The sequence below is a fragment of the Pristiophorus japonicus genome, chromosome 6 (genome assembly GCF_044704955.1).
Source record: "Pristiophorus japonicus isolate sPriJap1 chromosome 6, sPriJap1.hap1, whole genome shotgun sequence".
Classification (NCBI taxonomy): Eukaryota; Metazoa; Chordata; class Chondrichthyes; family Pristiophoridae; genus Pristiophorus; species Pristiophorus japonicus.
The window spans coordinates 150,044,220-150,294,633 of NC_091982.1; the positions used below are offsets into that span (position 1 = coordinate 150,044,220).

At 48.0% G+C, this 250,414-nt stretch overlaps 2 protein-coding genes and 1 pseudogene across 2 annotated transcripts; 2 read left to right on the plus strand and 1 right to left on the minus strand.

Annotated features, from left to right (window-relative positions):
* Positions 1 to 15,309: 15,309 nt before the first annotated feature.
* On the minus strand, positions 15,310 to 25,446 carry dusp28 (dual specificity phosphatase 28). The gene is made up of 2 exons (XM_070882195.1): positions 25,102 to 25,446; positions 15,310 to 15,855 (listed from the first exon to the last, which is right to left on the minus strand). Exons 1-2 carry the CDS (start codon positions 25,444 to 25,446, stop codon positions 15,736 to 15,738), a joined length of 465 nt encoding a protein of 154 aa, XP_070738296.1. The 3' UTR covers positions 15,310 to 15,735.
* Positions 25,447 to 39,897: 14,451 nt separating this feature from the next.
* LOC139265257 (small ribosomal subunit protein eS12 pseudogene) lies at positions 39,898 to 40,295 on the plus strand (annotated as a pseudogene).
* A 3,170-nt stretch (positions 40,296 to 43,465) lies between these two features.
* On the plus strand, positions 43,466 to 222,744 carry ankmy1 (ankyrin repeat and MYND domain containing 1). The gene is made up of 20 exons (XM_070884029.1): positions 43,466 to 43,530; positions 50,089 to 50,268; positions 68,974 to 69,095; positions 73,217 to 73,355; positions 94,576 to 94,897; positions 101,400 to 101,546; positions 107,454 to 107,923; positions 127,296 to 127,512; positions 137,006 to 137,170; positions 140,374 to 140,795; positions 141,594 to 141,765; positions 160,968 to 161,117; positions 165,843 to 165,995; positions 168,468 to 168,575; positions 177,771 to 177,902; positions 180,617 to 180,730; positions 188,840 to 189,005; positions 204,544 to 204,715; positions 218,831 to 218,997; positions 222,566 to 222,744. The coding sequence occupies exons 1-20, from the start codon at positions 43,466 to 43,468 to the stop codon at positions 222,742 to 222,744; spliced, it is 3,762 nt and encodes a 1,253-aa protein (XP_070740130.1).
* Positions 222,745 to 250,414: the final 27,670 nt, after the last annotated feature.

The following is a 250,414-nucleotide window of genomic DNA, read 5'->3' on the forward strand; positions in this document are numbered from 1 at the left end:
CTCCCAGCCTCCTGTTACCGTGCACTATAGAGACATCGGGGATGAATTATTGCGAAGGGTTCTCCCGCTTGTTCTCCATAACTTTGGCTGAAGAGCTGCGGGAACCCCAGAAAAATGACGCAAATGAATTTTGCCACTTTGCTTCCAAAGGCAGTGCCGATTTGCCCTTACTGCTAACAGCTGCCACCATTGCACCAGGGAGGCAGGCGTTAGCGCCAGATATGCATTATATAAGGAAAATGTTTCACTGAGGACTAGCTCAAGCCGGAGGTACTTTTACGAAGTCGCAGTACCGTTGGTAAAATTGGCCCTCCTGTGTTGCTCGAATAGGATGCTCCACATGTCGCAACTCTATCACAGGTCACTGCAGTGGGAAGTGAAAACCCGATTTCATCGATATGTTTCATGCCACGAGCCCCCACCCTCCCTGCCCCAGTAACTAAAGACCATTAGCTGGTTAACTTCTGGAAACTGAATCCCTTTCAGTCCCGACGAAGCATTTTCAAAGCGTTCACAGTCGGAACTGCTCACTTTTCCATCTGCTGTGTTTCAAATCCCTGCGAACAATTATATAGGAATTCTGGCCTGAGGAGCAGAATCCCAAATCTGTGTGATTTTGTGGTGGTGCCTGCGCAGTCCTCGAAGGATTCATGGGAAAACCAAAAGCTCTGGCTGTGTGATGCCTTACCTCTCAACCTCTGAACTTCAAAACCAGGGCACAAGCCTCAAGAAATCAGGACAGCCAGCCACAATCAGTACATAGTACCAAAAGTCAGGAAGAAAATCAAGGACACAGGCCTAAAAACATTGAGAACAAATAGAGAAAATCAGGGACACAAACCTTAAAAATTGAGAATAAATAATAAAATCAGGACATAGGCCCCAGCAAGCAGGAACAACTGGCCAGAATAGGGAACCTTTATTTTATCATTTGAAGTTCCATGAATATTCAAATAACCTGATATTGTCACTTTTTAAATTACTATTATTTATGTGCTTATAATGAGTTTAATGAATTGTTATAGTTTCCACAAATTCAAAACCATAAAACCAAATTGGTAAAGAAAAGAGGCCAGAGTTAGCTGTGTTAATATCCAGTATCTGACAATTAATGGAAAGGATAATTAAACTACATTTTAAAAGGGAGGGGGCAAAATAGAAACAAAAACCTGAGCCCCTTTACGAGATCCAGCCCCAGAAACCAACACAAACTCCCAAATAGACGTGTCTCAGAATCAAAAGAAAGTAACACAGCTCAGAGGAAAGAAGTGGAGCATTTTAAAACCCTGTAACATCCTTCCACAACTAAAGGGGAAAGTAACAGTGGGAGAGGATTGAGATAGAATTATCAAATCAGGATGTCCCAATAAAGTGGAGATGGTTGAGAGGCAAGTGTGTGATACTCCAGCCCTTTAAAGCTATTCAGTCTGATTGCCATTCATTTTTAAAGCATGTATTCCAGTGTGTGTGTGGTTCGCAGTGCTGAACTTTTATAAGTTGCTTTTTTTTTGTATTTGGGTAATTGTTTTTTTTTCTGGCTTTTTGGTAGTTTTAAATAAGATTTACAACAAAAAAATATTAATTATTAAATTTCTGTAAATGCTTCAATAGAGTTTAAAGTTTGTTCTTGTTGGAATTGTAACGTACGCATTAATAAAAAATCTAAAAGAGGATATGTATTTCTGTGTGTGTGTGTTTCTATGTGTCTGTGTTTGCGTGTGCCTTTTTAAAAAATCTGTTCCGGGATGTGGGTGTCGCTGGCAAGGCCGGCATTTATTGCCCATCCCTAATTGCCCTTGAGAAGGTGGTGGTGAGCTGCCTTCTTGAACTACTGCAGTCCTTGTGGTGAAGGTGCTCCCACAGTTCTGTTAGGGAGGAAGTTCCAGGATTTTGATCCAGCGACAATGAAGGAACGCCGATATATTTCCAAGTCAGGGTGGTGTGACTCGGAGAGGAACTTGGAGGTGGTAGTGTTCCCATGCGCCTGCTGCTCTTGTCCTTCTAGGTGGTACAGGTCACGGGTTTGGGAGGTGCTGCCGAAGTAGCCTTGGTGAGTTGCTGCAGTGCATCTTGTAGATGGTACACACAGCAGCCACGGTGCGCCGGTGGTGGAGGGAGTGAATGTTGAAGGTTCCAATGGGGTCCCAATCAAGCGGGCTGCTTTATCCTGGATGGTGTTGAGTTTCTTGAGTGCGTCTTGAGCTGCATTTATCCAGGCAAGTGGAGATTATTCCATTACACTCCTGACTTTTGCCTTGCAGATGGTGGAAAGGCTTTGGGGAGTCAGGAGGTGTGACACTCATCGCAGAATTCCCAGCCTCTGACCCGCTCTTGTTGCCACAGTATTTATGTGGCTGGTTCAGTTAAGTTTCTGGTCAATGGTGAGCCCCCCAGGATATTGATGGTGGGGAATTCAACGATGGTAATTCCTTTGAATATTAAGAGGAGGTGGTTCGACTCTTGCTTGTTGGAGATGGTCATTGCCTGGCACTTGTGTGATGTGAATGTTACTTGCCACTTATCAGCCCAAGCCTAAATATCATCCAGGTCTTGCTGTATGCGGGCATGAACAATTTTATTTTCTGAGGAGTTGCGAATGGAACTGAACACTGTGGAATCATCAGCGAACATTCTCACTTCTGACCTTATGATGGAGAGAAGGTCGTTGATGAAGCAGTTGAAGATGATTGGGCCTAGGACACTGCCCTGCAGCAATGTCCTGGAGCTGGGATGATTGACCTCCAACAACTACAACCATCTTCCTTTGTGATTAAGTGAATGGGAAGAACCAGTATCAGATCTTGACGGATGAAACGAGGAATGTTAGCCTGGGAGTGCAGGGATAATTGGGGGCTTTGTATTGAGTTAGTACACTGGCCTTCTGCCTTTCATTCTAGGTTTCAATCCAGTTAGATTACAAAACAAACATAAGAAATAGGAGTAGGAGTACAACCCCTTGAGCCTGCTCCTCCATTCAATAAGATCATGGCTGATCTTCGACCTCAACTCCACGTTCCCACTCGTTCCCCATATCCTTTGATTCCCCTAGAGTCCAAACATCAATCGATCTCAGCCTTGAAATTACTCAATTATTGAGCATCCACAGGCCCAACCCACCACCAGTTGTGGCTCAGTGGGTAGCACCCTCACCTCTGAGTCAGAAGGTTATGGGTTCAAGTTCCGCTCCAGCGACTTGAGCACAAATTCTAGGCTAATACTCCAGTGCAGTATCGAGGGAGTGCTGCACTGTAGAAGGTGCAGCCTTTCAGATGAGATGTTAAACAGAGTTTGCTCTCTCAGGTGGACATTAAAGATCCCATGGCACTATTTTGAAAAATAGCAAGAGAGTGATCCTTGGTGTCCTGGCCAATATTTGTCCCTCAATCAACATCACTAACACAGATTATCTGGTCATTATCACGTTTCTGTTTGTGGGAGCTTGCTGTGCGCAAATTGGTTGCCGCGTTTCCTACATTACAACAATGACGACACTTCGAAAAAGTACTTCATTGGCTGTAAAGTGCTTTGGGATATCCGGAGGTTGAGAACGACGCTATATAAATGCAAATCTTTCTTTCTTTCCCTCTGGGGTAGAGAATTCCAAAGATTAACATCCCTTTGAGTGAAGAAATGTTTTCTCATTCATTCCTACATGGCCAATCCCTTATCCTGAGACTATGACCCCTAGTTCTAGACTATCCAGCCAGATTATTTTATATATTCTCCTTTGACTCCACTCACTTCCTCCAAATTAATGGTGTTGCTATGGGAACCCAGGCTGTGCCTGACTTTTCGTGGGATATGTGGAACATTCTTTGTTCCAATCCTACTCCGGTTCCCTCCCTCACCTCTTTTTCTGGTACATTGATGACTGTATCAGTGCCATTTCCTGCTCTTGCCCTGTCATTCACTTTGCTTCCAATTTTCACCCTTCCCTCACCTTCACATGGTCCATCTCCAACTCTTTCCTTCCCTGTCTCCATTTCTGGGGATAGGCTTTCGACAAACATCCACTATAAGCCCACTGACTCCCACAGCTGGCTGGACTACACTTCCTCCCACATCGCTTCCTGTAAGGACTCTATTCCACTTCCCAGTTTCTCTGTCTCCGTCGCATCTATTCTAATGATGCCACCATGCAAACTAGTGCTTTCAATATGTTTTCCTTTTTCCTCAACCGTGGATTCCCCTCTACCGCAGTTGACATGGCGCTCGACCGTGTCCGTTCCATTCCCCGCACTTTTGCTCTCACCCCTTCTCCTCCCTCCCAGAACCACGACTGGGTTCCCCTTGTCTTCACCTTTCACCCCACCAGCCTCCACATTCAACGAAACATCCTCTGGCATTTCCGCCACCTCCAGCATGATCCCACCACCAATCACATCTTCCCCTCCCCTCCCCTCTCAGCATTTCGAAGGGACCGCTCCCTCCGCAACACCCTGGTCCACTCCTCCAACAACCCAGCACCCCCTTGCCTTCCCATGGCATCTACCCGTGCAAGCGCAGACTATGCAACACTTAACCCTTTTACCTCCTCCGTGCCCACTGTCCAGGGCTCCAAACGTTCTTTCCAGGTGAAACAACGATTTACTTGTAATTCTTGCAATTTAGTATACAGTATTCGCTGCTCACGATGTGGTCTTCTCTACACTGGGGAGACCAAACGTAGATTGGGTGACCGCTTTGCGGGACACGTCAGTTCAGTTTGTAAGTGTGACCCCGAGTTTCCGGTCGCCGGTCACTTTAATTCCCCACTCCACTCCCACTCTGACCTCGCCGTCCTTGGCCCCCTACACTGTTCCAATGAAGCTCAATGCAAGCTCGAGGAACAGCACCTCGTGTTTCGATTAGGCACTTTACAGCCTTCTGGACTCAACATCGAGTTCAACAATTGCAGACCATAACCTCTGCCGCTATTTTTTCACACGCATCTGTTGATGACTCTGCCATTCTTATTTACAGTTCTTCTGGCCTCATCTTTTGCTTTTTTACTTGTTCCATTGCCATCATACCTTTTGCTTTTTACTATCATACCTTTGGGGAAAATACAGTTGGCTAGTGCCTCCCGTTAGCACCTGCAGAAGCCGGTAACGGGGCGCTGTTGCAATAGCGCCGGAGCGAGGCAAACCTGGAGGCGCACGGCAAATACGGACCCCACGTTGCGACGCCAATACGCGGTACCACCGGGGATTCCAATGGCAAGCATATGGTGACGTCAGTGCGCGTGCAACGTTCACTGGGTGGCTGATCTGCAAAATTCATTATGGACACTTACCATTGCACCTCGACCAGACAGCGGCAGGGAGATAAGGCGCACAGCTGCAGGAAGCCAGCTCCAGGGATGTTATTTAAAGGCATCCGCATTAATCATTCCCAGCTGTCAGGGCAGGTTAGTTTCTATGGTCTCCAGTCAGCTTCTGCTAGCGGATGAGTTTGCATGAGTAAATACAAGGGTTCTTTTTTCTCAGCATTGTTCTGACAAGTACAAAGTGGCTACATTTTTTTGTTCAACGATTCAAACTGCTACGTCTGGCAATATTAATGGGGGGTGTATTGGCATGCCACCTTGTCCTCCAGGATCTACGGCGGAGGGAGCATAGGCAGCTAGAAATGCGGGAACATATGTTCAGAGGGATGAGGAGGGATATCAGGGTTCTCAGGGTTCTCAGGGTTCTCACCAGGAGATCCCTTTTACTCACTACATGCCTATCGTACTATCCTTGTGTATTGCCATATCACAGCGTCCTCCTGGGCACAAAGGTGAAATGAGAGAAACCACAAAATATTGTAACGCCATTCATAAATATATCACACAAATCACAATCATTCTAATAACTAATGACACTTGTGCCTGCCATAGTTGAATAGCTGTCATTGTGTGCAAGGTGTGTTATGTGGGTGTGAGTGTTTGTAGGTAGCGATTGTTGGTGGGTGAGTGCTGGGGGTTGTGGTGCTTTGGGCAGAGTGTGAAGGCTGTGGTACAGATGGTGGTATGAAGCATTTGTTGAAGCATTCACTCACCCTGACCACCCGCCTGAGGTGGACCTGCCATGAGCACACCTGCTTACGTCCTCCAGCTCCTTCTCCTTCTTATGGTTCTCCTTGCTGAGGCAGCTGCACAGCCAGCAGTGCTGAGACTGAGCTGCTGCAGTATCAATGAACCTCCCCTTTAAGTACTGGGAAAAGCCTATGGCAATCATGAGTTGAGATTAGACTGCACCCGATATTGATCCACTCTTTGAGTTTAACGCCATGGAGCTCGGCCTTTAAGATGATTTCTTTTCAATCATCATCATCATATCATCATCATAGGCAGTCCCTCGGAATCGAGGAAGACTTGCTTCAACACTTAGCATGAGTTCTTAGGTGGCTGTACAGTCCAATACGAGAACCACAGCCTCTGTTACAATCTTTTCAAACATTTTTTTGAGCAGTGAGAATGAATTTTGCATGCAGTCTCAGGCATTAGTGCCTAGCACTAATTCTCAAACTTTTCTAAAGATATCACCCATTCCTGGTTTATAATGAATTTCTAGCCCAGAATCTCTCCTCCCTCCCGTCCTATCACAGACATTCCCTTTTGTTCTTTCCTCCCTTCCCCTTTCCCTGCCCCCACACTTGTTTAAAACCTGTTGCATCTTTAATCTTTTTCAGTTCTGGCGAAAGGCCATCGACCTGAAACGTTAACTCTGTTTCTCTCTCCACAGATACTGCCCGACCTGCTGAGATTTCCAGCATTTTCAGTTTTTATTTCAGATTTCCAACATTTGTAGTATTTTGCTTTTTTATTTTATATATTATTTCAAGCCAGTCTATCGGCTACAAGGGTCAAATTATGAGGTTGCCGAAACTTGGCTTTTATTTCGGTGAGTTTAGAAGGTTACGGGGTGATCTAACTGAGGTATTTAAAATGATCGAGTGATTCGCTGGGGCGGGAACAAAGGAACAATTTCCTCCGGTGGGGAAATCTAAAACAGATGGGCAGAATCTTCAAATTAGAGCTGGCCATTCAGGAGGGAAATCAGGGAGCACTTTTTCCCACAGAGGGTACTTCAAATCTGGAACTCTCTTCCCCAGAAGGCAATAGATGCACGGGGACAATTAGAGCTCTCAGGACTGAGAGCGAGAGATTTTTATTGTTAAAGGTAGCAAGGAATATGGAGCAATGGTAGGTAAATGGAGTTGAGGTACAGATGCTTTGGGAGTCTCATGTCAGGCATGCAAACAATGTGGCCTGCCCAGCGGAGCTGATCAAGTGTGGTCAGTGCTTCAATGCTGGGGATGTTGGCCTGATTGAGGACGCTAACATCCCCCGGGGGGATTTGTAGGATCTTGCGGAGACATAGTTGGTGGTATTTCTCCAGCGACTTGAGGTGTCTACTGTACATGGTTCTCGTATTGGACTGTTCAGTAACCTAAGGACTTATTTTTAGAGTGGAAGCAAGTCTTCCTCAATTCGGAGAGACTGCCCATGATGATGATGATGCTATGATGGGTACAGATCAGCCGTGATCTGATTGAATGGCAGAACAGGCTCGAGGGGCTAAATGGCCTTCTACTGATCCTATGTTTCCTTCTCATCTCCGGCCTTAGCATGATCTGCAAGGCTCTCTCAGGAAAGGGAGTGGTTCTCCTTCCTTCCGGTGAATTGGATGCTCTCAGCGCAAGGCAACAAGAAAGATTCAACAGTTTCCAGCGCTTGGTATGAATCGCACTGAGAGTACTATCTGTAAAGGAGGGAACAGTGTAAGAGCCAGGGGAGTTCCCCCCTCTGCACCAGCAGTGTGAAAAGCACTAGACACAAGCATGTGTGCCCCCGATACACCAACTCTAACCCTAACACAGAACTTCAGTCCTTAAATTGACAGGAACTAACCAACCACATCCGGATACACAAGGACATACTGAAATGTCAGCCAGGATAAGGCTAACTGGTCCATCCAGTCTGTCCCATATTGTTTTGATGCGCTAAGCATCACGCGACATACACCCCTTACCCACCCGGAGCCATGTGATCTCCTGGGAGAGGCAAAAAAAACTGAAATCCCAGGCTAATTAGGGAGGAAAATCCAGAAAATTCCTCTCTGAGCCATTTAGACAGGCAAAACTAGCCCATGAGACCCTGATTTATGGAATAAAGGGTTTGTGTGGTGTGGAAAATGTAGCTAGCACACTGGAGCAGTGATCTGCTGAAGACAGGGTGATCTTCTCAGTTTGCTGTTAGGGCACATTTGCTGGTGTAGAATAGAAGCAACTTACTTCTAAATCTAACTGTACTGCACATGATTTGGGATAGCAAGGTAGATGTAGCGAGCTCTCGTCACTGTGCTCCGACTTACTGTAGTACATCACATGCCTCCACGTGATCGCCTTGTCTTTGTTAGTGGATTCATTTACATTTCGTCAGATCAAGGCTCAGGCTATAAACCAAGAAAGTTATTTAATGTTGAACAGGTACTCAGTGCAGTGTATTTACTGCAGTTTACTATTCTCTTCCACTAACTCTTAACCTAAAGTTAATCCTTTAAACTGGGTTCCTCACTCTTTACCTGGTGGAATACTAACAGGGAGCCACTAAATTAGCTCAGTCTCTGCTGGCTTCAGACGGGTATGAATTCAGCCAGTGATATATCATTCAGAAGCCTTCAAAGGAATATTAAAATAAAACTATCCCTCATTAACGACATTAAATTGGTCGTCGCTCACAGTCTTCAAACACATGTGGACCAAGCCTGGAGCTCCTGTGGGTCAGTAGGTATGAATTGAATTATTTGGTCATTTAAACATGTTGGACCGAATCCTGCTAGAAAAATAATGGGGTGTGAACACTGCATGCCTTTATTAATGTGCAAATCAGCATAAATTAACATAATCAAGCCACTAATTTAAGACATGCCCCCACCTTAGTCCAATGGCAGCCATCAAGCTAAACAGACCAAGGCCCTCCTGAACGATACATGTCCCTGCCTTGAAGTGTGAAAATTAGCCAGACCATAATGTTTATTGCATATACCTTGCAAGAACAATTAGCAGTTACTGACCTTTACCCTCTGTGTGCTACGACCAGCAAGACAGAATCCAATAAATAACCCGAGCAACTGAGCTACGGATGATGCTGCTAATCAGCCCGTTCAATGCGAATGAAGCTGAACCATAATATCAATCAGGCCTCCCAAAAGCCAGGCAGGGTGGACGGTGCAACAACAACCACCCCCCATCCCCCCCATACACCCCAAACCCCAATAATGTGATAATAACCAGATCAGCTGTTTTTTTTAAAGTTGATTAAGGCCTGAGCACCAGGGATAACTCCCTTGTTCTTCTTCAAAATAGTGCCACGGGATCTTTTACATCCACTTGAGAGACAAGGTGGAGCCTCGGTTTAACATCACATCCACCTCTGTGAGTGCAGCACTCCCTCAGCACTGCACTGGAGTATCAGCCTAGATTTTTGTGCTCAAGTCCCTGGACTGGGACACAAACCCACAACCTTCTGACTCAGAGGTGAGAGTGCTGCCCACTAAGCCACAGCTGGCACTAAAGGCATTCTACAATGTGCCCGTAATAAAGGATGAGATCAGTGCAGTAATGAGAAGTGATATTGGCTCAGAAGATCAAGATGTAAAATCAGTTTGGGTGGAGGTAAGAAATAATAAGCGGAAGAAGTCATTGGTGGGCGCAGTTTTCGGCCTCCCAACAGTAGCTACACTGTTGGACAGAGTATAAATCAAGAAATAATGGAGGCTTATAAAAAAGAAACTGCAATAATCATGGGTGATTTTAATCTTCATATTGATTGGACAAAGCAAATTGACCAAGGTTGCCCTGAGGAAGAGTTCAGAGTATATCCGAGATGGTTTCCTTGAACCGTACGTTGTGGAACCAACCAGGGAAAGCTATCTTAGATCTGATATTGTGTAATGAGGCAGGATAATAAATGATCTCATAGCAAAGGATCCTCTAGTAAAGAGTGACCATAGTATGGTTGAATTTCAAATTCAGTTGGAAGGTGAGACAGTTGGGTCTCAAACCAGTGTCCTGATCTTAAATAAAGGTGATTACAAAGGTATGAAGGCAGAGTTGGCTAAAGTGGACTGAGAAAATAGATTAAAGTGTAAAATGGTTGATAAGCAGTGGAAGTCATTTAAGGAGATATTTCATAACTCTCAACAAAAATATATTCCAGTGAGAAGGAAAGACTTTAAGAAAAGGGAGAATCACCCGTGGCTAACTAAGGAAGTAAAGGATGGTATCAAATTGAAATCAATGGCATAAAAAGTGGCCAAGATTAGTGGGAGACCAGAGGATTGGGGAATTTTTAAAAGCCAGCAAAGGACAACTAAAAAAAAATAAAGAGAGAGAAGATGGGTTATGAGAGTAAACTAGCAAGAAATATAAAAACAGATAGTAAGAGCTTCTACAGGTATATAAAAAGGAAGAGAGTAGCTAAAGTAAAGGTTGGTCCCTTAGAGGATAAGACTGGGGAATCAATAATGGGGAACAGGGAAATGGCAGAGACTTTGAACAAATATTTTGTACTTGTCTTCATGGTAGAAGACACAGTAGAAGACACTAAAAACATCCCAATAATAGATAATCAAGGGGCTATAGGGAGGGGGGAACTTAAAACAATCACTATCACTAAAGAAAAAGTACTCGGTAAAATAATGGGACTAAATGTGAACAAGTCCCGGACCTGATGTCCTGCATCCTAGAGTCTTAAAAGAAGTGGCTGCAGAGATAGTGGATGCATTGGTTGTAATCTACCAAAAATCCCTGGATTCTGGAGCAGTCCCAGCAGATTGGAAAACCGCAAATGTAACGCCCTTATTTTAAAAACGAAAGCAGGAAACTATAGACCAGTTACCAAAGGTATGATAGTCCATTATAACGGAAGCAGTGGCAGGATATTTGGAAAAGCATAATACAGTCAAGCAGAGTCAGCATGGTTTTATGAAAGGGGAAGTCATGTTTGACAAATTTGCTGGAGCTCTTTGAGGATGTAATAAGCAGGGTGGATAAGGGAGAACCAGTAGTTGTGGTGCATTTGGATTTCCAGAAGGCATTCGATAAGGTGCACAAGATAAGACCTCACAGGGTTGGGGGTAATATATTAGCAAGGATAGAGGATTGGCTAACTAACTCTTACATCGCTTCCCTCAACTGAGACTCAATGAGCTGCAACAATTGGAAACAACTGGGCTCCATTATAGCAGGCCTGTGGAGCTTTGTCAGAGATGATTTATTTTATGCACATTGCCTAAAGGGGAACACTTGTTAGCTTTAACACTGGCGGTAATCGATCAGCCGATGGGAAGGGAAATCAGGCGGGCTGTATAATGTGCGGGCAATCCAAACCACCAGTTTTCTGCCCCTGGAAAATGGTGAAAATGACCCTCCAATGCCTTTTTAACAGTCACTGAGGGGGGAGGGGGGTGGTGGAGAATTTTTATCTATAGAACAGGTGGGTTGAGGGCATGGGGTACTTAAATTGATTAAAATGGGATTCCCGACCTGAACATGCCTCCAACCCGTCCACTTCCGGTTATAACGGAGGAGGGACGGGGGTGGGCAGACAGAGAAGGTTCACGAGGTTGATTCCTGAGATAAAGGGGTTGTCTTATGAAGAAAGGTTGAGCAGGTTGGACCCATACTCATTGGAGTTTAGAAGAATGAGAGGCAATCTTATTGAAACGTATAAGATAATGAGAGGGCTCGACAAAGTAGATGCAGAGAGGATGTTTCCCCTCATGGGGGAATCTAGAACTAGGGGGGCATAGTTTCAGAATAAGGGGTCACCCATTTAAAACGGAAATGAGGAGGAATTTCTTCTCTCAGAGGGTTGTAAATCTATGGAATTTGCTGCCCCAGAGAGCTGTGGAGGCTGGGTCATTGAATATATTTAAGGTGGAGGTAGACAGATTTTTGAATGATAAAGGAGTCAAGGGTTATGGGAAGTGGGCAGGGAAGTGGAATTGAGGCCGAGATTGGATCAGCCATGATTGAAGGGCCAAATGGCCTACTCCTGCATCTATTTGTCACGTTCTTATGTTCTTATGTTCAACCCACTCCCAGTGGGCGGAACAGCAATTTAAATATTATAATGAGCCTGGAAGCCTCTTTTTTAACCTCCATTTTGTTTTTAACTGCAGTTGGACGGGTTTTACACACTTTGCAAAACCCGGCAGTTACAGCGAGGTAAGTGGCTTCATTCCTACTTCCTGGATCCAGGGTCCCTGCATAACCCACTCCCCAGGATCGGAGACCCCCTTACGAGGCCTCCGATCACTCACCCCGGCCTCCACCTAATCCCCAATAGTCGTTAGGCCGGCCACGACCCTCTGCTGCCTGGCCCCGATCTCACCCCATCCCAACATCAGCATCAGGCTGGCTACAATCATCTGTTGGCTAGCCTCAAAGTGTTATTTCCCACCCCCCCTCCCCCCACGACCCTCAATGTCCCTATCTTCTCCCCCGGCCCCCTACAGATCCCACAATGTCGGCGATTTTTCATCGACCCTCTCCCTATCCTCCTGAGGTCGACACCGGCCCCCCCACCTGATCCCTCCCTCTCTCCTCTGTGAGGCCTAGTGCCGCAGGCCCGCCCACTGCCAGCCACAGCCTCTCCATCTGGCTCACTGTGGGCAGGAAACCGAGGCCTCGCAAGGAAATCAGGTCCTGCCATTAATGTTGGCAGGACTTGTGGGAATCCTGGCCTTGTCGGTTTTCCCAACCGCTTCCCACCGCCCCCCCCAGCCTTGCCGTAACCCGCCTTCCTGGTCAAAATCCAGCCCATTGGTGTTCCAGGTCTTATGAGTGGGGGCATCAGAAGTATCAACAAGTGCCCATGAGTGATCGTATGATGACCTGAGCTGGAAGGATTTATAACACAGCCACTCGCAGCCCATTTCTTTATTTCCTGTGGCCCCCCCTCTGCAGATTTGCTGCTCTATTTGACTCCGGGCCTGGGTTGTCAGGTTACTTGGCCGTGGGGCATTACTGAAGCTGGGCTTCAGTCCCCTCTCCTGCCCCTTGCTCTCCGAATAAAGCCAATCGAAACATTGCAGGCTTCCTCCTCCTTGAGCAGGCCGAGCAGAGCATTCCATGATCAACGAAAACACTCTGCTTGACTGAGGGCCTGGTGCCAGTTTGGGCTTCAACGTTAATCCCCGGCCTGTAAGGCATCCGACTTTATATTTACTCCGCAATGTAGCTGGTGAGTTCCAGAACTCAGTTGGTGCCCATTAGTTACCCTTCGATGTCACTTTCCGTATTTGTACTGGTCTGTTCTGCCTGTCTATTGCATTAGGAGCCCTTTCAAAGAGCCAGCAAAGGCATGATGGGCTGAATGTCCTTCTTGCATGTTGTAACAATCTATGGGGGCAAAATTGCCCTATTGGAGGCGGTAACCTTCCAGGATCGGGACTTTTAGCGCCCGGTGTGGAATTGCCCTTAGCGCCCCTGAAAGGAAGCGGAGCATAATCTCCCACACTCCATTTCCATTGGGGATGGTAACTGGGCGCTACTGGGTTGGGGAGTCAAGCGCTACGTGGATGCTCCGTGTAACACCGACACACTTCAATGTCCTTCCACTTCGCTCAAAGCGGAGGGCCGTTGCGTACTGTGCACGGCCTCTGATGGCCTCCACTGGGCTACCAGGGCAGCGTGGAACTGGGCCAACAGCCGGCATCCAAGACGGAGTTCACTCGGACCATGCTAGGGCCTCCAGCGTAGAACCGACCCGAGAGTCAGCCGACATAAAAAGATGGTGGCCCGGGGCGATGGTTCACTCCCGTTTAAGCACCGCCCCGAGAGTGGGTGTTGGGCAGCTTTGCGACCCGTGAGGCGATTTCCCCTGCGGGGTGGTGAAGGGTTGCCATACAGCGCCATTTGCACGGGGTCCTGGGGCGCTAACCACGGGGCGTGGTCTCCACAAACTACCGGGCAATTTCCCGGGAGGCGGTAGCGCCCCCAGTCCCATGTCTTGCTAACGGGGCTATAAAAAGGGGCATTTTCTCACCCTATGATTCCATAATTAAATTTCAAACTCAACTCACAGTGAACAGCAAAGGAGTTTCTGGTTGTAGGCCGACACACTACGCGGAGGGGATTCCTGTACGGGCTGCTCTTGCACACTCTCCACTTTGCCATCCTCGTCTACCGTCCGGACACACCATGGCGCACCATCTTGCCGATCGGAGGAGGCGGGGGTCCCCAATGGAGTGCACTCTATGCAGGAGTCCTCCCTCTATTTATTGGGGACTTGGCCTGGAGGGTGTTGCACGGAGCAATCTGTGCAATAAGATTTTAAGTCGTTTCACGGGCTCCTAGGCCGCCTGCAATTTCTGCGGTCTTGAAGAGTCCGTTTTCCATGTTTTTATTGAATGTGCGAGGTTGCAGCCCCTGTTCCATTATTTAAAGGGGCTGCTCCTCAAGTTCTGGTTGCACTTTAGTCCCACACTCCTGATCTTTGGGCACCCTGTGCAGAGGCTAGCAGGCAGGTCGGAAGGCCTCCTCGTAGGACTGCTCCTGGGCACGGCCAAGGTGGCCATCACCCGGTCCAGGCAGCGGGCAGTTGAGGGGGTCATTCAGCCCGACTGCCTGCCTCTCTTCCGCTGTTACATCCGAGCCAGGATGTCCCTGCTCGTGGCCTTCCGCGAAAGGTGCACACCGGAGGAACTGGAGTGCATCATCACCCCTGGCAACCAAATTTTAATTTGATTTAAGTATACCGGCAAAAATGTAATTTGTTTAATATGTCAGTTTTAGTGCCCCCCCCCGCCCTCACTTTAATCAGGGGGCACTTTTATTAATGTTTGCAAAAAAATAGTTGTAGGCCGACACAAATAGCATATCACCGCTAACAATGAGAATACACGTGAAACATTTGATGGTGTGAAGCTATCGGTTCACTTCTTCCAGAAAGTAGCCAGGCTTCGGGTGAGAATTGTTGAGAAGCCAGGCTGAAGGACCAAGGTCCATAGTCCAGGGCACCACCAAAGTTGGGCAGAATGGAAGAATGAGAAAAAACTAAAAGAAGTGATTAATTAATAGAAGACTTGAGTTTTAAAGGCTTGTGGATTTATATAGCGAAAGAGGTAAGAAGTTCAAACTGTTTTTTGAGTCCCACAAAAAGAATGGGTTTGGAAAGGAAACAGTGCATGACTCTTGATTTCAACACAAGACGGGGGGAAAGAGTATGTTTAAAGCTTAGGAGAGGAGAGTTTGGAGCATCACCACCATTGTAACAGGGATGGAATGGAGAGAGACGAGAAAGGCTGTGAGAAAGAGAGATGGAAGTTGGAAGCTTAAATTGACCTGAGTTTTAATTCAGTGATTAATGGGGCATGACAAATGGTTGCTAGGCTAACCATTGTTTTATAAAGGTGCAAATGAATGGTGCTATTAGCGACAAAAAAATACATTGCATCACTTGTCCTGTAACTTCCTCAAGACTTGTCCCATGTCCAAACCTTCCATCCCAAAAATGTTCCATTACTATAGGCCTGTATTGGCTCAGGATCTGCAGAACCTGACGAGACGTGCCATAATGTATCGCAGCCAGTCAATCTTAATGACATTCGTCTTCAAACAGTGAACCAGTGACACCATACAGCTGCATAACTGACCACCTTACAGCAGCAGTAACTTTGAATATATATATTCTACAATATCAGTGAAGCAGATCTCAACGAAACTATCTCAGTGCAAGGGCTGGTCTCCTTCTTGAAGCGTTCATCCATTGGTTGAAGAATTAGCTCCAATCTGCCTGGATTGAAGTTCGCCTTCATATCTTTGAAGCTGCTCCCAGAAACCTTCATTGGGCTCCACCGCTGGCCTGGCAGACTTCACGAGCTGCAAAAATAAAACACAGTGACAGGGTCAAAGTAAGTCAGTCAGGCTGCCCTGATAGCCCAGCATGGACCAGAGCTTTTCTAAGCAGAAAGGTGTGTGCCTGCACTGTATTGGCTGATTTCACTTCCCAGCAGGCATCACTGATCAATGGACAGGAGTGGGAAGGCCTGCTGATGTGGTTCCCCTCACTGGCCAGGTTGCACTCGAGCTTTCAGTTCTGTATGGCTCAGCACCATATAGGACCATATGGCTACCCTCCAATAGGTCCTTCCAATTGCCAATGGCTCAGGTTCATGCTGGAAAGTCAAAGTGCCCAAGTCTCCTTGTGATACCAGCATCCAAAAATTATCATTGGCGCTGAAATGTGATTGTTTGAGTTGCTGCAATAGACACATCGGGTTTTGTTCGAGGCCCATGGTGCAACCAAAAAGGAAGAGGCCGGATTTAATTTTCATTCGGAATGGTTGTGGGTTTCTGAGGTCATGGACACTCACCTACACCATTTCCATCAGTTTTCATGAAGAGGTGGCATAAGACTCAATCTCAGAGTTCACCAGGGTGCATGTGCAAACTCCAAGGTCTGGGTTTTCCCAATGTTGCTGCCTCTGTCCGGCCCCGAAGTGGCAGTAAAGGCGGCAGGGATGGTTTCCGAGTGGGTGGCCCGCCGGGGAATTTGTTGCCGTTTTTGCAGGGGCGGGGAGCAGCAGCGCCCGGGAGCATTGAGCCGGCGTGCACCGCTGCCGGTTTCGACTACGTGGTGAAATTTGATGTGCGCTGACCCTATAGCGCCCCATAGTGCACCGTGGTGGGACCGCCTGGAAAATCAGGGCTGTCGCGGCAGCGATGAGTGATGGAATTCACGAATGAGGTAAGCTTGATTCTTTTGTTTAGTCTTATTTGTGTGATGTAGCTTATTGTGGGATGTTTAAGATATTGGGATTGTTTGCTGTGTTTTTAAGTGCGATTTTTTTTCCACAGAATCCTCTCTTAGGATTCTCCAAGGCCAGCACTTTGGCAATGGATTTTCAGTTGCTCAGCTGGCCTAGCACCCTGAGAGAGGTGTACAATGCCTCCCTTAGCGCTCTGCCCCACACTCAGGGCCCAGCTGCCCAATTTTGCTGACTGAGGCGCAAACTGTTCCAGGGTGCAAACCTTACCGCCCCGCCGCCATTACTGCCCCAAAATATGCAAAGCCGAAAATCCCATTGGGCTGGATTTTCAGTATGCGAAACATTTTTGCTAAACAACTGGCCGGGGAGCACTCGAAGAGAGCCCTGGGGAGAAAAATAAAAAACTTAAAAAAACACCAAAAACATTCCCAATCCATAGCCCACGCCACCACAACATAAATCGCAAAAACAAAATGAAAGAAAAAACAATCACACTTACCTGAGGTGCACATTACTGACCTCTCTGCAGCCGCTTCAGGGCAGACCGCCCACTTTCACATGCGGTAACAGCAGAGCGCGCTGCGGGGCGTACGAGTCGGGGGCGGGGGAGTCAAAAATCGAGCCAGTGTCACAACCAGAGACGTTGCACACCGGCTCACCTCTTCCGGGTGGTACTGCTCTGTGCCCCGCCAAAACTGGCCCCGAAAACCCCGGCAGGGCACTGGAAGCTGGTTACCCACAATGGAGATAGCTAGGGACAATCCTGCTTTTGAGGCAGAGCAGTGCTGTCTCTTTGGGGTCAAGTTGGTTCCAAGGTGACATGCTCAGCAATGGAAAGATTGAAACTAAGTTGATCGATAATCCAATACCCAACCTGTGCAGTTTGGCAGGACTCCATAGCACTGCGAATGACCGACCAGTCAGACTGGTTCACCGAGGTGATCCGTAGGAGTGTACCCATCACCAGGATCGGGATTCTTCCCACCCGGCTCCAGATAGCCCTGAAAGTCAATGCCCCAACAGGTAAGGTGGTCTTAGCTGGAGAGTCGGTGAGAGGTTGACCAAGGCACTGCGCTGGAGAACTGTGTTGTTTTAGCAAGCTAAGCCCCAGCAGTACCTCGACACAATGTTGGCAATCCTTTAGCTTTGTTTTTTGCCAACATACCCCTAGATTCATTGAGCTTAGGTAAGTGCCTTATGTTCTTACACAGAGACAGAGAGAGAGAGAGAGTGTGTGCACTTCAGCTCAAGCACAACGAACCCCTCCCTGTGCTGACCTCCCCATTGTTTGACTTGGAGACGAAACATGGTGATGGATTTCTTCAAGTGTCAAACAATAGACAAACAAAAAAGAAATGCCTTGTGTTAACCATTTTGGAAATGCGAATAGCAATCACAGTTTAAAATAACATATTCAAATAAATCAACAGTGAGAAAAGAAAAGGTTAAACCTATCCTTCGCAGCAATTTAATTTATGTAATGGGACTAATTGAGGAGCCTCCCTCTTTAAGTCCGACTGGTCATAAACCTTCCTTATTGATTTCTATAAAAGCAATTTGGTCAATAGCATTACATCTATTCAGCACATCATGTCAGAAAACATTAAAGTCTGAAAGAACAAAGTGCATCTCTCCATTATACACAATGCTGGAGTGAAATGAAGGCTGCCTGCCACCACCTGTTGCTGTGGAAACCATCCCATTTACGTTACAGGATAGGTTCCATAGCAGCCACAGACTCCACTATTATGCCTCTCCAATTTCCCTCCCCGTCTCTCCCGAAGGTGCTGACTCAGCGGTGGTGGTAGCTCACCCTGAGCATTGGCACCTCACTCGAGTGGCCATTCTTCATGAACAAGCCAACACATTAGGTGTTGGTAGGCTGTTCAGTCATAGGAACAGGAGGAGGCCATTCAGCCCCTTAAGCCTGCTCCACTATTCAATTAGATCATAACTGACATGTACCTCATCTCCATTTACCCACCTTAGCTCCATATCCCTTCAGACCTTACCGAACAAATAACCTATCGATCTCGGTCTTGAAAGCTCAATTGTCCCCCAGCATCCACAGCTACTTGGGGGAGAGAGTGGCAGATTGCCACAACCCTTTGTGTGGGAGAAAGTGTTTCCTGATTTCACTCCTGCATCGCCTGGCTCTCATTTTAAGATTATAAGAACATAAGAATTAGGAGCAGGAGTAGGCCATTCGGCCCCTCGAGCCTGCTCCGCCGCCATTCAATGAGATCATGGCTGATCCACCTCAGCTCCATTTTCCTGCACCCTCCCCATATCCCTTGATTCCCTGAATATCCAAAAAGTTATCGACCTCTGTCTTGAATATGCGCAATGACTGAGCCTCCACAGCCCTCTGGGGTAGAAAATTCCAAAGATTCATCACCTTCTGAGTGAAGAAGTTTCTCCTCATCTCAGTCCTAAATGGCTGACTCCTTATTCTCAGACTGTGACCCCCAGCCGAGGAAACATCCTGCCTGCAGCTACCCTGTCAAGCCCTGTACAAATGTTGTATGATTCAATGAGATCACCTCTCATTCATCTAAACTCTAGTGAATATAGACCTAGTCTACTCAATCGCTCCTCATAGGACAATACGCCCCATCCCAGGAATCAGTCTGGTCAATGTTGTGTTCATTTGTTTGTTACAGCTCACAGGACGGGCATTAGGACCCTGCAGGAGCTATTCACAGTCGCTGTACTCATTCTGGTTCATGCCAGTTTGAGACTCCATTTTGGTTTATATAAAAGCACAATTAAGTTAAGTTACATTTCTCCTGGCTCGATTTATCAGTTACCGCCAAAAGCCCCAACTGAAGAACGGAGATTGGGTCAGAGTTAAGCGCCCAAACTGGAGTCATAAGCTCGCACCTGCACTTTCGTTTACAAAACAAATCGTGCACCGCCTTGGGTACTGTGCTCTCGCAATGGATTGAGGGCCTGGAACGCCCAGTCGCCTTCGCCTCTCACATGCTCTCATCTGCAGAACATAAATACTCTACAGGGGAATGCGAAGCACTCACTTGCATCTACGCATGCGAATGCTGGCACATCTACCTCTATGGCAGGAAATTTACCCTCCGTACGGATCACCAAGCATTAACTACGCTATTCGCTATAACTGGATCTGGGCACAGACCACTACGAATCAGCCTTCATCAGTATAACTTTGATGTACAGTATATCGCTGGCAGTCGCAATCACATAAGTGACATGCTCAGCCGCTCAACACCTGTTTTGGACTCTGGTGCTGAAACGTTCACAGATGACGACACATATGTCACGTCGATCATCACTCAATTCATCAGAAAACTTGTCTCTTGCGATGAACTCAAAACTGAATCACAGAGTGATGCTACGCTCCAGCAGATGAGCCACTCCCTCCAGACTGAGTGGCCTAAGCAAATTCCGAAAGAGCTGAAAACATTCCACAGACTTTGCAATGAATTTTCCATTTGGAATGATGGCTGCCTAGCTCGTGGTGATAGAGCAGTAATTCCCAAGTCGCTTCAACAGCGTGTCCTCTCACTGACACACGATGGACACTCTAGCATTGTCCGTATGAAGCAGAGATGTTGCGATTCAGTATGGTGGCCTGGGATTGACACTCACATCGAGGAGTTTGTCTCACACTGCGAAGCATGCAGTCTGAGCGAAAAGGCCACAAACATCCGACCAGTGCCAATGAAGCCCATTCCATGGCCACAAAGACCATGGCAACAACTTCAGTTGGATATCTTTGCTCCAGTTGAAGCAGCTCCACAGCACCAGCGTTTCCTTGTTGCTGTAGATGGCCTGCATTCCAATGGCCAGAAATCGTTACAAGAGGACAGCATATGTTCACGAAGTGGGACCTCCCAGAGGTCATAATCACTGACAATGGACCAAAGTTTGTGTCCGACCAGTTCGCGAATTTCTTCACTCGTCATGCTGTTGCGCATCGCCTTACTGCTCGGTCGTCGTCGCCGGTGAGGGGGAGGGGATGTTCGTGCCTGAGCTTGGCCCGAATTTGTGGGATTTGTAGGATTAGGGTTTAAAGTGAAGTATTAAGAAAATGGACCCTCTATTAGGGTCTATTAGGACTAGGGGAAGTTTAGACAGTGGAGGGGGGAGGTTGAGGGTGAAAAGTTGTCAGATGGTGGGAGATGACAAGAGTCAAGTTGTTTTGGCAGGGGAGCTCCCTAGGGAGCTGCAACCCCGGCGGCCATCTTCCTATAACTACTCCACGACGGTATGCAGGCTGTGATCCTTACCAGCGGATCCGTTACAGACCAATTCCACGTCCGATCTGGGGTCAAACAGGGCAGTGTCATCACTCCAACCCTCTTTTCAATGTTTCTCGCTGCCATGCTCCACCTCACTGTCAACAAGCTCCCTGCCGGAGTGGAACCAGTGGGAAGCTGTTTAACCTATGCCACCTCCAGGCCAGGTCCAAGACGACCCAAATCTCTGTCATTGAACTGCAGTACGTGGACGACGCCTGCATCTGCGCACATTTGGAGACTGAACTCCAGGATATAGTCAATTTATTCACCGAGGCATATGAAAGCATGGGCCTTACGCTTAACATCCGTAAGACAAAGATCCTACACCAACCTGTCCTCGCCGCACAGCACTGTCCCCCAGTCATCAAGATTCACGGCGCGGCTCTCAACAACATGGACCACTTCCCATACCTTGGGAGCCTCTTGTCAACAAAGGCAGACATTGATGCGGAGATTCAACATCGCCTCCATTGCGCCAGTGCAGCGTTCAGCCACCTGAGGAAAAGAGTGTTCGACGACCAGGCCCTCAAACCTACCACCAAGCTCATGGTCTACAGGGCTGTAGTAATTCCCGCCCTCCTATATGGGTCAGAGAGATGGATGACTTATAGAAGACACATCAAGTCGCTGGAAGTTTATCACCAACGATGTCTCCCCAAGATCCTGCAAATCCCCTGGGAGGACAGACGCACCAATATCAGTGTCCTTGCCCAGGCTAACATCTTCAGCATTGAAGCACTGACCACACTCGATCAGCTTTGCTGGGCAGGCCACTTAGTTCGCATGCCAGACACGAGACTCCCTAAACAACTGCTATATGCGGAGCTCCTTCATGGAAAATGAGCCAAAGGTGGGCAGCGGAAACGGTACAAGGACACCCTCAAACCCTCCCTGGTGAAGTACGACATCACCACTGATAGAAACATAGAAACATAGAAAATAGGTGCAGGAGTAGGCCATTCGGCCCTTCGAGCCTGCACTGCCATTCAATAAGATCATGGCTGATCATTCACTCAGTACCCTGCCTGGGAGACTCTGGCCGAAGACCGCCCTAGGTGGAGAAAGTGCATCCGGGAGAGCGTTGAGCTCTTTGAATCTCAACACTGCGAGCGTGAAGAGATCAGGCGCAGGCAACGGAAGGAGCGTGTGGTAAATCAGTGCCACCCCCCCTTCCCCCGACGAATATCTGTCCCACCTGTGACAGGGTCTGTGGCTCTCGTGTTGGACTGTTCAGGCACCAAAGAACTGACTTTAGGAGTGGAAGCAAGTCTTCCTCGATTTCGAGGGACTACCTATGATGATGACTGCTCGGTACAATCCTCAAAGCAACGGAGGTGTTGAGCGTTTTAACCGCGTCATCAAAGAGGGTTTGAAAGCCAACCTAGCAGCAGGCCAAATATTCGATGAAGCGGTTCAAACCATTCTCTGCACATACCGCTCGACAAAGCACTCGCTAACGGGGAAGACACCCACTGAGTTCATGATTGGGCGGAATCTTTGCTGGCTACTGGACATTCTCAAACCCCCAGCCAAACCTAGCGCAAAGATAACCACACTCGCATCCCAGATTTCGGAACGCCAACGAAAAACAAAGTCGTACACTGACACAAAACGACGCGCTCAAAAGCCCCAACTGAAGAATGAAGATTGGGTCAGAGTTAAGCGCTCAGACTGGAGTCATAAGCTCGCATCTGCATTTTCGCTTACAAAACAAATCGAGCAAAAGTTCAGCCCTCACACCTACGAGCTCAAGGATGGAACTTGATGGAATGCTCGTAGACTGATCCCAACTCATAGACCAACAGACCAGCAGGATGGAACAGAGCCACCATTCTGTTTCCCAACCGATAACCTCGAAAAAAACACCGCAGCTTCACGCCAGTCTCAGCCTATCAGAACACAGCCTGGCTATCTCAAGGACTTTGTCTGTACATAGACTGTGGTTTTAAAAAGGGGGGAAATATGTTGTGTTCACACTCTGTTTGTTCCAGCTCACAGGACGGGCATTAGGACCTTGTGGGAGCTATTCACAGTTGCTGTACTCATGCTGGTTCATGCAGGTTTGGGGACTCCATTTTGGGTTGTATAAAAGCACAGTTAAGTTAAGTTACATTTCTCCTGGCTCAGTTGGTCAGTTATTTACGCGTACACACGTATACAACAGTCAACCTTCATTGCACTCCCTCTAAGGTAAGTTTATCCTTCCTTAGGTAAGGAGACTAAAATTGTACACATTATGCCCCCTTATTCTTGACACCCCCACCAGAGGAAATAGTTTATCTGTAGCCAGCTTTTCAGAGCCTTTTTAACATTTTAAAGACCACGATCAGATCATCCCCTCAATCTTCAACAGTCACGGGTAGGGGTCGTCATGGAAACCGGCACCCGTCTTCACACGATGTCCACATGTCCACACTATCAAGCAAGGGTCGCTGGACAGCAATCAGGAGGTGCAAGCACCAAGACACATGTCAGCAGGTGCCAGGTTCGATCTCCTATGTGTGCCAACGGAGCTGATCTCAGTCAAGGCTTCTACGAGTGGCCTCAGTGCCCCCAGGCTGTGGTGGGAGAGTTGGGTTCCTCCTGATCACTATCCTGTGATTGCTGCTGGAGAGCAAATGTGTCAACAATCAAGCGAGGCCTAAGTTGGGCTACAGCTGTGATGCCCTCCATGCTTGAATAGCTGCTGGAGGGCTGCTGGCCCCCATTGGACCACATCCCAGAAACAACAGAGCAGAAAGAAGTTGGTTATAAAAAGACTTTGCCTTTTCACCAAGAAGTTAGGGTAGATCTTTCAGCCGTGGCTCAGTGGGTAGCACACTCACCCCTGAGTCCGAAGGTTGTGGGTTTTCAAGTCCCACTCCAAGGACTTGAGCACAAAAAATCTAGGCTTTCACCCCTCTGCAGTGCTGAGGGAGCGCTGCACTTTCGGAGGTGGCATCTCTCAGATGAGATGTTAAACCGAGGCCCTGTCTGCCTTCTCTGTGAATGCAAATGATCCCATGGCACTATTTCGAAGAAGAGCAAGTGAGTTCTCCCTGGTGCCCTGGCCAATATTTATCCCTCAATCAGCAAAACAAAAACATTATCTCATTGCTGTTTGTGGGGGTTTGCTGTGCACAAGTTGTGCTGCTGCATTTCCCACATTACAACAGTGACCACACTGCAAAAGTACTTCATTGGCTGTAAAGAGCTTTGAGACGCCTGGTGGTTGTGAAAGGCGCTATATAAATGCAAGTTTTTCTTTCTTTATAACTCACTGGTTTGGTCTCAGCTGGTGTATTGCGATCAATTCTGAGCACCACACTTTAGGAATGATGTCAAGGCCTTCGAGAGGGTGCAGAGGAGATTTATTGGTATGTTACCAGGGATGTGGGACATCAGTTATCTGGAGAAACTGGGATTGTCTCCTTAGAGCAGAGAAGGTTGAGGGGAGATTTAATAGAGGTGTTTAAAATCATGAAGGGTATTGATAAAATAGATGGGGAGAAACTGTTTGCTCTGGCAGGAGGGGTGACAACCACAGGGCACAGAACATACCAATAAATCTCCTCTGCACCCTCTCTAAGGCCTTAACATAATTCCTAAAGTGTGTTGCTCAGAATTGATCGCAATACACCAGCTGAGACCAAACCAGTGATTTATAAAGAAAGAAAAACTTGCATTTATATAGCGCCTTTCACAACCACCAGGCGTCTCAAAGCACTGTGAGGAGATGAGGAGAATTTATTTTACGCAGCGAGTTGCTCTGGTGTGGAACGCCCTGCCTGAAAGGACGATGGAAGTAGATTCAATAGTAAGTTTCAAAAGGGGATTGGATAAATTCTTGAAAAGGAAAAATGTACAGGGCTATGGGGAAAGAGTGGGACTAACTGGATAGTTCTACCGTAGAGCCAGCACAAACAGGATGGGCCGAATGGCCTCCTACTGCCTGCTCTGATTCTAAGCTGCCCTTGCGTTACAGAACAACACAGAGAGCGGGGCATGAGCCACATAAGCAACACATGGTGAGGGCATTATCCATTGGGAATTCCCAGCCGGCCTCACTCCACAGTGCAGTCTGTTTACAGATCACCCACCTCGAAGGCCTCCCGGAGGGAAAGGTGCCGGTACTTCATGAGGTAGGCGGTGCAAATGGTCGCCGACCTGCTGCGGCCGTTCTTGCAGTACACCAGGGTCTTGCCGCCCGCCTTCCCGGCTCCCTCGATGGCGTCGGCGCACCGGTCGAAGTACTTGTGGATGTTCTCGGCCGGGTCGTCGAAGACGGGCACCCGCAGGATGCCGATCCTCAGCCCCGGGAAGGGCTGCTGCTTCGACACGTTGATGCAGAACGTCACCCCCTCTCCGGAGAGCAGCCCGTCGTCGCAGGCCGACCGGGAGTTGCTGATCAGCAGCGAGTCGGTGAGCTTGCACAGCTGAAGCATTTGAAGAGAGGACGGAGAGGCTCCACCAATTAAAAAGTCAAGCCGAGCGTTGACGGGAAATCCTGTGGAACGAGCCGTCTCCCAGAGGTGTCGGGATTCAGCCCCCGCGACACTCCATCTTCGTCAAGTAACGTTCAGTGGCTGCAATGGGGCCAGCAAATAATGCGGGCATTCCTTGCACTTGGAGTGCATGTCTTTGGAAGCTGCCCGCTACTCCCAGTGAAGTGAGTGAGTGCGTGTGTAATGAATCTGCTATATTTACAGCAGAGTCATTGCTCGGGAGGATTCCGCTAGGTCCTAATGCCTCCTGGCCTTCTAAGCCAAGCAGTACAATATTTTCCATTGAAAGAAAGAGTACTTCTTTAAGAGGATCAGATCAATAAACCTTTTCTGATTCCGTCCTTTTCACTTATTTTGCTCCTCCAATGCTTATTTCCCAATGCAGCTGCCCTTCCGTATCTCACCTTCTCATCTTCTTTCGTACGGTCGTAGCAGAGAACAAAGTAAATGTCAAGATCTAAGTTGGATATCCAGGCCAAAGCTTCCGATGTAACAGTGTAGCTATCTTGTCGGCTGACTGCGAATTCCCTCTGAGGGCAGTACTCAATGATGTGCTCCAGGGTCTGATTAGGAGCTCCATAGTCGCTTGATGGGGATGCTTTAATCTTCCATCTATGTACAACAACAACAACTTTTATTTATATAGCGCCTTTAACATAGTGAAACGTCCCAAGGCGCTTCATAGGAGTATTATAAGATAAAAAATTTGACACCGAGCCACATAAATAGTAATTAGCACAGGTGACCAAAAGCTTTGGTCAAAGAGGTGTTTTAAGGAGCGTCTCGAAGGAGGAAGGAGAGGTAGTGAGGCAGAGAGGTTAATGCAAGGAGTTCCAGAGCTTGGGGCCTAGGCAGTAGAAGGCACGTCCATCAATGTGTTGAGTGATAATAATCAGGGATACTCAGGGGGGCAGAATTAGAGGAGCACAGACATCTCGGGAGGTTGTGGGGCTGGAGGATATTACAGAGATAGGGAGGGGCGAGGCCATGGAGGGATTTGAAAATAAGGATGAGAATTTTGAAATTGAGGTGTTGCTTAACCGGAAGCCAATGTAGGCCAGCGAGCACAGGGGTGACGGGTGAGCGGGACTTGGTGCGAGTTAGGACACGGGTCAGTGAGCACAGGGGTGATAGGTGATTAGGACACGGGCAGCCAAGTTTTGGATCACCTCTAGTTTATGTAGGGTAGAATGTGAGAGCCAGCCAGGAGTGCATTGGAATAAACAAGTCTCTCTTGCAGCCCTGGGCCTTCTAGTCAATTGTTGCTCCCCTCTACTGTTGCCCTGATCGAAGTTAGTTACCTCGGCATAGACCAGGGATTGAACCAGGACTGTTCTGATGTGCACAGCTCAAACCCACACAAGGCCATGCATTGAGAAGTTGGGGGAGGGGAAGAGTTGGGGAAAGGGTTGGGGAGGAGGAAGGATCAGGGGAGAGGTCGGGGAGGGAGAAGGGTTGGGGGCCGGATTGGGGGAGGGGGAAGGGTTGGGGAGCGGGAATGGCAGGGAGCGAGGGATTGGAGGAGAAATGTTGGAGTAGGGGGAAGGGGAGGGAAGGAGGAGGGTGAAAGGGAGGGGGAAGAGTTGAGATGGGGAAATGGTCAGGGGAGGGGAAGGGTTGGGGTGGGGTGAAGAATGGGGGAGGTGGATGGGGAGGGGAACGGTTGGAGGGAGAAAGGGGAAGGGGAGGGGGGAAGAGTTGGGGAGGGGAAGGGTTGGGGGTGAGTGAAGAATGGGGGGGGTTGTTTGGGGAAGGGAAGGGTTGGGTAGGGTAGGGAAGGTGGAGGGGAAGGGGGAGGGGAAGGGTTGGGGAAAAGTGAAAGATGGGGAGGTGGATGGGAGGGGAAGGGCTGGGGAGAGAGAGGGGAAGGGGAGGGGAGGGGAGGGGTTGGGGAAGGGAAGGGTTGGGGAGGGGAAGGGAGGGGAAGGGTTGGGAGAGGGGAGGGTTGGGGAGGGGGAAGGTTGGGGAAAGGAAGGGTTGGGGAGGGAAAGAGTTGGGAAAATGGATGGGTTGGGGAGGGAGAAGGATGGGGGAGGGGAAGGATGGGGAGGATGAAGGGTTAGGGGAGAAGGATTGATTGAGGAAGGGAAGCGTTGAGGAGGGGAAGGGTTGGGGAGGGGAAGGATGGGGGAGGGGAAGGATGGGGGAGGGGATGGGTTGGGAGGGAAGGATTGGGGAGGGGGAATGATGGGGGAGGGGTGGGTTGGGGAAGGGAAGGGTTGGGGAGGAGGAGGGGGAGGGTTGGGGTGGGGGAAGGATGGGGGAGGGAGGTGGGTTGGGGAAGGGAAGTGTGGGGTGGGGGAGGGAGGTGGGTTGGAGGAGGGATGGGTTGGACTGTCAGAGGTGCCGTCTTTCAGATGAAATGTTAAACCGAGGCCCCATATGCCCTCTCAGGTGGATGTAAAAGATCCCATGGTACTGTTTCGAGTAAGAGCAGGGGAGTTATCCCTGCTGTCATGAGCCAATATTTATCCCTCAATCAACATAACAAAAACAGATTATCTGGTCATTATCACATTGCTGTTTGTGGGAGCTTGTTTTGCGCAAATGGGCTGCCGCGTTTCCCACATTACAGCAGTGACTACACTCAAAGTACTTAATTGGCTGGAAAGCTCTTTGAGACATCCTTGTGTCATGAAAGGTGCGATTTTAATGCAAGTCTATCTATAACATCTTTGCAACTCTGCTCACTCTCTAACCCTGTTGGAGTTTGGACTCACTCTCTGCCTTAAAAACAAAAATAACAACCATTAATAATCGATACCTGCAAGTCATTCCAAGACACGAGAGATTCAGCTCCAATCGCAATCCGTGAGAGCAGGTTATAAATACTGAGTAAGCACAGAGATTAGATTACAGCCATTAAATCACGTTTGTAACTGTAATTGTTTATAATAATAGTTCCAATAGTACTCTTTGTTTTGCAAATTTTTGTATTGGTCAAGGTGAGGGGTGTGAGTGCTGGAGAATGCAAGGGGATCTAGTGTAATCTGAGATCTCTGCATTCCTCCAATTCTGGGCTCTTGTCCATTGCCCACTTTCTTCGCCACACCATTAGGTGCAGTGCGTTCAGCTCTCTAAGGCCCTAAGCTTGGGAACTCCCTCACTAACCCTCTCCGCATCTCCAACTCAATCGCCACCTTTAAGATGCTCCTTAAAACCTACCTCCTTGACCAAACTTTTAGTCACCTATCCCAATTATTTTCTTCTTTGGCCCGGTTGTTGCAAGTCGTTGGCGTAAACATCAAGCAATCCGAGAGCAGGTAGAGCACAGATGAAGGCAGAATGAAGCATTTCCCTACACTGTCCCATCAAACACTCCCAGATCAGGTACAGCATGGGTTAGATACAGAGTAAAGCGCTCTCTACACTGTCTCATCACACATTCCCAGGGCAGGTACAGCACGGGTTAGATACAGAGTAAAGCTCCCTCTACACTGTCCCATCAAACACTCCCAGGAGGTACAGCACGGGTTAGATACAGAGTAAAGCTCTCTCGACACTGTCCCATCACACACTCCCAGGGCAGGTACAGCACAGGTTAGATGCAGAGTAAAGCTCCCTCTACACTGTCCCATCAAGCACTCCCAGGAGGTACAGCACAGGTTAGATACAGAGTAAAGCTCCCTCTACACTGTCCCATCAAACACTCCGAGGGGCAGGTACAGCATGTTGTGTATATAAAAAGTAAAGCTCCCTCAACTCTGCCTCTTAACATGGCTCAAGCCCACCTTCAGATGTGCCCTGTCCCCAATGTGACATTTGTCTGTTCCCCACCTCAGCCACTTTGTGACCTTTCTGAGCCTGTCTATTTTGTGACAATTATTGTGCAGGTCAAATGACCTACAACTGCTTAAAAAAATCCTTAAAATATTTTCAGCATTCCTGCTGGACTCTGGGAATACAGACCGGGTTGAGATTAAGACCCAAGGCTGTTACCCAGATAGAACTGTGGTGATAAAGTAAATCTCTCTCTCTCTCTCTCAGCATCTGGTCCCAATTAGTGACTGGAACTAAAACCTCAAGCTTGTCAAAGGGGAATAAAGGATTATGTTCTGATGACCATGAACATAAGAACATAAGAAATAGGAGCAGGAGTAAGCCATACGGCTCCCAAGCGAGCTCCGCCATTTAATGCGATCATGGCTGATCCGATCATGGACTCAAGTCAACTCCCTGCCCGCTCCCCATAACCCCTTATTCCCTTACTGTTTAATAAACTGTCTATTTCTATCTTAAAGTTGTTCAATGTCCCAGCTTCCACAGCCCTCTGAGGCAGCGAATTCCACAGATTTACAATCCTCTGAGAGAAGAAATTTCTCCCCATCTCAGTTTTAAATGGGCAGCCCTTTATTCTAAGATTATGCCCCCTAGTTCTAGACTCCCCCATCAGTGGAAACATCCTCTCTGCATCCACCTGGTCAAGCCCCCTCTTAATCTTATAAGTTTTGATTCGATCACCTCTCATTCTTCTGAATTCCAATGAGTAAAGGCCCAAACTACTCAACCTTTCCTCAAACGTCAACCTCCTCATCTCCGGAATCAACCTAGTGAACCTTCTCTGAACTGCCTCCAAAGCAAGTATCTCCTTTTGGAAATATGGAAACCAAAACTGTATGCAATATTCTAGGTGTGGCCTCACCAATACTCTGTATAACTGAAGGAAGACTTCCCTGCTTTTATACTCCATCCCCTTTGCAGTAAAGGCCAAGATTCCATTTGCCTTCCTAATCACTTGCTGTACCTGCATACTAACCTTTTGTTATTTCATGCACAAGTACCCCCAGGTCCCGCTGTACTGCAGCACTTTGCAATCTTTTTCCATTGAAATAATAACTTGCTCTTGGAGTGTTTCTGCCAAAGTGCATGACCTCACACTTTCCAACATTATACTCCATCTGTCAAATTTTTGCCCACTCACTTAGCTTGTCTATGTCCTTTTGCAGATTTTTTGTGTCCTCCTCACACATTGCTTGTCCTCCCATCTTTATATAGTCAGCAAACTTGGCTACGTTACACTCAGTCCTTTCTTCCAAGCCGTTAATATAGATTATAAATAGTTGGGGTCCCAGCACTGATCCTTGCAGCACCCCAGTGGTTACTGATTGCCAACCCTAGAATGAACCATTTATCCTGACTCTCTGTTTTCAGTTAGTTAGCCAATCCTCTACCCATGCTAATATATTACCCCAATCCCGTGAACTTTTATCTTGTGCAGTAGCCTTTTATATGGCACCTTGTCAAATGCCTTCTGGAAGTCCAAAGTGATCCTCCTATACCATTTCTCATCACCTAATGGCTAAAACTACTTGAATTATCAGCTTCTTCTCTGCATGGTTTTTTATGGCCCAGGAGGTCAGCACGCTAATGAATCACATCCTTTTTTTATAATTAAGAATTGTTCATTGTACATGCTTGACGTGAGCCTAACTGTTTGTTACCAAATTACGGAAGTTCTGCTACAACAATATCGTTCCAATTAGCTGGTAAATAAGATTTGAAAAGAGGTATAACATGGAATTTTATTGAGATTAAATTGAAAGAATTTCCTTTTTGAATCAAATGTGTTTCAGACCAGATCAGAACAACCAGTGAGAACAGCTGGGAAATATCAGAAGAGGTTAAGTACAAGCAGGTTACAGGAGTTCAGAGAAGTAAGAGCTCCATTAGCGAGCATCCTGTATATGTAAGTGTTACGTTCCTAATAAAGGCAGAGTAAGAGCTACCAAGCGAGAGCCAACACCGGAAGGAAAAAAAGATTTACAATTTGGAATATCATGGAAATGGATCCAGGCATCCCAGAGGGAGATGAGACAATCTGTTCTGCTGCACTGACTCAAGATAGCAAGAGATAAGCTCCTGCAATCTTTGTCAAAGATGCAAGCGTACCGGCAATAAACTGAATGAATGAGAGTCATAATAACATCCAATGGACTCATATTCAAGGCCACCGTCTTGCCAGGAAGGATATATTTGCCTTGGAGGGGGTGTGGCACAGATTCAGCAGAATGATATCGGAGCTAAAAGGGTTAAAGTTTAAGGGGAGGTAGCAGAAATTTAGCTTGTATTCCCTGAAGTATAGAAGATTGTGGGGTGATCTGATCGAGGTGTTTAAAATCAGCAAGTTCTTTTTCCCAGAAAGGGTAGAAGATCTGGAACTCTCTCCCCAAAAGGCTGTGGATCGATAGGTTTTTGTTCGGTAACAGGGATCAAAGGATATGTAACCAAGGCAGAAAAATGGAGTTGAGGTGTATGTCAGCCATGATATAAAAAGAGGGAAATACTTGCATTGATATAGTGCCTTGCATGACCACCGGACAGCTCAAAGCACTTTACAGCCAATGAAGTATTTTTGGAGTGTTGTCACTGTTGTAATGTGGGAAACGCGGCAGCTAACTTGCGCACAGCAAACTCCCACAAACAGCAAAGTGACAATGACCAGATAATCTATTTTTGTTATGTTGATTGAGGGATAACAATTGGCCAGGACACCGGGGATAACTCCCCTGCTCTTCTTCGAAATAGTGCCATGGAATCATTTACATCCACCTGAGAGAGCAGACATCTCATTTCGATTTAATGTCTCATCTGAAAGGCAGTACCTCTGACAATGCAGCACTCCCTCAGCACTACACTGGAGTGTCAGTCTAGATATTTTGTGCTCAGGTCCCTGGAGTGGGATTTACACCCACAACCTTCTGGCTCAGGGGCAAGTGTGCTAACCATTGAGCCACAGCTAACACTAATAGAATGGCAGGCTCTAGGAGTGGAACGCCTACTCCTCTTCCTAATGGGGTCATTTTAACCTCCCGAAAACCGGTGAGTTTGTGGGAAGTAAAAATTTTAAATATTTCAAACACGACCCCACACACCTCGGACTTGCCCACTTCCAGTTTTAACAGAGGGGCGGAGACTAATCCACTCACAGGACGCCGGTTGGTTGTTGAAACCTTTTAAGGAGGCTGCGTGCCTCCATTCTATTTTGACTGCTGTCGGCCAGGTTTTCCTGGCTTCGGGAAACCCGGGCTGTAAAAGGAGGCGAGAAGGGCAGGATCCATAAGGTAAGTGCCCTTTTCAGCAATGCTTGTGGGCCAGGAGGAGCACGGAGCCTTTTAGGCCCAGCAAGCTTACTTGCTGCATTCCGCGTGACCACCGACCCCTCCCCGCAGTGATCAATCAGGCTGGCTGTCAGGCAACGAACCTGGCGAAAGAAAATCACACTCGCCCTGGAGTTAAAACCTCCGCACTTTCCTGGGGGACCCAGAATGGGTTGCATAGCTCCTCCCCTACTCCGAAAACCCGCCCCAGTAAATACTGGGAATAATGTCCCTTACCTCCAATGTCAGCTGTACACCAATTACAATCCAAACTAACGTTGCTGAGGTTATATCAATCTTGGATATTGAGCACAAGAACTTATAATAAGCGGAGCCTAGCTAATGCTGAGCTAAAGTGACACACTGCCTTTGTAACCTCAGATATTAATTGTGCCACTTAATTACATTGAGAATATGAACAACCTTTGTCATAAGTAGAGCCCAATGAGTTATTGTGATATTCTTGAGCTGCCTCTGTAATCTCAGCTGTTAATCCCATCAATTAATAATATAGGGGGGATTCTAACTCCTCCCCACATGGTGGGAACGGTGCAGACAAGCAATTAAATGGGGTGGCTCCACTTCCCGCTCCAGTCCCACCAATCTCTTATATTAATGCCGTTGGTTTTGGCTGCAGATGAGGTGTCTGCTGGATTCTGATATGGTCCTCACACTTTACTGATAATCGGGGCCTTACCTTTCTTCTCTCTTAGGCAGTTTCCCGGAGTCGAGGTTGACTTGCTTCCACACTAATATGAGTTCGAAGATGACGGATGAGACCAATGTGGGATCTACAGTCTCTGTCACAAGTGGTGGTTGGAGGGACGGGTGGGAGGGGTGCTTGATTTGTCATACGCTCCTTCCGCTGTTTGTACTTGGCTTCCGCGTGCTCCCTGCGAAGAAACGCGAAGTGTTTGGCCCCTTCTTGAGCGCTTCTCCACTTTGAACGGTCTTGGGCCAGAGATTCCCAAGAGTTGGTGGGGATGTTGCATTTTTTCAAGGAGACTTTAAGGCATTTTCTATACCCTCCTGGGACTCGCTTCTTGTGACGTAGCTTGGAGTAGAGCGCTTGGTTTGGGAGTCTAGTATCGGGCATGCGGACAATGTGACTCGTCCACCGGAGCTGATCGAGCGTGGTCAATGCTTCGATGCTGGGGATGTTGACCTGAGAGAGAACACTGATGTTGGTACTCCTAGCCTGCCAATGGTTTTGCAGGATTTTGCGAAGGCAGCATGTAATGAGATAATGTATAGCGCCCTCTAGCTAGGAGCTATTGGGAGCTGTATTGAGAGAGCGGGTCTGTGAAGGAACACCATTTTAAAGCTCCACATGGCTGTCTGAAATCTCCCAAGTAAATAGAGTTAAGTTGAACAAAGAGTGTTCAAGAGACTATAAAATACAAGTAGGACTACAATTGCATTATACAGTTAATTCAGAGACTAGGGTCCTGAACTTAAAGAAAGGTAACTTCGATGGTATGAGACGTGAATTGGCTAGGATTGACTAGCGAATGATACTTAAAGGGTTAATGGTAGATAAACAATGGCAGACATTTAAAAATCACATGGATGAACTACAACAATTGTACATCCCTGTCTGGTGTAAAAATAAAACGGGGAAGGTGGCTCAACCGTGGCTAACAAGGGAAATCAAGGGATAGTGTTAAATCCAAGGAAGTGGCATATAAATTGGCCAGAAAAAGCAGAAAATGTGAGGAATGGGAGAAATTTGGAATTCAGCAGAGGAGGACTAAGGGTTTAATTAAGAGGGGGAAAATAGAGTATGAGTGTAAGTTTGCAGGGAACATAAAAACTGACTGCAAAAGCTTCTATCGATAAGTGAAAATAAAAAGATTAGTGAAGACTAATGTAGGTCCCTTGCAGTCAGAATCAGGTGAATTCATAATGGGGAACAAGGAAATGGCAGTCAAATTGAACAAATACTTTGATTCTGTCTTCACTAAGGAAGACACGAATAACCTCCCGAAAATACTAGGGGACCAAGGGTGTAGCGAGAAGGAGGAACTGAGGAAACTGAGGGAAATCCTTATTAGTCAGGAAATGGTGTTAGTGAAATTTATGGGATTGAAGGCCGATAAATTCCCAGGGCCTGATAGTATGCATCCCAGAGTACTTAAGGAAGTAGCCCTAGAAATAGTGAATTCATTCGTGGTCATTTTCCAACATTCCATGGACTCTGGATCAGTTCCTATGGATTGGAGGGTAGCTATGTAACCCCACTTTTTAAAAAAGGAGGGAGAAAGAAAACAGGGAATTATAGACCGGTTAGCCTGACATTGGTAGTGGGGAAAATGCTGGAATCAATTATTAAAGATGTAACAGCAGCGCATTTGGAAAGCAGTGACAGGATCGGTCCAAGTCAGCATGGATTTATGAAAGGGAAATCATGCTTGACAAATCTTCTAGAATTTTTTGAGGATGTAACTAGTAGAGTGGATAAGGGAGAGCCAGTGGATGTGGTGTATTTGGACTTTCAAAAGACAAGGTCCCACACAAGAGATTAGTGTGCAAAATTAAGGCATATGGTATTAGGGTAATGTATTGACGTGGATAGAGAACTGGTTGGCAGACAGGAAGCAAAGAGTGGGAATAAATGGCTCCTTTTCAGAATGGCAGGCAGTGACTAGTTGGGTACCGCAAGGTTCAGTGCTGGGACCCTAGCTATTCACAATATATATTAATGATTTATTAAAGGAATTGAATGTAATATCTCCAAGTTTGCAGATGACACTAAGCTGGATGGCATTGTGAGCTGTGAGGAGAATGCTAAGAGGCTGCAGGGTGACGTAGACAGGTTAGGTGAGTGGGCAAATGCATGGCAGATGCAGTATAATGTGGATAAATGTGAGGTTATCTACTTTGATAGCAAAAACAGGAAGGCAGATTATTATCTGAATGGTGACAGATTAGTAAAAGGAGAGGTGCAAAGAGACCTGGGTGTCATGGTATGTCAGTCATTGAAAGTAGGCATGCAGGTTCAGCAAGCAGTAAAAAAAGCAAATGGCATGTTGGCCGTCATAGCGAGAGGATTTGAGTATAGGAGCATGGAGCTCTTACTGCAGTTGTACAGGGCCTTGGTGAGACCACACTTTGAGTATTGTGTGCAGTTTTGGTCTCCTAATCTGAGGAAGGACATTCTTGCTATTGAGGGAGTGCAGCAAAGGTTCACCAGACTGATTCCCGGGATGGCAGGACTGACATATGAAGAAAGACTGGATCGACTAGGCTTATATTCACTGGAAGTTAGAAGAATGAGAGGGGATCTCATAGAAACATATAAAATTCTGATGGGACTGGACAGGTTAGATGCAGGAAGTATGTTCCTGATGTTGGGGAAGTCCAGAACCAGGGGTCCCTAAGGATAAGGGGTAAGCCATCTAGGACCGAGATGAGGAGAAACTTTTTCACCCAGAGAATTGTGAACTTGTAAAATTCTCTACCACAGAAAGTTGTTGACTCCAGTTCATTGGATATATTCAAAAGGGAGTTAGATGTGGCCCTTATGGCTAAAGTGTTCAGGGGGTATGAAGAGAAGGCAGGAGTGGTGAAATGAAGTTTCATGATCAGCCATGATCATATTGAATGGTGGTGCAGACTCGAAGGGCCGAATGGCCTGCTGCTGCAACTTTTTTCTATGTTTCTATAACCAGGGCCTGCGTGGCAGTGGTTTTCCTGCTAGGCCCCTGAAGGAAAGTCTAGGCCTCCTCTGACCCGGGCTCCCCCACACCCCCTCCCCTGTCCCGAGCGGATTATCTGATTTCCGACGAGCCTTAACTCTGCAGCTGGCAGCTTCCGTCTGCCCGAACTTCCTCTCACCTGACATTCAGCTGCCGCTTGCCTCATTGCCGCCAGCCCAAAAATCGTGGTTAATATCTGCCTCTGTACCTTGCACACTCTCATTGTTTGATATTAGGATGCTCCTCATTGTATTATTCTAAGTGTATCAAAGAAATAACTTGCATCCATATCGTGCCTTCTACAACCTCATGATGTCCCAAAGAGCTTTACAACCAATGAAGTACTTTTGAAGTGCAGTTACTGTTGTAATGTATGAAACGCAGCAACCAATTTGTGCACAGCAAGCTGCCATGTGCAGCAATCTGATAATGACTACTTAATCTGTTTTCGTGATGTGGTTGAAGGATAAATGTTGACCAGGGCACAAGGGGGAACTCCCCTGCTCTTCTTCGAAATAGTATTAAAATCGAAATGGAACTTTTGTGTCCACCTGAGAGGACAGATGAGGCCTCGGTTTAACATCTCATCTGAAAGACGGGGCCTTCAGCAGTGCAGCACTCCCTCAGTACTGCACTGAGGTGTCAGCCTGGATTATGTGCTCATGTCTCTGAAGTGGGATTTGAACCTACAACCTTTTGACTCAGAGGCCAGTGTGCTGATTCACTCTTTCCCGACAATCTTCTGACTCAGAGGCCAGAGTGCTGAATCACTCCTGACACGCTATAAAAAGGCAATGTTAATAAAGAAATGCTAGTTCATGATTTTATGGTCTGACATCCTCTTTGATGACTTTGGAAAAGAGAGGTTAACTGATTCACTCAGTAGCTTATACGTCTCCTCGAATATAATTCTGTCTGACTGCAGAAGCAAAATAGAGTCAGGCCTGGTTAGCATTTGGATGGAAGGCTGCCTGAGAATACCAGGTGCAATAGGATTCCCTTCCGTGCCTTTCCATTCTGCACGGAGGGATTCCTGTACGGGCTGCTCTTGCACTCCCTCCATTTTGTCACCCTTGTCTGCCATCCAGACACGCCATGGCATACTATCTTGCCATCCGGAGGAGGCGGGGGTCCCCAATGGAGTGCTCTCTACGCGGGAGTCCACCCTTTATCTATTGGGGACTTGGCCTGGAGGGTGTTGCATGGGGCAGTCCCGTGCAAAAAGTTTTAAAGTCGGTTCACGGATTCCCAGGCCGCCTGCATTTTCTGCGACCTTGAGGAGTCCGTGTTCCATGTTTATGTAGGGAGTGTGAGGCTGCAGCCCCTCTTTCACTATTTGAAAGGGCTGCTCCTTGATTTCTGGCTGCACTTCAGTCCCACGCCCCTGATCTTTGGGTATCCTTTGTGGAGGGGAATGGGCAGGCCAGAGGGCCTCCTCGTGGGACTGCTCCTGGGCCTGGCCAAGGTGGCCATTAACAGTTCCAGGCAGTGGGCAGTCCCTGGAGATGGAGCACGCAGTGTCCACCGGTATGCTCGCAGCCTTCTGCGAGAGGTTGGCAGAGGAGGGACTGGAGTGCATCAACACCTCCGGCAACCAAATTTTAATTTGATTTGTTAAGGCTTCTTTAAACTTTTTTTGTTAATTTGCATGTTTGTTTGCTGTTGACTTAGGTATTTAAGAGAGTTTGGCAAGCTAAAATTCAGGCACTATTGTACTTCCCTGGATTAGGACGCTAAATATTCAGACTGCTCTTTGAAGAAGAATTAAGGTGAAGGGGTTAAGGATTTGTCTGGTGTCTTTTCATTAATATTTCCTACATGGTTTAATGGGTAACTGGATCCCAGTGTTCCTGCAAGACTCAAATTAGAGGCCTTTGTTTGCTGTGAGCCCATGCCCACTAACAACTGTACTGAAGCTGCCTAAACTCAGTTGACATAGAACCCTTACAAACTGCAGATTGAGGGCAAATTCATCCCATTAATCTGAACTGGATTTGAACTGTGGTCTCAACGAACATGACTAATTTTTGATCAATTTTGTGGCCAACAATTGTTGTCCCTGCAGACAGCTTACATAGACTGTTCCCCTATGTTTAGAAGATTCAGAGGTGATCTAATTCAGGCGTTTAACATGATTGAAGGATTTGATTGGGTCAATCGAGAAAAACGATGTCCTTTGGTGGGAGAGTCCAGAACTAGGGGACACAATCTTAAAATTAGAGCTAAGCCAATCAGGGATGATGTCAGGAAGCACTTCTTCATTCAAAAAGGTAGTGGAAATCTGGAAACTTCTCCCCCAAAAAGTTGTTGAGGCTGGGGGTGAATTGAAAATGTCATAACTGCGATTGATAGATTTTTGTTAGGTAAGGCTATGACGGGATTTGGAACCAGGATAGGTAAATGGATCAGCCATGATCTAATTGAATGGTGGAATAGCCTCTAGGGGTTGAATAGGCTCCTGCTGTTCCTGTGTTCCAGACGCTGGCTGCTAAAGAAGGATTGAAAATTGTGACCATGTTACTGAAGGTTAATTGAGAAATAATTTGCAGTTGATTGGGGAATTCCATGAATTCCATGAACCAGCAACTCCCAGCAGGTACAGCTCATGACTATATAATGGATGGAACATCACAGGCTGCACACTCACAATTTCCCAAGATGTACTCAGTAAAAACAGTGTTCTCTGCTGGGTGTCAGATTATAGAAGCACTTTCATATCCGTGGGGCACTTAGGAATTTGTCTGTTCATCGGGTTAGCACATCGACTTTTCACCTCTTGGAGCAGCAGTTGATTCCGGCAGAGTGATGTGCTGGAAGTTTCGGAAAGTTGCAGAGTGATGTGCTGGAAATTTCGGGAAGTCGCAACGAGGGCAGGTGAAATTGGTTTAACTTTCAGCCTCTCTGCCACTTGGGTACTTGGGGACAGCTAGTTCCTGTAATAGTGAGAAAGGAGGAAGAAAAGTTGTGAATGAGAAGCAGTGGCCCATATTTTCCTCCACTCACAAATTGTAGCCAGAAAGCAGGCTTGAGTAAAAACTGCTGCAATAATAGCAAGAAATGATAAAACATTATTGGACTGCTTTGAAGATTCAGCCAACTACAAAATAGCAAGAAAATAATGCTGAAGTAACAAAAAAACTTATTTAGCATTGTATCAAGGCCTTCTAAAAGGCCAGACATGAAAAACTTACTTTGAATTATAGCACTGCAGATAATTTTTTATATAAATTTGTTCTTGGGATGTGAGCAACACTGGCAAGGCCACATTTATTGTCCATCCCTAGTTCCCCTGAGAAGGTGAGGTGGACCTTCTCCTTCTTGAACCTCCGCAGTCCTTGCACTGATGGTATTTCCACGCCAGTGTTAAGCAGGAAATTCCAGGATACCGATCCGTCCATGATGCAACCGATAATTGGTCCAAATCAGGTTGGTGGGTGATTTAGAGGGGAACTTAGTAGTGTTCCCACGACAGTGCTGCTCTGTGGTGTCAAAGTCACCTTGCTGTGTTGCTGCAGTACATCCTATACTTAGTAACTGCTGCATTTTGAGCAGGGATTCGCAAGGAAGCGTCACCTTCGGAGCAGATAAGCAGCACGATGGCCGAGGAATGCATAACCGCACAAGGTGTCATTGGATGTTAACACTGCACTTCAGGAAGTGTTGAAAACGGTATACATCCACGATGGCTTGTGTTGTGGTCTCCGAGAAGCTGTCAAGGTGCTGGACAAATGATAAGCCCGCTTATGTGTCCTGGCAGGCAACTGTGATGAGGCACAGTATGTTAAGTTGGTTGAGGCGCTCTGTGTTGAGCATCAGAGCAAACCGATTAAGGTTGCTGACAACAAGAAACTCGGTGAGTGGGTAGGCCTGTGCACGATAGACCGTGAAGGGAAACCTCGCAAGGTTGTAGGCTGCAGCTGTGCTGTTGTCAAGGATTATGGCAAAGACTCGCAAGCCAAGGTTGTCATTGACAACTATTTCAGGGCAAAGTAGTACATTTCCGAAATAAAAACCACAGTGCATCAGTGGTGGAGGAGTCGAATATTCCATCGCACTCCTGATTTGAGCCTTGCATATGGTGGAGAGGCTTTGAGGAGTCTGGAAATGAGCTGCTCATCACACAGTACCCAGCCTCTGCCCTGTTCTTGTAACCAGGATGTTGATATGACTGATCCAGTTAAGCAGCTGGCCACTGTTGACCCCCAAGATGTTGGCGGTAGGGGACAGGGTGGTGCTGTTGAAGGCCAGGAGGAGATGGTTCTTGTTCAATAAAGATTTTGAAGCATCACCATAGCAATGGCAGAAGTGAACAGTACTGAGACTTCTGCCTTAGAACATGGGATCTAGTAAACATCACTGCATATCTTGCATTGTAGCGGGCAGATGAAGACTGAGTGGTCCAGGAGCACAGACCAGAACCTGACTCACTTGTGGCCATTACCATATACAATGCACTGCCAATGACAGGAGACATGACCACTATGCTCAACATTTATGCCAAAAGAATCTTCCAGGCATCCACAGTGAATAGATCAAGAAAAAAGAAAGACTTGCATTTATATAGCACATTTCATGACCTCCAAGCAACTCTGTGAGAATCATTCCTGGCAAATGAGTTAATTCTAATGATATTAAGGTGCTGGATGCAGCCTCCATCCTGTGTCAAGTTATAACGTATTTCTATTTTTAGGCTTAATTTTTAGCAAACCCAAGTATGGCAAATTTAAACAGGTCTCTGTTAACTAAATTACACAGAGATGGGTACAGCAAACATAATCCTGTCTGAGCTGAAATTGCAATGTAAATTATTTGTTGGCTCTAAAACTTTGAATATCCCAGAACCTTTCAAACCATAAGTTGGCAATCTATAGACCCTCCTTAAGACAATGTTTATCTAATTTATAGATTCCAATCGGACAAAAATCAAAGAATACAGATGTAGTTATTACCTACAATAGATGGACCATTGCAAATACGCCAGTCAGATGTACATTTTATCAGTAGTTCTTGGATATATAGGCACTGGGCACTGATGCTTATTAGCAAAGATTGTGAAGATCATTATGACTTTGATCTGTCTTGATTGGCAGTTCTTTATTCAGAGGCCTCTCAGTCTCGGATAAATACAGCAAGGACCATCATTTTACTTCACTTAAAGATGAGCAGCAAGGTGAAATCTGGAGCCCACTGCCCATGTAATGTTTCTCAAGATCCAGATAAAGAATTCTGAAAAAAGGACTCTTAAGCATCCTGAAATGTTTTGTTATTTTGGTTTCCAAAAATGGTTTAATATATTGATAAAAGTACTGTATTGCTCTGATTCTGTTGATTTATTTTCATTCTAAAACCGCCTATTTCCACCTCCGTAACATCGCCCGTCTCCGCCCCTGCCTCAGCTCATCTGCTGCTGAAACCCTCATCCATGCCTTTGTTACCTCTTGACTTGAATACTCCAACACACTCCTGGTTGGCCTCCCACTTTCTACCCTACATAAACTTGAGGTCATCCAAAACTCGGCAGCCCATGTCCTAACTTGTACCAAGTCTTGCTCACCCATCACTCCTTGTTTACAAATCCCTCATGGCCTCTGTAAGGGATAGAGTTGTAGCAGGCAAAGAGCAGACAGATAGGTGGTCACAACACAATGCTGAAGGTGGTGAACTGATCAGTATTAGGAGGGTCTGAGGAATCGGTGATGGTATGGATTATAGTTGCCTATTGTATGTAACACCTACTTATGTAGATATAGCACACTTATAACAAATTCAAATTGTATGGTTAAATCATTAAAACTATATGGGTAGTTCATCCTTAACCTTAGTAACACATAACGAAATAGCAGAAGTCAGCAGTTACAATTTTGATTAGAAGTCTCTGAGGAAGAGATAAGAAAGCCAGTATTTTGGAACAGTTACTTCAGGCGTCATATAGACTATGGCAAAGTGCAAATCACGGAACAACACAATTAACATATGATGGGAGATGGGCAATTGCATGTAGCTCTCAGAGCCAGTCTGATAAGAGATGACAAATCAATGTAACTCCGCTGATAGCAATAGACCCATCGATAATTTTGTAGGGAGGTAGCTCCTCTCCAAAACCTGAATAAATTATACTTGAAACCTTTTGTATTTTGAAGGTTCCACGATTGAACCTTCTCTTGCGTTTGCTCGAAATAAAGCCGGTTGAACATAAGGTTTTGTTTATTTGATTCCGTGGTCGTTATACGGAATATCAATTTAAAAAAAACCTTTGGCAAGTATTTAAATTGGAAGCTTAGAAACAATTGGAGTTCAATCTCAAATGCTGTCTTTTCCAATGAGAATGTTTTATTTAAAGCTAATGACAGCTTAACTAATGATTTCTGCTGTTTTAACGGATTTCTCATTCCTAAGCAAGTTTTGAAGGCGCAAAGACTTGGAAAAAATTCTGATATCGGGAAAGGTTTAAAAATTATGCGAAGTCACGTAATGACGTCAGGCCTTCTTACAAACCTGTAAAGGAGTTAAGCCTTTCCATTGACAGCTGTTTTATACTGGACACTATGAAGACTCACCTGACAGACAGAGGAAATGATGGGATAGTCAGAATAAGAATAGATACTCAAACAAAACAAATTCAAGAGTTAGAAGCTGAGATAAATAAGCTGGAAGAGATAAAAGCTAGGACTCGACGGATAGTGCAGTGCACAGCTGTAGCAAAAAATGCAAAAATTCCTCAAGCACGGGATGCTTAAAGACAGGCTAAGAGAAGCCCATCAAAAGATAATTGTTGGGATTTAGAGTGCAGGATAAAACTTTGAAATGGGCAGAACATGGAGCGGAGTTAAAATTAGAACAAAGGGAGAAGATAGCAAAAATAGCAGCAGAGATGAAGGGGGAGGAGACACCCCCTCACCGTGCAGCTCCCCTGATATGTTTTAGCTGCAATCAGGGAGGAGGCGCAGGAAGGCGAGGCCCCCAACAAGCAAAGAAGGGATCACCCTTTTTTTAGTATGTGGATGATATCCTTATTGTCTCCAGTACAGAACAACAACACGTACTAGCTTTAACTACAGTGCTAGGAGCGCGACAGAGCGCAGGATTAAAAATAAATCCTAGGAAGGTGTAGGTAGGAAGGAATGAAGTAACATATCTAGGATACATAATATCACAAAGAGACTGATGCCTGAAGACAAAAAGGAAGCAATCCGATCAATGCCCAGGCCAGGAACCGTGAAAGGGGTCAGGTAGGTACTAGGGCTATTCAACTACTGCAGAAAAAACAAGCTCTCACAAGTGCTCCATCCCTGGGATTACTTGACCAGAATAGGCCTTTCCTCATCTATACCCACCACAGTAAAAATCATTACATGAGGACAGGCATAGGCCAATGGCATAGTAATGTCAGGACACATACCCAGCATACCTTAGTAGAATTGCTTAACACAGAAAGACTAAAACCGGTATCCAATGCGCGAAGGGTTAGGTGGGAAGCAATGCTCTTACCCCCCAACGAGACGGTAACAATAAAAGACAACTGTAACAACCCTGCAGAATGGATCATTACACAGGGAAAGGAGCAGCAGTATAGCCCGACAAGAGAAGACAAGGGAAGTAGTCAGGCTTGAGGAAGCAAATATGGATCTATATGTAGATGGGTCTCGGCGCTATATCAACGGGACACCACAGACGGGATGGGCTGTGGTAGATAGCAGCAGACAGGTTAGAAGGGAAGGACGGCTAGAAGGGGGCTTATCAGCTCAAGTGCATGAATTGGTGGTTCTCATCAAGGCTCTGAGGATGGCTAAGGGAAAAAGAGTAAACATCTATACAGAGAGTCGGTATGCTTTTGGAGTAGTGCATGATGAGTAGAAGCTTCCCTCCTACCCCAAGAATGTGCAATAATCAACATCAACAGGGAAATGCATGGGTAGACGAGGCAGCCAAGCGGGTGGCGGAGACAGGTACACTGGCTGGGGAAGCCCAGGTCAGAGCATCGGGCTTGAGGAAGTAAATGTGCTTAAGGTACAGGGAGAAGCCACTCCACAGGAAAAGGAGGGGTGGAAGGAGAGAGGGGCCCAACAAGGGACCGATGGGATATGGAGGAAAGATGGGAATGCGGTGGCCCCAGAATGCATCCAGGGGAGCCTGCTAAATTTATACCACGGGTATGTCCATACTGTCATGTATCTTACATTATTATATATAACTGTATCCTAACATGTTATGCATGACTGTAATAAGATATGACCTGTAACCACCAGCATACCTTACCTTACCACCAGGGGTGCACTTGCAAGAGACAGGTATATAAGGACAGGTCTCAGGCAAGTGCAGCATTCCAGAGCTGTGAAATAAAGGTGCAGGTCCAGAGTGACCTTGACTTCACTACATGCCTCGTGTGAATCTGTACTGAGGGGATAGGACTTTACAGTGGTGACGGGTTACGGGATTACAGAATCCACAGAATGGCGAACAACGGATCAGATGAAAAATACAATGCCGGAGACAATTGGGAGGACTTTATAGAAAGGCTCCAGCAAAGCTTTGTAACCAAAGACTGGTTAGGCGGTGATAAGGCAGACAAGAGAAGAGCCCATCTCTTGACCAGCTGTGGCTCGAAAACATACGCTTTAATGAAGGATCTGCTGGGACCCGAGAAACCAGCAAGCAAGTCATTTGAAGAATTGAGCACACTGGTAAGAGACCACCTGAAGCCAGCGAGCAGCCTACACATGGCACAGGTTCTAGAACTACAGACGCTGTGTGGGCCAGAGCATACCCGACTTTGTGGCGGAACTTCGGAGGTTGGCTAGTTTATGTGAGTTCTCCGATGAACTGAGGAGAGAAATGCTGAGAGACTTTTTCATTGAAGGAATAAGCCACGCAGGCATATTCCGAAAGCTCATAGAGACCAAGAACCTGACCTTAGAGGCAGCAGCACTGGTTGCACAGACATTCTTGGTAGGGGAAAAAGAAACGAGGTTGATTTACAATGCAGGTACGACAACTAACGAAATATCGGAACAAGAAGTTCACAGCACTAAACAAGCTGCTACCCCCACACACAGACAAAACCGGGAGAACAGGCTCTCGACAGCAGGCAGTGGCGCCAGAAGCCATCAAGGGCCACAGGAACGGCAGCAATCAAATACAAACTGAGAGAAGCTCAAGAGAGATCAGCCAGACGCAGCTCATTCTTTGGGAACACTTTGAACAATGGAACAGGTCTGTGCTGGAGGTGTGGGGGTGGGCACTCATCAAGGGGATGTCAATTTCAGCAGGCTGCTTGCAGGAACTGTGAATATACAGGGCATTTGGCCCGCATGTGCAAAAAAACGGCAGCTCAGCTGGTATACGAATCGGATGGGTCGGAAAGCGGACCAGAAGACGGTGGGGACAGTACCCGGGACACCGATGTACAGCGGGTCACCACGATCAATGGCCACTGCTCCTACAACAGGATGCCTCCTATAATGATGAGGGTCCCACTCAACAGGATACCTGTCAACATGGAGCTAGATACGGGAGCGAGTCAATCTCTCATGGGCGCTCAACAATTTGAACAACTGTGGCCGCATAAAAGAGACAGACCAAAACTCACAAGGGTCGACACCAAACTAAGGACCTATACCAAAGAAATCGTACCAGTCCTCGGCAGCGCCATGCTCTCTGTCACACACAAAGGGACAGTGAACCGACTTCCCTTGTGGATTGTCCCCGGAGACCCCCCAGCACTGCTGGGGAGAAGCTGGCTGGCAAAACTCAACTGGAAATGGGATGATATCCATGCCATGTCATTAGAGGAACGGAACTCCTGCTCAACAGTTATAAAGCGATTTGAACATCTCTTTCAGCCAGGTGTGGGCACTTTCAAAGGGGCCAAAGTCAAAATCTACATCACACAGGATGCTAGACCGGTCCATCACAAGGATAGAGCTGTACCCTTTGTGATGAGGGAAAAGATTGAACACGAACTCGACAGGCTTCTGCAGGAAGGCATTATATCACCTGTGGAATTTAGTGACTGGGCAAGTCCCATCGTCCCAGTCATGAAGCCTGAAGGATCTGTACAAATCTGTGGGGACTACAAACCTACCATAAACAAAGTCTCCCTACAGGACCAGTACCCGCTGCCCAGAGCGGAGGACTTATTTGCCAATTGGCTGGAGGTAAACTTTTCTCAAAACGAGATCTCACATCTGCGTATATGACGCAAGAATTGACCGAGGAATCCAAGCTCCTCACCACCATCAACACACATCGAGGCCTTTTCATGTACAATCGATGCCCATTCGGCATCAGGTCGGCAGCTGCCATATTCCAGCGCAACATGGAGAGTCTGCTCAAGTCCATCGCGGGGACGGTTGTATTTCAAAACGACATACTTATCACGGGCAGGGACACCGACTCCCACCTCCGTAATTTGGAGGAAGTACTAAAGCAGTTGGATCGGGTCGGCCTACAAGTCAAGAAATCCAAGTGCCTGTTTCTCGCACCCGAGGTTGAATTTTTGGGCAGAAGGATTGCAGCTGATGGAATCTGCCCAACAGAGTCCAAAACAGAAGCAATTCGCCTGGCACCCAGGCCCCGGAATGTCTCAGAACTGCGCGCCTTTCTCGGGCTACTCAATTACTTTGGGAACTTTATGCAGAACTTAAGCACGCTGCTGGAGCCTCTCAACGTGCTACTCAGAAAGGGGTGCGATTGGTTTTGGGGGGACGCCAAGGAACACGCCTTCAATAAGGCACGCAACCTTCTGTGTTCCAACAGTGTTTTGGCGTTCTTTGATCAAGGTAAAAAGCTAGTTCTCACATGCGATGCGTCAGCGTATGGGGTCGGGTGCGTTTTACAACATGTCAATAGTGCGGGCAAATTACAACCCATAGCTTATGCCTCCAGGTCACTTTCGCGGGCGGAGCACGGGTACGGAATGGTAGAGAAGGAGGCGCTTGCATGCATGTACGGTGTCAAAAAGACACACCAATACATTTTCGGAGCCAAGTTCGCGTAAGAAACCGACCACAAGCCCCTCACATCCCTCCTATCCGAGAGCAAGGCAATAAACGCCAACGCCTCGGTGCGAATTCAACGGTGGGCACTCATGCTGGCGTCCTACGACTATACCATAAGGCACAGACCAGGCACAGACAACTGTGCCGATGCGCTCAGCAGGCTACCCCTGGCGACCACGGAAGGGTCTGACGAACAGGACTGTGAGATAGTCATGGCAATCAATGCCTTTGAGTCCACAGGTTTGCCCATGACGGCTTGCAAAATCAGAGCCTGGACGGCCAGCGACCCCACGTTATCCTTAGTAAAAAGATGTGTCCTAACCGGTGACTGGGCAGAGGCTCGCGCTGCCTGCCCCGAGGAATTAAAACCCTTTCACAGGTGCATGCGTGAGCTATCACTACAAGCAGACTGCCTGATGTGGGGCAGCCGAGTAGTCATGCCTCTGCGAGGCAGAGAGGCATTTGTCCGGGAGCTCCACCGCGAGCACCCGGGGATCATTCTCATGAAGGCCATAGCCAGATTCCACGTCTGGTGGCCTGGTATTGACGCGGACTTGGAGATCTGCGTCCGAAAGTGCACCATTTGTGCCCAACTCAGCAATGCCCCGAGGGAGGCTTCACTGAGCCCCTGGCCCTGGCCTACCAAACCGTGGTCGCGGGTGCACATCGACTATGCGGGCCCATTCATGGGCAAAATGTTCCTCGTAGTTGTAGATGCATTTTCAAAGTTGATCGAATGCACCATTTTAAACTCGAGCACAACCTCCACCACTGTGGAGAGCCTCGCAACCATGTTTGCAACGCACGGAATCCCTGACATATTGGTCAGTAACAATGGTCCGTGCTTCACCAGCGCAGAATTCCAAGACGGCACCTTTCAAGCCGGCCTCCAATGGCCAAGCGGAGAGAGCAGTGCAAATCATTAAACAAGGCATGCTTAAAATCCAAGGTCCCACACTGCAGCGTCGCCTGTCGCGACTGCTGCTGGCATACAGATCTCGTCCGCACTCATTGACTGGGATCCCCCCCATGCAACTGTTGATGAAAAGGACTTTAAAAACAAGGCTCTCATTAATCCTCCCAGACATGCACGAAATCGTTGAGGCAAAGCGCCGTAAGCTGACTGAGTACCATGACAGAAATTCGAGGGGAGATGAAATGAGATAGGGGACAAAGTGTTTGTCCTAAACTATGGCAGGGTCCCAAATGGCTTGCAGGGACAGTAACGGGCAAGGAAGGAAACAGGCTACTAGTAGTACAAATGGACAATTGCAAAACATGCCGGAGGCATGTAGACCAAGTCAAAAGCAGATTTATCAACAATACTACGGAACCAGAGGCAGACTACAATGTGGAACTCGCACCACCCCTGGTGGACAGACAGAGGGATCAACCTGAGGAAAGGGCAATCCCAACAGACAGCCCAGGCGAGTCAACAACAATCACACCAATCGAAACAGACAGCCCAGGCGAGATACCAGCAACCACACCCACAGAAAAACCGACACCAAGGCAAACAACTCAGACACTCCACACGAGAGCGTAGACCACCTGAGAGACTGAACCTATAAAGACAATAAGACCTTGGGGGAGGGTGATGTCATGTATCTTACATTATTATATATAACTGTATCCAAACATGCTATCCATGGCTGTGATAAGATATGACCTGTAACCACCAGCATACCTTACCTTACCACCAGGGGTGCACTTGCAAGAGACAGGTATATAAGGACAGGTCTCAGGCAACTGCAGCATTCCAGAGCTGTGAAATAAAGGTGCAGGTCCAGAGTGACCTTGACTTCACTACATGCCTCATGTGAATCTGTACTGAGGGGACAGGACTTTACACATACAGCTAGAACCAACATGATAAGCTCGATGTCCAGATGCTGGTGGTGGAAGAGAATGGGTCGAGATATAGCGAACCACTGCAGAAGGTGCGTGACATGCTCAAATTACAACCCAGGGGGGAAAGTAAGGTCAGAGTGGGACATCAGCACCAACCAAATGGACCCTGGGAAAACTTGCAGATCGATTTTACTGGACCGTAACCCAGCAACAAGGGGAAGACATACTGCCTAGTTATAATAGACTAGTTTACAAAGTGGGTAGAAGCTTTCGCCACGAGAAATTGTTCATCAGAAACCGTGGCCAGGATCCTAGCAGAAGAAAAACTCTGATGGGGAATGCCACTACAGCTGGACTCAGATCAAGGTACACATTTCACAGGGAAGATAATGAAACAGGCCTGCGCTTTACTAGGGATCAGGCAAAAATATCCCATATCATCCAGAATCTTCCAGATTGGGGGAACAAATGAATAGGACCTTAAAAGCGGCCCCAGCTGAGGCAATCGAAAAGACTGGAAAAGGATGGATAGACAGGTTACCCCGAGTACTGATGAAGCTCAGGGCAAGCCCTAGTCGGATGACAGGACTGATATCCTTTGAACTAATGAGACTGCCAGAATTCCTGGTTACAGGAAGCGAGGACGTAGGACCTTATAAAGACAGGATACGGAGGTTTGTGATGGAACTATGTAAGCAGTTACATGACTTAAAAGCGCAGGCTAGAGATCAGCAAGTAATCAAGGACTTCGAGAACGACACTAAGGAACAGAAGGTCCAAATACCCCAAAGGGACAAATCAGGTGATGGTGAGGATGGTAAGGGACACGTGCACTTGAGTAGTTATAAGTGGTATCAGCAAGTGGAAACATTGGACCCAGTTAAAAAAGCATGGTCACTAACTAACCGGTGACGACCGGGAAATATTGTTCTTTTGCAGGACTCTGGTGCTCATGGGAACAATGTGGGGTAATGCAGCTTCATATCAGGGACAACAGGCTGAGGGATGGCAAGGCCTGTATTACATGGACTCGGGCAACATTAGTTGTGATAAAGAATCAAAAACACTGATGGTAACGGATGGAGCAACAGTAGACTTAAATAACGGGCATAAACTAACGTAACAAGAAAACAAAACAACATTGGGGATGGGCCAATAATACGGGACCAATAATTAGTGGGAATAAGACCACGGTGTGTTTTCTAATCAGGAGGAACAAAGATACTGCACCCGGGGGAAGGGGGTACAGATTTCACTCAACATCTATGAATGGTAGTGGAGGGGTATCTCCCGAGATAGACCCACCAACACGGCCCCACCCACTACTTTAGCAATAGTGAGCACTACCAGGGCCCTGACCATCACACCCCCAGCACCACAAACGTGTCCAACTATGAACGCTGGGGCAAAAGGGGGATTGATAAGGCAGACCAAGGATAAGATACGCAGCGGGATACGTGGCGGGAGTTGGGATGGTAAACACTATAGATGATCGAGTTGACGCCCTAACACGAACCTTAAATGGATTGTTGGAGAGAAATGAGGATATAATAGGTTTTGTATTATCTGTACCACAGTATGATGTGACAAAGGGAGATCCTCTACACCAAACCAGCAATGTAGGAGAAACTCGCGTGCGGTACCATGACAATCCAGAAATGTAACTGAAGAGAACAACCGTACTAAGAGTCTCAGCATAGATGATTGTTATAAAATTAACCAAGTTGTTTTATGTCGAGATTCACTACGAATGATCAAAGATTACCGTGGATATGACCAAGTGGACAGGTGAACCTTGAGTATCACCCCGCTAACACAGGACTACGAAATTATCGCTGCTCCACAAAGAAATGGAGTGAGCACCATGGCAACTGAAATGAAGAAAGGAACACCTCATGCACCATTATGGATACTGACTTCTGCTTTACTCCGCTTGACGAGACAGATATAAACGGGTTTATTATAACCCCTGAATTGAAGGAGGATTCCATCGATAACGGACATGACCTGAGGAGGTTATGCGAAGGCCATCGGGCCACAAGGAAAACCGATACTCGAACTGAATGAGGAACAAACTCGACTGAATTGGACACAATGAAAGACAATTCGACAACATAGAGAAGACCCCAAGTGGAGGAAAGATAGAAGAAACAGAGGATACCCCAAGCGGGGCATAATTCGAACACCGAGAAAATGTTGGCTAGAAAGGACTTATACACGAATTATGCTGGACTCAATGTACTGGTTGTAGTGCAAGGGAACTTGTCTTGCTAGTATTATCCTGTAAGAAGTGTAACTTATGTAAGAGGCAGACTCTAGCCCGAACTATAGTTAAAACAGTGAATAAAGATAAATTAGATCGTCCGGCAGAAAGGGCTTACTTCGTATAATCTTGATGGGAAAGCCAACAGTAGGTCCTGCAGCTTGGGAAGTAGCACTACTCAAGCGAAAGGACAACCCTGGAAGCTCACCCATGAAGAATTAATTGGGAAATGGCCGATCTTAGGCATATAGCCAAGGGCCATAAGGGGGGAATTGTAAGGGATATACAATTGTAGCAGGCAAAGAGCAGACAGATAGGTGGTCACAACACAATGCTGAAGGTAGTGAACTGATTAGGAGGGTTTGAGGGATCGGTGATGGTATGGATTATAATTGCCTATTATATGTAACACTTGCTTATGTAGATATAGCACACTTATAGTGAATTAAACCTGTATGGTTAAATCATTAAAACTGTATGGTTAAATCATCCTTAACTTTAGTAACACATAACGAAATAGCAGAAGTCAGCAGTTACAATTTTGATTAGAAGTCTCTGAGGAAGAGATAAGAAAGCCAGTATTTGGGAACAGTTACTTCAGGCGTCATATAGACTATGGCAAAGTGCAAATCATGGAACAACACAAATAACATATGATGGGAGATGGACAATTGCATGTACCACTCAGAACCAGTCTGATAAGAGACGACAAATCAATGTAACTCCGCTGATAGCAATAGACCTATCGACGATTTTGTAGGGGGGTAGCTCCACTCCAAAACCTGTATCAATTATACTTGGAACCTCTTGTATTTTGAAGGTTCCACAATTGCACCTTCCCTTGTATTTGCTCGAAATAAAGCTGGTTTTGTTTGTTTGATTCCGTGGTCGTTATACGGAGGGCGAAGGGCGAGGTATCGATTACCTATATCAGGTAGTCCGCCCCGAGGGAGAGAAGTCTTCCTTTTAGCCCAGCAGCCTCACTCTTCCCTATATCTGTAATCTCCTTCAACTTCATAACCTCCCGAGATGTCTGTGCTCCTCAAATTCTGCCCTCTTGAGCATCCCCGATTATAACTGCTCAGCCATTGGTGGTTGTGCCTTCAGCTGCCTGGGCCCCAAGTTCTGGAACTCCCTCCCTAAACCTCTCCGCCTCTCTGCCTCCTTTCCTCCTTTAAACCTACCTCTTTGACCAAGCTTGGTCATCTCCCGTAATTGCTTCTTATGTGGCTCATTGTCAAATGTATTTGTTTTATATTAAAGCACTCCTGTGAAGCACCATGGGACCATATCTTAAAGGTGCTATATAAATAAAAGTTGTTGTTGTTGTTGTTCTGTATAAAGTTACATGTTATAATAAACATTTTTTATAGTTTAACCCGAAATAAGTAGTCTATTGGCATAATGTTTTTCCACCTATTGAAGTGACCAGGAGCATACAGTGTAAATTCACCTATCCTGTGTTCCAAGAGGGAGTTATGCTTGATGGGAGCGAAGGCTAGAGAGTCAGGGATATAGTTTTGTAGTCCTAACTCTGACACATGTTCCCTTTAAGCATAGCTTGCATAGGATTGTCCAATTTCTCTGAACATTTTTATAGGGTGCCACATGAGATAAGGATAATTATTAAACAGGCAGTCCATCTTGCCTTTCGAAACTGCTTTGTTACTGTGAGCACAAAGGAAGAGTATTGAGAGGAAGCTGGAATGTAACAGGTACCCCATAAGCATTGACTGCAAATCATAGTTTATACGGCAGGAAAAATGGGAACAATATTTGTCCATTTTTATTTTTACTGATATATCAGAATGGTGCGCGCACTCTTAAGAGAAGTGAACCTCAAATGTTGCCCTTAATGTAACAGCTGTGTCTTTACTGGCTACTAAATGAAAAAGTGCTGATATATGACAGGTCGTTTTACTGCAAATGATTGCTGCGTGTATCTGTTGGTACTCTGTGCGGTGCTGATGTGCTTACTGGCTGCTTTTTAGTCATTGCGTTTATAACTCATATCTTTACAAGCTAATTAACTGTAAAGTGCTGGTGAATTTCCAGGTCAATTTTTTCTGTAATTTTTTCTTGTATTTACAGGCCTCCTGCTGTGCTGTACAGAGCAGCTGTCTCCTGGTCTTTTATATAAAAAGCATCGACACAGAAATGCATCAAACTCAAACATGGAAAAAAGCCATTCGGCCCAGCTAGTCCATGTCAGTGTTTATCCATTGCACGGATAAATAATTCGAAACACATTTTGCCCACCCTATTCCCATATCGCATCAACCCACTTTCCTTCATCCCTCTATCCAATCTAACCTTGAATAGTGACATTGTTTTTGCCTCAGCCAGTAACCCTGGAAGCGAATTCCACAGCCTCTCAACTCTCCCTCTCTGTGAAGTTTCTCCTGCCCTCTGTTCTTAGTTTCTTGCACTGATTCTTGATCCCTCGATATTGACCCCTCAACTTGTGCAAACAGGTTGCTTCTGTCTACCCTGTGCATAATATTGAATACTTTTGTCATATTGCCCCATAATCTGCGTTGTTCTAACAGAAATTTATATATCAGGACTGTTTCATTCTCAGACACCAGTGTGTTTACATACTCAAGGTGAATATGTTAATTTATGGTATATTCACTGTCATGTATCTTACATTATTATATATATAACTGTATCCTAACATGCTATACATGACTGTAATAAGATATGACCTGTAACCACCAACATACCTTACCTGACCACCAGGGGTGCACTTGCAAGAGACAGGTATACAAGGACAGGTCTCAGGCAAGTGCAGCATTCCAGAGCTGTGAAATAAAGGTGCAGGTCCAGAGTGACCTTGACTTCACTACATGCCTCGTGTGAATCTGTACTGAGGGGACAGGACTTTACAGTGGCGACGGGTTACGGGATTACAGAATCCACAGAATGGCGAACAACGGATCAGATGAAAAATACAATGCCGGAGACAATTGGGAGGACTTTATAGAAAGGCTCCAGAAAAGCTTTGTAACCAAAGACTGGTTAGGCGACGATAAGCCAGACAAGAGAAGAGCCCATCTCTTGACCAGCTGTGGCTCGAAAACATACGCTTTAATGAAGGATCTGTTGGCACCCGAGAAACCAGCAAGCAAGTCGTTTGAAGAATTGAGCACACTGGTAAGAGACCACCTGAAGCCAGTGAGCAGCCTACACATGGCCAGACACAGGTTCTACAACTACAGGACGCTGTGTGGGCCAGAGCATACCCGACTTAGTGGCGGGACTTCGGAGGTTGGCTAGTTTATATGAGTTCTCCGATGAACTGAGGAGAGAAATGCTAAGAGACTTTTTCATTGAAGGAATAGGCCACGCAGGCATGTTCCGAAAGCTCATAGAGACCAAGAACCTGACCTTAGAGGCAGCAGCACTGGTTGCACAGACATTCTTGGTAGGGGAAGAAGAAACGAGGTTGATTTACAATGCAGGTACGACAACTAACGAAATATCGGAACAAGAAGTTCACAGCACTAAACAAGCTGCTACCCCCACACACAGACAAAACCGGGAGAACAGGTTCTCGACAGCAGGCAGCAGCCTTCAAGGGCCACAGAAACCTCATCAATCCACAATGCGAGCAATCAACTACAAACTGAGAGAAGCTCAAGAGAGATCAGCCACACGCAGCTCATTCTTGGGAAACTCTTTGAACAATGGAACAGGTCTGTGCTGGAGGTGTGGGGGTGGGCACTCGGCAAGGGGATGTCGATTTCAGCAGGCTGTTTGCAGAAATTGTGAATATACAGGGCATTTGGCACGCATTTGCAAAAAAACGGCAGCTCGGCTGGTATACGAATCGGATGGGTTGGAAAGCGGACCAGAAGATGGTGTGGACAGTACCCGGGACACCGGTGTACAGCGGGTCAACACGATCAATGGCCGCTGCTCCTACAACAGGACGCCTCCTATAATGATGAGGGTCCTACTCAATGAGATATCTGTCAACATGGAACTGGAGACGGGAGCGAGTCAATCTCTCATGGGCGCTCAACAATTTGAACAACTGTGGCCGCATAAAAGAGACAGACCAAAACTCACAAGGGTCGAAACCAAACTAAGGACCTAGACCAAAGAAATCATACCAGTCCTCGGCAACGCCATGCTCTCTGTCACACACAAAGGGACAGTGAACCGACTTCCCCTGCGGATTGTCCCCGGAGACCCCCCAGCAATGCCGGGGAGAAGCTGGCTGGCAAAACGAAACTGGAAATGGGATGATGTCCATGCCATGTCAGTAGAGGAATGGACCTCCTGCTCAACAGTTATAAAGCGATTTGAACATTTCTTTCAGCCAGGTGTGGGCACTTTCAAAGGGGCCAACGTGAAAATCTACATCACACAGGATGCTAGACCGGTCCATCACAAGGCCAGAGCTGTACTATGTGATGAGGGAAAAGATTGAACACGAACTAGACAGGCTTCTGCGTGAAGGCATTATATCACTTGTGGAATTTAGTGACTGGGCAAGTCCCATCGTCCCAGTCATGAAGCTTGATGGATCCGTACGAATCTGTGGGGACTACAAATCTACCGAAACAGAGTCTCCCTACAGGACCAGTACCCACTGCCCAGAGCGGAGGACTTATTTGCCAATTGGCTGGAGGTAAACTTTTCTCAAAACGAGATCTCACATCTGCGTATATGACGCAAGAATTAACCGAGGAATCCAAGCTCCTCACCACCATCAACACACATCGAGGCCTTTTCATATACAGTCGATGCCCATTCGGCATCAGGTCAGCAGCTGCCATATTCCAGCGCAACATGGAAAGTCTGCTCAAGTCCATCGCAGGGATGGTTGTATTTCAAAATGACATACTTATCACGGGCAGGGACACCGACTCCCATCTCCGTAATTTGGAGGAAGTACTAAAGCGGTTGGATCGGGTAGGCCCACGAGTCAAGAAATCCAAGTGCCTGTTTCTCGCAACCAAGGTTGAATTTTTGGGCAGAAGGATTGCCGCTGATGGAATCTGTCCAACAGAGTCCAAAACAGAAGCAATTCACCTGGCACCCAGGCTCCGGAATGTCTCAGAACTGCGCGCCTTTCTCGGGCTACTCAATTACTTTGGGAACTTTATGCAGACCTTAAGCACGCTGCTGGAGCCTCTCAACGTGCTACTCAGAAAGGGTTGCGATTGGTTTTGGGGGGACGCCCAGGAACGCGCCTTCAATAAGGCACGCAACCTTCTGTGTTCCAACAGTGTTTTGACTTTCTTTGAGCCAGGTAAAAAGCTAGTTCTCACATGCGATGCGTCAACGTATGGGGTCGGGTGCGTTTTGCAATATGTCAATAGTGCGGGCAAATTACAACCTATAGCTTATGCCTCCAGGTCACTTTCGCGGGCAGAGCGTGAGTACGGAATGGTAGAGAAGGAGGCGCTCGCGTGCGTGTACGGTGTCAAAAAGATACACCAATACATTTTCGGGGCCAAGTTCGTGTTAGAAACCGACCACAAGCCCCTCACATCCCTCCTATCCGAGAGCAAGGCAATAAACGCCAACGCCTCGGCGAGAATTCAACGATGGGCACTCATGCTGGCGTCCTACGACTATACCATAAGGCACAGACCAGACACAGACAACTGTGCCGACGCACTCAGCAGGCTACCCCTGGCGACCACGGAAGGGTATGATGAACAGGACTGTGAGATAGTCATGGCAATCAATGCCTTTGAGTCCACAGGTTCGCCCATGACGGCTCGCCAAATCAGAGCCTGGATGGCCAGCGACCCCACGTTATCCTTAGTAAAAAGATGTGTCCGAACCGGTGACTGGGCAGAGGCTCGCGATGCCTGCCCCGAGGAATTAAAACCCTTTCACAGGCACATGCATAAGCTATCACTACAAGCAGACTGCCTGAAGTGGGGCAGCCGAGTAGTCATGCCTCTGCGAGGCAGAGAGGCATTTGTGCGGGAGCTCCACCGCGAGCACACGGGGATCGTTCTCATGAAGGCCATAGCCAGATCCCACGTCTGGTGGCCTCGTATTGACGCGGACCTGGAGTTCTGCGTCCGAAGGTGCACCATTTGTGCCCAACTCAGCAATGCCCCGAGGGAGGCTCCACTGAGCCCCTGGCCCTGGCCTACCAAACCGTGGTCGCGGGTGCACATCGACTCTGCGGGCCCATTCATGGGAAAAATGTTCCTCGTAGTTGTAGATGCATTTTCAAAGTGGATCGAATGCACCATTTTAAACTCGAGCACAACCTCTGTGGAGAGCCTCGCAACCATGTTTGCAACGCACGGAATCCCTGACATATTAGTCAGTGACAATGGTCCGTGCTTCACTAGCACAGAATTCCAGGACTTTATAATTGACCACGGCATAAATCACGTCAAGACGGCACTGTTGAAGCTGGCCTCCAACTGCGAGGCGGAGAGAGCAGTGCAAATCATTAAACAAGCCATGCTTAAAATCCAAGGACCCACGCTGCAGGGTCGCCTGTCGCGACTACTGCTGGCATACAGATCACGCCCGCACTCCTTGACTGGGATCCCCCCCATGCAACTGTTGATGAAAAGGACTTTAAAAACAAGGCTCTCATTAATCCTCCCAGACATGCACGAAATCGTTGAGGCAAAGCGCCATAAGCTGACTGAGTACCATGACAGAAATTCGAGGGGGAGCTGGAATGAGATAGGGGACAAAGTGTTTGTACTAAACTATGGCAGGGGTCCCAAATGGCTTGCAGGGACAGTAACGGACAAGAAAGGAAACAAGCTACTGGTAGTACAAATGGACAATGGCAAAACCTGCCGGAGGCATGTAGACCAAGTCAAAAGCAGATTTACCAACAACACCGCAGAACCAGAGGCAGACTACAATGTGGAACTCGCACCACACCTGGTGGACAGACAGAGGGAACAACCTGAGGAAAGGGCAATCCCAACAGACAGCCCAGGCGAGTCAACAACAATCACGCCAATCGAAACAGACAGCCCAGGCGAGATACCAGCAACCACACCCAAAGAAAAACAGACACCAAGACAAACAACTGAACCACAACTCAGACGCTCCACGCGAGAGCGAAGACCACCTGAGAGACTGAACCTATAAAGACAATAAGACCTTGGGGGAGGGTGATGTGATGTATCTTACATTATTATATATATAACTGTATCCTAATATACTATACATGACTGTAATAAGATATGACCTGTAACCACCAGCATACCTTACCACCAGGCGTGCACTTGCAAGAGACAGGTATATAAGGACAGGTCTCAGGCAAGTGCAGCATTGCAGAGCTGTGAAATAAAGGTGCAGGTCCAGAGTCACCTTGACTTCACTACATGCCTCGTGTGAATCTGTACTGAGGGGGCAGGACTTTACATTCACAATATAAGTCCAACAATGACGTAATGCAATTTTGGTGTCATGCCTTTATCTCAAGTTAAACGAGAGCCCCGCAATTCCTCAGCTTTTCGTGAGTGGAAATTACATGACCTGGACCTTGTGGGGGGCGGGGGAGGAGGTGGGGTGAGGGGGAACGGGCATAGAGGGTAGAGGCCAAATCTGGGGCAGAACTCAATTCCACCAGGACTCCGCCCCCATCCAAAATCCAGCAGGATAGGGGCACAGCCGCTCCTTGTGCCTGTTCCCTTTCTGTGGCAGAAGAGGTGGGTTTGGCGGGATGCTGTCGGGCCTTCTAAATCCTGCTGGATTCCTCTCGCCCCCCCTGCATTGCCCCCCCGGTGAGCTGCACACAATGATAAAGTGGTCGCAGGACCAAGTCCTGGCAGAAATGGGGATCAGCATCTTTTTAACTGTCACAGTTCCTTCGGCAAAATTAAATGCTGTGCATTTCAGCCGTTCTTCAGTCAACTTTGTGCGGCTTAACAAGTTTCAGTTCTCCACAGCAGCATAAATTCTCCTCCCACCCCCCGTCCCCCTGCTATTTTCACTGATACAGTTTGCGTTCGTGAAATATTTCTTTGCATATACAGGCAACTCTCGATTATCCGGGTCCCTCAGGGGTTGGGCTATGCTGGGTAAACGATCTCTTCGTTACAGCGAGTTGACATTATAAAGTTAAAACTTCAATGAATAAATACTATGCAATCAGCTACAAACAGTAACAAGGCAGTTAAGTATGGACATTACCAGCATGCAGGTGGCCTCGAGGAGTTCCGGAGCGCGCTGCCTTCCCGGGCCGAAAGGACTCCGACGTCAGCGGCTGCCACAAGAGACAGCGGCTGCAGCAGCGCACACACACGGAATTTTAAATGCTGTTACAACGGTTTCCTGTTGCATCCGTGTGCAGATAATTGAGAGTTGCCTGTATCTTTAACAGCTGCGGCTTTACTTCATGGAAGGTGAAAGGAAGAAAGAAAAAACTTGCATTTATATAGCGCCTTTCACCTTTCAGCATGTCCCAAAGCCCTTTGCAACTAATGAAGTACTTTTGAAGTGTAGTCACTGTTGTAATGTAGGGCAATACAGCAGTCAATTTGTGCACAGCAAGCTCCCACTAACAGCAATGTGATAATGTCCAGATAATCTGTTTTACTGATGTTGGTTGAGAGATAAATATTGGCCAGGACACCTGCTCTTCTTCGAAACCATATCGCTGGATCTTTTAACTCCCCCTTGTAATGTATTTGCTTTGTGGAATTCATAGCAACACATTGCTACTAAGAACTAGTTGGTTTATTAGCAAAAGGTTGTCTGAGGAAGAAAGTGTTTGAAGAACAGGACCTCAAATCTGGCTCAAAGCTAATGGACTACAGGGCTGTAGTGATACCCGCCGTCGTATATGGCTCAGAGACATGGACCATATATAGTAGACATCTCAAATCACTGGAGAAGTACCACCAGCGCTGCCTCCACAAGATCCTGCCAATCCACTGGAAGGATTGATGCACCAATATCAGTGTTCTCAATCAGGCCAATATCCCCAGCATCGAAGCACTGGCCACACTCGACCAGCTCCATTGGGCAGGCCACATCATCCGTATTATATATGTAGGCATGCTGTTAATGACTTCACGAGGCAGGAGTATGGTTCTTAAACTGTGAAGACTGTAGTCCTTTATTGCAGCTCCTAGAGTGAGGACACCAAGAGGTGAGTCCCCTTTTATACTGGGTTACCTGCAATGTGCATGTGACCCTTAGGTCTCCAGCAGCAGCACCCTTTGGTGCACAGGTAAGGTGTATACAGGGTGAAGGTACATTCAGTGTTACAGTACATCATAACATTGTAGGCATGCATACATAACAACACTCCCCCCTCAGCAATTTTCAAGTCCTTATTGCCATGACCTGGGAAGGTGATCAGTAGTGGGCTGTGGGAGGTTGTGGTGAGGTTTGTGTGGGTGCCAGGTGTGATCCCTGTGCTTGACACTGACCTCATACATTTCCCCCCCTTCACACACAGACCATGTGGGTGTCACTGTTGTGGTATCCCTCAGTCGGAGAGCCAGTGCAGTGGGTAGGATACATACTCTGTAGAGTGGGTAAGTGGTGGTGTGTGGTGGTGGGCAGGGCAACCGGACTGTGTGGGCTCCTTGTCCTCCATTGGTGATGAAAGTCTGGTCATCCCAGGTGTTGTGTATGCATTCCTGTTCACTGTGTGATGTCTGTAACACTGTTATGCCACATTGAATGTACCCTTATACTGTACACACCTTACCAGTACACCACAGGGTGCTGCTGCTGGAGACCTAGGGGTTGCCTGCACACGGCAGGTAACCCAGTTTAAAAGGAAACTCACAGCTTGTTGTCATCACTCAGGAGCTGCAAATAAATGACTACAGGTCTGCACAGTTTAAGTATCATACCCTGCCTCGTGGAGTCATTACTAAAGGTGCCTACATACACTACAACTGGCGACGGGAATATGAGGTCACGAACCATATGCTCAGCATGTCGAATCTCAGCAACTTTCAGCAATTTATCGATGGGGAAGATTGGGACGTTTTTATAGAAAGATTGGAACACGTAAGAAGACTGGCTGCACCATGTGACTTTGGCGACCACCTAAATGAAGCACTAAGAGACTCTAAACTGACGAGAGCAGTGCACCGCATTGATACTTCTAAGGGCAGAAACACTGCCCCAAGTCCCGCAACCCTGAGTCCGCCACATGGGGCAAACCGGCTAGCCCCGTTCTGGCGCTGTGGAGGAAACCGCAGAGTCCACCAGAGCTGCTACATAGACTATGCATGCAAAGAGAAAAGGCACCTTCAAAGGATGTGCAAAAAAAGCTTTACTCACCACGTCTCTGATGAGTTGGGTGATCACCGGGGCTCTGACACAGAGGAAGGTGAAGTTGCTCAACCCCTGGAAGAAAAGTATGGAACTCATACCTGCTCCACCGAAAGTTCTCCATGTCGATGAAAGTAGACGTCGACGGGGTCCCAGTTTCTATGGAGAGTGACACAGGGGCGAGCCAGTCTATGATGAGCCAAGCGACCTTTGAAGAACTTTGGATGAATCCCGCCAATCGACCACAACGGCAGCCTGTCCAAGCGAAGCTGCTCCCAGGCATCCGGGCTCCAGCAATCGACCTTGAACATGGATCCATCGCTGCATCCGGAGATTCCACTGTCCAGCTCGAATGCCCACAGCACCCCGGCAAAATCTCCGAGACCGAGGATCTAGACTCCACTTTCCGGGTGGGGGCAGCACTCCAAGAGATGAACATCGATGAAAGAAATGGATTCCCAACATCCAGGATCGAACCTGTGGAAGAAAAGAGCACCACAGCCTACCTGCAGCAAGACCAGAAAATGGCTGCAGCACCACAAGCAGCAGAACCTGTAATCAAAATGGCCTCCGCCATACCATGAGTGAACATGGAGGAGCATCATGTGACATCGAGTGGCCAATCGGATTTGAAGGCTCCCTTAAAGAAATTTAAAGGGGAAGTTTCAACTATTTGAGTACATGGACTTTAAAGCTAAAGATCCGATTAAAGGGTGCAAGTATGAAAATGTATGCAATGTAAAAATGAATTGTGATGCTGATTTAACTAATGCGACTAATGATATGAATGCAGGTGTCAGTAAGGTTAAGAACAAGTTTATTATGCTTAACAGTAATGATAGAGATTGTGGAATGCCTAATGTAACCATGTCTGTTGAAACCAGGACACCCAAAAGAATGTATAATGCAGGCTCGACTATGTGTGATCAGAGCCAAGGTGTCATGTGTACCGGTAGGACACTGCCAAAGGACATTGGGTCCTACAGGGACCATGCTGATGCCAATGGAATCCCCCTGTGGGAGACCCCCATGTCCAGCAGGCTACCTGACCATGTAGCCTAGACCTTTGGAATGAATGTGATGCCCCTTGCAGGACACACACACAGGCAGTGGGAGCAGACCCACAACAGGGACAGTGGTCAATGGGCAGCCCAGCCACCACCAATGCCAACCTGCACAAGACCAGCCCTACAGCTCCTGGCCACCAGGGCCAACACCAGCAGCATGAGGTCAATACTCTCCAGCTTCCCTGGCAAATCCTGGGATGACCTGACCCTCATCCGTATTGGTGGACAAGGAGCCCACCCAGTCTTGTGGCCCTGCCCACCACTCCACAGCTACCCACATCACAGAGTATACGCACCACCCACTGCTGCCGTGGCTATCCCCTCGAGGGATCCCACAACAGTTACACCCACTTGATTTGTGTGTGAGGGAGGGGAAACGTACGAGGCCAGTCTCAAGCACAGGGGTCACACCTGGCAACCACACAACCCTCACCACAACCTCCCATAGCCCACCACTGATCACCTCCCCTCTACATGACAATAAGGATATGAAAAATGCTCAGGGGGGAGTATTGTATGCTTGCCTATTTACTGTGTGATGTCTGCAACACTGTTATGCCACTTTGAATGTATCCTTATACTGTACATACGTTACCGGTACACCAGAGGGTGCTGCTGTTGGAGACCTAGGGGTTGCCTGCACACAGCAGGTAACCAAGTATAAAAGGGAACTCACAGCTTGTTGTCGTCACTCAGGAGCTGCAAATAAAGGACTACAGGTATGCACAGTTTAAGTATCATACCCTGCCTCAGGGAGTCATTACTAAAGGTGCCTACATACACTACACCAGGGTCCGCCAGGAAAGCTGGAGGTTACTGCCCTCTCGCTCCTGGTGTTGGCCCTGGTGGCTAGGGGATGTAGGGCCGATCTGAGACAGGTTGCCAGTGGTGGTGGCTGTGCTGCCCATTGACCACTGTCCCTGCAGTGGATCTGCTCCAACTGGGTGTGTGTGCCCTTCCTGGGGCATCACATTTGTCCCAAAGGTCCAGGCTACATGATCATTGTATCTGTAGAACCCGGTGTACTTTAACAGTCTACTTCCTGCATACATGACACATTGGTTCCGATCATACATAGTCGAGTCTGCACTGTTATCTCTCTTTACATTGTTACTTACAGCATTTACATCACTTTCTTGTATCTCAATTTCTCCATACAGGGTTACATTTGACATTTTAAAATTTCTATCATCATCATTAAACATTACAAACTTGTTCTTAACATTACTTATACAAGCATTCATTGCATTTTCTTTATCAGTTATGTGGTGTCCCTGCACCGTACTACAAACTCACACAAGGCATGTACTGTCGATACAATCACTACATGACCTTAACCTTTATTCCCAGTGCCAAGGAGTGCTGACCCTGGGTGGGACCTCCCCTTTTATACCTGGAAACCCAGGTGAGTAGTGTCTCCCACAAGTTCACCCACTGTGGTCAGGTTGTGCATTTCTAGGGTATAAGTGCAGTGCACAGGAGTTGCATGAAGATTACAGTTACATGAAGATTACCATTGCATGATGGTTACATACATGACATCACCTTCCCTCTTACATATTTTTGTGACAAAGGTTAAGTCTTTAAGTCTCTCGTGGAGCGCCGCAGTTGTGGTTCTGGTGGCTGAGCCTCGGCATGCGTTTCTGTCACCTGAGGTGATTCCGGCCTGTCCGGGCTGGCCGCAGGGACTGTGCATGCTGTGGACTGTCCTCGTTGCTCGTCCATTGGCAGTGGTGTGGGTGACATCTCATGCTCTTCTTCAGGTTGCTCCGTGTCTATGCTGAACCTTTTCTTTACTTGGTCCAAGTGTTTGCGGCATATCTTCCCATTGTTTAGTCTGACCACTATGACACTATTCCCTTCTTTGCCAATTACTGTGCCCTCAAGCCACTTGGGTCCCAAAGCATGGTTATGAACAAATACTAGATCATCCATTTCTATACACCTCCCCCTTGAGTTTCGATCGTGAAACTCGGTTTGGGACTAGCGCTTGCCCTCAACAATGTCTGCCAGGGCTGGGTGAATGAGGGACAGCCGCGTTTTGAGCGTGCGTTTCATGAGGAGTTCCGCTGGCGGGACTCCCGTGAGCGAGTGCGGGCGGGACCTGTAGGCGAGCAGGAGGCGCGATAGGTGGTACTGAAGGGAGGGTCCTTGTTTTATGACTTGGACCGCACGTTCCGCCTGGCCATTGGAAGCCGGCTTGAACGGCCCTGTCCGGACGTGTTTGATACCCGACATAAACTCCTGGAAACACAGGCCATTGTCGCTGACCAAAATATCCGGCAAGCCGTGGGTCACGAAAACCGTACGCAGACACTCCACTGTGATGGATGTCGTGCACGAGTTTAATATGATGCACTCGATCCATTTCGAGTATGCATCGACAACGATCAGGAAAATTTTTCCCATGAACGGCTCCGCGTAGTCTACGTGAATACGTGACCATGGCCTGGTGGGCCAGGGCCACGGGCTGAGTGGGGCCCCCCTGGGGGCATTGCCCAGCTGGGCACACGTCGTGCACCTGCGAACCCAGTGTTCCAGGTCTGAGTCAATCCCCGGCCACCATACATGTGACCGGGCAATGGCCTTCATTAACACGATGCCAGGGTGCTCGCTGTGGAGTTCCCTGATGAACGCTTCCCTGCCTCTCTGGGGCATGATTACCCGGCTGCCCCATAGCAGGCAGTCGGCTTGGATGGAGAGCTCATCCATCCGTCTCTGAAACGGTCTGAGCTCCTCGGGGCACACCCTGTATGCGGGCGACCAATCCCCAGTCAGGACACATTTCTTTATCATGGATAGGAGGGGGTCTCTGTTGGTCCAGGGTTTGATCTGGCGGGTTGTGATGGGGGAGCCTGCGGTGTCAAAAGCCTCAGCGGCCATGACCATCTCAGCGCTTTGCTCCTCTACCCCTTCGGTGGTGGCCAGTGGGAGCCTACTGAGCGAGTCAGCGCAATTTTCAGTGCCTGGCCGGTGTTGTATGGTGTAGTCATACACAGCCAGCGTGAGAACCCATCGCTGTGTGCGAGCTGATGCATTGGCATTGACAGTCTTGCTGTCGGACAACAGGGATGTTAACGGCTTGTGGTCCGCCTCTAGCTCGAACCGTTCACCGACAAGGTACAGCTGCATCTTTTTCACACCGTAAACACAAGCGAGTGCTTCCTTTTCAACCATGCCGTATCCACGCTCTGCCTGGGAGAGTGACCGGGAGGCGTAAGCCACCGGTTGGAGTCGGTCGTCATCATTACCCTGCTGCAACACACACCCAACCCCGTAGGACGATGCATCGCATGTTAAAACCAGTTTTTTACAGGGGTCATACAAAGTCAACAGTTTGTTAGAACACAGCAGGTTCCTCACCTTATTGAAAGCCTGTTCTTGACAGTCCCCCCAAAGCCATTCACAACCTTTACGCAGGAGTATGTGTAACAGCTCCAACAATGTGCTTAAGTTCGGCAGAAAGTTCCCAAAATAGTTCAAAAGTCCCAGGAATGATCGCAACTCCGATGTGTTACCGGGCCTGGGCGCCCGGCGGATCATCTCCATTTTTGATTAAGTGGGCCTGATCCCATCTGCGGCAACCCTCCTGTCCAAAAACTCGACCTCGGGGGCCAAAAACACACACTTGGCCTTTTTCAGCCGCAAGCCTACCCGGTCCAGTCGGCGTAGCACCTCCTCCAGGTTGTGGAGGTGTTCCTCAGTGTCTCAACCCGTTATAAGGATGTCGTCTTGGAATACGATTGTTCCAGGAATGGATTTGAGCAAGCTTTCCATGTTCCGCTGAAAGATAGCTGCCGCCGAACGAATGCCAAATGGACACCTGTTGTAGACAAATAATCCCTTGTGCGTCATGATGGTGGTCAGAAGCTTGGATTCTTCAGCCAGTTCCTGAGTCATGTAGGCCGAAGTGAGGTCCAGCTTCGTGAACAGCTTGCCACCTGCCAGCGTGGCAAAAAGCTCCTCTGCTCTCAGGAGCAGGTATTGGTCTTGCAGCGACACTCGGTTGATGGTGGCTTTGTAGTCGCCACAAATCCTGACCGAGCCATCTGCTTTAAGGAAAGGAACGATGGGACTTGCCCAGTTGCTGAATTCAATGGCCAAAATTATGCTCTATCTGAGCACCCTTTCCAATTCACTTTCAATTTTCTCACGCATCACATACGGCACCGCTCTGGCTTTGTGGTGCACTGGTCTGGTGTCCGGAGTGATGCATATCACTACTTTAGTGCCCTTGAACGTTCCGACACCGGGTTGAAACAGTGACCCGAATTTTTGTAGGACCTGTGAACATGAACTTCGTTCCACAGATGAAATGGCGTGCACATCCCCCCATTTCCAATTCATCTCGGCTAGCCAACTCCTCCCCAAGAGCACAGGACCATTCTCCGGGACAATCCAGAGTGGCAGCCGGTTCTGTAATCCATTATATGTTACCATCAAGTTTGCACTGCCTAGCACTAGGATGATCTCTTTGGTGTACGTCCTTAGCTGCTTGTCAATGCATTCCAGTTTGGGCCTGCTAGCTCTGTGTGGCCATAGTCTCTCAAATTGTTGGGCACTCATAAGTGACTGGCTAGCTCCTGTATCCAGCTCCATGCGCACCGGGATGCCTTTCATCATCATGGGTAGCGTTTTAGTGTCTGAGCTGTGTACGTCAGCCACATGAACCCGCTGAACTTCAGCATCCATGGCTTTTCCCCAGGCATCATCCTGCATTGCAGACCTCTCGTCTGGTTCCTCTGTCTTGCAGATTAGCCTCGCCACAGCCTTTTTGCACATCCTGGCCAAGTGTCCACTGACGTTACAAATCCTACAGGTATATTGCTGGAACCTGCAGCTTTTTGCAGTATGTCTACCCCCGCATCTCCAGCATGAGCTGAGATTGTTGTTAACAAAGGGACTGTTACTAGGCATTCCTCTCTGATTGCCCATTTGGTTGTTTCTAAGCACTCTGATGGTGGGTGTTAATGATCCCATCGCGGGACGCATTGTTCCTCGAGATGGCGTGAATTGCCGATCCGCTTTCCATTGTCCCTGTTGCGGGCCCACCCTAGTGACTGTTGCTGCCTGGGCAGTTTTGAAATACCCTTGCCTGCTTGCGGGGTCGCGTTCACAATGTTAACTCCCTGGTCCATCACCGCGTTGGGACCAGGGGTGCACGCGTAAATTACCTTGGTCTCCTCTTCCCCTGCCATGAAGGTCTGAACTATCAACGCGCCCCTTCTAAAGTCAAGTCCTTGGTCAGTAGATGCGCCCTCCGCTTCTCAGCCGCTGTCGCTCCCAGCCAGTCCTTCGTGACAAAGCTCTGCTGGAGTCTTTCCATGAAGTTGTCCCAGTCCTCATCCAAACAGTAACGTTCCTCTGTGCTGCCGGTGGCCATCCTCGTGGTTCGGTGATTCCCGTTTCTCATCGCAAAATGTGGTGTCCCTGCACCGTACTACAAACTCACACAAGGCATGTACTTTAGACACAGTCACTACGTAACTTTAACCTTTATTCCCAGGGCCAAGGAGTGCTGACCCTGGGTGGGACCTCCCCTTTTATACCTGGAAACCCAGGTGAGGAGTGTATCCCACAAGTTCACCCCCTGTGGTCAGGGTGTGCATTTCTAGGGTATAAGTACAGTGTACAGGAGTTGCATGAAGGTTACAGTTACATGAAGATTACCATTGCATGATGGTTACATACATGACAAGTTACTCCAGCATCACAATTCAACGTTACATTAGCATACCTGCATTCGCTAACTGCACTTTTAACTTTAAAGTCCTTGTCATCTTTAGAGTGAAACTGTCCCTTTAACTTCTTTGGGTTACCGGTCTCCTTTAAGGGGGCCTTCCAATCCGGTTCGCCGCTCGGTGCCACATCTCGCTCCTCCAACGCTGCCCCTTGTGGTCTGCTCGCTGCCATTTTGATTTTAGGTTCTTCGCCTCGTGGTGCGGCCGCCATCTTCTCGCTCTCCTCCAGGTAGGCTGTGGTGATCTTTTCCTCTTCAGGTTCAGACACAGATGTCGGGAATCCACTTTTTTCATCGATCTTCTTCCCTTGGAGTCCTGCCACGGCCTGGAAGGTGAGGTCTGGACGTTCGGTTTTGCTGATCTCGCCATGGTGTTGTGAAATCATAGCGCGCAGTCGTAGGATTTTCTAGGTGCAGCGATGGATCCAAGTTCGGGACTGCGTGGGATGTCGATTGCTGGAGCCCAGAGGCCATCGTCACTTTGACCGACTTGGACCTGCTTCCTCCAGCTTCTTCCCAGCAGCGTTGGACCATCGCCGCAACGATCCACAGGCGGAGTTTGTTCATCACGTCGCCCTGGGAGACCTGGACATCCACGCTGCCAACGACTGGGATTTTGCCTTTGGTGCAGGTGAGCAGCTTTGCCTGGGCAGGAAACAGTTTTGGTCGTTTGGCGGGAATGATCCAAAGTTTTTCAAAAGTCATCTGGCTCATCCAAGACTGGCTCGCCCCTGTGTCGATCTCCATCGAAACTTGAACTCCATTGATGCCTACTTCCATCTTCCACGGGGAACTCTCGGTGGAGCAGGTATATATTCCGTACTCCTGTTACAGGGGTTGAGCAGCTTCATCTTCATCTGTGTCGGAGTCCACGTGATCAGCTTTCTCTGCACATTCTCTGAAGGTGACCTTTCTTGTTGCAGTCTTTGCAGGTATAGTCTTTGTTGCGGCACTGGTGGGTCCTGTGGTTTCCTCCACAGTGCCAGCATGGGGCTAGCCGGTTGGCCCCATGTGATGGACTCAGGGTTGTGGGACTCGGGGCAGCATTTCTGCCTTTAGAAGTCGCCATTCGGTTCACTGCGCTTGTCAGTTTAGAGTCCTGGGTGTGGGTCATCATTCGCTTAGAGTCGCCGACCGAAATCATGTCGGCCTGGCTCACATTATTTGTCTTCTGCAGGGTGACTGTGATGTCTGCAGAGAGCAGTTTGTGGAGGAGGCCCTCATGGATGATTCCAATAACAAATATGTCCTTTAGTGCTTTGGTAAAATGGTCACCAAAATCACAAGATGCAGCCAATCTTCTTAAATCTGCAGCATACTTAGCAATTTCTTGGCCTTCGGGTCACCGGCGAGTCTAAAACCGGTGCCTGGCTGTGAGGATGCTTTCTTTGGGTTTTAGTTGCTCTTGTATTAAGGTTATAAGTTCCCCATAGCTCTTAGTTGTTGTCTTCGCTGAGGCTAGCAAGTCCCAGATGAGGCCATGGATGGTGGGCCCACAACTACTAAGCAGGATGGCCCTGCACTTGTTCGTTGGCTATGAAGAAGTGTTCTAATCTTTCCACGAAGGCATCCCAATCTTCCCCATCGTGAATTGTTGGAAGTTGCTGAGATTCGACATGTTGTGCGTGTAGTTCGTGACCTCGTCGCCACTTATTGTACATGTAGGCACTCTGTTAATGGCTTCACAAGGCAAGGGTATGGTACTTAAACTGTGAAGCTCCTTTATTGCAGCTCCTAGAGTGAGGACACCAAGAGGTGAGCTCCCTTTTATACTGGGTTACCTGCAGTGTGCAGGTGACCCTTAGGTCTCCAGCAGCAGCACCCTCTGGTGTACAGGTAAGGTATATACAGGGTGAAGGTACATTGTAGGCATGCATACATAACAGTCTGCATGCCCAACACGAGGCTTCAAAAGCAAGCGCTCTACTTGGAACTCTTACATGGCAAACAAGCCACAGGTGGGCAGAGGAAACATTTCAAGGAAACCCTCAAAGCCGTCTTGATAAAGTATAACATCCCCACCGGCATCTGGGAATCCCTGGCCCAAGACTGCCCTAAGTGGAGGAAGAGCATCCGGGAGGGCGCTGAGCACCTCGACTTTTGTCGCCGAGAGCATGTAAAAACCAAACACAGAGAGCGGAAGGAGCGTGCGGAAAACCAGACACCCAACACACCCTTTCCTTCTAGCAGTGTCTGCCCCACCTGTGGCAGAGGCTGTAATTCCCATATTGGACTGTACAGTCACCTGAGAACTCACTTTTAGAGTGGAAGTAAGTATTCCTCGTTTTCAAGGGACTGCCTATGATGATGATAACAATCACACTACACATTACCAGTTCATCCACCAATCTCACACCCACCTGCCTCATCGTGGATCCCCGAACCTAACTGGCTGGGGTTTTATTGAGTCTTGTGAACATCACGTGACTGGCTCAGCAGCGTGGAGGCCCCGACCTGTGTGAGAACACCAGCGGCAGGTCAGCACCATAAAAGGAGCGGAGATGCAGGGCGTAGGAGAAGCGCGAAGGCATGCAGTGAAAAGTGACATCATCAAGGTCCAGGTGATTGGAGCATGGGCAGGTACAGCAGGAGCGGTGAGATCGGGGTGAAGGAGCGGCGAGAGACTGTGGAGGGATGTGATTGGAGCCCAGAAGAGGCATGAATTCGGAGCCAGAGGCCCAGGGGCAGCACGGACCAGCCCACACTGCGATATGTGTGCGCACTAGGTCCGTGCAGCAGAGCAGGTCTCCAGTCGCCTTGGATAACCCTTGCCACTGGACCTAGCTCTGTCAAGCCCGTGTGGTGGCTGGTGTGCAACGCTCACCACACATTAAAAAAATCCACGCAAAGGCATCTTCCACCCTTCAGGATGTAGTTCATGACCTGGAATATTAGGTCCTTCATTGAAACACCTGTGAACTCATCCTTTTTGGCGTGGAAGCAAGTCATCCTGGTTTTGAGGGACTGCCTATGATGATGTTGATGGCTAAGCCACTCCCAACTCAACAGCTCTGCAACTATTTTGTTGCAACCAATCAAGTGCCCCGTGGTTAAAAAGGGTGGGGGGGCACACTCTAAAAACTTCAATCACGTGTCCCCTTGGCTTTTTGTGGGTTTTTTTTGAGGGCACTAAAAACACAAATTATACAAGTGTCCCCTGGCTAAAAGGGGGGTAGGGGCACTAAAACTCACAAACTTAAACAAATTAAACTTTGGACATGGTTCAAATTAAAATTTGGTTGCCGGGGGTGATGATGCACTCCAGTCCCTCCGGCGTCCACCTCTCGCGGAAGGCCGCGAGCGTACCAGTGGACACCGCGTGCTCCATCTCCAGGGACACCCTGTCTCAGATGTAACCGCGGAAGAGAGGCAGGCAGTCAGGCTGAACGACCCCCCTGATCGCCTGCTGCCTGGACCTGATGATGGCACCCTTGGTCATGCCCAGGAGCAGTCCTACGAGGAGGCCGACTGACCTGCCCGTTCCCCTCTACACAGGGTGCCCAAAGATCAGGACTGTGGGACTGAAGTGCCACCAGAATTTGAGGAGCAGCCCCTTCAGATATTGGAAGAGGGATTGTAACCTCGTACATTCAATATATACGTGGAACATGGACTCCTCTAGACCGCAGAAATTATAGGCGGCCTGGGAGCCCGAGAACCAACTTAAAAACTTAGTGCACGGGACTGCTCCATGCTACACCCTACAGGCTAAGTCCCCAATAAATAGAGGGAGGACTCCCGCGTAGAGCTCAACAGCTCTACAAACCTGTGAACATACTCACAAGTGCATATATTATACACCTAGAAGGACAGGTGGAGCCTTGAATTATCGTTTCATCCCAAAGATGGCATCTCCAATAGTGCAGCTCTCCCTCACAATTACATGAAATCTATAACCTTTTTTCCCAAAATTTAATCCTTTATTAACATACATTCCATTTGACAAAAGGATGTTACAAATGTGTCCAGGTTCCTTCATCCTGTTGGCCTGGGTCAGTCCCTAAACATGGCGTATAGATAGACGACAGAGTGGCATAAGAAATAGAAGCAGGAGTAGGCCATTTGACCGCTCGAGCCTGCTCTGCCATTCAATAAGATCATGGCTGATCATCGACCTCAACTCCACTTTCCCGCCTGATCCCCATATCCTTTGATTCCCCAAAAATCTATCTATCTCAGCCTTGAATATAATCAACGACTCAGCATCCACAGCCCTCTGGGTAGAGAATTTCAAAGATTCACCACCCTCTGAGTGAAGAAATTCCTCCTCATCTCAATCTTAAATGGCCGAGCCCTGATCCTGAGACTGAGCCCCCTAGTTCTGGACTCTCCAGCCAGGGGAAACAGCCTCTCAGCATCTGAGGTGGTGTTGTAGGGTGAATGCCCCTCCTGCCAGTGTCCTCAAGCAGGAATTCACAGCGCCCGATACCAACTATTCTCCTCGTCAGCATAGTCTTGTCAAAGAAGGACTGAGGTTATCTGACGTGCTGACTGATTTCAATCTCTATCTCCAACTTACTTTTTAGTATCAGTCTGGGTCTAAATTATATTCGCTTGGCAAAGTTGGCGTCCTCCTGATCAATCTTTCCTCTAGCACATCTAACACTGAGTGGAACCAAACCCTGAGGGAACTATTTCTGGATGTGCAGCAGTTAGACCATCATAGTCATTTCCTGGCAGTAATTGTTTGCAACGATAGCAATCAATATAATTTTTAAGGAAATTATTATATATTTTTTTTAACTTACACAGAAGACCCTGAACAGCTGTCTAAATCAAAAATGTTTGGAGGTTTGAAGATTGAAGTTTTCAGGTCAGCCGACGCCGCCATCAATTACTGGATTCAAAGTGACGTTACGGTCTCTCAAGAAATGGACCAGGACACCGAGGGGTAAATTGCACGAGGCCTCATTGATTCCAGCAGGCAGAACGCCCGTGAGTTTACAATTTGACCTTCCGGCACCATGAGGGTTCGCCACAGTTGATCCCTCAATGTCCAGCCCAGAACCGCGGTGTCAGTGCAGTGATGCCACACCCGATGGGCTCAGGGAACGTCTCAGTGAATTACCAGCCACTGATCCAATCAACAGGCTAGGAGCGTGAAACTCAAATGCTTTATGTCTGCCATCTAAATGAATTACTACCATTTTGTAATTATTTCTCTTTCCTTTGATTGACAGGTTTACTTTCCATCCAAAATGAGAGCAGGCCCTTCCATTGTGAAATGAAGACATAATTTATTGGTAGATTTTTTTTTTAAGTTTTCTTCTGTGACTTTCCTGTGTGACACTTCATTCCAAGGCTGAGAGGGGAAAAAGTGAATGTGCTGCCCTCAAGTGGGTCTCCTGCCCTCAGTTGGGTTCCTTCTCCCTGGTGGTTGCTGTTATATATGTAAACCTTGTGTAGCCACCAGAGGGCTCATCCCCTGGAGTCCCAAATGATCTCTCAATCCCTTGGGAGCACAGGTACTTAAAGAGGCCTCACAGGCTGGGGAGGCACTCTGGAGACCTGCAATAAAAGACGAAGGTCACACTTTATTTTGAGCTCACAGTATCCAGTCAGACTCTTTATTCACACATAACAACTGGCGACGAGATACAGAAGACGAAACCAACGCTGCAGAGAACAGTGGGCATCCTGGAGAAATTCTCAGAGGGAGATGATTGGGAAACCTTCATGGAGTGACTCGACCAATACTTTGTGGCAAACGAGCTGGAAGGAGAAGCGAACGCTGCCAAACAAAGGTCAATTCTCCTCACCATCTGCGGGGCACCAACATATGGTCGCATGCAAAATCTGCTTGCTCCAGCGAAACCCACAGAGAAATCATATGATGATTTGTGCACACTGGTCCGGGAGCATCTGAACCCGAAGGAATGCGTTCTGATGGCGAGGTACCGGTTCTACACATACAAAAGGTCTGAAGGCCAGGAAGTGGCGAGTTATGTCGCCGAGCTAAGATGCCTTCCAGGACACTATGAATTTGAAGGACACTTGGAGCACATGCTCAGAGACTTCTTCATACTTGGCATTGGCCATGAAGTGATACTTCGCAAAGTTTTGACTGTAGAGACCCCAACCTTGAGTAAAGCCATAGCGATAGCCCAGGCATTCATTGCCACCAGTGACAATACTAAGCAAATCTCTCAGCACATGAGTGCTGCTACAAGTACTGTGAACAAAGTGATGTTGTTTTCAAATTGCAACGTACAGGGCAGGCCCCACATGCCTGCAGCTGCACGACCGCAGAAGTCTCAGAGTCCACCATCAAGGGTGATGAATGCAAGGCCATTAACACTTTGTTGGTGCTGCGGGGGTGATCATCGTTTCCATTCATGCCGCTTCAAAGGGTACGTTTGCAAGGGCTGTGGAACAATGGGACACCTCCAACATATGTGCAGGCGAGCTGCAAACCCAATTAATCCTGCAAACCACCATGTTGCAGAGGAGGACAGATCCACTGTGGATCACGACGAACCAGAGCCTCAGACCAAGAAGGCAGAGGTATATGGGGTGCACACATTTACCACAAAATGTCCCCCAATAATGCTGAAGGTTGAATTAATTGGACTCCCGGTTTCAATGGTGCTGGACACAGGAGCGAGCCAGTCCATTATGAGGAAAAACACTTCCGATAAATTGTGGTGCAGCAAGGCCTCAAGGCTAGTCTTGACTCCCATTTGCACGAAACTGAGAACTTACACAAAGGAACTGATTCCCGTAATCGGCAGTGCTACGGTAAAGGTCTCCTACGATGGAGCGCTGCACAAGCTACCACTCTGGGTGGTACCGGGCGATGGTCTCACGCTGCTCGGCAGGAGCTGGCTGGCAAAGATACGCTGGAACTGGGATGACGTCCGAGCGCCCTTGCCCACTAATGACACTTCGTGTGCCCATGTCTTAAACAAGTTCCCTTTACTGTTCGAACCAGGCATCGGGAAATTCCAAGGAGAAAAAGTGCAGATCCACCTAATTCCGGGGGCGCGACCCATCCATCACAAGATGAGAGCAGTACCGTACATGATGAGAGAAAGGGTAGAGATCGAGCTGGACTGGCTGCAACGAGAGGGCATCATTTTGCCGATCGAATTCAACGAGTGGGCCAGTCCGATTGTTCCAGTCCTCAAGGGAAATGGCACTGTCAGAATCTGTGGTGATTACAAAGTAACTATCAATCATTTCTCCCTGCAGGATCAATACCCAAGACCTTTTTGCGACGCTGGTGGGAGGAAAGACATTCACGAAGCTGTACTTGACCTCGGCATACATGACGCAGGAGCTGGAGGAATCATTGAAGGGTCTCACCTGCATCAACACGCACAAAGGTCTCTTCATTTACAACAGATGCCCGTTTGGGATTCGATCAGCGACGGCGATATTCCAGAGAAACATGGAAAGCTTACTGAAGTCAGTCCCGCGCACCGTGGTCTTCCAGGACGACATCTTGGTCACAGGTCGGAACACTGTCGAGCATCTGCAGAACCTGGAGGAGGTTTTCAGTCGACTCAACCGCGTGAGGCTCACGTTAAAATGCTCAAAATGCATTTTCCTGGTGCCTGAAGTGGAGTTCCTGGGGAGAAGAATCGTGGCGGATAGCATCAGGCTCACCGATTCGAAGACAGGCAATCGAGAACATACCAAGGCCACAGAACATGACGGAGCTGCGGTCGTTTCTAGAGCTGTTGAACTACTTTGGTAACTTCTTACTGGGTCTCAGCACACTGTTAGAACCACTGCACACCTTACTGCGTAAAGGAGATGAATGGGTATGGGGAAAAAGCCAAGAAAATGCCTTTTAAAAGCTAGAAAATTGTTATGCTCAAACAAATTGCTTGTGTTGTATGATCTATGTAAGCGTTTGTTACTAGCAAGTGATGCATCGTCATAGGGCGTCGGGTGTGTATTGCAACAAGCTAATGAATCTGGGAAATTGCAACCAGTTGCTTATGCATCTGGAAATCTGTCTAAGGCTGAGAGAGCCTACATCATGATTGAAAAAGAATCATTAGCGTGTGTTTATGGGGTAAAGAAAATGCATCAATATCTGTTTGGCCTCAAATTTGAATTGGAAACTGACCATAAGCCACTGATATCCCTTTTTTCCGAAAGTAAGGGGATAAATACGAATGCATCGGCCCGCATCCAGAGATGGGTGCTCATATTGTCCGCACACAACTACGCCATCCGCCACAAGCCAGGCACAGAAAACTGTGCCGATACTCTCAGTAGGTTGCCATTGCCCACCAAATAGCACAGCCCGCAGACTTAGTCATGGTTATGGAATCATTCAAGAGTGAGCAATCACCTATCATAGCCCAACAGATTAGAACCTGGACAAGCCAGGACCCCTTACTGTCCCTAGTAAAAAATTGTGTGCTTCACGGGAGCTGGTCCAGTGTCCCAGTGGAAATACACGAAGAGATAAAGCCGTACCAGCGGCACAAAGATGAAATGTCTATACAGGCAGACTGCCTTCTGGGGGGTAATCGGGTAGTGGTCCCCAAGAAGAGCAGGGACACTTTCATCAGTGACCTCCACAGTACTTACCCAGACATTGTAATAATGAAAGCGATAGCCAGGTTCCACATGTGGTGGCCCGGTATCGATGCGGACTTAAGAGTCCTGCGTGCACAAAAGTTAAGCAATGCACCTAGGAAGGCGCCACTAAGTTTATGGTCTTGGCCCTCCAAACCGTGGTCCAGGTTCCATGTCGACTATGCAGGCCCATTTTGGGGTAAAATGTTCCTTGTGGTTGTAGATGCGTACTCCAAATGGATTGAATGTAAGATAATGTCGGCAAGCACGTCCGCTGCTACCACTGAATGCCTGTGGGCCATGTTTCCACGTACGGACTGCCTGATACCTTGTGAGCAACAATGGGCCATGTTTCACCAGTGCCAAGTTCAAAGAGTTCATGACCCATAATGGGATCAAACATGTTACATCTGCCCCGTTCAAACCAGCATCCAATGGTCAGGCAGAGAGAACAGTGCAAACTATCAAGCAGGGCTTGAAGAGGGTAACTGAAAGCTCACTGCAGACTCGCCGATCCCGAGTCCTGCTTAGCTACCACACAAGACCCCACTCACTCACTGGGATTGCAACTGCTGAACTGCTCATGAAAAGGGCACTTAAGACAAGGCTCTCGTTAGTTCACCCTGATCTACATGAACAGGTAGAGAGCAAGCGGCTTCAACAAAGTACATATCATGATAACGCAAATGTGTCATGCAAAATTGAAATCAATGATTCTGTATTTGTGTTGAACTATGGACAAGGTCCCAAGTGGCTTCCTGGCCAAAGAGGGGAGCAGGGTGTTTCGGGTCAAACTTTCAAATGTACTCATTCACCGGAAACACTTGGACCAAATCAAACTCAGATTCATGGACTATCCAGAGCAACCCATTTTGGACCTACCTTCTTTGACCCCACAACATACACACCAGTGGCAACCAACACCACGGTTGGCCACAAAGCAGAACCCGTCACCCGCAACAGCCCAACAGAACTCACCACACCAGGCAGCCCAGCAAGGCCAGCTGCACAGCAGTCCAGCGAGGGCCCAACAAATGATTCACCAAAATGAGTATTTGCACCGAGATGATCAACCAGAGAAAGAAAGGCCCCAGTTCGACTCGCCTTGTAAATAGTTACACTGTTGACTTTGGGGGGGAGTGTTGTTATATATGTAAACCTATATATACCTTGTGTAGCCATCAGAGGTTTCATCCCCTGGACTCCCAAGGGATCCCACAATCCCTTGGGAGCACAGGTACTTAAGGAGGCCTCACAGGCGCTCTGGAGACCTGCAATAAAAGACTACGGTCACACTTTACTTTGAGCTCACAGTATCCAGTCAGACTCTTTATTCATACAAAACAGTTGCCCTGCCTCCTGGGGAATTCCCTGCCCTCAGGTGTGTGTCCTTCCCCCTGGGGAATTCCCTGCCCTCAGATGTGTGTCCTGCCCCCTGGGGAATTCCCTGCCCTCAGATGTGTGTCCTGCCCCCTGGGGAATTCTCTGCCCTCAGGTGTGTGTCCTGCCCCCTGGGGAATTCCCTGCCCCCAAATGTGTCTTCTACCCTCAGGTGTTCTTCTGCCCTTGAGTATGAGTACTACCACCCAGGTGACTGCCCTGCCCCAGGTGGGTGTCTCGCTCTCAGGTGACCTCCCCTCCATTTGGCCCATGTATGCAAAGCAAAGCAGAGGTATATTTTTCTAAGCTCTCCCCGACCATTGGGACTTTGTCCACTGTAATGTATGCACCTGTGAGTATGCTCACAGGTTTGTAGAGCTGTTGCCGTCGGAGGGACTGGACTGCACCATCACCCCCAGCAACCAAATTTTAATTTGATTTTATATGTTTTAAAGTTTAATTTGTTTTAATTGCCGGTTTTAGTGTCTCTCCCTCCCCTTTTATAGGGGGCACTTGTAAAATATATGGTTTTAATGCCCCCCCCAAAAAAAATCACAAAGAAACCCACAAAAAAAACCCCCAAAAAACAAAAAACATTAAAAAAAATAAAGGGGCAGTTAAAAGTGTCTGGAGTGTCCCTCAGATCGGGGGGCACTTGATCTAACATTTATTTTGTTCCCCCCCCCCAAAAGAGTTGTAGAGCTGTTGCTGCCGGAGGGACTGGACTGCTTCATCACCCCCGGCAACCAAATTTTAATTTGATTTTATATGTTTTAAACTTTAATTTGTTTTATTGCCAGTTTTAGTGTCCCCCTCCCCTTTTATAGGGGGCACTTATAAAAATTTATGCTTTTAGTGCCCAAAAAAAACCAAAAAACCCACAAAAAACACAAAAAAAAAACCAAAAAGGGCCTTGAAAAATATTTGGAGTGTCCCCCACATTAGGGGGCACTTGATTTAACTGTTTTATTTTTGTCCAACCAAAAGAGTTGTAGAGCTGTTGCCGCCGGAGGGACTGGACTGCATCATCACCCACAGCAAACAAACTTTAATTTGATTTAAGTTTAATGTCAAAAATGTAATTTGTTTAATGTGTCAGTTTTAGTGCCCCCCTTTAATCAGGGGGCACTTGATTATTGTTTCAATTTAAAATAGTTATAGAGCTGTTGCATTGTGAGTGGCTTAGCCAGTCACATGATGTTCACAAGACTCAATAAAACACCAATCAGTTGAGTCTAGGTTGTCAACGATGAGGTATGCAGTTGTGAGCCTAGTGGATGAACTGGTAATGTGTAGTGTGATTGTTAAACCTTTGTTAATAAACCAACTAGTTCTTAATAGCAATGTGTTGCTATCAATTCTTAAGCAAAGAACCCTTGAAGCAAATACATTACATCGACGGTTTATCAGAAAACTCCGGCTGCCCTGCCCTCAGTTTCCTCTCTAGTGATGGATGGAAATAGCAGGGGATGAACCCACTATTTTCATGTTGTGGTGAGGCTCTGCTTTGTTGGCGGTTCTCACAAAATGTAGCCAATATAAAGAGATGTACAGCAAGGCAGAGTTACCTAAAGAAACACTGCACACAGAAAGAAAGGGGGTTTCGTCTTAGTCGTGTCAGCTGTGGCTCAGTGGGTAGCACCCTCACCTCTGAGTCAAAAGGTTGTGAGTTCAAAGTCCCACTCCAGAGATTTGAGCGCAAAAGTCTAGGTTGACACTCCCAGTGCAGTGCTGAGGAAGTGCTGCACTGTCGGAGGTGTTGTCTTTCAGATGTGAAACTGAGGCTCTGTCTACCCTCTTGGGTGGACTTTCAAGATCCTATGGCACTATTTCGAAGAGCTGGGGAGTTCCCTCCGGTGACCTGGCCAATATTTATCCCTCACCCAAGATCACAAAAATCGATTATCTGGTCATTTCTGTGTGTGGGAACTTGCTGTGTGCAAGTTGGATGCCACATTTCCTACATTACAATGATTTCTACGCTTCAAAAGTACTTAATTGGCTGTAAAGCGCTTTAGGTCATCCTGAGGTCATGAAAGGCGCGATATGAATGTAAGATCTTGTTCTTCATCTTGTTAGTTTATCGGCTAATTAAAGTAAACCCATCAGATATTTGATTGATTTAATTATTGATTCCAGTGGATGACAAATATTTACATTTTCGCTTGACTGAGTAAAAAGGATCTCGGAACCTTGAACCAGGGGAGCAGAGGGACCCAGAAGAAGCCATCCTTCCCTCAGTACGGCTAATCAGCTAACATATAAGCTGTCTCATTCCATTCCCATAATTAAAGCATGGCTCAGGAGGATATTTTTAGAAACTCCGTCATAAATTTCCAGGAAGTACATAGGGGATCCGAACTAAGAGGTTATACCTTAGGGACACAGATGTAATGTGTTAACAGATATGAGAGTCATAACCTGTACCATCACAACTTGTAACATTGTCAATTACTAATGCTTCTGTACTATATGTTATAAAGACAAGAACTAGGCTCTGATTTAATTCGTATTCTAATTCTCTTCCCTTTTCTCCCCTTCTCTCCTCACACACCATCAGTAAGTCCTCTGCCATCAACATCTGAGGGGGTTACCATTGACCAGAAACCGAACTGCAGCAGCCACATAAATACTATGGCTACTATAGCAGGTCAGCGGCTGGGTATTCTGCGGCGAGTGACTCACCTCCTGACTCCCCAAAGCCTTTCCACTATCTACAAGGCACAAGTCAGGAGTGTGATGGAATACTCCCCACTTGCCTGGATGCATGCAGTTCCAACAATACTCATGAAATTGGACACCATCCAGGACAAAGCAGTCCACATGATTGGCACCCATCCACCAGCTTAAAAATGTACTCTCACCACCATAAGTATGCTGTGGCTGCAATGTGTACTATCAGCAGTAACTCAAAAAGGCTTCTTCGGCAGCACTTCCCAAACCTGCGACCTCTACCACTTCGAAGGATAAGGCAGCAGACACATAGGAACACCATCAAGTTCCCCTCCAAGTCACACACCATCCTGACTTGGAAATATATGTCGTTCCTTCATCATTGCTGAGTAAAAATCCTGGAACTCCCTTCCTAACAGTACTGTGGGAGTACCTTCACCACATGGACTGCAGCGGTTCAAGAAGGTGGCTCACCATCACCTTCTCAAGGGCAACTAGTTATGGGCAATAAATGCTGGACTTGCCAGCAATGCCCATATCCCGAGAGTGAATATTTTTAAAAGACCCACACCACATGGTTCACTTAGCTCGTCTTACTCACACCCCAAGAACAATTAAAAAAAAAACTGATTTGCACAAAGAATAAAGATGAGTTTGCTAATGATCCAGTAGGTTACAGAACACTCTGATGTGAGTTATGTAGACCTGGTGTCCCAGGTTTTATCCCCAACATGTGCTGAGTTAGAAGGACAGTACAGTTGACCTCAGTGTCGTTGTGTTTTGTCAGCCAACTGATGTACTGTGTCTCTAAATACAACTTACGTTCAGCCCATCAAATCAGACACAGCTACATATATTATGATCAATTTAAGTTTTAGACTTCAGAATCAGCAAAGCAGCAACATTTCATAGCTGTAAGAGATCATCTCGCTTCTTTCCGCACTGAGGCAAACTTACCTAAAAGCAGGAATGAAACTGGCCTTGAAATTTGACCCATTTGTGCCAGCCGATAAGGCCGGTTTGATGAAAAAATGGCGGCTGTAATGTCTATATCTGTGTGTATGCTCACAGGTTTGTTGAGCTGTTGGTGCTCCTGGGCATGGCTAAGGTGGTCATCAGCCGGTCCAGTTGAAGGGGTCGTTCAGCCCGACTGCCTGCCTCTCTTCCGCGGTTACATCCGAGTCAGGGTGTCCCTGAAGATGGAGCACACAGTGGCCTCCGGTACGCTCGCGGCCTTCCGCAAGAGGTGGCCGCCAGAGGGACTGGAGTGCATCATCACCCCCGGCGACAGAATTTTAATTTAATTTGGCAGAGTTCCCAGTTCATTTGTAAATTTGTGGATTCTAGTTCCCTTACTAAAAGGTGGCACATGAATTAAAGTTATATTAAAATAGTTGTAGAGCTGTTGAGTTGTGAGTGGCTTAGCCAGTCACGTGGTGTTCACAAGACTCAATAAAACCCCAGCCAGTTGGGTTCGGGGGATCCACGATGAGCAGGTGGTTGTGAGCCTGGTGGATGAACTGGTAATGTGTAGTGTGATTGTTAAACCTTTTGCTAATAAACCAACTAGTTCTTAATAGCAATGTGTTACTATGAATTCTTAAGCAAAGAACCCATGAAGCAAATACATGACAGCAGACATTTTGCTTCTGCCCACCTCCAGCACGAAACGTGGCGGCTGCCATTTTGGGCAGTTCAGCAGCACTGCCATTGCCTGAACTCGCACCAGATTTGGAAATGAGTCAGATCACAACGTCTATCAGCCGTGCAATGCTGAATTGACGCATGATCTGGTATTTTGGATGTTGCTACTCCTTTTAACGCCCTCGCCAAAGCACGTACAGCAGAACACACATGCAGCTGTATGACAGAACCCCTGCCAGCACTTCTTAAAGGGACACACGCAACTTTCAGGTAAGTTTAGATTTTTGCTTTTGTACTGGTTTCTTTATATTTTATTGAAGTGGTGGCTTGGTGCAATACATTAAAAAAATGTGTTAAAGTGCGCTGGGAATGCAGCTGAATGTTTGCAAGGCTTTGGCTCTTAAAGGAAGACCCCTGAGAAGACCACTTGCTCCCAGTCCTGGGGCTCTTGTTGCAGTCCCCCTTGGGCTGCAGCATGATATGGAGATGGAGCAGGGCAGCAAAGGGGACAAGCTGCTCGCAGAGGGAGGAGGAGGAGAAGAAGAAGAAGAAGGAAGAGGAGAAAGAGGAAGAAGCAGAAGCAGAATAGGAGGAAGCTGGAGGAAGCAGACAACCCAGACAGCCCCGGGATCAAATCATCTGCCTGCAAACCCTGTTACCCTTTCAACATTTGTCTCACTTCTTACCTTCCCTCTGTTACTGACTATCTCAGGGTCCTCTTGGCCACAATGCTGAAATGCAACCCTGATATTCGAGAAAGGAGGCAGAGAGAAAACCGGGAACTATAGGTCAGTTAGCCTGACATCAGTTGTTGGGAAAATATTGGAATCCATCACCATGACATTTCTGCACCAATCTGCTCAATCACACCCTCACCACCAGCTTTGATGCCCTAGTCCCTGTTAAAACAAATAATTTCTCTCATCCTGGCCGTTCCCTCTGGTACAGCCCTGATCTTCGTTCCCTTGTCCAAGGGACACAGATTTGAACGGATATGGCGGACAACTGGTTTAGCCATTCACAGCAGATGTGGCTGGACCACATAAAGCATTATCATGCCCTGCTCTCGTCTGACAAAATTGTTCACTATTCCAGAATCATTCTGGATTGTAAAGATAATCCTCGGCTTCTATTCTCCACTGCTAACCGTCTTTTTGAACCCCTCTGCCCAGTCGCCACCCTCACCACCAACAATAAGTGGGAGGAACTCATGGACTTCTTAGTCTCTAAGATTGAGACCATCCGTTCTGCCACCTTTGTCTCTTCCCTTCCTTCCCCTAACCCACCAGGCCAAACTTCCTTTCAGGATCCCCCCTGCCCTCGCTCTGAACTCACATCTTTCTCCAGTTTCTCTCCGATCTCCCCGTATGACCTTTCCGAGCTCATCCTGTCCATGAGACCCACTCCCTTGAACCTATTCCCACCAATCTGCTGACCACCCAACTTCCTTTCCTTGTTCCCATGTTAGCTGACATAGTTAATGGTTCTCTCTCCTCAGGTACTGTCCCTCTCTCCCTCAAATCTGCCGTTATCACCCTTCTCTTCAAAAAACCAATCCTCGACCCCTCCGTCCTTGCAAACTACGGATCCATCTCCAACCTTCCTTTCCTCTACAAAGTCCATGAACGTGTTGTCACCTCCCAAATCCATGCCCATCTTTCCTGCAATTCCATGTTTGAATCCCTCCAATCCAGTTTCCGCGCCTGCCACAGTAGCAAAACGGCTCTCATCAAAGTCACAAATAACATCTTTTGTGACTGTGACAAAGGCAAACTATCCCTCCTCGTCGTTTTTGACTTGTCTGCAGCCTTTGACAATCTTTCCTTCTCCAGCGCCTCTCCACCATCGTCCAGCTGGGTGGGACTACACTCGCCTGGTTCCAATCTTATCTATCTAACCGTAGCCAGAGAATCACCTGCAATGGCTTCTCTTCCCGCTCCTGCATCGTTACCTCTGGTGTCCCCTAAGGATCTATCCTTGGCCCCCTCCTATTTCTCATCTACATGTTTCCGCTTTGGCGACTTCATCCAAAAACACAGCTTCAGTTTCCACATGTATGCTGATGATGTTAATTCCTGGATTATTTTACTTCAATCTGGTTCAGTAAAATTACTGAGTCGAATACCTCTTGTGCTTTGAACAAAGCAGTCTTTATTACCGGCCAGTAAGACCTATCAGACAGAAGATATACTCTCTGGATAGAGCGTACACACTCCCTATGGATAGGTGAAGTTACATCGTAAAGCGTTAACAGTTATACAGTTTTGAAATCAGATAACAAAATACAAATGGATTGACAGTCTAACTCAGCCACTCATTAGTCAATCTATATGAGATGTTCTTCTTGAAAGCTCAAGTATTGCCTCTAAATGTTTCAATCTAATGGTGTGACTATTTACTGAGACCTTGCAATTCTGCAGATGTATTTCATGTTACAATTATATATTATTGGCAGGATTAGTGACTTGAAACCTTGAGACAGACTGTTAGCTATGCTAATGTTGCACTATTTGCAATCTGACATTCTCCCAGCTATTCTTCCATGGCTTATACATTTTCATATATCCCGTTTACTTTACTGTCCTTAATTCCATATATTCCGTTCAGATATCCACATCCCCCCTTTTATCATTCTATGATAACATTTAGGATCATTCTATGAGTATTGCATTGTTGAGTAGTTCTCTAGTTTGTTGGATCATAACCCGGGAACCCTTGACCACAAGAGGGTCTGCTAACCTTGTCATTGCTTTACAGCAGAGGTTAAGGCAACCAACAATCAAACAGCAGGTAATTATTATGAGGAGAACAATTGCCCCATGTATTAGATAGGATCTCCAAGATCCACCCAGAAACCAATCAAACCTGCTAAGTTCTTTTGCTGGTGTGGATAACTTTTTCACCTCCCTCCTTATGTGATCGGCAAGGTGGGTTATGTTTTCTGAACTATCAGGAATGTAAGTGCAACATTCAGATCCTATCAGGGCACACGTTCCCCCTTTCTCAGCTAACAGGTAATCGAGGGCCATTCGGTTTTGTAATGCTACGGTCCTTATCGCTACCATTTCAGCTGTGATGCCCTCCAGAGCCTCAGCAGTGCGGTTAGCTACCTGTTCCAATATCGTTTCTTTGAATCCATCTAACAGTCTCAGTTAGGGTCAGGGGAACGGTGCGCAAAGGAATTCCCCCTTTGGAATGTATAGGGATATGTGAACACACCCAGCATCTAGTGAAGTGCCCTTTTTCCGCATAAACGTAAGACATATACAAAAAGGTGTTTACATGGAGCTCTCGACTTTGTCTTCCTTCCCGTGCACCAAAACTGTCATATATCAACACTATTATGCAGACAGTAGCATACAGACACAGTCTCATCTTATAAATAGTCCAATTATTTAGCTGATAAAAAGAGTTCTGTTTTCACGTTTCCCTTCAGGTCTCCGTCAGTGTATTTGGCTGTCTGACAGGTAAGAGTTCAAACTGATCCTCCTTCAACTGCCTTGTTCAGCTATAGGGAGGAGGAGATCTGGAACAGAAACAGGAATTAGACTAACCAGCAAAATTTGTTTAAATGGTGATGAGCTTGCAGTGGTGCAGGTGAACCCAGGCACTTTTCCCCTCAACCTTGGCTGCAGTGGGGGTAGTGAGTGACACCTAAAAAGGGCCCTCCTATTGTGGCTCTAATCCCTTCCGAATCCATACTTCCCTGGTGCCACGAGGGACAATTCGGGTAAAACTGGGAGGTCGAGGTGAGCATCTTGAACCTGGTTGTGAACTAGTCGCAGAGCCTGAGTCAGAGAAAGAACATAGGTGGTCATCAGTCTAGCTGAGATCTCATATCTAGGAACAATTTCCCTCATTAACACCTTAACAACAGTCTGAGTCTTATTGTCCAGGTTAGGGTAGGCTTCAATCCATCTGCTAAACACATCTACTATTACTAACACATATCTGTAACACTGAACTTTTTGCAACTCAATGTAGTCCAACTGAAATGTCTCAAAGGGACCTTCGGGTAGGGGCGTTTTACCCCAATCACAGGGGACTCCCTTCCCTGGATTATGTTGCTGGCCAACCAGGCAACGACTACTGATGTTCTGGGTGAGCGCCTGGAGTTTAGGGTGCCACCAAGTAGCCAAAAGTGTGTCACTCGTGGTCCTTGCTCCACAATGAGTAGCAAAATGCAGACATTCTATAACCCATGAGGCCAACTCGTCAGACATGCAAGTCTGTTCCGCGGGAGTGGTCCAGAGTTTAGAAACATTGTCATAAGTACATGCATAATATTTCCACAACAGTTTATCTTTTTCAGGAGCGTCCCCCTGTGCTTTTATAACATCTTGGATGGTTGGCATTGGTTTTTCCGAGGCTAACTTATCCTTCGCAGGATTTTTAGTCTGACTCATAATTTTGGGCACTACCATCTGTTGGTCACGAGAGGTCTGTTTGGCCTCTTGGTACAATGGCAATGCGTTTGGGAAACATGAGGGCTTGCAACAAATCAGATACTAGCTGTTTATGAGATATCTCATTCCCCTGTGAGGTTAGGAATCCCCTATTTTTCCATAATTGTCCGAAATCATGCGCCACCCCAAAGGCATACCTAGAGTCGGTATAGATATTGACTTTGAGATCTTTGGCCAAGATACAGGCTTGGGTGAGGGCGAATTGTTGAGCAGAATTCCAAGACCTGATTCTCCTGGTTTACTATGGTGTATCCTGAGATTCGTGTATCTTCTGGATTAATAGAAGTACTTCCGTCAACATACATAAACAATCATGACTGGGTTCTTCCTCATCTTGGGGTGGCTCAGTAAGAATACAGTCTGGATCTTCCATCAACTAAATCTTCCCTGACTGATGTGGCCTCTTAAATTAAAGATAAGCAATCATGACTGGGTTCTTCCTCATCTTGGGGTGGCTCAGTAAGAAAACAGGCTGGATTAATTGCAGTACAGTGCCGAAAAGTCAGTTTAGGATTGCCTGTGATTTCAGTGGGTTCTGTCGGATAGAGGGCCAGTCCACATTGCCCTGCACTGGGATCTCAATTAATGGGAGTATAACCCACTTGGGAGGGGTCCTCTGCCCACACATGAGGATCCACATAGTCAGGTATGTCCGAGCCAGTATGATGCTGTAGAGTCGTTAAGACCTTCTCGGGGTCCCCATGAAATTGGACTGTTCGGCCATGTTTTACGATTTGCACATCCCGGATGGTAGGGTCAGCCTCATCTATGGCCTTACGTACCATAACTCCCAAATCTTTAGCATGGTGAGGGGCTAATACTTCACGAGCAATATGCGGTGCCATTGTTAGGGGCTGTTTCCACAGATTCTTATCCACTTCCACAAAATCTGCCTCTCTTTCCAGTCCAGTCACTCTAGCCCTTAATAGAATTCCCTTCACTTCCCCTTCGTGATCCTGATAAAAGTTCTGCAGGTCCTGATTCTTTCCACTGGGATCGTATGCTATGGTCACGTGATAGGGTGCCTGCGGCAGGTCCAGAGACCACCACTGAGGGGTTCTAGTGGTATAATACTGCCGCTTAAGGGTTTCCTGTTTTACAATAATCCCATTATCTCCACACTCCAAATGCAACTGGAATTTGCAAAGGAGGTCTCTAGCCATCAAGTTACAGTCCAGATTGGTTGTGATAACAACTCGATGTTCCACCGATTCTTCCTGGTAACCCATTTTAACCGGTTCTGACACTGGGAATGTCGAGATTTGTCCCAGGAATCCTGAAAGTTCCTGTGTTTCAGTAGAAGCAGGGAGTTTAAGCTTTGATTGTACAGAAGACATGAAGGCTCCCGTATCTATCAAAAAGGGTTGCCACTCATTCAGAATGGGTTCGTCGTCCGGGGAGGATCCCTGCACAATCAAGCTGCATAGTCAATCGGGGGACAATTGACCAAAGGGGTTGTTCTGGGAGAAGTTAGTGTAAGATCCTCCTCTCCCCCCTTGCCCCCCTCCTCTTCCTCCTCTTCCTTTTCCATGCTGACGGTAGGGGCAATTTTTATTCCAATGTCCTTCCTGCCCACAATTAAAACAGTCAATTCCTCTTACCCAGTCCCGGCCTCTTCCCATACCATGCCGGGGACAATAGGGAGGTTTATTAGCAGGGCTCGGGCCGTTTGGTTGTTTAGTATAACCGTATCCTTGCTTATCCATCCAATCCTGTATGCAACACTGCGGTTCTATTGATCCTTCCTCCCGAGATGGCTCTTCCTTTCTAGTCACGTATTCAGTCTTGACCCGGGTTGGGGGTGCACCTCCCCCCTCCCCTTTCTTTTTCTGTCAATAATATCTAACTGCCCTTTCCATCTGTCCGGATAGCAGACCAAATAGTTGTTTGAAGATCACAGACATCTATAGAGAGGTGGTCTGCAGCTTGTTGTGCATCAGGGTTTGGCATTGGTCTGACAGGGAATTGGTGTCGGGACTTTGGGATCTTGGAAATCATTTCTAGGCCGGAGGATGTTTCAGAGCTGTCTGACTGCTTGACAGTTCTGCGTCTCGATCGGCGGGGGTGTTTGCTATGTCTTTCACAACTTGGACTGGTAGGTTGACTAGAAGATTTACGGGACTGTTTGTGATGTCGAGATATAGTTCTGCCCTTTCAAGTGTGAGATCTGGTCCTTTCGGCTATATTGCTTGTAAACTGGGGATCCGAATCGCTATCAGAGGATGAGGAGTCAGTTTGGGTTTGTTGCTTTGGTGATATGTGGTTGTTCCTAACTCTTTTTACCGGAGTGTTAGGTGGAGGGTGTTGGGAAGAGGACTGGAGCAAGAGGCTAGGGGGTGCGGGAGGCGCCGTTGGGCGCTGAGTCAGTGGCCACTCATCAATTTCATCATCAGCCTCGGTTAACACAAAGCCAGCCATTTTAACTTGTAGTTGATCAATACCTTTCTCAGAGGTCCCAGAGGATCTCTTAGCAAGTTTCTCGTGCGCACATTCATTCTTTTTTTTTTTAAAGACGTCTACAGTTTTAACATGTGTTCCCTCTGTCAATGCAAGTCCTAATTTAATAGCATTTGTTTGCCAAATCGATAGAAATGATGCATCTTTTAATTTCTGACAATAATGTCGCCAGGTTGCAATTAAATTTTTTTATCCCCTTTTCCTCGTCCCCTTCTCCAAATTAATCCCTGTGCTTTTTTTTTAACCTCTACGCTTCTAGTGTCACCTAGAGGCCACTGGTCATCCCCTAATAATTTGTTCAGGGCTCCTGATAATTTTCAAAAGTCTTCAGCTCTTTCAGGGAATTCCTCACATAGCTTTTGTAGTGGATTATCCGCATCCGTGGTTTTATCTAACTGATTACCCATTTTCACACTGCCCCTCGTATTACTGTGTCGCTACGCGTTCGTGTCATCATGCAATTTAAACAAACTTAAAAATAGACACAGACTTTACAGAACTAACACGGACTTTAACTAACTCCAAATAACCAAACTTTACTAATGCTAACACTTACCCGCGTCGCCGCGCGATTTCAATACTAAACTACCACGTCGCCTCGCAGTTCACGTCGCCGCGCAATCCACGTTGCCTCGCAGTTCACGTCGCCGCGCAATCCGCGTCGACCCATGGCTCGCGTCACCGCGCGAGTTAAGATACTTTAAACTTTAAAAGATAAACAAGGACTTCTAACACTTACCCGCATCGCCGCGCGGTTCGCGTCGCCGCGCAATTTACAAAATAGACAAAGACTTCTAACACTTACCCGCGTCGCCGCGCGGTTCGCGTCGCCGCGCGATTTCAATACTTAAAACTTTACTTAAAACTCTAAACACTTTAAGACTTACAGACTTACTGCCATTAGCACTGACTTTCGCGATTCGCGTTGCTGCGCCTCTGCGTCACTACGCGTCGGCGTCACTGCGTGTTTACGTCACCGCGCATCTACGTCACTGCGCGTTGACGTCACTGCGCGTTCGCTTCACTGCGCGTTTACGTCACTGCGCGTTCGCTTCGGCCCTTCTCCTCTCGGCCGCGCGTTCGCGTCGGCCCTACCTTCCGAGTTGCTGCGGGTTTTTTTTTATTCAATCAGAGCCTAGACGGGCCAAGTGATATACAAGGTCGACGTCGTACCTGAGTTGAACACCTATCTTCTATTTAAATCCCCATTTTATTCCCTGTGAGCCTAATTTTCTAATTTTGATTTCTTATGAGCCTCAATTAATTTCTTTCAGTCTCCAAATTTCCCTATCCTTTCGCGTTACTGCGCAGTTTAAATTCAATCAGTCAATGAAAGCCCTAATTTAATGGAGTTTTTCTGCCAATTGGACAGGAGTGATTTTATATTTTTCATAATTTAAAATCTCAGAACATTTTTTTCTTTCAGCACCTATTTAGTACGTTACTTTTTTTTATAACTAGAGAGAAGTCTGGCACGTAGGCTGTGGACTGCTTTTCGTTATCTCAATTGCTCCAGCCTCAAGGTCGTGTTATTTAATATAATTTTTTTTTTTTAAATCCTTTTGAATCCATCTCAGTTGTTTTGCAGTGCCTTCTCTGAATGTTTGCTTTCAACAAGTTTTTCTTTTTTTAACCACCGGGACCATGTAATTTTTTCTTTTTTTAACAAATCTATCCTTTGGGCATTTCCTGGCTCCGCAACTTATCATCCGAATATACGTAATTCAATAAGGTTCACACTCTTAAACTTCCCACATACAGGACAACACTACGAAGGGTTAAAACAAACTTTCATTCTGTTTGAGATAAAACAAACCACAACTCCCCGGCTTTTTTTTTACAGTAAAAGTCACAGAAGCATTTCTCATTTAAACAGTCATTCACAAGAGTCTCTTTTCTTTCCTATTAATTTTTTTGGGATCCATGATTGATCATCTATCCCTATCTAGCTCTAACTATCTTTCCAAGTCGCCGCTTGGTTTGCGTCATCGCACAATTTCCCTATCTCTATCCCTATTCTAAGTTTGAAAGGTATTCACCAGATTGTCCTGGATCTCGTTCAGACACTACCTGAGAACCAGCGAGTGGCTAAACTTTCCTCAGACTTTTGAAACCGGGGGAAACTGGAGCAGTATTGAAATCATACTCACTCCAGTGGCCATTTTCCCCTCGTCTCGTCCAAGGCTAGTCTGGCTCTTAATTCGCAAGTTTTCGGCAGTCGTCCGTTGAGATCCCACTTCTGACACCAAATGTTAATTCCTGGATTCTTTTACTTCAATCTGGTTCAGTAAAATTACTGAGTCGAATACCTCTTGTGCTTTGAACAAAGCAGTCTTTATTACCGGCCAGTAAGACCTATCAGACAGAAGATATACTCTCTGGATAGAGCGTACACACTCCCTACGGATAGGTGAAGTTACATCGTAAAGCGTTAACAGTTATACAGTTTTGAAATCAGATAACAAAATACAAATGGATTGACAGTCTAACTCAGCCACTCATTAGTCAATCTATATGAGATGTTCTTCTTGAAAGCTCAAGTATTGCCTCTAAATGTTTCAATCTAATGGTGTGACTATTTACTGAGACCTTGCAATTCTGCAGATGTATTTCATGTTACAATTATATATTATTGGCAGGATTAGTGACTTGAAACCTTGAGACAGACTGTTAGCTATGCTAATGTTGCACTATTTGCAATCTGACATTCTCCCAGCTATTCTTCCATGGCTTATACATTTTCATATATCCCGTTTACTTTACTGTCCTTAATTCCATATATTCCGTTCAGATATCCACAATGACACCCAGCTCTACCTCACTACCACTTCTCTCCACCCCCCCATAGTTTCTAAATAGTCAGACTGCTTGTCCAACATCAGTTCTGGATGAGCAGAAATGTTCTCCAATTGATTATTGGGAAGACCGAAACCATTGTTTTCAGTTGCTGCCATAAACTCTGTTCCCTAGGCACTGACTCCATCCCTCTCACCAACTTCTGTCTGAGGCTAAACCAAACTGTTCGCAACACTGGTGTCATATTTGACCCTGAAATGAGCTTTCAACCACATATCCGCAGCATAACTAAGACCGCCTATTTCCACCTCCGTAACATTGCCCGTCTCCGACCTTGCCTCAGCTCATCCGCTGTTGAAGCCCGCATCCATGCCTATGTTACCTCTATTCTTGACTATTCCAACACACTCCTGGCTGGCCTCCCACATTCTACCCTCTGTAAACTCAACTGCCCGTGTCCTAACTCGCACCAAGTCCCGCTCACCCATCACCCCTGTAGCTCGCTGACCTACATTGGTTCCCAATTCAGCAATGCCGCGATTTCAAAATTCTCATCCTTGTTTTCAAATCCCTCCCCATCTCTGTAATCTCTTCCAGCACCCACCTCCTCCCTGCCCCCACCACCGCCCCCCCCCCCCGCCCCAGCGATGTCTGCTCTCCTGTAATTCTGCCCTCTTGAGCATCCCTGATTATAATCGCTCAACCATTGGTGGCCATGCCTTCTGTTGTCTAGGCCCCAAGCTCTGGAATTCCCTCTCTGGCTCTTCACTTTTCTTTCCTCCTTCAAGGCACTCCTTAAAACCTACATGTTTCCTGCTGTAATTCCTCCTTATGTGGCTCGGTGTCAAACTTTGTCTCATAATATCTTTGGGACATTTCCCTACATTAAAGGTGCTACATAAATACAAGTTGTTGTTGTCGTATCAATGGGTACCAACACCTTATCACCCAACACATTCTTATTTAGCCTTGGGGCCTGCTCTCACAGCTCCAGAGCACTCCATAAAAAAATCACTGCAAAGCTGTGGCTGTCCTGATTAACCCTTTCCATTCCAATCCAGTACACTCACCCTGAGTTATTATCCAACACTTAGAAGGGGACATCAGCTAGTGATCCTGTTCCTGATTCCGATCCAGTAACACATGCGGGAAAATGCAGAAGCCAGGATAGCTGTATTCCTGAGATGCTTGGATTACTGCATTCCCAGGATAGCTGCGTTCCTGGGATTTCTGTATTCCCCGGGTTGCTGTATTCCCCGAATTATTGATCCCCAGGATAGCTGCATTCCAGGGATAACTGGATCCCCAGGATTGAGGAATCCCGAGATTGCCAGATCTCCCCGAGATTGCGGGACCCCGGGACTGCGGGATCCCCGGGATAGCCGGATCTCTGGGATTGCGGGATCCCCGAGATTGAGGGATCCCGAGATTGCCAGATCTCCCCGACATTGCGGAATCCCCGAGATTGAGGGATCCCCGGGATTGCCAGAATTCCCCGAGATTGAGGGATCCCAGGATAGCCGGATCTCTGGGATTGCGGGATCCCCGGGATTGCCAGATCTCCCCAGGATCCCCGGCCCCCCGCAAGCCGCCAGCTGTTGCCAGTGTGTATCGCGGGGTTGCCCCGGTAACGCTGTATTTGTTTGGTTTGGGCCGCTGAGCGAATCAGAGCGGCGGGCTCTCTCCCCGCTCCCGGCCCGGGCACCGCACGGCCCGCTCGCACCCAATGCCTTCTCCGCTGCCCAGCCCCGCGGGGGGGACCCCCACCCCCGCCCGGACCCCCAGCTCTGCGGGGGGGTCCCGGACCCCCACCCCCGCCCGGACCCCCAGCTCTGCGGGGGGGTCCCGGACCCCCACCCCCGCCCGGACCCCCAGCTCTGCGGGGGGGTCCCGGACCCCCACCTCCGTCCGGACCCTCGCCCCCGGCCCCAGCCCTGCGAGGGTGACCCCGACCCCCGCCCGCACTCCGATCCCGAACCCCGCCCCCAGCCCCAGCCCTGTGGGGGGGACCCGGACCCCCACCCCCACCCCGATCCCCGCCCCCAGCCCCAGCCCTGCGGGGGGGACCCGGACCCCCACCCCCACCCCGATCCCCGCCCCCAGCCCCAGCCCTGTGGGGGGGACCCGGACCCCCACCCCCACCCCGATCCCCGCCCCCAGCCCCAGCCCTGCGGGGGGGACCCGGACCCCCACCCCGATCCCCGCCACCAGCCCCAGCCCTGCGGGGGGGAGCTCGGTCACCCCGACCCCCGCCCCCAGCCCCCAGCCCCACACATCCGACGGTTCGCTCGAATCCGAGGGCGTCCAGGGTCCACTCGACCCGCCCGAACTGGCCAATGCCACGCCGGCCCCGAGCAGCTTGGAGATCGGGACTTCGGTACAAGTCGGTGTCCAGAAGTGGGCGAACGGCTGGAGCTACGAAGGGGAATTTGAAGGCAATCTGAAACACGGACAAGGGGAATTCCAATGGGCCAACGGAGAGGTGAGTGAGCCCAAAGCCTGCCTCCCCAGATAGAGGTGATAATTGGGAAACGGGACATTTGACCCAACCAGTCCATGTGATCGTTTACCCTCCACACAGTTCTGTTCCCATTTAACAGCCCTGTTCCCATACATCTTCAAACTCTGTTCCAACCTCCTCCGCAATCACCTGAGGCTGCACAGGACACGGGGCATCAGCACCCGACCACATTGCTGCCCGGGAGGCCAGGGATGACCTCACCATAGCCAGATTTACTTCACTTGACACTGTGCACCCTGGCTGCCACATGATGCACCAGATTGGCACCACCCCATATCAGCACCATAAAGCATCCCGACAAAATCCAAGCCATTCCTTTCACGCACATCACCATTGTGGCGGTACCGTTATGTCTCACCATTCACAACAACTCACGAAGCCACTTCGAAAGGTACACACAGATCTGTCGAAGAATGCAAAGTATTGAAAATAAGGGATTCGATGTTTGACAACACATTAACAGAAACTTTACATGAACTTTGCATAAAACACCCAAGTGCCTACCCTTGTGTGTTAATTGGTATGATTGGACTAGGATGAGGGTGAGTGTGAGGGGTGGCTCGTGAGATGGGGAAGTGATAATATCGATAGAGAGAGAGGGATGGGTGGAGGTGCAAGGTAAATTAGTGTGAGTAAGGATGTGCAAGATTAGGGGAGGGAACGCAGAGTGATGGTGATGTGATGAGTGGCGCAGCAGGATGAGGTTGAGTGTGGCCTTGTAGTAATGTTTTGTGATCTACTGAGATTATTGAAAGGTTTGTGCCACTGTAGCCTGGTCCTCGTGACTAATTCCCTGCCTGTGCCCTCCTGTGCAATGTGCAATCAGGCTGCATTGGTCTTCTGAGGTGGTCTCTTCCACCCATCGGAAGGGAAGAGGACCTCCCTGTGTGCTGTGACTCCCTCCATAAGCTTATAGATGGAGTCATGGGAGAGACTTGGTGCAACTGTGCACCTCTGTGCAGTGCTGGTCAGTGTTTGCAGCACCTCAATGCTGTAGAACACTGACAGCACAACTGTCAAACTAAATGTGCGCATGGTCCCTTTAAGGAAACCTGTCATCAGACATGCTTCCTTCAATTGGCCGGCAAAAGCCCAATCAGGGGAAAATCATTTTGCACAACAGGTGGAGCCAGCAGTGAGGCCGGGACCCACCATCGATGTCGCCTGACACTGACCAACCGAGGTGGGCAAAATCCAGCCCATTGTTTCTGCTTCAACCACTAACCCAGGAAGTGAAAGCCACAGCCTCACAACTGCCTCTGTGAAGACATTTTTCCTGCCCTCTTAATGTTTGAGATCAATGACCATTCAAAAGGTCACTGACCTGAAATGTTAACCCTGTTTCTCTCTCCACAGATGCTGCCTGACCTGCTGAGTATTTCCGGCATTTCCTGTTTTAATTTCGAAAATTAGCATCAGATTTACAAATGTACAGAACCCTGTGGGAAGTTCACTCACTATCTCCCGGGTGGTGTGGGGCGGGGGGTGTGGGGTGGGGATATTTTTCCGTAGGACTGCACATTTGTAAATTTCGCACTTGAATATTTTCAACATTCATTCAGTTTTCTTCATTTTAAATATAACAAAATGAAATAATGTTATAATGGAGAACAGGGCATTTGACCCAGCTGTCAAGAGCTGCTTAGATACAGTGTAAAATGCTCTCTCTACACTGACCCATCAAACACTCTCAGGGCAGGTACAGCAGGGATTAGATACAGAGTAAAGCTCCCTCTAGACTGTCCCATCAAACACTCCCAGGGCAGGTACCACACAGGTTAGATACAGAGTAAAGCTCCCTCCACACTGTCCCATCAAAAACTTCCAGAGCTGTTGACACACAGAGTAAAGTTCCCTACACTGTCCCATCAAACATTCCCAAATTAGGTATACCACGGATTAGATACAAAGTAAATTTCCTTCTACAATATCCCATCAAATGCTCCAAAATCTCGTTAATAGAAACAACAAAAGCTGATATTTATATAGCGCCTTTAACACAGTAAAATGTCCCAAGCCGCTTCACAGGAGTGCTATAATACAAAAATAACATTTGACACTGAAAGGGGAAATTAGAGCAGAGGACCAAAAGCTTGGTCAAAGAGGTAGGTTTTAAGGAGCGTCTTAAAGGAGGAAAGAGAGGTAGAGAGGGAATTCCGGAGGGCCCAGGCAGCTGAAGGCACGGCCACCAATAGTTGTGCAATTATAATCAGGGATGCTCAGTAGGGCAGAATTAGAGGAATGCAGACATCTCGGGGGGTTGTGGGGCTGGAGGAGATTACAGAGATAGGAAGGGATTTGAAAACCAGGATAGGAATTTTGAACTCGAGGCGTTACTTAACCGGAAGCCAATGTCGGTCAGCGAGCACAGGGGTGATGGGTGAGCAGGACGTGCTGCGAGTTAGGACATGGGCAGCTGAGTTTTGGATCACCTCAAGTTTATATAGGATAGAACGTGGGAGGCCAGCCAGGAGTGCATTGGAATACTCAAGTCAAGAGGTAACAAAGACATGGATGAGGGTTTCAGCAGCTGATGAGCTGAGGCAAGGGCAGAGATAGGAAATGTTACGGAGGTGGAAATAGGCGATTTTAGTTATGCCGCGGATATGTGGCCAGAAGCTCATTTCAGGGTCAAATATGACACCAAGGTTGCGAACAGTCTGGTTCAGTCTCAGATTGATGCAAGGGAGTTGGTGGCTAGGGAATGGAGTTTGTGGCGGCGACTGATGATAATGGCTTCGGTTTTCCCAATATTTAATTGAAAATTTCTGCTGATTCAGAACTGGATGTCAGACAAGCAATCTGACAAATTAGAGACCGTAGTGGGGCTGAGAGAAGTGGTAGTGAGGTAGAGCTGCGTGTCATCAGCCTACATGTGAAAACTGACGCTGTGTTTTCGGATGATATCAGCAAGGGGCAACATATAGGTGAGAAATAGGAGGGGGCCGAGGATAGATCCTTGGGGGTCACCAGATGAAGGAGCGGGAAGAGAAGCCATTGCAGGTGATTTTCTGGCTGTGATTAGATAGATAAGAATGGAACCAGGCGAGTGCAGTCCCACCCAGCTGGATGATGGTGGAGAGGTGTTAGTGGAGGATAGATTATCAAAGGCTGCAGACAAATCAAAAATGAAGAGCAGGGATCGTTTACCTTTGTCACAGTCACAAAGGATGTCATTTGAGACTTTGTTAAGAACCGTTTTGGTAATGTGCCAGAGGCGGAAACCTGATTGGAGGGATTCAAACATGGAGTTCCGGGAAAGTTGGGTAGTGATTTGGGAGATGACAAAACATTCAAGGACTTTGGAGAGGAAAGGGAGGTTTGAGATGGGGTAATAGTTTGCAAGCACGGAGGGCTCAAGGGTTTTTTTTTTGAGAAGAGGTGATGACAGCAGATTTGAAGGAAAGGGGGACAGTACCTGAAGAGAAAGAACCATTAACAATGTCAGCTAACGTGGGAGCCAGAAAAGGAAGTTGGGTGGTCAGCAGTTTGGTGGGAGGAAGGTCGAGGAAGCAGGAACTGGGTCTCATAGACAGGATGAGCGCAGAGAGATCAAGAGGGGATATCGGAGAGAAATCGGAGAAAGATGCAAGGTCAGGGCAAGGGCAGGGAGGATCCTTAGAGGAAGTTTGACCCAGTGGGCTAGAGGAAGGGAGGGAAGTAGCAGAGGCAGCTGATTGGATGATCTCAATCTTTGAGACAACGCAGTCCATGAGCTCCTCACACTTGTTGTTGGCAGTGAGGATGGAGGAGGCAGGGGAGAGGAGTTTAAGAAGATGGTTAGCAGTAGAGGATAAAAACCGAGGGCTATCTTTGCATTCCGGAACGAGCCTGTAATAGTGAGCAGTTTTAGCAGATGAGAGCAGGACCCAATAATGCTTTATGTGGCGCAGCCAGATCTGGCGGTGAATGGCTAAACCAGTTGTGCGCCATATCTGGCACAATAGAAAACCATTCAGCCCATCATTTTTGTAGTTGTACTACCTTTTCCATTGAAACTGTAGACTCTAATCTCCTGCCCTTTCCCCACATCCATTTACATCTTTCCTAACCAATTTTCTTTTAAACAATGTCACAGTCTCTGCCTCAGTAATGCCTTGTGATTAAAGCATCCCATATGTTAATAGATTTCAGTGTGACAAAAGTTATTCTAATTTCCTCTTCCGTTTTCTGGGGATAATCCTCAAGCTTTATCCTTTTGTTAATAATGTGCCAGCCAGTGAAAATGACCTTTCACTCTTCACACTTTTAGAATTTTCTAAATCTCTACCAAACTCTGTTCTAGTGAAAAGAGACATCTTTTTGAGCCTTATAAGAACATAAGAACATTAGAATTAGGAGCAGGAATAGGTCATTCGGCCCCTCGAGTCTGCTCCGCCATTCAATGAGATCATGGTTGATCTTCTACCTCAACTCCACTTTCTTGCACTATCCCCATATCCCTTGATTCCCTTACTATCCAAAAATCTATCGATCCCTGTCTTGAATATACTCAAAGACTAAGCCTCCGCAGCCCTCTGGGGTAGATAATTCCAAAGATTCACCACCCTCTGAGTGAAGAAGTTTCTCCTCATCACAGTCCTAAATGGCTGACCCCTTATTCTGAGACTGGGACCCCTGGTTCTAGACTCCTCAGCCAGAGGAAACATCCTGTTGTGTTCCTAACACAGATGAGACTGCACACAGGGAGGTTAAATTAACAGTGACCTCAGTCTTTATTAAGACACTCCAGAGTGAGTAACAGGCCTTAGGGGCCGGCTTATATACAGTGCTCCCAAGGAATTCTGGGATTCCTTGGGACTTCAGGGGATGCGCTCCCTGGTGGCGGAACATGGGAGTGCATGCTTTACAGATACACAACACATCCTCGCTGCATCTACCCTGTCAAGCCCTGTAAGAATTCAATGAGATCACCTCTCATTCTTCTAAACTTTAGAGAACATAGGCCCAGTCTACTCAATATCTCATCATAGGACAATCCCCCCATCCCAGGAATCAGTCTGATGAACTTTTGTTGCACTCCCTCAATGGCAATTATACCCTTCCTTGGCTAAGGAGACCAAAACTGTACACAATACCCCAGGTGCGGTCTCACCAGGGCCCTACCTATACCTTCTTGACCCTACCCTCACATTGGTGGTGTAATTCCGAAGAGTTTGCAGCACCTCTTCAGAACTAGCAAGGTGTAACAGGATAAACAACAGCCACTAGAGTGGAGACAGACCAAGGGTCACGAATGGAGATACTGAAGGTAGTGAATTGATCTGACATGTAAAATGATCCCTATTAAAAGGGCTTATCAGTATTAGGAGGTTCTGAGGAATCAGGAGTTCTTCTGTCTTATGGTAGGGATTGTAATATTGATCAATTATGTAAAGCACATTCATACACTCGCTTACATTGGGTTAAGAAGAGGGGAACAGCGAAGCTTGATGGGTAATGAACCATCCGTTGTGTTAACCTTAATACAGATTTACGTTCTGAATGAGCACATCCACCAAGGGCAGTGGAGAGTCAACAGTCTGGAACATAGATTGTAAACAGCATCTGAATCTCATGAGAAACTAGGACATTATGACTGAAGTTCACTTGGGAACAGGATAAAAAAGCAGGCATTTTGGGAACAAGATAGTAAACCCTGGGAAGCAAGGTTACTTCACACGTCATGGGAAACTGAGGCAAAGTGACACCATTGAATAACACATTCCAGAAGGGTGACATGTAATGGGAGATGGACAGGTGGGGCAGAACCACTTAGAGCAAGTCTGATAAGAGTCAACAAATCAATGTAACTTCGCTGATAGCAGTAGGCCAATTGATGGTTCTGTAGGAGGATGGCACCCCTCAGAAAATGTATAATTGTCATTGCAAACTGTTGTTCTGGGAAGTGTTCATCGGAACCCTTCCCCTGCATGCTTGAATAAAACTGCTTGAACCGAAGTTTTCATCTGAGTGATTCCGTAGTCGCTATACAGAGGGCGGGTGGTGACTCCTTATATCAGGGAGTCCACCTCGAGGAAGAGAAGTCTTCCTTCTACCCCAACACAAGGGCCACTGCCTTGAGGGCTGCCGGGAAGGAGAAAAGGGCCCTAAACGATGATAAGGATTCGTTCATGAGGTAATTTCCCAATTTGTGCACTCCTAGCCCCCCTGGGAGTGCACAGTGTGGGTCGTTTTCCAACCACTATTTGAAATGTGTGGAGACGTCACCGCATCATGGGATCTGTACATGAGGCAAGACTCCACATTGACGATCTTAAGTCAGAGAACTATCCCGCCTATCTGCAACTATGCACTGCAGTTCCCCATCTCATGTCCTTCTGTGTTCTGAAGGCAGCTTCATCTCCCTCCCCCACACCCCCCCCCCTCGCCCCCCATCCAAACAGTTTAAGCACAATTTCTCTTTCATCGTTACTTGCGTAGTATCCCCCATTGAGACCTTGTATGTGTTTTATTTTTGCAGTATTATATAGGGCATTTCTACAGAGATCATCGCCATGGAAAAGGGAGCTACATCTGGCCAGATGGGACCAAATTCACGGGAATGTTTTACCTGGATCGAAAAGATGGATATGGGATGTTAAAAATGAAGGATGGCTCCATATTCCAGGTATTTAACACATGGAGGGAGGAAATGGTCAGTTCTGTTGAAAGAAAGGCTATCAGGTCAGCACGGGTTGTGTTTTAAATATTCATTCATGAGATGTGGCCATTGCTGGCATGGCCGGTGTGTATTGCCCATCCCTAATTGCCCTTGAGACAGTGGTGGTGAACATCCTCTTGAATTGCTGTGGTGAAGGTACTCCCACAATTCTGTTCGGGAGTGAGTTCCAGGATTTTGACCCAATGACAATGAGGGAATGGCAATATGTGTCCTCGTCAGGATGGTGTGTGACTTGGAGGAGAATATGGAGTAGATGGGGCTCCCATGCACCTGCTGCCCTTGTCCGTCTTGGTAGTGGAAGTTGCAGGTTTGGGAGGGACTGCCGAAGAAGCCTTAGTGAGTTGATGCAGTGCATCCTGTGGATAATACACACTGCAGACACAGTGCGCCGGTGATGGGGGAGTGAATGTTTCAGGCTGGTAAAGGTGCTTGTAATGTATGCACCTGTGAGTATGCTCACAAATTTATAGCGCTGTTGCCTCCCAGACCGCCTGCAATTTCTGCAGTCTGGAGGAGTCCGTGTTCCATGTTTATGTACAATGTGTGAGGTTGCAGCCCCTATTCCATTATTTGAAGGCGCTGCTCCTCAAATTCTGGTTGCACTTCAGTCCCACACTCCTGATCTTTGGGCACCCTGTGCGGAGGGGAGCGGGTAGGTCGGAGGGCCTCCTCGTAGGACTGCTCTTGGGCATTGTCAAGGTGGCCATCAACCGGTCCAGGCAGCGGGTGATCGAAGGAGTCGTTCAGCCTGACTGCCTGCCTCTCTTCCGTGGTTACATCCGAGCCAGGGTGTCCTTGGAGATGGAGCACGCGGTGTCCACCGGTATGCTTGCAGCCTTCCATGAGAGGTGGGTGCCGGAGGGACTGGAGTGCATCATCACCCCCAGCAAACAAATTTTAATTTGATGTACGTTACTGTTAAAATTTAATTTTTCGTTCTGGTGCCCTTGCAGAGGGGGCACTTGATTTTACATTTAACTAAAAATAGTTGTAGAGCTGTTGCATTATGAGTGGCTTAGCCAGTCACGTGATGTTCACATGGGGTCAATAAAACCCCAGTCAGTTAGATCTAGGTCATCCACGATGAGGCAGGTGATTGTGGGCCTTGTGGATGAACTGGTAATGTGTAGCGCGATTGTGAAACCTTTGTTCATAAACCAACTAGTTCTGAATAGCAATGTGTTGCTATGAATTCTTAAGCAAAGAACCCATGAAGGAAATACATTACAGTGGTCAAACTAAGCAGGGTAGATAGAAAAGAACAGGGTTCCCAAATTGGCAGTGCCAGCAGTGAACCTCACCCGCCAGCTACATGCATTGGGGAATGGTGGGCGTGTTGCCCACCATTTCCAATCTGGGGAGAAATCACAGACGAAGGGCTGGATTTTCCGGTCTTCTGCATTCCACTTTCCGGCCTGGAGTGCCGGCAATGGCGGTGGTGAGGTGTTCTGCACCCCGCACCAATCCTTGGGTCCGATTTCATGTCGGCGTGGGGCAGCACCGCCCGGAAGAGCTACGCCCAGTGTGCAATGTCCCTGGTTGCGACTCCACCTCGAGTTTGAGCTCCTGCCCAGAAGTGCAGACGCAATGACCATCTGGGAAATCAGGGCGGTCCTACCATCCCATCGGCGAAGAGGTGAATAATGAACTCCTGAGGTAAGTGTGATTGCTTTTTCTTTACATTTTTTTAGCGATTTGCTTTGTGGTGGCGTGGGCAATGTTTTGGGAATGTTTTGGGGTTTTTTTAGGTTCCCACCCAGGCCTCTCTCGGAGCACTCCCAGCCTCGCTCTTCAGCTCGGGAGTTTCCCATCCTAACGCCCAAGAGAGGTGTACAATGTCTCCTTTAGCGCTGCGCCCCTGACTCAGGGCTCAGATGCCCAAACTTAACTACTTAAGCGCAAACTATTCCCAGCCACTAACTTTCCCACTCCGTCGCTATTATCGTCCCAAAAACATAAAAGCCTAAAATCTGTTAATATTCCGCACACAATGCCCCATTTATTTTGGTGGGGGGGGGGGAAAGGATGCACTTGCGCTGGGGTAAGGCACTTCACTGGGGGAGCGATGCAGTTGGACTGGGGTAAGGCTCTTTGGCTGGGGAAGGGATGTACTTGAACTGGGGTAAGGCTCTTTGGCTGGGGGAGGGATGTACTTGGACTGGGGTAAGGCACTTTGGCTGGGGGAGGGATGCAGTTGGACTGGGGTAAGGCTCTTTGGCTGGGGGAGGGATGTACTTGGACTGGGGTAAGGCTCTTTGGCTGGGGGAGGGATGTACTTGAACTGGGGTAAGGCTCTTTGGCTGGGGGAGGGATGTACTTGGACTGGGGTAAGGTACTTCGGCTGGGGGAGAGATGTACTTGGACTATGGTAAGGCTCTTTGGCTGGGGGAGGGATGCACTTGGACTGGGGTAAGGCACTTTGGCTGGGGGAGGGATGCAGTTGGACTGGGATAAGGCACTTCGGCTGGGGAGGGATGTACTTGGACTGGGGTAAGGCACATCTGCTGGGGGAGGGATGTACTTGGACTGGGGTAAGGCACTTTGGCTGGGGTAGGGATGCACTTGTGCTAGGGTAAGGCACTTGACCTGGAGGAGGGTTGTACTTGTACTGGAGTAAGGCACTTCGGCTGGGGGAGGGATGTACTTGGACTGGGGTAAGGCACTTCGGCTGGGGGAGGGATGTACTTGTACTGGAGTAAGGCACTTCGGCTGGGGGAGGGATGTACTTGGACTGGGGTAAGGCTCTTTGGCTGGGGGAGGGATGTACTTGGACTTGGGTAAGGCACTTCGGCTGGGGGAGGGATGTACTTGGACTGGGTTAAGGCACTTCGGCTGGGGAAGGCATGCACTTGGACTGTATTAAGGCACTTCGGCCTGGCCCTTGGTGCCTGCCAGCAGCACCATCCTGGAGAACTGAGAGGGTGTCTATGCCCCTGTTTGTACTGCAGCCCCACAATATGATGCATCGGCCTCATTCTGGGGTTCACCATGTTTGCACTGTGAGATACACTCAGCGACCAACAGCTCTAAGATAGAAACGGGGGATGATAATTGCTGAACCAGTCAAACTTGGTGCAGATACATTGCATCCGCGCATACTAACGAAGCCTGGGAAGAGGTAGGAGAGGCACTTGGTGTATATATATAAATTAATTAGAAAAGGCAATAGTGCCAGAGGACTGGAGAACAGCTAATGTGATTCTTATATATAAAGAGGGAGACAGAACAAGTCCAGGGAACTACATACCTGTTGGCTTAAAGTAGGAAAGATAATGGAATCTTTACTCAAAGATGCCATAGAAAAACATTTAGAAACCACAAGTATAATAAAGAGTGTTAGCACGGATTCCAAAAGTGATGGTCATGCTTGGCCAACCTTATTGAGTTATTTGAAGAAGTAACAGAAAGAGTAGGCAAGGGTAATACAGTGGATTACCATAGCGTAGTGGTTATGTTACTGGACCACTAATCCAGAGGCCTGGACTAATAATTCTGTGATCTGAGTTCAAATCCCACCATGGCAGCTGGGGAATTTAAATTCAGTTAAATTAAATAAATCTGGAATTAAAAAGCTTCAACCAGCAAAGGTGACTGTGAAACTACTGGATTGTTGTAAAAGCCCATCTGGTTCACTAATGTCCTGCTGGTCTAGTCTATATGTGACCCCAGACCCATCGGAAATGGCCTAGCACACATGACTCAAACTGCTGCAAAGAAATGGATGTGTTTATTGATTTGGCCAACATGCTCCACCTTTGTTTCTGATTGGTCCCCTTGGAGGATAAGCCACATTCTGTAGTTTCACAAGAATGCGTAACTAGACCTGCCCATCCCAAGGGCAAATTGTAACCTGATCCACTTTGACTTCCTGAAGCGATAGAGGACAGAGTTCCCCAGAAGACAGCCAAAGTGCCTTACCCCTGCGCAAGTGCATCATCCACCACCACCTTCCCTCCCCCACCATAGATGGGGCATTGTGTATGGATTGTTAACAGGTTTATTGGGCATCAAGTGAATTGTGACTTCTGGATATCATCCACTCCAACGATATCCCTTGTCGGGGGTTGGAAGAACGTGATTCGTGTTCTCTCTCTCTCTCGCCGCGGGGGTGGTGGGGGGAAGAGTCGGAGCCTCGGGTTATGCTTCTGGCACCATGTGGATGGAATGATTCGGGCTGGGAGGGGAGGGGGCGAGGCTTGTCGCCTGTCAGTCAAAAAAAGTGCAGTACAAATAGTTACATTGCAAAGGAATACATGGTTGTTGATGTGGGCAAACCCCATTAAGCAAGCGTAGTTTTTGTTTAGCTGCTCTCTGCCATTTCCTCCCTGACCGGGTTCTACTGTAATCGCCAAACTACGAGGACCCTGCTTCCATGTCGTCCCCCCACCCCTATCAGTGGCCTCTTCCTCCCTATGTCATGCTTTCCCTGGATCATTTCTGGATTGATGCGTTGTGCACTATTGATCGTGGCCCAGGGGAGGCGTCAGTTTAGGGCCAGGGGCCCAGAGGCAGCATGGGCCAGCCCACACTGCGGTATGTGTGCGCGCTAGGTACATGCAGCAGAGCTGGTCTCCAGTCGTCTTGGGTAATCCTTCCCACTGGACCAAGACCCAGCTCTGTCAAGCTCGTCTGGTGGCCGGTGTGCAACGCCACCCCACATTAAAAAAAATCCACAACGGGCATCTTCCACCTTTCAGGATGTCGTTCGGGTCCTTTGATTGAAATACCTGTGAACTCGTCCTTTTTTTGTCGTGGAAGCAAGTCATCCTCGTTTCGAGGGGCCGCCTATGATGATGATGATTATTATTGCTCCACTGGTCTTCCTGTACAGTAGTGTAGCGATTGAGGGTCTAATGTAGGGCTGCCAAAACTACGGTCTGTAGATCACATGCAACCCACTTGCCCTGGTGACCCAGCTCCCTTTTCCCTGATACCCGACTCCTTATTTGCTGGTTTCTCCAGTTTGAATGTTGTGGAAATTCACAGTGCTGTTTTTCACAGGACCTATTGGCATAAGTAACTTGAAATACATGCAAACTAATGGAGACACGGCTTTAGATTTACATTGACAGGGTACGGCAGCCTGGTGATTATATTACTGGACTCACAACCCAGCGGTCATGAGTTTAAATCCCACCAGGGCAAGTTGTGAAATTGAACTCAATAAATCTGCTCATTTCTGGTCTGCCACCCGAAAGAATGACCTTGAAAGCTGCCGGATTGTTGAAGGGTATCTGCTGCTCCTACCTGGTCTGGCTTACATGTGGCTCGGGCCAACTAGGGAGGTGCAATAAATAATGCCTTGCCTGTGATGCTCACATCCCAAGAAAATAGAAGTGGCCCACGAACACAAATAGCTTGGACCTTCCCGATCTAACTGCTGGCTCAGAAAATGTGTAATGGCATATGTGTTGTTCAGTGGAGCGCTGAGCCCTTCCTCAGCCTGTGCTGAGTTGCATGATCTCCAGTAGGATGGTAGGGGTGTTCCACTTGACCACGGCGTCCCTGGGTTACAGAGATAGACACTGAAGGTTTCCGCGACTGTTCACTGTCCAGTGGCTCCTCCACACTCCCGGAAAAGTTACGAATGGGGGTCGTGGTAGCAGCCTGGGAGGAAATCTTTGGCCAATGATTGTGAGACACTTTGAGACATGATTAGGTGGTATATAAATGCAAGTTCTTGCACCGACCTCTGATCTCCTGGTCTGTTCAGGTTTCTTTCACAAGAGATGGCCGTACATTGTCCCTGTATATTAGCAGTAAAGTGGACCATTTTAATACACTGTGCATCACCCATCCGCTCCGTATTGCATCCTGTGTAACCTGGAATCTTTCTTTTCCTTTTTCATTTAGGGGCTTTATAAAGGCGATGAGCGCTTTGGTCCTGGTGTGATGACCTATCCCAACGGGCGCCAAGATGTGGGCCTGTGGTACCGGAATCATCTCATCAAGCTTTGTACCGGAATCCCAGGAGCCTTCTCAGTGAAAGATCACCCGGTTTACCATTCTGACATGGAGAAGCTCAACGTCCCGATAAAAACTTACGAGGAGAAATACTTCTGGAGAAGTGATCCCGAAAAAGATCCCTTCTTCTACCCTTACAAAAAGCTCCTCTTTGACGACAGCTACACCATGCCCGAGGAGGTTGGGACTTATTCCAGTGACACTGACCACTTGCCCCTCACTCGTTCTTATAGGAGAGAAGGCGACAGACATTTCTTCCCAGAAGAAGCATTGGTCGATGAGGACCACACAGATAAACTCACCGTTACAAACACAACTCCGTTGCTGGTTGAAATGCAGATGCACATCCACAGACATAGGTATTCCGCTGTAGGTTATTCTGGCCAAGTATCAGTATGCTATGGTGTGCACACTTTGTCCATGCCTTCTGCAATTGTGTAACTTTCTCTCCTTTCCTCCATGCAACAGGAGGGGGCAGGCTTCTGTGGCAAGTATGCGGACGTGGTCTGGCAATTACCTGCTCTTGCAGCTATCCCCTCCCCTCCCCCTCACCCACCCCCAACCGCCACACATGAGCACAAATTCTAGGCTGACACTCCGGTGCAGTGCTGAAGGAGTGCTGCACTGTCGGGGGTGCCATCTTTCGGATGAGTTGTTAAACTGAGGCCCCGTTTGCCCTCTCATCTGGACTTAAAGGGTCCCATGGCAATATTTCGAGAAGGGGAGTTATCCCCGGTGTCCTGACCAATAGATATCTCTCACCAACATTCCTGAAAAAATAACAGTGACTACAATTCAAAAATGCTTCATTGGATGTAAAGTGATTTGGGACATCCTTAGGTGGCGAAAGTTGCGATATTAATGCAAAGACTTTATTTTTTAAATACTTCTAGTCTGATCTTGCTTATGTTGAGATTGTGGTCCGGTACAAAGTATGACAAAGTATTTATAGCACAGACACAGGCCTTTCGATCCAACTGGTTCATGCCAGTGTTTACACACCCGCGTCATCCCACCCTTCTTCATCTAACCCCAACAACATATCCTTCTATTCTTTGCTCCCTAATGTGCTTATCTAACTCCTATTTGCCTCAACCACTCCTTGTGGTAGCGAGTTCCACATTCTAAAAACTCACCAGATAAAGTTTCTCCTGAATTCCCTATTGGATCTATTAGTGACTACCTTATATTGATGGCCCCAATGCTGGTCTCACCAGCTAGTGGAAATATTTTCTCTATATCTACCCTATCAAACTGTAAGGGTTCTGTATGTGCGATTTATGAGGATGGGTGAGTAATGAGGCACCAGACACAGTGGGTAAGAGTACAAAATGGTTAATGTTGTTTATTTAGAAAAGCAAACACAAAGATAGAGGGCATAGGAAGAGGTCATAAAATGGCAGTAATGGCACAATCTCATCCAACAACCCGAAAAATCTCGCAACAGGGAAGGGGAAAACAAGAGGTTAAAAGATCCCACACACACACAACCACACCTCCCACTTCCACCCTTCCGACCAACTCCTATCCTAAATTGAGTCTGTGAGGGGCTTTGGGCTCTACTCACAATCCTATCAACTCCGGGGTTCTATAGCACTTATTTCAGCTCAGGGTTCCTCTGGGGTGGGTTTTATGTTATTGTTCGGTTTTCCTCTTCGATGTTGCATCGGTTTCTTCTATCTGCCTCTCGGTTATCATCAGACTACAGCTGTGAATCCAGGCTATTGAACCAGGTGTCCAGGTCTGCACAGCTCTGCGTGCCCCAGCCTGATGCTTCGGCTATTCTCACCCTGTCCAGTGTGTTCAGGGCTAACAGCAGCACCTGCTGCCACTTACCAACCAGGAGGTTGGCTCGTGGGTTTTTAGTCTCGACCAAAATCAAAGTTTGCTAAACTCTCTCAGCTCCTTCTCCCCCAGCAGCTAGCAGTCCTTTCAAGAACTGACCCCAAACTGTTTTTCTCCACAACTCCTGCAAGTCTTTTCCTCTCCACACCTTTCCTCCCCTGTGAACTCTGCCCAGCTCCTTTTTGGTCCACAACTCCCTTTTTCCACAACTCCTTTTCTCCACAACTGTTTTTCCACAACTCCTTTTCTCCACAACTGTCTTCTCTCCACAACTCTTTTTCTGGTGGTTCTGTGTCCTATATTTGTATTCAATTCAGTTCTGGTCTTTTCGCGCTCAAACCCAGTGGGTGGTCCATTGTGTAAGTTTGGGCGGGGAGATAGCTTAGAATATTTAATCAGAAGGTGTCACAGGTACACGCAGGTGTGTGGACCAGGGTATTGTTTCAGTGCACATAGGTGCCTGAAAGTCTTTGGGTCCTTTGTTATAGTCCTGGGAGTCAGTGGGTCATTCCTGCAGTGATTCATAGTTTTGATTCAGAGCTATTGTCCATATTAAAATTAGGTAGATAATGGCCCACATTCGTAGTTTGATTTGGGGGGGGGAAAGTCATTTTCAAACTGGGCCGGGGAGTCCTTATTGGTTGAAGATTTCCCCACTTCAGGCCCGACTCGACCCCTGATTGGACTGCCAGAATGCACTTTTCCCCCATTGGCCAGTGCCTCGGTCTTGCTTGTGAGCCAGACTCCACAATGTCTGTATCCGCCCACACATTTTCCCAGCCTGCTTTTACTTGGCCAAAAATGTTCATTTAGTGTATGGAACGATCCCATGTTAGTTTTCTTGTCCTTACGGTGTTTCAAATGCAGCCGTGGATTTTCAAATCTTACACTCCCCCATTAAAACACTCTGTCTCAGGGTGTTTTCAGAATGTGGAGCAAAACCTTTTCCCTCTCACAGAGCCAATCTTCCCCAAATCTTACCTGAACCCATGATAAAACATTAAAATACACCAATGGTATACATGCATTTGGAATCAATACAATACTGAAAATGTAAAATCTCAATCAATACCCTTCACCAAAATCATAATAGTACATAGTATCACATATCATAGTATTACACTGTTTTTTTGTTGTTGTAGGATGAAGTAATGTTTCTGCGATTTTGTACTGCTTTGAACAGATCTGTCAGGTGCTCTGGTAAAAAATGGAATGTGGTATCCGAAATGTGCTACATAATTGCCCATGCTATTAATCATTGATGCCCCGGTGTTGAAACCGGTAAAAACATCATTCCAGATCCCTCTTCTGTGTCTTTTCAGTTTAATGTTGTCTCTGCGTTGTAGACTGTACAGCAAAGTCTTATTCAAATAGCCAAAATCGAGCTCGTAGAATGTCCTGAACATTTCTCGAAGGAGAGCCTGGTAGAGGCGTTCTGTCTCTTTTGGGCACCACTCAGGTAGGTGCACCTCGGTAAGGTTTACGATGACGAAGAGGGATCTGGAATGATGTTTTTACCGGTTTCAACACCGGGGCATCAATGATTAATAGCATGGACAATTATGTAGCACATTTCGGATACCACATTCCATTTTTTACCAGAGCACCTGACAGATCTGTTCAAAGCAGTACAAAATCGCAGAAACATTACTTCACCCTACAACAACAAAAAACCAGTGTAATACTATATGTGATACTATGTACTATTATGATTTTGGTAAAGGGTATTGGTTGAGATTTTACATTTTCAGTATTGTATTGATTCCAAATGCATGAATACCATTAATGTTTTATCATGGGTTCAGGTAAGATTTGGGGAAGATTGGCTCTGTGAGAGGGAAAAGGTTTTGCTCCACATTCTGAAAACACCCTGAGACAGAGTGTTTTAATGGGGGAGTGTAAGATTCGAAAATCTACGGCTGCATTTGAAACACTGCAAGGACAAGAAAACTAACATGGGATCGTTCCATACACTAAATGAACAGTAATGGACCCCCTGGTATAGCAGCTTGTCCATGGGAACCAAAACCAAACCGCTGTCTGGTCCCTGGGTGGTGGTAGGGCATCTGTCCGTGTCAGTTGGTTCGGTCGGGGCTGTGGGCAGGGGCTGTCTGGGGTGTGCGCTTAACTTGGTGGCATGGATGGAGCTGGGGTGGCTTACTATGCATGCGACCATGCTCCGGTCCCATCCCATCCCCTCCCCTTCATCCCGCCACTGTCGGGAGAACGCTATGGAGATGCTTGCCGGGCATATCTTCTCTGATCCCCACCTGCACACATATACTCCTAACTCCGCCTCCCACCATTTATCCCAACACACACTCACTTCCACCCCCGGGGTGCCCGTGATGGTCCGGTAGGTGCTGTTGTCCAGTCTTTTCCCAATCTGCTGTCGGGTTTCCCATGTCCTTGCTCAGCTTCCTGAGCCACCACCACCTTCCCACCGGGATGTGCCCCTTACAGGTCAGGCGAACCTTCTTCCCAACCACTACCCTAACCCGGGATGCGGTCACCTCAATGCTGGGTCAGGAGACTGATGCTTCCCCATACGTGAGCCCAGGGTGGCTGGAGTATCGAGTGGAATTGGACCCCACCCACCTGGCCACCTTCCCCTATGAGTAATGGTCGGTGCGTGCCCACCTGAGCATCCAAAAATAATGGCTTCTTCAGTCTCTCCCCGGTAGCCGATCCACATTCTGATGTAGGTGCACAGGAGCAGGATTTTCCTCGTCTACGGTTCCTCTTCTGAAAGTCAAAATCTCATTTGTTTTAAGGACCCTGAGCCCCCTGGCTCATCCCTCCCCCATTTTCCACTCTGTCTGCACCTCAAAGCACGGGTTTAAACTGTGTGATCTTATTTTTGTGTGGAAGTCAAGGCATTTCAACTAATTGGTCTAACGCAAACCGCAACAAACCCTTAAAAAAAACAAACAACCTTACAACAAAAGAGGAAGTGAGAAAAAAGTCACGGGGTTTCACCTAATAAATCCTTGAAAAAACAAACAACCTTGCACCAAAAGAAGAAGTGAGAAAGAGTCAAGAGGTTCCAGGCTCCCCCATCATATTGGCTCAAAAACCTCACTGATATACTCCTTATATTGCAGAGGCCACCTGAGCCCCACTACACTAGAGAAAACTTTATATATATCTGTACACACCTACTGCTCTCCTTTTTAACCTGCTTGCCACCCTTCCCGGGTGGCTGTGCTAATCCCTGGGACGCTCCTTGGTTTTCCTTTTATGCGGGTGAATGTAGTGGGGAGACCACCTCTCCTTTGGCCTCTTGGGCCGGACCGACCTCCGCGGTCCCTCTGTCTCCTCACCCCCTCCAGGGATGGCTCACTGCCCTCGGGAGCAACGAAAATTCCCCCGGCAGGCTCCTCACTGCCGGGGACTCCCGTATCCTCTGGGGGCTTTGGGTTGTACAAGGATTCCACCCAAAACCACTCGCAGCTGACACTCTCACGGTGTTTCCTCTGTTCTTCTAGGGACCACTCACTACTGGGACCCGCCCTCTCTCCTGCAGGCTCTGGGTTGTCTGCACCGAAGGCTAGGCTAGCCTCGACAGGCTCCTCACTGTCGGCGGCCCCTTCCTCCGGTATAACCCCTTCCCCGTCAGGAGACCTTGGTTGTGGGGTCACGTCCAGTGACTGGCTGCCTGCCCTGCGCAGCCCTTTTCCCCGAGTATCTGTCGGGAAAGTAAAACAGGCTGCTAGGGACGGTGGCACCCTTGGCTGCGGAGTCCGAGCGGATCTCCTAATGGGTGGAGGTGAGTCCTCGTCCCATATGTGAGGTGGGAATCCCCCTTCCTGTGGGTCCTAAATCTGTGGGTAGTTTGTACCTGTGAAGCAACTCACTGCTCCCTGTGGTGGGATTGGTGGGGCTGCAGTGGTGGGCTGGGGGCCTGGGCTTCCCGTTGGGATTATCCCTCCGGGCTGTCCTTTCCCACGAGGCTTTGCCTTGTTGGGGTTAAACAGTTTACATTGGTTAATGTGAAACCATTTAACCTGGCGGGGCATCTTGACCGCGTATACCATGGGGCTTGCCTTGTCGACAATGCTGTAAGACTCATGTATAGTGGCTTAAAGCCTCCCACCCTGGCAAAGTTGCGGACCATGACCTGGTTCCCCACCAGCCACTCATGGTGTTTGCTTGGTTCCAGCAGCAATCGGTTGGTCGGATGCTGTTTCCTCATGTTAGTGGCCGCCTGCCAGTGAATCTGCTTGACGTGCTCCAACAGACCCTTGGTAAAGCAGTCCCTATTCACCTCGATTACCTGAGCTTCCACCAGGACCGGGACAAGTACATGGGTGGGGGTTCGCATGGCGCTTCCAGTCATGAGCTCGTATGGGGAATACCCCGTGCTTTTCGACTGGCTGGCCCAGATCCCCATCAAAACCAGGGGCAACCTCTCCACCCACCTCTGCGGGAAGTCCCCAGTCTCCTTCCTGAGTTTTTCTTTCAAGGTCCTATTCATACGCTCCACTAGCCCCGAGGACTGGGGGTTGTAGGCGACGTGCCACTTCCCCTCATCCCCAGCACTTTAAGGGTTGCCTGCATGACCTGTCCCGTGAAGTGGCTCCCATGGTCGGACTCCACATACTGTGGAAGTCCCCACCTGGAGAACACCTCCCTAACCAATATCCTGGCGGTCCCCGCTGCTGTGGCTGTTCGGCAAGGGTAGGCTTAGCCCACTTTGTGAAAGTGTCCACCAAAACCAGGCAGTACCGGTACCCTCCTTCAGCCACAGGTATGGGCCCTATGTAATCGATTTGTATCGATTGCCATGGTCCCTCTACCCTCCTTGCATGTCCTAGAGACACTTTTCTTTTCTGGAGATCTGGATTATTGGTTGCACAGACAAGACAGTTTGCGCAAAATTCACGAGTGTCTTCCCGGAGCTGGGGCCACCACCCGACCTGTTCTACCCGTTGTCAGGTGATCTCCGGTCCGGGGTGTCCAGCTCCAGGACTTGCGTGGGCCAGCTGAAGGAACTCCCTCTGTTGCTGTTGGGGCACTATCCACTGCTCTCCTTTAAACAACATCTTCTCCCTAACATAGATGCCTGTGCCTCCGTATGGTCCTTCGACCTTTTCTCCCGCAGTCAGCTTGTCCATGACGAACTTGAGGACGGGATGCCGTGCCTGTACCTGCTGGAGGTCTGGGGCCAAAGCCACCCCTGCGCTCCCTTGTGTCCCCTGTCCACCCCGGATAGCTGCTATGGGGACTGCCTCGAGCAGGTTCCACTTGGTTTCCGTTCAGGCTCCCTCTTTGGCCAGCTGATCTGCCTTTTGGTTCCCCGCAGCCCTGGGCTCATGTTTGTTATGGGCCTTTACTTTGTGAATGCAAATGTCTGCCCCGGTCCCTCCTGCCTGCATGATGTGCTGCAGTAGGGGTTTTATGGCCAGGGGCTTACCGTCTGCAGATGTATACCCACGACGGGACCAGATAGCTAGGTACTCCGTGCAGGCATTGCAGGTGAACATACTATCTGAAAAGATAGTATAGGGCCGTGGGAATTCGTCGGGGTGGGTGACTACATACATGACTGCCGACAGTTCAGCATGCTGAGCGCTCATGGTGTTTGAGAGCTTTATGGCCCTGGCAATGCCTGCCTGAGGATCATAAATCCCGCACCCTGTGAGCCTTTCCCCCGCCACCACCGTGCTGGACCCGTCAACATAGATCTCCCGTCCATGGGGATGGATCCCCGCCCGGAGCCCTATGTCCACGTCCCAGACCCCCTCAACGGAGCAATGGTGGGCTTTCCCGGGGTACAGCATGTTGGCTGCCAGTCGGGGCTCACACATCCCTTTTCCTCTCAAATCCATCTGTGAGAGCAGGAGGGTCCAGCGAGCAATGCGTACGCTGCTCACTGTCCCATCCTTAATTCTCCCATCCAGCAGCATCTGAGTGGGGGTGTGATGAGTGAGGAGGGTGATTGGGGACACTCCTGTAAACACCTGCGACCGCTTCACAGCCCAGTGGGTGGCCAGCAGATGCCTTTCACAGTTTGAGTAACCCCTCTCACCCTCAGTGAGGACCCTGGAGGAGTAGACCACCGGTCTCAGCTGGCCGTGCCACTGTTGCATCAACACAGCACTTAAGCTATCCCCGCTGGCTGCTACCTCCAGGAAAAATTCCTCGCCCTCATCTACTGCTCCCAGGGCCGGAGCTTTCTGCAGGTCTCCCTTGAGGTGGGTAAATGCTGCATCACAGTCCTCATCCCACTCCCACTCCACGCCTTTGTGCAGGAACCGGAGTAGGGGGGCTGCAATGGCTGCGTAATCCTCAATTAAGACCCTGCAGTAACTGGTCAGACCCAGGAACGACCTCACCCCTGAAGCTGTAGTCGGAGCCAGTAACTCCTGAACTGCCCTCCTCTTAGCCTCATCAATGGCTCTCTCCCCTGCCCGCAAAGTCAGCCCCAGGAATTTTACCTCTGTCTGGCTGATCTGTGCCTTCTTAGGGTTGACTTTAAAACCCTCCTCGTGCAGCAGTCCCAACAGCTCTGCCAGCAGGGGATCGTGCTCTTCCTCCGAATCGGAGAATAGCAGCAGGTCGTCCACATACTGGACTAGCTTTCTGGGTCTGCTGAACTCTTTCAGGCAGTTGGCCATACACTGATGAAAAACGCTCGGACTGTTGTGAAAGCCCTGGGGAAGACAGTTCCAGGTATACTGCTGTCCTTTGAATGTAAAGGCGAATTTGAACTGGTCCTACCACCGCCTCGGGATGGACCAGAACCCATTCGAGATGTCCAGCACTGTAAAGACGGCTGCGGACGCGGGGATGGTTGTGACTAGGTCGGCTATGGCTGCCACTGTGGCGCACAGGCAGGGATATTTTTATTGAGGACTCGGTAGTCCACTGTGGCCCTCCAAGAATTGTCCGGTTTCCTAACCAGCCAAAGTGGAGAGCTCACATGTGTGGCTATTGGTCTCAACACTCCCTGTCTGACTAGAGATCCCAATGTGACCTCTAGGTCTGCCTCAACCTCCCTGGGAAAATTATACTGCTTCTGGGGCTTAGACATGGGTCCCCATCTACTCTGACCTCAACCCCATTTACCTGTCCACAGTCGTGCTTATGCCTGGCAAATGCCGCCAGGTTGGCCCGCACAAAAGCCTGATAGATCATCGGGGTGCCGTCTACCAGAGCGCCGAGGTCATATCCCTCCTTCGGCTTTATAGTGCAGAGGGAACCCTTCTCCTGCTTCCCCTGGATGACAGCTGTACCTTCCCCCTCCCCGGTGTCAGCTGTGCCCCACAGACAGTGATTCCTCAGGTAGACCAGAATTTTCTGGCCGCTAAGGAAATCTGCCCCTAGGATGCCTTTACCCACTCCCTCCCACGGCAGAAGGACACACTTCCACATGGTGTGGAGGGTGCCTATGTGTATCTTCAGTGGTTTGGAGAAGAAGACCTCGCATTCTTCTCCAGTGAAGCTGGTTAGGCAGTAGGGGATCCCACTGGATAGGGGTGAGGTGGTCGGGTCGTCTACATGAACCAGGGTGCACGAGGCCCCTGTGTCCAGCAGATACGCCCCCCGGACCCCCTCAACCCCTATCATGACACGTGATCTGTTCCACACATCATAGGTGACCGGGCAGAGGTACACGGGTTCCTCGGGGTCTAGTCATTGTGGGGTGTTGGTCTGGGCCTGAAGGACTTCTCCCCCGGTCACAGCTGTGACCTTCCCAGTCTGGGTAAGGAGTGCCTGCAGAGCCGCGAGGAGACCCTCGAGTGGTGCGGCAGGGCTGGGCACAGCTGGTTTGGGAGGACTTGCGGCCGCGGGGACTGGGGCTGAGGTTGGGACCTGTGGACCTCTCTTTTCCTGCCTCGGATCCCGGCATTCCCTCCTCATGTGCCCTGTCTTCCTGCACCCGTAGCAAACCACCTCTCTGCCTGCCTGCCAATTTCCTTCTTGCCTCCACTCTCTCTTATCAGAGCCGGGGCAGATCTCACACACCTTCCCCTTGGTGGGTTTCTCCCCCGCCGATTCTGCCATTGCGAAAAGAGAGGGTCAGCTGCCTCAGCACCGTCTCCTCTGTGGCTTGGAGGTCTCTGAAATCGAACCACAGGTTGGCCTGGGCGCGCAACTCAGGTAGGCTGTTTGCCACCAGTGCACGCAGCCAGCGATCACGTTGATGTGCATTCAGCTGGGTTCGGTCCAACTTCCCCCCACTGGCTTCCTCATACACTGGCCACAGTCGATCAGCGAATGCCTGAGGGGTCTCCCCGGGTCTCCCCGGTCGAATGGACAGCTGTCGTTCAACCTCATGGCCTCCAGGACATCCTCCTGGAGAGCGGCCACTGTTCGCTAACCCCTCTTACTCACAGCAGAGAGAGCCTGACACAGGGCTGGGTCCAGTGAGAACTGGAGCAGTTTGCTCCGTTCGGCCTCATCGCAGTCATTTATGTCTCCTACCTGCTCTACTGCCATAAAGTGGACAGAGGTGTCTCCTTTTTGGGTAAGTTTATTCACTTGGGCCACCATCTGCCGCAGCTGGGTCGCACTGTGGGGAACCATGTACTGGTTCTGTAGGGGACCCTCAGCCTGACCCACTGTGGGTGGTCCGAATCTACTCTGCCTGATGGGGCATATTGGGGCTGGTCCCAGAGGTTTAGATTCCAGCATCTCACCCTGCCTCTCCTCCGGTATCCCCAATAGAGCTGTGGGAGAGGGCCTGTAGGATTCTTCCTCCCTGCAGCTTGTTTCACTATGCTCCCCCTTCCGTACCTCGGCTGGCCTGATAAGGCACACCACTCCTTTTCTGGGTGCCTTGCTTTCAGCCTAGCCAAGGGCTTTTGCCTCAGCTAGGGCCAGAGCTTTGGTGTCAGGCCAGGAGGGGATTTGAGTCTCGCGCACTTCCAGAGCTTTTGCTCCGGCTAGAACAAGGGCTGCTTTGGCTTCAGCCAGAGCCAGGGTGAGCCGATCGATTTGTTCCTGAAAGGAACAATGATCCGCCTCTGCCCTGCTGTGGCACGCCTGAAGCGCAGTCTGTAGCTGGAGAGCCTTACCCTCCCCCAACCTTCCCTGCTTCTGAGCCTGGGCAAGTTCCTCCTGCAATCCCCTGATGTGACCTTTTCCCTCAGTTACCTGGGACTGAAGGTACTCCCTGTGATTGCGATAGCTTTATCTATCTCTCTCTCTTTCCTGCCTCTCCCACTTTAAATCCTAATCCAGCTTTTCCCTTTCTTTGCTGGTCTTTACTAGCTCCTCTCTCTGCTCAGCTAACTCTGTCTGCAGGACGTCTACCTGCCTGTCCAAAACCTGTATTTGCTTCTGAAAGCAAATCAGCCACACTGCCTTTTCCACTGATCTTTTATAATCTTTACTCTGGGTCCACCTGGCTGCTGCGTCCTCAGGCCATTCAGCCCTCAACTTCCTTGAGCAGTTTATCCTTGCTGCTACATACTTAGCAATCCTACCCTGCATTTTATACTCCTCTTCACCAAGACTGACTGTCTCTTCACCCTCCCTCAACGCACGTCCCTTCTTCATGGTCGCCATTCTGTAAGGTGAGCTTGGGGTGCGGGTTCGAATCCACACTCCTCTTGGGTTCTGTATGTGCGATTTATGAGGGGGGGTGAGTAACGAGGCACCAGACACAGTGGGTAAGAGTACAAAATGGCTAATGTTGTTTATTTAGAATAGCAAACACAAAGATAGAGGGCATAGGAAGAGGTCATAAAATGGCAGTAATGGCACAATCTCATCCAACAACCCGAAAAATCTCGCAACAGGGAAGGGGAAAACAAGAGGTTAAAAGATCCCACACACACACAACCACACCTCCCACTTCCACCCTTCCGACCAACTCCTATCCTAAATTGAGTCTGTGAGGGGCTTTGGGCTCTACTCACAATCCTATCAACTCCGGGGTTCTATAGCACTTATTTCAGCTCAGGGTTCCTCTGGGGTGGGTTTTATGTTATTGTTCGGTTTTCCTCTTCGATGTTGCATCGGTTTCTTCTATCTGCCTCTCGGTTATCATCAGACTACAGCTGTGAATCCAGGCTATTGAACCAGGTGTCCAGGTCTGCACAGCTCTGCGTGCCCCAGCCTGATGCTTCGGCTATTCTCACCCTGTCCAGTGTGTTCAGGGCTAACAGCAGCACCTGCTGCCACTTACCAACCAGGAGGTTGGCTCGTGGGTTTTTAGTCTCGACCAAAATCAAAGTTTGCTAAACTCTCTCAGCTCCTTCCCCCCCAGCAGCTAGCAGTCCTTTCAAGAACTGACTCCAAACTGTTTTTCTCCACAACTCCTGCAAGTCTTTTCCTCTCCACACCTTTCCTCCCCTGTGAACTCTGCCCAGCTCCTTTTTGGTCCACAATTCCCTTTTTCCACAACTCCTTTTCTCCACAACTGTCTTCTCTCCACAACTCTTTTTCTGGTGGTTCTGTGTCCTATATTTGTATTCAATTCAGTTCTGGTCTTTTCGCGCTCAAACCCAGTGGGTGGTCCATTGTGTAAGTTTGGGTGGGGAGATAGCTTAGAATATTTAATCAGAAGATGTCACAGGTACATGCAGGTGTGAGGACCAGGGTATTGTTTCAGTACACATAGGTGCCTGAAAGACTTTGGGTCCTTTGTTATAGTCCTGGGAATCAGTGGGTCATTCCTGCAGTGATTCATAGTTTTGATTCAGAGCTATTGTCCATATTAATTCGGTAGATAATGGCCCACGTTCGTAGTTTGATTTGGGGGGGGGGGGGAAGTTATTTTCAAACTGGGCCGGGGAGTCCTTATTGGTTGAAGATTTCCCCACTTCAGGCCCGACTCGACCCCTGATTGGACTGCCAGAATGCACTTTTCCCCCATGGCCAGTGCCTCGGTCTCACTTGTGAGCCAGACTCCACAATGTCTGTATCCGTCCACACGTTTTCCCAGCCTGCTTTTACTTGGCCAAAAATGTTCATTTAGTGTATGGAACGATCCCATGTTAGTTTTCTTGTCCTTACGGTGTTTCAAATGCAGCCGTGGATTTTCGAATCTTACACAAACCCATTCATAATCTTAAAGACCTCTATCAGGTCTCCCCTCTGTCTCATCATTTCTGGAGAAAAGAGCCCCAGCCTGTGTAATCGTCCCTGATAGTTATAATCTCTCAGTTCTGGTATCCTTATTTTAATATGGAGACCACATCTGTTCATAGTACTCCAAATGTGGTCTAACCATGGGTCTATACAAGTTTAACATAATGGGAAATAAAAACAGGAAGTGCTGGAAATATTCAGCGGGTCAGGCAGCATCCGTGGAGAGAGAAACAGAGTTAACGTCTCAGGTCGATGACCCTTCGTCAGAGTCCCAACGTGGCAGGGCTGCACCTCGCTTAAATGATGCCTCACTAGTGCTGATGCTGTGATCTGTAAGAGCCTGCAGGGAGGTTCTCTTCCCAAGCTGACACCAGCACATCACACCTCATACTTAACTTGCAGGTGCACCCATTCCTATCTGTCCAGGCATCTTCAGCATTCCGGTTGCTTGCTCGAAGGGTCACAGGTTCTACTGTGCAGCTCCAGTGAGATGGCAACCATTAAATACATTGGACCTACTGATTTTGCTCCTGGAGCATGGCTTGGACTATAATTACACTCACTAAAAAGGAAAAAATGACGGCTCTATGGGAAAGAAACGTTATTTTACTTGTAAACCAAATTACAGGGTTCTGGTGCGACCAAGCCATGTCACGTACCGAGGGATTAATGGCACCAAACTAGTGGATGATATTTATGGGTAAAGGATTTGTTTATGGCAGGTTTAGGGAGAATGTAGGCATACTGAATTTAACATAAGCACTTAAACCTGGAGTTTCCTCCACATTTGCACCCAGATACACCTGTAATCTGGGTGCAAAGAAATTACATGATTTAAAAGATTGTGTGATTTTTGGCTTGAATTACACATATAACTACAATGCGCCCAAGTCGCCTTGATCTTTTACGTTTTTCCATCAAACCAGATTTTTAGGCACAGCAGGAAACAAAGTCATTTTTTTGGTCTTTTAATTGCAATTTTTTGAGTGTTTTTTAAACATTTATCCTCACTGAGACCTGCTCTGTATCTTCTCTTTTAATGCATGTATTGAGGTGCCAGGAAAGCTGCACTTCATTATAGCCACAGAAATCAGTGCCACATAAACAAGGCTGTCATCTCTTACCATTTGAGATGAGACTCGCTCATTTTGTTCTAAAAATGTTACCTATTTCACACATCTTACTCCTAAAAATATATACAATTTCATAAGTTGAAATGGGTTTTCAATCCGTCTCACTCATTTTGATCATAAATCTCACTCATATTTCCTTGAAGTTGACCGCTCTGTAAGAAATGATTTACAAATATACCAGAACTGAACGGTTATAACTACCAGGAAAGACTGAACACGTTGGGGCTGTTTTCTCTAGAAAAGAGAAGGCTGAGGGGTGACGTAATAGAGATCTTTAAAATTATGGAAAAGTACTATAGGATATGTGTAGAGAAGATATTTCCATCTTTGGGGAGTCCAAAACTAGGGGTCATAATATAAGATAGTCACTAATAAATTCAATACGAAATTCAGGAGAAACTTCTTTACTCAGAGAGTGGTTAGAATGTGGAATGTTGACGTGACTAGCATAGATGCATTTAAGAGAAGCTAGATAAGCACATGAGGGAGAAAGGAATAGAAGGATATGTTAAAAGGGTTAAATGAAGTAGGGTGGGAGGAGGGTGTGGAGCATAAACACCAACATAGACCAGTTGGACCAAATGGGCCTGTTTCTGTGTTGTAAATTCTATGTAATTGTAGTAATGGGTTTTGACACTAGAAACAAAATTGACCATTATGCCCTTTGCGTCTGTTCTGCCATTCTATTAGATCATGGCTGATCTGTAACTTAACTACATTTACCTGTCTTTGTTCCATATCCTTGGTACCCTTAAATAACAAAAATCTATCGATCCCAGACTTGAAAAGTTCAAGTGACCCACCATTTTGGGGAGCGAGTTCCTGATTTCCACTGCCCTTTATGTGAACAAGTGCTTCCTGATCTCACTGCTAAATATCCTAGTCCTGATTGTAAGATTATAGAATCACAGAATGGTTACAGCACAGAAGAAGGCCATTCGGCCTGTCGAGCCTGTGCCGACTCTCAGCTAGTCCCACTCCCCTGCCCTTTCCCTGTAGCCCTGCAATTTGTGTTCCTTCAAGTACTTATCCTACTCCCTTTTGAAAGATAAAAATGAGTCTGCTCCCACCACTCTTTCGGGCAGTACATTCCAGACTTTGGTTATTTTGCCAATCACCTTAAATCTGTGTCCTCTGGTTCTTGACCCTTCTGCCAATGGGAACAGTTTCTCTCCATCTACCCTGTCCAGACCCCTCATGATTTTGAACACCTCTAACAAATCTCCTTGGAAAGCAGTGACAGGATCGGTCCAAGTTAGCATGGAATTATGAAGGGGAAATCATGCTTGACAAATCTTCTGGAAATTTTTGAGGATGTAACTAAGTAGAGTGGACAAGGGAGAACCAGTGGATGTGGTGTATTTGAATTTCAAAAGGTTCCACACAAGAGATTGGTGTGCAAAATCAAAGCACATGGTATTGGGGGTAATATACTGAAGTGGATAGAGAACTGGTTGGCAGACAGGAAGCAGCAAGTCGGGATAAATGGGTCTTTTTCAGAATGGCAGGCAGTGACTAGTGGAGTGCCGCAGGGCTCCGTGCTGGTACCCCAGCTCTTTACAATATAAATCAATGATTTGGATGAAGGAATTGAGTGTAATATCTTCAAGTTTTCAGACGACACTAAACTGGGTGGTGGTGTGAGCTGTGAGGGGGATGCTAAGAGGCTGCAGGGTGACTTGGATAGGTTAGGTGAGTGGGCAAGTGCATGGCAGATGCAGTATAATGTGGATAAATGTGAGGTTATCCACTTTGGAGGCAAAAACGCGAAAACAGAATATTATCTGAATGGTGGCAGATTAGGAAAAGGGGAGCTGGGTGCAATGAGACCTGGGTGTCATGGTTCATCAGTCATTGAAAGTTGGCATATAGGTACAGCAGGCGGTGAAGAAGGCAAATGGTATGTTGGCCTTCATAGCTAGGGGATTTGAGTATAGGAACAGGGAGGTCTTACTGCAGTTGTACAGGGCCTTGGTGAGGCCTCACCTGAAATATTGTGTTCAATTTTGGTCTCCTAGTCTGAGGAAGGATGTTTTTGATATTGAGGGAGTGCAGCGAAGGTTCACCAGACTGATTCCTGGGATGGCAGGACTGACATATGAGGAGAGACTGGATCAACTGAGCCTTTATACATTGGAGTTTAGAAGGATGAGAGGGGATCTCATAGAAACATACAAGATTCTGACGGGACGGGACAGGTTAGATGCGGGTAGAGTGTTCCCGATGTTGGGGAAGTCCAGAACCAGGGTACACAATCTTACGATAAGGGGTAGGCCATTTAGGACTGAGATGAGGAGAAACTTCTTCACTCAGAGAGTTGTTAACCTGTGGAATTCCCTGCCGCAGAGAGTTGTTGATGACAGTTCATTGGATATATTCAAGAGGGAGTTCGATAAGGCCCTTATGGCTAAAGGGATCAAGGGGTATGGAGAGAAAGCAGGAAAGGGGTACTGAGGGAATGATCAGCTATGATCTTATTGAATGGTGGTGCAGGCTCGAAGGGCCGAATGGCCTACTCCTGCACCTATTTTCTATGTTCTATGTTTTTCACCGACTTGTTTCCAGGAAGCCCGAGAAACCTGTGCACTCAGAGTTAAAGCTCAAACCTGCAGTTACGATAGCTCCTAATTGCCTCTTAGATGCCAACCCGCCTTTTCCATGGGGGTTTCCCGTACGCAGCCCAAAGCACTTCAATTAAAAGCGGAAGTCAGCGGGTTCAACCGTTTTGTCCCTTTTAACCACCCACTCGCTCCCAAACAAACTCCATTTTTTAGGTGAAAATTCCCTCCCCTATTTTCAATGGAGCACTTGCCTCATTATTCTTTCTACCAAAATATACTACCTCACACTTGTCTATATTAAAGTTCATTTGCCAATTACATGCTCATTCTGCAAGTTTATTAAAGTATTCCTTGGGCAGAAAAATGCAAAGTGACACATTTTGGAAGGAAGAAGGTGGAGAGGCAATATAAACTAAAGGGTATAATTCTAAAGGGGATGCATGAACAGAGAGAGCTGGGGGTATATCATTGAAGGTGACAGAGCGGGTTGAGAAAGCATTTAAAATAGCTTCATAAATAGAGATATAGAGTACAATAGCAAGCAAGTTATGATAACCTGTATAAAATACTGGTCTAACCTCAACTGGAGTATTGTGTCCAATTCTGGCACCGCATTTTAGGAAGGATGTGAATGAAGGCCTTAGAGAGGGTGCAGAAAATATTTACAAGAATGGTTCCAGGGATGAGGGACTTGAGTTACATGAATAGACTGGAGAAGCTGGGGTTGTTCTCCTTAGAGCAGAGAAGGTTGAGAGGAGATTTGATAGAGGTGTTCAAAATCATGAAGGGTCTGGACGGAGTAGATAGAGAGAAACTGTTCCCATTGGTTGAAGGGCCGAGAACCAGAGGACACAGATTTAAAGTGATTGGCATGAGAACCAAAGGCGACACGAAAAACCTTTTTATACAGCGTGTAGTTAGGATGTGGAATGCGCTGCCTGAAAGGATGGTGGAGGCAGACTCAATCGCGGCTTTCAAAAGGGAATTGGATAAGTACCTGAAGGAAAGAAATTGCAGGGCTACGGGGAAAGGGCGGGGGAGTGGGACTAGCTGAAATGCTCTTGCAGAGAGCTGGCTCGACAGACCGAATGGCCTCCTTCTATGTTGTAACCATCCTATGATTCCTACATTTTGACACAGTCTTCTTTGTTAACTACATCCCCTAATTTGGCGCCATCTGCAAATTTTGAAACTGGACTTCCAATTCTCGAGGTACCTGGCGGTGCCTGACCGCTTCACTGGAGATTGCAGGGTTCTGAAGTTCCATTTCTTGCATTGTTTTCTGGCCTGCTGGTTCCTGTTCAGAAAAATACTTCCCGACTCGATTGCAATATGCGGCAAAAGATTTTGAGGTCCACTCTTGGCCCCGTGTATGAATGCAGCACCTGGTGTGGTACGAAGCAAAGACACAACATGAATTTATGTGGCGTCTTTAACTTGCAAGCCATCCCGAGCACAGAAATAATAAAAGGAGTGGACTCTCTGTCACGGAGGCGGGTATAAGGAGTGATGATTGCTGGTGAGGTCATAAAAGATGGGTTTTGAAGAGGTTTTTTTTAAAGGAGGACAGAGAATTGGAGGGAGTTCAAGAGAGTCGGACCAAGTTGACTAAAAACTGTGCCACCTATGGTGGGGCTAGGAAAGAAAAAAGTAATAGGCCTGTATTTATATAGCACCTCTCATGACCTCAGGACGTCCCAAAGTGCTTTACAACCAATGAAGTTCTTTTGAAGTGTAGTCACTGTTGTAATGTAGGAAAGGCAGCAGCCAATTTGCGCACAGCATGGTCCCACAAACAGCAATATGCCAATGACCAGATCATGTGTTTTAGTGATGTTGGTTGAGGGATAAATATTGGCCAAGGGCACCGGGAAAACTCTCCTGCTCTTCATTGAAATAGTGCCATAGATTATTTTTATGTCCACTTGCAAGGGCAGATGGGGCCTTGGATTCGCGTCTCATCTACCTCTAGTAGTGCAGCACTCCCTCAGTACTGCATTGGAGTGTCCGCTTCGATTTTGATTTCAGGCCCCTGTAGAAAAACTTGTACCCACAACCTTCTGACTCAGAGGCGTGAGTGCTACCCACTGCGGAGGACCAAAGACTACGAGAGGACGTTTAAGGACTGGAAGCGGTTGCTGAGGTAGGAGGTGCGAGGCTGCGGAGGGGTTTGAAGACAAGGATTTTAAATTGGATGCTCATAGGGGCCAGGGAAGCTAAACGGTCTCAGCTTTGACCCTTCGACCATTGTCAGGGCCTCAACAATCCCCTTCTCCCTCCCGATCGCTATCCAATGTCCCCTCCTAGAAAACATACATGAACGTTTGGGGAAGACAGGTTCAGGCTCAAGTGTGACATCCCTTTTCACCCCCGTGGTGGAATAGACTGCCCAATTTTCACCACCTAGGCTCACAGATGACCAATGACCACTAGAATAAAACTTTGGGAAGTATGGGCGGCGGGGAGTAACGGCTGCCCTATTAAGGAGTCAACACCTTTGGAAGGAGGAGAGAGGAAAATAGAAAAAGATTGCAGATGCTGAGATTCTCCCTTGAATTGATGCCTTCAGCGCATAACATGAAGAGTTACCATCCAGTTACAGTTGCCAAGCCTCCAGGATTGTCGTAGCATCTTCAGGAATTAAAGCTTAATCTCCTGAACACTGCTCGGAACAACCAGGGAGAAAAATCACAGAAGCATTAAAAATAAAGTGGTGCTTTCTGTTCCATTTTCTTTTAACTTGCTTGCTTATTCATTATAAACACATTCAACTAAAAGCAAAATACTGCTGGAGATCTGAAATAGAAACAGGAAATGCTGGAAGCACTCAGCAGGTCAGGCAGCATCTGTGGAGAGAGAAACAGAGTTAACGTTTCAGCCCGATGATCGATGATTGACCTGAGATGTTAACTGTTCTTCGCTCTCCACAGATGCTGTCTGACTTGCTGAGCGCATCCAGCATTTTCTGTTCTTATTTACCATTATACAAATATTGAAGATGGGGGAAGAAAGGCTGTTTGACTGGGTGGAGCAGTTGGAGGCGAGAGGTCATGTGATGCAACCTCCAGGAACACTCGTCCAATCAGACTCGGCGACCCTGCAGCGTGTGCACTGTCCGTTAACAAGGTGACAAATTCATTTTCCCGCAGGCACGCTCAAGCAAACCTCCCCTGGGATGTGGCAGCTGTAATCGATGGAAGGCGGAAGGGCTTTGGTCCCAAAGGTCCCCTGGAGTGTACCTCCGAGAGACTAATCATTGCAGCTGGAGCGGGGGACTACAAGAGCGTGCACAAGATCCTCAATACTAACTTAGTAAGTGCGGACGTCGCCGATGTCCAGGGGCATATGTCGCTGATCGGCGCCACAGTAAGTTTCACCACTTTTCTTGCCTTTTGCTTCGCTTTGTAATATGTACATGCAACTGTAATGCATGCACCTGTTGGTAGAGCTGGTGAGTTGGGAGTGGCTTAGCCAATCACGTGATGTTCACCAGACTCAATAAAACCCCAGCCAGCTGGGTTCAGGGGATCCATAATGAGGCAGGTGGTTGTGAGCCTTGTGGATGAACGGATAATGTGTAGTGCGATTGTTAAATCTTTTGCTAACAAAGCAACTAGGTCTTAACAGCAATGTGTTGCTATGAATTCTTAAGCAAAGAACCCATGAAGCAAATACATTACAGCAACTTTCATACCAAACTGTCTGCGGGGGCGGGGGGGGGGGGGTCACTCTCAGGAATGATCCAGTGTACTAAGAGGCTGGGGAGCTGTGGACATGGGTTCGTGTCCACAGCTCCCCAGCTTGATCTCAGCTATCCCCAAGTGCACCTGTCTTCGTGCAATGGACGCTGGGACAGCATCCCTTGCTTTCTCTTGTTGGATGGGTCAGTGCTGACCCAGCTCTGGGAATGTTCCGTAGCTGCATAACAAAAACATGGGAAAATGTCTCGCATTTACATAGCTCCTTGCCACATCTCTCAGAAGCAATGCAAAGTGTTTCACGCGATGAATTACTTTGAGGTGTGCGCACCTTCATAACACTATCCTGTCTGGGCCTCCACTCTCGGGCAAGGATCCCCAGAGACTCTTATCTGTTAAGGTAAAAAAAGAAAGACAGATATGCATTTCTATAGCGCCCCTCTTGACCACTGGACGTCTCAAAGCGCTTTACAACCAATAAAGTACTTTTGAAATGTAGTCACTGTTGTAAAATGGGAACGTGGCAGCCAATTTGTGATAATGACCACATAATCTATTTTTTTTGTTATGTTGATTGAGGGATAAATATTGGCAAGGACACTGGGGATAACGCTCCTGCTCCTCTTCGAAATAGTGGCTATGGGATCTTTTACTGAGAGGGCAGACGGGGCCTTAGTTTTAACGTCTCATCTGAAAAATGGCACTTCCAATAGTGCAGCATTCCCTCAGGACTGCACTGGAGTGTTAGCTTAGATTTATGTGCTCATGTTCCTGGACTGGGACTTGAACTCACAACTTGCTGATCTAGAGGCAAGTCTGCTACCCACTGAGCCACGGCTGACACTAAAGGGGCATGGGGCTCCCAGACCTTCTTACCATTCTGCCCTATGACAGTGTGTGATTTAAAAACATTAGTCGGGTTCAGACTATTCAGCCAGTCTTATTCACTTAAACAATGCTTACGGAAAAGATCCCGATAAACTATATAAAATACATATATCTCCTATTTCCATGATAATTATGAACAGAAAATAAAACTGGGTGGTACAGTGAGTCACACACTCCTTTCACACTGGGACTGGGTGGTACAGTGGGTCACACACTATCCATTCATACTCTGGGACTGGGTGGTACAGTGGGTCACGCACTGTCCTTTCACACTCTGGGACTGGGTGGTACAGTGGGTCACACACTGTCCTTTCACACTCTGGGACTGGGTGGTACAGTGGGTCACACACTGTCCTTTCACACTCTGGGACTGGGTGGTACAGTGGGTCACACACTGTCCTTTCACACTCTGGGACTGGGTGGTACAGTGGGTCACACACTATCCATTCACACTCTGGGACTGGGTGGTACAGTGGGTCACACACTATCCATTCACACTCTGGGACTGGGTGGTACAGTGGGTCACACACTGTCCTTTCACACTCTGGCACTGGGTGGTACAGTGGGTCACACACTGTCCTTTCACACTCTGGCACTGGGTGGTACAGTGGGTCACACACTGTCCTTTCACACTCTGGGACTGGGTGGTACAGTGGGTCACACACTGTCCTTTCACACTGTGGGACTGGGTGGTACAGTGGGTCACACACTGTCCTTTCACACACTGGGATTGGGTGATACATGGGTCACACACTGTCCTTTCACACTGTGGGACTGGGAGGTACAGTGGGTCACACACTGTCCTTTCACACTCTGGGACTGGGTGGTACAGTGGGTCACACACTGTCCTTTCACACTGTGGGACTGGGTGGTACAGTGGGTCACACACTGTCCTTTCACACTCTGGCACTGGGTGATACATGGGTCAGACACTGTCCTTTCACACTCTGGCACTGGGTGATACAGTGGGTCACACACTGTCCTTTCACACTCTGGCACTGGGTGATACAGTGGGTCACACACTGTCCTTTCACACTGTGGGACTGGGTGATACAGTGGGTCACACACTGTCCTTTCACACTGTGGGACTGGGTGATACAGTGGGTCACACACTGTCCTTTCACACTCTGGGACTGGGTGATACAGTGGGTCACACACTGTCCTTTCACACTCTGGCACTGGGTGATACATGGGTCAGACACTGTCCTTTCACACTCTGGCACTGGGTGGTACAGTGGGTCAGATTGTTAGCCTGACTCTCAACTCCATACCCAGAGAACAGTTTAGATGTGTGGGGAGGTCACCACGACACTCTCATCAGTTGCGATTATCCTGCATGGATGTCAACCCGGTATTCAGAGACTCTTCTGTCCACTCACTGGGGCAAGGATGGGGAGGTGTGTGGCCACTCCTCTCCCATCAGACGTGAGTACCCCTCTGCAAGTTAACTCAGTATTCATAGAGTAGGGCTGTGCAGAGTAGGGCTCGAACACATTACTTTCTAAAAAAAAGGTGGGAACGCTACCACTGAGCCAAATCTCACTCTGCTCTCAGGGTTAGAAAGATGTTGGGACCAATTCTGGGGCAAGATGGACCTGTTCGTGGTGAACGATTGCACCTCAGCAGAGCTGGCACGAAGGTCCTCACGAGTAGATTAACCTGTGCTGTAGGGGAGGATTCAAACTAATTAGGCAGAGGGATGGGCACCAGGATGAAACAGTCGAGAGGAGAAACAAGGTGCACAGAGGCCTGGGAGAGACAAATAGCACTTGAGTACAGAATAGTTCAGAAATAGGAGGGATCAAAAAGGGGGAAAATATGAGGCAGTTGAAGATGGGTTTGCTGTGCATGTGCGTAAATGCACAAAGCGCGGTAAATAATATTTGTGTGCTACAGGCACAAGTCATCACATGGGACTATGATATAATGGCAATAACAGAGACCTGGCTCAAAGAAGAGGAGGATTGGGAACTTAATATTCCTGGCTACAGGGTATTCAGAAAAGATAGGGGAAGAAGAAAATGGGGGTGGGGAGTATTGATCAAATAAGCTATTATAGCACTGGAAAGGGATCATATAGGTGGGGGAGTCAAAGACAGAGTCTATTTGGTTAGAATTATGGAACAATGGAGGAGCTATTACACTACTGGGTGTACACTAAAGGCCAGCAAAAATGGGAAGGAGATAGAGGAGCAAATTGGCAGGCAAATTACAGGAAGATGCAAGAACTGCAGAACAATGATAAAGGATGACTTTGATTATCTTAATATTAATTGGTATCATCATCATAGGCAGGCCCTCGAAATGAGGATGACTTGCTTCCACGCCAAGAAAAGATGAGTTCACAGGTGTTTCAATGGAAGACCTAACATTCCAGATCCCGAACTACGTGTTGAAGGGTGGAAGATGCCTGTGTGTGAATGTTTTTAACGTGTGGTGGCCGTTGCACATCAACCACCACATGGGCTTGACAGAGCTAGGTCTTGGTCCAGTGGTAAGGATTAACCAAGACGACTGGAGACCTCCTCTGCTGCACGGGCCTTGTGCGCACAAATATCGTAGCGTGGGCTGGCCCGTGCTGGCCCGTGCTGCCCCTGGGCCCACGCCTCTTCTATCCCCGAACTCACGCCTCTCCTGGGCTCCGATCACATTCCTTCGCAGTCTCTCGCCGCTCCTGCTGTATCTGCCCATGCTCCAATCACCGACCTGGACCTTGATGACGTCACTTTTTGCTGCCATCGCCCTCCTGCACCAGCTCGCGCTGCTCCCTGAAGTGGCCTCCTCGCTGCTCCCAGGCTGCTGCACCTCTGCACCTTTTATGGCCCTGACCTGCCGCTGGTGTTCTCACACAAATTGGGGCCTGCACGCTGCTCCTGGACTGTCGCACCTCTGCTCCTTTTATGGCCCCGACTGGTATAGTAACAGTGTAAAAGACAAAGAGGGGGAGGACTTCCTGATATGTGTACAAGAGAACTTTCTTGATCAGCTTGGGATTCCAGCGCAACGAAGATCTAGTGCTGGATCTAGTTCTGGGGAATGAGGTGGGTCAAGTGGAGTTGGTGTCAGTGGGAGAGCATTTAGAGAACAGTGATCATAATATCATCAGGTTTAGAATAGTTATGGAGAAGGACAATCAAGCATAAAAATACTTAACTAGAGGAGGGCTAACTTCAGTGAGTTGAAAGGGAATGTGGCCCAGGTGGATTTGAATCAAAATTTGGAAGGTAAAACAGTAAATGAGCAATGAGAGGCCTTCAAAGACTAGCTGGTTCAGGTACAGAGTGGACACATTCCCATGAGGAGGAAAGGATGGGAATCCAAAGCTAGAGCTTCCTGGATGACTAAAGAAATAGAGGTTAAAATAGAGGTCAGGCAGAGTCAGCATGGATTTATGAAGGGGAAGTCATGTTTGACAAATTTGATGAAGTTCTTTGAGGATGTAATGAACAGGGTGGATAAAGGGGAACCAGTGGATGTGGTGTATTTGGACTTCCAGAAGGCATTTGACAAGGTACCACATAAAAGGTTACTGCACAAGATAAAAGTTCACGAGGTTGGGGGTAATATGTTAGCATGGATAGAGGATTGGCTAACTAACAGAGAACAGAGAGTCAGGATAAATGGTTCATTCTCTGGTTGGCAACCAGTAACTAGTGAGGTGCCGCAGGGATCAGTGCTGGGACCCCAACTATTTACAATTTATATGAACGACTTGGAAGAAGGGACTGAGTGTAACATAGCCAAGTTTGCTGACGGTGCAAAAGATGGGAGGAAAAGCAATGTGTGAGGACACAAAAAATCTGCAAAACGACATAGACAGGCTAAGTGAATGGGCAAAAATTTGGCAGATGGAGTATAATGTGGGAAAGTGTGAGGACATGCACTTTGGCAGAAAAAAAATCAAAGAACAGGTTATTATTTAAATGGAGAAAGATTTCAAAGTGCCGCAGTACCTGGGGGTACTTGTGCATGAAACACAAAAGGATAGTATGCAGGTACAGCAAGTGATCAGGAAGACCAATGGGATATTGGCCTTTATTGTAAAGGGGATGGAGTATAAAAGCAGGGAAGCCTTACTACAGCTATATAAGGTATTGGTGAGGCCACACCTGGAATACTGCGTGCAGTTTTGGTTTCCATATTTACGAAAGGATATACTTGCTTTGGAAGCAATTCAGAGAAGGTTCACTAGGTTGATACCGGGGATGAGGGGGTTGACTTATGAGGAAAGGTTGAGTAGGTTGGGCCTCTACTCATTGGAATTCAGAAGAATGAGAGGTGATCTTATCGAAACGTATAAGATTATGAGGGGACTTGACAAGGTGGATGCAGAGAGGATGTTTCCACTGATGGGGGAGACTAGAACTAGAGGGCACGATCTTAGAATAAGGGGCCGCCCATTTAAAACAGAGATGAGGAGAAATTTCTTCTCTCAGAGGATTGTAAATCTGTGGAATTTGCTGCCTCAGAGAGCTGTGGAAGCTGGGACATTGAATAAATTTAAGACAGAAATAGACAATTTCTTAAACTATAAGGGGTTAAGGGGTTATGAGGAGCTGGCGGGGAAGTGGAGCTGAGTCAATGATCAGATCAGCCATGATCGTATTGAATGGTGGAGTAGGCTCGAGGTGCCGTATGGCCTACTCCTGCTCCTATTTCTTATGTTCTTATGTTAAATGATGCAGAAAAATACTTAAGACAAATGTGAGGTTCGTAATACAGTCGAGAACCAAGCTGAATAAAGAAAATAGAGAGGAGATCTAAAAATGGGAATGAGGGGTAAAGGGAGCATGAGAATACATTAGCAGCTAAAATAAAAAGGGTATCCAAAGGGTAGTCAAAGGAAAGGTGGAGCTGATTGGGGAGATCTTCTTGTGCAGGCAGAGGACATGGCTCAGGTACTAAATGAGTACTTTGCATTTGTCTTCACTAGAGAAGAGGATGCTGTCAATGTAGCAGCAAAGTGGAGGTGATCAGCCATGATCTCATTGAATGGCGGAGCAGGCTCGAGGGGCTGTGTGGCCGACTCCTGCTCCTAATTTCTATGTTCTTATGTTCTTTTGCTCTTATGAGGCGGTAGAAAAAAAGACTTGCATTTATATAGCACCTTTCACAACCACCAGACACCTCAAAGTGCTTTATAGTCAATGAAGTACTTTTTGAAGTGTAAGAAATGCAGCAGCCAATTTGTGCACAAGCAAATCCCACAAACAGCATTGTGATAATGACCAGATAATTTGTTCTTTTTTATATTGATTGGCCAGTACACCAGGGATAATTCCCCTGCTCTTCTTCGAATTAGTGCTATGGGATGTTTTATGTCCACCTCAGAGGGCAGATTGTGCCTTGGTTTAACATCTCATCTGAAAGATGGCATCTCCGACAGTGCTGCACTCCCTCAGCACTGCCCTGGAGTGTCAGCCTATATTTATCTGCTCAAGTCTCTGGATTAGGACTTGATCCCATAACCTTCTGACTCAGAGACGAGAGCTACCCACTGAGCCACAGCAAACACTGTTAGCTTATTAACGATATTGGGTAGGAGAAAAATAGATAAAGAGGAGGTACTTAAAAGGTTAGCAATCCTCAAAGTAGAAAAGTCAGCCGGTCCAGATGGGATGCCAGGTTTGCTGACGATACAAAGATGGGAGGAAAAGCAATATGTGAGGAGGACACAAAAACTCTGTAAAAGGACATAGACAGGCTAAGTGAGTGGGCAAAAATTTGGCAGATGGAGTATAATGTTGGCAAGTGTGAGGTCATGCACTTTGGCAGAAAAAATCACAGAGCAAGTTATTATTTAAATGGAGAAAGATTGCAAAGTGCTGCAGTACAGCAGGACCTGGGGGTACTTGTGCATGAAACGCAAAAGAATAGTATGCAGGTACAGCAAGTGATCAGGAAGGCCAATGGTATCTTGGCCTCTATTTCAAAGGGGATGGAGTATAAAAGCAGGGAAGTCTTGCTACAGTTATACAGGGTTTTGGTGAGGCCACACCTGGAATACTGCGTGCAGTTTTGGTTTCCATATTTACGAAAGGCTATACGTGCTTTGGAGGCAGTTCAGAGAAAGTTCTCTAGGTTAATTCCGGAGATGAGGGGTTGACTTATGAGGAAAGGTTGAGTAGGTTGGGCCTCTACTCATTGGAATTCAGAAGAATGAGAGGTGATCTTATCGTATAAGATTATGAGGGGGCTTGACAAGGTGGCTGCAGAGAGGATGCTTCCACTGATAGGGGAGACTAGAACTAGGGGGCATAATCTTAGAAAAAGAGGCCGTCCATTTAAAACTGAGATGAGGAGGAATTTCTTCTCTCAGAGCGTTGGAAATCTGTGGACTTTACTGCCTCAGAGAGCTGTGGAAGCCGGGACATTGAATAAATTTAAGACAGAGATAGACAGTTTCTATACCGATAAGGAAATAAGGGGTTATGGGGAGTGGGCAGGGAAGTGGACCTGAGTCCATGATCGGATCAGCCATGATCGTATTAAATGGCAGAGCAGGCTCGAGGAGCCGTATGGCCTATTCCTGCTCCTATTTCTTATGTTCTTATGTTCTTATCCTAGGTTAGGGAGATAAGGGTTGAAATTGGGGAGGCCCTGGCCACAATCTTCCAATCATCGTTCGATATGGAGGTGGTGCCAGAGGACTGGAGGATTGGAAATGTTACACCCCTGTTTAAAAAGGGGAGTGGGATAAGCCAGCAACTACAGGCCAGTCAGTCTAACATCGCTGGTGGGGAAACTTATAGAGGCAATAATCTGGGACAAAATTAATTGGCATTTAGAAAAGTATGGACTAATAAATGATAATCTGCATGGATTTGTTAAAGGTAAGTCATGTCTGACTAACTTGAGTGAGTTCTTTGATGAAGTAATGGAGAGGGTTGATGGGGGTAACGTAGTTGATGTTGTGTATATGGACTTTCAAAAGTATCACATGATAGATTTGTTAGCAAAATTAAAGCCCATGGGATTAAAGGGTCAGTGTCTGCATGGATACAAAATCAGCGAAGGGAGGGAGGTATACAGTGGTGTTCCCCAGGGGTCAGTATTGGGACCATTGCTATTTTTGATATATATTAATGACCTGGACTTGGGTATCCAGGGCATAATTTCAAAGTTTGCAGATGACACGAAACTCTGAAATGTAGTAAAGAATGAGGAAGATAGTAACGGACTTCAGGAGGACATAGGCAGACTGGTGAGATGGGCAGGCACATGACTGGTGAAAGTTAATGCAGAGAAATGTGAAGTGATACATTTTACTAGGAAGAGGGGAAACAATATGAACTAAATGGTATGATTTTAAAGGGGATGCAGGAACAGTGAGACCTGGGGGTGTATGTCTTTGAAGGTGGCAAGACAAGTTGAAAAGGCTGTTAAAAAGCATCTGGGATCCTTGGCTTTATGAATAAAGGCATAATGTACAAAGACAAGGAAGTTATGCTCACCCTTTATAAAACACTGGTTAGACCTCAGCTGGAATATTGCTTCCAATTCTGGGCAGTGCACTTTTGGAGGGATGCCAAGGCCTTAGAGAGGGTGCAGAGCACATTTACTAGAATGGTACCAAGGATGAGGGACTTCAGTTATGTGGATAGACTGGAGAAGCTGGGCTTGTTCTCTTTAAAGCAGAGAAGGTTAAGAGGAGATTTGATAAAGGTGTTCAAAATCATGAGAGGTTTTGATGGAGTAAATAAAGAAAAACTGGTTCCAGTGGCGGAAAGGTCGGTAACCAGAAAACAGAGATTTATGGTGACTGGCAAAAGAACAACAACAACTTGCATTTATATAGCGCCTTTAACACAGTAAAATGTGCCAAGGCACTTCGCAGCAGTGTTATAAGACAAAACAAATAAATTTGAAACCGAGCCACTGAAGAAAGAATTACGGCAGATGACCAAAAGCTTGGTCAAAGAGGTATGTTTTAAGGAGCGTCTTAAAGGAGGAAAGAGAGGTCGGGAGGCGGAGAGGTTTAGAACCAGAGGCAACATGAGGACGTATTTTTTACACAGCCAGATGTTGTTATCGGGACTGCATTGCCTGAAAGGGTGACAGAAGTAGATTCAATAGGAATATTCAAAACAGAGCTGGATAAATACTTGATGAGGAAAAGAATTGCAGGGGTGTGGGACTAATCGGATCGCTTTACCAAAGAACCGGCACAAGCGTGATGGGCCAGATGGCTTCCTTCTGTGCTGTATCTGTCTATAACTCGATGATTCTATGTTCCCCGTTTCACAGGCCTTCATCTGAGCAATTTCTTACAGGTCGTTTGCAGCAAAGACATCGTCAACCTGCTGCTTGATAACGGAGCCAACGTGAACAAGCTGAATGACGAGGGTGTTTCCGCACTCAACTGCTGCAACACACTGTACTATCCCATCAAGTCCTTTCTACACAAGGACATCGGCAGGCTCACCAACCCCAAAAAGGTTTGTTTCACTTGAAGCCGACACCAGTGAAGATTTTTCCTGTATCCGTTTTCTTGTGCACGGGGCTGCTGGTGTAAACGGGCCAAGTTTCAATTCCCATGGGATGTCCAGAGTCTGTTTGATGATTTTATGAACTCAGCTGATAGAGTCATACGGCAGTAATTCCTACAAAGGTTCTCCCAATCCTGGGCAGTTTGCAACCTATCTCCATAGGGCTGGATTTTAGGCTTTAATATTTTGGGGGCGATAATGGAGGCGGGGCAGGGAAGTTAGAGGCTGGGAATAGCTTGCACTTTAATCATTAAGTTTGGGCATCTGGGCCCTGGGTCAGGGAGCGCTAAGGGAAGCGTTGTACACCTCTCCTGGTGTGAGGATGGAAAACTCCCGAGCTAAAGAGCTGGGTTGGGAGTGCTCCGAGAGAGGCCTGGGCGGGGTCCATTACCTACCTCTCCACCGACGGGATGTTTGGACCACCCTGATTTCCCAGGCGGTCATTGCGGCCGCGTTTCGGGGCGGATGGGTCGGGCAGGAGCTCAAACTCGCGCCGGTGTCACAACCCGGCACAGCTCTTCCAGGCGGTGCTGCTCTGCGCCGCCGCAAAACCGCCCGCCCAGAAGCCCTCATCGCCACCATTGCCGCCGCACTGGGGTGAAAAACGGAGCGCAAAAGATCCAAAAATCCAGCCTGAGTATCTTCCATCGAAGAAACGACAGGTGTTAGGAAACGAGCCCCCATAGAATTTTACTGCACTAAAAGAGGCCATTTGGCCCATCGTGCCTTTCCCAGCTCTCTGAAAGAGCTATCCACTCAGTCCCATTTCTCTGTCCTTGCCCCATATTCTTTATAAAAAGAAAATCAAATACTTATCCACTTCCCTTTTAAAAGCTGTTGCTGATTCTGCTTCGACAAGTGTTTCTAATATGTTCCTAACCTCTCCCTTTGTTTGGTGCTGAGCTTAAATTTATGCACTCTAGTTAACAACCCACCAACCAGTGGAAATAGTGGGAGGAAAATTGCGGACGGAGGCTTCCTTCAGACGAATGCCTCCGACTTGAAAAAAATCTACGAAAATACCTGGTGGTCCCGGAGGAACGTAGGATTGTGGTCGGAAGCCTTCATGCGCTTCGCAGCGCATGGGAACATGTCTTCCCGATGTGTACGCATATGCTGTAATCACATGGGCCTGAACCACCAATCACTATCTACGATTCTCATTGATAATATGGGAGCTCTGTTTTTATTTTCTATCAATGAGAATAACCCGTAAAACAAGAAACACAGCACAATAAATTAAATAAAACACCTCATATACTTAAAAGTAATTGAAATTGAATGTAATTAAATGTTTTAGAAATTTTTTTTTAAAATTTTTTTTTAATGTGGGTTAAAAATAAACTTACCTTAATGGACAGGGTTTTTAATATAAAAATGAGCGATTAAATTAAATTTTTCTATGTTCTAAAACTCTTACGCTGGTAAAAGTGAGCTATACACCTGCTTTTAAGAGTTTGAGGGACATTCGCTGGGCAAGAGTTGGGCAAATAGCCCAATCTCTGCCCCGCAGATGTCCTTCCTGCGAGGAGATGCATAGGATCTGTCTAAAGAAATTTTGACAGATTGGTAAAGTCGGTTTTCGGCGGATGTGCATCGCGCCCTGAGAACCGGCCTTTGCGAGGCCTCGCCAGGTACGTGCGCACATCGTACAGACCCAGAGAGGCTGCAATTTTCAGCCCAGTATTTCCTCATCAAACACAGTGAAATTTTATTTAATTTCCATGTACTTAAATGATGCATCATGCCGTGTGAATGTGAATGTTCTAGTGAATGGATGGTACAAGTTGCAGGAAGGGAACCCCTAGGATTTTAGAACTTAAATTGTTTGTTTAACAGATGGAGTAAATTTAAATGAGGTATTACATTCTATTTAAATCTGCTGTTTTTTTTCACTTCTGTTTAATCAAACATCTTAATAAATACAAATGAGTAGTTTTAGCCTGAGTTAATGGCCTGTCAAGGTGGTGTTTGCTATCAGTTGGAGAAGTCAAGAGTGGACCATAGGAGCAAGAGGAGGCCATTCAGTCCCTTGAGTCTGTTGCGCCATTCAATTAGATCATGGCTGATCTGTATCTTAACTCCATTTATCTGCCTTGGTTGCATAACCCTTAATACCTTTGCCTAACGAAAACCTATCAATCTCAGTTTTGACATTTTTAATTGACCCTCCAGCCTTTAGGGGACGAGAGTTCCAGATTTCCACTACATTTATGTAAAGAAGTGCTTCCTGAGATCACACCTCAACAACCTAGCTCTAATTGTAAGGTCATGTCCCCTTGTTCTTGACTCCCCCACCAGAGCAAATAGTTTCTCTCTATTTACTCTACCAAATCATTTAATCTTCTTAAATTCCTCAATCTGATTACCCCTTAATCTTCTATACTCAAGGGAGTACAACCCTTGCAACATGTCCACATAGCTTAACCCTTTTAGCCCTGGGTAAGAACCCTGTATCATCTTGGTTAATCTGCAATGCACCCTCTCAAAGGCCAATATAGTGTATGATGCTACCTTGCACCATTTTCATAGCATACGTGAATGGTAATAGGGTTCATTGTTCACCCTGAGGTCTGTTATCCTAAATACCTTGCATTTAGTTAGGTTTTGGTTCACAGGAAGCATTTGCTTACAGCAGTGATTCTTTGTATTCAGCACAAAGAAAAGCCATCCGGAAAGCTTTTGCAGTGTGCTGCTACACGCAAATGTTTTTCTCTTTTCTTAGCTTGCGTTCACCTAAGGGTCCATCGACCCGACATAATGCTCCAGCGTGGAGCGTCTCATGGTGGGAGCATAGGGAATTCAGATGCTGGGTATGTCTACCCAACCTTGACCCTCCCCACAACCTCCCCACAACCCCCTCACCTCCACCAAATTAATGGATGCAAAACTCTGCAGGATTGAATTAGATGAGCTGCTGTCTGCCATGTGCTCTTGACATGCAACGTGGAAAGGCAAATCACAAAACCTAGTAGCCCCAACCTCTACTTCCCAATTGACCCCATCCTTTCTTCGAGGTCCATAAAAATGTCTCGGTTTCACCTCGTTGGCATCCTGCACTGTGGTCCTTGGCCTTTCGCTGAGGTTTCTTGCTGAAGAGTTTACTGTTGTCCGCCTCGTGGTGACCTCACTTTGAATTGTTCTTTCTCCAGGCCGAGTACACTTCTGCTAAAGACCCATTGAGCAAAGGTGAACTGACACAGAAGGTGCATGAGGCCAAGAGACTCGCAGTTCATGACCGCAAGATCAGGGTGGGGAGCATATCCAACAAGAAGCTTCCGTCCGTTTCACTGATGCCAGAAATGAAAAGTGAGGAGTTGCAGGAGGAGGAAAGTACAATATCAGAATCTGATGAGGAATCTGAAGATCTAACAGCTCCATCAGCAGGCATTCCCTCAACTGTTAACTTTGAATCTTCGCAAAGCGTCAGGAACTATCCGCTCGACGTCATTGACCAACACATGCTGCGTGTTGCTCATATCTTAAGTAGGAACACGCATTTTAAGAGCTCAACTGGGAACTCATTGTTGCTACCTGCCGAAAAAGTGTGGGAAATAGCAGAGATGAAATCAGAGTAGGTGCCACAAGAACAATTGTCTCACCAGGGCCTTGCAATAAAGGCATCCCACTTAAACACAACCGAAACACATTACCAGATAAGCTCCTTGACCTGATTCAATGTAAACCGATGACCATCCAATACATTTTTCATCAGTTATCTTAACCCCTGCCCCGCAGCCCCCTCCCCTTGTCTCTTGGTGAAGATATCAACTCAAGCAGAGGTATAAATTCATGGTGGATGGCTGAAATATTTCACTCAGCCTTCAATTGTGTGCCTAGTAAGTCTCAGCCATGAGAAATGGTGTCTGCTGCAGGTCAACTGCCCTCATCTGATGGCCAACTGCAGTGCCATTCCAAGGCTGCTTATTATTTCGGCTCACTTACTCAAGGGTACAGAGGCCAACTATAGCGGCATTATGGTTGACATCTAAGCCTAGACCTGCTAACTCCAAATAGGGATCAAGCATGGAGCCTTCCTGCATGGCCTCTGTCCAGTTACCCTCACACTCTCCCCTGTCCCATTGCTAATTGCACTGTGCTCTGTCCAGTTACCCTCACACTCTCCCCTGTCCCATTACTAAATGCACTGCGCTCTGTCCAGTTACCCTCACCCTCTCCCCTGTCCCATTGCTAAATACACTGCGCTCTGTGCAGTCAGATTAACTCTCCTGTGTCCCATTACTACATGTCCAGCATGGTTCTGTTTAGTTTTGACCCTGTGTTCCGATCCTCGCGTATCAAAATTGTTAATCCTTGACTTATCACCAAATGATAGAACAATGTTATTTTTCATATGTGTGCCTTTCACCAGACACCAGAGAAGAAGAGTGATCTTTAACCTGCTTCTCCGCAGAGGGGCGGACCCCAATAATTCCACAAACCCGATGGCGCCAATCTTTTTCTCCGTGTTGGCAGGAGACATCGATACAATCAAGTCCTTGCTGGAGAGCGGAGCAGACCCAAACATGCAACTTCAGTCACCGGTAATGCGCCAAACTGTCGTAGAGTAGCGACCCCTGGCACGACAAGGGGTATAGTCGCCGTTGGCAGCGCTTGTGACTTTGATTGGATGATATGACATGTTAACCGTGTGCAGGCGACACTATGACTTGCTTTCGGGCTTCGGCTTGTGTGACAGTCTTGAAACTCAACAAAAACTAGTATTTATACAGTGCCTTCAACAGAGTAAAATGTCCCCAAATGCATCACAAAGACGTAATCAAAAACAATTTGGACACTGAAAGAGTTATTAGGATGGTTGACAAAAAAAAAGCTTGAACAAAGTTCTAGGGAGGGTCCTCAAAAGGAAAAAGAGTGGGCAGGATTTTCGAGTCCTCCACACTCCGTTTTTCACTCCGGAGCGGCGGCAATGGCGGCGGTGAGGTGTTCTGGTCGGGTGGCCAGCCTCCAGCGTCCCGCAGGGATCCTCAGGTCCGGTTTTGCGGCAGCGTGGAGCAGCACCGCCCGGAAGAGTTGCGCCGGTGTGCAACGCTCCTGGTTGTGACACCGGCACGAGTTTGAGCTCCTGCCCGACACGTCCGCCTGGAAGCGCACCTCACACTGACCACCTGGGAAATCAGGGCGGTCCAACCATCCCGAAGAGGTGAGTAATGGACTCCTAAGGTAAGCGCGATGCTTTTTCTTTTAACTTTTTTAGCGATTTGTGTTGTGGTGGCATGGGCAATGTTTTGGGAATGTATTTTTAGTTTTTTTAGGTTCCCGTCCAGGCGTCTCTCGGAGTTTCTCGGGAGTTTCCCATCCTAGCGTCACAAGAGGTAGGTGTACATCGCCTCCCTTAGCGCTGTGCCCCCTGACACAGGGCCCAGATGCCCAAACTTACCGACTGAGGCGCAAACTATTCCCGGCCGCTAACTTTCCTGCCCCACCGCCATTATCGCCCCAAAAACATAAAAGCCTAAAATCCAGTCCCTTGTATTTATTATATACAAAAGCAAAACACTGCAGATGCTGGAATCTGAAATAAAAACAGAAAATGCTGGAAACACTCAGCGGGTCAGGCAGCATCTGTGGAGAGAGAAACAAAGTTAACGTTTCGATGACACTTCGTCCCAACTGGAAAAAGTTAGAGATATAACAGGTTTTTAAGCAAGCGCAGGGCAGGGAAAGGGGGGAGATAAGGGAAGAAAGATGCGCTATTTTAACACATAAAGCTCTAATTGGGTCCCCTTGATCACATGACTGATTGCTGATTGGTCCCCTTGGAGGATAAGACACCCAGCAGTTTCTCTTGAATCTGTAACCAATGTAACCTACGTAATCAATTACTTTGAAAAGAGTAATTTGAGCGATTCTGACTACTGTCTCCAGACAGATTAGAGCTCACTCTCACGGGTTAAGAACTTCCCCCTCTCCCCAAACAAGTTCCTGCCCCATCCCCCAGCCCAAGTTCCTAACCTACTCCCCACCCTGCCCCCTACCACCACCCAAGTTCGTGACCAAATCACCCCCACTGTTAAGTCCTGACTCTAATGTACTGACTTACACGAGACACATGCTGAAGTCAAGGTCACTCAGGACCTGCACCTTTAATTCCAGTTCTCCAGTGCTGCACTTGTCTGAGACCTCCCTTTATATACCACAGTGGGAGAGGTATGGAGTGTCTCCTGCAAGTGCACCCCTGGTGGTAAGGTATGCTTATTGTTACAGGTCATATCCAGTTACAGTCATGTATAGCATGGTAAGATACAGTTATATACAGTAATGTGAGATACATGACATCACCCTCCCCCAAGGTCTTATTGCCTTTATAGATTCAGTCTCTCAGGTGGTCTGCGCTCTCGCGTGGAGCGTCTTAGTTGTGGTTCAGTTGTTTGCCTTGGTGCCTATTTTTCATTCGGTGTGACTGCTGGTATATCGCCTAGGCTGTCTGTTTCGTTCGGTGTGATTGCTGGTATCTCGCGTGGGCTGTCTATTGAGACTGCCCTTTCCTCAGGTTGTTCCACCTGTCTGTCCACCAGGTGTGGTGTGAGTTCCACATTGTAGTCTGCCTCTGGTTCTTTAGTGTTATCAGTGAATCTACTTTTTACTTGGTCGACATGCCTCCGGCAGGTTTGGCCATTGTCCATTTGTACAACCAGTAGCCTGTTTCCCACTTTGTCTGTTACTGTCCCTGCAAACCATTTGGGACCCCGGCCATAGTTTAGCACAAAAACTTTGTCCCCTATCTCATTCCACCTACCCCTCGAATTTTGGTCATGGTACTCAGTTAGCTTTTGATGCTTAGCCTCAACAATTTCATGCATGTCTGGGAGGATTACGAGAGCCTGGTCTTTAAGGTTTGTTTCATCATTAGTTGCGCGGGGGGAACCCCAGTCAACGAATGCGGACGAGATCTGTATACCAGCAGCAGTCGCGACAGGCAGCTCTGCAGCATGGGACCTTAGAATCTGAGCATGCCTTGTTTAATGATCTGCACTGCTCGCTCCGCCTGGCCATTGGAGGCCGGCTTGAAAGGTGCCGTCTTAACGTGATTTATACCTTGGTCAACTATAAAATCAGGAAATTCTGCGCTGGTGAAGCACGGACCATTATCACTGACCAATATGTCAGGAATGCCGTGCATTGCAAACATGGTTCTAAGGCTCTCCACAGTGGTGGAGGTGGCGCTCGAGTTTAAAATGGTGCACTCGATCCATTTTGAAAATGCATCAACGACTACGAGGAACATTTTGCCCATGAATGGACCCGCATAGTCTACATGCACCCACGACCACGATTTGGTGGGCCAGGGCCAGGGGCTTAGGGGGGCCTCCCTGGGGGCATTACTGAGTTGGGCACAAATGATGCACCGACAGACGCAGAGCTCCAAGTCCGCGTCAATGCCAGGCCACCAGACATGAGATCTGGCTATGGCCTTCAAAAGGACGATCCCCGGGTGCTCGCGATGGAGCTCCCGGACAGCCGCCTCCCTGCCTCGTAAGGGCATAACTACTCAGCTGCCCCACATCAGGCAGTCTGTCTGTAGTGAGAGTTCATGCATGCGCATATGGAAGGGTTTGACCTCCTCGGGGCAGGCATCGCGAGCCTCTGCCCAGTGACCGGTTAAAACGCATTTTTTAATTCGAGATAACGTGGGGTCGCTGGTCGTCCAGGCTCTGATTTGGCGAGCCATCATGGGCGAACCTGTGGATTCAAAGGCATTGATTGCCATGACCATCTCACAGTCCTGTTCGTCGGACCCTTCTGTGGTCGCCAGGGGTAGCCTGCTAAGTGCGTCGGCACAGTTGTCTGTGCCTGGTCTGTGCCTTATCATGTAGTAGTAAGCCGCCAGCATGAGTGCCCACCGCTGAATGCGCGTTGAGGTGTTGGCGTTGATTGCCTTGCACTCGGATAGTAGGGATGTGAGGGGTTTGTGGTCGGTTTCTAATGCAAACTTGGCCCCGAAAAGGTATTGGTGCATCTTTTTGACACCGTACACACATGGAAGCGCCTCCTTCTCAACCATACCGTACCCGCGCTCCGCCCACAAAAGTGACCCGCAACGTGCTGCAATTTACCCGCATCATTGACATGCTGTAAAACGCACCCTACCCCATACGCTGACGCACCACATGTAAGGATTAGCTTTTTACCTGGGTCAAAAAAGGCTAAAACAGTCTTGGAACATAGAAGGATGCATGCCTTATTGAAAGCGTGTTCCTGGGCGTCCCCCCAAAACCAATCGCACCCCTTTCTGAGTAGCACGTGGAGAGGCTCCAGCAGCGTGCTCAAGTTCTGCATAAAGTTCCCAAAGGAATTGAGTAGCCCGAGAAAGGCGCGCAGTTCCGAGACATTCCGGGGCCTGGGTGCCAGGCGAATTGCTTAGGTTTTGGATTTGGTTGGGCGGATTCCATCAGCGGCAATCCTTCTGCCCAAAAATTCAACCTCAGGCGCGAGAAACAGACACTTGGATTTCTTAACTCTTAGGCCTACCCGATCCAATCGACTTAGTACTTCCTCAAGATTGCAGAGATGAGAGTCAGTGTCCCTGCCCGTGATGAGTATGTCATCTTGAAACAAAACCATCCCCGGGATGGACTTGAGCAGACTCTCCATGTTGCGCTGGAATATAGCAATTGCCGACCTGATGCCAAATGGGCATCGATTGTACACAAAAAGGCCTCGATGTGTGTTGATGGTGGTGAGTAGCTTAGACTCTTCGGTCAGTTCTTGCGTCATATACGCAGATGTGAGGTCATGTTTTGAGAAAAGATTTCCTCCAGCCAACGTGGCAAATAGGTCCTCCGCTCTGGGCAGCGGGTATTGGTCCTGTAGGGAGACTCTGTTTATGGCAGACTTGTAATCCCCACAGATTCGCACGGATCCATCAGGCTTCATGACGGGGATGATGGGGCTTGCCCAGTCGCTGAATTCCACGGGAGAAATTATGCCTTCCCGCAGAAGCCGGTCCAGTTCGTTTTCAATCTTTTCCCTCATCACATAAGGCACAGCTCTAGCCTTGTGATGAACTGGTCTGGCATTCTGTGTGATGTAGATTCTAACTTTAGCCCCTTTGAAGGTGCCCACACCTGGCTGAAAGAGATGTTCAAAACGGCTTAGAACTGTTGAGCAGGAGGTCCGTTCCTCTGACGACATGGCGTGTACATCATCCCATTTCCAATTAAGTTCTGCTAGCCAGCTTCTCCCCAACAGGGTTGGGAGATCCCCGGGGACAATCCACAGGGAAAGTCGGTGCACCATCCCTTTGTGTGTGACTAAGAGCATGGCGCTGCCAAGGACTGGGATGATTTCTTTAGTATAGGTCCTTAGTTTGGTGTCGATCTTTGTGAGTTTTGGTCTGTTGCTTTTGTGCGGCCACAGCTGTTCAAATTGTTGAACGCTCATGAGGGATTGACTGGCCCCCGTGTCCAGTTCCATGTTGACGGATATCCCATTGAGTCGAACCCTTATCATAATTGGAGGCGTCTTGGTGTAAGAACAGTGGACATTGATCGTGTTAACCCGCTGTACCTCGGCGTCCCGTGCACTGTTCCAAGCTTTCCGACCCTTCCGATTCGTATACCAGCTGAGCTGCTGTTTTTCTGCACATGCCCTGTGTAGTTTCTGCAAACGGCATGCTGAAATCGACACACCCTGGTTGAGTGCCTTCCCCCACATCTCCAACACAGACCGTTTCCATTGTTTCCGAAGGATGAGCTGCGTCTGGCTGATCTCCCTTGAGCTTCTCTCAATCTGTTGTTGATTGTTCACATTGTGGGTTGATGAGGTGTGATCAGCCGTTCATGTGGCCCTTGATTTTGATGGCTTCTGGTGCCATTGTCTGCTGTTGAAGGCCTGTTCTCCTGCCTTTGTCTGTGTGTGGGGTAGCGGTTTGTTTCACAATGTGAACCCCTTGTTCCGATGCCTCATTGGTTGTCGTACCAAAGTATAGATCAGCCTCGTTTCTTCTTCGCCTGCCAAGAACGTCTGTGTGACCAGTGCTGCTGCTGCCTCTAGAGTCAACTTCTTAGTCTCCTATAAGCTTTCAGAATATGCCTGCGTGGTCTATTCCTTCAATAAAAAAGTCTCTCAGTACGTCTCTCCTTAGTTCATTGGTGAACTCACATGAACTAGCCAGCCTCCGAAGTTCCACCATGAAGTCGGGTATGTTTTGGCCCACACAGCGTCTGCAGTTGTAGAACCTGTGTCTGGCCATGTGTCGGCTGCTCGCTGGCTTCAGGTGGTCTCTCACCAGTGTGCTCAACTCAAACGACTTGCTTGCTGGTTTCTCGGGTGCCAGCAGGTCTTTCATTAAAGCGTATGTTTTCGAGCCACAGCTGGTCAAGAGATGGGCTCTTCTCTTGTCTGCCTTATCGTCGCCCAGCCAGACTTTGGTCACAAAGCTTTGCAGGAGCCTTTCTATAAAGTCATCCCAATTGTCTCCAGCATTGTATTCCTCATCTGAGCTGTTGGTAGCCATTCTGTGGATTCTGTGATCCCGTAACTCGTCGCCACTGTTAAGTCCTGACTCTAATGTACTGACTTACACGAGACACATGCTGAAGTCAAGATCACTCAGGACCTGCACCTTTAATTCCAGCTCTCCAGTGTTGCACTTGCCTGAGACCTTCCTCTATATACTGCAGTGGGACAAGTATGGAGTGTCTCCTGCAAGTGCACCCCTGGTGGTAAGGTATGCTTATTGTTCCAGGTCATATCTATTTACAGTCATGTATAGCATGGTAAGATACAGTTATATACAGTAATGTGAGATACATGACACCCACCACCCACGTTCCTGACCTCCTTTCCCCACTGCCCCCCCTCCTCTCACCCCCCCGGGTTCCTGACCTTCCCCTGCCCAAGTTCCTTCCCCATGGATTCATGACTTCTCCCCCCAACAATTTTCTGACCTTCTCTTCCACCCCCACCCCTGCCATAGAGAGGCCATTATGTGTGGGTCACAGATTGTTAACAGATTTATTGGGTATCAAGTGAATAGTGACAGTGTCATGACTTATGGATTTCGTCCAGTCTTGCCATCTGCATCACACTCTCAACCGCCAGCCCCCGCACCCCCCCCCCCCACATTAGACCTGGATCACATTCTCCTGCCATCCTCACTGTGCTCTCCGTACTCTTCACCACACCTCCCCCCCCCAGTGCCCCTTCCACCAATTTCCTGACCTCTCTGCCCTGCAATTCCCCCCTCTTCCTCCGAACCCACGCTCTCTCTCACCAATCCCCCCACTCTCTCCCCTCTCTCCGACCCCTTGTCTCTCCCTTCTCTCCAACCCCTCTCTCTCTCCCCTCTCTCTCTCGCCTTTCCCTCCTCTCTCTGCAACCTCTCTCTTTCCCCTTTCTCTCTTTCTCTCTCCCCTCTCTCTCTCCAACCCTTCTCTCTCCAATCCCTCTCTCTCTCCCCTCTCTCCTCTCCTCTCTCTCTCACCCCTCTCTCTCTCTTCTGCACCATTTCTCTCTCCCTCCCCTCCAACCCCTCTCTTTCTTCCCCCTCTCCAACCCCTCTCTCTCCACTCTCTCCGATCCCTCTGTCTCTCGCTCTCTCTCTCTGACCCACTCTCTCTCTCTCTCTCTCTCTCTCTCTCTTTTTCTCTCTCTCTCTCTCTCTCTCTCCTCACTCTGACCCCTCTCTCTCTCTCCCCTCTCTCAGACGAACCCCCCTCCCCTCTCTCTGACCCCTCTCTCTTTCTCCTCCCTCTCTCTCTCTCTCCGACCCTCTCTCCCCCCTCTCTCCGACCTCTCTCTCTGACCTCCCTTTTGATCCTCTTTTCTCGCCACAGATCCAGTGAGGGGCCTCCTGTCACAGAGCTGAGGAAAGGCTGGCCCACTCCCCACTGCAGCTGCAACTGCAGCCGAACCTCGGAGACACGCCCATGCGCAATAAGGGGCGGGGCCGACTGCACACATGCGCAGAAGGACACAAAAATGTTCTTGCAGATAATCACTCTGAGGAAAGAACAAAAGGGAATGTCTGTGACCGCAGTGGTGGGAGGCTGGAGTGTTTAAATGACTAAAGGGATGATGGTGCAAGGCAAAAAGGGAATGGTAATGGGACAAATAAAGAAACAAAAGATGGGTCTGGAGGAGGTGCAAATAGCAATAGCAGCTACTGAAGCAATGGGAGCGGTGGTTTGGACCTGAAATTGTTGAACTCCATGTTGAGTCCAGAAAGCTGTAAAGTGCCTAATCGAAAGATGAGGCGCTGTTTCTCAAGCTTCCGTTGACATTCATTGGAACAGTGCAGGAGGCCAAAGAAAGAGAGGGCAGAGTGGGAGTGGGGCAGAGAATTAAAATGTGATGTACATGGACTTCCATAAAGCGTTTTATTAAGGTGCCACATAATAGGCTTGCCAGCAAAGTTGAAGCCCATGGAATAAAAGGGAGAGTGGCAGCCTGGCTCAGTGACAGGAAACAGAGAGTAGTGGTGAATGGATGTTTATAGGACTGGTGGAAGGTGTTCCCCAGGGGTCAGTACTAGGACCACTGCTTTTCTTGATATATATTAATTACTTGGACTTGGGTGTACAGGGCACAATTTCAAAATTTGCAGATGACACAAAACTTGGAAGTATAGTGAACAGCAAGGAGGATAGCGATGGACAAGATGGTGGAATGGATGGACACGTGGCAGATGGAATTTATTGCAGAAAAGTGCGAAGTGATACATTTTGGTTCAAAGAACGAGAAGAGACAATATAAACTAACGGGTACAATTCTAAAGGGGGTGCATGAACAGAGAGAGCTGGGGGTATATGTGCACAAATCATTGAAGGTGGCAGGACAGGCTGAAAAAGTGGTTCATAAAGCATACGGGATCCTGGGCTTCATAAATAGAGGCATAGATTACAAAAGCAAGGAATTTATGATGAACCTGTGTAAAACACTGGTTCGGCTTCAACTGGAGTATTGTGTCCAATTCTGGGCACCGCACTTTAGGGAGGATGTGAAGGCCTTAGAGAGGGTGCAGAAATGATTTACAAGAATAGTTCCAGGGATGAGGAATTTCAGTTACGTGGATAGACTGGAGAAGCTGGGGTTGTTCTCCTTAGAACAGAGAAGGTCGAAAGGAGATTTGTTAGAGGTGTTCAAAATCATGAGGTGTCGAGACAGAGTAGAGAGAGAGAAACTGTTCCCATTGGCGGAAGGGTCGAGAACCAGAGGACACAGATTTAAGGTGATTGGCAAAAGAACCAAAGGCGACATAGAATCATAGAAAAATTATGACACAGAAGGAGGCTATTTGGCCCATTGTGTTCTTGCCGATTGAAAAAGAGCTACCAAGCCTCATTCACCTTCCAGCACTAGGTTCTTAGCCCTGTAGATTGCAGCTCTTTAAGTGTGCATCTAAGTACTTTTTAAATGGGGTGAGGGTTTCTGCCTCTGCCACCCTTTCAGGCAGTGAGCTCCAGACCCCCACCACCTTCAGAGTGAAGAGATGTTTCTTTATCTCCCCTCTAATCCTTCTACCAACTACTTTAAATCTATGCCCCCTGGTTATGCACCCCTCTGCTAAGGGAAATAGGTCCTTCCTATCCACTCTATCTCGACGCATCATAATTTTATACACCCCAATTAAATCTCCCCTCAGCCTCCCCTGTTCCAAGGAAAACAAACCCAGCCTATCCAATTTTTCTTCATAGCTAACGTTTTCTAGTCCTGGCAACATCCTCGTAAGTCTCCTCTGTACCATCTCTAGTCCAATCACATCCTTCCTGCAATGTGCTGACCAGAACTGCACGCAGTATTCAAGCTGAGGTCTAACTATTGTTGTATACAGTTCCAGCATAACTTTCCTGCTTTTGTATTCTATACCTCGGCTAATAAAGGAAAGCATTCCCTATGCCTTTAACTACCTTAACGACCTTTAAGGATCTGTGGACATAGAGGAAAATCGTTTTTACACAGCGAGTCGTTAGGACCTGGAATTCACTACCTGAAAGGGAGTGGAGGCAGATTCAATTGTAGCTTTCAAAAGGGAATGAATAAAATTGCTAGGCTACGGGAAAGGGCTGATAATCACTATGGGGGGGGCGGGTCGGAGGGTGGGGAGGTTACTCACTGTGGCGGGGGGTCGGAGGGTGGGGAGGTTAGTCACTGTGGGGGGGGGGGGGTTGGACGGTGAGGAGGTTAGTCACTGTTGGGGGGGGTCAGAGGGTGGGGAGGTTACTCACTATGGAGGGGCTGTCAGAGGGTGAAGAGGTTGCTCACTGTGGCGGGGGAGGGGGGTGATCGGTGGGGATGTTGTTCACTGTGTGGGGGGGGGTCGGAGGGTAGGGAGGTTACTCAATGTGTGGGGGGTCGGAGGGTGGGGAGGTTGCTCACTATGGGGGGGGGTCGCATGGTGGGGAGGTTGCTCACTGTGGCCTTACTGGTCTAGAAGCTCGGAGAGGATGCAGTGTGGGCTGATGGGCTTTGCTGCTTGTAAGGAGGCAACAGGTGTCTCGATGGGTCCTTTGGAGCATGCTAACACAGCCGTCAAGCCCTCAGCCTCTCTGCCTCTCTACCTGCTTCTCCTCCATTAAGATGATCTTTCAGCAAATTTTTGGTCACCGATCCTGTTGTCTCCTCATGTGGCTCAGTGTCAAAGTTTGTCTGATAACTCTTCTGTGAAGCACTTTGGGACATTTTTACTATGTTAAAGGTGCTGTATAAAAGCAGGTAGGTGTTGTGTGACTGTACTGCATGCTGTAGTATGATTGGGGCACATGACTTGCACTGTGTGATCTATGCCGTAGCACGCCTGTACCATGTGACTTGTGCAGCATTGTGGCCATATCACATGACTGGAGCTGCGATGTTCCAAAGCCGTACCAGCCAAGGTAAAGGGGGCTGGGAGTGGGGGGGGGGGGCGCAGGAAGGAGGCAACCATTTACCAGGTACAGTTGGCCTCCGAGCCTCACATGTATCGCCTGGACGAAAAATTCGCCAGGATTCCCGCTCCAAATGGTGATCCATTGACACCTGCTGGAACGCGCACCTCCATGGACCTGAGGTGAGGAGAGGCTTCGACTCGTCTGTGATACAGAGAAGGGGGGCAAACTGGGCCACTCCTGATATGGCACTGCTGGGGTCTCGGATCACCAGCAAAGGCCTGCCATTCTGGCATTGTGGACGCTGCCTAAAACATGGGGCCTATTCTAGTGCGTGGAAGACCTTTCCACTGACCAAAATCAGCCAGAGTCTTGGATATTGTCATACATTCCCAGCTGGGCAGTGTGACCTGTACTTGTGTATCGAAGGTCAATGCTGGCAATACACCACAAGTAATGAATACCAAGTAATGGGTCAGTGAATCTGTCTGGGTTTGCAGGCAGGGAGGACCTAGACAAGTGAGTGGTACCTTTGTCTGAATATCAACTCCATCATTAATGTAAAACATCTTTAAGAAGTGCCAAGCCTTTACCCCTCCTCTGAGTGCAAATTTGAAGCTGCCATATTAGGCAGAACTCAAGTATCACCATGTGAAAATGGGATGATAAACAAACTGTCGACCTGGACATGGACCACAATACCAGCCCCCGCCCCGGAACAAAATATTTCTACATTGCTTATTTTGAAGGATGACAAAGCTGACCTCTTCAAGGGACAGCAAAAGCTTTAATGTACAACCCAACTCTCTGAGAATTGTATCTCACACTTGATCCATAGACACTGCACCACATGTTACTTCCTTCCTTCCTTCCTTCCTTCCTTCCTTCCTTCCTTCCTTCAAATCAAAGAGCAAGTTATTATTTAAATGGAGAAAGATTGCAAAGTGCTGCAGTACAGCGGGACCTGGGGGTACTTGTGCATGAAACACAAAAGGTTAGTATGCAGGAACAGCAAGTGATCAGGAAGGCCAATGGTATAGAAACATAGAAAATAGGTGCAGGAATAGGCCATTTGGCCCTTCGAGTCTGCATCGCCATTCAATAAGATCATGGCTGAACATTCCCTCAGTACCCCTTTCCTGCTTTCTCTCCATACCCCTTGATCCCCTTAGCCTTAAGGGCCATATCTAACACCGTCTTGAGCTATCCAATGAACTGGCATCAACAACTCTCTGCGGCAGGGAATTCCATAGGTTAACAACTCTCTGAGTGAAGAAGTTTCTCCTCATCTCAGTCCTAAATGGCCTACCCCTTATCCTAAGACTATGTCCCCTGGTTCTGGACTTCCCCAACATCGGGAACATTCATCCCGCATCGAACCTGTCCAGTTGTACGATTCTACGAGATCCCCTCTCATCCTTCTAAACTCCAGTGAATAAAGGCCCAGTTGATCCAGTCTCTCCTCATTTGCAGTCCAGCCATCCCTGGAATCAGTCTGGTGAACCTTCGCTGCACTCGCTCAATAGCAAGAACGTCCTTCCTCAGATTAGGAGACCAAAACTGCACACAATATTCCAGGTGAGACCTCACTAAAGCCCTGTACAACTGCAGTAAGACTTTCCTGCTCCTATACTCAAATCCCCTAGCTATGAAGGCCAACATACCATTTGCCTTCTTCACCGCCTGCTGTACCTGCATGCCAACTTTCAATGACTGATGAACCATGACACCCAGGTCTCGTTGCACCTCCCCTTTTCCTAATCTGCCACCATCCAAATAATATTCTGCCTTCGTGTTTTTGCCCCCAAAATGAATAACCTCACATTTATCCACATTATACTGCATCTGCCATGCATATGCCCACTCATCTAACCTGTCCAAGTCATCCTGCAGTCTCTTAGCATCCTCCTCACAGCTCACAACGCCACCCAGTTTAGTGTCATCCGCAAACTTGGAGATATTACACTCAATTCCTTCATCTAAATCGTTAATGTATATTGTAAAGAGCTGGGGTCCCAGCACTGAGCCCTGCGGCACTCCACTAGTAACTGCCTGCCATTCTGAAAAGGACCCGTTTATCCCGACTCTCTGCTTCCTGTCTGACAACCAGTTCTCTATCCACGTCAGTACATTACCCCCAATATCATGTAATTTGATTTTGCACACCAATCTCTTGTGCGGTACCTTGTCAAAAGCCTTTTGAAAGTCCAAATACACCAAATCCACTGGTTCTCCCTTGTCCACTCTGCTAGTTACATCCTCAAAAAATTCCAGAAGATTCGTCAAGCATGATTTCCCTTTCATAAATCATGCTGATTTTGTCCAATCCTGTCACTGCTTTCCAAATGCGCTGCTATTTCATCCTTAATGATTGATTCCAACATTTTCCCCACTACTGATGTCAGGCTAACCGGTCTATAATTACCCGTTTTCTCTCTCCTTCCTTTTTTAAAAAGTGGTGTTACATTAGCTACCCTCTTGGCCTTTATTGCAAAGAGAATGGAATATAAAAACAGAGAAGTCTTGCTGCAGCTGTATAAGGTGTTGCTGAGGCCACACCTGGAATACTGCATGCAGTTTTGGTTTCCATATATACGAACGGATAGACTTGCTTTGGAGGCAGTTCAGAGAAGGTTTACTAGGTTGATTCCGGGGATAAGGGGGTTGACTTATGAGGAAAGGTTGAGTAGGTTGGGCCTCTACTCATTGGAATTCAGAAGAATGAGAGGTGATCTTATCGAAACGTATAAGATTATGAGGGGTCTTGACAAGGTGGATGCAGAGAGGATGTTTCCACTGATGGGGAAGACTAGAACTAGGGGGCATGATCTTAAATAAGGGGCCACCCATTTATAACTGAGATGAGAAGAAATTTCTTCTCCCAGAGGGTTGTAAATCTGTGGAATTCGGTACCTCAGAGAGCTGTGGAAGCTGCGACATTGAATAAATTTAAGACAGAAATATACAGTTGCTTAAACGATAAGGGGATAAGGGGTTATGGGGAGCGGACAGGGAAGTGGAGCTGAGTCCATGATCGGATCAGTCATAGTATTATTGAATGGCGGAGCACACTCGAGGGTCTGTATGGCCTACCCCTGTTCCTATTTCTTATGTTCTTATTATGTTCCTTTCTTCCTTCCGTCCTTCCTTCCTTCCTTCCTTCCTTCCTTCCTTCCGTCCTTCCGTCCTTCCGTCCTTCATTGTATATCTGAACCTTAGCTCAGGCCAGAAAAGTTAACACTATTATAGGTGCCAAGCTATGTCCATAAACTGAGCATGTGGGAAAACCAAATGGCGGTTACCTACTCTTTGTCTCTCTTCTCTCATTCTGTTTTTCTTTCTTTCTCTAACTGGAGAATGAAAGGAAGGAAGAGAGATAGCAATGGAAGCAGGACTGTCCCAGCATTCACAGCAGTATTGAAAGTTCTGTATTAAATCCACTCTTGTCAAAGAGAGCACGAAAGAAGTGGCTTGTGTTCCCAGCACAGTCCATACCTGTGGGAGCCATCATTCTCAGATGAGAGTGGACTCTCTCTTGCGAAATGCAGGTCAGTTGGTACGCCTCACACACACTCAATGTCTCTCTGTATTCTCTCCCCTGCCCGCCCCACCTTTCACACACACAGTCCTGTCACACACACCAGTTTGAGAGTCTGCATCAGCCCAAGTGGGCAATTGTGCTGTTTTACCCCTGGCTCTCTGCCTCGCTGGCCTCCTGGGTTCTAACCTCATTCCTCCAAGGGAGCTAGGTGGGGGGGGGTCTGTGCCCAGACTTCTAATAGTGGTCCTGGCTAGCTGGTGAGAGCAGCCCTGTGAGGTCTCATGCCAGTTCTTTCTCTGGGGAACCATCTGATCCTCACTTAGCACCTTCAAACAGCTGAACAGAAACCTGAGATTGTGGGGGAAGGGGAACACAACCCATGTCCCACCATTCTGTAGTGTCTCATTCTTGTGTTCCTATTTTCCTTGCATATTGCTCTTTGTAAGCTTTCAGATGAGGTGGTGGTTCACTTCTATGTCATCATCATAGGTGGTCCCACGAAACGAGGATGACTTGCTTCCACGCCAAAAAGGGATGAGTTCACAGGTGTTTCAATGAAGGACCTAATATTCCAGGTCCCGAACTACATCTTGAAGGGTGGAAGATGCCTGTGCATGGATTTGTTTAATGTATGGTGGCTTTCGCACATCAGCCACCACACGGGCTTGTCAGAGCTAGGTCTTGGTCCAGTGGCAAGTGTTAACTAAGACGACTGGAGACAAGTGAGGAATCCTAGTCAAGGAGCAGCGTGGTCTTGTTCAGCATCACTGCATCAGTGGTCAGTGCCATAGAACAGGTACAGATCCCTGTGATATATTCACAGAGCACAAGCACACACAGCTTCTTAACATGGCAGGCAGCTCTCGGAAGTCTCCGGAACTCCAGCTTCTGTTTCATTATTAACTCTGCAGTTGCAGTACACAATACGTCCACATCCACAGCGTGGAGCTACAAACATTACAAGCTCACAGACATTACACTTCTCCCTCCTTAATGAAGAAGTTATTATAATAAACATCATACATAACTTGCATGTTTATACATAACACAGGATATAGACTTATTTTTTCCATATTTACAAATTTAACTTAACCACTTGTTTTCTGTTTCGAAGAGGATACCTTCGCTCTTGAACAGAACCTTCCAAACATGGTGTTGAATCTAAACTCATTTGAGGCTCATCCTGAGGAATGTTTTCCTCCACGGAATTTCCTTGATTTCCATTTGAACTCACTCTAACTTCAGGCTGTCTGTTTTCCTGACTTGGACTCAGACTTAAATTCTGATTTTCTCCTGGATTTGTTTCCAGTACATTGGATTTTGCTACTGGTATATCAAAACTATCTGATGAGCCAGAAATAATTGAATCATTCCCACCTTCAACTCCTTCCATGTCTGTAGGTAAAATATGATCAATATGAACAAACCTAACCTGTCCATTATCAAGCATCTTGACCAAATATTTGCGAGGACCACATATCTTCACTTCTCTTCCTAGTAACCACTTTAACCAATTATGATGATGGTTCTTCACTCTCACCTTCTGGTTTAATTTCACACTTCTCTCTTTTACTCTACCTCCATCATGATTCTCTTTCTGTCTTAATTGTGTCTCTTCTATGGACTGTGCCAAATTTGGTTTTAACAACGAGAATCTAGTTCGTGGCTGTCATTTGAGAAACAACTCTGCTGGTGTTCTACCGGTAGTCGTGTGAGGAGTATTTCGATATGTAATCAAACAATTAGCCAATTTGTGATCCAATGACACCTTTCGTTTCTTTGGATTTGGTTCTAACATTTGTTTTATGAGGGCACGTTTTACAATTTGTACAGTGCACTCTGCTGCACCATTCGAGGCAGGATGATATGGTGGAACCTTGATATGTTTCACACCATTTTTGCTCGTGAATTGTGCAAATTCTTCTGAATGAAATTGTGGTCCATTATCCAAAACAATTTCTTCAGGGAGGCCAAATGAAGAAAATAAACTTTGCAAAATGTCCAATGTTTTACTTGTTGTTATTTTCCACATTGGAAACACCTCACTTCGAATGGCTATCAATCACAATGAACAATTGTTGCCCTTCTAACTCAGCAAAATCAATATGTAGCCTTTGCCACACCCTGGGAGGCCATTTCCATGGCTGTAATGGTACTGGTGGTGGTTTCTTGCTTACAGATTGACATGTCATACACTGACTGACGATGTACTCTATATCTTTATCAAGACCTGGCCACCATAAATAACTGCGTGCAAAACTCTTGGTCAAGCACATTCCCAGGTGCTGGCCATGGATGGTTTACATCCAACCATGGGAAAGCTGGGTGCAATCAAAAATGCACCCACTCCCAGGAATGTCACTGAACTTCGATCATTTTTGGGTCTTTTGAACTATTATGGGAAGTTCCTCCCAAATTTGGCTACAGTATTACATCCACTGAATGAACTATTGAAAAAACAGGTCCATTGGATGTGGTCAAAAGAATGCGATACAGCATTCAAGGAGTGTAAAAGCAAATTGGTAGAGAGTACCATGTTAGTTCACTATGACATATCTAAGGAGATTAAGCTAGCATGTGATGCCTCTCCGTATGGAGTTGGGGCAGTGATCTCTCATGTATCACATAGTGGGGAGGAGTGACCAATTGTTTTTGCTTCACGCATTCTCAGTGCCAGTGAGAGTAATTATGCGCAAATTGAAAGGGAAGCTTTGGCATTAATTTTTGGGGTCAAGAAGTTTCACAAATACTTGTATGGTTGTACGTTTACCATCAGTACTCTGTACCCTAAGTACTCCACTGAGTTTTTAAATAACTCACATTACGAGCAGACACTCGTACTCTGCTTCTCTAGCCGTTTGAGGACTTCATTCAATGTGTTATTATGAATTTGCCTATTTGGTGCTGAAATGAGTATGTCATCCATATAATTTACTACCCCTTCAACACTTTGCAAAATCTGGTTCATCACCCCTTGGAATATGGCAGGGGTTGAAGACACTCCAATGGTAGCCTATTAAATTGATATAGGCATGGCCATGAGTATTTATAGTCAAGCACGACTTGGACTCCTCATCTAGTTCAAGCTGTAAGTAGGCATTCGTAAGATCCAGTTTTGAGAAGATCTGACCACCTGTCAGTGTTGTGAAAAAATCTTCTATATTTTGCAAAGTATTGGGGAGATTACCCTCTAGAACCTGGTTTACGGTTACTTTATAATCATCACACAACCTTACCTTACCATCGGACTTAGGTACAACAACAATGGGTGCAGCCCAATTACATCGATCTATCTTACAAATAATGTTCTCAGTCTCTAGTCTTTTGAGTTCTTGCTCAACTTTCTCCTTGAGTGCATATGATACGGAACGTGGCAGTAAACCTATCTAGCGTCCTTCTGTACCCTGACACTCGCCTTGAAGCCTTGGATCGGACTGCCCATTTCACAGAACGCCTCCGCATACTTCTTGATAACATCATCCGTTGATGCAAATCTAGCTTCTACACGGAAAATCTCACTCCAATCCAGCTTCAGTGATCTCAACCAATTTCTTCCGAGTAAGACAGACTTGTCTCCTTTCACTACTATTAGAGGCAAGCTCTGAAATTGAACCTTGTATTTCACCAGTACGGCGATACGACCTGCCATAGGAATTTTCTCTCCCGAGTAGCCTCGCAGCTCCATCTTGGCTTTCTCTAATGGGAAATCACGCAATTTATCAAGGTATAGCGACTCCGGTACTACACTCACAGATGCACCCGTGTTGATTTCCATTGGTATCTTGAATCCCGCAACATCTATGTGGATTTTGATACTTTTCGAATCGCTGTCCGTTTACCTCGTGCTCCTGATGACGTGTAACTCTAACATCTCCACATCCTGTTGTTGTTCTTCCATGCTATGTAATCTCTGGGGATTTCTACTCATAGCTTTGAACGCTGGACTCATAGCTTTAAAAACTGGTTTATCTTTCAGTCGGCATGCCTTTGCAAGGTGCCCAGTCTTTCTGCAGAAGAAACACTCTGCCTTCACGTATGGACAACTTTGAGCAACGTGTTGTCCCAGGCACCTATAGCACAATTTCGATGCTCTGTTAGAATTTCCAGTTCCTGAGACATTGGGCCACCACCGCCTTTGACTTTGAACCTGCAGGTGATTTACCTCGGTTGACTGAAGACCGTAATTATTATGACATTCTCGGGAATATTGATCGGCCTTGCCTATTGACCTCGCTGTCTGACAAGCAATCTCAAAAGTCAAGTCATTCACCATCAATAACTTTCTTCTGATCGCATCATTTTTCACCCCACAAACAAAACGATCCCGCAATGCTCGGTTTTGAAAGTTTCCGAAATTACAATGAATAGATAGCTTTTTTAATGCTACAATGTAATCACTGATCAGTTTTTTGATTTCAGCAATTTCTAACAGTTTGGGGTTATAGTGCTGCTCCAGCTTTGTTAAAATCTCTAAGTGTTGCATCCTTAGGCTCAGCAGGCACAAGCAGATTTAAGAGTTTCATACAATTCAGGTCCAGCTTCCGATAAGAAAATCGCTCTCTTACGTTTCAATATCGCCTGATTCGGAACTGCATTGTCTGGAACTTCAATTATATTATTTGCAGTGAAATACATTTCTAGCTGATCCACATATGCTTTAAACCTTTCCTGGTGGCATCTATATTCACCTAAATGTCCCATTACTGCTACAGGTGCTGCCATTTTTGACTCTGCAGTAACTAGTATGCTGTATTTTACCTCGGAGTTTGTAACTTTTTCCAAAGGCAGAGAGGCTTCCAAAGTCTCTCTGTTGGCTGGCTGTATCTTTCACCAACAAAATTTCAGCTTTAAATCATCCGAAAAATCCCAACTCACCGCCAAATGTGATATATTCACAGAGCACAAGCACACACAGCTTCCTAACATGGCAGGCAGCTCTCGGAAGTCTCCGGAACTCCAGCTTCTGTTTCATTATTAACTCTGTAGTTGCAGTACACAACACATCCACATCCATAGTGTGGCGCTACAAACGTTACAACTCACAGACATTACAATCCCACTTTGCTCAACCTGTACTATGATGAGCGGGAATGTCGGATGCATTTCCCAATATCGTCCCGACAGCGCTAAGGGATGAACGAAGCAGAGAGCCCCTCCCAGGCAGTCTCCGGCACCTGGTTGACTCCAGGAGGCAATGACAGTGTCTTTGAAACGTGCCAACACCCTCGCGCCCTCACCACCCCTCCCTAGCTCCCGGCGTCAGGCTCAGCAGGTGAAGAATTGAGGGTGAATGCACAAAGAAATGTTGGGATGCACCGTCTGAAAATAAAGCACAGGTGAACTTGAGGACTGCTTTGTTGCTGTTTGCTTGCAGTTGAAGGGAATGCAAGGACTGCGCCCCCTCCACATCGCCGTGGCGATCCCTGGCCCCAGAGGAGTGAAGATTACAGAGCTGCTGCTCCATGCTGCGGCAAACCCAGATGCAGGAGCAGAAGACGAGGACGAGAGCTATGAGCCTGACCAGGTATAGTTTGCCACACGCTTGTTTAAGCAACTCCTTAAACCTACTGGAGTAATGTAAACAGCCGCTGTTATCCTCGGAATTAGCCGAAGGTCAGGGGAGCCCGAGCAATGAGACCCAGGTCTATCTGTCTAGTTTTGCATTTCAGGAGTGGCTGCCATGTTAGAAGGTATGAAGCATTCCGACTGGCTGGTTTTAAGAGACCGGGAAATTTGAGCCAATCAAAACTACTCCAAACCAAATCACTAGTTGTAAAAAAAGTTATTATTATCTCTTTAAGAAAATTACATTCAGTAAAAATGCAGGCGTCTCAAAGTAGGGACTATATTAGACAACTGCAGGCAGACGCTAAGGCTTCCTGATGGCACTGTTTCTGCAATGACGAATGTTTCACTATGTCATGACCAGTGGAGAAGGTGTTGCAAGATTCTGACTTACAATGTTAAATTATGAGGACAGACTGGATAAAATTGGCTTGTATTCCCTCGAGTTTAGGAGGTTGAGGGATGATCTAATCGAGCTGTTTAAAGTGTTGACAGGATTCAATAGAGTGCATTAGAACATAACATAAGAATTAGGAGCAGGAGTGGGCCATTCGGCCCCTCGAGCCTGCTCCGCCATTCAGTGAGATCATGGCTGATCTATCTTAACTCCACTATCCTGCACTGTCCCCATATCCCTTGATTCCCTTAATATCCAAAAACCTATCAATCTCTGTCTTGAATATACTCAACAACTGAGCCTCCACAGAGAATTCCAAAGGTTCACCGCCCTCTGAGCGATGAAGTTTCTCCTCATCTCAGTCCTAAATGGCCGACCCCTTATTCTCAATGCAGAGAAACTATTTCCTCTGGTGGGCAGTATTTCCCAGCAAAAGTCATGCCTTCAGGACAGGAAGAAAGGAAACTGGGGTGGGGGGTGGGGGGCGAGTTGCTTATATTACATTCTAGACAGTTCCAAATTTAATTCTGTTTTTCCTTTTTGCTCATTTATTTTAATTTTCCTCACCCGCTTAGGCCTCCCCGGCTCATCCTTGGGCCCATCACAGCGGTGGACAACCACTGTCAATACCTTTCGTTTTAATATTGATTTTTCAGGATATGGGCACCGCTGGGAAAGCTGGCCTTTATTGCTCATCCCAAGATTTTTTAAATCATTTTAAATGGTGAGAAACTTTTAAATGTTGGTGTTCAGAAAGATTTAGGTGTCCTTGTGCAAGAGACATAGAAAGCTAGCATGCTGGTACAGCAAGCAATAAGGAAGGCAAATGGCATGTTGTCCTTTATTGCAAGGGGCTTGGAGTATAAGAGTAAGGAAGTCTTGCTACAATTGTACAGGGCCTTGGTGAGACCACACCTGGAGTACTGTGCACAGTTTTGGTCTCCTTATCTAAGGAAGGATATACTTGCCTTGGAGGCGGTGCAACGGAGGTTCACTCAATCGATTCCTGGAATGAGAGGGCTGTCTTATGAGGAGAGATTGTGTAGAATGGGCCTGTACTCTCTGGAGTTTAGAAGAATGAGAAGTGATCTCATTGAAGCATACAAGATTCCGAAGGGGATTGACAGGGTAGATGTCAAGAGGTTGTTTCCCCTGGCTGGAGTGTCTCGAACTAGGGGGCACAGTCTCAGGATAAGGGGAGGGCCATTTAATACAGCGATGAGGAGGAACTTCTTCACTCAGAGGGTTGTGAATCTTTAGAATTCTCTGCCCCAGAGGGCTGTGGATGCTGAGTCTCAAAATATATTCAAGGCTAAGATAGATTTTTAGAATCTAGGGGAATCCAGGGATATGGAGATCGGGCGGGAAAGTGGAGTTGAGGTCGATGATCAGCCATGATTTTATTGAATGGTGGAGCAGGCTCAATGGGGGCCGAATGGCCTATGCCTGCTCCTATTTCTTATGTTCTTAATTCTTATGACCTTGAGCAAGTAATGGTGGGCTTTCTTCTTGAACCACTGCAGTTCATGTGGTAAAGGTGCTCCCACAATGCTGTCGTGGTTTGCTACAACCAAGTGGCAGTTAAGAATCAACCAGGCAGTGTAACCGGCAGGAAGGATATGCTCAAGACTGACCTACCGTGGTCTCAATATGTTTTTCACCACCTCATGAACTCACTGTCCCGTCATGGCGACCGCTTCCATGTATCCCAGCAGCCACCACTTCCAAGCACCAATGTTTTGTGTATAAGCTTTGATGCTAAGCCCCTGAATTTCCTTGGAAGGGAGGTTTGATGAGTTGGTGGAGGTGGGTAAGCAGATTTAAGATGAGACCTGGTTGTGTACTAGGCGGCCAGGATCAACTGGTCCTAGCGGAAGTGAGATATGAATGAAATTTTCTTGACTCAACTTTTTCCAGCTGTATCTTTGATTCCGAATTCATTCGTTTCCTTTGGTGGGCTACCCCGTTTGCTGTAACACGAAAGCAAAATATTGTAAATGCTGGAATCGGAAATAAAAGCAGAAAATGCTGGAAATATTCAGTGGATCAGGCAGCATCTGTGGAGAGAGAAACAGAGTTAACGTTTCAGATCGATGACCCTTTATCAGAACTGTCGAATGTTCAAAATGATCAGATTGTTAAGGAGCACTGAAAGGGGGAGGGGAGGAAAGAACAAAAGGAAGCTCTGTGATAGGGTGGAAGGCAGGAGAGATTTGAGAGGCCAAAGAGATGATGGGCAACCTGAGATGGTAATGGCGGAAGTTAGAAAAATGTTAGTCTAGGGTCTAAATGGCAGAATAATTACCAGTTGCCATGGGAAATAGAGAGGAAAAATACATAAGATTAGGGGTGGGGGTGTGCTTTAATTCTGACTCACTCTTGAATCCCCAGCCACCACCATTTCCTCTTTTCCTCCTTTGCCCCCAAACAGTTACAAGACCAGCACTCTGAGCTTCCAAGCTATGCGGATTCCCTCTGTCTGTCAGCCACATGGAACGGGGAGAAACAATGGCAGATCTGGCAGCATCGCAGGAGGCCAAGACTCTCCTTCCATTACCCTCCCCAAATATAGATCCCTCCACCTTCCAACCCCAGACCTGCAGCTTAGAGCCAAGGGTGTGCGTGACTGCTAGAGGCCTTCAAAGTTACAACGTGATGTTTCTAACTGTGGCTATTAACCAGGGTGCAGTCGGGATCGCAGGACAGGGTCTCGGGGCTAAATGGCCTACTCCAGTTCCTCTGGATCAGTTCCTATGGAGTCAATGTAACCCCACTTTTTAAAAAAGGAGGGAGAGAGAAAACAGGGAATTATAGACTGGTCAGCCTGACATCGGTAGTGGGTAAAATGATGGAATCAATTATTAAGGATGTCATAGCAGCGTATTTGGAAAGAGGTGACATGATAGGTTCAAGTCAGCATGTATTTGTGAAAGGGAAATCATGCTTGACAAATCTTCTGGAATTTTTTGAGGATGTTTCGAGTAGAGTGGACAAGGGAGAACCAGTTGATGTGGTATATTTGGACTTTCAGAAGGTTTTCGACAAGGTCCCACACAAGAAATTAATGTGCAAAGTTAAAGCACATGGGATTGGGGATAGTGTGCTGATGTGGATTGAGAACTGGTTGGCAGATAGGAAGCAAAGAGTAGGAGTAAATGGGTACTTTTCAGAATGGCAGGCAGTGATTAGTGGGGTACCGCAAAGTTCTGTGCTGGGGCCCCAGCTGTTTATATTGTACATTAATGATTTAGATGAGGGGATTAAATGTAGTATCTCCAAATTTGTGGATGACACTAAGTTGGGTGGCAGTGTGAGCTGCGAGGAGGATGCTATGAGGCTGCAGAGTGACTTGGATAGGTTAGGTGAGTAGGCAAATGCATGGCAGATGAAGTATAATGTGGATAAATGTGAGGTTATCCACTTTGGTGGTAAAACAGAAAGACAGACTATTATCTGAATGGAGACAGATTAGGAAAAGGGGAGGTTCAACAAGACCTGGGTGTCATGGTACATCAGTCATTGAAGGTTGGCATGCAGGTACAGCAGGCGGTTAAGAAAGCAAATGGCATGTTGGCCTTCATAGCGAGGGGATTTGAGTACAAGGGCAGGGAGGTGTTACTACAGTTGTACAGGGCCTTGGTGAGGCCACACCTGGGGTATTGTGTACAGTTTTGGTCTCCTAACTTGAGGAAGGACATTCTTGCTATTGAGGGAGTGCAGCGAAGGTTCACCAGACTGATTCCCAGGATGGCGGGATTGACATATCAAGAAAGACTGGATCAACTGGGCTTGTATTCACTGGAGTTCAGAAGAATGAGAGGGGATCTCATAGAAATGTTTAAAATTCTGTCGGGTTTAGACAGGTTAGATGCAGGAAGAATGTTCCCAATATTGGAGAAGTCCAGTACCAGTCTAAGGTTAAGGGGGAAGCCATTTAGGACCGAGATGAGGAGAAACTTCTTCACCCAGAGAGTGGTGAACCTGTGGAATTCTCTACCACAGAAAGTTGTTGATGCCAATTCACTAAATATATTCAAAAAGGAGTTAGATGTAGTCCTTACTACTCGGGGGATCAAGGGATATGGCGAGAAAGCAGGAATTGGGTACTGAAGTTGCATGTTAAGCCATGACCTCATTGAATGGCGGTGCAGGCTCAAAGGGCCGAATGGCCTACTCCTGCACCTATTTTCTATGTTTCTATGTTTCTATGTTCCTATAAGTCATTGACTGTGCAGCATTTTGAGATGTCCTGAAGTTGTGATGGAGCAATGTGCAATTCTTTAACAGCTCACTGAGAAGGAGTCACTGATGGGGTTCGTAATAAAAAGCGCCAATCCATCGGGAATCCCACGACATTATTACACTCCTGCTGAAAAAAAGCCCACCGAGGATGGACACACTCCATTGCATATCGCTTCCCAACGTGAAGACAACTACAATGTAAGAAAATGTAATGGCACTGCATAGCGAGCAAATCCCAGGTCACAGGTTAATAAACTCCCCCCACATCCCACTCCCCCACCCCACCTCCAAACTCCACCCCACATCCCAAACCCCACCCACACACCTCAAACCCCACACCCCAAACCCCACCCCCCGCATCCTAAACCCATATCCCAAACATCACTCCCCACCAAACCCCACCCCACACCCCACCCTCCCTACACTCCACACACCCTACCCCACACTCCACACCTCACCCCACCCCCTACACCCTAACCCACTCCCCACACTACCCCACCCCACATCCAAAGTCCACCCCCTCCCACACTCCACCACACAACCCACCTCACACCCCACATCCCAAACCCCACACACTCCTCGCCCCACACTCCACACCCAACCCCCCTCCCCCCACACTCCCCACCACACATTACCCACATCCCAAACTGCCCCCCCCCCGCCACACACTCCTCACCACCCGCCTCCCCCCACTCAATTTGATCACTTCAGGCATAGACTGGGTGAGTGAGCGGTGGGCGGAGCTTGCCCGCCTCCCACCCAGTGTCAGCACTGAGATGGTCTGTGTGTCGATGGTTTGTGTGTTGATGGGTTTGTGTGTCGATGGTTTGTGTGTCGATGGTTTGTGTGTCGATGGTTTGTGTGTCTATGGGTTTGTGTGTCGATGGTTTGTGTATCGACGGTTTGTGTGTCGATGGTTTGTGTGTCGATGGGTTTGTGTGTCGATGGTTTGTGTGTCGATGGGTTTGTGTGTTGATGGTTTGTGTGTCGATGGGTTTGTGTGTCGATGGTTTGTGTGTCGATGGGTCTGTGTCGATGGGTTTGTGTATCGATGGTTTGTGTATCGATGGTTTGTGTGTCGATGGGTTTGTGTATCGATGGTCTGTGTGTTGATGGGTTTGTGTGTCGATGGTTTGTGTGTCGATGGGTTTGTGTGTCGATGGTTTGTGTGTCGATGGTTTGTGTATCGATGGTTTGTGTGTCGATGGTTTGTGTGTCGATGGGTCTGTGTGTCGATGGGTTTGTGTGTCGATGGTTTGTGTGTCTATGGGTTTGTGTGTCGATGGTTTGTGTATCGATGGTTTGTGTGTCGATGGGTCTGTGTGTCGATGGGTTTGTGTGTCGATGGTTTGTGTGTCTATGGGTTTGTGTGTCGATGGTTTGTGTATCGATGGTCTGTGTGTCGATGGGTTTGTGTGTCGATGGTTTGTGTGTCGATGGTTTGTGTATCGATGGTCTGTGTGTCGATGGGTTTGTGTGTCGATGGTTTATGTGTCGATGGTTTGTGTATCGATGGTCTGTGTGTCGATGGGTTTATGTGTCGATAGTTTATGTGTCGATGGTTTGTGTATCGATGGTTTGTGTGTCGATGGTCTGTGTGTCGATGGGTTTGTGTGTCGATGGTTTGTGTGTCGATGGGTTTGTGTGTCGATGGTTTGTGTGTCGATGGGTTTGTGTGTCGATGGTTTGTGTGTCGATGGGTTTATGTGTCGATGGGTTTATGTGTCGATAGTTTATGTGTCGATAGTTTATGTGTCGATAGTTTATGTGTCGATAGTTTATGTGTCGATAGTTTATGTGTCGATGGTTTGTGTGTCGATGGTTTATGTGTCGATGGTTTGTGTGTCGATGGTTTGTGTGTCGATGGTTTATGTGTCGATAGTTTATGTGTCGATGGTTTGTGTGTCGATGGTTTGTGTATCGATGGTTTGTGTGTTGATGTGGGCTGTATCGATGGTCTGTGTGTTGATGGGTTTATGTGTCGATGGGTTTGTGTGTCGATAGTTTATGTGTTGATGTGGGCTGTATCGATGGTTTGTGTATCGATGGGTTTATGTGTTGATGGTTTGTGTGTCGATGGGTTTGTGTCGATGGGTTTGTGTCGATGGGTTTATGTGTCGATGGTTTATGTGTCGATGGTTTATGTGTCGATGGTTTGTGTGTCGATGGTTTATGTGTCGATAGTTTATGTGTTGATGTGGGCTGTATCGATGGGTTTATGTGTCGATAGTTTATGTGTTGATGTGGGCTGTGTCGATGGGTCTGTGTGTCGATGGGTTTGTGTGTCGATAGTTTATGTGTCGATAGTTTATGTGTTGATGTGGGCTGTATCGATGGTCTGTGTGTCGATGGTTTGTGTGTCGATGGTTTGTGTGTCGATGGGTTTATGTGTCGATGGTTTGTGTATCGATGGTCTGTGTGTCGATGGGTTTGTGTGTCGATGGGTTTGTGTGTCGATGGGTTTGTGTGTCGATAGTTTATGTGTTGATGTGGGCTGTGTCGATGGGTCTGTGTGTCGATGGTTTGTGTGTCGATGGGTTTATGTGTCGATAGTTTATGTGTCGATGGTTTATGTGTCGATGGTTTATGTGTCGATGTGGGCTGTATCGATGGGGGGTGCCGTCGGTTCACACTGAGCGTTTATTGATGATGAGTGCGCTGTCTTTTCAGCATGCTCACCAGATTGTCCGCCTGCTCCTGAGGCACAAAGCAAATCCCAACCTGTTGTGGAGTGGTCACTCGCCTCTTTCATTGGCCATCGCCAGTGGCAACGACCTGGTATGTGTTCCATTTAAATGCTTTGAAACATTTGCTCCTTATTCAGATGCCCGTCACCTGTTACAGGGCGGGCAGTGAACGTTCCCTCACCCTCTCTAGCCCACTATCGCACCAGTATTAGATGTCCTCCTGCCGAGACCCCGCTGAAACGTGTGTGCACATCAAATGAGAACAGGTTGGGTTTGGAGTAATGCCGTTTAAATTAATTAACTTCCCAACACCGGCATCTGAATATGGCCACATGGTAAGGCACTGGAGGGTGAACTGGGATCTGGGAGTGTACTTCTCAATGGTCTGTCCCTTCAGCGGGGAAGTGGCAGAAAGTGGAAAATATCCTCCTCTCATTATTTGCTGTTTCTTAGTAGGTGGTGGGTGGTGATGTCATGTATCTCACACTACTGTACATAACTATCTTACCATGCTATTCATGACTGTAACTAGAGATGACCTGCAACCACAAGCTTACCTAACCACTAGGGGTGCACTTGCAGGAGACCCAGACAGGTATATAAGAACAGGTCTCAGGCAAGTGTGCCATTCGAGAGCTGTGTAATAAAGGTGCTGGTCCTGAGTGACCTTGACTTCAGTATGTGCCTCTTGTAAGTCTGTACTGCAGGAACAGGACTTTACAGGGGCGCGAGTTACGGGATTACAGAATCCACAGAATGGCGACCAACGGCTCAGATGAAAAATACAATGCTGGAGACAATTGGGAGGACTTTATAGAAAGGCTCCAGCAAAGCTTCGTAACCAAAGACTGGTTAGACGACGATAAGGCAGACAACAGAAGAGCCCATCTTTTGACCAGCTGTGGCTCGAAAACATACGCTTTAATGAAGGACTTGCTGGCACCCGAGAAACCAGCAAGCAAGTTGTTTGGAGAGTTGAGCACACTGGTAAGAGACCACCTGAAGCCAGCGAGCAGCCTACACATGGCCAGACACAGGTTCTACAACTACAGACGCTGTGTGGGCCAGAGCATACCCGACTTCGTGGCAGAACTTCGGAGGTTGACTAGCTTATGTGAGTTCTCCGATGAACTAAGGAGAGAAGTACTGAGAGACTTTTTTATTGAAGGAATAGGCCATGCAGACATATTCCGAAAGCTCATAGAGACCAAGAACCTGACCCTAGAGGCAGCAGCACTGGTTGCACAGACATTCCTGGCAGGAGAAGAAGAGACGAGGTTGATCTACACTGCGGGTACGACAACTAATGAAACATCGGAACAAGGGGTTCACAGCGTGAAACAAGCCGCTACCCCCACACACAGACAAATGCAGGAGAGCAGGCCCTCAACAGCAGGCAGTGGCGCCAGAAGCCATCAAGGGCCACATGAACGGCCGTTCACACCTCATCTACCCACAATGCGAGCAATCAACTACAACCTGAGAGAAGCTCAAGAGAGATCAGCCAGACGCAGCTCATCCTTTGGAACCAATGGAAGCGGTCTGTGCTGGAGATGTGGGGGAAGGCACTCATCAAGGGGGTGTCGATTTCAGCATGCTGTTTGTAGAAACTGCGATTATACAGGGCATCTGGCCCGCATGTGCAGAAAAACGGCAGCTCGGCTGGTATACGAATCGGAAAGGTCGGAAAGCGGACCAGAAGACGGTGGGGACAGTACCCGGGACACCGATGTACAGCGGGTCAACATGATCAAGGGCCACTGCTCCTACAACAAGATGCCTCCAATAATGATGAGGGTCCCACTCAACGGAATACCCGTCAACATGGAGCTGGATACGGGAGCAAGTCAATCTCTCATGAGCGCTCAACAATTCGAACAGCTGTGGCCGCACAAAAGAGACAGACCAAAGCTCACAAAGGTCGACACCAAACTAAGGACCTATACCAAAGAAATCGTCCCAGTCCTCAGCAGTGCCATGCTCTCAGTCACACACAAGGGGACAGTGAACCGACTTCCCCTGTGGATTGTCCCCGGAGATCTCCCCGCACTGCTGGGGAGAAGCTGACTGGCAAAACTAAACTGGAAATGGGATGATGTCCATGACATGTCATTAGAGGAACAGACCTCCTGCTCAACAGTTATAAATCGATTTGAACATCTCTTTCAGCCAGGTGTGGGCACCTTCAAAGGGGCCAAAGTCAAAATCTACATCACACAGGATGCTAGACTGGTCCATCACAAGGCCAGAGCTGTACCCTATGTGATGAGGGAAAAGATTGAACATGAACTGGACAGGCTTCTGCGTGAAGACATTATATCACCCGTGGAATTTAGCGACTGGGTAAGTCCCATCGTCCCAGTCATGAAGCCTGATGGATCCGTACGAATCTGTGGAGACTACAAATCTACCATAAACAGAGTCTCCCTACAGGACCAATACCCGCTGCCCAGAGCGGAGGACTTATTTGCCACATTGGCTGGAGGAAAACTTTTCTCAATACTAGATCTCACATCTGTGTATATGACGCAAGAATTGACCGACGAATCCAAGCTACTCACCACCATCAACACACATCGAGACCTTTTCATGTACAATCGATGCCCATTCGGCATCGGGTCGGCAGCTGCTATATTCCAGCGCAGCATGGAGAGTCTGCTCAAGTCCATCCCGGGGATGGTTGTATTTCAAGACAACATACTTTTCACGGGCAGGGACACCGACTCCCATCTCCGCAACTTGGAGGAAGTACTAAAGCGGTTGGATCGGGTAGGCCTAAGAGTTAAGAAATCCAAGTGCCCGAGGTTGAATTTTTGGGCAGAAGGATTGCCGCTGATGGAATCCGCCCAACAGAGTCCAAAACCGAAGCAATTCGCCTGGCACCCAGGCCATGGAATGTCTCGGAACTGCGTGCCTTTCTCGGGCTACTCAATTACTTTGGGAACTTTATGCAGAACTTAAGCATGCTGCTGGAGCCTCTCCACATGTTACTCAGAAAGGGGTGCGATTGGTTTTGGGTGCTGCCCAGGAACGTGCCTTCAATAAGGCACGCAACCTTCTGTGTTCCAACAGTGTTTTGGGTTTCTTTGACCCAGGTAAAAAGCTAGTTCTCACATGTGATGTGTCAGTGTACGGGGTCGAGTGCATTTTACAACATGTCAATAGTGCGGGCAAATTACAACCCATAGCTTATGCCTCCAGGTCACTTTCGCGGGCGCAGCGCGGGTACGGTATGGTGGAGAAGGAGGCGCTCGCGTGCATGTACGGTGTCAAAAAGATGCACCAATACCTTTTCAGGGCCAAGTTCGCGTTAGAAACCGACCACAAGCCCCTCACATCCCTACTATCCGAGAGCAAGGCAATAAATGCCAATGCCTTGGCGTGTATTCAACGGTGGGCACTCATGCTGACCTCTTACGATGACACCATAAGGCACATACCAGGCACAGACAACTGTGCCGACGCGCTTAGCAGGCTACCCCTGGCGACCACGGAAGGGTCTGACGAACAGGACTGTGAGATAGTCATGGCAATCAATGCCTTTGAGTCCACAGATTCGCCCATGACAGCTCGCCAAATCAGAGCCTGGACGACCAGCGACCCCACGTTATCCCTAGTAAAAAGATGGCTCTTAACTGGTGACTGGGCAGAGGCTCACGATGCCTGCCTCAAGGAGATCAAACCTTTCCATAGGCGCATGCATGAGCTATCACTACAGGCAGACTGCCTGATGTGGGGCAGCCGAGTAGTTATGCCTCTGCAAGGCAGAGAGGCATTTGTCCGGGAGCTCCACCGCGAGCACCCGGGGATCGTACTCATGAAGGCCATAGCCAGATCCCACGTCTGGTGGCCTGGCATTGACGCGGACTTGGAGCTCTGCGTCCGAAGGTGCACCATTTGTGCCCAACTCAGTAATGCCCCCAGGGAAGCACCCCCTGAGCCCCTGGCCCTGGCCTACCAAACCGTGGTATGCGGGCCCATTCATGGGCAAAATGTTCCTCGTAGTTGTAGATGCATTTTCTAAGTGGATCGAATGCACCATTTTAAACTCGAGCAACACCTCCACCACTGTGGAGAGCCTTGGAACCATGTTCGCAACGCATGGCATTCCTGACATAATGGTCAGTGATAATGGTCCGTGCTTCACCAGCGCAGAACTCCAAGATTTTCTAAATGACCACGGCATAAATCACGTTAAGATGGCACCTTTCAAGCTGGCCTCCAACGGCCAGGTGGAGCGAGCAGTGCAGATCATTAAACAAGGCATGCTCAAAATCCAAGGTCCCACGCTGCAGGGCTGCCTGTCGCGACTGCTGCTGGCATACAGACCTCGTCCGCATTCATTGACTGGAGTTCTCCCGGCGCAACTATTGATGAAACGGACCTTAAAGACAAGGCTCTCATTAATCCTCCCAGACATGCATGAAATCGTTGAGGCAAAGCGCCGTAAGCTGACTGAGTACCATGACAGAAACTCGAGGGGGAGGTGGAATGAGATAGGAGACAAAGTGTTTGTGCTAAACTATGGCAGAGGTCCCAAATGGCTTGCAGGGACAGTAACAGGCAAGGAAGGAAACAAGCTACTGGTAGTACAAATGGACAATGGCAAAACCTGCCGGAGGCATGTAGACCAAGTCAAAAGCAGATTTACCAACAACACTGCGGAACCAGAGGCAGACTACAATGTGGAACTCGCACCACACCTGGTGGACAGACAGAGGGAACAACCTGAGGAAAGGGCAATCCCAACAGACAGCCCAGGTGAGTCAACAACAATCACACCAATCCCAACAGACAGCCCAGGCGAGACATCAACAATCATACTGAACGAAACAGACAGCCCAGGCGAGATACCAGCAATCACACCGAAAGAAAAACAGGCACCAAGGCAAACAACTGAACCACAACTAAGAGGCTCCACGCGAGAGTGTAGACCACCTGAGAGACTGAACCTATAAAGACAATGAGACCTTGGGGGAGGGTGATGTCATGTATCTCACACTACTGTACATAACTGTATCTTACCATGCTATACATGACTGTAACTAGAGATGACCTGTAACCACAAGCTTACCTTACCACCAGGGATGCACTTGCAGGAGACACTGGATACCTGTCCCAGACAGGTATATAAAAACAGGTCTCAGGCAAGTGTGCCATTCGAGAGCTGTGTAATAAAGGTGCAGGTCCTGAGTGACCTTGACTTCAGTATGTGCCTCGTGTGAATCTGCACTGCAGGGACAGGACTTTACAGGGGAGGGGCGGAATTTTGAGGGTAATTTACCTGACTGGGGAGGAGATTGGCCTGTTGAGTCAGGGATGTGTTGGGCCTGGGGTTGTGGAGAGGATAGACCTGATGGGAAAGGGACAGATCATTGTGGGGTGGTGGAAGGGTAAACGGTTGACCTGTGGGTGGGGGGAGCGGGGAGACTGACCTTTGGGGGGGGGGGTATTGATCTATTGGAGGGAGTGATTGTTCTGCTGGTGGGGAAGGGGGGATTGACCTGTTGGTGGGGGAGGGGAGATTTATCTGGTGGGGGAGGGGCGATTGACCTGTGGCGGGGGGGGGGGCGGCGATTGACCTGTGGCGGGGCGATTGACCTGTGGGTGGGGGGGGGGGGGGGGGTTGGCCTGTTGGAGTTGGGGGGTGGGGGGATTGACCTATGGGGGTTGGGGGGTTGTCCTGTTGGGGGTGGGGAGCCGGGATTGACCTGTGGGGGGGAAGGTTGCCATCTCAGGCTCCGGTCCAGGTGCCCAGGGGCCTCCAGCTTTGGTACACATACGATTCACAGCCTGAGATCAGGCTTTGCTGGCCTGGGGAACTGAGGCCAGGAACCCAGCACGATGAAACCCCTGAAACCCCCATAGTCCGCGGGACCCATGCCTCATGGTGGGGAGGGGCTGAAAGTTTATATTTTACCAATGATCATTAAGGGAAAGTGATGGTGGAATTTAACAGTTTGGAAAGAGGACTTTGCATTGTTTAAGGCCTTGGGGAATATTTTTTGAAAGTCCCGTTGCATAATGGGTTATGAGGTTAATTTTTAATAATGTTGCATTGCCTTCAGAATCCTGCAGTACTGGCTGTTTGCCACTAGATGGCGCCAGTGGACCGTGTGTAAATGCATAGAGTGTTATTCCCCTCTAGTGGCAGAAGCCAGTATTACAACTGAGGATGTTGGACAAGAAGGGAAGCTGCAGTTAAAAATGAAATACAGTGCAGTAAAGGGGGTTCAATACCGGGTTTATTGTGAAGTTGGACATTTTTAAACTCAGCCACAATTAAAAAGGATGTCCAGGGATCAAGACAATGCAAAGGAGGGTTACCAGGATGATACCAGAGATGAGGGACTTCAGTTACGTGGAGAGACCAGAGAAGCTGGGATTATTCTCAGAGCTGAAAAGGGTCAGGGATTGTTGGATAAGCCCAAGGGATTCCCAGCAAATGGATCCCGGCACATATGCCAGGATTGGGAGACTGCTGGAGTTTGTAGCCATTGCGTTTGTTTGCTTTTATTCCTCTGGGACCTTATTTATGCCCAGGCAATCCTTTATGATGAGAGACGGTATTCCTTAACTTCCCTCCCACCCCGGTTAAAACCCGAGGGTATCTATAATATGACCAAGGATTTGTGTTAGTTGCATTAATATTTAAACAATATCAAACATTTATAAAGCAATTACCATAGAGTGTCAGCCTTGGCTCAGTGGTCGTACTCTCAGTCAAGACCCCTCCAGTACCTTGAGCACAAAATCCAGGCTGACACTCCAGTGCAGTGCTGAGGGGGTGCTGCACTGTTGGAGGTGCTTTCAGATAAAACAATAAACCGAGGCCCCGTCTGTTCTCTCAGGTGGATGTAAAAGATCCCACAGTGCTATTTTGAACATAGGAACATAAGAAATAGGAACAGGAGTAGGCCATTTGGCCCCTCGAGCCTGCTCCGCCATTCAACAAGATCATGGCTGATCTGATCTTGGCTTCAACTCCACTTCCCTGCCCGCTCCCCATAACCCTTTGCTCCCAGTTCTGACGAAAGGTCATTGACCTAAAACGTTAACTCTGTTCCTCTCTCCATAGATGTTGGCTGACCTGCTGTGTGTTTCTCTCTGGTGTCCTGGCCAATATATATCCCTCAACCATCATCACTAAAAACAGAATTATCTGCCCATTTGTCTCATTTCTCTTTGTGGGAGCTTGCTGTGCGCAAATTGGCTGCTGTGTTTCCTACATTACAACAATGACTGCACTTCAAAAATACTTCAGTGTTTGTAAAGTGCTTTGGGATATCCAGAGGTTGTGAAAGGCGCTATATAAATGATAAGAACTTGCAATTATAGAGCACATTTCATAACTGCAGGTCCTCCCAAAGCATTTTACAGCCAATCAACTACTTTTGAAGCAAAAGCAAAACACTGCGGATGCTGGAATCTGAAATGAAAACAGGAAATGCTGGAAATCTCAGCGGGTCAGGCAGCATCTGTGGAGAGAGAAACAGAGTTAATGTTTCGGGTCGATGACCCTTCGTCAGAACTGGAAAAGATTAGAGATGTAACAGGTATTTAAGCAAGTGTAGGGGCAGGGATAGGGGGAGGGGAGGAAAGAACAAAAGGGAAGGTCTGTGATAGGGTGGAAGGCAAGAGAGATTAGAGAGACAAAATTATGGTGCAAGGCAAAAGGGGCTGGTAATGGGACAAATAAAGAAACAAAAGCTGAGTCTAGATAGGGTGTAAATGGAAATGGCAGAATACCAACAGCTGCCGTGAGAAACAATAGGGGCAGAGATTCTGGTCTGAAATTGTTGAACTCAGTGTTGAGTCTAGAAGGCTGTAAAGTGCCTAAACGAAAGATGAGGTATTGTTCCTCGAGCTTGCGTTGAGTTTCATTGGAACAGTCACAGAGGGAGCGATCCCTTTGGAATGCCTAGAGGAGAGGGGAGGCGAAGATGTGATTGGTGGTGGGATCACGCTGGAGGTGGTGGAAATGTTGGAGGATGATCCGTTGAACATGGAGGCTGGTGGGGTGAAAGGTGAGGACAAGAGGAACCCTATCGTGGTTCTGGGAGAGAGGGGAAGGGGTGAGAGCAGAAGTGCGGGAAATAGAACGGACAAGGTCAAGGGCCATGTTATCCGCGGTGGAGGGGAATCCTCGGTTGAGGAAAAAGGAAAACATATCAGAAGCACTAGTATGGAAGGTGGCGTTTGTCAGTGCTGATGTCACAGAGACGGAGAAACTGGGAGAATGGAATGGAGTCCTTATAGGAAGCAGAGTGGGAGGAAGTGTAATCCCGGTAGCTGTGGGAGTCAGTGGCTTATAGTGAATGTTTGTCAATAGCCTAGCCCCAGAAATGAAGAGAAAGAAGTCGAGGAAGGGAAGGGAAGAGTTGGAGATGGACCAGGTGAAGGTGAGGGAAGGGTGGAATTAGATACAAAGTGAATGACATTTACAAGTTCAGGGCGTGAGCAGGAAACGGCACCGATACAGTCATCAATGTACCGGAAAAAGAGGTGAGGGAGGGGACCCGAGATCCCACGAAAAGGCAGGCATAGCTCGGACCCCTGCGGGTATCCATAGCAACACCCTTAATTTGGAGAAAGTGAGTGGAGTTAAAGGAGAAGTTATTCAATGCGAGAACAAGTTCGGCCAGGCGGAGGAGAGTGGTGGTGGATGGGGACTGGTTGGGCCTCTGCTCGAGGAAGAAGCGGAGCGCCCTCATGCCATCCTGGTGGGGGATGGAGGTGTAGAGGGATTGGACGTCCATGGTGAAAAGGAAACATTGGGGCCGGGAAACTGGAAACTGTTAAAGTGACAGAGGACGTCAGAAGGGCCGAGAGGGTAGATGGGAAGAAACTGGACAAGGGGAGAAAAAATAGAGTCGCGATAGGAAGAGATAAGTCCTGTGGGGCTTTTGAAGTGTAGTCACTGATGTAGGAAACACGGCGGCTTATTTGCACACAGCAAGATCCCATAAACAGCAATGACCAGATTGTAGTGATGCTGGTTGAGGGATAAATATTTGGAGTTAGAAAAGTGCACGTTCATTCACTCCACCCCGAGCTATTTCATTTTGTGACCTTTCCGATCTGGGATATCAAGTCAGCTTCCATCATTCCCAAGGGATCCTGATTACTCGGCCACCCCTCCTCCTCCCGTGTTTTTCCCGATCACTCCCAGTGACCCCCCCACCCACACCCCGCGCGATCCCAGCACAGCTCTGAGCCCTGAGCGCAGAGGAAGCGGCGGGCGGACATTTGTGACCTGTGAACTCTGTCTCCTCACTGCACACAGGCGGTGGAAGAGCTCTTGGCCAATGAGGCCGACCCCAACCTGCCGCACACTCACGCCGTGGGGAACCCGCTGTGCGCAGCACTGAACACCACATACGAACACAAGAGGACACTGTCGAGCAGAGTGAACTTGGTAAGTGTGTGTGACCAATTCGGCTCTCAGCGTCGGGTAAGCGGAACCGCTCTCCGTCATCGTGTAAAGCCAACGAGCCCCTCCGCACATTGACAGGAGGACAACTCCCAGCAGTGACTCACCAGCGTGACTGACCAATTGGCCTCCAGTATTACCGTCAGATCTAGTAGCCCAGTCTAAACCCAGGAATGATGGGACCAGGGCCGATGCTGTGCTCGGTCGCCAAGTGGAGGCGAGACACTTATAACAACATGAGAACTAGGAGCAGGAGCAAGCCATTCGGCCCCTCGAGCCTGCTCCACCATTCAATGATGATCATGGCTGATCTTCTACCTCAACTCCACCTTCCTGCACTATCCCCATATCCCTTGATTCCCTTAATATCCAAAAATCTATCGATCTCTGTCTTGAATATACTCAAAGACTGAGTCTCCACAGCCCTCTGGGGTCAAAAATTCTAAAGATTCACCGCCCTCTTACTGAAGAAGTTTCTCCTCATCTCAGTCCTAAATGGCTGACCCCTTATTCTGAGACTGTGACCCCTGGTTCTAGACTCCCGAGCCAGAGGAAACATCCTCCCTGCATCTACCCTGTCAATCTTCCCCTCAGGAAGAAGTGGGGGGGGGGGGCGGGAAAACAAAGTTCCAGTCGAGTAGGGGCCATTCCCCCCCTGTACAGCAGCAGGCATAACCCTGTCCGCTAATAACCACCCCTCTCTTTTGCTGGAGAGCCAAGGAGTGGAGATGGACCCACCCCGAACCCTGACCCTTGCCGGGATGCAGATGGAGGCCCAGAGGCTCTCTTGAGCGGCCGCTGCAGGTGAAAGGGGAGGTGTGTTGTGAAAGGCCACATGCCCTATTGTGGGCCGTGTGAGGGGGAGGGGAGTGAGGTATTGTGTCTCCGCTGGTGTAATCCACTCCATGCTGTGTTATCGGAGAGGAACGTCCCGCGTTTCCCATAACCCTCAGCATACCCTGCACACAACCTTTTGCCGGGTTTACTGCTGACGCTGATACCCGGAGGCTGCTGTACTGTGAATGTTGCCCCCGGTTAGGGAGTTAATACAGGTGTAATGTGTTTGTTTCGTGGGATCTTTGCTTAAGAATTCACAGCAACACATTGCTACTAAGAACTAGTTGGTTTATTAGCAAAAGGTTTAACAATCACACTACACATTACCAGTTCATCCACCAGGCTCACAACCACCTGCCTCATCGTGGATCCCCCAAACCCAACTGGCTGGGGTTTTATTGAGTCTTGTGAGCATCATGTGACTGGCTAAGCCACTCCCAACTCAACAGCTCTACAGCTATTTTTTGAACCTAGTGCCCCCTTGTTAAGAGGGCACTAAAACTGGCAAGTTAAGCAAATTAAACTTTAAACTTTAACCGAGCAAATTAAAATTTGGTTGCTGGGGGTGATGATGCACTCCTGTTACCTCCGCTGCCCACCTCTCGCTCAACAGCTCAACAAACCTGTAAACATTCTCAAAGGTGCATATGTTAAACCAGGAGAACTTATATAGTTGTGCAAGGTTCTGTAGTGTGACACTGTGCGATAGCTAATTCTGGGTGCCCCAATGTCATAGCCCAGTGAGAAAGCCAGCACCCAGCACAGCAGTGGGCAGTACAGAGCAGAGTGTCGCATGCTCAGCTTCAGTCTGTGCCCAATTCGCCGGTCCCAGCTGAGTAAGTTAACCCTGAGCCTGGTCGCTGTCCATCGAGGGCCTCCGCAGAGTCTGCAGGTTGGGCGAGAACACTCCGCAGGCAAAAAGCTTGCTGAAACTGCCAAGGCTCGCGCATAAGAATAGTCCCTCGGGCACTGCCCAATCACCCCGCGGACACTAGCAGGACCTTAAGCCGTCAGGAGTCAGGTCCGGTTAGCTTGTTCTTTTTGGAGTGTCAGAGTCTGGGTGGAGTAAAGGATCAAAGGGATCTCGGAATACAAATACACAAATCACTAAAAGTTGTAACGCAGGTTAGCAAGGCCGTAAAAAGCAAACCAAGCACTAGGGTTTATTTCTAGAATATAGAATTGAAAAGTAGGGAAGTTATGCTAAACCTGTATCGAACCTTGGTTAGACCATACTTAGAGTACTGTGTACAGTTCTGGTCACCATATTATAAAAATGATATAGAGGCATTGGAGAGGGTGCTGAGATTTACAAGGATGATATCAAAAATGCAAGGGTATACATATCAGGAAAGGATGAACAGGCTGGGTCACCTTTCTCTTGAAAAAAGAAGGCTAAGGGGTGACCTAATAGAGGTCTTTAAAATTATGAAAGGTTTTAACAGAGTGGATACAGAGAGAATGTTTCCACTTGTGGGGAAGAGTACAACTGAAGGCCATCAATATAAGATAATCACCAAGAAATCCAATCGGGAATTCAGAAGAAAATTCTTTAACCAGAGAGTGATAAGAATGTGGAACTCGCTACCACAGGGAGTGGCTGAAGCGAATAGCAAAGATACAGTTAAGGGGAAGCTAGACAACTGCATGTGAGGGAGAAGGGAATAGAGGGTTACGCTGATAGATTTAGATGAGGAAAGATGGGAGAAGGCACTAGTGGAGCATAAACGCCGGTATGGACTGGTTGGGCCGAATGGCCTGTTTCTGTGCATATGTAATCCTTCCTCAGGAGAGGATGATGAAGAGGGTGACAGAAAATGTGTGCCTAGTTTTTGTGTCTGATGCAGTCCTGTTCTTCCTAGGTCACCAAATTGCTTCAATCGGGTGCCAATCTTTTGATGCCCATCACCCTTGCGCACAAGGGAATCACAGCTGTCGGAACAGCCCTGGATTATGGCTACTACAGATATTATCAGGTATCCGTCATCGGCCTCTCTCTCTCTCTCTTCTCATTTGGAAATGCTCCTCACAGCTATTTCCTTGTCCAAGCTTTCGCTCACCCGCTCCCACTCCTCAATCCCCCCTTTCCTGGCTCGGCTTGCACAGCTTGGGGTGTGTCTGTCGTGGCTCAATGCTGGCACGCTGACCTCTGGGTCAAAAGGCCATGGGTTCAGTCCCACCCCAGAGATGCAAGCACAGAATACAGGCTGGCACTCCAGTGCAATGCTGAGGGAGCGCTGCACTGTCGGAGGTGCCGTCTTTCAGATGAGACGTTAAACCGAGCCCCATCTGCTCTCTCAGGTGCATGTAAAAGATCCCACGTCATTATTTGAAGAAGAGCAAGGGAGTTATCCCCGGTGTCCTGGCCAATATTTATCCCTCAACCAACAACATTAAAAAAAATTAGCTGGTCATTATTAAACTGCTGTTTGTGGGGGCTTGCTGTGCACAAATTGGCTGCCGTGTTTCTTACATTACAACAGCGACTACACTTCAAAAGTAATTCATTGGCTGTAAAGCGCTTTGGGACGTCTGGAGGTCATGAAAGGTCAAGGGCATACAATGTTGCCAAGACTAGTGGGAGGTCAGAGGATTGGGAAACTTTTAAAAGCCAGCAAGGAACGACTAAAAAAATGATAAAGAGAGGGAAGATAGATTATGAGAGTAAACTAGCACTAAATATAAAAAACAATAGTAAGAGTTTCTACAGGTACATAAAATGCAAAAGAGTGGCTAAAGTAAATGTTGGCCCCCTAGAGGATAAGACTGGGGAATTAATAATGGAGAACAGGGAAATGGCAGAGACGTTGAACAAATATTTAATATCGGTCTTCATGGTAGAAGACACTAAAAACATCCTAATAGTGGATAATCCAGGGGCTATAGGGAGGGAGGAACTTAGTACAATCATTATCACTAATGAAGTAGTACTCGGTAAAATAATGGGACCAAAGGTGGACAAGTCCCCTGGACCTGATGGCTTACATCCTGGGGTCTTAAAAGAGGTGGCTGAAGAGATGAAGGATGCATTGTTTATAATCTACCAAAATCCCTGAATTCTGGGGTGCTTCCAGCGGATTGGAAAACCGCAAAAAAGGAGGCAGATAAAAAGCAGGAAACTATAGACCAGTTAGCCTAACATCTGTCATTGGGAAAATACTGGAGTCCATTATTAAGGAAGCAGTAGCAGAACATTTGGAAAAGCATAGTTCAATCAAGCAGAGTCAGCATGGTTTTATGAAAGGGAAATCATGTTTGACAAATTTGCTGGAGTACTTTGAGGATGTAACGGGCAGGATGGATAAAGGGGAACCAGTGGATGTGGTGTATTTGGAATTCCAGAAGGCATTCGATAAGGTGCCACATAAGAGGTTACTGCACAAGATAAAAGTTCACGGGATTGGGGGTAATATATTAGCATGGATAGAGGATTGGCTAACTTACAGAAAACAGAGAGTTGGGATAAATGGGTCATTTTCCAGTTGGCAATCAGTAACTAGTGGGGTGCCACAGGGATCGATGCTGGATCCTCAACTATTTACAATCTACATTAATGACTTGGAAGAAGGAACCAAGTGTAATGTAGCCAAGTTTGCAGATGATACAAAGATGGGTGGGAAAGCAAGTTGTGAGGGGGACACAAAAAATCTGCCGAGGGATATAGACAGGCTAAGTGAGTGGGCAAAAATCTGGCAGATGGAGTATAATGTTGGAAAGCAAATTACAATTTAAATGGAGAAAAATTGCAAAGTGTTGCAGTACAGAGGGACCTGGGGGTCCTTGTGCATGAAACACAAAAAGTTAGTATGCAGGTACAGCAAGTAATCAGGAAGGCAAATGGAATGTTGGCCTTTATTGCAAGGGGGATAGGGTATAAAAGCAGAGAAGTCCTGCTACAACTGTACAGTGTATTGGTGAGGCCACACCTGGGGTACTGCGTACAGTTTTGGTCTCCGTATTTAAGAAAGGATATACTTGCATTTGAGGCCGTTCAGAGAAGGTTCACTCGGTTGATTCTGGAGATGAGGGGGCTGACTTATGAAGATAGGTTGAGTAGGTTGGGCCTATACACATTGGAGTTCAGAAGAATGAGAGGTGATCTTATCAAAACTTATAAAATAATGAGGGGGCTCAACAAGGTGGATGCAGAGAGGATATTTCCACTCATAGGGGAAACTAAAACTAGGGGGCATAGTCTCAGAATAAGGGGCCACCCATTTAAAACTGAGATGAGGAGGAATTTCTTCTCTCAGAGGGTTGTAAATCTGTGGAATTCTCTGCCCCAGAGAGCTGTGGAGGCTGGGTCATTGAATATATTTAAGGCGGAGATAGACAGATTTTTGAGTGATAAGGGAGTGAAGGGTTATGGGGAGCGGGCAGGGAAATGGAGCTGAGTCCATGATCAGATCAGCCATGATCTTACTGAATGGCGGAGCAGGCTCAAGGGGCCAAATGGCCTACTCCTGTTGCTATTTCTTATGTTATATAAATTCAAATCTTTCTTGTTCACGATGTTGTGCAAATGGGTCAAAGGCATTGTTGTAATGCTCAACCTTCACTTGTCTTCTCTATTCAAGTTCCTTTCTCACATTCTCCATTTGTTTTATGTTCTTGATTTGTGGCATCTTATTTTCCTTATTTATTGTCAAGTTAAGAATACATCCCTCAAAAGTCTCGGAAGCACTGCGACTTCTGAGGATGGATTTTACTGTTCAGTTTAAGAACATAAGAACATGCGAATTAGGATCAGGAGTAGGCCATTTGGCCCCTCGTGCCTGCTCCGCCATTCCATTAGATCATGGCTGATCTACTACCTCAACTCCTCTATCCTGCACTATCCTCCCATATCCCTTGATTCCCTTAATATCCAAAAATCAATCGATCTCTGTCTTGAATATACGCAACGACTGAGCCTCCACAGCCCTCTGGGGTAGAGAATTCGAAGATTCACCACCTTCTGAGTGAAGAAATTTCTCCTCATCTCAGTCCTAAATGGCTGATCCTTTATTCTGAGACTGTGACCCCTGGTTCTCGACTCCCCAGCCAGAGGAAACATCCTCCCTGCATCTACCCTGTCAGGCCCTGTAAGAATTTTGCATGTTTCAATGAGATCACCTCTCATTCTTCTAAACTCTAGAGAATATAGGCCTAGTCTGCTCAATCTCTCCTCATAGGACAATCCCCCCATCCCAGGAATCAGTCTGGTGAACCTTTATTGCACTCCCTCAATGGCAAGTATTTCCTTCCATAGGTAAGGAGACCAGAACTGTACACACTACTCAAGGTGCGGTCTCATCAGGGCCCTATATCATTGAAATAAGATGTCTTTACTCTTATACTCAAATCCTCTTGTTCTCATGCCAGACACGAGGCTCCCTAAGCAATTGCTCTATGCGGAGCTCCTTCAAGGCAAACGAGCCAAAGGTGCGAAGCGGAAACGTTACAAAGCCTCCCTGGTAAAGCGCGACATCATCACTGACACCTGGGAGTCCCTGGCCGAAGACCACCCTAGGTGGAAAAAGTGCATCCCGGGAAGGCATTCAAATCACAGATAGATAGATTTTTAACCAACAAGGGAATTAAGGGTTATGGGGAGCGGGCGGGTAAGTGGAGCTGAGTCCACGACTTGATCAGCCATGATCTTATTGAATGGCGGAGCAGGCTCGAGGGGCTAGATGGCCTACTCCTGTTCCTAATTCTTATGTTCTTATGTTCTTATGAGCTCTTCGAATCTCAACGCCGCGAGCATGAAGAGGTCAGGCGCAGGCAGCGGAAGGAGCGTGTGGAAAAACAGCCCCACCCTTCCCCTTCCCCCGATGAATATTCGTCCCATCTGTGACAGGGTCTGTGGCTCTCGCATTGCACTGTTCAGCCACCAAAGGACTCACTTTAGGAGTGGAAGCAAGTCTTCCTTGATTCCGAGGGACTGCCTATGATGATGATGAAGACTCAAATCCTCTTGTAATAAAGGCCAGCATAACATTTGCTTGCTTGCTGTACCTACATGTTAACTTTCAGTGATTTGTGTGCATGGACACCCAGGTCCCTCTGAACACCAACATTTCCCAATCTCTCATCACTCAAAAAATACCCTGCTTTTCTTATTTTTCCAACCAAAGTGGATAACTTCACATTTAAATTAGCAGTAGGAAAATCAGGCAGCATACTTTCCAGGACAGGCATTCCACCTGCTGGATTATTTTCCTTACTCCCCACTCCCAGGGGATCCAGCGTTCCCAGGTTCAGGAACAGCATTGCATTACATCGAATTTTGCAGCTCAGAAACAGGCCGTGCCATGTTTATGCTGCACACCAGCCTCTTTCCACCCTCCATAAGAAATAGGAGCAGGAGTAGGCCATCTGGCATTCAATCAGATCATGGCTGATCTGATCCTGGCCTCAACTCCACTTCCCTGCCCGCTCCCCATAACCCTTGACTCCCTTATCGCTCAAAAATCTGTCTATCTCCATCTTAAATATTTTCAATGACCCAGCCTCCACAGCTCTTTGGGGTAGAGACGTCCATAGATTCACGACCCTCTGAGAGAAGAAATTCCTCCTCATCTCCGTTTTAAATGGGCGACCCCCTATTCTGAAACTATGCCCCCTAGTTCTAGATTCTCCCACGAGGGGAAACATCCTCTCTGCATCCACCTTGTCAAGGCCTGTCAGTATCTTACTTCATCATCATCATAGGCAGTCCCTCAAAACGAGGATAACTTGCTTCCACACCAAAAATGGATGCATTCACAAGTGTTTCAATGAAGGACCTAATATTCCAGGTACTGAACTACATCCTGAAGGGTGGAAGATGCCTGTGCGTGGATTTTTTTAACATGTGATGACCGTTGCACACCAGCCACCACACGGGCTTGACAGAGCTAGGTCTTGGTCCAATGACAAGGGTTAGCCAAGACAACTGGAGACCAGCTCTGCTGCACGGACCTAGTGTGCACACATATCGCTAACTAGTGTTGTATACAATTCTAGCATAACTTCCCTGCTCTTATATTCTATATCTTGGCTAATAAAGGAAAGCATTCAATATGCATTTTTAACTACCTTATCCAACTACTTCAGCCAACTCCATTAACACATCCTTTTATTCCTTTTGCCCACATGTGTTTATCGAGTTTCCCCTTAACTGTATCTATGATATTTGCCTCAACCACTCCCTGTGGTAGCGAGTTCCATATTCTAACCACTCTCTGAGTAAAGAGGTTGCTCCTGAATTCCCTATTGGACTTATTAGTGACTATCTTATATTTATGGCCCCTAGTTTTGAATCCCCCTCACAAGGAGAAACATCTTCTCTACGCCTACCCCATCAAAACCCTTCATAATTTTAAAGACCTCTATCAGGTCAACCTTCAGCCATCTCTTTTCTACACAAAAGCATCCCACCCTGTTCAGTCTTTCAGCTCAACATCTGCCTTCTCTTGTTGGTTAGCATGTCCAATAATTTAGACAAAATGTCAAAACTCCAGCCCAGTATCATCAAAAGAGATGGGGAAGGGAGTGTGAGAGAGTCTGCATCAAGGCCCTTGCTTGCAAGTACTCCCTCCTTCATTTCAGTATTCTGAATGTTACATTCTTAAGAGGAGGATTGACAGGGTAGATGCTGAGAGGTTGCTTTCCCTGGCTGGAGCGTCGAGCACTAAGGGGCACAGTCTCAGGATAAGGGGTCGGCCATTTAAGACTGAGATGAGGAGGAATTTCTTCACTCAGAGGGTGGTGAATCTTTGGAATTCTCTACCCCAGAGGCCTGTGGATGCTGAGTCTCTGAATATATTCAAGGCTGAGATAGATAGATATTTGGGGTCCAGGGGAATAAAGGGATATGGAGATCGGGCGGGAAAGTGGAGTTGAGGTCGATGATCAGCCATGATCTTGTTGAATAGCACAACAGGCTCGAGGGACCGAATGGCCTACTCCTGATCCTAATTCTTATGTTCTTATCTTCTTAAACTGAACAGTAAAATCCACCCTTCTCCTGCTTCTATTTCTTATGTTCTTATGTTAACCATTCCTTGGACTGTGATTTTAGTGTTGAAGTAAACAGGTTAGCACCCGTATTAAATAGCAGACATGGGTATGTCAATCCAGTGTCAACCACAGAAATTCTAGGCTTGTGGTTGGAGATGGCTCTTTGGGCCCACTGTTTGATCTCTTCACTCTTTCTGACTTCTTTGCTGTGCCCTATCCTCATGCTGAAGCCTTGTTAAACATTTATTGCAAGAAATCCTCGGAGCACAGACTTTCCAGAATCTTCTCAGCATAATTATTGAACCAGTCATACCGGGGCTGTTTTATGGCCAGTGATACGTTGCACTCAGTTGTTATTGGCGTGGCGAGATCGAGCCGATCGCAGAGGGACACAAGAAAGCGCAGAATGGCTTCGACTAAAAACGAATGCTCCTTAATTGCCCTCAAATATAGAAAGAAAGCATTTCTATCACACCTTTCACAACCTTCGAATGTTCCAAAGCACTTTACAGTCAATGTGGTATTTTCGATGTGTAGTTTCTGTTGTATTGTAGGAAAATGTGCACAACAAGCTCCCAAAAACAACACGGTGATTATGACCAGATAATCGTTCTTAGTGAGACTGGTTGAGGGATAAATATTGGCCAGGACCCCGTGCATACCTCCCCTGCTCTACTTCAAATAGTGCCATGGGATCTTTTATCTTGACCCGAGAGGGTAGACAGGACCTCGGTTTAATGTCCCATCCGAAATACAGCACCTCTGACAGTGCATCACTCCCTCAGCACTGCACTGGGAGTGTCAGCCTAGATTATGTGCTCAAGTCCCTAGAGTGGGAACTGAACCCACAAACATTTGACACAGAGTGAGTGTGTTACCCACTGAGCCGCGGCTGACACCAAACTTATTCCTCCACACTGCCGGCTAAGTCTGTCTCATACTTTCTCTTCCCTCCGTGTAAACTGCTTCAGTGGAAACAGTCTGCACCTTCCCTGTTCTTAGCTTGTGCCCATCTCCTCTGGTTCAATCTCAGGGTTCAATGTATCTGTTCCCTTAAGAATCTTGAAACCTTCGATTAATAAGCCCAGGACAATAAAGATATGTTCTGCATTATAGGAAAGTTGCACCGTACCGTGGTCAGTGCTGAGCAAAACTAACCCCAGCCAGGGCGGCAGCACAGGCATTGCGGCTGGACTCAGTGCCTCTGGGTTAAAAGGCTGGGTGGTTGGCTGCTGGGAAGTCAGCGCGAGTTCCCATTCTTGATCAGTAGCCGTCGACCCCTGCCGGACATGCGAGCACGCGGATGTTGGGTGGAGCCGGCCTGGCGCACCCCACGGTTAAACAGCCCACCGACGCTCATTGCCTGGCACACGCAAGGAACAGCAGGTGGGGTGGGGTGGGGTGGGGGGAGAGGCAGGGTGGGGAGCGAGAGGCAGGGGGGAAGAGGGATGCAAGGGGGGTGAGAGGTGAGGGGGTAGTGCGATGTGGGGGGGTGAGAGGCGGGGGGCCTGAGAAGAGGCGGGGGGGGGGGAGAGGCAGGGGGGAGGTGAGAGGCCGGGGGGGTGAGAAGTGGGGGATGGGGGAGGTGAGAGGTGGGGGGGAGTGAAAGGCAGAGGGGTGAGAGGTGGGGGGGAGTGAAAGGCAGAGGGGTGAGAGGTAGGGAGCGTGAGATACGAGAGGATGGGGGGGTGAGAGGAGATGGTGGGAGGGGGAGAGGCGAGGTGGGGAGGGGGGGGAGAGGGCATGGAGAGAGGATGGGGGGTGCAAGGCGGTGGTGGGGGGGGATGGGGTGAGAATGGGGGTTGAGAGGTGGGGGAGATGGGGGGGTGGTGTGAGAGGATGGTGGGGTGAAAGGTGGGGGAAGGGAGGGTGATTGGCGATGGGGGGAGAGAGTGTGGGGAGAGGATGGGCGGGGGGGGAGGGAGAGGCCGTGGGGAGAGGATGGGGGGGAGGTGAGAGGCGGGGTGGTTGTGAGTGGCGGGGGTGGAGAAACCGAAAGCTCGGTGGAATGTCCTGCCCTGGGCAGTTCGACGCCAAATGACGGGTAACGGTGAGTGAGGCTGCTTGGCATGAACTATCTGGGTCTGGTTGTGTGACAGGATACGAAGATAGCGCAGACGCCGTACCACGCCCTGACGCCCAAAGAGAGAGAAGTCTACAAAGCTCGGCGGTTCCTGCTGAACTTCCTGAGGGAGCCGTTCCGAACTGCCACCATCGCCAAGGAACGCAAGCGGTTCGACAACATCATACAGCAGACCTTGCGGAGTAAGGACACACGGCACCAGCTTTGCCTCTTGCGTTGTACGCGGGTTTTCTCACTGAGGTTTACCACCCAGGGAGTCCAGGCTCGCGCCAGTGACTGCTCGGGCTGGGGGCTGCTTAGATAATCCATGAGTGTATCCTCAGGGTCCGAGTTAGGCTCTGATTCCAGGGGGCCGTGACCGGGGCCAGTGGAGCTTGCTGGGCAGATGGGAGACCAGAAAGATGTGCACTCCACATTGCAATGCCTAGCTCAGTCTGGGAAAGGGGCGGGTTTAGGTGGGAGTGCGCTTTGCACCACTGTCCGATATCATTCTCCATTGACTTGCAGTTGAGTGCCGGATGAGATGGATGAAAATTGTGAGCTGATGTTCGGGTTGTGTTTCTCAAGGCTGCTCGAGGCAGAAGGGGTAATGACTTTAGGCCTCAGTGCCTCACACCCTGCTGAGGTTGGGGATTCGAATTGGGTTCTCGAGACACGCATTTCACAGTGTTTCAGGGTGAAGCCATGGTTTCGATCCACAATGAGCCCAGGCACTCACTGACAGCAGCTCTTAAGGTTATTGCGTTGGGTTGTCACAGCACATACAGCAGATGCGTTGCCAGGTCCAAGGTGCAATCAGAAAAAGAACAGGCTGGATTTCCCTCTCGCAAGGAATGTGTAAGGGAGGTTATGGCTTTATAAATATATATCTTTAAAATTTGTTCATGGGATGTGGATGTCGCTGGCAAGGCCAGCATTTATTGCATCCCTAATTGCCCTTCAAAAGATGGTGGTGAGCCACCTTTTTGAACCGCTGCAGTCGTGTGGTGAGGGAACTCCCACAGTGCTATTAGGAGGGAGTTCCAGGACTTTGACCCAGCGATGATGAAGGAACGGCGATATACTTTCAAATCAGGAGGGGAAAGTGGAGGTGGTAGAGGTCGCATGCTCCTGCTGCCCTTGTCCTTCTAGGTGGTAGAGGTCGCGGGTTTGGGAGGTGCTGCCGAAGAAGCCTTGGCGAGTTGCTGCAGTGCATCTTGTCGATGGTACACACTGCAGCCACGGTGCGCCGGTGATGGAGGGAGTGAATGTCGAAGGTGGTGGATGGGGAGCCAATCAAGTGGACTGCTTTGTCCTGGATGGTGTCGCGCTTCTTGAGTGTTGTTGGAGCTGCACTCATCCAGGCAAGTCGAGAATATTCCATCACACTCCGGACTTGTGCCTTGTAGATGGTAGAAAGGCTTTGGGGAGTCAGGAGGTGAGACACTTGCCGCAAAATACCCAGTCTCTGACCTGCTCTTGTAGCCACAGTATTTATGTGGCTGATCCAGTTAAGTTTCTAGTCAATGATGACCCCCAGGATGTAGATGGTGGGGGATTGAGTGATGGTAATGCCGTTGAATTTCATGGGCCGGTGGTTAGATGAGATCAGGGAGCATTGTCCCATTGAGAAGACCCACTTCATCGATTTCAATAAACCTTTCATGCAGGAAGCCAGAAGCTGTGTCAGTACAGGGATTTTATCCAGATACACCCTGCAGCTCCAACATCCAGAGAGACTCCCTAAATCTAATCTTCTCAAAATTGGAGGTGGGGCGGGGGGAGTGGGGGAGGTGAGGCAAGGTTGCCCGGTCTCGATCAAACTATCTTTTCATCGGCACTAGGTTGGTGGCATCATCAGGGGAAACTTCTGTGATGTATGCTCCAGGTACTTCTGAAAGAACTGGGGAATATGTGCTCCCCCTACTCACCATCATAGACAACGGGCTAACCAGTGGTGTATGCTGGGGGTAGTTACTCCCAACTGCTTTGCACAGCTCCTGGGGATATCAAAGGTGTTAATTGGAGGTATTTGTCCAGAGATAGATCGATATAGAGTCATACAGCACAGAAGGAGGCCATTCATTCCATTGTATCAGTGCCGGCTCTTTGAAAGAGCTGTCCATTAAATTCCACTCCCCCACCCTTTCCCAATAGCCCTGAAATTATTTTTTCTTTTCAAGTATTTATCCAGTTCCCTTTTGAAAATTCCCATTAAATCTTGCTTCCACCATCCTTTCAGGCAGTGCATTCCAGATCATAACAACTCGCTGCATAAAATAATTCCCATTCATAGAAACATAGAAATTTACAGCGCAGAAGGAGGCCATTCCGGCCTATCATGTCCACGCTGGCCGACAAAGAGCCGCATGACCCTCGGTCAGCAGCCCTGAAGGTTACATATAAACCTATGAACAATGACGGAAAGGCAAAGAGCACCCAGCCCAACCAATTTCCCTCTGGTTCTTTGCCAATGATCTTAAATCTATGTTCTTTGGTTACCACCCCTTCTGTCTGTGGAAACAGTTTCTCATTATTTACTCTATCGAAACCCTTCATGATTTTGAACACCTTAATTAAATCTCCCCTTAACCTTCTCTGTTCTAAGGAGAACGATCCCAGTGCCTTCAATCTCTCCACATAACTGAAGTCTGTCATCCCTGGTACCATTCTAGTAAATCTCCTCTGCAGCCTCTCCAGGGTCTTGACATCCTTCCTACAATGTGGTGCCCAGAATTGGACGCAATACTCCAGTTGGGTCCTAACCAGTGATTGATAAAGGTTTAGCATTATCTGTAGTTGATGGTCCTCATGGATGCTGATTGCAGCCAGGACACAGTTCTTTGAGACGGTGCTGAGGAGCAACAAAAGGCGGCTTTCAACGACAGCAAAGTCACTATGTTGGTAATTTGGAGGCCAAACTGCCCTGTCGAACCTCCTGCACACCCAGCGAAAGAGCTTCCTCTGGCTTGTGCACAAGATTCAGAGCATAGGAACAGGAGGAGGCCATTCAGCCCCTCCAGCCTGTTCTGTCATTCAATGGAATCATGGTTGATCTACATATTAAGTCCATCCGCCCATTATGGCTCCGTATCCTTTTACACCCTCGGCTAACCATCCCAGATTTAAAATGATTAATTGAGCTAGCCCCGACTGTTTTTTGTGGGAGAGGGTTCCACACTTCTACCACCCTTTGTGTGAAGAAGTGCTTCCGTGAGATGGATTATGGCCAAAAGGGTGACAATGCAGCCTGCAGCCCACAATTCCCTGCCAACGGCACCCTCAGCTGGGGGGGAAATAGGCCCTTTAGGGGTGAAATTGGGTATCGCCCCATTTGGAGCATTAACTTTTAAAAGTTTGAAAAATTTGCGGCAGGAGCTAATGATTTCAAACTTTAAAAGAATTTGGGGTTGGCGCTCCAGGAACAAAGTGAAACTAAATCAAGTGCTGCACTTCCCTCTTGGAGTGCAATGAGCATTATTGTGTTCCTAATACAGATGAGGCTGCAACAGGGAGGTTAAAGTAACAGTGACCTCAGTCTTTAATAAGACACTCCAGAGTGAGGAACAGGCCTTAGGGGCTGACTTATATACAGTGCTCCCAAGGGATGCTGGGATCCCTTGGGACTTCAGGGGATGAGCTCCCTGGTGGCGGAACATGGGAGTGCATACTTTGCAGATACACAACAGGCATCAGGTAAGCCGGTGTTGTACACTGGGCCGTGTAACGCTTCTGCGTTGGAAGGCTCCTTCCTGCCCTCCCTTAAAGGGAAGGGCCATCGCTGCAGACACGGCAAAGGAAAAACAAATGTAACTTTTCCACGGTGGCAACCGCGATCCCGCACGATCAGCCAGGCACTCTGATCGATCGAGAACAGGAACCCACGAAAAACCTGCACAAGAGAAGCGAGTTTTTCTTTTTGCTTACCTCGGCCCACCTCGCCTTTAAGCACCGCCTCCCGAAATGGCCGGCCTTCCGTCAAACGCCTCCTCCCGCTGTCGGTGTTTTCGCCCGGCGGTGTTACCGGAAGGGGCGGAACGCAATTTAGCTTCCAGGGCACGACTGGGGCGATGCGCGCGGCGATGATGTCACGATCTCCGGGCGAAGGAAGATCGGGGCGCAATGCCAAAACCGGCGCCGCATACCTCCCGGCGAATTTAGCAGGAGGCGCTGGTCTCGCTGCGCCCGGACACAAACCCATTTAGCGCCCCGTTAGCGGTCCTCCCCGTAGGCCCTAACGGGAGGCACAAAGGAGCCCAATTTCGCATCCTTTAACTTTCCAGCACTAATCTGATTGGCTCTAATAGATATTTTGCACTGCGTCTCAGCATTGGTTTCCTTCTTTCTTCTAAATATCTCTCTCTCTCCATATATGTATGTCTGATATATCTATAGTCAGCTATCTATCTCTCACTGTCTACTTCAGTTAAGCACAGAAATCAATCAAGTGTGATTGGCCAGTGAATTAATACCTCAAACCTTAAGAAGATATGAAACACTAACTGGTAGCTTCACTCCTTGCACCAAAAGTTGCATGCATGCTTGAGAAGGAAACGTTCGCAGGACTATGGGGAGAGCAGCTGCGTGGGAATAATTGGATAGCATTCTAATGAACCGGCACAGGCAGAGTAAGCCAAATGGCTTCTTTCTTCGCTTTAAGATTCTATGAATTCTGCAATAGGACTTATTGGTTTCGAGGAGCTGGTGTTTAAGTCCCCATGTCTAAAGTCGAGACGTTTTATACAGCTGTTCAAACCCCTCAGAGCAAGCCTTCATGCAGGACACCACCCAGCTCGAGAAAGGAAGGAGAGGCAGTGAACTTGGGCTTCAAAGGCCTTGTTAGATTGGAGGAGGAAAGGAAGGCTGAGAGGCGCGTTTATTGGAGGCAGCCAGTTTTCCAGCAGGTTTGCTCTGAATGCCTGCTGGCGTCCCTGCATGCTACATATAACCACCTGCTGTATTATAGGGCAGGCACAAGGGATTTGGTGCAAGAGGCATCTTTTGCGATGTGAGGTTAGTCCATTAGGCTGGAGATTGTTTTTCTATTAGGGTCTTCTCATTCATCAGTGTTTTGATCATCAAATGGCTGTAGTTTCTGATTGCCTGCTCACAATTACAAGCACACTGGCCCAGGCTCCTGACATCCACCACAATTCTCTTACCCAGCTGGGATGCTTCTCTCATAATTGATTGGCAGCATTCTGAATTCCCAATTTAGTTTTTAACCAGATGATTGTTTTTTTTTGTTCCCTTTTACTCCAATCCATAAATTTAGCTGTGGAAATGCTAGAATTCTCCTCCGCAATGCAGGAGGGAGATGCGTATGTGGAACTGCAACATCTTCACTTGAAATATAACCACTCGCCCCTCACTATCTATGGAAACTCCTCCAGCCCCACAATCTCCCAAGCTGTCCTCTTACCCCGCTACCCTGTTTCAGCCTCCACTTCAAATATTTATCTACGTTTTCCTTAAAAGACCCCAAAATGCCTCAACATCTCCCTGTGGCAAAGCATTCCAGGGATTAACAATGGGCTGCCCGTATCCTAACTCGCACCAAGTCCCGCTCACCCATCACCCCTGTGCTCGCTGACCTACATTGGCTTCCGGTTAAGCAGCGCCTTCATTTCAAAATTCTCTTCCTTATTTTCAAATCCCTTCATGGCCTCGCCCCTCCCTATCTTTGTAATTTCCTCCAGCCCCACAACCCCACCCCCCCCCGGCCCGAGATGTCTGCTCTCCTCTAATTCTGTTCTTTTGAGCATCCCTGATCATAATCGCTCAACCATTGCTGGCCGTGCCTTCTGTTGCCTGGGCCCCAAGCTCTGGAACTCCCTGCCTAAACCTCTCCGCCTCTCTACCTCTCTTCCCGACTTTAAGACATTCCTTAAAACCTACCTCCTTATGTATTGTAACACTCCTGTGAAGTGGCTTAGGACATTTTACTAAATTAAAGATGCTATATAAATATAGGTTGTTGTTGTTATAGAAATATATTTCCCCTAATTCGCTTCTCACTCCCTCCGTGATAATTTTAAATTGATGCACCCTCGTCACTAAATCCCCAACTTACTCTCTCAAAAGCCTTCATCATTTTATAAAACCTCTAGTAAACCTTCTCTTTGCCTTAAGAATATTCCCAGCAACTCAAGTCTCGCCTCTTGACTATAGTTTCCCAACCCTGGCTTCGTGCTCGCTATGGAGTTAATGGGCTAGAAATTACCCTCTGCCCCGATTGGCGGTGCTAACCTTCCAGGACCAGGACTTCCTGCGCCGGCCCAGAAGTCCCGCCCACAACGCGGAATTGGGCCGTGTGCCCCTCGAAGGAAGTGGAGCGCAGTCTCTGGCACAGTCTCCCCCGCTGTTTCCCCCGCTGTTTCCCCCGCTGTTTCCCCCGCTGTCTCCCCCGCTGTCTCCCCCGCTGTTGCCCCCGCTGTCTTCCCCACCGTCTACCCGCTACTTCCCCCACTGTCTCCCCCGCTGTCTCCCCCGCTGTCTCCCCCGCTGTCTCCCCCACTGTCTCCTCCACTGTCTCTCCCGCTGTCGCCCCCGCCGTCTCCCCCGCAGTCTCTGGCACTGTCTCCGGCCCTGTCTCCTCCGCTGTCTCCCCCACCGTCTCCGGCCCTGTCTCCCCCGCCATCGCCCCCGCCGCCTCCCCCGCCGTCTCTCCCGCCGTCTCTCCCGCCGTCTCCCCCGCCGTCTCCCCCGCTGTCTCTCCCGCCGTCTCCTCCGCCATATTCCCCGCCGTCTCCCCCGCCGTCTCTCCCGCCGTCGCTGGCGCTCTGCTTCCTTTGAGGGGCGCTCCCGGGCCAGTAGCGCGGCACTGCGTCCAGAGGTATACGGATACTCCGGAGGCGCTAACGGGGCAATAAAAAAGGGCAATTTCACACCCAATGTCTTTTCTATAACAGAGCGCCCAAAACTGAACAGTTTTCTAATTACGATTTAATAATTGCTTTGTAATAAATTATCATTACTGCATTACTCTTGCACCATTTATAAAAGCCAAAATGTTATTGGCGATTTAGTATTGTTTCATCTCATCATCATCATCATCATAGACAGTCCCTTGAAATCGAAGAAGACTTACTTCCACTCTAAAAATGAGTTCTCAAGTGACTGAACAGTCCAATACAGGAATTACAGTCTCTGTCACAGGTGGGACAGACAGTGGTTGAAGAAGGGTGGGTGGGGAGTCTGGTTTGCCACACGCTCCTTCCGCTGCCTGCGCTAGGTTTCTGCATGCTCTCAGAGATGAGACTCGAGATGCTCAGCGCCCTCCCAGATGCTCTTCCTCCACTTTGGGTGGTCTTGGGCCAGGCATTACCAAGTGTCGGTAAGGATGTTGCACTTTATCAGGGAGGCTTTGAGGGTGTCCTTGAAACGTTTCCTCTGCCCATCTGGGGCTCGCTTGCCGTGTCAGAGCTCCGAGTAGAGCGCTTGCTTTGGGAGACTTGTGTCCGGCATGCAGACAATGTGTCCCACCCAGCGGAGCTGGTTGAGTGTGGTCAATGCTTCAATGCTGGGGATGTTGGCCTGAGCGAGAACACTGACGTTGGTGCGTCTATCCTCCCTGTGGATTTGCAGGATCTTGCAGAGATATCGTTGGTGGTATTTTGAGGTGTCTGCTGTATATAGTCCATGTCTCTGAGCCATATAGGAGGGCGGGTATCACTACTGCACTGTAGACCATAAGCCTGGTGCCAGATTTGAGGTCCTGGTCTTCAAATACTCTCTTCCTCAGGCGACCGAAGGCTATGCTGGTGCACTGGAGACGGTGTTGGACCTCGTCGTCGATGTCTGCCCTTGCTGATAGTAGGCTCCCAAGGTATGGAAAATGGTCCACATTGTCCAAGGCCGCGACGTGGATTTTGATGACCGGGGGCAGTGCTGTGTGGCAGGGTCAGGTTGGTGGAGGACCTTTGTCTTATGGATGTTTAGTGTAAGGTCCATGCTTTCGTACACCTCGGTGAAGGTGTTGACAATGGTTTGGAGTTCGGCCTCTGACTGTGCGCAGACACAAGCGTTGTCCGCATACGGTAGTTCGATGACAGAAAATGGGACGACCTTGGATCTAGCCTGGAGGCGACGGAGGTTGATTAGGCTTCCACTGGTTTTATAGTTTAGTTCCACACCAGTGGGGAGCTTGTTGAGAGTGAGATGAAGCATTGCAGCAAGGAAGATCGAGAAAAGTGTTGGTGCGATGACGCAGCCCTGCTTGACCCCGGTCCGGATGTGGATTGGGTCTGTGGTGGATCCGTTGATCAGAATCACGGCTTGCATGTCGTCGTGGAGCTGGCAGAGGATGGTGACAAACTTTTGTGGGCAGCCGAAACGGAGGAGGACACTCCATAGTCTCTCACAGTTGACAGTGTCAAAGGCCTTTGTGAGGTCAAAGAAGGCCATATACAAGTGTTGGCGCTGTTCCCTGCATTTCTCTTGTAGTTATTGCATGGTGAAGATCATGTCCGTTGTGCCCCTTAGTGGACAGAATCCACATTGCGACTCTGGCAGGAGCTCTTCAGCCACAGGGAGAAGATGACTGAGGCGGATTCTAGCGATGACTTTCCCCGTGGCCAACAGCAGGGAGATTCCTCTGTAGTTGCTGCAGTTGGACTTGTCTCCTTTTTTGAAGATGGTCACGATTACTGCATCTCTGAGATCTCCCAAGCATGCTCTCCTCCTTTCAGATAAAAGAGATGAGGTCATGCCTTCATGCCAATAGTGCCTCTCCGCCATACTTTAATGCCTCAGCGGGGATTCCATCTGCTCCTGATGCCTTGTTGTTCTTGAGCTGTGCAGGGCTGGGGTTTTGCTGAGATGGTGGCGGGTAGCATGCTGCGGGATGGAGTCGAGGACACTCGCGTCGAAGATAGAGTCTCGGTTAAGGAGATCTTCAAAGTGCTCCTTCCAGCGGGCCCTGACTGCCTCGGTGTCCTTAATGAGTGCCTCCCCGTTCTTGGCCAGCAGTGGGATGGGGCCTTGGGTGCTTGGGCCGTAGGTGGTCTTGACTGCGGTGAAGAATCCTCGCACATCATGGCTGTCAGTCAGCTGATGGATCTACTGTTTCATCTATCAGCACTTTCAGAGAGATATATATTTAAGCCCCTTAGCTCATCCTTCTATTGAGCGTAAACTCCCATTCCTTGTTTTTCCTTCCAAAATGTTATTACATAAGAACATTTATGGAGCAGAAGTAGGCCATATGGCGCTTCGAGCCTGCTCTGCCATTTAATACGATCATGGCTGATCTGATCATGGACTCAGGTCCACTTCCCTGCCCGCTCCCCATAATTGCTTATTCCCTTATCGGTTAAGAAACTGTCTATCTCCGTCTTAAATTTATTCAATGTCCCAGCTTCCACAGCTGTGAGGCAACAAATTCCAAAACCCTCTGAGAGAAGAAATTCCTCTTCATCTCTGTTTTAAATGAGCGGCCCCTTATTCTAAGATCGTGCTCTCTAGTTCTAGTCTCCCCTATCAGTGGAAACATCCTCTCTGCATCCACCTTGTCAAGCCCCCTCATTACCTTATACGTTTTGATAAGATCACCTCTCATTCTTCTGAATTCCAATGAGTAGAGGCCCAAACTACTCAACCTGTCTTCATAAGTCAACCCCCTCATCTCCGGAATCAACCTAGTGAACCTTCTCTGAACTGCTTCCAAAGCAAGTATATCCTTTCTTAAATATGGAAACCAAAACTGCACGCAGTATTCAGCTGTGGCCTCACCAATACCCTGTATAACTGTAGCAAGACTTCCTTGTTTTTATATGCTATGTTTCTATGTTTCTATACTCCATCCCCTTTGCAATAAAGGCCAAAATTCCATTGGCCTTCCTGATCACTTGCTGTACCTGCATACTAACCTTTTGTGTTTCATCCACAAGTACTGCAGCACTTTGCAATTTTTTGCCATTTAAATAATAACTTGCTCTTTGATTTTTTTTCTGCCAAAGTGCATAACCTCACACTTTCCAACACTATACTCCATCTGCCAAATTTTTTGCCTACTCACTTAGCCTGTCTATGTCCTTTTGCAGATTTTTGTGTCCTCCTCACACAGTGCTTTTCCTCCCATCTTTGTATTGTCAGCAAACTTGGCTACATTACACTCAGTCCCTTCTTCCAAGTCATTAATATAGATTGTAAATAGTTGGGGTCCCAGAACTGATCCCTGCAGCATCCCACTAGTTACTGGTTGCCAATCCGAGAATGAATTTATCCCGCCTCTTTGTTTTCTCCAGATTGCATTGTACCTTCCACCTATTTACCCATTCCACTTACCCGTATTTTCCTGTCCTCCTCACTGTTTGCTAAAAGTCCTACTTTGGTGTAAGAGCACAGGTTAAGATTGTACTCCCGATATACACAAGTCCAAAACCTGTCTGTGTATGGAGAACAAAAGTGAGGCCAGCACTGACCCCTGGGGTACATGACCTCTGACCCTCCTCCAGTCCGTGCAACACCCATTTACCTGAATCCTGTGGGGTTGGTCTTGACTTTGTGCGTTGCTCTAAACTGGGCGATGGCAGAGTCAACAGCCCACTTTACATCTCTCCCCATTTGAAGTCAATAGAAATATAGATCAGGAGCGACAGCAGCTCAGCTGGCAACTAGCTATCACCCGTTTTACACTATCACACTAAGTCAATGGAAAGTTGGTTGACTAACAGGAAACAAAGGGGTACCCCCTTTGTTTCCTGTTCGTCAACCAACTTTCCGTTGATGCTGCTGTATTTCCTCTTGCATCATAAGCCTGAGTTCCTCTGATAAGAATCTTGTGGGTCACCTTATCACATGACACGCCTTCTGGTGCTATGTACACTGCATTCCCTTTATCTAGCTAATCATTCACCGCTTGAAAATACTTGTCAAACATCACTTGTCTCGAACAAATCCTTGCTGGCTGTCATTGATTGATTTCTAAATGCTCACTAATTTAATCTTGAATTATGGATTCTAAAGGCTGGATTTTCGGTTGTCTGACGCCTCAGTTAGTGGCCAGAGGGGGGCGTTAATAGGAGCGTAAGAGGTTACCGACCAGGAGCGCAGTGTTTAGCAGCCTGACAGAAAATTAATTAGAGGTTACCAGGGGGGCAAACCAGTAGCGCCCGGCTACTGACGATCACTCCGATCATGACGTATTCCTGGTGCAACACCCACGCTTGTGTCCCGGTCGGAAAATTAGATGCGGCCATCTAATTTAGCAGCCACCAAGTACAACGACTGGAAAAACAGTCAGTACAGGCTTTCAGAGTCGTTAACTGGTGGCTACTTAAAGGGATGATGAAGCGCTTCCCTCAGAGATTACAGTCAGTGCAACGTTCACACACAGCACGGTGCGTGAGCCTCCAAGTTTGCAGCGGCAGACAGAAATAACAGTTCAGCTTGAGAAAAGGTGATTTTGAAAACTTTAATGGGTGCGTTACTATGCCGCGTCTGTAACACTCAGCTTTTCGCAGGATCTGACTCGGAGTGACCGCAATGATTCAGTTAAATTTAGCCCCGGCATTTTCATTCGTGCCCCCTCTCAGCTCTGGTGTGCAACATAGAAACATAGAATAGAAACATAGAAAATAGGTGCAGAAGTAGGCCATTCGGCCCTTTGAGCCTGCACCGCCATTCAATGAGTTCATGGCTGAACATGCAACTTCAGTACCCCATTTCTGCTTTCTCACCATATCCCTTGATTCCCCCTAGTAGTAAGGACTACATCTAACTCCTTTTTGAATATATTGAGTGAATTGGCCTCAACAACTTTCTGTGGTGGAGAATTCCACAGGTTCACCATTCTCTGGGTGAAGAAGTTTCTCCTCATCTCGGTCCTACCCCTTATCCTTAGACTGTGACCCCTGGTCCTGGACTTGCCCAACATTGGGAACATTCTTCCTGCATCTAACCTGTCTAAACCCGTCAGAATTTTAAACATTTCTATGAGATCCCCTCTCATTCTTCTGAACTCCAGTAAATACAAGCCCAGTTGATCCAATGTTTCTTGATATGTCAATCCCGCCATCCCGGGAATCAGTCTGGTGAACCTTCACTGCACTCCCTCAATAGCAAAAATGTCCTTCCTCAAGTTAGGAGACCAAAACTGTACACAATACTCCAGATGTGGCCTCACCAAGGCCCTGTACAACTGTAGTAACACCTCCCTGCCCCTGTACAAAGAAATGGCAGACCAATTGAACAAGTACTTTGGTTCGGTATTCACTAAGGAGGACACAAACAACCTTCCGGATATAAAAGGGGTCAGAGGGTCCAGTAAGGAGGAACTGAGGGAAATCCTTATTAGTCGGGAAATTGTGTTGGGGAAATTGATGGGATTGAAGGCCGATAAATCCCCAGGGTCTGATGGACTGCATCCCAGAGTACTTAAGGCCTTGGAAATAGCGGATGCATTGACAGTCATTTTCCAACATTCCATAGACTCTGGATCAGTTCCTATGGAGTGGAACCCCCGCTATGAAGGCCAACATGCCATTTGCTTTCTTAACCGCCTGCTTTCTTAACCGCCTGCTGTACCTGCATGCCAACCTTCAATGACTGATGTACCATGGCACCCAGGTCTCGTTGCACCTCCCCTTTTCCTAATCTGTCACCGTTCAGATAATAGTCTGTCTCTCTGTTTTTCTGTTTCTCTGTTTTTACCACCAAAGTGGATAACCTCACATTTATCTGCCATGCATTTGCCCACTCAACTAACCTATCCAAGTCACTCTACAGCCTCATAGCATCCTCCTCGCAGCTCACACTGCCACCCAACTTAGTGTCATCCACAAATTTGGAGATACTACATTTAATCCCCTCGTCTAAATCATTAATGTACAATGTAAACAGCTGGGGCCCCAGCACAGAATCTTACAGTACCCCACTAGTCACTGCCTGCCATTCTGAAAAGTACCCATTTACTCCTACTCTTTGCTTCCTGTCTGCCAACCAGTTCTCAATCCACATCAGCACACTACCCCCAATCCCATGTGCTTTAACTTTGCACATTAATCTCTTGTGTGGGACCTTGTCGAAAGCCTTCTGAAAGTCCAAAAACACCACATCAACTGGTTCTCCCTTGTCCACTCTACTCGAAACATCCTCAAACAATTCCAGAAGATTTGTCAAGCATGATTTCCCTTTCACAAATCCATGCTGACTTGGACCTATCATGTCACCTCTTTCCAAATGTGCTGCTATGACATCCTTAATAATTGATTCCATCATTTTACCCACTACCGATGTCAGGCTGACCAGTCTATAATTCCCTGTTTTCTCTCTCCCTCCTTTTTAAAAAGTGGGGTTACATTGGCTACCCTCCACTCCATAGGAACTGATCCAGAGTCTATGGAATGTTGGAAAATGACTTTCAATGCATCCGCTATTTCCAAGGCCACCTCCTTAAGTGCTCTCGGATGCAGTCCATCAGGCCCTGGAGATTTATCGGTCTTCAATCCCATCAATTTCCCCAACACAATTTCCCGACTAATAAGGATTTCCCTCAGTTCCTCCTTCTTACTAGACCCTCTGACCCCTTTTATATCCAGAAGGTTGTTTGTGTCCTCCTTAGTGAATACCGAACCAAAGTACTTGTTCAATTGGTCTGCCATTTCTTTGTTCCCCGTTATGACTTCCCCTGATTCTGACTGCAGGGGACCTACGTTTGTCTTTACTAACCTTTTTCTCTTTACATATCTATGGAAGCTTTTGCAGTCCGTCGTAATGTTCCCTGCAAGCTTCCTCTCGTACTCTATTTTCCCTGCCCTAATCAAACCCTTTGTCCTCCTCTGCTGAGTTCTAAATTTCTCCCAGTCCCCAGGTTCGCTGCTATTTCTGGCCAATTTGTATGCCGCTTCCTTGGCTTTAATACTATCCCTGATTTCCCTTGATAGCCACGGTTGAGCCACCTTCCCTTGACTGATTTAGTGCCCCCGTCAGCTCCTCGCCCGACTCTGACGAATTTCTGGGCGGGAGGTGCAAACCTTTGCAAGGCGCTAAAATTACCGCTCCGCCTGGATTACCGCCCCAAATGAGGCGCGCCCGAATTTCTCCCCCTGAGAGTTTGCCCACCACTGACGTTAGTCTACAGTGATCTACAGTTACTCTCTCTTATTGAACAAATGCCGTATATTGACTGCAGTCAAGTCCCATAGCACAGTTTGCATTTTCAAGGAGCGAAATTGTGATCTGAGCCTCCACTAGCTCCTTCTTTGAATAGCCTGCTGTGGGTGCATTCAATAGAATGGTTACAGCACAGAAGGAGGCCATTCGGCCCGTCGAGCCCGTGTCGGCTCTCTGCAAGAGCACCGCAGCTAGTCCCACCCCCCCGCCCTTTCCCTGTAGCCCTGAAAATATTATTTCCTTCAGGTACTTATCCAACTCTCTTTTGAAAGCCACAATTGAATCTGCCTCCAGCACCCTTTCAGGCAGTGCGTTCCAGATCCTAATAAGCAGCATTACTGACCTAGGGGGATGGTGCAGAGAGTAACCCTCATCGCAAGCATCTTATGCAGCTCCATCTCAACTTCCACAGCCATCAAACAGGGGCGGGGGGTGCGGGGAGAGTCGCGTGATGGCCTGCTCCATCGCTTGTCTGCACACTCATAGCTGCACCCTTCCCTTTCGTGTTGTCGGTCATGTGACATCACTAACAAACACATACATAAGATGGCTGCATAACAGAAAACTGTCATCATGTGACTTTTCCCACATGGTCCTTTTATTATTTACATCAGTGGCTGCAGTACATCAGTAGTTCGCTAGGGGGAGCGCTATTGCAGGTCACTTCTTGCTCAAGCCTCCCTCCAGCTCGGGAAAGGTTGCTAATGGTTTGAGATGCCTTCTGAGGCTCTCCAAAGGCTTTCTGTATTTTTGTCTCTCCACGCCTCTCCCTGCCCCCCCGCCACCTCCCACTGCCCCATCGTGACAATCACCATTAATCGTGCCCGTCCCTTTAAAACTTGACTCATGCAGTTTTCCTCTCCCACCACTAGTCTACCTTTTAAATCCATTCATACAGCTAATATTATTCTAATGCGCCAATGTTGGAATATTGAATGAAACAGCACCCTTCCATCTTGGTCCACCTATAGCCTTCGCCAATAGCCATTCAGGTGAAAAATTACACCAAAACAGGCAAATCTACCCTTATTCCTCAGCCTCAATTGCATCTTTACTGAGAGACCAAGATGAGGGCCAAAGCCCATAGCGTGGAGCACTACTGAGGTTGGAAAACAGCGCAAGAGTAGGCGAGGTAAACGAGGAAATAGTGCCCAGGCTTCCCGGGCCTAAGTTTTGAAAGCCTGTAGCATGTCGGAGAAAGGGAAGGCCGAGGTAGGCGAGGAGTGCTTCAGTTGTGGGGCGCTGGGAAAGAATGAATTAGAAAGAGATTGTGCAACGGTTCCTGAGGGGGAAGGGTGCATCTTAAAAAGAATGAGAGAAGCACTGACCATAATAATACTGATGAAATAGAGGGAGGAAAGAGAGAGGGAGTTGTTGGTGACTAGAGGTGATGGCAAGGTGTGATGTGTCCAATCCAGGATTGTGTGAAATATCGGAGCAACACCCTTTGATAGGCTTGGGCCTTGGTCGAGAGTTGTTAAAGGAAACTAGGACACCATCACCGAGCACTGATGTGCTTTGGAGGACTAGTCGATAGAATACTTCCATTTTCAAGTATACTTCAGGTTTTGGGATTGTCATGATAACCTTTGTAACCCTTGCTGGCAAATATTTGTGCTTTTATAGGCCAGGAATCCAGCGATCAGTCCCAACTGACTGAATCGGATCAACTTGCTTTAGCTGACCTCAGTCTGACAGCAAAGGCCATCTTCGAGCGACAGAATCAGAAGGAAGACAAGAATTTGTCACCGTCAACAGCCTCGGAAAGGAAGAGCAAAGCCCAAGGTACAGTACCCAGGTAAGAAATATGTCATAGAAATGGTGAAAAGCAGTAATGGCCCAATGGCCACGAATATCCAAAATCAATTCTTTCAGAAGCAGACAGAGCCCGAGCTCCAGTCCCCCGAACAAGCTTGAGGTCCGAGCAACAGTTGAAAGAATGCTCTTTGGAGCACAACACCAGGCAAGCAAAGAGCTCCCCGCACAGAGTGTCCCCGCACTGAGGGAGCCCTCCGCACTGAGGGAGCTCCAGACTGAGGGAGCCCTGCACTGAGGGAGCCCCGCACTGAGGGAGCCCCACACTGAGGGAGCCCCGCACTGAGGGAGCCCAGCACTGAGGGGGGCCCTGCACTGAGGGAGCCCCCTCACTGAGGGAGCTCCACACAGAGGGAGCCCTGCACTGAGGGAGCCCCACACTGAGGGAGCCCCACACTGAGCCCCGCACTGAGGGAGCCCCGCATTGAGGGGACCCCGCATTGAGGGAGCCCCACACTGAGGGAGCCCCACACTGAGCCCCGCATTGAGGGAGCCCCACACTGAGGGAGCCCCACACTGAGCCCCACACTGAGGGAGCCCCACACTGAGCCCCGCACTGAGGGAGCCCCGCATTGAGGGGGCCCCGCACTGAGGGAGCCCCGCACTGAGGGAGCCCCGCATTGAGGGGGCCCCGCACTGAGGGAGCCCCGCACTGAGGGAGCCCCGCATTGAGGGAGCCCCGCACTGAGGGAGCCCCGTATTGAGGAGGCCCCGCATTGAGGGAGCCCTGCACTGAGGGGGCCCCGCATTGAGGGAGTCCTGCACTGAGGGAGCCTCACACTGAGGGGACAGGGAGCACAAACGTCACTAATTCCCACATGGATTCTCCCCATCTTCCCCCATTACACCGACAAGCGGTTGAACCTCTGCGGAAGGTGAAATGTGAAGCATCCCTAAGCTGATCGGCAAAGTTAACGTCTGCATAAAAAACAAATCGCACACAGGAAGGTAATACGTTGTTCGCATATGAACAGAATTTCTACCCTTGAACCTCTACTTGTTTATTTCACAAGCAAGCCTCTTTGCCCTCGCTGCATAGAAAGAAACCTTGTACCTGAGCCAGCAGGGCAGAATGTGCTCCATAGAGCACGAAAAACACACCTGGGTAGATTTATAGATTGGTTATGCCTATTTAATGGGCATGAAGTGGACTAAACCGATCAGAAAAATGGGCAAGCCCCATCACTTCGGATTTCCGAACCATTCCGCATCCCCATTAAGTTTTCTGGTCACGTTTCTGTACCAGTTTGCAGTTGGATGGATTAAAATGTGATGTTACTCCTCTGTCTCGTGCAATTTGCCACTGTTTGTGCCACTTTCACTCCAGGAGACTGGTCGATGAGTAGCAGATGACAGATCAATGTCTGGGAGCCACTGTGGACCCCGGGGAAGGCGAGAAGCAGGACAATGGGTAATGGGCAGTGCATTGGGTAATGGGTAGGGCACTGGGTAATGGGGAGGGCATTTGATAATGGGCAGAACACTGAGTAATAGGCAGGACACTGGGTAATAGGCAGGGCACTGGGTGACGGCAGGGCACTAGGTATTGGGTAAGGCACTAGGTAACGGGCAAGATATTGGATAATGGGCAAGGCACTGGGTAATGGGAAGGGCACTGGGTAATGGGCAGGGCACTGGGTAATGAGCAGGGCACTGGGTAATTGTCGGGACATTGGGTAATGGACGGGGCATTGGGTAATGGGCGGGGCATTGGGTAATGGGCAAGGTATTGGGTAATAGGCAGGGCACTGGGTAATAGGCAGGGCACTGGGTAATGGGCAGGGTACGGGGTAATGGGCAGGGCACTGGGTAATTGTCGGGACATTGGGTAATGGACGGGGCATTGGGCATTGGGTAATGGGCAGGTCATTGGGTAATGGGGAGGGCACTGGATAATGGGGAGGGCACTGGGTAATAGGCAGGGCACTGGGTAATGGGCAGGATACGGGGTAATGGGCAGGGCACTGGGTAATTGCCGGGACATTGGGTAATGGACGGGGCATTGGGTAATGGGTGGGGCATTGGGTAATGGGAAGGTCATTGGGTAATGGGCAGGGCACTGGGTAATGGGGAGGGAACTGGGTAATGGGCAAGACACTGGGTAATGGGGGAGTGGCACTGGGTAATGGGGAGGGCACTGGGTAATGGGGAGAGCACTGGGTAATGGGGAGGGCACTGGGTAATGGCAGGACGCTGGGTAACGGCAGGGCACTGGGTAATGGGGAGGGCACTGGGTAATGGGGAAGGAACTAGGTAATGGGGCAGCACTGGGTACTAGGCAGGGCACTGGGTAACAGCAGGGCATTGGGTAATGGGAGGGCACTGGGTAATGGGGAGGGCACTGGGTAATGGGCAGAGCACTGGGTAATGGGCAGGGCACTGGGTAATGGGCAGGGCACTGGGTAACGGCAGGGCACTGGGTAATGCAGAGGGCACTGTAATGGGCAGAGCACTGGGTACTAGGCAGAGCACTGGGTAACAGCAGGGCATTGGGTAATGGGGAGGGCACTGGGTAATGGGGAGGGCACTGGGTAATGGGCAGAGCACTGGGTAATGGGCAGGGCACTGGGTAACGGCAGGGCACTGGGTAATGCAGAGGGCACTGTAATGGGCAGAGCACTGGGTAATGGGCAAGGCACTGGGTAACGGCAGAGCACTGGGTAATGCAGAGGGCAATGTAATGGGCAGGGCACTGGGTAATGGGCATGGCACTGGGTAACGGCAGGGCACTGGGTAATGCAGATGGCACTGTAATGGACAGGGCACTGGGTAATGGGCAGTGCCCGTTGGATTCTCTGAGACAAGCACTGGAGAACACACATGTGGCACACCATCAGCAACACACGAGAAAAAACCCACAATTGACTGACTGTAGGAATCAGCAGAGTCGGGGCTGGGGGAGGAGGAATGGCTGTACAAAGAGATCAAAATGGAGATTCATCATTTCACTGACTGGCACAAGCAGTTAAATTCTCTCCCTTTGAAATATAAAGTTCGAATCTTCAGTCATTTGAAGAATCTCTATTGACAACAGAGAAAAAAATAATCAATACCCTTTTTGCTTTCCCACTTGCTCCGAGTCATTAGTATCCTTTACACCGACCTCTGACTCCATTAATCAGACAATTTGACTCAGTGCTCTCCAAATAAGGTGGTCTGTTTTCCCTGTACTGATTTGCAATAACAGCGACCAAATTCACATTGTGAAATATATGGGTCTCCTTCCCATCTCTCTCCCTCGCCTCACTTAGTCTGTCGCAGCCTCCTGACCTCAGGAGCTCGCAGAACCTTTCAATGTTTCGTTAAACAATTCAGTCCGCTCCAACTGAAATCGCTGAACTGAGCATAAAGGGGACAGTGGCAGCATGAATACGGAATTGGCTAAGTGACAGGAAACAGAGTAGTGGTGAACGGTTGTTTATTGGACTGGAGGAAGGTTCACAGTGGTGTTTCCCAGGGCTCGGTACTAGGAACACTGCTTTTCTTGAGATATATATATGTATATATTAATGACTTGGCACAATTTCAAAATGTGCAGATGACACAAACTTGGAAGTATAGTGAACAGTGAGGAGGATGGTGATAGACTTCAAGAGGACATAGACAGGCTGGTGGAATGGGCGGACATGTGGCAGATGAAATTTAACACAGAAAAGCGATACATTTTGGAAGGAAGAATGAGGAGAGACAATATAAATGAAAGAGTACAATTCTAAAGGGGGTGCATGAACAGAGAGACCTGGGGGTATATGTGCACCAATCGTTGAAGGTGGCAGGTTGCAGGTTGAGAAAGCGATTAAAAAAGCATAAGGGATCCTGGGCCTCATAAATAGAGGCATAGATTACAAAAGCAAAGAAGTTATGATAAACCTGTATAAAACACTGGTTCGGCCCCCACTGGAGTATTGTGTCCAATTCTGGGCACAGCACTCGAGAAAGGATGTGAAGGCTTTAGAGAGGGTGCAGAAAAGATTTACAAGAATGGTTCCAGGGATGAAGAACTTCAGTTATGTGAAAAGACTGGAGAAGTTGGGGTTGTTCTCCTTAGAGCAGAGAAGGTTGACAAGAGATTTGATAGAGGTGCTCAAAATAATGAACAGAGTAGATAGAGAGAAACTGTTCCCATTGGCAGAAGGGTCGAGAACCAGAGTACACAGATTTAAGGTGATTGGCAAAAGAACCAAAGGCGACATGAGGGAAAAAAATTTTTACACAGCGAGTGGTTAGGATCTGGAATGCACTGCCTGAGAGGGTGGTGGAGGCAGATTCAATCGCGGCTTTCAAAAGGGAGTTGAATAAGTACCTGAAGAAAAGAAATTGCAGGGCTATGGGGAAGGGGCGGGGGGAGTGGGACTAGCTGAGGTGCTCTTGCAGAGAACCGGCACGGGCTCGACGGGCCGAATGGCCCCCTTCTATATTGTGACCATTCTCTGATTCTATGAGCAGGCCAGCACTAATGCAAAGCCCTGGGCTGTCCTGTTTCTCCTGTCCGCCAATCGGCCGGGAGTTCAATGTGTGCAGAGAACCCTCAGCACGTTCACGGGAAGTCACTGAGAAATCCACACAGGTGCAGAGTGCAAACTCGCTCCTAGCAAAAAGCAAACTCACTTACCAAAGTTCAGAGAGTTTAGGCGCAGGCTGTCGGAGCAAAGGCTTGGGATCATGCAAGGATGAACAGGGGCACTGATGGAGCTTTAACAGAGCACCAGTAAGCTTCCCGATGTCTATCCAGTCAGGACCACCTTGCCCATTTGCCCATTGGTCTGCGGGGTTTTCGGGAACGAGTTGGGAAGAATCCCAGCCCCCATTGAGATGTCTAGACCTCCTGACTCCATCAGTGAGACAGCCTGCCTTACAGAACCTGTTGTCTAAGGTCTGGGAGGATTGACTCTGACACACAGGTTGACTTGGTTCTGAACATTAATTGGTATGCATCATCATCATCATAGGCAGTCCCTCGAAATCGAGAAAGACTTGCTTCCACTCTAAAAGTCAGTTCTCAGGTGGCTGTACAGTCCAATTCAGGAATTACAGTCTCTGTCACAGGTGGGATAGACAATGGTTGAAGGAAAGGGTGGGTGGGGAGTCTGGTTTGCTGCACGCTCCTTCCGCTGCCTGCTCTTGTTTTCTGAATGCTCTCGGCAACGAGACTCAAGGTGCTCAATGCCCTCCTGGATGCTCTTCCTCCACCTTGGGTGGTCTTGGGCCAGGGATTCCCAGGTGCCAGTGGGTATGGGTAAGGAAGCTTTGAGGGTGTCCTTGAGGCGTTTTCACTGCCCAACTTGGATCGTTTGCCGTGTAGGAGTTCTGAGCAGAGCACTTGCTTAGGGAGTCTCGTGTCGGGCATGCGGATGATGTGGCCCACACAACGGAACTGGTCGAGTGTGGTCAGTGCTTCGATGCTGGGGATGTTGGCCTGAGCGAGAACACTGACGTTGGTGGGTCTATCTTCCCAGTGGATTTGCAGGATCTTGTGGAGGCAGCGCTGGTGGTACTTCTCCAGCGCTTTGAGCTGTCTGCTGTATATAGTCCACATCTCTGAGCCATAGAGGAGGGCGGGTATCACTACAGCCCTGTAGACCATAAGCTTGGTGCCAGATTTGAGGTCCTGGTCTTGAAACACTGTCTTCTTCAGGCGACTGATGGCTGAGCTGGCGCACTGGAGGCGGTGTTCGACCTCACCATCGATGTCTGCCCTCGCTGATAGTAGAATACCGAGGTATGGAAAATGGTCCACGTTGTCCAAGGCTCCAGCTCTTTCTGGTCCCTTACCAAAGCTGTCACTTATAACGTGCACTGAGCCATGCACTGAGCGCTGCACTGAGGGAGTCGCGCACTGAGCCTCACACTGAGCCCCGCACTGAGGGAGCCCGCACTGAGCCCCGCAGAGCCCCGCACTGAACCACGCACGGAGGGAGCCCCGCACTGAGCCCCGCTGTTATGTCTGTAATGCACTTATGAATGACTCCACGAGGCAATGTGTTGTACTCAAACTGTAGTGACCTTGGCCCTTTATTCGTAATTCCAGAGTCAGGCACAAGCATGGTGGACAGCCTTTTATACTGGGCCCTGCACACCTATGCATCTGACCCTCAGGTCTCCCACTGCAGTGCCCTCTGGTGGACAGCCTCTGCCACAGGGGCAGGAAACCCCAGTCTCCACCAGTTGCACCCTCTAGTGGTGCCAGCATAGTATATACACAGTGTAAATCTTATTGATAATACATCAGGTAATAAGTCTCCATCTTATGCAACTATACAGTGACTACACAGAGAATATATTTATAGTCTGCATATATAACATCACTCTCCCCCAAGTCGTTTGTGCCGATTAACTGCACTATGTGCTCTGGCTTAGCAGTCCCCAGACTTAAGTGCCAATAGCCCTTGTACCTTGGCTGTGCTTTGGCTTGGCTCTCTCCATGTTAACCTTAAGTCCTTTTGCTACAACGTTGGGTAGTGGTTACAAGTTTGGATGGTTCGATGATGCAGTGGAGATTCCAGTGGGTTCTGGGTGTGATCCATGTGTGTGTCCATGGCGACACACATCCATTTCCACCCCCGCCCGACAGCGAGATCATGCAGCAGGCCCGTTACATTAATATACAGGATCAGACACAGTGCAATTACAAAGAAAGGAAGTTACAGTTTGTATCGTGACACCTTGGTTCAGTGACTTATATTCATTATGTTTTGCGGTTGTGCGCCAGGATTGGGTAGATTGCATTCATGGTTCAGTCATGGTAAGTATTGAGGTAGCAGTACAGGTATGCGAGGACGCAGATTTCAGAGCAACCGGACAAGGTCTGAATCGTCTGATAGCGGCACTGCACCCACTGATAGCGGGGTGGACTTGGTTTGCTCATCTAGCCAAGACTCAGGGCCTTTGCCATTGCCTAGTGGTGGGCAGAACCACAGATATGTATGGCCTCCCTGTCCTCCTTTGAGGGCTGCAGAATCTTCTGCCTGCTTTCTAATGGTGTTGGGAACCTGGCTGTTCCAGGTCCTGTTTGGGGAACTCGTTGGTTCTGACCTTTCGCTCCCGGACATGGCTGAGGTAGCAACTGGGTCTGGGGGCTGCGCCGTTTCCACCCGGGTGCTGGGCAATGGCGGCCGACTGCACGTATTGGCGCCATTTTCATTTCCAGGTCTGTGGCGAATAGTGCCATCGGGTGCCTGCAGCGTGGAATAGACCTGGGGCAGGGTATCAGGATCAGTGTCTTCACCCTCCTGAGGTCGCTGGCCTATAACTTGTGGGGACACGTGGTGCAGGGCTTCAGGATCAGTGCTTTTACCCTCCCGAATTCGCTCGCTTGCTACTTTTGGGGACACTCTATTCCCGACATCTCGCAACAACATTTTATTCTTTACATTAGGACGGGTACCAACATCTCGCAACAACATTTTGTTCTTTACATTAGGAATAGTACCGACATCTCACAACAACATTTTGTTCACAATCTTAATTGGTTCGTTACATTGATTTCCATGCATACAATGTCTCTTTAAGTTCAGTTGGTTGCAGGTCTCCTTTAAGAGAACCCTGCTGGCTGTACCCCAATCAAATCCTTTGTTCGACATCACGTGTTGGTCCCTCAGTGTTGCACCTCGTGATATGGCCGTGGCCATCTTTTTTTCAGCCACGCTGCCCCTCGGTGCAGCAGGGATGCCATCTTGCCTCTGTCCTCGAGGTTGCCTGCCTTGATCCTTCTCTTCCATGATTCTGCCACAAAAGCTGGAAGAGTGCCTGTGAATTCGATCTTCCTCCCCAGGAGTCCTGCCACTGGAACCTTTTAGGTCGTTCCAGTCGGATCATTGCCACGCAGTCGTGATGGATGGTCTGTGCCTCGGGTGCTGTGCTGGTCTGTTCTCTGGTGCCTGATCCAAGCGAAGGTGAGGTTTTGCTCTGCCTCTGAGCATGGGGTATGTCGATTGCTGGAGTGAAGAGGTCTTCCCATTTCCACTGGTACTTCCCCATCCACCTTTTTCCGAGTAGCGTTGGACCATCACCTGCAACAATCCACAGAGGTAACTTGTGCACCACGCCATTATGGATTACATTTACATCCACACTACCAAGGACTAGGATCAGCTACTTGGTGTAGGTGCGCATCTTTTCCTGTACTGGAACCAGCTCGGGTCGTTTTTCGTTCCATAGCCTCTCAAAGACATCCTGGCTCATCACTGATTGGCTCGCTCCCATGTCCACTTCCATGAAGACTGAAACGCCGTTTATCTAGACTTCCATCTTCACTTGAGGACAATCGGTGGTGCAGGTATACATTCCATTCACTTCTTCTTGGGGCTGAGCTGCCTCTCTGGCCAAATCATCATACTCCCTGCTGGATTCAAAGTCATCTACCAACTCCTCTGCTAAACGGTGAGCTGTATTTCTTTTACACATACGCTGGGATTGAAGGCTGATAAATTCTCGGGGCCTGATAGTCTGCATCCCAGAGTACTTAAGAAATAGTGGATGCATTGGTGATCATTTTCCAACAGTCTATCGACTCTAGATCAGTTCCTATGGACTGGAGGGTAGCTAATGTAAGAAAGGAGGGAGAGAGAAAATGGGTAATTATAAACCGGTTAACCTGACATCAGCAGTGAGGGAGACCCGCACTGAGCCCCGCACTGAGGGAGCCCCACACTGAGGGAGCCCGCACTGAATGAGCCCCGCAGTGAGGGAGACCTGCACTGAGCCCCGCACTGAGGGAGCCCCGCACTGAGGGAGCCCTGCACTGAGGGGGCCCCGCACTGAGGAAGTCCCGCACTGAGGAAGCCCCACACTGAGGGAACCCCATACTGAGGAAGCCCCGCACTGAGCCCCGTACTGAGGAAGCCCCGCACTGAGGGGGCCCCTGCACAGAGCCCCGCACTGAGGGGGCCCCGCACCGAGGGTGCCCCATACTGAGGCAGCTCTGCACTGAGGCAGCCCCGCACTGAGGGGTCCCCACACTGAGGGATTCATAGGAATCTCGCTTTCTTTTGTCCACAGTCAGTTGCCACTTCATCTAAACAGACAGCAGTTTGGCTGTTGTTTCTCCCTCAACTCTAATCTTGTTGCTTCTGGTGAGAGAAACCTCTCTCCATCAGCCCGTTCTGTTTGACCATAACACCTGACTTTAGAATTGATCCACAGTGCGCTGTCAAATCTCCTGCAGCCTGGACTGTGGAGCTGAGCGTTTTCCGCCCATTGACCGCAACATGTGTACGTCTGAATTTACCATTGTCCTAGGCCACCTCCCACTCCACCTTTCCTTCCTGGAAATATGCTCTTGTTCACTCTATCGCTGAGAAAAGTTACCCCACTGTTTCTCTCTCCACATGTGCTGCCTGACTCGCTGAGATTTCCAGCATTTTCTGCTTTGATTCCAGCATCCACAGTATTTTGCTTTTGTCTCACCATTCATCCATTGCTAAAAATACGTTAAAAACTTTAGTTTTGATTTTCATGCTGCAGTATTGTTAACTCTTGATGAAGGTCTGGGAGGAACATAGGGACATTAAGAACAGGCTTTGCCAGCGACGCCCACATCCTGGACCGACTTAAAATAAATTCAGCCCCTCGGGCCTGCCCTGCCATTCAGTTACATCATGGCAGATCTGCACCGCAGCTCCATCCCCTGCCTTTGCTTCATATCCCTTGACACCCTTACCGAATAAAAATCTAGCGATCTCAGTCTTGTGATAATCTGCCAAGGTTTCAATCCTGCCCCACATCTGGGGAGGCTTTTCTGACGTTCTTGCATACTCCTGAACAGAATAAACCTTGTCAGAAAATATCTCCCTCTCGCCTCTAGCTTGAACCACTTTCTCTGTGGTAATCCCTCTTGTCTCTCTCTATTTTATCCACACTGCTATGGTTAGTGTCTGCCTGAACTTCTGTATTTCTGTCTGAGCATCAAAGACACCACCCAATGCATTCTACCTCCTCCCTATATCCCCAGACCTATCGGATGACTTCCTCCAACAACTCATTCTTTCCCGGGACCACAGGGTGTGGTACTCCGTTGCACCCTTAGGCTTTCCAGTTTCCTACAGTTTTCAGGTTTGCAAAACTTGGTGTCGGTGAATCACCACTGGCCAATTTATTTTTTTCAGCCTTTCTGATGCCTCGCACTGTGGGCTCATTGTCCATCACCAGTGTGGGGGGCAGGGAGGTGGTCTCACTTTCTTCGTATATAAAAGATATTGCTCAGTAGAACTGAGCCATATTGACCAAGGAGGTCCCGGGTCCTAACTCCAGTCTGTGCTGAATTTCCTGCCGGGGCTGTAGAGGTGGTGCAAATGGCCTCAGCACCCATTGGTTATGGAGGGCGGGGGGGTGGAGGTGGATAGCAACAACTCCAGACCTTGGACAGCCGGCTGAAGGGCACGGCCATCCGTGGTGGGGCGAAGGAAGTCGGCGACGTGCAAGAGGCCAGAATGGGAGGAGCGCAGAGGTCTCGGAGGGCTGGAGGGCTGGAGGAGGTTACAGGGAAGGGATGGGCCAAGGCCTTGGAGGGATTGAACATGGGGATGAGAATTTAAAGTTTGGGGAGTTGCTGGACTGGGATCCGATGTAGGACAGCGAGCACAGGGGTGATGGGAGACCGGGATTTGGTGTGGGTTAGGACACGGGCAGCAGAATTTTCGATGAGCTCAAGTTTATGGAAGGGGCAAGATGGGAGGATGGCCAGGAAAGCATTGGAATAGTCGAATCTGGAGGTAAAAAAGGCATGGATGAGGGTTTCAGTAGCACATGGGCTGAGGCAGGGGCGATATTTCGGTGGTTTACATGAAAGAAAAGATATGGGGCTGGAAGCAGACAGAGTTCCTACTCCTGATTACCATCCGTTGGCTGCTGTTGTGATGTTCCCATGTGTGAACACTGGGTGAGAATAGAATCGGCTAATTTCGGGAAGGAGATAGTGAGGAATTTATGAGAAAAGTGTCTTTAGTAGGCTTTCGAATCCTATGCATTTGCCTATAAGATACTGCTGCACCCTCTCATCATGGCCTTAATATTTGGGTTGGATGTGTAATGGCCTGGCTGAGTTTAACTTAACTTCCTAGTACTGGTGCCTGAGTGTAAATGTCTGCTTTGAGTTGGATTTAAACATGGTCCCCTTAGTATCCAGACCATTGGTAATTAATAAGGGACTCATATCATTAGAAATATCTGCAATTTCCCACCTTACCTAGAAAAATAACTTTCCATTTACAATCCAAGAGCAAAGTAGGCCTGGTGACCACACCAAGTGTTTCGACTTTTATTCCCGCACCACACGGGTCAGTTCCTCTTAGGTTGTTGGTTCGAGTCCCCACTCCAGAGACTTGAGCACATAATCTAGGCTGACACTGCAGTGCGGTGTTGAGGGAATGCTGCATTGTTAGAAGTGCCGCCTTTTGGTTGAGACGTTAAACCGAGGCCCCGTCTGGTCTCTCAGGTGGATGTAAAAGATCCCATGGCACTATTTCGAAGAAGAGCAGGGCAGTTCATCTGGCCCCTCCCTATCGCTGTAATCTCCTCCAGCCCCATAACCCCCGAGATGTCTGTGCTCCTCTAATTCTGCCCTCTTGAGCATCCCTGATTTTAACGGCTCAACCATTGGTGGCCGTGCCTTCTGTTGCCCAGGCCCCAAGCTCCGGAACTCCCTGCCTAAACTTCTCTGCCTCTCTATCTATCTTTCCTCCTTCAAGATGCCCTTTAAAACATACCTCTTTGACCAAGCTTTTGGTCACCTGCGCTAATTTCTACTAATGCGGCTCAATTTCAAATTTTTATCGCCTAATACTCCTGTGAAGCGCCTTGAAACATTAAAGGTGCTATATAAATACAAGTTGTTGTTGGTTAAAATTAGCCCAGTTTGTACTTGTGACATGAGGATCTCCATCTCTTGGGAAAACACGTCTTTGGAAGACTGAGATTTGCAAAGGGGTTGGAGCACTTCCACCTCTCTGGGGTCTGGTCTTCAGTTGCAACCCTGACTGGAGGAATGAAAATCTCCTCTCTTTGCTGGCTGAAACAAATCCCAAAAAGTGCAGCAGGTTCAGGCCGTTATCAAGCTCACTCCCGCTCGATAAGTCTCCACTGGGTAAAGCTGCTCATTGTATCTCTCAATATTGTCATGTATTCAACCAGCATTGTAACCCATGTATAAACTGACCTAAGTTGTACACCGTGAGAACACTGACCACTAGGTGGGAGACACTCCTAACCTGGACCTTCAGGTATAAAAGGGGAAGCTCCACCCACCTTCATCACTTGAGTGCTAAGGAATAAAGGACAGGTCACAGACTGACCTTCTCTCAAGCATGGGCCTCATGTGCATTTATACTGTGTAGTAAGGATGTATCAAATATGATGTGGCAGTCGGAGCAGGCCCGTGTGTAATTAGGCATTAGACATCGGGAAGGTGTTGAGTTTGATTCTGAATGGGTCCATGCTGAATGAGCTGATCGCAGCCAGAGTGACAGGAGGGTTGCTATAATTGACCCCTGTGCCCTAAGCTAGAGTGGGAGGGGGGAATGGGGATAGGGAAAATCATCCAGTTCCTGATTGCTACACAACTGGAAAGAGCATGTTTCTGGGTGTTGGGTAAGTATAGAATTGGGCTTGGCTCTGGTGGCCTACTTGGTTGAATAGCTTGTCGATAGGTAAGTGTTTCACAGGAAGTGTGGGCCCACGGCAAAGGAGCTTAGAGAATGGTAACCTTACCAAGAGGGGAAACATCTTTACGTGTCCAGTATCTGTGTTTATTCTTGAGCCATTTAGGGTTGGATGTTTTCTGCTGTTATACCTTGTCCGCTCCACTGCATTTAAACATGGCAGGCAAGGTGGGCAGGCTGGGGCAGGCAAACAAGCCAACTTCCCTATCTTACAGCTGAAGTGCCACCAATCCCCAGGAGAGGAGGGGCAGTGTATCCCAAGGCAGCCATCAAAAGCCTGCTGATAGCCCTGATGGAGGGAGAGGGCACACTGCTGAGCATTGCCCTCTTTCTCTTCTGCCCCTCGTTCCCTGGTCCAGCACCTCCCGTGGCTTCTTTGCCCTTTGAATGCCACCTCCTGCTCTTCCTGGTGCTCCAGCAGGGTGTCTGATCAGGCCTGGCACCCTTGCAGCGGCAGAGATAAGGCACAGGAGCATCCATTTATCCAGGGCAAGTGGGCACCAGAGCCACCTCTGAGTGGAGACGTTTCTCCTCATCAGTCCTCAGGCCGACCCCTGATTCTGAGACTGTGACCCCTGGTTCTAGACTCCCCAGCCAGGGGAAACATCCTCCCTGCATCTACCCTGTCAAGCCCTGTAAGAATTTTGTATCTTTCAATGAGATCATCTCTCATTCTTCTAAACTCTAGAGAATATAAGCCTGGCCTGCTCAATCTCTCCTCATAGGACAATCCCCCCCATCCCAGGAGTCAGTCTGGTGAACCTTTGTTGCACTCCCTCAATGGGTAGGGAGATCAAAACTGTACACAATACTCCAGGTGCGGTCTCACCAGGGCCCTATATAATTGCAGTAAGATGTCTTTACTCTTATACTTAAATACTCTTGTAAAAAAGGCCAACATACCATTTAATCTTTGTTTGTAATTATTTCCATGTTTCCCAGGTTTAATATACTCCCGGAACTCACATTGCAACCCAGTTACAGTTACATGTTGTGAGTGTGACTGGTACAGTGGCTGTGAGAGTCACTATGTGAGAGGAACTGATGTTGAGTTTCAGTATATGACACACAAATCAGACTGTTAAGCCCCATAGAATACTACGGCACAGAAGAAGGCCATTCGACCCATCGTGCCTTTGCATGCTCTTTGAAAGAGCTGAGCTATTAGTCCCACTCCCCTACTCTAGCCCCATGTCCCAACAATTGTTCCTTTTCAAGTATTTATCCTGTGCCCTTTTGAAAGTTACTATTGAAACTGCTTCCACCACCCTTTCAGGCAGTGCATTCCAGATCATACCAAATCGCCGCGTAAGAAATGCTTCTGCATGTCGCTTGTGGTTCATTTGCCAATCACCGGAGGGAGGATCCGGCCCGAGTGTCAGAGTTAGGTCTCGGACCCTCCACCTTGTCTAACAGGAGTTCTATTCTCCCGCCCGGTTTAACAGGAGACAGCTGTTCAAGTTCAAGTTCTGCTACTACTGCGGGCGCTCGGTGGGGGTCCGGCTGATTACGTGCTCCCGGTGTAAGGAAGTGTACTATTGCAGCAAGGCCTGCAAGATGGAGTGTTGGAAGGAGTTCCACAAGGATGAGTGCTACGTCTTGAAAGTAAAAGGTACGTCCACTTGTTGTCAACCCTACCAGCTCAGCAACGTGAACCCAATCACTTGGCTGCACTTCAGCAGCACAGCCTGAGCACCAAGGCCAAACCTGGCCTTTATAGTTAGCGAACTTTAGCGAGCCCATCAGTCAGACTGTAAGGAGACTCGGGAGGGCATGGCTACCATTATAGGGCTGTGAATCTTTGCAATTCTCTACCCCAGAGGCCTGTGGTTGCTCAGTCGTTGAGTCTATTCAAGACTGAGATCGACAGATTTTTGGGGCTGGATTTTAGGCTTTTCTCTTTTTGGGCTGAAAATGGAGGTGGACGGGATAGTTAGCGGCCAGGAATAGTTTGCGCTTTGGTAAGGAAGTTTGGGCATCTGGGCCCGGTGTCAGGGGTTGCGGTGCGAAGAGAGGAGTACACATTTTGTGGAGCAAAAATGTGAAACTTGTGAACTTAAGAGCCGGGCTGTGTGCGCTCTGAGGGGGAGGTGGGGAAGGGGGGAGGAGGGGAGGGGGGAGGGGGGGGATGGGGGAGGGGGGTGCCCACTCCACCACAACACAAATCGCAAAAAAAAAATGTAAAAAATGTACTTTACCTGCCTCACCGTCGCCGGCCTGGCTGGACCGCACTGCCTTCCCAGGCGGTCATTGCGGGCGCACTTCTGGGCGGACGGATCCGGCAAAAGGCCACACTACTGCCGGTGTCGCAACCAGAGGTGCTGCTCAGCGCCACCGCAACAACGGACCGGAGGATCACGGAGGGGCGCTGGAGATCTCACCGCCGCTTTTCACGCCACTCCAGGGTGAAACCTGGGGCGCAAAGGGACTGGAAAATCCAGCCCTTGGACTCTAAGGGAATCAAAGGATCTGGGAATCGGGCGGGAAAGTGGAGTTGAGGTCGAAGATCAGCCATGATCTTATTGAATGACAGAGCAGGCTCAAGCGGCCCTATGGCCTACTCCTGCTCCTAGTCCTTATGTTCTTATGGAGAAATCATGGACCATTGGACTGAAAGCCAACCTGCATTTTAATAAAGGGGTGAGAAATTTCTCTCCGACCCTCTAACTAGTCCTGGAGATCGCATTGACACATTGACCATGACTTACATTGGTTGATACCTACCTCTTGTATGATGCAATCTCCAGCCCAGAAGAAGACTGATTCCAGTGCAATGGGGATAAGTTGTAAGGAAGGATTGGAAAATTCAAGCTTTACAGTCTGGAAAGAAGGTAATCAAAGGGGTAAAGTCCACTTTGCCTAAATGTACGGACGCCTTTAAATATATATACATTATTTCAAAATCCAGATTTCCTCTCCGACCTCAATAACTCAGTTAAAAGCACACTGATTTAAAGTACACATACCCTTAAGTATATAGATACTTACATCATCAGCCCATCACCCCACACAGACAAAAAATCTCCAATCTTTTAATGCAGAGCTATCGGAATTAAGTACTGCAGGCATGGCCGACTTAGCGAATTCGAATGCAGCAGCTCAATTGCAATCATCATGCTATATTAGCTTATTGCAATGCTTTAGGACAGTTGCTACATTGCTGGCCTGCAATCCAGACATGACAAGACCTTGGACAATGTGGACCACTTCCCATAGCTTGGGAGCCTACTATCAGCAAGGGCAGACATCGATGACAAAGTCCAACACCGCCTTCAGCGTTCCAGTGCAGCCTTCGGTCGCTTGAGGAAAAGAGTATTTGAAGAGCAAAATCTCAAACCCGGCACCAAGCTCATGGTTACAGATCAGTAGTGATACCCGACCTCCTATATGCTTCAGCGACATGGACTATGTACAGTTGATACCTCAAAGCACTGGAGAAATACCACCAATGCTGCCTCCACAATATCCTGCAAATCCACTGGGAGGATAGGCGCACCAACATCAGTGTTCTCTCTCAGGCCAACATCCCCAGTATCGAGGCATTTACCACGCTCGACCAGCTCCAGTGGAAGGGAAACATTGTCCGCATGCCCAATACTAGACTCCCAAAACAAGCGCTCTACTCCGAGCTCCGACATGGCAAGCGAGTCCCAGGTGGGCAGAGGAAACACTTCAAGGACATCCTCAAAGCCTCCTTGAAAAAATGTAACCTCCCCACCGACTCTTGGGAATCCCTGGCACAAGACCGCTCAAAGTAGAGGAGAAGCGTCCGAGAAAGTGCCGAATACCTCGAGTCTCTTTGCCAGAAGCATGTGGAAGCCAAGCGCAGACAGCGGAAAGAGGGCACGACAAACCAAGCACCCCACCCACCCGTCCCTCCAACCACCGTCTGCCCCACCTGTGACAGAGTCTGTAGATCCCTCGTTGAACACATTTTAGTGTGGAAACAAGTCATCCTCGACTCCGAGGGACTGCCTAAGAAGAGAAGAATCCAGACTGTGCTGATCGACAAATACTTCACTGCCTCTTTAAACTCCCAACTGCCTAAATTGTTCTTCATGCGTGAGATGCATTTCTCTCTCTCTCTCTCTCTCAGTCTGTGCATGGCAGAAGGGTAAACCTGTTCAAATCAGTCAATCATTCCACTTGACAAACACTACTGCCTTTCATGTACTGTCACCGGTATAACTGTTTCAACGGCGTGCTTCAGTGCAGTTGCAGAGTGAAGCTGCTTTCTCAATAGTCAATTGTGGCTTCTCCTGAATAAAATGAACAATTTACCTTGGCGATGTTCCTGAAAGCCAATGATGGAGCACCTTGTCTGGCTGCTTTTATCAGGAACATTGACTGACTTTCCTTCACTTAAAACCTCATCACGGAACTGTTCTGGACGTCTGTTTGTATGAATTAAAACAGTACCTGGTTTCACATCATGGGCACAACAAACATCCACTGAAGCGGGCAGCAAGGGATGCCAACGACACCCACATCCCGAGAGCCTGTGTGAAACAAAATGCACATACGATTTTTAGCTGGCAACAAAGATGTGCATTAAACAGCACACAAAGTAAACTGGGAATATTACTTGATATTTTATTTAAATAGATGAAAAGTAAATTTAAAACAGATATTAGAAGGTTTGGAACAATCTGCAGCTATGAGTAGAGACAAGAACACGGGGAACATTCAAAATACAGATGGTTTGAAGAATTAGGGTACCAGGGAAATGGGCGTTCATGGGAGAGTTAAGGAATTAGAGGGATGGGCTTCAATGGGAGAGTTAGGGAATGTGAGGGATGGACTTCAATGGGACAGTTGGGATACTGGGGGATGGGCTTCGATGGGAGAGTTAGGGGACTAGACGGATGGGCTTCGATGGGAGAGTTAGGGGACTGGAGGGATGGGCTTCAATGGAACAGTTGGGATATTAGAGGGATGGGCTTCGATGGGAGAGATGGGATACTAGAGAGATAGGCTTCGATAGGAGAGTTAGGGGACTGGAGGGATGGGTTTCAATAAGACAGTTGGGATACTAGAGAGATGGACTTCGATGGGGGACTAGAGGGATGGGCTTCAATGGGAGAGTTAGGGGACTAGAGGGATGGGTTTCAATAGGCCAAATGGTCATTTCTTATCCTAATCTTTTGATATTTGCTGATGAAATCTCTCTCTGTTTTCAGCTCACACCCCATCCAGAAAGAAGAAAGAGGGAGAGGATGGAACGACTGGAATAGGAGGGAAAGTGAAAACGGAAGGAAAAGAGTCAATGGAGGGAAGCGAGGGAATGGAGGGTGAACCAGATGATAGGAGCCGATCAATATCACCATCCACGGAACTCGACAACTACAGTTATAATTAAATTGATTCTGAATCTACAGCTTTACTCAGTGTTAATCTGCACATTTTCTATGGTGTGGGGTCGGGGTCTCAGCATCGTTATGGTGACAGATGTCAATACTTTTTGACACAAGTGTTAACATTAAACAGTCCTCAGCCAGAATTTTCATACCGTAAAACTCCCTCTGCACTGTTCCACCAAGCACTTCCAGGTAAGTTATGAGACAAGATAGATGCAATCCTTCGATATCGTCTCGTTAAGCACCCCCAGGTATAGCATGGGGTTAAATTTCAGAGTTTCAGTCTGTGCCACCACAGGAGGACCTTAGTGTATACGTTAAAATGTCTACCATTGAGCTAAACCACTCGTCAGGGCTTAAATTGCAGGACAGTGTGGCTTGCAGGTGTAAATTAGCTTCCAGACAAGGAATCTGACTGGCAGGCTGGAGCCAATCATAAATAGTTTGACATTCTAGTGATTGTTCACACCCATTGCTGCTGTTCATTTGATCTCCGCTTGGGTCATTAGTCTTGTCATGTGGATTTCACTCTGGGAGGAGGGTTCTTATTTTGACCAAAAACTGGCACCAGAGTTAGCCGTTTAACAACCAGAAAGAGCTGCTGAAGCTTGTGGAGAGGGGACTTCCTGGCTCTGACAGGATATGGGTGAAGGAAGTTGCAAAATAAACTCAAGGTCAATCCAGATACTTCATCAAGTGGGGTAGTGTACTGTATTCATTATTTTTATATTATTACACTAAGACAAGTTGTGTTGACAGAAATAAGTGACTCTGATCATAATTATTGCTCTGTATATTTACTTACTGTGAAATCAAGCCTTGCCTCATCTAGGGGTAACTCAGTCTGCTCCTGGAGAGATTGGAGAAATACATCTATGAAAGACACGAGTACTCGATGCAAGGGGATGATAGTGATACATCTCCAGGTTATGCTATCGTACAAGTGTGGCAGTGTGAGTCAAATGCCAGTGTGTGTGAGATGGTGTCTATGGAAGACCTCAACTAATAGCAAATAAGTTATATGTTAAGTTAAGATCCCTCTATATTCCTCCATCAAACATTTGCAGGTCAGGTACTACTGGATTAGGGAGGCAGAGAGACTAAAGTTCCCTCCATACTGTCCCAGTTTTCAGCATGGGTTAGATGCAGAGTAAATCGTTCTCAACACATTCCCAGGCAGGTATAGCATGGGTTAGCTACAGAGTAAAGCTCCTTCTACACTGTCCCATTAAACACTCCCATGGCAGGTACAGCATGGGTTAGATACAGAGTAAAGCTCCCTCTACACTGTCCCATCAAACATTCCCAGGGTAGGTACAGCACGGGTTAGATACAGAGTAAAGCTCCCTCCACACTGTCCCATCAAAAACTCCCAGGGCAGGTACAGCACAGGTTAGATACCAAGTAAAGCTCCCTCTACACTGTCCCATCAAACACTCTCAGGGCAGGTACAGCACGGGGTTAGATACAGAGTAAAGCTCCCTCTACACTGTCCCATCAAACACTCCCAGGACAGGTACAGCATGGGTTAGATACAGAGTGAAGCTCCCTCTACACTGTCCCATCAAATACTCCCATGGCAGATACAGCATGGGTTAGAAAAGATCATCTGGTCCCTCTAGCCCGCCCAATCCAGACATGGTGCTACTTTGTGCACCATCGATCCATGTCCCTCCCTCCCCAAATAATGCAAACCCTTGGGAGAGGTCAAATAAGCACCAGAGAAAAACCTTTGGTCAATTTTGGAAACAGATCTGTGAAATTCTTCTCCCATTCCTTAAGGGAACAAAGCTAGCTCCAGGAGACTGAGTTAACTCATGAGTCTCCCTATTCCCAGCTACCCCGTAGGCCACAGCCTCTCTTTAATCACTTGAAATGTCCTCCTGCCTCAGGAACTCATCCAGTTCCCCTTCAAAGGACTCACCGTGCGCATCAGAGATCTGCTCCAGATAGTGATGACTCTCTGTCAAAAGAAATGCTTCCTAACACCTAACCTAATGCCAACATGTTTTATAATCATGCCATTTCCGCTTCATTTCACCCTCCTTTCGAATCTGAGTAACATAAAAGGTTTCCGTGTCCTTGAGTGTAGATTTAAATAAACTTAATTTGCCTTCTGTATCAACTATTTCTACCAAGCACCATCCCCAAATCATAGAACGACAGAATTTTACAGGATAGAAACAGGCCTTTTGACCCAACTGCTCTATGCTGATGTTTATGCTCCACTCCCTCCTTCAGCCTAGTCACTTATCCAGCTTCCCCTTAAATACATCTATGTTATTCACCTCAACCACTCCACGTGGTAACAACGTTCACATTCTCACCAATCTCTGGGTAAAGAGATTAAAAACATTAAACAGAGTGGGGCCGATTTTGATGAACTTGCCGCCCACTGCCGCCAACATTCCTCTGCTCGAACCGCCCAGTGCCACTTTCGACGTGGCCTGGAGCGGGCGGGAGGGGAGAGCCACCGGGAAGCGCCCGCCGACGTCAGCAGACGGCCGATGCGCATAAGTGGACTCCCGCCCGCTGAGATGCCAGATTGTTGCGGGCGGGAGTCGGCGGCAGGACGGCGGTGGACCGCTGAATGCAGGCTGCTCTGTCCTCAACGGTAAGTGTCAAGATCCTGTAAAAAAGGTATTTCTTTATGGGTACTTACCTGGATGGGGTCCCCTGAAGGTCATTAGATGTTTTTTGTTGGTGATGATTTTTATTTTCAGCTCTTCGACCCTCCGTGTGCTCGACTCCATCCTCGGCGGCACTTGGGTAGCAAGCGCCTCTGCCACCGAGAACGAGACCTCCCGGCCGCTGCCACCCAGATTGGCGGCGTACGCCGTTGATTTGCCGCCGGCCAACCTTCAAGGGACCTCGGCGATGAAAACCCCACCTAAAGTGCCGTCCGGTACCTCGGCGGCCATCGGCGGCGTTTTGGGCGGCATTTGGGCAGGCGGAGGCCTTGACCAAATTCGGCCCCAGTGAATGTGAGGAGTGGGATTCGAACACATGACTTAAAGGGAAGATTACAAACAGAAGATCATTTGGCCATTCTGACTCCCACATGTGAATATCGAGCCCTCCTGAAATCTGAGGCTAATATTAAATTACCTGCAATTGGTATTTTCCTCACCAACTGAAAACTGATGATAGAGCGATCATTCATACCTAGATACAGCAACCACCTGACCCATTGTAAAATCCCTCCAAGTCCATACCATTGAATTCTACAATCAATATTGAGGAAGACCTGTGGCCAGAATAATAACGTTGCAAGTACAACCTTGGAACCATTGCATATATGCAAAGATGGACACGCAAGTCTCTTCCTGTGTTGCGCTGATGTCTGAATCCTCCCTCAATGCAGATAGGATGAGGTCAGATCACAGGCAGCCGGATCAGAAAGGAAAGAAAGGAAGAACTTGCATTTATATAGTGCCTTTCATGACCTCGGGACATCCCAAATTGCTTCACGACCACTGAAGCACTTCTGAAGTGCAGTAATGTAGGAAACGGGGCAGCTAATTTGTGCACAGCAAGCTTCCACAAACCGTAATGAGATAAATGAGTTTATTGTGGAAGTAAAGGAGCCAGCATCTTGAAGAGCCTGGTTGTTCTATCGATTTTTGTGTCGGGTTAAAATCAATATATAATATGTGACATGGGTTGGAAATTGTTTGGGAGGTAGGGGACAGACAATGGGGATAAAGTGTATGTACACTGATTGTGGGACATGACAAGTGTGCGCCCCAGGGATCTATTTGTACTGGCACCTCAGCTTTTCATCAGAATAACTTAGATGAAGGAAGAGAGACTTGTATATCCAAGTTTGCAGAGAACACTAAGGGCCCGAATTTGATGAAGGCTCCCGCCCGCCCAAGTGCCGCCCAAAGCCGCCGAGGTCCCTGACGGTTCTTTGGGCGGGGTTTTCATCAGCAAGGTCCCTCGAAGGTCGTTGGATTGGCAAAGCAGCGACGTACACCGCCGATCTGGGCGGGAGCCGGCGGGAGCTCTCATTCTCGGCGGCATGTGTGCTTGCCGACCAAGTGCCGGCGAGGATGGAGTTGGGCCCACGGAGAGTCAAACACCTAAAAATAAAAAGCATCGAAAAACCCAAACATCTGACAATCTTCAGGGGACCCCATCCAGGTAAGTCCCTGTAAAGAAATACATTAAAAAAATGTCACTAACCTGTTTTCCCCCATTTTCACAGAGCAGCCTCCAGGCAGTGGTCCACCACCATCCTGTCGCCGACTCCCGCCTGGTATCTCGGCAGGCAGGAATGTATTTGCACACATCGGCCGTCCTCTGACGTCGGCGGGCGCTTCCCGGCAGCTCTCCCCTCCCGCCCGCTCCAGGCCACGTCGAAAGTGGAACTGGGCAGATCGAGCAGAGAAATGTCAGCGGCAGTGGGCGGTGAGTTCATTGATTTCAGCCCCTAAGTTAGGAGGCACAATAAATTGGGTGGATGGGAAGAGGAAGTTACAATGGGACATTGACAGATTAAGTGAGTGGACAAAACTATGGTGGATGAAGTTCAACGTGGGAAGTTTGGATGTGAGAAAGACCAAACAACATTTTTCTTAATGATACAGGATTAGGGGATGCGGAGGAGCACAGGGAGTCGGTTGCCTGGTACACAAATCACTACAAGCTGGAGCACGGTTACAAAAAGTAATCGGAAAGACAAATGAAATGCTGGCCTTTATCTCAAGAGGATTGGAATGGAAAATGAAGTGATACTTCAGTTGTATAGACCTTGGTTAGACCCCATCTAGAGCACTGTGTTTAGTTTTGGGCACGGTACCTCAGGAAAAATATATTGGCCTTGGAGAGGGTGCAGTGCATATTCACCAGGATGATACCGGGGCTTAAGTACTTCATTGGCTGTAAAGCGCTTTGAGACGTCCGGTGGTCGTAAAAGACTCTCTATTAATCCAAGCCTTCTTCTTAGAGAGTTAAATTATGAGGACAGGTTGCATAAACTTGGCTTGTATACCCTTGAGTTGAGAAGGTTGAGGGGTGAGCTATTTGAGGTGTTTCAAATGATTGATGGATTGGAAGAGGTAGATTGGGGTATTTCCTCTGAAGGGGCAGTCCAGAACAAGGGGACCAATATAGTCTTGCAGCTCTATGGACCTCCCATGTAGCCGGCTCGCGGCTCTTCAATGAGAAAACACATATGGGCGGTATTTTGAATGGGCTGCGCACCCCACAAAACATAGAAATGTAGAAAATAGGTGCAGGAGTAGGCCGTTCGGCCCTTCTAGCCTGCACCGCCATTCAATGAGTTCATGGCTGAACATGCAACTTCAGTACCCCATTCCTGCTTTCTCACCATACCCCTTGATCCCCCCAGTAGTAAGGACTACATCTAACTCCTTTTTGAATATATTTAGTGAATTAGCCTCAACAACTTTCTGTGGTAGAGAATTCCACAGGTTCACCACTCCCTGGGTGAAGAAGTTTCTCCTCATCTCGGTCCTAAATGGCTTACCCCTTATCCTTAGACTGTGACCCCTGGTTCTGGACTTCCCCAACATTGGGAACATTCTTCCTGCATCTAACCTGTCTAAACCCGTCAGAATTTTAAACGTTTCTATGAGATCCCCTCTCATTCTTCTGAACTCCAGTGAATACAAGCCCAGTTGTTCCAGTCTTTCTTGATATGTCAGTCCTGCCATCCCGGGAATCAGTCTGGTGAACCTTCGCTGCACTCCCTCAATAGCAAGAATGTCCTTCCTCAAGTTAAGAGACCAAAACTGTACATAATACTCCAGGTGTGGCCTCACCAAGGCCCTGTACAGCTGTAGTAACACCTCCCTGCCCCTGTACTCAAATCCCCTCGCTATGAAGGCCAACATGCCATTTGCTTTCTTAACCGCCTGCTATACCTGCATGCCAACCTTCAATGACTGATGTACCATGACACCCAGGTCTCGTTGCACCTCCCCTTTTCCTAATCTGTCACCATTCAGATAATAGACTGTCTCTCTGTTTTTCTGTTTCTCTGTTTTTACCACCAAAGTGGATAACCTCACATTTATCCACATTAGACTTCATCTGCCATGCATTTGCCCACTCACCTAACCTATCCAAGTCACTCTGCAGCCTCATAGCATCCTCCTCGCAGCTCACACTGCCACCCAACTTAGTGTCATCTGCAAATTTGGAGATACTACATTTAATCCCCTCGTCTAAATCATTAATGTACAATGTAAACAGCTGGGGCCCCAGCACAGAACCTTGCGGTACCCCACTAGTCACTGCCTGCCATTCTGAAAAGTACCCATTTACTCCTACTCTTTGCTTCCTAAGAAATTAGTCGGAACATTGAACGGGCATAACCATAAAATTAGAGCTAGCTTTTTCAGGAGTGAAATCAGGAAGCAGTTCTTCCACAGAAAGGGTTTTGAAAATCTGGAACTCTACCAAAAGTTGGTGGATGCTGTGTCAATTGAAATATTCAACACTTGAGATCGATAGATTTTTATTAGGTGAGGGGATCAAGGGATATGGAAGTAAGATGGGTAAATGGAGTTGGGATACAGATCATCCATGATCTAACTGAATGGCGGACAAGGCTTGAGGTGCTGAATGACTGACTCCTGTTCCTATGGTTCTATATATTGATCATCTGTGACCATGGGGGAGATGTTGCAAATTCAGCCGTACCCCTGTCGATTTCCCGTCCATTGAAAGTCAGGTGGACATCAACTACCTCCACAGCCGAATACCCGCTAACCATCACTGTCGAGCAAAGTTCTGAGTCGTTAAGCCAGTTGTTTGCCTTGGAGCAGAGAAGGTTGAGAGGAGATTTGATAGAGGTGCTCAAAAATCATGAGGGTTCTGGACAAAGTAGATACAGAAAAACTTCTCATTTGCGGAAGGTTCGAGAACCAGAGGACACAGATTTAAGGTGATTGGCAAAAGAACCAAAGGCGATGTAAGAACATTTTTTTATGCAGCAAGTCGTTAGGATCTGGAATTCACTGCCTGAAAGCGTGGTGGAGGCAGACTCAATCACGGCTTTCAACAGAGAATTGGATAAGTACCTGAAAGAAAGAAATTTGCAGGGCTACGGGAAAGGGTGAGAGAGTGGGACTAGCTGAAGTGCTCTTGCAGAGAGCCGGCACGGGCTCGATGGGACAAATAATCTTCTTCCATGCTATAACCATTCTGTGATTCTATGATTCTAGTCTACCTTCTGTCTCACTGCGTTAATTCTTTGTCACGTGCCATCAAGGACTTACAATGTACCAACGTTGTCAGTTGGTGCCCGTTGTCAGCAAAACCAAACAGCAAAGAACCAAGTCAAAGTGGAAAAGCATTGGGTTCCACTTTAATCCACCCTGCCCAGTGGGAAACAGGGCAGGCAGGCTGTTAAAAATGAGCAGATCCCATACCTGCTCAGTTCCCCACATTTTTTGTGCCAGTTTGGATTTTAACCTGCAAGGTTTTATCGGCGTATGATTAACCTATGAGTTTATACAGATAGGGGTCCCTTTGAGTCACTAGGATCCCGGGGGCATTTTAATGGGGGCCTGAGCAGGGAAGCAACCAAGGCATTACCAGCAGGCTGAAGCAGGTCTCCAGATGGAAGAGGTCAGGAGCGAGGTAAGTGCGAAACTTTCCTTTGGGAGGTCCTCTCGGGTGGATGTAAAAGATTCCGTGGCACTAATCGAAGAAGAGTGGGGGAGTTCGCTCCCGTTGTCTTAGCAAATATTTATCCCTCAACCAACATCACTACAACAGATGATCTGGTCATTACCACATTACTAGGAATGGTAACATTGTGATTATGTTACTGGACTAGTAATCCAGAGGTCTGGACTAATGATCTAGTGTCGTGAGTTCAAATTCCATCACAGCAACTGGGGAATTTAAATTCAGTTAATTAAATAAATCTGGAATAAAAAGCTAGTATCAGTAATGGTGACCTTGAAACTACTAGATTGTCGTAAAAACCCATCTGGTTCACTATTGCCCTTTAGGGAGGGAAATCTGCCGCCCCTTACCCGGTCTGGCCGATATGTGACTCCAGACCCATAGTAATGTGGTTGGCTCTTAACTGCCCTCTGAAATGGCCTAGCAATCCCCTCAGTAGCAAGCCTTCTACGACACACCACACGGACTGCAGCGGTTCAAGAAGACGGCTCACCAACACCTTCTTGAGGGCAATTAGGGATGGGCAATAAATGCTGGCCTTGCCAGCGATGCCCACGTCCCATGAATGTATTTTAACAAAAACATTGCTGTTTGTGAGATCTGGCACCAATTGACTGCTGCGTTTTTTTTTTATCACAACTGTGACTACGCTTCATAAGTACTTCATTGACTGTAAAGCGCCTTGGGACATCCTGAGGTCGTGAAAGGCGCTATATAAATCCTTCTCCTTTTATTTCATTGTAGGTTGTGACCAGTACTTAATGTGGAGAAGTGTTATTGCCCAAAGCAATATTTCGTGCTGTGCTTTTTAAAAATGTTTTATTGAGGTGCACACTGATTTGTGCCCAGGGGATTGTAAATTTCCTTGTAATTAACAATGATAATGCTGTAATGGACAATGCTGTTCACAGGAGTTATTAATGACCTCAGCAGAGGTATTGTAATTAATCATTTAAGTATGAGGATGACATGCATATAGGAAAGCAGAACATTTCAATGAGATGGTTATCACTGAAGGAGACCTGAAGTCACTTAGCAACTGGGCAGAGATGAATAGCAAACACATTTAATAGAGAATTTGGACTGTGAACAGCAAACTGGAGGATATGAATATAAAATTAACTAACTTCAATCAAGACGATAGATCGTTTCACCACACTTCACTGGAATAGACTCCCCACTAAATAAATGAACATAAGAAAGAACAAATATAGAGCCTTTCATGACCTCATGACGTCCCAAAGTGCTTTGCAACCACTGCAGTTCATTTGAAATGCAGACACGTAGAATTCAGGAAAATGTGCCAGCCAATTCGTGCATAGCAAGGTGCCTAGAACAGCAATGCAATAATGGCTAGATAATCTGTTTGAGTGAAGATTTCCCGCATCTGCAGTATTTTGCTTTTCCTTTATTTGGGGGGGAAATTGCAGCTGGAGGCTTCCTCCGACCGAAATTATTTTTATGAAAATACCTGGTGGTTCCGGAGGAAGGTAGGATTGCGGTCCGAGGCCTTCATTTGCAGTCCAGTGTACTGGAACATGCCTTCCAGGATCGGATGTGTATCCTGGGATCATGTGGGTCTGGACCACCAATCACTATGCAGTATTCTCATTCATAGTAATGGGAGCTCCGAGCTATCAATGAGAATACCCCTAAAATCAAATAAAACACAAACATAAATAAAAAACACATCACTTTTTAAAAATTAAATTACAAAATTGCATTAAATTAAATGCTAAAGAGAAATGTTTTTTTTTAATTTAAAAAAAAATATTTTAATAGTATTAAAAATAAACTTACTTTAATAGACGGGGGTACAAATTGCAAACCCCCCCCAGCCCAAAATGGGGCGCACAGACCCTGTTTTAATGGTTTTTACCGCAGCTGCGGTTGAGGTCGCCTCTTGAGCAGAGGTTCTCCTGTTTAAGTGAGGGGGAGAGCCGTGGTAATGCGGCGCATGATGACGTCATTGCGGCGGTCACCCCGCACCGTCCCCAACGTCCGCCCCTGTAGGGGATGGTATGTGGGTCAGCTTCACCTCTGACTTTCTGAGCGGTTCGAATCGCTCCCACTCCCTCGATTCTAGACCTTGGATTTATTTGGGGATGTGACAATAGTGCAGTAGACAACTGGTTTTGGTGCAAGAAACTTTTGGTTTTAATTCAAGAAATAAAATACAATATTATGATGCACTGTCAAAATCTTACACTCTCTAAAATGGGGAACACTTTAATATACACAAGGAAAATACAGCAGAAAATGCCTCCCACCTCCCAATTCCTCTCTCTAGCTAAGTTGAACTCTAGGGTACAGGGATAATGCTCACCAATCCTTCCTTTGGACAGTTGATGGTGGTTCACGATTTCAGGATTCGCTGGATTCCGTAGGTTCTGCCTGCCGTACCCTGAACATGGTAGAAGGCCTCTTACTGCATTCACCTTCAGTTGGGGTGTGTCCGCTGATGCGGTAGGGCGCGTGTTGGATGTATGGGGTAAGTACCCATTTCTTTTCTTGCAGAGATCGGATTTTGAGTCACTTTAGGTTAAGTTTTATCCATTGGCAGGTCAGGAACAGATTGTAGAGTGAAAAACTTTTGAATCTCCCGAGTTGGTTTTTGCTGAAATTTGTCGGTCGCGGTGGCTCAGTATTACCAAGTTGGTTGATGGTAGTGCTTTGGTGGTAGTTTCGTAAGGCTCTTGTTGCCGCGATGTGTCCGATGATGTTCTGGGCCACTGAAGCTGTTTGAAGATGTCACTGAACTCGGTTGCACTATAGAACTCTTGATTGCACCGTCTCAACTCTTAACTGCACCGTCTCGACTTGACATGACTGTGAGACAGGCACTCAATTATATCTTGAGAGGCCTTCTAATCTGTGCGCCAAATCGATCCCCGTTCTTTGTTTAATTTTTGGTGGGCTCGTCAACGGTAACCTGATTAAAATGTGTCAATGTTGCGAAAAATGGTTTTGGGACTGTTGTACTCATTATTCATGAGTTGATGAGCTCCCAGCTATTGTTAAATTTATACTCTGGTTTCGAGTTGCCTGTCTGGGTCTGAGGTTTCTATGCAGGTTGTAAAGGTAGTGATTAGAATTATGCATGTGTTGAATGGGTCCTGTGATTAGGGTGGGGACTGCTCTTCCGTGGGTCAATTGTTGGAAATGTTAATGTCTTCTAGGGGGCTGACTGAGGTTAAACAGTTCCCCCAGACAATTTGATTAACTCCAATATCCAAACTAACTTTACAGAGGTCGATCCCATCCCTGGTTTACAGCCTTTTTCCCTTTACAGGCCCAACATGCACTTTTAAAGTTCCAAACCTTGGGTTTCGACCTTCAATCTCCCTCTCTTAGGCCCAGCATGTATTTTACCGTCCCAAAGCTTGTTTAAAAGAGTTCAAAGTTATTCTCCTTAGGGTTTCTTCAAGCACTGGGGGATCTGTGAATTTTAAGAAATCTTACACCCCTCAGGTGTAGCCACTGCCCCGTATCCGCCCCTCTCGTGTAGCCACCGCCCTCATTAAGAGCAACTTCCGGATCTGAATTTTAAAAAACAACAAAGAGCGGAATTTCCCTCAAGAGGCGACCTCAACCAGAGCTGCGGTATAAACCATTGAAACAGGGTGCGTGCGCCCCGTTTCGGGCGGGGGTAATTTCCATCCCATTGTGTTTAATGATTTTAGCTCCCGCGGTTGCTCACGGCAGCGTCCTGCGGATTAATCTTTAATTCCTGGAGACTCCAGGGCAATCGCAACCTGTGACAGTCAATTCGATGGGAATGGCAGCACAGTGGTTATGTTATGGGTCTAGTAAACCCGCGGCCAGGGTTAATGAATCCAGAGACATGAGTTCAAATCCCAATACAGCTGCAGGGGAATTTAAATTCAGTTAATTAAATCAAGAATAAAAAGCTAGTGTCAGTAATGGTGATCATGAAACTACTGTAAAAACCCATCTGGTTCACTAATGCCCTCTTGGGAAGGAAATCTGCCAATCTTACCCAGTCTGCGCCTATATGTGACACCAGACTCACAGCAATGTGGTTCACTCTTAACTGCCCTCTGAAATGGCCTCGCAAGCCACGCAGTTATGCCAAACTGCTATGATGAAGTATAATAATAATAAAACTGGATGGATCACTTGGCATCGACCTCGGCATTGGATTCAGACATGACAAAGGCACAACAGTCAACCCAGCAAAGTCCTCCTCACGCACATCCGAGGCCTTGTGCCAAAATTGTGAGAGCTGTCGAACAGACTTGTGAAACAACAGCCTGACATAGTCATACTCACAGAATCAAACCTTTCAGCCAATGTCCCCAAACTCCTCCATCACCAATCCTGGGTATGTCTTGTCCCACCATCAGGACAGGCCCAACAGAGGTGGCAGCAGAGTGGTATACAGTCAGGAGGGAGTGGCCCTGCGAGTCCTCAAGATCGACTCTGGACCCCATAAACCTCCTGCTGATTACCACCTACAACCCTCCTTCTGCCGATAAGTCAGTACTCCTCCATGTTGATCATCACTTGGCAGAAGCACTGAGGTCAGCAGGGTCACAGAAGGTACTCTGGGTGGAGACTTCAATGTCCAAACCTAGAGTGGCTCGGTAGCACCACTACTGGCTGAGCTGGCCGAGTCCTGAAGGACATGGTTGCCAGACTGGGCTTGCGACAGGTGGTAAGAGAACCAACATGAGGGAAAAACCTACTTGACCTCGTCCTCACCAATCTACCTGTCGCAGATGCATCTATCCATGACAGCATTGGGGGGAGTGACCACCGCCCAGACATTGTCTTCATACTGAGGACATCCTCCATCGTGTTGTGTGGTACTACCACCGTGCAAATGGGATAGATTCAGAACAGTTCAAACTGGGCATCATGAGGCACTGTAGGCCAGCAGCAGCAGAACTGTATTGTACATCAATCTGTAACCTCATTGCCCGGAATATTCAAGGCCATGGACCCCGACAACATCCCAGTTACAATGCTGAAGATTTGTGCTCCAAAATTAGCTGCACCTCGAGCCAAGCTATTTCAGTACATCACCATCATAGGCAGTCTCTCGGAATCGAGGAAGACTTGCTTCCACTCCTGAAGTGAGTTATTTCCTGGCTGAACAGTCCAATAGGAGAACCACAGACTCTGTCACAGGTGGGACAGATAGTTGTTGAGGGAAGGGGTGGGTGGGACTGGTTTGCCGCATGCTCTTTCCACTGTCTGCGCTTGATTTCTGCATGCTCTCGGCGTTGAGACTCGAGGTGGTCAGCGCCCTCTCGGATGCACTTCCTCCACTTAGGGCGGTCTTGGGCCAGGGACTCCCCAGATGTCAGTAGGAATGTTGTACTTTATCAGGGAGGCTTTGAGGGTGTCCTTGTAGCGTTTCTGCTGCCCACCTTTGGCTTGTTTGCCGTGAAGGAGCTCCGAGTAGGCTACTTGCTTTGGGAGTCGCGTGTCTGGCATGTAGACTATGTGGCCTGCCCAGTGGAGCTGATCGAGTGTGATCAGTGCTTCAATACTGGGGATGTTAGCCTGCGTGAGAACGCTGATGTTGGTGCGCCTGTCCTCCCAGGGGATTTGTAGGATCTTGCGGAGACATCGTTGGTGATATGTCTCCAGCAACTTGAGGTGTCTACTGTACATGCTCCATGTCTCTGAGCCATACAGGAGGGCAGGTATTACTGCAGCCCAGTAGACCATGAGCTTGGTGGCAGTTTGAAGAGTCTGCTCTTCAAACACTCTTTTGCTCAGGCGACCAAAGGCTGCACTGGCGCACTGGAGGCGGTGTTGGATCTCGTCGTCGATGCCTGCTCTTGTTGGTAGGAGGCTCCTGAGATATGGGACGTGGCCCATGGTGTCCAGGGATTTTGATGACTGGGGGGCAATGCTGTGCAGTGAGGACAGGCTGGTGGAGGACCTTTGTCTCACGGATGTTTAGCGTAAGGCCCATGCTTTCGTACGCCTCAGTAAATACGTCGACCATGTCCTGGAGTGCGGCTTCTGTATGTTTGCAGACGCAGGCGTCGACCACGGATTGCAGCTCGACGACAGAGGTTGGGGTGGTCTTGGATCTGGCCTGGAGAAGGCGCAGGTTGAACAGGTTCCCACTGGTTCTGTAGTTTAGTTCCACTCCAATGGGGAGCTTGTTGACTGTGAGGTGGAGCATGGGGGTTAGAAAGATTGAGAAGAGGTTTGGGGCGATGACGCAGCCCTGTTTGACCATAGTCCGGACGTGATGGACCCATTGGTAAGGAGCATGGCCTGCACGCCGTCGTGGAGCAGGCAGAATATTGTGTATCTTCAAAGCATGCACTACCATATTCTGCCACCAGGGAGCGCATCCCCTGAAGTTCCAAGGGATCCCAGCATCCCTTGGGAGCACTGTATATAATCCGGCCCCTAAGGCCTGTTACTCACTCTGGAGTGTCTTATTAAAGCCTGAGGTCACTGTTACTTTAACCTCCCTGTGTGCAGCCACATCTGTGTTAGGAACACAATAACTGGCGAGGAGTACACGAATCCAACGCAAAGATGCAGCAAACTGTGGGCATCCTGGAGAAGTTCTCGGAGGGTGAGGACTGGGAAGCCTATGTTGAACGGCTAGACCAGTACTTTGTAGCCAACGTGCTGGACGGAGAAGGAAGCGCTGCAAAAAGGAAAGCGGTCCTCCTCACGGTCTGCGGGGCACCGACCTACAGCCTCATGAAGAATCTTCTGGCTCCAGTGAAACCCACAGATAAGTCGTATGAGGAGCTGTGTACACTGGGTTCAGGAGCATCTTAACCCGAGGGAGAGCATGCTGATGGCGAGGTATCGGTTCTACACGTGCCAGCGATCTGAAGGTCAGGTCACCGAGCTAAGGTGACTTGCAGGACAATGTGAGCTTGATGGCTGCCTGGAGCAGATGCTCAGAGACTTTTTTGTACTGGGCATTGGCCACGAGACCATCCTACGAAAACTTTTGATTGTAGAGACACCGACCCTCAGTAAGGCCTTTGCGATAGCACAGGCGTTTATGTCCACCAGTGATAACACCAAACAAATCTCTCAGCAAACAAGTGCGAGCAATGTTCATCAATTAACTGGAACTGTGTTTGTGAGCAAAAATGTACAGGGCAGAAACCACGAGTCTGCAATTGCCAGCAGGCCTCAGGTGACCCAGATGACTGAGTCTGCAACAAAGGATGAATGCAAGGCAATTCACACCTTGTTGGTGTTGTGGAGGCTTCCATTCAGCCTATTCATGCTGCTTCAAAAGGTAAGTTTGCATGAGCTGTGGAACAATGGCGTAGCTGCAAGCTCTGCAAAACCTGCTAACCACCACGTGGCAGAGGAAGATCAGTCCATGATGAATCAAAGCAATTTCGATCGTCAGAGAGAGGAAGCAGATACTGAAATCCACGGGGTGCACACAAATGTCCATCTATAATGCTAAATGAAAAATTGAATTGCTTACACTGGCGCTAGCCAATCCATCATAAGTAAAAAGATGTTTGAGAGACTATGGTGCAACAAGGCACTCAGACCAGCCCTGAGCCCCATCCACATGAAACTGAGAACGTACACCAAAGAGCTCATCACTGTCCTGGGCAGCGCCATGGTCAAGGTCACCTACGAGGGCACGGTGCATGAACTGCCACTCTGGATTGTCCCGGGCGATGGCCCCACACTGCTTGGAAGGAGCTGGCTGGGCAAAATCCGCTGGAACTGGGATGACATCCGAGCACTATCACATGTCGATGAGGCCTCATGTACGCAGGTCCTTAACAAATTTCCTTCCCTTTTTGAGCCAGGCATTGGAAGCTTTTCCGGGGCGAAGGTGCGGATCCACATGGTCCCAGAGGCACGACCCAATCAGCACAAGGCGCGAGCGGTACCTCACATGATGAGGGAGAGAGTGGAAATCGAGCTGGACAGGCTGCAATTCGAGGGCATCATCTCCCCAATGGAATTCAGCGAGTGTGCCAGCCCGATTGTTCCAGTACTCAAAAGTGATTGCACGGTCAGGATTTGCGGCGATTATAAAGTAACTATTAATCGTTTCTCGCTACAGGACCAATACCCACTACCTAAGGCAGACGACCTATTTGCGAGGCTGGCAGGAGGCAAGATGTTCATCAAGCTCGACCTGACTTCGCCCTACATGACGCAGGAGCTGGAGGAGTCTTCGAAGGGCCTCACCTGCATCAACACGCACAAGTGATTACAACAGATGCCCGTTTTGAATTCGGTCGGCTGCAGCTATCTTCCAGAGAAACATGGAGAGCCTATTCAAGTCGGTACCATGCACGGTGGTTTTTCAGGACGACATATTGGTCACAGGTCGGGACACCGTCGAGCACCTACAAAACCTGGAGGAGGTCCTCCAGCGACTGGATCGCGTAGGGCTGCGGCTGAAGAGGTCGAAATGCATCTTCATGGCAACAGAAGTGGAATTTTTGGGGAGAAAGATCGCGGCGGACGGCATTCGGCCCACAGACGCCAAGACAGAAGCCATCAGGAACACACCCAGGCCACAGAACATTACGGAGCTGCGGTCGTTCCTGGAACTCCCCAACTATTTTGGTAACTTCCTACCGGGGTTAAGTACCCTCTTAGAGCCACTACATGTGCTATTGCGTAAAGATGAGAACTGGGTATGGAGAAAAAAACAAGTAATTGCTTTTGAGAAAGCCAGAAACATTTTATACTCCAACAAGCTGCTTGTATTGTATAACCCGTGTAAAAGACTTGTGCTAGCATGTGATGTGTCATCGTACGGAGTCGAGTGTGTATTATAACAAGCTAACGTTGTGGGGAAGTTGCAACCTGTCGCCTATGCCTCCAGGAGCTTGTCTAAGGCCGAGAGGGCCGACAGCATGATTGAGAAAGAGGCATTAATGTGTGTATGTGTGTGTGTGTGTGTGCGTGTGTGTGTGTGTGTGTGTGTGTGTGTGTGTGTGTGTGTGTGTGTGTGTGTGTGTGTTCGGGATTAAGAAAATGCAGGAGTAACTGTTTGGCCTCAAATTTGAGCTGGAAACCGATCACAAGCCCCTCATATCCCAGTTCGCTGAAAACAAGGGAATAAATACTAATGCCTCAGCCTGCATACAAAGGTGGGCACTCACACTATCAGCGTATAACTATACCATCCGTCATAGGCCAGGCACCGAGAACTGTGCGGATGCTCTCAGTCAGCTACCATTGCCCACCACGGGGGTGGAAATGGCACAGCCTGCAAACTTGTTGATGGTGGCGCAGCCCGCAGACTTGTTGATGGTCATGGAAGCATTTGAAAATGATAAATTCCCTGTCACGGCCCACCAGATTAGGACTTGGACCAGCCAAGATCCTCTGCTGTCCCTAGTAAAAAACTGTGTACTGCATGGGAGCTGAGCCAGCATCCCCATTGAAATGCAAGAGCCAATCAAGCTGTTCCAGCGGCGAAAGGACGAGCTGTACATTCAGGCACACTGCCTGTTGTGGGGTAACCGCATAGTGCTACGCAAAAAGAGCAGGGAGACGTTCATCTCAGATCTCCACAGCACACACCCGGGTATAGTAATGATGAAAGCGATAGCCAGATCCCACGTGTGGTGGCCCGGTATCGACTCTGACTTACAGTCCTGTATACGGCAATGCAGCGTGTGTGCTCAGTTGAGCAACGCGCTCAGAGAGGCACCACTAAGTTTGTCGAGGATCCATGTCAACTATGCGGGCCCATTTCTCGGTAAAATGTTCCTGGTGGTGATGGATGCTTTTTCAAAATGGATTGAATGTGAAATAATGTCGGGAAGCACCGCTACCGCCACCATTGAAAGCCTGAGGGCCATGTTTGCCACCCATGGCCTGCCTGACATACTGGTCAGTGACAACGGGCCATGTTTCACCAGTGCCGAATTTAAAGAATTCATGACCCGCAGTGGGATCAAACATGTCACCTCGGCCCCGTTTAAACCAGCTTCCAATGGGCAGGCAGAGCGGGCAGTACAAACAATCAAACAGAGCCTTAAACGAGTCACAGAAGGCTCATTCCAAACCCGCCTGTCCCAAGTACTGCTCAGCTACCGCATAAGGCAGTCAGAGGTGGGAGTTTGTGACGTTGGTGAGGCCTACAAAAGGCCCAGTGGCAGTGAGAGGTGGCAGCAGTCAGAGGCGGGAGTTCGTGGCATTGGTGAGGCCTACAAAAGGCGTGCTGGTGCAGCTCCAGCCGGGAGAAAAAGCAAAAAAGAAGTGGAAAGAAATCAAAAGGTGACCTCACAGCCAAAGGGGTAAGTGGTTGGCTGGTGATTGGTGAATAGCTTCTCTTCTTTTTTATATCAGTAAATAACCTGTTAACATTGTTGTCACCAAATTAAGTGTATCTAAGGGTTAAGTCATGGCAGGAGAGCTCGGACACGTGATATGCTCTTCCTGTACCATGTGGGAACTCAGGAACACTTCCGGTGTCCCTGACGACTACGTGTGCGGGAAGTGTATCCGCCTCCAGCTCCTGACGGTCCGCGTTGCGGAATTGGAGCTGAGGGTGGATTCACTCTGGAGCATCCACGATGCTGAGAATGACGTGATTAGCATGTGTAGCGAGTTGGTCTTACTGCAGGTAAAGGGTCCACAGCCAGATAGGGAATGGAAGACCATCAGGAAGAGCAGTGCAAGGAAGGTAGTGCAGGGGTCCCCTGCGGTCATCCCCCTGCAAAACAGATACACCACTTTGAGTACTGTTGAGGGGGATGACTCATCAGGGAAGGGCAGCAGCAGCCAAGTTCAAGGCACCGTGGCTGGCTCTGCTGCACAGGAGGGCAGGAAAAATAGTGGGAGAGCGATAGTGATAGGGGATTCAATTGTAAAGGGAATAGATAGGCGTTTTTGCGGCTGCAACCGAGACTCCAGGATGGTACGTTGCCTCCCTGGTGCAAGGGTCAAGGATGTCTCGAAGCGGGTACAGGACATTCTGAAAAGGGAGGGTGAACAGCCAGTTGTCGTGGTGCACATTGGTACCAACGATATACGTAAAAAATGGGATGAGGTCCTAAGAGCCGATTTTAAGGAGCTAGGAGCTAAATTAAAAAGTAGGACCTCAAAAGTAGTAATCTCAAGATTACTACCAGTGCCACGTGCTAGTCAGAATAGGAATCGCAGGATAGCTCAGATGAATATGTGGCTTGAGCAGTGGTGCAGCAGGGAGGGATTCAAATTCCTGGAGTATTGGAACCGGTTCTGGGGGAGGTGGGACCAGTACAAACCGGACGGTCTGCACCTAGGCAGGACTGGAACCAATGTCCGAGGGGGAGTGTTTGCTAATGCTGTTGGGGAGGAGTTAAACTAATATGGCAGGGGGATGGGAACCAATGCAGGGAGACAGAGGGAAGCAAAATGGAGACAGAAGCAAAAGACAGAAAGGAGCTGAGTAAAATAGGAAGGCAGAGAAACCCAAGGCAAAAAACAAAAAGGGCCACTTTACAGCAAAATTCTAAAGGGTCAAAGTGTGTTACAAAGGCAAGTCTGAAGGCTCTGTGCCTCAATGCGAGGAGTATTCGGAATAAGGTGAACGAATTAACTGTGCAGATAGCAGTTAACGGATATAATGTGGTTGGCATCACGGAGACATGGCTCCAGGGTGACCAAGGCTGGGAACTCAACATCCAACGGTATTCAACGTTTAGGAAAGATAGACAGAAAGGAAAAGGAGGCGGGGTGGCGTTGCTGGTTAAAGACAAAATTAGTGCAATTGTAAGGAAAGACATTAGCTTGGATGATGTGGAATCGGTATGGGTGGAGCTACGGAATATCAAAGGGCAGAAAACGCTAGTGGGAGTTGTGTATAGACCTCCAAACAGTAGTAGTGATGTTGGGGAGGGCATCAAACAGGAAATTAGGGGTGCATGCAATAAAGGTGCAGCAGTTATCATGGGTGACTTTAATATGCATATAGATTGGGCTAACCAAACTGGAAACAATACAGTAGAGGAGGATTTCCTGGAGTGCATAAGGGATGATTTTCTAGACCAACATGTCGAGGAACTAACTAGGGGGGAGGCCAGCTAAGACTGGGTGTTGTGTAATGAGAGAGGATTAATTAGCAATCTCGTTGTGCGAGGCCCCTTGGGGAAGAGTGACCACAATATAGTGGAATTCTACATTAGGATGGAGAAGGAAACAGCTCATTCAGAGACCATGGTCCAGAACTTAAAGAAGGGTAACTTTGAAGGTATGAGGCATGAATTGGCTAGGATAGATTGGCGAATGATACTTAAGGGATTGACAGTGGATGGGCAATGGCAGACATTTAGAGACCGCATGGATGAACTACAACAATTGTACATCCCTGTCTGGCATAAAAATCAAAAAGGGAAGGTGGCTCAACCGTGGCTATCAAGGGAAATCAGGAATAGTATTAAAACCAAGAAAGTGGCATACAAATTGGTCAGAAATAGCAGCGAACCTGGGGACTGGGAGAAATTTAGAACTCAGCAGAGGAGGACAAAGGGTTTGATTAGGGCAGGGAAAATAGAGTACGAGAGGAAGCTTGCAGGGAACATTAAGACGGACTGCAAAAGCTTCTATAGATATGTAAAGAGAAAAAGGTTAGTAAAGACAAACGTAGGACCCCAGCAGTCAGAATCAAGGGAAGTCATAACTGGGATCAAAGAAATGGCAGACCAATTGAACAAATACTTTGGTTCGGTATTCACTCAGGAGGACACAAACAACCTTTCGGATATAAAAGGGGTCAGAGGGTCTAGTAAGAAGGAGAAACTGAGGGAAGTCCTTATTAGTCGGGAAATTGTGTTGGGGAAATTGATGGGATTGAAGGCCGATAAATCCCCAGGGCCTGATGGACTGCATCCCAGAGTACTTAAGCAGGTGGCCTTGGAAATAGCAGATGCATTGACAGTCATTTTCCAACATTCCATAGACTCTGGATCAGTTCCTATGGAGTGGAGGGTAGCCAATGTAACCCCACTTTTTAAAAAAGGAGGGAGAGAGAAAACAGGGAATTATAGACCGGTCAGTCTGACATCGGTAGTGGGTAAAATGATGGAATCAATTATTAAGGATGTCATAGCAGCGCATTTGGAAAGAGGTGACATGATAGGTCCAAGTCAGCATGTATTTGTGAAAGGGAAATCATGCTTGACAAATCTTCTGGAATTTTTTGAGGATGTTTCGAGTAGAGTGAACAAGGGAGAACCAGTTGATGTGGTGTATTTGGACTTTCAGAAGGCTTTCGACAAGGTCCCACACAAGAGATTAATGTGCAAAGTTAAAGCACATGGGATTGGGGGTAGTGTGCTGACATGGATTGAGAACTGGTTGGCAGACAGGACGGAAAGAGTCGGAGTAAATGGGTACTTTTCAGAATGGCAGGCAGTGACTAGTGGGGTACCGCAAGGTTCTGTGCTGGGGCCCCAGCCGTTTACATTGTACATTAATGATTTAGACGAGGGGATTAAATGTAGTATCTCCAAATTTGCGGATGACACTAAGTTGGGTGGCAGTGTGAGCTGCGAGGAGGATGCTATGAGACTGCAGAGTGACTTGGATAGGTTAGGTGAGTGGGCAAATGCATGGCAGATGAAGTATAATGTGGATAAATGTGAGGTTATCCACTTTGGTTGTAAAATCAGAGAGACAGACTATTATCTGAATGGTGACAGATTAGGAAAAGGGGAGGTGCAACGAGACCTGGGTGTCATGGTACATCAGTCATTGAAGGTTGGCATGCAGGTACAGCAGGCGGTTAAGAAGGCAAATGGCATGTTGGCCTTCATAGCGAGGGGATTCGAGTGCAGGGGCAGGGATGTGTTACTACAGTTGTACAGGGCCTTGGTGAGGCCACATCTGGAGTATTTTGTACAGTTTTGGTCTCCTCACTTGAGGAAGGACATTCTTGCTATTGAGGGAGTGCAGCGAAGGTTCACCAGACTGATTCCCGGGATGGCAGGACTGAAATATCAAGAAAGACTGGTTCAACTGGGCTTGTATTCACTGGAGTTCAGAAGAATGAGAGGGGATCTCATAGAAACTTTTAAAATTCTGACGGGTTTAGACAGGTTAGATGCAGGAAGAATGTTCCCAATGTTGGGGAAGTCCAGAACCAGGGGTCACAGTCTAAGGATAAGGGGTAAGCCATTTAGGACCGAGATGAGGAGAAACTTCTTCACCCAGAGAGTGGTGAATCTGTGGAATTCTCTACCACAGAAAGTTGTTGAGGCCAATTCACTCAATATATTCCAAAATAAGTTAGATTTAGTCCTTACTACTAGGGGGATCAAGGGGTATGGCGAGAAAGCAGGAATGGGGTACTGAAGTTGCATGTTCAGCCATGAACTCATTGAATGGCGGTGCAGGCTCGAAGGGCCGAATGGCCTACTCCTGCACCTATTTTCTATGTTTCTATGTTTCTATGAGACCCCACTCACTCAGAGGGGTGCCACCAGCTGAGCTACTCATGAAAAGGACACTTAGAACCAGACTCTCGCTGCTTCACCCCAACCTGCATGATCAGGTAGAGAGCAGGCAGCAGCAACAAAACGTAAACGATGGTCGCGCCACTGTGTCACGGGAAATTGATCTGAATGACCTGTGTATGTGCTAAACTATGGCATGGTCCCAAGTGGATCGCGGGCACGGTGATAGTTTAAGAAGGGAGTAGAGTATTTGTAGTCAAATTAGACAATGGGCAAATTTGCAGAAAGCACCTGCACCATCGAGGCTGCGGTTCACAGACTGCCCTGAATAACCCACAGCAGACATCACCTTTTTCGAGCCCACAACACACACCCAAAGGATCAACGACACCACCCCGGACCAGGAAATTGAACCCATCATGCCCAGCAGCCCTGCAAGGCCAACAACACGTCAGCCCAGCCAACATACTAGAACAGACATTTGTATCTAGGCGGTCCACCAGGGAAAGAAAGGTTCCCGACCGCCTCACCTTGTAAATAGTTTTCACTTTGACTTTGAGAGGGTGATGTTGTGTATCTTCAAAGCATGCACGCCCATGTTCCTCCACCAGGGAACGCATCCCTTGGGAGCACTGTATTTAAACCGGCCCCTAAGGCCTGTTCCTCACTCTGGAGTGTCTTAATAAAGGCTGAGGTCACTGTTACTTTAACCTCCCTGTGTGCAGACTCATCTGTGTTAGGAACACAATACGGAGGATGGTGATGAACTTTTGTGGGCATCCGAAACGGAGGAGGACACTCCATTGACCCTCGCGGTCGAAAAAGGCCATGTATAAGGGCTGGCGCTGTTCTCTGCATTTTTCTTGTAACTGTTGCGCTGCAAAAATCATGTCCGTTGTGCCCCGTAGGGGACGAAATCCGCACTGTGACTCCAGGAGGATCTCCTCAGCCACGGGAAGAAGACGGTTGAGGAGGACTCTAACGACGATTTTCTCACCGGCTGATTGCAGGGAGATTCCTCTCTAGTTGCCGCAGTCAGACATGTCCCCTGTTTTAAAGATTACTGCATCTCTGAGATCCCCCGGCATGCTCTCCTCCCTCCAGATGAGAGAGATGAGGTTGTGTATTCGTGTTAGCAGTGCCTCTCTGCCATACTTCAATGCCTCAGCAGGGATACCGTCCGCACCCGTAGCCTTGTTGTTTTTGAGCTGTCTTATGGCTTTTTCTACCTCGTGCAGTGTTGGGGTCTCACTGAGGTGGTGGCAGGTAGCATGCTGCGTGATGGAGTCGAGAACACTCGAGTCAAAAGCAGAGTCTTAATTGAGGAGATCTTCAAAGTGCTCCTTCCAGCGGGCCCTGACTGCCTTGGTGGCCTTGATGACTGTTTCCCTGTTCTTGGCCAGCAGTGGGGAGGGGCCTTGGGTGTTTGGCCTGTAGATGGCTTTGACTGTGATGAAGAATCCTCGCAAATCATGGTTGTCGACCAACTGCTGAATCTCCTGTGCTTTCTTCATCCACCACCTGTTCTTTAGGTCCCGGGTTTTTGTTGGACCTCAGCCTTGAGCCGTCTGTAATGCTGGTTTGCTGTTCCTGCATTGAAATATAGAAACATAGAAACATAGAAAATAGATGCAGGAGTAGGCCAGTTTGCCCTTCGAGCCTGCACCACCATTCAATAAGATCATGGCTGATCATTCCCTCAGTACCCCTTTCTTGCTTTCTCTCCATACCCCTTAATCCCCTTAGCCGTAAGGGCCATATCTAACTCCCTCTTGAATATATCCAATGAACTGTCATCAACAACTCTCTGCGGCAGGGAATTCCACAGGTTAACAACTCTCTGAGTGAAGAAGTTTCTCCTCATCTCAGTCCTAAATGGCCTACCCTTATCCTAAGACTGTGTCCCCTGGTTCTGGACTTCCCCAACATCAGGAATATTCTACCCGCATCTAACCTGTCCCGTCCCGTCAGAATCTTATTTGTTGCTGTGAGATCCCCTCTCATCCTTCTAAACTCCAATGTATAAAGGCCCAGTTGATCCAGTCTCTCCTCATATGTCAGTCCTGCCATCCCGGAACTCAGTCTGGTGAACCTTCGCTGCACTCCCTCAATAGCAAGAACGTCCTTCCTCAGATTAAGACACCAAAACTGAACACAATATTCCAGGTGAGGCCTCACCAAGGCCCTGTACAATTGCAGTAAGGCCTCCCTGCTCCTATACTCAAATCCCCTAGCTATGAAGGCCAACATACCATTTGCCTTCTTCACCGCCTGCTGTACCTGTATGCCAACTTTCAATGACTGATGAACCATGACACCCAGGTCCCGTTGCACCTCCCCTTTTCCTAATCTGCCGCCATTCAGATAATATTCTGTCTTCGCGTTTTTGCCCCCAAAGTGGGTAACCTCACATTTATCCACATTATACTGCATCTGCCATGCATTTGCTCACTCACCTAACCTGTCTAAGTCACCTTGCAGCCTCCTAGCGTCCCCCTCACAGCTCACACCGCCATCCAGTTTAGTGTCATATGCAAACTTGGAGATATTACACTCAATTCCTTCATCCAAATCATTGATGTATATTGTAAAGAGCTGGGGTCCCAGCACTGAGCCCTGCGGCACTCCACTCGTCACTACCTGCCATTTTGAAAAGGACCCGCTTATCCCGACTCTCTGCTTCCTGTCTGCCAACCAGTTCTCTATCCACATCAGTACATTACCCCCAATACCATGTGCTTTGATTTTGCACACCAATCTCTTTTGTGGGACCTTGTCAAAAGCCTTTTGAAAGTCCAAATACACCACATCCACTGGTTCTCCCTTGTCCATTCTACTCGTTACATCCTCAAAAAATGTTTGGGCTGTTGTTTAAGGCTCAGAAATACCCTGCGCTTGCGATCTATTAACTCTTGAATCTCCGGATCATTCTCATCAAACCAGTCCTGGTGTTTCCTGGTTGAGTAACCGAGTGTCTCTTTGCAGGCACTGGTTATGGAGGCCTGGAGGGCAGACCAAGCGCTGTGGGCATTCTGCCTCTCGGGGTTGTCACGGCACGCCAGGTTAGCTGTGAGGTGCTGTGCTGGCTGTATAGGGCTCTCTTAGCTGTGTCCTTTAGTACAACTACGATTTCAGTACAACCACAATTTCTATACGGCTACAACACTGGCACCTATCCCACAAAGAGGTTTCCTTGCCCATGCTGACCTGAAGCCATGAGACTTCATGGGAGTCAATGTTGAGGATTCCCAAGGCCACTCCCTCCCCACTGTATACCACTGTGCCGCCACCTGCCGGTGGGACAGGACATACCCAGGGATGGTGATGGAAAAGTCTGGAACATTGGCTGAAAGGGTATGATTCTGCGAGTATGACTATGTCTGGTTGTTGCTTGACTGGTCTGTATGACAGCTCTCCCAATTTTAATACAAGTCCCCAGATGTTAGTGAGGAGGACTTTGCAGGGTCGACTGGGCTGGGAGTGCGGTTGTTGTATCCATAGCGGGTGCCGAGGTCGATGCCGGGTGGTCCGCCGGTTTTATTCTTATTATCGTTTTCTGCAGCAGTTTGTTACAACTGAGGGGCTTGCTAAACCATTTCAGAGGGCAGTTAAGATTCAACCCCATTGCTGTGGATCTGAAGTCACATGTAGGCCAGACCAGGTAAGGATGGCAGATTTCCTCCCTTAAAAGACATTAGTGAACTAGATGTTGTTTTTAATGACAATCTGGTAGTTTGATGATTACCATTACTGATACTAGTATTACATTCCAGATTAATTTAATTAACTGAATTTACATTCCCCAGCTGCCTTGATGGAATTTGAACTCACATTCTCAACCATTAGCAAAGTGATGGAATGTGTCATCTATAGTGCTATTAAGTTGCACTTACTCATCAATAACCGATGCTTAGTTTAGGTTTCCTCAAGACTACTCGGCTCCAGACCTCATAACAGCCTTGATCCAAACATGGACAAAAGAGCTGAATTCCAGAGGTGAGGTGAGAGTGACTGCCCTTGACAACAAGACAGCATTTGACTGAGTGTGGCATCAAGGAGCCCTAGTAAAAGTGAAGTCAGTGGGAATCGGGCAAAACTCTCCACTGGCTGGCGTCATACTTAGCACAAAGGAAGATGGTTGTGGTGGTTGGAGGCCAATCATCTCAGCCCCAGGATATCGCTGCAGAGTTCCTCAGGGCAGTGTCCTAGGCCCAACCACCTTCAGCTCCTTCATTAATGACCTTCCCTCCATCATAAGGTCAGAAGTGGGGATGTTCGCTGATGATTGCACAGTGTTCAGTGCCATTTGCATTTCCTCAAATAATGGAGCAGTCCATGCCTGCATGCAGCAAGACCTGGACGACATTCAGGCTTGGGCTGATAAGTGGCAAGTAACATTCGTATCACACGAGTGCCAGGCAATTACTATCTCCAACAAGCAAGAGTCTAAACACCTTCCCTTAATATTTAATGGCCTTACCATTGTTGAATCCCCCACCATCAACATCCTGGGGATCACCATTGACCTGAAACTTAACTGGACCAGCCATGTAAATACTGTGGCTAAAAGAGCAGGTCAAAGGCTGGGTATTCTGCAATGAGTGACTCACCTCCTGACTCCCCACTGTCTTTCCACCATCTACAAGGCACAAGTCAGGAGTGTGATTGAATACTCTTCACTTGCCTGGATGGGGGCAGCTCTAACAACACTTAAGAAGCTCGACACGATCCAGGATAAAGCAACCCACTTGATTGGCACCCAATCTACCAGCCCATCCAGCACCTTAAACATTCACTCCCTCCACCACCGGTGCACCGTTGTTCCAGTGTGTACCACCCACAAGATGCACTGCAGGAACTCACCAAGACTTCTTCAGCAGCACCTCCCAAACCCGCGACTTCTGCCGCCTAGAAGGACAAGGGCAGCAGGTGCATGGGAACACCATCACCACATTCCTGTCCAAGTCACACACCATCCTGACTTGGAAGTATAACGCCGTTCCTTCATCGTCGCTGGGTCAGAATCCTGGAACTCCCTCCCTAACAGCACTGTGAGAGTACCTTCACCACACGGACTGCAGCGGTTCAAGAAGGTGGCTCATCACCACCTTCTCAAGGGCAATTAAGGATGGGCAATTATTTCTGGCCTTGCCAGCTGCGCCCACATCCCATGAATGAAAAAAACACATGTTTTCACCGATTTTCTAATAGGTACAAGTCTTGGAGAGTGACACATGAACAGAGTAGGTTTGCCAACTCTGGTTGACATATTCCTGGAGGTGCCATCACTGTTGTAATGTTTCCGCACTGTCGGATGAGATGTTAAACCGAGGCCCCGTCTGCCCTCTCAGGTGGACGTAAAAGATCCCATGGCACTATTTCAAAGAAGAGCCCGGGAGTTATCCCCGGTGTCCTGCCCCATATTTATCCCTTAATCAACATAACGAAAAAAACAGATTATCTGGTGATTATCACATTGCTGTTTGTGGGAGCTTGCTGTGCGCAAATGGCTGCCGTGTTTCCTACATTACAACAGTGACTACACGCCAAAAGTACTTCATTGGCTGTACTGCGCTTTGGGATGTCCGGTGGTGGAGAAAGGCGCTATATAAACATA

Bases quoted from the DNA above. Each gene is read 5' to 3' on its own strand.
- ankmy1 (XM_070884029.1), top strand. From the start codon at position 43,466: ATGCCTGAAGACAAAAAGGAAGCAATCCGATCAATGCCCAGGCCAGGA. The intron at 141,766-160,967 runs GTAATGCGCCAA...GTTTGCTTGCAG, and splicing joins ACATGCAACTTCAGTCACCG to TTGAAGGGAATGCAAGGACT. The intron at 168,576-177,770 runs GTATGTGTTCCA...CACTGCACACAG, and splicing joins TCGCCAGTGGCAACGACCTG to GCGGTGGAAGAGCTCTTGGC.
- dusp28 (XM_070882195.1), bottom strand. From the start codon at position 25,446: ATGCTTCAGCTGTGCAAGCTCACCGACTCGCTGCTGATCAGCAACTCC. The intron at 15,856-25,101 runs GTGGGTGATCTG...TTATTTTTGCAG, and splicing joins CCCTCCGGGAGGCCTTCGAG to CTCGTGAAGTCTGCCAGGCC.